General features: G+C 37.8%; 1 protein-coding gene across 4 annotated transcripts; it reads left to right on the forward strand.

Annotated features, from left to right (window-relative positions):
* Positions 1 to 35,641: 35,641 nt before the first annotated feature.
* On the forward strand, positions 35,642 to 220,333 carry ADAM23 (ADAM metallopeptidase domain 23). Of its 4 annotated transcripts, none has more exons than XM_081261958.1 (26): positions 35,642 to 36,243; positions 37,420 to 37,637; positions 69,106 to 69,182; positions 116,899 to 116,962; positions 130,058 to 130,140; positions 131,601 to 131,664; positions 135,767 to 135,839; positions 136,618 to 136,691; positions 138,314 to 138,379; positions 146,386 to 146,457; positions 149,608 to 149,771; positions 150,694 to 150,778; positions 151,723 to 151,813; positions 154,381 to 154,429; positions 156,505 to 156,604; positions 159,712 to 159,783; positions 160,345 to 160,434; positions 161,717 to 161,797; positions 176,970 to 177,020; positions 177,692 to 177,755; positions 179,288 to 179,393; positions 182,604 to 182,723; positions 185,837 to 186,005; positions 188,862 to 188,973; positions 196,203 to 196,293; positions 207,412 to 210,876. In XM_081261958.1, the coding sequence occupies exons 1-26, from the start codon at positions 36,030 to 36,032 to the stop codon at positions 207,458 to 207,460; spliced, it is 2,499 nt and encodes an 832-aa protein (XP_081118084.1). In that variant the 5' UTR covers positions 35,642 to 36,029; the 3' UTR covers positions 207,461 to 210,876. The 4 variants fall into 4 exon arrangements, with proteins under 4 accessions (XP_081118084.1, XP_081118083.1, XP_081118086.1 ...); XM_081261957.1 differs by lacking the exon at positions 196,203 to 196,293 and adding an exon at positions 200,260 to 200,350 and having other exon boundaries at positions 35,643 to 36,243; XM_081261960.1 differs by lacking the exons at positions 196,203 to 196,293; positions 207,412 to 210,876 and adding an exon at positions 220,234 to 220,333 and having other exon boundaries at positions 35,643 to 36,243.
* Positions 220,334 to 232,366: the final 12,033 nt, after the last annotated feature.

Below are 232,366 nucleotides of genomic sequence, written 5' to 3' on the forward strand. Positions count from 1 at the left end.
ATATATAAATAAAAAATTTACATTAAAAAAAGAAAAGACGGAGCAGGATAAGAGGAAACTGTGGAGTGGGTGGATCAGAAATAAAAGTCTTATTCATTAAAGGTTCTTTAAATAAGCTATATCTGATAAAATTTTAAGCCCAATTTAAGTTGCTATGTATATATTTTAAAACAAAACATGTCATTTAAAAATGAATTCCATATTTCCATTCAGCAGGTAGGCTGTATTTACCTAACTAATGTGGCTTTAAGGTTTTTCTGCTTTTCAGTTGAGAAAGGAAATTCACTGAAATCATTTTTGCCTGGGAATATGTATCTGGCTTACTAATGTTTTTTGAGTTCTGTGGATTTATGACTTGTCAGAGGAACCACAAATCAGTGTTCCGAGAATTGACAAACCTAGAAGTCTCATCTGAGCTGGCAATCTGAGGAGATAAGGTAGAGAGCAAAGGTCCAAGTGGGAGACACAGACCTAAGACACCAAGAGATTTAGAAATAGAGAATGGAAGCCCGAGGTGGGGGGGTAAAAAGAGAGGGAAGGGGAGGAGCACTGTGGCTGCTCCTTACAGGGGCCTCTGGCCTTGGGTCTTGGTAAAGAAGGCAGCTTCAAGGGCTTTGCCCTAGCCTTGACACTTATATTTCTTTCTTATTAAAAAAATGATTTACAATAGTCTTTTTGGTACAACTAGATAGCAAGTTTTTTTTTTTTTTAAGAAATCTGCAAAATGATTGTTTTAATCTGTGGTCAGGAAAAGGAGAATTCCCACCAGGAAGTTGGATGATTCAGTCCTCTTCAGGCTGCTTCCCCTCCTGCTAGATCTTGATCGATAACAGCCAAAGGGGGAGATGAGGGCCAGGCACATAAAGGAACATACGTGTATATCTGGGATATAGCTTGAGAGCCAGGCACCTTGATGTCATCTTTGTCCCCAAATTGCTTTTGCATGACTTTCCGTCTTGCCTGAAATTCCCATTCATTCAGAGTAAGACACTTTTCATTCGAGAATCACAACACTGAAATGCAGTTGTGTCACCTAAAAGTTCAGCTACAAGTTCATTTAGAAAATAAAGAACAGGGTCTACAGATATAAGGACGCTGAGCAGGCAAAGAATGGGGAATGGGGGTAGAAAAAGGAGACAAAAGTAAACCCATAGAGAACAGCTCAGGAGAAGCACTTTCTTGAGGAATTGTAATAAAATATTTCTGGCCCCCAAGAGGATGTAGGAAATTATCCAAAGAAGGCATATAGGAAAAACTTCCTTATATTATACTTTGTTTCTGCAACAGACATTCATAGATAATATTACCCTAGTCCATTTTCTGCTGGTGTAATAGAACACCACAGCTTGGATAAATTATAAGCAGTGGAAGTTTAGTGGTTCATAGTTGTGGAGGCTGGGAAGTCCAAGATTGAGGGGCTGCATCTGGTGAGAAACTCCTTACTGTGTTCTACCATCCATGGCAGAAGGCATCATCACATGGCAAGAGATCAAAAGAATGAGAAACAAAGAGATGGAGGGTGAGAGTGGAGAGAGAGAAAGGGTGTGTGTGTGTGTGTGTGTGTGTGTGTGTGTGTGTGAAGGGAGGGATGTGCATGAGAAAGCTCACTTTTATAATAAAGCCTCTCTTGAGATAACTAACCATCTCCAGTGATAACAATGTTAATCAATTCTTGAGGGGGGAGCTCTCATGACCTCATCATTCTTAAAGGTCCCACCTCTCAATATGATGGCAATGGCAATTGCATTTCAACATAAATTTGGAGGGGAAATTCAAACCGTAGCAAAAATTAAAGAAAATTTACCATCAATCCATGGATACTACTTCATTTGTTTTTCTAGGTTTTAAAAATGTTTACTATGGAAATCAAGATATGGTAGACCTTAGAGATCCATGGAGGATTTTTGTATTTCACCTAACAGCTTGCAAGAGAAGGTGTCAAGATCTTTGTTAGCATAGCTCCAATTCTGTTGGTCGCAGGACAGTCAAAGAAAAATTTACAGCCCAGACGATCACTAGGGGCTATGGAAATTGGAAAGTGGAGAGTGACAGTGGAGTGGGTGTGAAAGCCCCCTGTTCCCTGTCTTGAGTCACTTCATGATGCATATAACAGTGGTTTTCAGGCTGTGTCTAGCTCTCAGTTAGTCCACTTAATAAAGTAGCAGTTAACCCTGAGCTATTTATCCATTTTGAGTGCAAGTGTTAAGGCAAAATGACTCGATAACTTGTCTGAACAAGTAATTACCACCATATGTTGGAATATAGAATCTATCCAAAAGAATAACCCCCAGCTGCACAGGACAATCATAATGTGCAAACTAATCAATAAATTAAGTGTGCTAATAAGAAAACAACCACCTGTGAACTTACTGAATTAAATCAGAAGCATATGGATGCAGGGGCGTATCAAACCCATATCAGAGAAAGGAGGCCCATAAGCATATCAAACACTCAAGACCACCAAATGATGCAGTCTCCTCCCTTGAAACACACGAAGGAGAGGTATCCAAGACCCTGGCTGGGCACACACACCTCTCATCAGACCATCTGGTGAAGGCGGCATGAGGTGGACAGGCAAGAACTCCACCAACTCCACGAACTCCAGACTGAGTCCCCAGGGCTTCTGCTCAGCTTGATCTATAAAGTTTTTTGCCCTGAACACCTTTGTGCCCTGGACAAGTTCTTAGGCTGGTTTATAATCCTATCCAGCACCCCCAGGGATTCTTTTGGGTATGTCTCTGCTCTCTGCCTTTGTTCTCAGTCTGTGGAAAACCTGTGGCTGCTTAACCCTTTCTTAGCCATTCTGTAATCTATATATCATTGTGTAGAGTGTGATATGTGATAGATGTTAGTAATTAGAAATAAAACAGTATAAAAGAACCTGTGATTGCCCTGCTCAAGGCTACAGAGTGAACTGTAAGTATTCGGTGAATTAAAGTGGGTGAAAGTGATGGAGCTTCTGAACATGTTGTTATTGAATAACAATCAATTCTGACATTGTGGAAAGACACATCTGGTTAAAGGCATTACTTTCTCATGATGGTGGGGATGATCTATTCTCTTCTTAGACTTTAGGTTTATGTGCCTGTAGCCTCAGCCTGAGGGAGGACCATAGGCCAGCAAAACATGGATGGTCAACCAGTCGGGAATGGGAGACGGCTTAGTGTGTTTTCAGATAACAAAGTTTTTACTTTGGAGTTTGCAAAGTGGTGAAATGACAAGCTAAGAAATTCTTCAACTATCCATAACTACTTTAAAATTATTTTTTAAATTTTAAAGTAAAAGTTACAATCATTTTTTTAAAAAGTACATATTTCCTTGGTTTAGTCTACTTATTACCCTCGTTAATTTGATGGGTTAAGATTAATAGTAACTATGCAGATAGAATTGGTACAGAGGCTGTGCCGGGCACCCAGAGTTGGCAGTGTGTTGTTGTGAGCTTTGTTTCTCTTCCCTTCGTCCTCTTTAGAAGGAAAACATTTTTCCTCTATCCTCTTAGTTTCAATGTTAAGGGACCTGCAAACTAAACTGATGAAAGACAGATAAACAGGAGAAAGAAAGGTTTATTCATATACATATAGCAGCTAACTGGTGTAAGTTAGGGTTTATGAACCTAACCTATTAGGGTAAAGGAAGAGGAAAGAAGCAGCTTCTATGAGGAGAACCAAGTTTCTTTAGGAAAGGCAAATGGATTTTTTAAGGAATAAGTTTAATAAGGCAGTTTCGATAGTGTTCGTTTATGCTGGTTCTTGTGGGCTTTCTTCCTTCTTCATGGTCATAAAACTTCCCCAGAGAAGGAATTTATGGTAGCCTCATTTCACAGAAATTGCTGCTTTCAGTCAGATATTCTGAGAAGGCTTCTTTCTGCATCTGTTGAACCTTAAATGTCTTTAGCTTAAAATAATCTTCAAACCCACTCTGGGGTTCTGAGTGGGTCCCACATCCCATTTAAATCTTTAGAATGTTTCAAAACTCCCTTATGTCAGAACACTCTTAGTTAGAGTTATAGAAAACACAATCCAAACAGATTTTGAGGAAGATTTATTGATTCACCCACCTGGGAAGTTCAAGCGTAGATGTCACCACGCTCTTTATCAGCTTTTCTTCCTTCTGGGTTGTCTCTTTTCTCGGGCAAACTCCCCTCTCTTGGTGGGAAGATGAGAGGGAGGTCCCTCCCCCATTTGCTCTAGCAAATGTCCAGAATTAGCTGCCCTTGATTTAACTGGATGATAGATCTGCCATTGTGTCAATCATAGTGACCAGACATGTACCAATCAGCTAAGCCTGGGTTGTATGCCCATCCCCAACCAAGTTGCGGGATCAATTCTTTTGAACCTTGTGTATTCAAAGTAGGTGAGGATGATCCAACATGGCCGCCGGCAAGGAAGCAGCGATTCCAATGTCTCCTCATTAACGGGATCAGAAAGACCCATTGGAACAGCGGCAGTCTACCTACTGAGGAACTTCTAGCAAAATTCTGTTAAGAGGGGACCTGCCGGGAATTGGTAGGTTTATTAGAAGTGTCAGTTTGTCCCAGACAAGTGGATCTTGGCCGGCCATGCGGGCGTGGAGGTCCAGTCCCGCAGCCACCAGCCGCTTCTGCAAGCGGCCAGCGGCCCAGAGCAGCACGGCCCGCCCGAACCCGCAGACGGCACCCGCCATCTCGCTGACCCAGGGAGGCCCTGCTCTCGCTCTGTGAACGGCCACCATGCCTGCCAGGCTCGTAGCCACGCGGCCGCAGCTGCCCGGCTCTACAGGCGGCCCCCCGGCGGGTGCAGAGGTACAATCCTGCGGCCACCAGCCGCTTCAGAAAGTGGCCGGCGGCCCCGAGCAGCATGGCCCGCCCGAACCCACAGACGGCACCCGCCATCTCACCGTCCCTGGAGGCCCTGCTCTCGCTCAGTGAATGGCCACCCTGCCCGCCTGGATCTTAGCCACGCGGCCGCAGCTGCCCGGCTCTACAGGCAGCCCCCGGTGGCCCGGCGCAGCGAGAAGTGTCCCCGCCTGGCCCAGCAGACAGCCCGTGCCCTCCCGGCTCTACTAACAGCCCCACCCACCCGGTGAACGGCTCCCCCCCCCCCCCCCCAGACAGCATGAAGGGAATCTAACCAACCCTTTACGAAATAGCGAACTGGGAACTAAAACCAGAGATTGTGTCAGACCAGAGACAAACCAGTTCCACCCCTCCCTTCGGACACTCCGGCAAGGAGCCAGGGGCCCGCCATAGCAGAGAGGGGAAGTCACCAAAGTTCGGCCAAAGAGATTCCTTCCCAGCAGAATCTACTTTAGCAGGTGTGTGACTCCCACCCACACCAGATACAAACAACCGGGAAACTTCAAAATCTCTCCGTGGGCGTGACCGTAAGGGCCAAAGGACTCTCGACCCCCAACTCCCCCTACTGCCAGTGACGGTAGGGACGGAAGGAAACAGAGGACACTCCAGACCCCCAACTCCTCCTACCGCCAGCAGTGTGATTGTGACTGTAGGGGCTGAGGGAAGTAGAGGGGATCCTCGACCGCCAACTCCTATTACCACCAGCAGCGACACCAATGGTCTTAGCTGCCAGATCCCGAAGGTGTGCCCACCAAAGGGGTCCAGAAAAATTAAACAATTGACTCCCAGACCACAGCTCCACAGCACTGGGGCTTAGATGAATGACAGCGAGAGTGCTCAGTAGTTAGGGAAATAGAGCACTCGGTGGGGCTGAAAGTGTAACCAAATCCTTGGGGAACTGCCTCCGGTGAGCAGGACCTGGCTGGCTGGCAGGAGGAAGGGGAGGAGGGGCCGTAGAAGTGAAACGGCTCTGGACCAACAGGATTGAGAGACTCCCAGGAACCGCCTTACAGGGATTGCTGTTGACACATTGAGGGCAAAACTCAGCCCGGAGGGCACAGCTTTGCCTACGGGAAGAGAAGAAAATGGATCTCTAAGACCTAATTTTATTTCCTATTTCATTATAATTTTTTCTCTCCCTTTTCCCTCTCTCTCTCCCCTTCCAAGTTTTACTGCTCTTTCCATTCTCCTCTATGCTATCTATCTCCCTCTCCTTCTTTCTTTTCAAGAGCACCTACCTTCCCCTTCCCCCCAACTTTCATCCCAAGCATTACGTCCTCCATTTCGCGTAACTGTCTAAATACAAATAGGTGTGTGCCCTCCCCCTGCGCCTGCAAGGTAGCCGGACCTGCAACCCACCAGCAGGTCAGGCCCAGCAACCTGGGAGTGGCAGAGCCGCCCCATGCACCTGCAAGGTAGGTGCACTTGCTACCAACCAGCAGAACAGGCCCAGCGGCCTGCCGATGTGGTAGGCACAGTGCCCCAATTGGAGGAGGAGCAGAGCCCCTGCCCGCACCTGCGCGGGAGACTTTGCAACTATACAAGAGTAATACAAATATATAGGGGGAAAATTCAACAACACAACAGTCTCAGTAAGCAGAAAGAAACGCGAACAGTATGAAGAGACAAGGAAAGAAAGGACCACAAGCAATGCAGGTCAACTCAATGTTAGAAGAGGTAATATCTGCAGCAGATGGAATGTCAGATAAAGAATTCAGGAGATACATGCTTCAGATGATCTGGAGTCTCAAGGAAGACATTAGACAGCAAAATCAGACAATGAAAGATCTCTTCAACAATGAAATACATAAACAAATCCAGGAAGCAAAAGATCAACTATACAGGGAGATAGAGGTTATAAAAAACAAACAAACAGAAATCCTAGAAAGGCAGGAAGCAATAAACCAACTTAAAAACTCAATTGAGAATACTACCAGCAGAGTAGAACACTTAGAAGATAGAACATCAGACAATGAAGACAAAGTATTTCAACTTGAAAAGAACATAGACAGCTCAGCAAGACTGTTAAGAAACCATGAGCAGAACATCCAAGAAATATGGGATAACATTAAAAGACCAAACTTAAGAGTCATTGGGATACAGGAAGGCACAGAGCTCCAAACCAAAGGAATGAGCAATCTATTCAATGAAATAATTCGAAAAAACTTCCCAGACTTGAAGAACAAGACAGAATCCCAAATCCTAGAAGCCTACAGGATGCCGAATGTGCATAATCATAAGAGATCCACACCTAGACACATTATAATGAAGATGCCCAACATACAGAATGAGAGAATTTTAAAAGCTACAAGAGAAAGGAAGCAGATTACATTTAGGGGTAAACCAATCAGGATAACAGCTGATCTCTCAACACAGACTTTGAAAGCTAGAAGATCCTGGAATAACATATTTCAAACACTGAAAGAAAATGGGTTCCAACCAAGAATTGTGTATCCAGCAAAATTAAGCTTCAAGATGGAAGATGAGGGGCTGGGGATGTGGCTCAAGCGGTAGCACACTCGCCTGGCATGCGAGCGACCCGGGTTCGATCCTCAGCACCACATACCAACAAAGATGTTGTGTCCGCCGAGAACTAAAAAATATTAAAAAAAAATTCTCTCTCTCCCCTCTCTCACTCTCTCTTTAAAAAAAAAAAAAAGATGGAAGATGAAATTAAAACCTTCCATGATAAACAAAAGTTAAAAGAATTTGCAGCTAGAAAACCATCACTCCAAAAAATCCTCAGCAAAACATTACAGGAAGAGGAAATGGAAAATAACAATGAAAACCAACAGTGGGAGGTAGGACAGTAAAGGGGGGAAAATAATCAAAGAGGAAAACAAACCATATTCAGTAACATAAATAAACAAATATGGCTGGAAGGATAACCCATATCTCAATAATAACCCTAAATGTTAATGGCTTAAACTCACCAATTAATAGACACAGGCTAGTAGAATGGATCACAAAACATGACCCAACAATATGCTGCCTACAGGAGACGCATTTGATAGGAAAAGACATACATAGACTGAAGGTGAAAGGTTGGGAAAAATCATATCACTCATATGGACTTCGGAAACAAGCAGGAGTGTCCATACTCATATCAAATAAAATAGATTTCAAGCCAAAGTTAATCAAAAGGGATAAAGAGGGACACTACATACTGCTCAAGGGAACCATACACCAACAAGACATAACAATCATAAATATATATGCCCCAAACAATGGTGCAGCTATGTTCATCAAACAAACTCTTCTCAAGTTCAAGAGTCTAATAGACCACCATACAATAATCATGGGAGACTTCAACACACCTCTCTCACCACTGGACAGATCTTCCAAACAAAAGTTGAATAAGGAAACTATAGAACTCAATAACACAATTAACTACCTAGACTTAATTGACGTATATAGAATATACCACCCAACATCAAGCAGTTACACTTTTTTCTCAGCAGCACATGGATCCTTCTCAAAAATAGATCATATATTATGTCACAGGGCAACTCTTAGACAATATAAAGGAGTAGAGATAATACCATGCATCTTATCTGACCATAATGGAATGAAACTGAAAATCAACGATAAAAGAAGGAAGGAAAAATCATGCATCACTTGGAGAATGAACAATAGGTTACCGAATGATCAATGGGTTAAAGAAGACATTAAGGAGGAAATTAAAAAATTTTTAGAGATAAATAAAAACACAGACACAACATATCGGAATCTATGGGACACATTGAAAGCAGTTCTAAGAGGAAAATTCATTGCATGGAGTTCATTCCTTAAAAAAAGAAAAAACCAACAAATAAATGATCTCATACTTCATCTCAAAATCCTAGAAAAAGAAGAGCAAAATAACAGCAAAAGAAGTAGAAGGCAAGAAATAATTAAAATCAGAGCTGAAATTAATGAAATCGAAACAAAAGAAACAATTGAAAAAATTGATAAAACTAAAAGTTTGTTCTTTGAAAAAATAAATAAGATCGACAGGCCCTTAGCCATGCTAACGAAGAGAAGAAGAGAGAGAAATTACTAGCATACAGGATGAAAAAGGCAATATCACAACAGACACTTCAGAAATACAGAAGATAATCAGAAATTATTTTGAATCCTTATACTCCAATAAAATAGAAGATAGTGAAGGCATCGATAAATTTCTTAAGTCATATGATCTGCCCAGATTGAGACAGGAGAATATAGACAGCCTAAACAGACCAATATCAATTGAGGAATTAGAAGAAACCATCAAAAGATTACCAACTAAGAAAAGCCCAGGACCGGATGGGTATACAGCAGAGTTTTACAAAACCTTTAAAATGGAACTAATACCAATACTTTTCAAGCTATTTCAGGAAATAGAAAAAGAGGGAGAACTTCCAAATTCATTCTACGAGGCCAACATCACCCAGATTCCTAAACCAGACAAAGACACTTCAAGGAAAGAAAACTACAGACCTATATCTCTAATGAACCTAGACGCAAAAATCCTCAATAAAATTCTGGCAAATCGGATACAAAATCATATCAAAAAAATTGTGCACCATGATCAAGTAGGATTCATCCCTGGGATGCAAGGCTGGTTCAATATACGGAAATCAATAAATGTTATCCACCACATCAATAGACTTAAAAATAAGAACCATATGATCATCTCGATAGATGCGGAAAAAACATTTGACAAAGTACAGCATCCCTTTTTGTTCAAAACTCTCGAAAAAATAGGGATAACAGGAACATACGTCAACATTGTAAAAGCAATCTACGCTAAGCCCCAGGCTAGCATCATTCTGAATGGAGAAAAATTGAAGGCATTCCCTCTAAAATCTGGAACAAGACAGGGATGCCCTCTCTCACCACTTCTGTTCAACATAGTTCTCGAAACAATGGCCAGAGCAATTAGACAGACGAAAGAACTTAAAGGCATAAAAATAGGAAAAGAAGAACTTAAATTATCACTATTTGCAGATGACATGATTCTATACCTAGCAGACCCAAAAGGGTCTACAAAGAAACTATTAGAGCTAATAAATGAATTCAGCAAAGTGGCAGGATATAAAATCAACACGCATAAATCAAAGGCATTCCTGTATATCAGCAACAAACCCTCTGAAATGGAAATGAGGACAACCACTCCATTCACAATATCCTCAAAAATAATAAAATACTTGGGAATCAACCTAACAAAAGAGGTAAAAGACTTATACAATGAAAACTACAGAACCCTAAAGAGAGAAATTGAAGAAGATCTTAGAAGATGGAAAAATATACCTTGTTCATGGATAGGCAGAACTAACATCATCAAAATGGCGATATTACCAAAAGTTCTCTATAGGTTTAATGCAATGCCAATCAAAATCCCAATGGCATTTCTTGTAGAAATAGAGAAAGCAATCATGAAATTCATATGGAAAAATAAAAGACCTAGAATAGCAAAAACAATGCTAAGCAGGAAGGGTGAATCAGGTGGTATAGCGATACCGGACTTCAAACTATACTACAGAGCAATAGTAACAAAAACAGCATGGTATTGGTACCAAAACAGGCAGGTGGACCAATGGTACAGAATAGAGGACACAGAAACCAACCCACAAAACTACAATTTTCTTATATTTGATAAAGGGGCTAAAAGCATGCAATGGAGGAAGGATAGCATCTTCAACAAATGGTGCTGGGAAAACTGGAAATCCATATGCAACAAAATGAAACTGAATCCCTTTCTCTCGCCATGCACAAAAGTTAACTCAAAATGGATCAAGGAGCTTGATATCAAACCAGAGACAAGGCATCTGATAGAAGAAAAAGTTGGCTACGACCTACATACTGTGGGATCGGGCTCCAAATTCCTCAATAGGACACCCATAGCACAAGAATTAATATCTAGAATCAACAAATGGGACTTACTCAAACTAAAAAGTTTTTTCTCAGCCAAAGAAACAATAAGAGAGGTAAACAGGGAGCCTACATCATGGGAACAAATCTTTACTCCTCACACTTCAGATAGAGCCCTAATATCCAGAGTATACAAAGAACTCAAAAAATTAGACACTAAGATAACAAATAACCCAATCAACAAATGGGCCAAGGACCTGAACAGACACTTCTCAGAGGAGGACATACAATCAATCAACAAGTACATGAAAAAATGCTCACCATCTCTAGCAGTCAGAGAAATGCAAATCAAAACCACCCTAAGATATCATCTCACTCCAGTAAGATTGGCAGCCATTATGAAGTCAAACAACAACAAGTGCTGGCGAGGATGTGGGGAAAAGGGTACACTTGTACATTGTTGGTGGGACTGCAAATTGGTGCAACCAATTTGGAAAGCAGTATGGAGATTTCTTGGAAAGCTGGGAATGGAACCACCATTTGATCCAGCTATTCCCCTTCTGGGTCTATTCCCTAAAGACCTAAAAACAGCATGCTACAGGGACACTGCTACATCTATGTTCATAGCAGTACAATTCACAATAGCAAGACTGTGGAAGCAACCTAGATGCCTTTCAAAAGACGAATGGATAAAAAAAATGTGGCATTTATACACAATGGAGTATTACTCTGCATTAAAAAATGACAAAATTATAGAATTTGGAGGGAAATGAATGGCATTAGAGCAGATTATGCTAAGTGAAGCTAGCCAATCCCTAAAAAACAAATGCCAAATGTGTTCTTTGATATAAGGAGAGTAACTAAGAACAGAGTAGGGAAGAAGAGCATGAGAAGATGACTAACATTAAACAGGGATGAGAGGTGGGAGGGACAGGGAGAGAGAAGGGAAGTTGCTTGGAAATGGAAGGAGACCCTTAGGGTTATACAAAATTACATACAAGAGGAAGTGAGGGGAAAGGAAAAAATAATACAAGGGGGAGAAATGAATTAGAGTAGAGGGGGTAGAGAGAGAAGAGGGGAGGGGAGGGGAGGGGAGGGGGGATAGTAGAGGATAGGAAAGGCAGCAGAATACAACAGACATGAGTATGTCAATATGTAAATCAGTGGAACTGTAACTGATGTGACTCTGCAATCTGTATACAGGGTAAAAATGGGAGTTCATAACCCACTTGAATCAAAGTGTGAAATATGATATATCAAGAACTATGTAATGTTTTGAACAACCAATAAAAAAAATAAAAATTAAAAAAACAAAAACAAAAACAAAGTAGGTGAAAGATGGTTCCTGAAGAATTCGCTTACCAGAAGAAGGTAAAACAGAGTTTGGTATCCAAAACAATGCATGGTGTGTGTGTGTGTGTGTGTGTGTGTGTGTGTTTGGCATATAGTTAAATAATATTTTTAATATTTATGATAAAGTTTGTGCTTTTTGGATGTTGAAGATGCAATATGATTCAGTCCTAGGATGTGAGAGGATATAGTTAATATATACAAGAGCCCCCCAAGCCAGGCTTAGCGGTACATGCCTATAATCTCAGAGACTTGGGAGGCTGAGGCAGAAGGATTACAAATTCGAAACCAGCCTCAGAAACTTAGCAAAACTGTCTCAGAATAAAACAAAAAGGGTTGGAGATGTGGGTCAGTGGTTAAGTGCCCCTGGGTTCATTTTCAGATAACAAAGTTTTTACTTTGGATTCCTGGTTAAAAAAAGAGCCCCCTAAAAGAGAAGAACAGTGGATAAGACTCTAGAAGGTGAATGAACCTAAACTGGAGAATTAGTTGTGGAGCATGGTAGCTATTGTCAACAAGGTTGTTAAGAATAGATCTTAAATGATTTCACTACAAAGAAATCTTATGAGATGATTTATATAATAATTAGCTTGATAATCACTTTACAATGTTTATACATGTCGAAACATCATGCACACTATAAATATTAAATTTTTGTTTGTCAATTATACCTTAGTAAAACAGGAAAAAATAAGTACATTACCTGAATAAATATCCTTCCCCCAAAAAAGAACCACCTCAAAACTGAATTGAAAGAGATGATGTGTAGAGTCAGTTGTACACTCTCTCCTGATAATGGTCCTTCCAATAATTATTGGGTGTGGCTTGAATGGTGATAAGAGGGAGGAATTGACCTGGGCAGGAACTGTGAAAAATGTTATGACCCAGGCAGGGCTATAATTCCTGTACACTTCATTAAAGATGAGTTCTGGAGCTGGATATTATGAAATCAATAAAGGTCCTTACGTTTCCATATTGACACCTGGGCTCTGGCCTCCTCGTGTTATCCTAGCAACCTCAGGGTGCTTGCTACAGAAGGTCTCAGGAGAAGTCACATGGTTACAAGACATTTCTGCACTGAGTAAATTGGTTCTTTATATGTTTGTGTTCTTTTTCCTATTCTGTCACCTTCATAAAGCATGGTATTATTTTTCTTGGCTGTCTGCACATGGAGGGTGATTGAGGAGATGGATTGATTCCTGTAGTAGCAGAAGGACCTTTCATCACATTTGTCTCCCACTGTCTGCATTTTCAGATATCGCCGCTCCCTTTGGTTTCAGAAATAAATTTAATCAATAAAATAAAATTGGTTCTATGCATAAAATTAGATCCAATGTCAGTTGAAATGACTCATATTTTACCCTTAATATTTATGAATTACTTTTTCAACTGGCATGCAGCAATTCAGTCTCACTTAAATATAAAAGGTCATTCTAAACAACAGTGGATAAGTCTATTCAATGCATATTTGATTTCAGTTGCTGTCATTACAATTTTTATTCATTTCTGATTGCTGTAGTATTTATTTATTTATTTTTGGGGAGTACCAGGAATTGAACTCAGGGGCACTTGACCACTGAGCCACATCCCCAGCCTTATTTTGTATTTTATTTAGAGACAGGGTCTCACTGAGTTCCTTAGCTTCTCTCTTTTGTTGAGGCTGGTTTTGAATCTGTGATCCCTTTGCCTCAGTCTCCTGATTAAGACAAGGTATTTGCAATAATTTCTATTAAAAGATTGACACATGCAACCGAACTCTTTCCAACAAGCTTGTGGTTCATAGATAAAATGACTTCAGCTGTTTGTATATGTTTAGATTAATAGCCTCCCTCACCCCATCTCAACTTTCCTCCTTTCTGTGAATCTGCAAAAATTGGATTTATTTTACAAAGAGTTTATGTCAAACAACCATTCTCCGTCATCCTTCAGTTTTGCTGGTTTCCCTCATTCATCCTTAGTAACTATCTCTTGGCTTATCTACATTGATGATGCCTAATCTCTCTATTGCTCTACTGGGACTCTGTAACCAATGGCACTAACTTATGACTTGCCATTAGGACTCACTGCTTTCTCTGCTTGGTGGCAAACTTTTTGCCTCCCCTTTTGGCAGGACTGGGCACAAGGGATAGGAGTGAAGTCAGGGAGAAAAAAGTTATCTGCTGGTAGAGTTGCTTAGGTTTATCCATCTATTCAGCACTGTTTTAGTCTGCTGTTTTGCTGCTATGACTAAAAGACACAACCAGAACAATTGTAGAGGAGGAAAGATTTATTTGGGGGCTTATAGTTTCAGAGGTCTCAATCCATAGGCAGCAGGCTCCATTCCTCAGGGCTCAAGGTGAGGCAGAACATCATGGCAGAAGAGTGTGGCAGATGGAAGCAGCTCACATGGTAATGAGGAAGGAGAGAGAGAGAGAGAGAGAGAGAGAGAGAGAGAGAGAGAGAGAGAGAGAGAGAGAGAGAGAGAGTCTTAACTTTCCAGGTAAAAAATGTATACTCCAAAGCCACGCCTCCAATGAACCACTTCCTCTGACCCCACCCCATCTGCTTCCAGTTAACACCCAGTTAATCTCATCAGGGATTAATTCTCTGATTAGGTTAAGGCTATAACCCAATCATTTCTCCTCCAAACCTTCTTGCATTGTCTCACACGTGAGCTTTTGGGGGATACCTCACATTCAAACCATAACAAGCACTGTCCTCAATTCTGGTTCAGTATGGCAAACTCTCCTGTAAAGTCTGGCATATGGTAGATTGTATTAGTATTAGGGTTCTCCAAGATCCTATATATCGATATCTTTATCTATATCAGATCCTGGAAAAAGGATCTTTTTGTTCTTTCTGAACCCCTGGACAATGGAATAGCCAGAAGCTATTGAGGGCAACTTCCACCTATACTGAGGGCAATTTCTTCCACATAGTCTTCTCAGACTTACATACTATGTATCTTCTGAAAACACCTTCACAGAAACACTCAAAAATCATGAGTTTATTTTATCATGTTTCACAGTTCTGTGGGTTTTCTGGGCTTAGCTGGGCAATTTTTCTGCTAATCTCCCTTGGAATCTCTCTTGTAGTCAGTTGGCAGCTCTATCTACATTTTAGTCATCTGTATTTGATTGGGATCACTGGACTTCTCATTCTCTATATAGCCTCATGGCTATTCCATGTGGTCTCTGTAGGAGGACTTCCTACATGGCAGCTTAGGGTTCCCCAAAGCAAATTCTAGATGGAAGAAACAAAGTATGTTGGTCTTTTAAAAGGCTAGAGTGGATAAAGTATTATATCATTTCTGCTGCATTCTCCTTGTTAAGTCATACGTCAGCCCAAATTCAAAGAGGAGCACAGTGCAAGGGCATGTGTGTTGACTGGCTTCATGTTACTATAACAAAATACCAGAGGCAATTAACTTATAAAAATAACTTATAAATAACTTATTTTGGCACCTGGTTTGGAGGTTCTAGTCCAAAATCAGGTGGCCCAATAGCTTTGATCCAATAGCTCTTTCTCTTACACACACACACACACACACTCTCTCTCTCTCTTTCTACATATATACACACACACACCCATATACATATACTTATGTATATATGTATATATATAATATTTTACTCCATATATATCATATTTTACTCTACATATACTTTCTCTCTCTCTCTCTCTCTCTCTCTATATATATATATATATATATATATATATACAAATGTAGATACACATATGTAATGTAGATACACACACACATATATGTGTGTGTGTATATATATATATATATATATATATATATATATATATATATATAGAGAGAGAGAGAGAGAGAGAGAGAGAGAGAGAGAGAGCAAATGAAACAGTTCCACAATCTCTTTTAAGGGTATGTCCTCAATGGTCTAAGGACGTTCCACTAGGTCCCACTTCTAAAATATTCCATGACCTCCTAGTACTGAACTTAGCAACCAGGTTACAAAACTTTTAACACATGGACTTGAGCAAACACTCTTCATATTATAATCCATAGTAACACATGAATGTTGACAATCATGGTACAGTGCAGGGTGGGAGGGCATCTTTGGAGATTAGTTACTGTAGTCTACCCTCTGACTCCTAATGACTGTGACTGGTATCCTGGGGCAAGTGGGTCTCTCTTTCTATGTAGTTTCAGGCATCTTCTCTCCACATGGTATTTCTGTATTGTCTTTCTAGTTGAATAGCTGGACTTCTTACACTGTAGCATTGGATTCCCCGGATTGAATGTTCCAAGAGGGAGGAAGCAGAAGCAGTCAGTTCTTTGAAAGGCTGCAATAGGTAATGTGCACTTTGATTGCATTTTATTGGAAATCTTGAGTCTGTGTAGAAGGGGACCATACAAGGACATGGATAGCATAAGGCCTATGGTTTTGGAGCCATCTTTGGAGATTAGCTACCCCACAGTGTATGTTGCTAGATATTTGCAATTTGGAGACAGTAAGAATGGGATAGTTTACCTTAAGTACAGTCATGATTATATTAGAAGTTCTGCTCCAGTTCAGCAAGGAACCTTCCCACATTTATTTAAATCTGTTTACCAGTGTAAACTGGTAAGCAGATTACCAGGTATTTGAAAATATATACCATCATTGCCCATGAGAGATAACACAGAACACTTACACATTGCTACATGAAGTGTTGTATAGGGGCATAGGAAATACGAGAAATAATACACTGGGAGCCAGGGGATTCCTTACTTTACCCAAGGATGGCTATAGTCCAATAGTGTGACCTTGGACAAGTTCCAACTTCTCTCTCTCTTCATTTCCTCCTCTGTAAGAACTCTTTCCTGTTGAAAATTCTAGGACAGTAATCACATGTTTTACTCCTCCTCATCTTTCAAGACAGAGCTGAAATGTTACCGCCTCCGTAATGCCTTCCCCTAAATCTAATCATGACTGTGCATAACGATGTCAAGTTCTCAGATTTGTGGCCATGAGGCTATGTAAAATAAATTTTAAGTACTTAACTACATCCGTGGAATAGTGATTTGCTAAATCAAATGGTAATTTGTATTTTTTAGCTATGGGAAGAAAATACAGAATTTGCCATCTTTTAGATTTTCATCATGGATATAACACAGGTGAAGTGCTCTACATAGATGCTTGCTTCTATAATTGCTTAATTATGTATAATTAATATATTTATACCTGTTCCAGGCCAGACAGGCTGATGGCTGAAACACACAATCCAAACACTTCAGTGGCTTAATATGAAAGTTTAGTTTTGGGCTCATGCCATAGTTAGACATGGATGTTCATAGACAAATGGTTCTGGGCAGCTCTCGAGCATCAATCCTTTTCTGTTTCTTTACTTTTTCATTATTTTAAAAAATGTCCTCTAGGGCTTCCCCATTCCACTGGCAAATGAGGTGAAAGTGGCAGAGCTATATATGGGGCATTTCTATGGTCAGGTCTCAAAGTGATGCTTGTGTCTTCTGCTTGCATTTCATTGGTCAGAAATCAGTCACATGGCCTCTCCTAACTTCAGGGAGGCTGGGAAATGTAGTTAAGCTGTGTGCCCAGAAAAGAGGAAAATGAGATATTTGTGAGTAACTCGTACCATCTACCACAATGGCATCTCTTCTGTTCATTATATTTTACTCCATAAACTTTTGGAATTTATTTATCTCTATGTACATTTTATTTTTTACTTTAATTTTAGAATGTGTAATTTAGAAAGCATAGAGCACATTGGACAAATTTCAAAGAATGTAATCTGACAATGAATCTGGATTTTTGGTTGTGTGGCTCAGGATTATAGCCTCAGGGTTAGATGAGGGAAAGATCCTGGGTAAATACTTTCTCTAAGGTACTAAATGCTCCATTGGGGGTAAGGCGCAGACCTTTAGTTTAAAAGTGATAATTTATTAGCAACTAAAATGTTGTTTCCAGTAATTTCTTTTCTTTACCCCCATCATATTTAAATATTTAAATATATTTAGATACATATTAAATGCATCATATTTAAATTCAAAACAATTGGCAGATTACAGTCTGAGGAACAGAAGACATACATTTCTCCATTTGAATGATTTTGCATTCTCGTAGCCCTCTTGGGTCCTTAGAACTGCTAAATTTCTAGCCCTTTCGAGGTGGTGCTGGACAGTAATAGGGCTTCCAGATGCTCATGTTGTCAGATCTCGGAAATATAAGAAAGATATGCCAGTAAATGGGGCAAAATTCCCTTCCAAGGAGGAAATGTTAACCATATTACCAGCTCCTGTCAACACAGATGAGCAGAAAGATATTCTCCTTGACCATATGCCAAAGGCTGTGCCCTTTTTTGGTAAACTCTGTACATCTGTCACTGCTTGATAAATGAATTTTAGTAAAACATGTTGAAGATGAAAAAGGCAATAAGGAGACATCATGGTTTTATTGCCTTTATGTCTGTTTAGGGAAGTATCTGTTTTTTGGAAATGCCTTACATTTAAAAACGAAGTTAGCCATTTGATGCTGGGCTGCAGAGAAAAAGTCACTAACTGTAATAGCAGAGGAAACGTCAGAGCTTAGCTGCTGTTCTCAAGGCTGACTGCAGACTGGGGTATGAAAGTGGAGTTGAAAGGGGTCTTTTTAAAGTTCACAATGAGACTGTTATATTCTCCCTGATGTTTTTGCCAAAGGCTTCTTCTTTGCATGATAATTAGCTCCTCTCCAATTTAGCCTTACTTAATCTTCTACTTTGGAAATGCTACCAAGATTAGTCAGAGTTGAATTTTGAAATTGAAAACATGGGATTTTATTGTTTTTTTTCATCATAAAATTAATATATTTTCATTATGCCAAAATGAAAAACACAGAAAAGTGGAAAGGCAAATGAGAATTACTCAAAGTTATTACCCAGGGACAATTATGGGTTATCACTTTGTTTCTCTTTCTTAATATACACACATAGTTGAAAAGTTAAATAATTTTAGACATGATATATATATGTAACTATGCATCTTGGTTTTATTTTTGTTTACTATTATAAACATTTTTCATCTCATTACAGATTCCAGAGTCATGGTTTAACTAATATTTCATGATTTTTAAAGTTAAACAATATTTCTGTAGAAAATTTGGAAAGTACAGAAAGATAAAGAGGAGAAAATAATAATTGCCCATAATCCCATAACTCCATGTTCATTTGGTCAGTTTTTGAATATTGATAAGTATATACATATTTAAAATGGATTAAATCATAGCTCCTGTGCTATTTCAAATTCTGTTTCTATCACCTAATAATGAAACATAAGTGTTTCCTTATGTCATCAAAACTCTTTGTGAATGAAGTTTTAAAAACTGTGAAATTATGTCACATGATTAATCAATTCTTTGTTGATATGCAAAATAATATTATAAAGAGTATCTTTGGCATAATTTTTTTTTCCTTCTTGCATTTTTGAACTTTTTCTTAGGAAAAATTCCTAAAAGTCCAAAGGCATAAATATATGGCTGATGCTTGTTTACATTTCTATCAGTGGTGAATGTGTACCTATTTCATGCAGTTTTCTACATATTATTATTATTTAAAAAATACATGCAACTGGTAGATGAGGGTCAATATCAAGTTTCTCCTGATCAAACTGATTCAGAATAATCAGTCCAGTATTCTGGGGACTTTCTACCATTCAAATCTGGTGCTTTCCATTTGTTGTGGTCAGAAGGAGGCTACATGTTCATGTCTATCTTTCAATAAATATTTTTGGTTTCACCAGCTCTCTATTAGATTCTGGGGAAATAAAGGTAAACAAGCTGTGAACTCTAACTTTAGGATTAAGTTTTTCAGTTGGTATGCATAGACTATCAATGTTATACATAGGCATATGTTGTGATAAGATCTTAAGCCTCTTGGCGTTTGAGGCACCTAGGTTGGACCTGAGGTGACCAGAACCACAGGGCTAGCCACTCCTGGCAGACAGCAGACTTCTCTGTTTACCCAGATTATGAGTGAAAAGTACATAATAGTTTAAAAGTTATAGATATCAATAAGAATAAATACTCCAGGACTTCACCCCCTCTTTTAAGGAAGGGGCTAGTGCACTCATGTTAATATGAGCATATCATGTTAAGAGGCAGTATGATCTTGTTTATTGTCTTAGTTTGAGATTAAGTATGATTTAAAGATATTTGTATCGTGCCAAGTTGGCGAGGGGTGACTTGTGATAGTTAATTTTATGTATCAACTCGACTGGACCATGTGTTGCCCAGATATTTGGTCAAACGTCATTCTCAGTGTGCTGTAGGAATGTAGATTAGACAAAACAGATTGCTCTTTCTAACATTGGTGTTCCTTTTCCAATCAGTCTAAGGCCTAGATAGAACAAAACAGGTGAATGTCTCTTGGATAAGTAGTAATTCTGTTTGCTTGTCTGTGTGGACTGGGACATTGGTCTCTTGAAGCCACTTAGGTTGAAACGTTTGATTTTCTTGCATCTTAAGGCTGCTGGCTTCCAGACTGACATTTAGGCCATTCCCTTTCCTAGGTCTCAGGTCTTCTGACTTGGCTGGAAACATGCATTTTCTCTCCTGGGTCCACTGCTTAGCATCCATACACAGGTGAGCCAATTCTTTATAATTGGTTCTATTTCTCTGGAGAACACTGACTCTGACATAACTTTTTTTTTTTCTATACTAAGGATTGAACCCAAGTCCTCATGAATGCTAGATAAGCTCTCCACCATTGAGCTATAGCCTTATCCCTTTGTTTCATTTTATTTTGAGACAAGTCTTGCTAAGTTGCCAAGACTGGCCTTGAATTTATGATCCTCCTACCTCAGCCTCCTGAGTAACTGTAATTATAGGCATGTGCTCTACTCCTGGCTTAGATAGGTTTTTGAATAATAAGAACTGCCAGAATGCTAGGTCATGAGACCACCTTTAATCAAATAAACTGGGTAAAGTTTAGAATCTTTAATGTACTCTTCTGTAAGCAATAGAGTATATAAGTATTATAGCAAAACCATTAAATTAAAACTTGTAATTCTTAATTCATGGTGATAATTGTAAATTTTGCCACACATCAATTTTCTGATTAACTCAAGTTTTTCAAAATTCCATGTCTTGTCTTAAAATTTTGGTCTCAAGTCTACTACTAATAGCTAGTTTGGGAACAAGTCACTGACATTTCTGGGACTCACTTTTCCTATCTTTAATACATGGTGAAACTGAACTAAATGTTCTCTGAGATTACTTTTAGTTATAATGATCTGTGGTATTTCAAAATCTCCTGAGATGGGAAGGAACATGGCGGGTTGCATTTTCCAAAGGGCCCCGTAAGTAGCTCCCCAGTTCTTTCATCAGGTTCTGTACAATTTGAAAGGTAGATGGAGGCCAAAGTATCACTCTATTACCCATGGATGCTACTAATAGAAAAATTCTGTTCTCTCTGGGTAACTCAATCCCAGAGGTGATATGAGCAGGTCTAGTTTAGTCTTCAATTTAGTCATCAGATCAATCATATCTGAACCCAGAAATGTGAAGGGTAAGGGCCAGAAAAAAGCCTGAAGTAGAATGCATAAACTTCTACCCTCTCGGAAAGGAACATCAGGAATGGAAGAATCGTTTTTTGTTAACAGTTTGTTACAGCAGAAGGTACAACTGGAAGATTCAAATAGCTAACTGTGGGTCAGACCCAGACATATTTCAAATGCGAATCAATAGGGAGTCACTGTAGGTACTCAAGAAGGAGCAAAATGAAAACAATTTAGGGAAAACTATAACCCAGTAATAAATAAATAAAAAAGATAGTTTGGAGGGTAAAGAACAAATAGATGGATTAAAAAGGTCAGAAGTATTAAAGGCTTAGACATAGTTTTTTTTTGAGGGGAGGAGTTTAAAAAGGTAAGAAGTTTTAAAGGCTTAGACATAGTTTTTTTTTTTTTTTTTTTTTTTTTGCAGGGGGAGGTTACTGGGGATTGATCTAAGGGGCATTCGACCACTGAGCCACATCCCAGCCCTATTTTGTATTTAGAGAAAGGGTCTCACTGAGTTACTCAGGGCCTACCAGTTGCTGAGGCTGGCTTTGAACTCTTTAATTTTACTTTTTTAAAATTTATTTTTTAGTTGTAGTTGGACACAATACAACTACAATACAATTTATTTTATTTTTATGTGGTGCTGAGGATGGAACCCAGGGCCTTGCACATGTTGGGTGAGCGCTCTACGGCTGAGCCACAAGCCCAGCCCAGCTTTGAACTCTTGATCCTCCTGCCTCAGCCTCCTGAGCTGCTGCGCTTGGCATTAGACATTGTTTTTGGAGGATATTTCAAGAGCAAAAAGGAACAACAAAGGAAGAGGGTTATTCTGTGTGGCTGCATTGGGTAGAGTTACATAATGGAAAGTGGAAGTTATGCCAATATAGGCTGTGGTTCAATTTAAGGAGAAGTTTAGGATTAGAGCTTCTGAAATATGTATTGGCCATAGGCAGGATTTTTTTGTAGAGAAGAATTTACTACCATGAGCCATGTATTGTCCATGTTTATGTTTTCTTTGATTTCAGGTAGTGTTTAAAATAGAAAGAATAATTAACATCTTTTTTTTTTTTACCTTTTTTTTTATTGTTTTATTGTTGGTTGTTCAAAACATTACATAGTTCTTAATATACCATATTTCACAGATTGATTCAAGTGGGTTATGAACTCCCATTTTAATTAACATCTTTAAAAAAAATTAAAGGCACTAAAAATCTGGATTTCTAGTTTCTCTTGCAAACTTAGAAAATCCAGCAACACTGGATCCATTTATCTGAAGACAACAATTACGTAGAGCTGTATAGAGGCTGCTCCATGTGGTCAAACCATGTTTCCCTGTTTGCTGCAGTTCCCACCATTCCTCATAGTCTGGTACTTTCTCTGTTTTCACCACCTCCCTGTGCTCTGTAGGTTTTCCATGCTTTCACCCGTGTGGTACAGGGAATCCCTGCTTTGACAGGGAGGATGAATTCAATGGCTTTGACTCACAGCTTCTCGGATTCAGTGACCTTTGATTGTCTTACCTGGATTTTTAAGCATCTTAAATATGACCAGGTACCTTTTGGGATATACTATTTTAGTTTTTTATATCTCATTTATTTTTCTAGTAACATTTTGTTTTATTTGGGAACAACCATGTGAGGTTTTCATTTGGCAATAAAGCACAAAAAATGGCCAATGGAATTTGCAGATAGGTCTGATCCCAGGCCAGATATGGATGTGGCCAAATTTGTTGAAGACATTGCTTCTTTCCCTCAGCACTGCCTTGACGGGAAGGGAGGCTCCCTTGAGTACTTGCTCTGGGAGAGTATTGTCCCAGCTTACCCTCCTTAGTCACTACTTAACATTACTTCACCGCACCCTATATAGCTCCTGATGGTCCTATTGAACAGCTTATCCTGGCTTAATTTATGAGAAGTGATCCTAAAACCACAGTCAGCCCAAGGAAGGCTTAACCCAATGGAGTAGATGAGTCAGAAGATTCTAGAGAAGCTAGGAAGAGATGCAGAGGGCAGGAGCAATGGGGGTCGAGGGGTAGAGAGAGGGCAAGGGAGAGTACAATATGGCATAGGCACATTACAGAGTAGGTATAGGTTGAACTTTTTAAACTAGGGATTCTAAAAACTGTTGTCACCTTTTATGTATAATTTGGTAATGAGATGGGGAGGGTAATTTTTATGTTTGCCACACCTTGTTGATTGAGCATGACTTGTATCTCATTCCTTTATAGTAATTGACAGGAGTCAATTAAAATAGATGGACCTTTGCTTTTATATGAAAAGGAAAAAGACCCCAGATACCCTTTATCCTATAAAGAGTAAATGTCAACAGTGATAAATCCATTAATATAACATCTATATATGCAGTGTTTTACTTCATTGGGGTGACTTTTTGGCTCCCAAATGTTGCTCCATTTGTGAAATCTCCCAGAAATGAAATAGGATATGTGCTCTTGGGTATCACAACACTAAAACCATGCTCTGTTCCAAGCCCACACTACAAAAAAGCATCATTTTCTTCATGACAAAAACATCAAAGAGTAGAAACATATGCCAAGCCTGTTGTTTTTTTTGGAATAATTTACAATGACTAGTAAGTATTTAAATTAAAGTAAGTTCCAAAATATAACAAATGAGAATTTTGCAGTGTGGTGTTCACTGAGCGCTTCCACAGGCATCAATTTCAAAACTTCTCATAAATCTCTTCCGAGACTTGACCTTTGATCCTTTGATCCTGAGTCGCATGCTCCTGTCTCTACGCGGTAGGTAACTGTCTTTCTGCGGCTTTCAGCAGCTCTTGACTTTTGCTAAAATGCATTTCCTGTAAAACCTTTAGGAAAGCAAATCATCACAAAATGGATTGTGAATTCCCAAAAGAACAACGTAATAATTGAAGGTTGTCTTCTTGACTTAGAGCGCGAAATATATCAAATAAATAAAAGATTGACTACCGATATTTCTTTTAAAGGATAATAAAATTAAGTCCCATAAAGGAAGAGGAATGTCTGTATGTGTTGATTATACAAGGGCTTAAGTATACCATAAAGCACAGAAAAATTTGAGCAATATCAGATCATAAATGTAACCCATCTAAGTGACAGAATACAACCATGATAGAGTATCAGGTTTGACAATGTAACTAACTGTTAAGAGCTACTCTTTGTGTAGTATTAATAAATTATTTAATTGCTTTATATTTTGCAGATAGAAACTAGGCCCTTGTGAATGCTTGGCAAGTGCTCTATCTCTGAGTCACACCTCCAGCTCCCAAATCCATGTATTTAAATAAAGACAGACAAAGAAACCACTTGTGAAAAAGGAGTGTGGAAAAGGATCTACTATATCACCCTACTATTTTATTTTGGAAAATAGTTCTTTCGCAACATGTATTATTTCTGCTAACAGGAAATGGTTATTAGTATTATTCTAAAATTAATGAACTTTAAAAAGCTTTAAAAAATTACTCCATGAGAATTTTCTTGTTATTTTAGACTTTCAGAAACTTTTAGGAGATTATTTTTATGACCTGAATTTTTCAAAAGTTGGACAAAACAGAAGGTTAATGACAGGTTGGGTTGTCTGGGAAGGAGACTTCGAGGTGCAGTGTCACATACAGGAGCTCTTTAGGAAATGGCCTTGAGATCCGGTCCCAGGAAGGGAGGGAACTCAGGAGGTAAAGGGAGGTGAGCAGACTGTAGGTTGGCACAACCCCCAGAGGGCTCTGGGATGAGCGAGATCCATTAGGGTTGTATTGCACAGGGCAAGACTTGGGTTGCCAGATAAAAATACAGTCCACCTGCTTTGAATTTTGGAGACATACTGAAAAATGGTTCATGGTTTATCTGGAAATTCAGATTTGACTGGCTATCTTGTATTTTTATTTGCTAAATGTGTTGCACCTACCCACAATGGCCAGGACTTTATATCCTCACCTGAAGCAGTGATTGGATATAATCACCCCACTCCTGGGCACCATAACTTCACCCCTCTAGCTAACCCTAAAAAAGCTGAGAGCTGGGGGTTGCCTTCAGACACCACCCCCTGCAGCTGCGGAACTAGATCCTTCCTTGTTGTTTTTAGTGTTTCCCTATAGTGACCAGGAATATTAAAAAAATCCTTGAAGTTGACCTTAGTACTATAATTAAAGATTGCCCTTCTCAACACCAGTCTTTATGGTATTCAAATATTAGACATATAAACCCACAGGCATAACCATTGTTTGTTCTTCCCACTGTGGTTGCTATCAGAGGCAGTTTCTGTTTATCAGTAAGGACTGCAGGAATCCTACATCTGAACTTGTCCAAGGCATTCTTACTCTTTCACTCTAAGAAGTCTTGGCTCACTAGGCTGCTCATTGCTTACTGCAGGCAGACATCGTTTTGGTTCTGTAGACTAGGAGAAAAAGCTGCTGAGCTTTATATCCTCAGAGAGGGATCAACTCTATTGTCCCAGTTCCAGTTTTTTTTTTTTTTTTTAACCCCAAATAAGGACTTTCATTGGCCCCATGGAGCCCATCAAGTGTGGCTGGAAGATGAAGCTCTTCGAGTGGTCCAGCTTAGGTCTGATTCCTGACACTGAATGAATGAACTGTGGCTGAGTTTAGCAAGGAAGAGGGGGGAGCAAGACCATGTGATGCAGATATGACTTTAAGGACCTACTTCTTAAAATGTTTCCAAAGTGAGGGTGTATCTGGCTAGGGAAGGTTCTGTAAGAGGAGTCCACCACCAAATAAGTTAGCATGGTATATGGTTCTACTTGTCATTTGCCCAAAATTTGGGTACTGGGGATGGAACCTAGGGTTGCTCTACTACTGAGCTACATCCCCAGTTCTTTTTAATTTTCATTTTGAGACAGGGTCTTGCTAAGTTGCTGAGGCTGGACTTGAACTTGTGATCCCCCTGCCTCAGACTCCCAAATTACTGGGATTACAGGTGTGTACCGCCATGCTCTATTCTCCCAATTTTCAGATGCTATCCTTTTATTAAAATATTTCAGGAGTTGGATTTTTTTTTTTTTATCTTGCCAGATGATTTGGTTCTTTCTTATAGGGTTGTTCTCATTTTGGCCATTTAAATGCTTTTTCATGGATTGCATCCAGTTTCTTTATAGTGGACTTGTACATCAGAGTTTGGCCAGTAATTTTCAATTTGGTTTCTAATATTATTTTAATGGCAATTTTAGATTAAGAATAGATTTAGATTTTAGATTAAGTTGTTTATTCAAAGAATGGGCAATATAGACTCCGCATTCTGCTTCCCACATTGAAATGGAATGTGTATGTTTGTGTGTCAATTTGTGTGTGTGCATGTGTGTGTGATATTGCCAGTGGTAATTTGAATGTTAATATGTATGTAGAGATGTTTCAAGGAGGGATGTATGGCTGTTTATATATATATAGTTTACGTTTTCCAGAACTTGTTGATATTAAAACGCTTTTATCGGGTTTTTGGGCCATGTCATAGAGCTTCAGAAAATCTGTTTATAGTTGATCCCAGTTCACCCAAACATTTAGTACATGGAAGAACTTAGTGTTTTCTGCAAGACAGGGCATTGCACCATGCACTCTTTCCCTCTGATAATTTATCAAAATAGCTAATAAAAGTCTTAGGACTGGACTCTGGAGAATCCTGGAGTTTATCTTTTCCTTCTGGAGAAGTGATTGTTTGTTTCTACTCAATTTTTGTCTCTAAGCCATGTCCATATCCATGACTTGAATAGTCTAATCCATGACAACCCAACAGAAATAGAGCAGCTAGTTCAACTTTGGCCTACAAAAGGCTATGCACTAAAAGACACAAGGTATGCAAAAGCATGTTGTGAATTCTATCAGTAGCTATTCTTTTTGCCTTAAAACAGTAGAATAAAGATGTTTAATGGATTCTGCACAGGGGCTAAACTTTTATAATTATGTTTTTAGAAATATAAATATCTTAATATGACACAAGTTAATTTTATTATTATTATTTTTAAAAAAATTTTTAAAATATTTTATTTTTTAGTTGTAATTGGACACAATACCTTTATTTTATTTATTTATTTTTTTATGTGGTGCTGAGGATCAAAGCCAGGGCCTCTTCCCACATGCTAGGTGAGTGAGTGCTCTGTCCCTGAGCCACAACCCCAGCCCCTAATTTTATTATTTTATAAATGTAGGTTAATAAAGGTTGCTAATTATAATTGAACATATTAAACTAAATTTAATAGATGACTATGTTGGTTATTTTTAAGTTTAGAAAAAAGTTGGGCACTGTGGTGTACACCTGTAATCTCAGTGACTCAGGAAGCTGAGGCAAGAGGCTGGTTCAAGACCTGCCTCAGCAACTTAAGGAGACCCTCAGCAACTTACTGAAACCCTGTATTTAAAAAAAATAATAAAAAGGACTAGGGATGTAACTCAGTGGTAAAGTACCCCTGGGTAGAATATTCAATACTAAAAACAAACACACAAATAAATAAACAAACAAATAAACTTGAATTAACTGATAAGTAAGGATCTTGGGGGTGGTTCTACCATAAGAAACAAATGTTTGGACCATGATTAGAGTTTTGTTTTGGAATTACACAAATAATTGTATACGATGAGTGTATTAAAAATCTTTAATGTAATATGAGGAACATAGTTCACAGTAGTTGTGTGTGGATCAATGTCAGTGGTTTTAAATAGAAAAAAGTATAATTTAAAATTGCATATGTAGTTTGAGTACCATGATTTCCAAATACTATAGTTTCTTTGTAGAGACTTTGAGGCATTTTGTTTTGGTCAAATAGACAATAGAATATCAAACAGATAATAAAATATCAGTATTTTTCATCTCTAACTTTTAACACAATTAGTTGCTAATTAAATGTGGAATAAATAGAGAATCATATTTTAGTATTTTTTAGCATTAAAATTTTGTTTTATTACTATCTTTGGTTGATAATATTTGAGAATCATTATGACATCATTATGACATGGGAGTTTATGCTTTGGAGTCAGCCAAACATGGGTTCCTGACCTAGTTCTGACTCTTAGAGTTTAGACAAGTTAACTTCTCCAAATTTCAGTTCTCTCATCAGTAAAAATAGGAATGGTAATAATCAACATTTCATTAGTATAATGAAATATCTGCAACAGGCTACTTTATAGAGAAAAAAAGGCTTAATTGGCTCATGGTTTTGAAGACTGGAAGTCCAAGCAGTATGGTACCACTCTGATGTGGGCCTCCCTTGGCTATGTCAAATCATGACAGATATCATGGAGATATGGAGAGACCCCATGGCAAGACAGGAAGCCAGAGAAGGGAGTGCTCAGTCTTGCTATACCCTCTTGCAATAGCTCACCGGGATCCCATGAGGACTACTTTACTTTCTTCTGAGGACAACATCTCCAATAACCTAATGACCCTGCACTAAGCTGCACCTCCTGAAGGTCCCACCATCTCTTAACACTGCCGTCGGATCAAGTTTCCAACCCATGAACCCTTGAGGTACAAGACACATTCAGTCTGAAGCATCATCCTTTTTCTTCTTATTTTTATTGTATTAGTTGATTTCTTATTATTTCCTGAATTCTCTTCTGTTTCTAGTAAAATTCAGCACTACCTAAGAGGATTGAAGTTGGAATTATTGAGTTTGTAAGATATACATACTAAGGACTGGATGATAAATCTGTGTCTTGGAAATATTCAAGACACAGAAGATAAAAGAAGTAGGAGAATTAAGTGGTTTTATTTAGATGGAGATCTTTCTAATTGCAAAAACATGTATGAAACTGGAGGACATTATGCTAAATGAAATTAGTCGGACAAAGAAAGATGAATACTTAGTGATCTCACTCATATGTAGAATCTAAAAATGTTACATATATAGAAGCACAATATGATGATGGTTACTAGGGGCAGGGGATGGAGGGGAAATTGGGATTAAAGAGGTTGAGAAGTAGAGTTGTAGTTATGTGGAATAAATACATTTAGAGAATAATGTACAACATGAGGACTACAGTTAGTAATATTTTACTATATACTGAAAATTTGCTAAGAAAGTGGATTTTAGGTGTTTTTACCACACACAAAAAAGGGGAAATTATATATGAGATGATGGATATGGTAATTTGCTCAACCATAGTAACTACCATGTTTATCAAAATATTATGTTGTAAACCTGAAATATTTACAAGAAAAAAATGTTTTTAGACCTGGTGTGGTGGTATAAGCTTATAATCCCAGAGGCTTGGGAGGCTGAGGCAGGTGAGGCAGGAGAATTGTAGGTTCATAGCCAGCCTCAACATTTTAGCTAGACTGGAAGCAACCTACTGAGACCCTGTTTCAAAATAAAAAGTTAAAAAAGGGGTAGGGGGTGGGGTGTGGCTCAGTGGCCAAATGCCCCTGGGTTCAATCCTTGGTACCAATATATATATATATATTTAGGTTATTTGAATTTGCAGCCAGGATATAGAATCTCTGTACAAACCTTAGTCCCCTTGCATTCAAGATGGAGCTCCTGAAAAGAGTTAATAGTGACTGCTCTCTCTGCGTTGCAGGGTGGAGCATCACATAAAATAATACAGATAAAATCATTTCCAATATGTAAATGCACAATAATTATTAAAGCAGGTGTTATTAAAGGGCTTAGTGATTGTTATTATGCAAATGGAAGGATTATAATTAGCATATTAATTTTGTAACTGAAGTTCTAACCCTTGGAGATCAAATTCAGTTGCTATCTCTAAAGGTAGAAGGTTCCACCCTTTAACCCCTGACCTTAATTTGTGATCATTCTACAGAAACTCCCGACACTGTTCTGTGAGAGTTTAAGAATTACACGTCAATTTAGTGATTATTCCTAATAACATACTTGTTTAGCCCTCTGTGCCATAGCTTGTAAACACACTGAAGTATGGAACAAACAAGACTAATGTTTGTGAAGTGTGGGACAAAATAACTCTGTTTCAAATTTATTTGGTTCTGTCATGATTTCCTAGTTAAATTTGATTTAACACCATATCTTTTAACAGGTTCATTTCTAGTTCCAGTAGTTTACCTCTCTTAGCTGTCCCCCCACTTAACACTTGGATACATTTGATGTGTTCAGCTACTCAAGTAGGAATGTCTGTGATCCCTGCACTTTCGGTAATGCATACTTTTTCTTTGCCCCGTAGTGCTGGAATCAGTCACACTGTGACTTCTGAAATTGTCAAACTGTGGTCTGTCCTCCAGAATAAACAGTGGTAGATCAAATACAGACTTGGCAGGTTTATTTTTCATGAACTGCAGGTTGCCTGTGACATCGTGTGTGGCTCTGTGCCTGGAGTGTTCACTCACGACCTCAATACCCTTCTCTGGGAGTGAGTCTGAGGAGCTCAGGCAGATCACTGATGGTGACAGGGCCCAGGAAGAACTGTCGCTGCATGTGTTACTCCATCCTCTGAACTGTCATGGTTGTAGCATCCATTCAGTATCTCTCTGCTCACCAGAAAATGCAGCTTGGCAAAACAAAGGAAAAGTTTAATTTCTTTGATAGATTTTTTCTTTTTCTTTTCTTTTTTTTTTTTTGCAAATGAGTTCTGACATTTTCTCCCTCATTTAAGCCTGGGAATTAATTCCAAAAGGAGAAATGCTTCCTTGCTTAGGAATCCCTTCACACAATGAACATCTTTGAAGAATTTAGTAACTATTTAGTGATTAAACCAATAGGTAAATTATGTGGAAGAGCAAGCTCTTCTGGAATTGGAGCCCTGTTTATTGTTGCACACACTTTTTTGTCTTCTTCTTTTCACAAACATATGAATTGATGCAGTTGATAAAAATTTTAACCTTAACATATATTAATATGCAACTCACAAAAGCAACTTTTTTGTCATTGTCATTAAAAATAGTGGGTTGACAAACTAGGGTCTGCAGGCTACACAGTTTCTGTATTTCTGAAATGCTATTTAAACATATAAAGCCCACATAGCCCAGAATATTTACTATCTGGCCTTTTCCAGAAATGCTTGCTGATCTCTGAACCACCTGGAAAGTATCAACAATGGAGCCTCTGTACTTTTACTAAGAAACTGATTATGGTCTTCTCTTCAAAGCATCAATTTCCACTTGTAAAATCAGTCTTCACAGCCATCCCAGAAGGAGACTTTGAAAACTACTGGGGATGCATCTGCCAGAATCTGCCCCTGCTCTAGGGCAGAGGCTGCTCTTCGGCCGGTGCTGCTGCTCTTTCGCCCCCCTTTGTGCTGTTTCTCTGCCCTCCACCTCTCCTCAGCATCAGCACCACCCAGTAACTTGTGCACACCTCTTTGACCTTGTTTTCTAGGCCAAATGTTTGCACCATTCTAATTACGCTTATGAATCTGCTTTGCTACGCTCTTCTCCTTTTTCAACTGTTTTCATCCTCCAGAGCCCTTCTGGAACCACTTTTTTATCCCCCCACAAGAATCTCAGCCTTTTTGTGTCAGACATCTTCCAAATCTATTTCTGCTCCTATCTTTTCCTTGTTCCTATCCAGGCCCAATTTTCTCACAGGATCCAGTTCTGCCATCTGAAAGAGATTAGCAAGAGAGGTCTTTGGGGGTCCTTCCTCTCTAGACCAGCTGCACAATCCCATTCCCCCTCCAGACATTGCTTGCATGTACCTTCATTATTTTTGCCTGTTGTCCATATTGCCTTATATGATTTTTCCCCCATGATCTTCTGCATGCCAACCTTCACCTACAACCGCAGCAGTTTTCCATGTCTTCTGATGGTCCACTGATGGCCACGGGAGCCAACATGCAATTGTAACCTGAGCTGTCCCACCACTCAGACTTCATCCCAGTCCCATTTGCTGAATTCCCTCCCTTTCCTACTAAATGTAGCCTTGCTCTTAGTACTATTCATGCTTGTACATGAATACAGAGCAAAGCAATAGGTAGTAAGTGATCAAGAAAGTCACTCATATTAGGAAAAAACAGAAGGAATATTTACAAGTAAAATCTATAACAATAAAAATTCCCAACAACCTAATGAGAAAATTAGTAAATCTAACCAAGTAGCCTATTAAAGAATATTTGATCCTGTTTTTCACCTTCCCTTAAATCTGTAGGTTAAGGACTGCCAGTAATTTTTTTCGAAATAATTTGCTCTTTCTCTGATTCACTGTTCTATTTGCTGATGCATTATCTTGCCTCCAGTTATGTCTGTATACTTTAAGTTCTATAAACAAATGCTGTTTTTTTTTTGGTTATGAAATGTAAGACAGCATCCACTGCCTGATAAAAATTAAATTGACAACGAATATATGAAAAAATGTTCAACATTTCTAGCAATTAGAGAAATGCAAATTAAGACTACACTGAGATTTCATCTCACTCCAGTCAGAATGGCAATTATCAAGAGTACAGGTAACAAAAAATGTTGGCATGGATGCGGGGAAACAGGTACATTCTTATATCGCTGGTGGGACTGCAAATTGGTGCAACCGCTATAGAAAGCAGTATGGATATTCCTCAGAAAACTTGGAATGGAACCACCATTTGACCCAGTTATCCTGCTCCTTGGCATATACCCAAAGGACTTAAAATCAGCATACAGTAGTGAAGAGGCCGCATTAATGTTTATAGCAGCTTGGTTATCAATAGCTAAGCTATGGAACCAGCCTAGGTGACCTGTAACAGATGAATGGGTAAAGAAAATGTCACACACACACACACACACACACACACACACACAGAGGAATATTACTCAGCTTTTAAGAAGAATGAAGTTATGGCATTTGCTGGTAAATGGGTAGAACTGGAGACTATCATGCTAATTGAAATAAGCCAATTCCCCAAACACCAAACAAAGGCTGAATATTCTCTCTGATATGTGGATGCTAACACACAATAAGGGAGTGGGGAGGAACAATAGAAGTTCATTGGATTAGACAAGGGGAAATGAAGGGAAGGGAGAGGGGATGAGAGTAGGAAAGAGAGAACTCCACATCATGTGTAACCACAAGAATGGGAAGTTATAGTCCATGTATGTATAGTATGTCGAAATACATTCTACTGTCATGTGTGACTAAAAAGAACAAATAAATTAAAAAAAAATTAAATTGAACACTCTACCAGTACCACCATGTGCACGGAATGGTAGCTTCTCACTGGTGATATTCCGTTAGTCCAGTTCATCTGGAAGGTTTATTTACTAGAACAAACTTTGAAAGATTGTCACTCAATGGCAAGAGATGCTTTCTAAATAGCTTGCATGTAAGCACCTTTCTCCTTTCATTTCAGTCTCCTTTCTAATTCCATGTACATTTCTCTGAGTTCCTTCCTCCCAGGTCCTTTTACAGGATATACATTGTATTAAGAATGAATTGGGGGCTGGGCCTATAGCTCAGCCGTAAAGCACTTGCCTAGCACACGTGAGGCACTGGTTGGATCCTCAGCATCACATAAAAATAAATAAAAAAATAAAGGCATTGCATCCATCTACAACTAAAAAAAAATTAAAAAAATAAAATGGGAAAATCTAGCAAGGACATGCTTGTCTGCAGGGAGAGGGCTGCAGGCACACTAACCTATAGGGAGATGGAGTGTTCACCACCCTGCCTCAAGCATATGTCTTTCTTAAGTGCACCACCTCCTCATTTATGTATTGATCACATATTTTCCAAGAGATATTCTAGGCCTTGGACACTATGCTAGACCCTAGGGCACACTGATGAGCAAAAGGAAAACTGTTGCTGCCTTTATGTGGGGGAGGTAGCACCAGTTACAAATTTGCATTCATAAATATGTGTCAGCAAACACTCTAGCTCTGATATAGAAAGGAAGCACTAAAATTAGTATCTATTTCCCTAACAGCTCTGTTATCTTAGGTCTGCTTATGTGAACAACATGTGCTGTGTCTCTTTCTCCTCTTTTCCTCTTTGTTGGGTGGAGGTGGATATAAGGCTAACACTGTCCTTTCATGGCTATGGTGATTTATAGTCACATTTGTTTTTTACATCATGTAATTCTGGACAACCCCCCCCCCCAGTAGATGGTATAATCTCAGTTTTAAATTAACAACATTATTATTTTTTAATTTTTTTTAGTTGTAGTTGAACACAATACCTTTATTTTATTTATTCGTATGTGGTGCTGAGGATTGAACCCAAGGCCTCTAATGTGCTAGGCAACCACTCTACAGCTGAGCCACAATCCCAGCCCAACATTATTACTCAGACTGTCATTGGGAGAGTGAATGAATGTTTGCACTGTGGGAGGTTGGGGGCAGAAATAAGCCCCAATTCTAATTTGAAGCCACCAAATGTAGTGGCTGTGAACCCGCCAAAAGCAGGAACCTTGGATTTACATTGTTTACAGCAGCGAGAGAAAATACCCCCTTTTCTCTGTAGAAGTTAGGACTGGATCTCAAAAATAGAAATGTGTCCTCCTAAACGCCTGCTCATCCCCATGGTTGACAAACAGAGATTTCCCAAGATAGCTGCCGCACACTCAGTTCCGAATCTCTGTATTTCTTCCTCTCCAGAATGTCTAAACCCCTCCTGATTGCACCCAGTCATACTTCCTGAACTTTTTGAGGAAACACTTTCAGGCTTCATATGCTTTCCTCAAAGCCCCTGGGCACAACAGGGGAGGACTCAGGCTCTGGTGGAGTACTCTTGCGTGGGGATTCCTGCCGCTCTGTGGCCCACATAGGCCAATGTGCTTCCCAGCCATGGTCCCACTAGCTGTTAGTAAGCTGAATGAGAAGCCACGCTATTTTTACTTCCCTGGCTGCAATCCTTTATGTTTACTTGCAGAAAGAAAATACATAAAGGATAAAGATGGAAATGCTTGGCCTTAGTTTTTCCTAAGCAGATGGGGGTTGGAATAGGACAGGGTATGTAAGGTCTGGGATGGTGGAAAAGAAAGCTCGATTTCCTGGGCTGTTTTCTCCTGATGGTGCCTGTTTCTGGCCCAGGAGTCCCCACACTTTTCTTTCTTTTCCCCAGACTCCCCCTTGATTGCCAGTCCCCCCCCCCCCCCGCCCTCATCTTTGGAGGTGCCACCGTCACCTCTGATGCTGCCTGGGATGCTGCATCACTCTGCTGCTCCCCCTTTCCCCACAGTAAAGCATGCGCAGTGCGTCCCATGCCCGTCGACAGCATCAGCATCAGCATCAGCATCAGTACCAGGGCCCGAAACCCGTCTCAGGCGCGTTCCCGTGGGAGGGGCGCACGCCCGAGCCGCGCGTCCCCGTGCTGCTCGCTCCTGCGCGCCGCCTCAGCACCCTCAGGCCCGGCAGCAGCCCCCGCAGTCGCTTGAGCGGCCGCGCCCGCCTCGGGGAGCGAGCACCGCTGAGGAGGCTCCAAGTTGGCGGAGCGGCGGGGACCCCTGAACTCCTCTGCCGTCCGCCCAGGGAGGGGCTGAGAGGAGAGCTGAGGAGGGCGCGCCGCCCAGTCCTGAGCCCCCAGCCCTGAGCCCCCTGCCCGCGGTGGCACCATGCGCGCCCAGCCGGCGTGACCGGCTCCGCCCGCAACCGCCCGGCAGCCCAGCCTGGCGCTCTAGCTGGCCACACCGAGCGGCGCCCGGGAGCTATGAGCCATGAAGCCGCCCGGCAGCAGCTCCCGGCGGTTGCCCCTGGCAGGCTGCAGCCTTGCCGGCGCCTCTCGCGGCCCTTGCTGCGGCCCCGTCGGCCCAGTGCCTGTCCGCGCCCCGGCCCGCGCGCCGCCCTGTCTCCTGCTCCTCGTCCTTCTCCTGCTGCCTGAGCTCGCCTCCTCGTCCCGGCCCCGTGCCTGGGGGGCCCCTGCGCCCAGCGGTGGGTATGGCCCAGTGCCCTTTGCCTTGCTTTCCCCGCGGGGCCCTGTAGGGGAAAGCGAAGGGCACGCGGGTCCGTGCGCCCTGGACATGTCCCAGGCTTGGCCTTTCCGTGCCTCCCTGTCTACCTCTCCACCCTTCTCATTCCTAACCCCTTGGTTCATTCTAGTTCACTTTTGGAAGTCCATTTATGTTGCATTCACAAAAAACCCATCCCAATTACTGTGGTACCACTGGGAGGTATTTAGTGGATCCTGGGTCCTTCAGCGATCTCCTGCAACTTGCGAAGGGGAAACCAGTGGTTGGGAAATGCAGCAAGGGAGCAAGTTGCTTCTTGTGTGCTGAAGCCTTAATATGAATGCGGGGAGCATGCAATGATAATAGTGGCAATGGGTTGTTTCCTCAAATTTCCCACTGGGCTTATTCACTGCAGTTGAGATTAAGATGAGGGAGGCATACTTCAGGGACCAAAGAATGAAAGTGCAGAAGACATACTTTGTGCACGACCTTTGGTTGTGATTTCTCAAAATGCATGTCATGAACAATTAAAAACAACACAATGTCCAATACATTCATGATTGGAAATCACTGAAAGCAGAAAGTTGGCCTAGGCAGGAAAATAAAAAAAGAAATTGAAGGCCGCAACATCCATATCCCTCTATGGCAAAGGATTTTTGCTCATCTCAAAGTTAAAAGAATGGGAAAATTTCCGTTTTGTTAAAAGAATCAATTAAAATTCTGTGTCCATGAAGTCAGCATTCAAGTTATCCTTGGAGTGTTCTTAGTTCTCAGATGGGATACTATTGAGCAGAGTACAGTTGAACTTCTGTAGACTCAGAGAAGGGGTGGAGATGAGGGTCAAGACCCCTGAACAAGTACTTTTAATGACTTTTCCCTAAGTACATTCTGCCCCTCCCCCTAATATCTAGATGTATAAATTTGAGACTGGCTAAAAAATGTATACTTGATTCTAGTGCATGATTGTATAAGCCTTATTGGCCGTTAACTTATTCAGGCCATTTCATTGTTGCCATAACTTGCTTTTCTCCACTTCTTACCTGCTTATAAATAGAAAACTTTGTTAATGTAATTAATGAAAAAATGCATTTTAGTACATATGTATTTATGGGGTGTATATGTTTGAGTTTGTGTATGTTTGTGATTCCTGTCCCCCCAGCTCCGCACTGGAATGAAACTGCAGAAAAAAAATTGGGAGTCCTGGCAGATGAAGATAATACATTGCAACAGAATAGCAGCAGTAACATCAGTTACAGCAATGTAATGCAGAAAGAAATCACACTGCCTTCAAGACTCATATATTATATCAACCAAGACTCAGAAAGCCCTTATCATGTTCTTGACACAAAGGCAAGACACCAGCAAAAACATAATAAGGTAGGCAGGAGGCTGGGCAGGAGGCAAAGTACCTGTCATTGAAGAGTTTTCCTTTACTTTGATTTTCTGCCAAAATCTGATTTCACAAATGTTACTGCAGCATTTCTTATTAAGAAATAAATTAATATTATTATAGGGGAGAAACTGGAGGAAATTAACTTGGGATCTACTGGGTTACTATCTACTTGGGATAGGGTTACTGTTTGTTTCTTTTCTCTGACTAAACTGGAATTGGCTGTTTTGGATACCTTTATAAGCTTAGCAGTTGAAACATGGACCATGTGTCTTTCAGGTACATTGGGCACTGAGCAATAGCGTGACTGTGTTTATGTCCCGCCTTGATTCTGTGAGCCTTTATGTAAGGGCGCAGGATTCTACCTCCCAGGATGTAAAAACTCCATTCAATCTGCACACACAAGATTGTTGTAAGGGGCTGTTCGGCAGCAGTTTCCTCATCAATCTTTCCATTTAGAACTGGAGTGTTTAAGTTTACTCTTCCTTCAGTTGATCATTAGGAAGAAAATATTGCAATTCTATTATTAGTAGGTCAACAGTTTGACATTTTAAAAGATTATGAAGACTAGAAAAATTATTTACATAATATGAACACCAGTTTTGGTTAACATAGTGCTTCAAAACTTCATCTGCATTGATTGGGAGGAGTTGTTTTACTTTCAGTTTAGTTCAGAAAGTGGCACTGATTTTAAAAAGGATATTCAGTGGAAGACAAAAGATGCTTAATGTCAAAGAGTTTAAGGGATCTACTTAAACTCTTCCAATTATTTATTTAAATTAATAATATTTTGGATCCAGGCAAGTTTACACAGTGGATTATCAGTGCCTCTGTTCTTTATTAGGAGCAGAAAATAGAGTCCACATGTTAAATATTTCATTTTGACCTATATCTGCTCATTGACAAGCATAGGAACTGTCTAAGCGTCAAGAATTTAAGAAAACCATCTGTGGTTTATATTCTTGTTTTTATTTCGTTTTCTAAAATATAGATAAGTGGTAACAGTATTTATCCCCATTTTAAAGATGGAGAGATAAAAATGTAAGACTTTGGGTGACTCTCCAAAGGCTGTAAATCAGCTACTATAAAGTTCAAGAGGCCTGAATATTTAATTTTTATTATTTTTTAAAAGAAGGCAGGTCTCAGAGATGCTTCCTCCATATTGAATATTGGTGAAGTTAACTTTGTTTCACATTATTATAAAGTGGCTGCTGCCCACCTTTACTGAGATAATGGGTCTCTGTTCTCTGCCAGGTCTTTCCCACCAGAAGCTTCTCTGTTACTTAAAGGACTAACACATCATATCTACCCATTTGCCTTATTGAAATGAGTAGTGGGGGTTGCCTTTAGGAAGAGGCATCAGGGTCCCCTTGATAGAATGAATGGAGGTCCATAACTTTCCTTATGAATGAGACCTTCAGTGTGGTTAAGTGGCTAGTTCTCAGTGCCCTTGTATAGGCTGCTGGAGGAGAAAAAAACCTGCATTAAAGCCTATTCTAAAGTTTCTCAAGCCCTATGCAGCTGAAATGTGAAAGAAATTTCAGAAGAACTTTATAACTAGGTATTGGGGGCTATGACTAATGCTTGTCATTATAGCCTAAGTTTGCGTAGTTGTTTTGTTTGTGGAACATGATTTGACTAATATATCTGACTTTCTATGATAATAAGGTTGTTCAACCTTTACCCACCACTTGGGTAGAGGAATAGAATCTCAACTAGGGAGCACTCACTTGCTGTTGGAATGATTTAACCTCTCCACTCCCACCCTGGTGGTGGGTTTCTTTTCTACTTTGGAAAGAATGTTTATATAGAAATCATATATGAAAGCATTTTTCTTCTCGTTGTTTAATTCAGTGGATTTTGTTGCACATTGTTGGTATGCAAGCTGTATGTGAAGGATTCACAGATAAGAACTGAGGGTGGGAGGTTGGAAAAGACATGCTCTGTCCCTTCAGGAGTTACACAAGTGACATAAGCAGCATTCTAAAAAGGGTTCCTGTCCAGGTACGAACAGTATCGTTCTCATGTGGGGGCTACCTTGAAGTTGACCATTGTGTTCTGTGGTTTCCCTTCTGCTTCTGTTTTTAAGCATCTCTTGAACAAGTTGACAAAAAGAGTTCATATGTTTCCTGCTACATTTTAGGATGACTTGCCTGATAACAGTGCTGGGAGACACACTTGTTAGTTTGGCTGCTTTACAAATGTTTCATTGAGAAAGTATGGAATGTCATTATTTTTTGCTTTTATAAAAAAAAGTTTCAATTTTAATATCTGTGTGCTATGGGTCACTTTTTTCCTCCCCTAATTCCATTGCACCGAAGCACATTTTAATGAAATGCTTAGAAATGCCTTAGAAATGCTGAATCATTGTGCCTCTGTGCCTCTCTCCTGGATCCCCAGATTGGGGGTAGAAGTGGAGAGGGAAGTTCCCAAATATAGGTTGCCAGGCCAAGCTCCACATTTATGTCTGAAGCCGTTTCATAAGTACTCAGTAGTGATGGGTCCTAATTACTTAACAGCTGTGAAAGTTAAAATGTTTATTAACTCTTTCCAAATTGGAGAGTTTAAAAGCAGATCGTGTCAAGTACTTCTGAACATATGTTGTCATTGAAAACATTAGTTTCATTGTAAAAGAATGTTCAGGAGCCGGGCATAATGGTGCATGCAGGTAATCCCAGTGGCTGGGGAAGCTGAGACAGGAGGATTGTGGGTTCAAAGCCAGCTTCAGCAATGGCAGGTGCTAAGCAACTCAGAGACTGTGTCTCTACGTAAAATACAAAATAGGGCTGGGGATGTGACTCAGTGGTTGAGTGCCCTGAGTTCAATCCCTAGTACCAAAAGAAAGAAAGAATGTTCAGGAATTCTTTCAATCTCCAGCTAGAGTAGTGAATAACCAATTGTCCAAATCTCCATTTTTTTTGGAGGAGTGGGCACACTTAATAAACGTATCAGGATGAAAGGCATAAACCAAGATAATCCAGAGCAGATGGGGAATTTATAGACAACTCAGAATTAAATGATTATGTTCTTTGATTTTGGTGGTTACGCAAATTCATTTCTTTACAGACAGTTATATTTTCTGATTATAGATTATATATATTTTTTATTACCTAGAAAGTGAATATTACTATCATGTGGCAGTGTTAATACCCCAAATGGAAAAATTTAATTTTGTCATGTGTGATATTGTGAAATATACATTGGGTCTTCATCCTGTGTTCTCCTAAAAGCCTTGGAATTTCCTGAGTGATAAAGATCTCTTGTATGATAATATGAGGACTAGTGTCTTGGGTCCTCTAGGTGCTTCAGGGTGGGATGGGTTACCAGAAAGACTGAGGAATGATTGGAGAGTTAGGACTTTTAGTCTCACCCCCCGAGAAGAGGGGCTGAAGATGAAGTTGATCATAGACAGTAATGTAATCAGTCATGTCTATGAACTGAAACTTTCATAAAAACCCAAAGGAACTAGTTTCTGGAAGGTTTCAGATAGCTGAACATGTGGAGGTTCCTAGAGGGTAGCATGGAAGCTCCTTGCCCCTTCTCCAATAATGTGCTCTAAGCATCTCTTCCATATGGCCATTACTTTATCTTTTGTAATGGCTTTTGTAATGAGTCAGTAAATGGGCTGGGGATATAGCTCAGTGGGTAGAGTGCTTGCCTCACATGCAGAAGTCCCTGGGTTCAAATCCCCAGCATTCCCCCCCCCCCGGCCCCCGCAAAATATATAGTCTCTGAGTTCTGTCTCTCTTATCAAATTAAATTGATTCTGAGGAGGGCATCATGAGAACCACAATTTATAGCATGTCTTTCAGAAGCTCAAGCCCCCAACTTGGGGCTTGTGATTGGCATCTGAAATGAGTAACTGAAGTCTTGTGGGACTAAGCTTTCAATTTCTGGGCTCTGACCCAATCTCCAAATGGATGGTGTTATGAATTGAATCAGAGGACACTAGCATTGTGTTCAATGCAATGGCTTGGTGTGGGGGGCGAAAATATCCCCTCTACCTCTGGTGCCACCAGTGTTGTATTGAGTATCATGTGAAAATGGAGAAGGAAAAAACACTTAGCTTAAAATCTATCTATCTATCTTTAACTTTTAAAAAATAAATTCTTATGAGCCATACATTTAGAAAGCAGGAGAAACCCTTAGATTCATTCATTCACTCACTCATTTATTCATTCTGAGATAATCCTATGAGGTCTGTTCCTAGGGAAATTCAGAAACTTTTTCCAGAAAGTTTTCTTTGTTCAAAATTTACTTGTCCTCTATCCCATTCCCTTAGAATTCTTTTCTTTTCTGGTTGGGAAGGGATGAACAGGCTACATTATGAGTTCCACGGGGCATGGGGAAATGTGACCTAGAGTTTGGACAGATATAAGTGAAATCAAACAAAACTGCCTCCTGTCATGGAATGATATTTGGGTAAACAGGCCTTTTCTAATCTCTACCACCCCAGACTGAGGAGCGAGAGGTTTAGTGAATTCAATATTTATTTATTTATTAGTGCTGGGGGTTGAATCCAGGGTCTTAAGCATACTAAGTGTGAGCCCTGACACTGACCTACTCCCCCAGCCTAAGTGAATTTGGATGACAGTGATTATGTATGCTTTCTACTTTACTTTTGGACAAGACTGGTTCCACATTTATTGACTTTTCAGAAGCTCCATTTTTCTTGGTGTGGTGTAAATGGTCCTAAGTGTCTTACATATGAGATACTCTCACACGATTTTAGAATTCTGGCACACATGTTTTTTGTGACACTTATTATCAGAAATCAATTTTTATTTTTATTGATTTTTATTTTTTTTTAAATGTTGAGCTCTCCACCCTCCTTTTTTCCCATTTATTTCTTAGTTGCAGTTGGACACAATATCCCTATTTATTTATTTTTATGTGGTGCTGAGGATTGAACCCAGGGCTCCGCACGTGCTAGGCGAACGCTCCACCGCGGAGCCACAATCCCAGCCCCAGGAATCAATTTTTAAAAGTCAACAGAAAGTCCCATATTCTGGACCATGGGAGGGTGGAAATTCAGCTTCCCAAGTAGCTGGGACTTAAGGCAAACACCACCATGCCTGGCTGTTTAAAATTTTATGGACTACACTTTGGACATGTCCTTGCTTCTTCCTCATTGTATAAAGTTAATTGTTTGACAAGTCTGAATTGTCACAGGGCCCTTCCTCAGATTTAATAGAGTGGCTATCTATTATATTATATTATAATATAAAATCTATATTGTCCTCAACGGCCCCCTCCCAAATTTTCCAGGTTTTTAAAGCAGTCATTATAAAATTATGATATGTAGAATTCAGACTTGTAGTGGTTTTATTTGGAATCCTGGCTTAGAAGAGGCTTTCAGTAAATATCAGTCAAATGAATTGATGACTGACCATCCATATGTTAGAAAGAGTATAGCAGTTCCCATAAAATTTCATGATATAATCAAATCAAAATTAAAAAAAAAGATTTAGTGTTTTTGACACTATGCTGGATCAATGGGAGAGGTAATTTTTTGGTCTTGAGTTTTTGGGCACTGTATAAGTTATACTTCATGCTTTTATTGTTTAATACAGCAAAAATACCTATATAGTAGTACCTCTTATCCATAGATTTTCTTTTTGCAGTTTCAGTTGTGATGGGTGATTGTGGGTAAGAAAAAGGGTTAGTATGATAAGATTTTAAGAGAGAGAGAGAGAGAGAGAGAGAGAGAGAGAGAGAGAGAACATTTATATAACTTGCATCACAATATGTTGTTATACTTGTTTTATTTTGTTATTATTAATCTCTTATTATCTTATTTATAAATTAAACTTTATTGTATCCATGTGTGTACAGGAAAAAAATCACAATCTGCATAGAGTTTGTTACTGTACCTGGTTTCAGGTATCCACTGAAGGTCTTGTCATGAATCCCCTGAAGGTTAGGGGGTGACTAATGTATTAACATTTCTTAGATGATCCCCATCACTGTTACTTACCATAATGGGCCAACCATGAGCTGAGCATGTGATAGCTTTTGTCACTGTTATGAGATGGTTGCTTGATGGCACAGCAAGATGTGTCTCCCTGCTCATATGGTTTCTAGTAGATCAGATTCACATCTGTTAGGTGTTCAGGTTTGCTGGATTCAGCACACATTTACTGAAAACCTCTTTTGAATCAGGCACTTTGCTAGGCTCTGGGGAATAGGACAAGGAGTAACACTTAGTCCTTACTCTGCTCACTGGTGGGGTGTCAGGGAGCTGGTGGCTTGTGGTTCACGTCTATGTAGTTACAGTTGTGAGAACAGAAGACTGTGGACACCCAGAAGGGAAAGTAATTTTTGCCCAAGGAAGTCATAGGAAATATCACAGAGGAAAAGAGAACTGGGCTGGTCCTCAAGAACTGTTAGGAAATGCATTTGTGCAGGAGGTGGAGAGAGGACAAGCCAGGGGAAACAGAATAGAGGCTCTACTTGCACCATGTGTCCTGCTGGGTAGCAGCAGCACCTTGGATGTGGCTAAGTGTGAGAAGGGAAAACCTAAGTGTGGGAAATTTTAAAGAATCAGGCATTATTGTTATATTTGTAGTGACTTAAAAAAATCCTATTTTACTCTCTAGACAAACTTTATTTATTTATTTATTGGTGCTGTGGATTGAACCCAGGGCCTTGTACATGTGAAGCAAGCACTCTACCAGCTGAGCTATATCCCCAGCCCCAAGACTTTTGCTTAATATTTTCACAAAGGATTAACAGCTAGTGAGTGCCAGACAGAGCCAGGATTTGAACCCAGGTCTTTTCTTTGCAGAATCCATAGTGGAGGGAGATAGGAGGCATTGGGAGTGACTGGAGCAGAAGGTGAGGGCTGTGAAGGCTGTCTCGACAAGAGGGGTTTGGTTTTGGGCTCATGTCTTATTGCATAGTAAGCCCTGGGGAATCTAGAGGTGAGCATGCATTGACTGAATGCCAAGCACGTGGCTCCTCCTGGAGCTCACCTTCTAACAGGAGGGGACAGACCACAGCACAGCAGGAACAACAACAGCACACAGTGATTCCAGGCATTGACAAGTGCTTGAAGAACATAAAAAATGAACCGTGGTAGAAGGTGGTGGGTGCAGGGTCACTCTTGATCGAGCAGAGCAATGAGGCTAAATCCACCTATTGTCAGGAAGTGGCTCCTTTTTAGATAGGGTGGACACAGGACATTTATTGTCGCCCTCCATCCTATTTCTTGTGCTGAGGTTTGATGTCTCCCCCCAAAAGTTTGTGTGTTGGAAACTTAATCTCCAAATTCATGTTAGTGGCATTTGGAGGAGGGGCCAATGGGAGGTAATTAGGATTAGAGACAGTCATGAGGCTGAGCCATTGTGATGGCTTCAGTGGCTTCATATGAAGAAGAAGAGGGACATGAGCTAGCACATATGCTATCTTGTCATATGATGTCCTCAGCCATGCTATGATATGGCAGGAAAGCCCTCTCCGGGCAACAGAGACCTGCTTGTGGACTTTCCAACCTCTAGAACCATGAACTAACTACAGTTGATTTTCTTTATAAATTACTCAGTTTATGGTATTATTCAGTTACAGCCAACAGAAACCAGACAGGTTAAGATACCTTGCTGCCCAACACCCACCCTTCTTCATTTCTGTTATTTGCTTGACTCCTGTAGGCATTTGAGTTTGGACCATAATTTTTGATTCTTTTCTTCCATAAAGTCTAGACCATTTTTGATCATTGTACTCTGGATTGATTTGAACAGTTCACAGCTGTCCTATTGAAAGTCTTGCTTCAGTGTGTGTCTCTAAATAATCTGTCTGCTCAGGGGTTGACTCATTTTTGCTAGCTATGTAACTACTGGTGTTAGTCTGTCTTCACTGATTCTCAGTTCAGTTGACAGTGTGGGCCAGAGTCCTTCTCGTTGTAGCCAGTTGAAAATAACCCAGGCTAGGCATGGTTTATACCAGTAATCCTAGTGACTTGGGAGGCCAAGGAAGGAGGATTGCAAGTTCTGGGCTAGCTTCAGTAACTTAGGGAGACCCTCAGCTACCTTGCAAGACCCTGTTTCAAAAAAAAAGAACTGAGGATGTGGCTCAGTGGTAGAATGCCTCTGGGTTCAATCTGTAGCACCCAAACAAACAAACAAACAGACCAACAAACAAACCACAAATTTTTCAGGAGCCTATACCTGGTGGCATTGCCCAGGGTTAGTGGCTTTATCCAATATGAAAGAAAATCGGGCAAGAAGGGAGCTCTCCTTTTGCTTAACCCTGTTTTTCTCAGCGGTGGGGCTGGTTTCCCATCCTGAGAGTGAACCTTGGAGTCATCTTTGACTCCTCTTTCCTTCATCTCCTGCCTATAAATAGTGGCTTATTAAGTCTTGACGTTGCTCCCTTGAATCCCTTCCTCCTCCTCTCTCTGCATTGTTCTGCCCCCCCCTCTTGTTCTCTCTCTCTGTCAATCCATCCGTCTCACTGCTGACAGATTAATCTTAGTGGAACACTTATTTCATCATGTGACTCCTGTTCTCCACATTCCACAAGCTCACTTTCAGCTAGCGACATTTTCCTGGGGGTGGGGGTGAGGGTGGGGGAGGAAAGAGAGGACAGAGACTCTTGAGAATTGCCACTTTCCTCTTCATCACGCTCATTTGCTTCTTCCTTGTCCTTCCAGCTTTTCCCTCAGGGCTCTTTATCCAAAGGCAGTCCATGGTTGGAAGTAATTTTATCTGGATGATTCCATTCATATCTGTCCAAGTTCTGGGGTTAGTTGTGGAAACCCTTGTGATCCATGGTAATAACCACTCTGTCAGTAATGTATTCCCAGACTTTTAAGTTCAAGTTCTTGTACCTTTCTGCTGCAGGACACCCTGTTCCTTCCATTGTTAAGATATTAGTAATTAATTGCTCATTGAGGATGAGTTTTCTGAATGAAAGTATTTTTTTTCCTTTTGAGAACATACATAATCAAAAGGCTTTATTCTTACAAAGTGTTCTGTTCACGATTGCTATAGGAGCCCTTTAACCTTTTGAAAATTTCCTTCATTCCTATAATTCCTTCATTCAGAGCCCACTGAGGGTCTGAATTCTGCAATTTTACAGGGGCACCTTTGTGTTTAGAATTTATATAAATTCAGTATAATTTTAACTGAATTTAATTCTAGGAATTCCATCATAAATGGGGGTAGACCCAGTTACCATATTTTGTATTCAGGATAATGAAAAGTCAAAAAACAATCATGTTCATTCATGGCAAATTTGAATAGAATTCTCCATCACTGGCTACCTATTCTGCCACAGTTGGGAATTAACTCAGTGCTTCAAATACATTTTTGTTATATAGATGTCTTCACTGGCTAAAGGGTGTACGGAAGCAAAACGCTCCTTATCTGGAATTACAGAGTAATGAATTTGAATTCTCCTTTTAATTCTATTGTAGAAGAAATTTATTTGTTAACAAGAACTACCTTAACACTAAATGTTTTTCTAAGCCTTCTATTTAGAGATGAAAAGGATGGAAATTCAAGCAAATTTCCTCTACCGATAGACACTAATTACAGAGTAATTAAGTTCAAATAAACCAGTGAATGAAGTATAAATAGGACCCCATTGCAAGTGACTACATTGCTCTGAGCTTGGCTGTGTAATTATATAGCTGGGGACACCCACCTCTTGCTTATCTGCATGGCAATGTCCACTTGAGGGAATTGTCCTGCCATATTTTTAATTCTAGTTGGGTTGTGTGAACAAGGTCATTACGTGCTCCTGGACTGCTTCCTCCTGCCTTTCCTGGAGGTAAAGATTAAATCTAGATGTAGTCAAATCTAAGCACAGCTAGAGACATATAAAAAGCCCCCCCAGAACAATGGAGAAATTGATGTTTGAGTATCTGCTGAATCCAGTGTCTGTTCTGGAGCTTCCTTTCCCTTGGTGTGGACATTTAAGAATTTGCTGTATCTAGCTATAGTCCAGGCCACTTTACTGGATTCTTTGTGCTTCTTCTTACCTGTTAACAGACCTGCTAATACACTATATGTGCAATAGTGGTATTGCCAATGGGTTCCATTAAGTTCACATCATTCAAAGCTTAGAGAGGTCCCCTCCTGTCAGCTGAGTAGAATGCCTTAAATCAACTTGCAACTCAACTCTCCAATGTCTTGATAAAATACAAATAGAACATGCAGCTTTTGTATCAAACCTAAACAATTCATTGAGGCACTGTCGTATCTATAATCTCACATGGTCCTCACAGTGTACTTACCAAGATTAGTATTTCTGTGTTTTTAAAGATGAAACTAAATCCTGAGAGGTCAGGTCAGTTGCTCTAGGTCTTCAGAATAATTGCTATGACCAGAAAGATCAGAACCTTGGTCTGTGGATTTCCACTTTCTTTTTTTTTTTTTTTTTTCATTGAAACTTTGGATTGGATAGGGAAGTTTCTGTTCCTTTTAGGTATTTTTCCTCTTGATGATGAAGACCTATGGCTAATGACTTCTGAACCATTTACATGTGTTCATACCCACACACTTCCCCTGGTGTTCCTCTGCAACCAGCAAGGTTTCTAATCTCCCCGCCCCCCACAACTGAGTATTTATATAAAAAAATCTTGTTTAAAACTGGTGGCATTTGTAGGATATTTTGCTTGTCTGTTTACATTTCTTATTAACTTTAATTTTCTTTTCCTCTATCAGATTCTCCTTCCTTATATACTGTACAAGGATGGTCATGTTTGGTGTTTCCAAATTATATGCATACATTTGAATCACTCTGAAGTAGTTTTTCTTTTTTGGGGGGAAAAACATTCTCTTATACTGTATAGGGATACCCAGCTTGAAGAAGTAGGTCTTTGAAACAAGCTGAATTTAATAAGAAGTGGTTAAGCTATTCTTTATTTTTTTACTCTTGGAAGAAATGACATAACACCCAATTTAAACATTTTGTCAGCATGTGAAATTCAGGGTAACTAGTTTTTTGATGCTGTTTCATCTCAGAGCAAGGAAACTGGCATTTTAGTGATCTGGTGTATCCATTTATTTGTGGGATAACTATGATTTGTACTATGCTGTTTAGATTATCAGAAATTCCTCGGACTTGCCTTACTACCTCTGTTGTAAGGAAGTCGTAGAAGAATTGCTGGGGGATGGGGGGGTGGTTCTGAGAAATTTGCAGTTATATTTATTCAGACTTGGGTAAGTTGCTTAGTCTCTCTAACTTCTCTCTAAGCCCCACCGTCCTTATCAATAACATGCACAATAATAAAGTTCCCACCTCAGAGACTGTGCCTGGCCTAAATGGGATCCCTCATATAAGATGTGATTTGCCTAGTGTGTGGAAATACTTAGTAAGTGGTATTAATTACTGAGCAGCCTCTGGAACTGCTCTTTCTTAAATAAAAGATTTCTTCTATTAAAACAAGAAGATGGGTTTTGAGGGTCATTCTGAGGACAGTTCTGGGGAGGGTGATTCTCAGAGTCTTCCTGGTGTTGTGGTTGCCATGTGCTTGGTTGATCCGTATTGGATGGAAGTGGCTTCAAGGAGTGACTACATGAGGATGTGTGTATGTCTAAGAGTCTGCAGTCCCTGAGCCATGTGAAGTAGATAAACTGGTGCTTGTACTCTGGGGGAGTAGAAAAGTGTCCCTATACCTTTGCTAATAATCTAAGCACTCAGAGAAGGTGTGGACATCAGGCATTTCAGTGAGTAGTAAGGTGAACCATTTTCTTCTTGGAGCTAATTGCTGAGTGTGTATGCTGTGGCCTCAAATACTTGTACTCTAAATAGCATACATTCCTATGACAATTTCTCCCAGAAATGTCCCAATTAGACATCCACTTCTCCTCCCCTCCCCCAATTTTCCAAACCAAACCAAACCCAAGAAATACTTCCAGCTGCCATGGACAGTTTTCTGGCTTTGGAATGAAATGTAACAATGATAATACCGAAACAAATAGAATAGTACACAGACCTTCAAATAAGACAAAAATTAGCAGGGTTAAAAATAGCAGATACACAATTCTGTTTTTGATTTGGACCCTGGGATATAATTGCTCAGGCTGTGACCAAGGGGTAAAATCTTGGGCCGTGTGCCTTTACTGAGAAGAGTACATACACTGATTCCTCTCCTATCATCAATCATTGCTAAAAACAGTGAACTCTCACTAATTATCTTGCTAATTACTGTGGGCTGTCCTGTGTGACATAATGGACTTGCATCTCTGCAGAATGTTCAAACTGTCAGGCTGCAGAAACACCATTGCTTGTTTTTTTTTTTTTTTTTCAGAACCAATGGGACATTGAAATGATGCTACCTTGTCCTTATTTTGGCTTCATAATGGTCTGTAGTAAAGTTTTCAGAAATGGTTAATCATTTTTCTTTCCCTTTCTAATTAAATCTATGTTTTCTTTATATATATATTATATGGGTAGTAATCCTTTTCAGGCCTCTGATGCAGTTACTGTTGCCCAAATATTAAGTTTATAAATTGTCCTGGCTGCCTATGAGGTCTTAAATTTATATTTCCACTTTAGTTTTCCAAAGGTCTTGGATTTCCCCTAAGATGTTTCCACACTCTAATGTATTAAAGGTTTATGACCTTATTTGATGGGTTTGTATGAAACACTGTTTGTGATGTAAGCTTTGAGAATCTTGGTGCTTTCACAGAGCCACCATCTTTCCCTTGTTATCTAGACTACCATTCCCACTATTTATCTTATGTTTCCATTTGCACGTCTAATAGGCAACTCAAAATGGAGCTCTTAATTCTAACATCTCCTGCCCTAACCAGGCCCTCCAAGCATCTTCCAGTGGCTCAGGCTGAGACCCTTTTCCCTTCTTTTTCTTAAAAACAACACTTCTAGCCATCGAATCTCATTCTCATTTCAAATGCAACCGAGAATCTAAGCACTTCTCCACTGGCCCCTCTGGTCTAATCCACCACTTTATCTCTTGCTTCCATTGTTATGTTGTCTTTCCAACTCTTGTTCCTGGTCTTGTCCTTCCTCTTCCACTCTGGTTTTGGTCTATTTTTACTCACAGGGATCATGTCACTTATCAGCTCAACAACCTCCAGGAACTTCCCATCTACTTGGAGCGACTCTCCCCCCCTCCAATCATAACATGACCACTGAAGAAAATTAAGTTATTACTAGTAATTATAGTTGGATAGAAGGAAGTACTCTTTATGTTTGTATGTTTGTACATATAACATAAGAAGATTAATAAGATTTAAATATCATGTTCACTGATGGTTTGAAAGTGTAATCGACTTTCTTTTTTTTTTTAAAATATTTATTTGTTAGTTTTCGGTGGACACAACATCTTTATTTTTATGCGGTGCTGAGGATCGAACCCAGTACCCTGCGCAAGCCAGGCGAGCGCGTTACTGCTTGAGCTGTTAAAAAAAAAAAAAAGAATCTATCAAAACTATCTTGAGCATGGTGATACATGCCTGTAATTCCAGCAACTTGGGAAGCTGAGGCAGGAGAATGGCAAATTTGAGATCAGCCTTGGCAGCTAAATGATACCCTGCCTCAAAATAAAAAAAAAATAGAAAATCCAGGGATGTAGTAGAGTGCCCTGGGTTCAAAATCCAGTGCTGGAAAAAAAAGTGTATTAAACTAACTGGCTTACCTACTTACTATATTAGTCAGATTTTTTTTGTCACTATGACCAAAATACTTGACATAAACAACTTGAAGGAGAAAAGATTTATTTAGGCTCCTGGTTTCAGAAGTTTCCCATGGCCAACTGGCAGAAACATCCTGGTGGAAGGGTGTAGTGGAAGCAAGCTGCTCAGCTCATGGCAGCTGAGAACAGAGAGGGAGAGGAAAGGGTCCAGGAGTAAGACACAGTCCCCATGGGCATGCTCCCAGTGACCTACTTTTTCCAGTCATGCTTCATCTGCCATCTCCATCATCTCCAGTAGTTTAATTAAAAGATGAACCCATTATGTCCCATCATAACTGTTTATAGGACACCAATAAAAACTTAAATTGAGCAACTTTATGCATTTCTTGTAAAACTTTATAAGTTTACGTTTTCATCTGCGTCCAATATGTTAGATGACGGGACATAATGGGTTAACCCATCAAATGAATAGATCCACTGATGAGGTCAGAGCCTTCAGTTATTTCCCCAAAGCCCCACCCACATCTGGAAATTATTTAATTGGGAATCAAGCCTTGAAGTATGAAAGCCTTTGGGAGACATTCTAGATCAAAACCATAATGCCCACTGGAGACACATTCCAGTTTAAGAATTTGATTTTTCTATTTTCAAGTCCTAGACTATACAATTCAAATGGATTAGGTGATTTTTTAAATTGCAACACATAAAACAACAACAACAACAAAACAACACCTAAATGTGCTTATTAAGGTTGTGACATGTTCAGGGTTATCTTTTGCTGTCCAGAAATGCTTTTGATGTGTCAATGTCTTGATAGAAGATTGTACTTTTCACTAACCAGAGAAATAAAATTGATGCTTTTGAGTTCAGCAGTGGACTAAGTAAGGGAAGTATTATTGCTGTGTAGACGTGAGGATTGGTTCTCATTTCCATGAAGAGGGGTGCTTTCTTCCTGGTAGCTGGGGAAGTTTCTTGAGGCCAAAGAAGAGAAGCTTCATAGTGGTTACAGGAGTCTTCACGGAATATTTGGGGTGGGGCCCTTATGTGAAAGGAAAGTAGGTTATCCTGCAAATATTGGGCTTCCTAGGAAGAGAATGATCAAAGAAAATTGGGTATAGGCTGAGGTTCTGAAAAAAAATTGCTCAAAAGGAATATTTGGAGATGTGCTAAAAGTTGAGATTTGATTAGATGAACAATACAAATGAGAATAATGTTTGAAAAAATAAGGATGAATAGTTAAGTTTTTGCATGATTAAAATTGTTTTATTGTGAGAAAGTTATATAACATAGAATTTACCATATTAACCCTTCAAGTATACATTTCTGTGGCATTGAATATATTCACTGTCATTCAATCATTAGACACCACTCATCTCTATATCATTTTTATCTTTTTTTAAACTTTTATTTTTTTAAAAAAATACTATTTTTTTTAGTTGTAGTTGGACACAATTCCTTTATTTTTGCTTTTATTTGTTTTTATGTGGTGCTGAACCCAGGGCCTCGCATGTACTAGGTGAATGCTCTACCATTGAGCCACAACCCCAGCCCAACATTTTTATCTTCTTCAACTGAAACTCTGTGCTCATAAAACACTAACTCCCCATTCCTTCCTCTCTGCAGCCCCTGGTAACCACCATTTTTCTTTGTGTCTCTGTAAATTGACCATTCTAGGTATCTCATATAAATGGAATCATAAAATATTTGTCCTTTTGTGACTAATTTGTTTCATTTATCATAATGTCAAGGTTCTCATGTTCTAACATGTATTGAATTTCTTTCCTTTTCAAAGCTGACTAATATACCATTGTGTGTTTGTACCACATTTTGCTTATCCATTTGTTCATTGATTGACACTTGAGTTGCTTTGGCCTAGTGTGAATCATGCTGCTGTGAACATGGATATACAAATACCTGTTTGAATTTCTGCTCTTGATTCCTTTCAATGTGTACCCAGAAGCAGAATGATGGATTATATATACTTCTATTTTTAATTTTAGAGTAATCACAGAATTACCATATAATTTCCCACGGCAGTGGCACCATTTTACATTTCCACCAGTAATGCCCAAGTGTTCTGCATCCTCACCAATACTTGCTATTTTCTATTTCTTGTATTGACAATCCTAGTGAGTGTGGAATGGTGTCTCATTGTGATTTTGGATGCATTACCCTAATTATTAGTGTGGTTGAACATCTTTTCATGTGTGTGTTGGTAATATGCATATTTTCTTTGGAGAAATGTGTATTCTATCCTTTGCCCATTTTTTTGGTTGTTGATTGAAGGATTTCTTTATATATTCTGAGTATCATTCCCTTATCAGATGTGACTTACAGACATTTTCTCCCATTCTGTGGGTCGATTTCCCATTTTGTTGATGATTTCCTTTGTTACACAAAAGTTTTTTTTTTAATTTTGGTGATGTCTGATTTATTTATTTTTTCTTTTGTTTCTTATGTTTTTGGTGTCCTACTTAAGAAATCACTGCTAGAGCCTATCTCCTGGAGGTTTTCCCAAGAGTTTTGTCATTTTAGGTCTCATGTTTAAGCCTTTGATTCATTTTGAGTTAATTTTTGTACTTGGTGTAAGGTAAAGGTCCAACTTTATTTATTTATTTATTGTATGTAGCTATCCAGTTTTCCCAATCCCATTTGTTGAAAAGACTTTCCTTTCTCCTTTGAGTAGTCTTGGCACCCAAGTTGAAGATCAATTTTTTTCTAGACGAGTTTTTACTGAAGGGCAGAAATTCAGCTTAATCTTCAACAGAATGAACAACTGCAACCCATTACAGTGTCTAAAAAGATATTGAATTTGGTTTTGACATGTGGGCAAAGTAAATTTTGGTTCTGTATGTTCATGGAAGGGGCCTCTAAAGGAGAGAATTAAAGTCTGTCATTAGTTGTCACACTGTATGCATAATGACTTAGCATGTTCCTGATCCATCATTGTGATAAATTATTTGTGGTTATTTTCATCTGTCAGGGCTAGTGTGTTTTGTTTTGTTTTGTTTTAAGATAATTTGACTGTTATTCCATTGGTCTACATGTCTTTATATCAATACCACACTATTTAGATTAGCACACTTTGTAATATGTTTTCAAACAGGAAGGTGGGACCTCTACTTTTGTTCTTTTTCTGTTTTTTGTTTTTGTTTTTGTGTGTGTCTGTGTGTGTGTGTCTGTGTGTGCTGGGGATTGAACGCAGGGTTTCACACATGCTAAGCACATGCTCTGCCACTGAGCTATATTCCTAGCCCCTGTTCTTTTTTTCCTTTTTTTTTTTTTTTTTTGAGACTGGTTTGGTTATTGGAGTCCCTGGGGATTCCATTTGAATTATAGGATAAATTTAAAATTTTCTATTTCTGCAAAACAGACATACACACACACACACACACACACACACACACACACATACACACCTAGAACTAATAAGTACAATCAACAAGAATTGCAAGATAACAAAATCAACATTCAAAATTAAGCTTAACTTTCTATACACAACAACGAACAATCCGAAAAGGAAATGCCACTAGAATTTTGGAAGGAACTGCACTGAATCTGCCGGTTGTTTTGAATGTGGTGTTGGCATTTTAACAATGGTGGATTTATCCATGAACACCTGATACCTTTCCATTTATTTGGTCTTTTTGTATTTCTTTCAATGTTTTGTAGTTTTTAGCACATAAGTCTTTTTCCTCCTTGACTACGTTTATTTCTAAGTGTTTTATTCTTTTTTATTGTAAATGGAATTCTTAATTTCCTTTTCGGATTGTTCGTTGTTGTGTATAGAAGTGAAGCTTATTTTTGAGTGTTGATTTTGTTATCTTGCAATTCTTGTTGATTTCACCTATTAGTTCTAGGTGTGTCTGTGTGTGTGTGTGTGGGGGGGAGACTTTAGGTCTTCTACATTTAAGATCACGTCATCTGTAAACAGTGATAATTTTATGTCTTTCTTTCCAAATTGGATGCTTTTCTTTCCTTGCCTAATTGTTCTGGTTAGGACTTCCACCACTATGTTGACTAAAAAATGGCAAAGCAAGCATTTTTATTTTCTCTTTTATTTTAGAGGAAAAGCTTCTAGTCTTTCACTGTTCTGTATGATGTTAGCTGTAGATTTCTGATAGATGGGCTTCATTTCATTGTACTAGTTTTCTTCTATTTATTTATTTATTTATTTATTTTTTGGTGTGTTTTACCTCATAGATTCCTTTAAAAGGGAGTCTGGACTAGGAGTAGAATAATTAATAGGCTCTGTATTAGGTAGCCAATTTGGGGAAAGCTGTTTAACCTCTTTGGATTAAAATTTCCTCATTTAGGGGCTGGGGATGTGGCTCAAGCGGTAGCGCGCTTGCCTGGCATGCGTGCGGCCCGGGTTCGATCCTCAGCACCACATACAAACAAAGATGTTGTGTCCACTGAAAAATAAATATTAAAAAAATTCTCACTCTCTCTCTCACTCTCTCTTTAAAAAAATAAATAAATAAAATTTCTCATTTAAAGAATATAAAGAGATTGAATTAGATTTGAAGATTTCAAACTTTACTGTGTGTTGGAACCATCTGGGGAGATAGTTGAAAAGATTTTGAGTTTGTAGGGCTGAATGTGGCCCAGTGATTTATATTATTATGTCTAAGGTCATTTTAACGTGGGCGAGTTTATTCTCTAGAACCCCTGGGGAACCTAAAATTCAGTGAATTATCCTCCAATAAAAGGTGATTGGGTGATCATCAGAGAATGATGAAATATGGGTACTGGCTGGAGTTAGGAGTCCTTCATTATTGCAGAGATAGCTGGTTTGTGAAGTAGCTGCCCCCTGGGATGTGGGTGTGTTGGATGAAGAGTGTGAGTACTTACTATTTGAAAATGAAAAGAGGCTCTGGGTGGGGGGTGAGGTTATTTGAGGAGAAAAGAGTTTTTGAAAAGCAAAAGCAGAGGAAGACTCAGGAAGAGTTTTGAATAGAAACTCATATGCCCCCGATTTGCCACCAGCAAGTCCTTGGCAAGACAGTTTCTGATGAGGAAATTCTAAATAGCAGTGTTGGCAAACCACTGAAGCAACATTACAGCAGATGAAACACTGGTGACCCATTTGCACAAACGTGCACTCTTCCATGTAAAATTGATGTAAATTGGTGTAAATATGTTGTGTAAAATTAGTGGTTACTCTGATATATTTACCTACATGGTCTAAGAATTCAGAGTTCATTAAGTTATAAAATGAACAGCACTCCTCAAAGACTGTTAGATTTCTGTTTTTAGTTCTTACCATGCTAAATAATTTATCCCTGCCCTATTTTTAGATATCCATCAACCTAAGATTTTATCTTCGGTCTACTGCTAGGAAAAGTGAATTTATCACACCATGGCAAGCTCCTTCCTTTCTTCCCTGACCTCCTGATATTTCCTTCTTGCACATTTTGAATTTTCTGTGGGCTTAGCAGGCATTCTATGGTTAACAGGGACTTGGAGGGGTGGGACTTAGGGTTAGAATTGTGGTAAGTGGCTGCCTTCTGCCTCTGGGGAGAGAGGTGAGCTTGGAAATCCAGGAGGAGCAGCCAGAACACGCTACCCCTCTATGATGGTTTGCCAAGAACTACTTAGCCCACAAGGCCTCTGCAAGTTCATGGTGAGGGATGCAGAGACAGGTTTGCCAAGAACTACTTAGCCTACTAGACCTCTGCAAGTTCATGGTGAGGGACTCAGAGACATTTTGTAGAGGGAAAAATAATTGCATATTTCCTGCTTCATTATTTTTTAAAGGTAAGAAGGGGCTGGAGAATGAAGGGCCTGTTTGTCTGTTTGCATCTAGAAGCCACTGATGGTTTTTAAGGGAGGAAAAAACAGTATTTGTTTAATACCTTAAAAAAGATCCTTTTGGAAATCCTACAAAAGGTGGACTTTTGAGGGGCAAATATTGCTGCAGGGAGACCCGGAAGGAGGGGCTTACAGTTGTCTGGTGTGGACGTGTACTGGAGTGGTAACAGAGGAATTGCAGATAAGTAGGTCAATTTGGGATGTATTTTAAAGGTAGAGCTTCCAGCTTGCTGGTGATTTGGAGAGTGGACTAGAAAAGGAGAGAAACTGTGGTAGGCAGAAGAATGCTCCCCTTCTTCAAAGACGTCCACATCCAAATCCCTAGAACCTGTGGACATGCTACCTCTCATGGAGAAAGGGACTTAGAGGATGTCATTGAGTTGAGGAACTTAGTATGAGGAGCTTATTCTGGGTTATCTGGATGGAACAAGGACATCATCATCAGGGCCCTTATGAAAGTCAGAGTCAGAGAAGGAGATGTGATGATGGAAGAGGATGTAGGCTGTGGGGCGTGGGGGTGGGGGGCCTGAGCCCAGGAGGACAGCAGCCTGCGCAAGTTGGGGAACACAAGGAAACAGGTTCTTCCCCACAGCATCTCAGTGGAACCAGCCCTGCCAACATCTTCACGTTAGATTCTAGATTCTGCTTTTGGATTTTTGACCTCTGGAACTGTGAGATAACAATTTATGTTGTTTGTAGCCATAACACGTACGGGAATTTGCTAGAGTAGCAATAGGAAACTAACCCGGGGCGAAGAATAACTGGCAGACCTTTTCCTGGGGAACAGCGTTATCATTTTTCAGCATGGATAGGTTGAGGAAGAAAGCTTGGAAGAAGGCCTAGAGGAAACTGAACCTGTTCTGCTTTGGAGGATGGTTGATCATCTCTGTGACTTGGTCTTGTGTCAGGGACAGGTGGGGATGAGATGGAAATGTAGGAGCCATCAGCAGGCAAATTGCACTTACAGACCTGGTAGTTTCACCCATGGAGTAAAGATGTTACATGAATCGTGGAAAGGCAACTTCGTAGCTTCCAAACAGAGGCCACATACTGACTTATTCCCTCTTATTTCTTGCTGTTTAAATTACAGTTGTTTTCTTTTGAGTCACCAAATGACATTTCAAAAGATAATAAGAAGCTGCCACTTTGGGAGGGAAGAAAGCAGCATTAAGCATCCTTTAAAAAGATTAAATTTTTGGACTGCATAATTTATTTCTTCATCGTTTTTTGAAGGATAAAACTTGACAGATTTAAACTTGGAGTTTAATTTGGGGGAATCTCTGTGGGTATACATTTTTTAAAATCTGATTCTTTTCAGGTGGATTACATTTCACTGGTGAAAGAACCATACTCCCCTTTTCTATTTGCATCAGTTTGCTTCCTGCTGTTTTGTTTCAAGGGTGATGGCTGCAAATGAACTTTGAACACAAGGTTGAACAAATTTTGTGTAAAGGCAATGCATCTAGAGGAACCCAAATTCATATAGCTTCTGTGTATATATAGAGAGGGGTCTTCTCAACCGGGAGCAATGTTGGCCCCAAAGACATTTGGTGATGTCTGGAGATATTTTGGGTTGTCACAGCTGGGAGTGATATGCTACTGGCATATTATGGGTAGAGGATAGGGATACTGTCAAATAGCACAGTTCACTGATATCCCCCCTCTCCCATCAAAGAAGCATCCAACCTGAAATGTCAATAGTGCTGTCAATAGAAACCTCACAATAGAAAGCTAAACCTGTAAGTTAGGAGAACTGTTATCTTTCTGTCACTATTTCCTATGTTACAACTATTTACATACCAATCCAGCAGATGTAGTCTTTTGCTGCCTTGATGTAAGTACTAGAACATTCTTCCAGATTCTATAATTTTTATTTTGTGGGAAACTGGGTAATTTAGTGTTCGCTGGCATAGAGGAAAGAAAGAAAAGTTTGCTAGCAGTCTCATTTAAATAGTATTTTTTTTTCTCTTTTGGCCAAGATAAAAGCATTAAATTTATATAGTCTTTCCATTTTTGGAAAAATTCATGTTCTCTAAGTAGTTTTTATTTTGGACTATTTATCAAATATTAATAACATCCTGTCCTCTCTAATCATGACTAAATCCTTCCCTGATATAGTTCTCTGCTTATTTCAGATAATCAAAAAAATAACCTGAAATAACTATAATTGAAATAATATAAAATTGTGAAATTACTTTATGTGTTTCTTATTCGTTGGCACTATTGAAATATTTTGGAGCACTGTGATTTGAAGAATAGTATTTCTTTCGTTTGCTGACTTAAGTAGCAGCTCAAGGGATAGGTGTGAGAAGTAGAGAAATTTGTACAATGTTGTGGAGGTTTTTTGTTTCTAGTTTCACAATACAGACTTAATTGCTAAATTAATAAGAGACTTTGATGAACCTACATTATTTAGTAGGATGTCAGATGTATGCCTTAATCTCTGTGACATAAGATCAGGCTGCAGAGAGGAGATACAGATAGTAAATTAAAATCAGTAAGTGTATACCTTCCAAAATTCCTAAAATGAAATATATGATAATGTATTTCAAAAAGCATGACAAATTTGAAATATTAAAAGTTGTCAAGATAACTTGCAAAATACAGAAATAGGTTCTCCGAAAATAAAAAAATTATATTGTTGCTTAGGTTCTCATTTGATAACAAACCTAAAACATTACATAGATGTTGTGAGAGCCAACATTTGCTTATTAAAAACAGGTAAAACATTTTATATCATGTCCAATATTCTACAAATTAGTTTTAAAAATTGGGTGAACACAGGGTAAGTGGTTGACATTTTGCAGAACTTTATGGAAGTTGCATGTTAGAGAACATGAGGGTGCTTGGGTATTGCTTTTTCCACACCTAGCTTTGGGTAAAATATGTGTGTCACACGTGGTATTTGTTTTGAATAAAATTGTGAAACAGGACAGATTTGAGCCTCGTGTCAGGAACAAGCCTTAAGGGCATTGCTTAGGGAAGTCCAATGGCACCTGCATATTTGAAAATGGAGAAATCGATCTTTGGCATGACCCCCAATTTTAAGGTTCCTCTTTCCATCCAATGGGGCAGAATGCAACCCATCAAATATCATAGATATGGTCAAGATTCAGAGCAAAGGACAGAGCCAGAAGCTGCTGAGGATCAGAAAAACTGACCTCTCTCTAGTCCATAGAGTGGATCACTGTAGACAAAAGGAGGCTGTACCCCAGGAAGACATGACTTGTGACATGGATCTTGAAGAGGGTAGGCAAGGAAAGCATACCTCTTTGAAATACCATTGTCACACAGCTGTCTCTTCGGTGTGAACTTGGAGCAATCTCATCAACAGAGCCAGAAAAAGTCCTGCAAATAGAAATAACTGCTCTGGTTTAGCTATCCCAATAAAAATCCCTGGACAAGAATGATATGAGATCCACTACTGAGGATCAGTAGAATCAAGGTATTTCAAGAGAAGAGAGGTCTCGCTGGGGCAGGTCTGTTCAGCCTCCCTTAGATATATGTTTTGAATAGTTTCTTAGTAAGGGAGAACTGGAAATTAATACTTGAATCTGTTCTATATCATTTATGGTTTGCTAAATATAACAATGCACAAGTGAACTGTGTAATTACTGGACCATAATTCTCACTTTGTATCTCAGACTCATTCATTCTTAACTAATCCTTCTGTGGACGTAACATGCAAGTTAAAGAACCTTATTTGGCCCTGGAGAGAGATTTGAATTGACATAAGTCCACTGGGTTGCCGTAGCCAGAATGCCAAGGACAGGGCAACAGCCCAGGACTCCTCATGGAGCTCTGGCTTCAGGGGGCTTTTTTTTTTTTTTCCCTGTAAGGATAGTATTAACATTATATAAGCAAATTTAAAAAGCTGTCGGGTAATGAGTCACAGACATTAATCATGGAGCTTGCTGGTTTTTGCTTTCCATACCCTGTTCTGTTCTTTTATTGAAATTACTTAGTGGGTGTTCAATAATTCTGTCTAGAAAGACAGAATATGTTCTTGCTTTATGACAGAATTATTAGCAGAGAGAGAAGCCCTCCTCAGAGCGGTGTGGTGCGGCGATGTAGGAATTGATGAGGAGAAAGAACAAAATGAATCACACCTTAGCTACTAGATTAATGCATCAAATTAAATGTTACTATTCAGGAAGGCGGCAGAAAGGAACTGCTTCCATGGCAACTGTTGTCATAGTTGTATTCTTACTCGTCTTTCAGAAAATATATGAAAGCTAAAGAATACAGCTGTAGTGATACTTGTAATGCTTTACTCATTTTCCCATTGCAAGTGGTCTGAAGGATGGTGATTCATTCTCTCTCATTAGCTGGTATTGTCAGTTTAATATCCAGAAAAAGATTAATTACCAAAGGTAAATGCATAGAAGACTTTTAATGTGAATGTTTGAAGATGACAGTGAAAGTATATCATTACAGGGTCCACTCGGCGGGTTGCTAAATAATCACTAAGGAAAATCTCGGTTTGTCTTCCTTCTCCTATTATATGAAATATATCTTCTCTTCTTTAACATTTAAAAAATTTGAAAAGAAAATTTTCATATAGCGAACCCACAATTTATTTACTGGAGTATCCAGGCCTGTCATCTTTCTTTCTTTTCAGTGTTTATCTTTTGCCTGTATCAACTTTAAGAGCTTCTCAAACTGATGGTGGGTAAGAAAAGGGCAGGGGAAGATAAAAACTGAAATCTCTTTAAAAAATTGATTAATTTAGAAAAGAGCTCTGGTAGATGATTGATCAGAAGTTTTGCAAATCCATAAACCTATGCTTTCCTTTCTCCGTATCGTCAGATTCAGTAATTGAATATTGGCTAGGTTTTTTTTTTTAGAGACGAAGTTTAATCTTTCCTGGCTAGGTTTCACAGACAACAGAGTCAGTGACCCGCTTCCTTTATAAGGAGGTGCCAGTCTCTGGCCTGTGAGCTGAGTGTGCTTTTCTGATCTTTTGGTCTTCTTTTTGTACTGTCCTCCAAAGGACATGGCTTCAGCTTCCTAGCTCAAGGCTAAATGATACATTTGCTAACAGAATACATGAGCATTTTTTGGACTGTGTATGTGTTCACACCATTTATTGATCTCATAAAATGCTGTATTTTTATGCTCAACTGTCATGTTGAATTCTCACCGTTATCTAAATTGCATTTTAACACTCCAGAATGGAAGGCATCCTGTGTTTTACTCCAAAAGTATGTTTCTGGTACACTTATTTATTAGCAAACACTTAGGAAGACTGGGTAATTTTATCCTATTAAATCTTAGAGTTATCTGAATTCTATTTGTTGAATGCTGAGGATAACTTCCCTGTAAACTTGTCAGCTCTCTCCAGCTCCCAGAATTCTCCCTCTTCAAATTCAAATGTGCCTGTGGTCCATACTCCAAATTTCATAATTAACCATGCTTACAAAGTCATAATATTATTTTTTAATCGGCTTATTGTATTTTCACTCTTTGTGCTTTCTCATTTTATTTCCCCAATAAGATTATAAACTTTTTGATATGAATCCTAATTCTGCTATATCTTCACATCTGCTGCAGTGTTTCACACATGGTAGGTATTCAATGGAAATTTGTTAATGTCTTAACCAGTAATACTGTGAATTGGAACATGGTAGGAAAAAAAAAACATGATGATATTCTCTTCCACGAGCTACCTATTTAAATGCATCTTGGCAAGAATGTTGAGCAAATTACCTTAATTTGCAAAACTGCCTTCATGTAACGTTTGCAGCTGTTTCTCTTCTCAGGAAAATGATTCATATTGCTTTAGAGACACGACAACTTGAACAAGGTCAAAGTACAATATATAACGGTAATTAGTAATTAAAAATATAACATTTGCAAATTCTGCAGAATATAAATGCATATTGGAATTTGCTAGAAGGTGGCCAGCTAGACTGGAAGAGAATTTTAAGGTGGGGCTGACTGATCCCTTTTCCAAAATGTTGATGCAAGTTTTTTTTTCTCCCTTTCTCCTTCTACTTTGGTGTCTCTTCTGAATTATTGAGCTCTTTTGATGTGGCCAACCTTTTCAGAAACTTTCTGCTACATTATTGTATAATTTAATCCTCACAGACATCCTGGTGGTAAGCTATTGTTATTTATATTTTAATGATTAGGAAACATTGAGGCTTGGAGGTTTAAGGACTTCTGGCATAAACTTGGCACTTCTCACTGAGCTGAAGCTAATACTGCATAAGTCTGATGTATGTCCTTGGACAAAAACATCACTTAACCTTTCTGTGCCTTTAAAGATTGTTTTTCTTCTATAATAGGGTAGTCAAAAGCTCAGCCTTGTCACCTACATGGTATATTGTCCTAGTTAGACACGGTGATGCCTGGAGATGATTAAAACAGGAGAAAACAAGGTGTTATTATTTTTATTATAACATGCATCTGCACATTCTCCAATGTACTAACTTCTAATAAGAGATGAGAACCAGAGTGCAATTAAAAATGGTCTGTTGACATTTTCTTTTGGGCTTTAAAACTATATTTGGGTTTTGCATTGTATAGGAAAAAGATCTACAAGGTGGATGTTTGCTTCTGCAGTGTCAGAATAGCCTGACTAAGCATCTGCAGAAAAACCCTGTGATCTAAACTGACTTGTTGTTCTCCAACTTGTGTCAATTTACACTCAATAGTTTATTGGTATTTAATTATTGGCATTTATTGCATTCTGTGCCTTCCTGTTATTATGTAAAAGGAAATCATACAGAGCAGCCAAGTTGTCCAAAGGCTTCCTGGGAAGCGCCCTCTGACTCCAGCAGCTCAGCTCATTACAGCAAGGCAGGCTCCTAGTCTAGTCTCAGCTTCCTGGCTTCCTCTCCCCCTACCCCTAACCCTTCTTACCTGTCGGTGAATTTCCAAATCTGTCTTCTCTGAGACATCAGAAAATGTCCTGAATCTCAAAAGAAGATGATGTTTGAGATTCTGCAAACTTTCCCCACTATATTTGAAGAATATGAAATAGAAACTCTTGAAGGGTCTATTTGAACACTGTAAGTGTAAAAAAAGCCATATGCAACAAGGTAAAGGAAGAGAAAGCGCCTCTTGAAAAGGTACAAACCTGCTGCATACATGCACGGCGTACATATTCAATATTTTAATAAGCTTAGGATGAGAAAAATTATCATAGTGGTGAGGGACATAAAAAATAAAAACAAGAAAAAGATTAATGCAGTTCCATTAGTAATCAGCTTTTAGCTGCTTTACTTTTCCTATGATTCTTTCAAACGAGAAGAAAGCTTAACACTCTAATGACCACATTTTGCTCTCTCTGGCGCCCTCCTTCTTGGAAGCTTAGATCCACAGCCCCGTTTAAAGAGCAGAGCTTCAATCATTTCACTGGCATTTGCTGGGACCTGCTCGATGCCCTTCAGGGCCTCTTACTTTCATTTGGAAAACATTTTCCTACCTTATTGATTTACTACTCTGGACATATTTCCTTCATCACTTGAACGAATGTCTCCCTAATTAGAAGACATCTATCCATTGACAAGCTGGAAAGCTACTTCCAAATTCTCTTCTGCTTCCCAAACTGTGTATGATATAGAACATGCTAAAGGTAGGCAAGTGGTGATTGACAGCATAGACACCCACTTTGTCAAGTGGCTCAGTTTCTCCCGAATTATGAAATTCAGTCTGGAAATATTGTCTGAATTTTGGGAAAGTGGAGGCTTTCTATTTCCCATTTTCGGTTCCAGTTATAGATACATGCTAGAGAACTTACAGATTCTTGCTAAGTGGCAGAGAGTCCCCTGTGAAGTATAGTTACATGAAACTCGCAAACTCTCAACTGCCTGCTTTTTACTTCTATAATGAGATGGTTATTTTTCTCTTGTTTTAATGTACATATTAACTGTTCTAGAAAACAGCCACATTTCTTCAGCTTATCCAGTGTTCTTTACACAAAATTGAGCATATACAGCTACTTACTGTCCCAGCAGTGCTTGATAATCAGGTGCAAAACAAGGCTTAGCTGAAGAAGCTAACGGTTTTCTCAGTTATTTAACATGATACCATTAGGTGCCATTTACTAGGAACAAAAAAACAGAAAAACAGAAGCACACTGTGAAGATGTGTGAATTGTTCTTCAGTGAAGGAGGTTTGTGTATATAATTGAGTTTAGTTGTTTTTGTTTATAGAACTCCTGTAATTTCCCTGGGCCAGATTCTGAGTCAAAAGAAAAATGCCAATGTGCTGAGGCAACAGCTGTTCCCAGTTCTTCAGGGTGGTAATTCTGAGCCCAGTGATGTGCTCATTCTTCTTGTGAAATGATGCTTTTTGGTTATAAAACCTTGTGTTCTTCCCCAGTGCTACAATAGTGGATGTTCTTATAAAAACAAGGCTGTTTAACAGATATTCTGAAGGAGAGAATAACTATGACCTCATGTGTGGTTCATGAACCCTTCTCTGAAGTATTCCTGTAATCTGATTTTGTATTGCTGAGCACATTTTTAGACCTCACCATATAGTTCCATCTTTGTAAAAGAAGAATAAGACTGTAGGTAGTCTTTGTATTTTCAGTAATGCTTGTCAGTTAGGCAGTGATAACACTGTATTAAATCAACCCAAAGTGATATGGCTGTCCTGTCAAAACCTCATCTCAGCCATTCTTTCAATTTCCTACTGTTAGGAAGAGGTGTGCTAATCTTATTATTAAAATTCTTTTTAATTTACTAAAAAAATAATAATGAGGGCTCACTTACCTGGTTCTAGAACATATTTAAAATGGATATTTATCAAAACTGTATATTATTTTGTTAAAGAAAACGTGATAACTTGCAATGGAATAACATGGAGTCCAGAAGTTAAAAGCTATTTTGTGTCGAGGACAGGGCACAAATGACAGATTGATAGGGAAAAATAGCACTTTTCAGATATTTGTTTTGGTGTGGAGGAGAATCTGTACTCTGCACACAATTGCACAATGTGAAACAGAGGAAGGAAAAGCAGTGCAAGGAAAGTAACATATAAATAATGTGTTGAAATTACTTAAAAAGAATGTAACTCTATTAAATATATATACAGTTTGTACTTGATACATAGGAAAGATACATGCATGGGTAAATCTGAAATTATCTTAAAGAAAAAAGTGCAGCCTCATAGAATTAAAATAAATTAAAATGATCAAACACTTTTACTGATGAAAGTTCATAACATGAGATTCCACCCCACCCCCTCTGTGGAGGAACCCGTAAGTTGTGGCTGACGTGGTGAATTGTTTAGTTCTGTTCACGTTTGATCATGTTGTTGATGGTGGTGATGATGAAGATAAAATGTGCCAGACGTGCTGAGTGAGTTGGGGGAATGGACGTAGCTTACTCTCTGGCTCCATGTACATATTTGACCTCATTCCTGTCATTGAGCACGTCACACAAAGCTCTCCAGTCTGCAGTCCACCTTTTCAGAGTCACTGTCATTTTCTCTGAAGGCTATTTTCCTACATGCCACATTCTTTTTTTTTTTTTAAATCAAAAAAGTTTTTTTTTCCCTCACACTCACGTTTTCACTCGAGTTTAGTAAATATTTTCTGCCGCGCCCTGAATACCCTGAATGCCTTCTCTTTCCCTGACATGTGGATTCTTACTCATCTTTTGCAATTTTGTTCAAATAGCCGTCCTGTACCCCTCTGCCCCTGGATGTGCTCAGTCTTGGTTGCTGTGGCCTATTAGATGCTGAGGCTTCTTCCCTGGAAAACAGCTGTTTTTTTTGAGGTCCAGGGCTGTGTCCCAGCCATCTTTTGACATAAGATGAAACTTGTATAAAAAGTGTAGAATGAGTGAATGAAGAAGCAAAAGGAAAGCTCAGTATTATTTGCTAACTCCTTCATGAAATTCTGTCAAACTGAAATGTGTCATCTTGATTTGGCATAAATGTGTTTTAGCAATTAATCAAACTGTAAATCCTAACAATTGTATAAAATGGGGGGTACTGTGGTTACCACGGGCTACCTTATTTTGCATTAGGGTGATGTTGTTATTTGTACTTGTCTTGTTGCTTACTTGCTACAAAAGGAGGCTTTTACTGGGTCACTGACAGTTCTTACTGTTTATAAAGAAGCTCCAGGAGGTGTATTTATCAGCTACTTTAAGAAAGGTTGCATTGATGAACTTTTCCTCAGCTATGTAGTGTTATTAGAAGAAAACATGCTTGAGGACCTATCTTTTTAAAAAAATATTTATTTTTTAGTTGTAGTTGAACACAATACTTTATTTTATTTTTATGTGGTGCTAAGGATCGAACCCAGGGCCTTTCACATGCTAGGTGAGCACTCTACTGGTGGCCACAACCCCAGCTGAAGGACCTATCTTATTCTCAGAAACTTTTACATACTTTTTTTTTTTTTAACTTTTGGAATCCAGAGCTGAAAAATCTTCCCTACAAAATATTCATCCAGGTAAATATTTTCATGCAAAAATATTTACTTCAAGATGCAAAATAAATGCATGAAAAGATATTTGTATTAGCCAAATAAAGGTTTATTTGCAGATGACATAGCCCACTTTTGATATGATAGATGTTTCTTTTTCATGCAGTAGTTTGGATGCTGGAACCCAAGAGAAGTCTGTGGCCTTGTTTTATGTGGTGATTTGGAGTTTGACTTGACATCCTATGGTGTTAAACATTCAGGAATCTCTTATTCTTTTGTATTTAAAATTTAATATTCGTTAATTTCCTTTGAAACTTTTGTTTATTGATCTTATTGAGTGACTATTTAATTGACAGTTGTGCTTGACTGGAAGTAGAAGTCATGGTTTATTCATGGTGTTTTATGGGTTTGGCATGGTAAAGCAGTCTTGACAATAAATAATTGGGGAATTATTGGAAGCTTGGATATTATGGAGGAGGGTCATTGATCTATATCTGTTTGCAAGACTCCTGTGATATGTGTGTGGAGCTCACTGTCCAGGGAAGGATGAAGGGTAGCACTCATCCCACCAGACAGAGGGAAGAACAAATTAAGTGATCCTAAGGCTCTGAGGACCAAGAGTTTATTCCTAGTGTGTGAAGGAGGTCTCAGGGGAATAATCCAACTGGACTTCTCTGGAGGATGGGGGGAGTTTTAATAATAAAAATGGAGTCAAGGGCAAAGAGGAGCGGAGAGGTAATGGGAGAAGGTGGGCATATAAAGTACCAGAAAGAGTGTGCCTAGTGTGTTCACACTGGTATCCTGTTTCCATGTACTGAGCGCTTCACAGATGCGTCTGGAATGTAGAGAGGAAGGACATTTGTGAGTCAAGGGAGGGGGTATAAATGTTGCACTTATCCTTGTCCTTTTTTTCTCTTTCTGATAGGACGGTGAAGGTAAGTTTCATCTTGAAATCCTTGATAACATTTAATTGATTTTTTTAATGTATATTATTCACTATGTTTCTTTGAGCTACACTAATCTTTAACACCTCATAAATATGATTTGAAATGAAATTATCTTTGTATTTTTGAATTAAGGAATCATAATGACAGTATTTGTAAATGTGTGACTTTTAAAGGGGGACATGGACTCTGAGTGTTCCCAGAGGGGCAAGCTGTAAGTGCTTTCTGAAGTTAGAAGACTGCGCAGTCCCATTTTACTGTCATATTCTGCCAATACATCATTTAGAGAAAGTTCCAGAGAAAATTCCAATTCCCACTGAAGATCAGAGTGATGATAGGATTTTTCACTTAGGTTTGCAGAAAGGTGTAGTTAGCTTTGTGCGCAAAACAGGCTGAAATCAAGCTTTAAATTAGTTAGACTTTTGCATATTTCATCATAGTCACTTTGGAAGTCTTGCAGAATATGTTCTTGATTTTTATCTCAAAGGGTTCATTTTAAAGGACTGGTTATCTTTTATTAGTTCTTTGCTGCTCAGATATCTATATCTTTCCAGCAAAGCCATGACAACACACCTAGTCTTTTAAAGAAATGAATTGATATATAAAAAAAGTTGGTCCTGTTTAATAACATTCTTGGTATGAAAATAATCAATCTTAGAGACAGGAAAGTAAGTTAAGGTTCTTTTGTCTTTTTGCTTCTACAGGCCGTCCATCTGGCCCAGGCAAGCTTCCAGATTGAAGCCTTTGGCTCTAAATTCATTCTTGACCTCACACTGAACAAGTAAGTATATAGTCATAATCCTCTAAAGCAGGTACCATAAAACTCCATCTCTAAGACACTGGTTTAGTAAAAATAATGTCTGTTACCATTGAAGCACTGTGTTTTCTACCAGATTATATGTCATAGAGCACTTAAAGAAAAATACAAAAGTCTGAACAGTGAATTGTCTTTATATCCTTTTCCTAAAAGAAAAGACATTTAACGTATTAAATATCTCAAATACAGCACTTACATATTATGATTTTGAAGAGAATAAATATTTGAAGTAACGCTATTTAATTAAATGTTAACTTGAATCATCACTATATATAAGAAGTATGATAAATTACTGATTGAAGTATAATTAGACTTCAGTCTAGAGATTTCTTTCATTTTACCTTTTATAATTCAATGCACATGACTCTGTAGGAAGAACAAAGTAAGTAATGACTTGCAAGTCCCTATTTTGAGAAGGCTCTTTGCTTCATAATTTGCTCTAAAATAAATTCTTAGAAATTTGGTGCTGCTGAAAATTTACCCAATTGTCTCCGTGCATGTGTTTATATTGATATTTAAATACAGTTTCCTAATCTGGAACCAGTTGTACAGATGTTTTTGTACAAAAGTAAATAAGAGATGTCATTTTAACCAGGCTGAAGAGCTCCAATAGAGCTAGTGCTGAGTCTTTCTTTGTGAAAGGGATTTTCTGTGTAATTTTCTTCAGTTACAGAAACTTTAATCAGTATTTTCAGTTCTCATCAGTATTTTGACCGGGACTGCATTTTTGCAGGAAAAAAGATCACTTAATGTTATTGGACACTATAATGTAGGTGACTGTAGCCAATATCTGAGGAATTACAAAGGACTATAAAGAACAACTATTAAATTTCTTGCGTGCCAAATTCTGTGAGCTCTGCAGAAAAAAAAATGCAGAGTCAGCTTGGGTGCTCCTTACTCAAGCATTATTGCAGCTTGAAGTCAGAATGAATCAGCAGAACTTAGAATTTCCTGTGTTAGAGATATTGCAGGTTTTCTTCTTTGGTTGAGTTCCATTTCGCCACGCTGTATCAGCACTGTGACTGCTGAAGAGATTTGTCTTGCCAAATCAGACTATGTTGAGTAGCAAGATATGGCTAATTTTAGTTTGTTTGGGTCCTCTATTCTTTTAATGCTTACTGCAGTGCATACCATCATTCTAGAATTAGCATGATGACAGCAACCACCACTGCTGTATTTTGAATGTTAAAGTATTATGACCACAGCAGAGCCTCATAAACAAATAGTGGATGACTGAGAAAGGGTCATACGGGATGTACAGTGTACTTAAGAATCCTGGGAACATACCAGAAATTATTTATCACTAATATTTAAAATGAAAAAGAATTACATTGAATATCTATTATGAATAGTACTTGCATTGAGGAATTTGGAATGGGGGAAGTTTTATAGATGAATATTTTTTTATTTTTTTAATTAATTAATTTATTTTTTGTACTGGGGATTGAACTCAGGGGCACTAGACTACTTAGTCACATTCCCAGCTCTATCTTATTTTATTTAGAGACAGGGTCTCACTGAGTTGCTTAGAACCTTGGTTTTGCTGAGGCTAGCTTTGAAATTGCAATCCTCCTGCCTCAACCTCCCAAGCTGCTGGGATTACAGGAGTGTGCCATCATACCCGGCAGATGAATATTCTTTTAGAAGAGTGTGAAATGTGTCTTGCTGGAGGTTAACATGGAATGTTATGATAGTATAACTTAACACAAAGGGTTCCCCTCTTTGGTGAGTGCAAAGCCAACTAGCATAATCAGGAGATAGAAGAGTGAAGAAAGTCTTTTTACTCACAGCAAGTAAGGAGCATGTTGGAGATGACTCCCAAAGCAGCATGTCTCTGAACATGGGAAGACTCCTGCATATTTGTATAGGAAAGACTTATCCCAAATAGAGGTGGGCATATTCCTGAGCATGCTCAGTTCAAGATCACACTTCTTCCTACATTGCACATTCAAAAATGGTGGATGGGAATGCCTCTGGGGTGGACATTTTAACATGATAAAAAGATTATAATGAGCAAAGTTCATTGTAGGTCACTTAAAAGAGTGACTTAGCAATTTTGCCTGGTTCAAACCATTCCTTGTGGTTTTCTTTGAAGGACCTTATCTGAAACAAACAACAACAACAACAAAAATAAACAACTTGAAAGGATGTTAGCAGTCATTTGAAAGGGCAGCAGCTCCTTTTACTACAAATACCTGTGAATGTCCCTGAAAGTTCCTGCCTAGCAGTTAATGGTCACATCAAGGAGAGGAAGCTTCTTGGGCTGGAGAAATGTCAAAAGGCATCTTGGAAAAGGTGATGTTTGAGCCACATCTTGGAGGACAAGTGATGGTCAGGAAGGGGAAGTGTTAGAGAATAGGAGGGAGAGGGAATAAAAGGAGAAATGTGGTCTAGGCATGTGAGGCCGTGTTTGCTAAGGAGGCAGGGCCATGTGGAAATGTGGCAGGTTGAGGGAGCTTCAGATATTTGTTGAGCTTCCTTGTAAATTACAAGATCGCGGCAGAAAAAGATGATTCAGGAGAAGTAAGTCTGGGATGTTCCTGGAGTCCTGGGCTAGAGGGGAGCCTTTCTTCAGGAAGTCCCTGCAAATCAAATCTGGCCACCTACCTGAAACCAAATGGAAAAAGGATTGGAGAAAGGAAGGAAAGGAATTTATTCCGTATGGTTTTACCAGGAAGACAAGGGGAATCAAGCATGCTCAGCCCTTTCCTCAGGGGTACTGGTATGAGTTCCCCCATTATATAGAGAAGCAGAACCAGAAATGTGCATAGTCAAGCAGTCTTGGTCAAACTGTGGACTGGTTGATCATTGTCTTAGGATTGGAGTTTGCTGTTGTCTGGGGTAGTTTCCACTCATCGCAGGATGTTCACTGATCAGACCTACTGTTGCTGGACTCCAAGGGGACTGAAGGAGAGAATGACTCAGAGAAAAGGCAGGTCAAGAAATCAAGATGACATTAGTTCCTTCAGGTTTGGAGACAGGATGTTGTAAAAATTGGCATTTGGCTGTGTTGATTATGATGTCCCTTCAAATCTGGAAAATAAGGCTGGGGTTGTCACTCAGTGGTAGAGCACTTGCCTAGCATGTTCGAGGGTATGGGTTCGATCCTCAGCACCACATAGAAATAAATAAATAAGTAAAAGTATTATGTCCATCTATGACTAGAAATATTTTAAAAAAGAAGCAAATTTGGAAAATACCTTAGTTACTCTTGTTAAGGCTTGATTCTAAAATTTCAAATAAAACTCTGGGTCTTTTTGAAGAAAAGACAGGATTTATTCTGGTCAGGGCCAAGGAAGCAGAAAGTAGACAGTTCTGCAGTCCAGGACAAAGGGTGCAGGTGGAGAATCAAGCTTTAAGAACCAAAAACCACAAAGGAGCGGGAGGGTGAAGCACGTACATAAGTCATAGAAGTGGAAAGTACCAATTAACAGAACATTCTTAGAATTCATATTTCTCGTATCTACTCAAAACAGCTCCATAATTTTTGTGGTCAGGGTGCAAGTGGGGGTCAGCTTCTATGCAAGTGGACTCGTGAGGAAAGGGTCGGGCAATTCTGTGCAGGGTGAGATGTCTGAGCAGAATGGAGTCAGCCTGACTTAACTTTCAAATCAGCCCATAACACTGTGTGTGTGTGTGTGCTACACACAGAGCTGAGCAGGAATCTGAACCAAAGTTTAAGATAATGAAAGATACAGATATGAAATGAAAGAAGAGATGCCAACCCTTTAATTTTGCTTTTAGTTAACACCCTGGACGTCTGCAAGCCTGTGTAGAGTCAGTGCTTTTAATAAAAGTCCCTTTTATAGGGACAACCTAATGCCTGGAAAATCAAGCTCAAGTGCTTGGCTGTTATCCCCTGGGCTGTGAAGAAATCAAGGGGAGCAAACACAGGTCTTATTCTCAGGCAGGGAGAAAGGAGGATTTTCAATAAATCTTCAGTTGATAGAAAGTATTAAAATTGCCTCAACGTGGATGACAAAGCAGGTAAAAGAGTAAAACCAATAGAGGAGCCTTGACTGGACAACTGGGCAGAAGGTGGACCAGCTGCCATGTGCAGCTCCAGGGAATAAACAGGTTAAGTGGTGAAGGGAAGGGAAGTCAGAATAGAGTTGAGGGGCTTTGGGACACACGTGGGCTCATATTTAGGGAGTAGTTGGAGAAAACCTTAGGGGAGAGGTGGAGAATAGAGAGAGTAGGCTTGGGAGTCACTTCCATATAGATATTAATGACATATATGGGTGTAGATGAGGTGGCCCAGGAAGGGGAGGTGGAATAAGAACAGTGGTAGGGAGAGGAAGAAGAGCTCGTGAAGGAGACTGAGAACGAGTGATTGGAGAAGTCGGTGGAGAATCAGGAGAGTGATTAAACGGAGAGTTTCAAAACAGAAAGGTGTGGTTTACAGCATCACATGCAGTGGAATGATCTGGAAGTTAAGGAGCAAAAATTGCCCTTTGCATTTTCCAATCAAGTTGTCACTTATGGTCTAGAGGCAGCAGTTTCAGGGAAGCTCCCAGAGGGTGGAAGGCAGGGTTAGGGTATAGTGGGCTGGGAGTGACTGAGGAGAGGTGATGTGGAGACAGTAAGTACCCATTGAGGAGGTTTGGGGGAGAAGAAAAGAGCTGGAAGACATTGGAATTAAGGCAGTGCTTTTTAGTGATAGAGGAACAAGCTGATCAACTGAGAGATGGGTGGTAAGCGTGAGAGGTGGAAGACACAGAAGAGAGAGGAGGTGATCTACAGAGCAGGATTGGGTGGAGACTGAGGGAGTGAGGTGGGAGTGCAAGGATAGAGTGCAGCTCTAACCAGGAGAGGCAGCTCTTCTGGACTGGAACGGAGGTGTTAGGGTGTGTGCAGGGGGAGAGGGTTTGCAGAGGAGGGAAGGGAATCGAGGACATGCAACTCTGAAGATCTTCTTGGAGATAGCATTGTCTGCCGCAGGCTCATGATGGCACAGAGGGTGGTTGGGGCTTGAGGAAAATGATCAAGGTTTAACAGCTGAGGTGAACGGGCAAGGAAGCTCAACAAGGTCAAGTTAAAGAATTTATGAGCACCTTTCATTAAAGATCACATGTCAGGTATTTAGTCCTTGTGGGTGTCTTCCTGATGATGTTGGTTAAATTTAGTTTTTCTTCTGATTTGTAATCTCTGGGCTCCATCACTGCAGTATTTTGAATGGAAAAGGAAGAGCACAGTGGAGAGGTTCAGTCGGCGAGGCAGCATAGGAAGAAAAGTGGAGGCAGAGCTCTTTGCACACTGCAGAATAACTTGGGTGGTTAAGCATCAGGCTCTAGCCTGGGTAAGGAAGAGCTGAGGTCTGCAGGAGGCTTTTGGACTGGGAGAAAATGGAGGTTTCTGAAGGGATGAGTCAGTGCAGTGGGAGGGAGGCCAGGATCTCCTCTCTGCAGAGTCCTGAGCCTTCTGAGTGCAGCATGAGTACAAAACGGGTATGACCTGGAGCAGGGGAACTGTTTAGAGCATGAGATGTGTTGGGGGCGGGGGTTCTAGTTTTAATGACCTTTAATGGCTGAGAATAATATACAAATCAGATACGTATTAGAATACACTTGAAAATTTAAAAAAATGTTGAAAGCAGACATGGAGGAACCAAAAGAGCTTCTGAGGAAAGAGATCTCCTTTCTAGCCTAGGGTAATGGTTGCCACATTGCATGCAGCAGTTTTAAATTATCAGAGGAGGAAAAAGGGAAAAGTCTTGTGGTAAGTACCTGGCTCGGTGTGTGAAGGAAGGAATGAGAGCATAAAAATGTCACTATCAACTAATCCAGGCGGTGGATGCAGAATGTGGATGTGGATTCTCACCAGCACTGGAAGGCCAGCTCATGAGGCCTGCCCTGCAGGGAGTTTCAGTTGGGAGAGCTTCTCTGAGCCCCTGCTCTCACAGATTGCACAGGGAGGCTTTGGCCTGCTGAGGCATCTCATGGTGGTGCTGTTTTATTCATTTGTTCAGCAAATGTTGAGTGAGCATCTGCTACATGCCTGTGATTCTGGTAGGTGCTAATGTTGCTGGGACTAAGACAAATGAGATCTCTGCTTCCCAACATGAGAGGTTCATTCTGGGGCAGGAAGCAGACAGTGACCCAGTACATAAAAAGTATGTGGAAGAAATTGTAACAGGGCTGTGTGATGGAGGGGTTGACTATGGGGATGCCCAATGTGATGGTGAGGAAGCAGCAGGCTGATCTGAGGAGGAACCTTGAACTGAGGTGTGATTGTTAAAGAGGAGTCACCTGTGATACCAAGGGAGGGTTTCACAGCATGAGGGGGACATGGAATGTTCAAGAGGGTTGGAGGCTGCTGTGACTTGAGTGGAGGGGGGATAGTGGGGAATGATAAGCTCAGAGAGAAGGCCACATAGCCAGGTCACATAGGACTGTGGTCCATGGTGAGGGGTTTGGGTGATTTGGGTGGGAATCCATGGAAGGCTTGGAAGTGGAGTGGTTAGGTCTACATTTCACTTAGCCCAGAAAGTTCTGGTTGTGGCCTTAGGAGACTTTTAGATACATTGCTCTCAGGATACTCTCTTTAATTTTTTTTTTTTTTTTGTCTAGAACAACCAATGTTTCTAGTTACAGAGGATTTTTAGATAAAATTTTGCCAATGATACCTTCCTAAATGTTGACCACATCTCATTGACTTTTTTCTTTCTTTTTTTTGGTACCAGGGATTGAACCTATGGATGCTTAATCATTATGCCACATCCCCAGCCCTTTTTAAAATATTTTATTTAGAAACATAGTCTCACTAAATTGCTTAGGGCCTTGCTAAATTGCTGTAGCTGAATTTATGATCCTCCAGCCTCAGCTTTCTGAGCTGCTGGGAATACAGGCATGCACTATAGCGCCCCCTTTTAATGGACCTCGGGTGAACAATTTTTAATGTTCCTCAGTCCTTAGAGGTCCAATGGGTCTGAGGATGGTCTGCTAGGTCTCTGTTGCCTACTATTATATTTGCTGATGTCTTCAACAAATTTTTTTTTGGGAAAAAAAAACAACAAATAAGAGCTACACAGTGTTTGAGGGCACAGGTTCTGGAGTCTAACAGAGCTGCGTTTGAATCTGAGGTCTGCCATTTACTTAGCTATACGATTTTGGGCAAATTTCCAAACTTCTTCCAATCTTTTTTTCCTCCTCCTCCTCCTTTTCTACCACCACCACCATCACTGGCACCCATGCCAGAAAATTCACACCTTTAAAGTATATTTATAGAATTGTGCAATTATCATTGTGGTATAATTCTAGATCATTTTCTTCACCCCCAAAGAATGCCTGCACCTAGTAGAAACCACTCCATTCCCTTCTCCCAAGCCTCTAGCAACCTCTAATTTGTCTCCTTCTCTACGGATTTGCCTATTCTGGACATTTCATATAAATGAACCCATACTATGTATGGCCTTTTGTGACTATTCTCTGTTATGTAGCATAATGTTTTCAAGGTTCCTCCATGTTGTAGCTGGATAATACCCATGATATGGGCATATTTTTAACTTTTTAAGCTTTATTTTGCTTCTTAATTGTAGATTGTCATAAGGATTAAATGCAATGATGTGTGGGTACTTTTGCATGGTTCTTAATTGGAAGAGTGTGTTCAATATTTGTATTTATAATTCATTATTATTACCACAGCAAGATAGTCACTGGACTTGGTATTGGGGAACTGAGCATCGAAGAACAGTTGTTGGATGTATAAAGTTTATCATCTAGTGAGTAAAGCCCAAGTCTTATATAAAGGCCTGCTGGTTTTCTCTTTGGTTTCAGTCAATATATTTTTTTTTCCTCTGACTTTAGTAAATGAGGTGGGGGTGGGTGTACCATGTGATCTTTTCCCTCTTGAATGCAAACTGAAGAAAACATTGGAGATGATTTGGCAGGCCCTTGGTTGATGTGCATCCAAGGGAGTGAGCATTTTTTTTTCAGACACCATTTTTTCATTGAGTTGAAAATATTTGTGATAACATTTTTACTTCTGTTGTCCCACAGCAGCTTGCCAGACATTCGTTAAAAATTTAAAAACATGGCAAGAGGTGGTTAATGAATATTTCATTATTTAAATCTCCAGGCCATCTGATTGGCTCTGAGATAACTGCCCAGGTCCCCAGCATGCTCTCCTATTTATTTGAAGTGAAATAAGTCCTCTGATCTCTGCTTGGTCAGAGAAGGAAGTGAAATAAATCCCTGCACCTCTGACTTCTGCCAGGTCAGAGAAGGAAGAATTCTCAGAGTGCCCCAAGTGTAAAACCTCCTATGTTAAAAAGACAGCAGTGTGTTCCTATGATAACGTTGCTCCAGTGAGAGAAAGTTGGGGGTTCTTATCAGCCTCTCTTGTACATTGACTTTCACAGCGTTCAGGGAGAACCATGTACAAATTCAAGAGCAAGTGGCTGTAACCTACAACTGGGGAGTGGGCCTGAAATTCGGAGAGTAAGGTATTTACTTTGGTAAGAACCAAAGGCTAAGTGGAAAAAAAAACTTATATTGGACCAGAGGGGGAAATGCTAAAAGTTGTCCTGGACCAGCAGATATCTCAAGAAAGAAGATTGGATGTCATATTCCCAGTTACATGAGTGCACCAGCCTCAGTGCTGGCCTTCTCCCATTCAAAGACCATCACACTGATTCACAGTGACATTTCTTTTCCCTCAGCATGGTGTTTGAGGTACACAGTGATGAGGGTCAGTGCCCAGGCATGGCGGGGGCTGGGTTCAGATGATCGTGGTGATCTCAGTGTCTCTGCATGGTCAGGGGTACCCTAAATGAAGAGTCGAGTAAGAAATAAAGGTAGGATAAAAATCTTGATGTGATACATCCAGTAAGGTAGTTCTGGATATAGAAAAAGATTTAGGAATAAGAGGTGTTTAAGATGAACATCTAGAAAATGCTGATTTTCAGAAACAATTGCATGCAGTAATTTGCTCATTAAAAGTTGTTCTCCATGTTTCTTCTTATAAACCAAATGTCAGTCACAGGCTAGGCCTCCTGCGGGGCTGTCTGCCTGGAGCCTCCTTCACCATAGCTGTTGTGTCACGGCTTTGGATTATCAGTTTAGTAGGTGAGCGGGATATCACTCTACTGATGCACATCTGTTCCTGTTAACTGAGGAAAAATGAAATAATTTTGGTCAGTTTTTAATAATATGAATAAAATGCAGAAATCTTTAAGGTGGACTATTGTTATAGGCTGAACTGTATCTCCCCCCGCCCCCTAGATTAATACGATAAAATCTTAAACCACAGTATCTTAAAAGGTAACTGTGCAAACACCCAAAGGATGAGGTCTTTAAAGAGGTCATTAAGGTAAAATGAAGTCTTTAGTGTGGACCAAAATTCAATGACTGGTGTCCTTAGACACCAGGAAGAGGACATTTGGACATGTGCACAGAGAAGAGGTCATGTGAAGACATAGTGAGAAGGTGCCCATCTGGAAGCCGAGGAGAGGGCCTCAGCATGAAACCAGCCCTGCTGACGCTCGATTGATGGCAGACTTCTCAGGAGGTGAGAAAATACATTTCTGTGGTTGAAGCCACTAGTCATGGAGCTTTGTTATGGAACCCTTAGCAAACAAGCCCATCATTCTCGTCCACTGCAGTGAGACATTCATTCAGCGTTACGTGCTGCTCTTTAATGGGTAAATCTGTTTGTCTCTCTTAACGGATCACCCTACTGTCATTTCCTAGTGCTGCTTTGAGAGAGTGTGTTCTCTTGCATTTAGATACTTTAGGAAGGTTGGAACTATTTTGGTATTTTGAAAAAAGTTTCTGCCATAATAAGGAATCTTAAGAGCCAAAGAGCCCCAGAGTCACTATAAATATTGATTGCCACTGTGCCATACGACATACGGTAGTTATTCTGAGCTTTCTACTCCTGGTAGAAATGAATTGCTCTGGGGTTTTCTTTCCTGAAGATATCTTTTCCTGCTTAATTATGAGCATTTTGAGTATAGAGTCCCAGGTAGCTCTTATTTTTGCCACATAATCTCTGATCAGGTGAGTACCTATCAGGTCTTACCTCAGCATTTTGGGTTGATAAGCTAACCTGATATTGAATACTTTAGATATTATCATTATCATTTGCTCTTGATAACTCATCTTTGTGTTGGTAGAACAGATCCAGAAACCTCTTGAAAAAATTTAAAATAAGATAAATATTGTTTAATTTTTAGTAGGCTCTAATTCTATTTAAGATGTGTATCCCTCTCTTCTTCCAGAAATGGTTTGAGAATGACTTTCACAATTAAGCATAATAATAACAAGGGCATTAAAAAGTAAGACCATTGGTATTTATGTGTGATTCATGATTTCCACAGATGGACAGGCTCTACTGTAGCTCTCTGGTGGTGAAGTGCAGGGATGTCACCCTCTGTCTGTAAGAAGACGCTTTCTTACACCTTCTTGCTATTGGCAAAAATAATTTCGGGTAAATGGACTCAGAAAGATCAAACACCAGGCTAGGGAAATCAGGAGGGCCACAGGAGCTAGATTTAGATTTTCTAGGTTCCAGGAGATGAGAAAATTGTGAATGCCCAGAAGAGAAGAGCCAGACTACAGTCATTAGCACCCAGGAGAAAAAATATGGCCAGTAAGAATTTCTGGTAGAATCAAAAGGACCTAATTTTTAGTGGGATCACATTTAACTGTTTTGTCTAGGTTATAAAAGATGACCTAGAGCATCAATAGACTATTTATTTTTTGTGTATGTGTGTACTGGGGATTGAACTCAGGTACACTTGACCACTGAGCCACATCCCCAACCCTATTTTGTATTTTATTTTGAGACAGGGTCTCACTGAGTTGCTTAGCATCTTGTTGCTGATGCTGACTTTGAATTTGTGTTCCTCCTGACTCAGCTTCCTGAGCTACTGGGATTACAGGTGTGCCTCACTGTGCCCAGCTAAGAGACTATTTCTTTCTTACTTTTTTTTTTTTTTTAAAGAGAGAGTGAGAGAGAGGAGAGAGAGAGAGAGAGAGAGAGAGAGAGAGAGAGAGAGAGAGAGAGAGAGAGAGAGAGAATTTTTTTTAATATTTATTTTTTAGTTCTCGGCGGACACAACATCTTTGTTGGTATGAGGTGCTGAGGATCAAACCCGGGCCGCATGCATGCCAGGCGAGCGCGCTACCGCTTGAGCCACATCCCCAGCCCAAGAGACTATTTCTTGACTGATGCATAAAAGGAGACCCTTTATAGGTGTTCACTCCCATGCAGAATGTAGGCAAATAAAACTTGAACTTGGTTCATTCTTCAGAGTACTGCTTGGTATTTTGAAGACTAAATAATGCATAAAAATTCTAACAGAAATTAATCATGACAAAAAAAGTGAAAAGCACAGAGGATTAGATGTGACTAGGCATTTGAAATGAGTTAATTACTGTAGAATTTAGATTTTACTTTTCTGACAACTAAATGAGAAAGGCAACATATTAGGTTGTATAATTTTCATTATCTGATTAAAAAAAAGTTTGTCTATCCACAGATATAAATGTTTCCCTATCAAGGAGGAGTTTATCCCTTTGGATATAGTAGGACACTCAGTAGCATAATGGTTAATATGTACAGCCATGGTTTTGCAAATGACCAGAAATAATACTTAAATGGATTTCTCATATTGACTCTGTATTAGCCAAGTACATAAAGTTCTTTCTATGCTCAGTGGTTGATCAATAGATTTCCATTGATGGAAGTCTTTAATGAACCATTCTTAGTACTTTTATTTCACAAATATTTAATTAGTGCCTGTGAAGTGCCAGGCTTTGTCAGAGGCACCAGAGACAAGTCTTCCTCTTATGAAGCTCACAGAGCCGCTGGGAGGAAAGACAAGTCCACAGGTAGTTAATGAAAATCCAAGGAGTACAATGGATGGGGAAAATACAGGATGCTTCTACTTCACATAGGAGGGACACCTGACTCAGGGTAGGGGTGGGAGTGGATAGGGAGCTAACAGTTTATGGAATACATGTTTCAACTCAGACCTAAATCTTGTTTAAGAGTTGCCAAGATAGCTGGACCTGGTAGCACATACTGTAATCTCAGCTACTGGGGAGGCTGAGGTAGGAGGATCACAATCTTAGGTTGGCTTGGGCAACTTAGTGAGACTCTGTTTCAAAAATAAAATAAAAATAGGGCTGGGGATGTGGCTCAAGTGGTAGTGTGCTCACCTGGCATGCGCGGGGCCCTGGGTTCGATCCTCAGCACCACATAAAAATAAAATAAAGATGTTGTGTCCACCAAAAACTAAAAAATAAATATTAAAAAAAATTCTCTCTCTCTCAAAAAAAAAAAAAAATAAATAAATAAATAAAATAAAAATGGCTAGGGATGTAGCCTAGTGGTAGAGTGCCCCTAGCTTCAATCTCCAGTACTGCCAACAGCAGAAAAAGAGAAAAAGAGTTTTGAAGGGAAAGAGAAGCAAGAGACCTCCGGCATGCAGTGAGGAAGAAAAAAAAAAAAAAAAAAGAAGAAGAAGGCTTAGAGAAATGTCAAAACTTCACCTACTAGGTGACAGAGCAGGGATCAGAACCCAGCATTGTTCACCATCAAAACCTGGAGAGCTGAAATAGTACCTTAGTCCATTTGTGCTTCTGTAACAAAATACCACAGACCACATAGCTTACAAACAATCAAAGTTTACTCTGCAGGGTTCTGGAGGTTGGAAAGTCAAAGATTGAGGTCTGGCGAGGAATGTCTGCTTCCGTTGTTGCTGCATCCTCACAGGGAAGAAGCGCAAGGTGTCCCTCACATAATAGGAGAGATGGGAGACCCAGGAAGCTCTCTGAAGCGTCTTTTGTGAGGGCATTAATCTCATTCAGGAGGCTAAAGCCTTTAGGACCTAAGCACTGTCCAGAGGCCCCACCTCTTAATACTGTATCACCTTGGGGTCTAAGTTCCAACCTGAGTTTTAGAGGTACACATACATTTAAACCATAGCAGATATTTTTTCAGTGATACAGAAATCTGATGTTGCGTTTGAAAACCTCTATCAAAGGAGAAACTTGGAGAAATAAAAAAAGTTTATATTTTTTTTGTCTTTTATCACTTGCTTTATTCTTACTAATTCTATTCCTTGAATAAATCTAGCTTCAAATCATAATTTATTAAATTTTCCTCTTGATTCAGTATAGATTTATATAAAGTTAGGGCTTGACATTAGATGAAATGGCTCATTAAGATTCTTGGCGGTGTTCTGTTTCCAGTAAGAATTGTTTTGATGATTCATAGACTAGAATCATCGTGGAGAGTCATTTCCCCTACTCTTTTAAAATTAATTGTAAATTACAGTCCCCAATATTAGAGTCCTAACTGTGGTTCATTATGATTTATTTTAAAAGTGCTCTTCTTAAAATGTCAGTTAGTATTAATTTATTAGGCACTGACCTGGTATTTGGCCCTAAGAAGATGCTTTGCTCTTCAGAGCTATTCAGACAATGTTAAAGGGCTTCCTTACGTGACTCCTAGCACTTGCCCACCGACTCTCCTTTTCTTCTGCTTTTTGCACTGTGCTGGGTTATGGGGAAACAAGAATTAGAGGTAGTCCTTTTAAGAAACCCATAAATTAGGGTGGGATCAAGAAGGGATACACAGAGGAGAGGATGGTTGAGCTGAGTATTTAGGCTGAGGAATTCAAGCACGACTAATTTAATATTTTTGGATGTGATGAAGGACAATAACTCATTTTCACAGATGAGTCAGTGTTTAATATGCAGTGTTTGCTAGATCTATACAGGAGATGGACTGTTGACATGGGGTAGCTATTTTGCATCTTTTTTTTTTCCCTCTCACTAGTACCTCTGCTTGATAAACTTTAACAGCTAGAGATTTTATAAGCCGCAGAAATGAAGTACTGATATTTCAGCTGAAGTTAGGAATATCTATGTGCCTTTATTCCTTTAGAAGGTTAATTTACTCTCATCCTTATAAGATCATTCATTAATGTATACATGAGTGAATGTAAACATTTGGTGACAGCAGTACCTTCAGAAGGAAGTCATATTTCTACTTTTTCATCCATCTTTAACGCCTGGATTCTTTGTGTGCTTTTGATTTGGTGAGCTGTGAAAAATGAGCAAACTGCAAGAAACTATTAGAAATTCTTTCTCACAAAGACAGTTTGAGGCAAGGTTTCCAGGTCTGTGGATTAAAGGCAGCAAACTGTACCTGCACGTGGCATTGTGAATGAAATGCTCATACTGCATTTTCCTTGCTGTGAATTTGTATCTCTCCTTAAGATATGCTGTTTGGAAGAATTTTTTTTATGAATAAAATATTGCATTGCATGACTTGTTTGAAATTTTATCTTAGCTGTTCATTAAGCAGGGATTTCTTCTTTCTTCCTTTAAGGCTCAGGATGTAAAGCTTGCTTAATGCTGGGTTGTAGTGATCAGTGTGGAACATCTCATACTCAGGTGTCACATGTTGTACCCATTGTCATATAGCCAAGCCATATAGAAAGTCAAAAGAAACCAGTATTTTTGCCTGTTTCTTTGAAGGCTATTTCCTGGTAAGTAATAATTAAATTTCATGGCTCTTAGAGTACAAAAAGAACACAAATCTTTAGATATTATTTAACATGTGTGTGGCACGGATGTGCAAGCACACTCATGAAGAATGGGTGCTCAAATGTGGCTTTTAGGAAGAAAAAAAGCCTTTTATGTTGGTAAGATTTAACTCTACCTCAGCAGGGGATGATAGATGATCTGGAATAAAAAAATGTATTTCTTAGTTTAATTTAACAACTCTGTAAGCAATGTTTTCCTTAGAACAGCATAGATGCCATCTTCTCTCCTTTGTACATAATCCAGAGGGCAGACTCGTCCTTGCTCTGCTCTTGGCATCAAGGGAAGTCCAGGAGGCTAAGGGTGTGTGTCTTTGAGCTGAGTCTCCTGCCATCTGCTTCCGCCTGGGAGGGGAGTCCATGGTTAACAGCGGGATGCTTTCCTGCCACCTTCCCCTTCCCCTGTTGACCTCTCTGTCATCAGTCATCTCTGGTAAGGGCTTGGAATGTACCAACCCCACACTTTTTTTCTTAAGTAGAAGATGTAGTTTTTTTCACTATTGAAGAAAACATGATTCAACTTGTCCTTTGTGAGTTGGATTTAATCTCAGATTTTTTCCTGCTTTGGTGTTCTTCTAAGTTTTAAAGTCAAGATATAAATTTCCTCTGGAAGGTCTTGCTTTTTGTATGAAAAGGGGCTGTTAGGTGGGAAGGGCTGTTAGGCTGCCCTTTTAACGACTTGGCTAAGTGTGTAATTTTTGAATCTTCACTTGGAAGTTGGATGGGTTTATAATGGCTGCTGAATTGATGAAAAGAGCTTTAATTAGGACACCCCAGTGGAAAAAAAAAATTACTTGCGTACTTGTTTCCTGTTTCCAAGAACAACTTGTGGCTTTAAAAAAAAATATGGATTTCCTTTCTATCATGAAACATCGGGGTTAGATAAATCTATACGGGCCATGCAGGCTGCTCTGCAGTTGATTCTGCTGTCCCTTCTTATTCCCACTGAGAAGTCTTCTGGTGTATTTCAGAACACATTGAAGCCTGATGTAACTGATTTTTAGACTATGGGGACTGCCAGCAAGCCCTTTTTCTTTGTCTTTCTGTAATTTTTTTTTTTGTCCTTTGTTCCCAGTTTTTGTACTTAAAAGCCACACACTCATGGACACTGAATACTAGTCTACTTTAGGCACTTAACCACATCTTTTGGAAATTGGTTCCTGAGATTGCTATTGTCCCAAAGAAAATAGCCAAAATTCTGTTCATATATGTTCACCTAGAATACAAAATAAGAATGCAGGCTATTTTCCAAGAAGAAAAGATTAGAAAGTTTTAAAAAAAGATTTTTTTTTTCTAATACTTGAAAAATACTATATTTCAAACATGTAAGAAGCTATTTATAGTTTCTCCCTGCCAGTGTTCAGTACTAGTGAACAGCGGGAGATTTTTGTAGTCTGAAAAATGGTATTTTGAAGTCCTTGAGAATTTTCTGTAAGGTGAAAGCCATCTCCAGTTGAATTCTGCCAGATTTTTGCTGCCTTAATGTTTTTCAGATGAACTGAATTTAATGCAGCTCATTAAAAGAACAGTTGATAACTAACCATCAGTTAGAAGACCCAATGTGTTAAATATATGATAAATTGCATGGAAATGTGATAAGATATATCGCATTTTGGTGAACTGAAACACAGTAACTTAAATATGATTTTAGTTTCTTCTTCAAACAAAACATTAGGCTATTGCAAAAATCACATTCAGTGCTAGAAATTAATCTGTACCTGACCTGATCAATTGGGAAAAATAGTATACAAAACACACTAACTTCCTTTGTCTTAGTTTGGGTAGTGATGATGTTGCATAGAAAAATAATGTAGAAAACATAGTATGAATTGTCATACTTTTGTATTTATTGTTTATTATTCTTTACACATCTGCTATCCAACTCTGATTGGAAAGTCTCCTTTGTGCATGCACACACCAGCTTTTATGTATTAGGGTATGCTGTTTAACTGGGCTATTTGGCTATTGTCTTTGTTCCAAACAAGTCACTCTTTGATGACTTTATATAAAAGCATTTCATTAATAACTGTAGTGATTTTCTCCTATGTTACTTACGAACCAGCAGAAACTTTCCTTCCGTGTTTAGGCATTTAAAAGGCTTTTTTATTTTCTTTTTTCTTAATTTTGTAATTATAACATGCTGTTTATTGAAATCTTTCATATATAATACAAATATTGGTGGTAAAAATCAGTAGTTTCCATTGATTTTGAAGAACAGTAGAAAAGAGGTCAAGCACTCATAAATAGCATGTTTTGGTGGTTATAACTTGAACCCTTTTCAGTTTCAAATGAACTTCAGGCTCAAAGGGTTGCATTACTCATCCTTCTCATTCATGGTATGCTGTGCTATTGGTATGGGCAAGCCCTCAATATTTTTAAATGTTTTCCTTCTTGTCTATCTCTAGACCCTTCTTATTTTCCCTGCCCACATCCTAATAAGGTAACTATCCTAATGCATTTTACATGATCTTTTTATTTATATGTGATCTTATAAAAATCGATATCATAATTCTGTGAGCATAAGTTGTTTTTCATATAAATGGTGTTATGCTATATAGACCTCTGCTCAACACAGTATTTTAAGACCTTTGACTGTTAACTGTGTGTATCATTTCCATTATGTCTAATTTGTGGCAGAGTATTTTACAGAGTGTATCCAACACTTTTTCATTCTCCTGGGGCAGAAATCTAGATTCCTGTTGGCTCTCTATGATCACAAGCCATATTATAATGTATATGTATGAGTCAGTATAAATGCAGCCCATGTGCTGTGTAAGAATGTCTCTGATGCATATAGTTAAGAGCAGGATTACTGGCATACACTTAATTTGATGATGTACTACAGGATTGTCCTCTAGAAAGTCTGCACTGGTCTGTTCTTCAGCAAAACATGTTGCTCAGTAGAGTGTTTGAATTCCACATTCACTTGTGGGATGGACCAAGTGATTTATTTTTTTAGACATAGTTATTCTAGGTATGTTGAGAGGCTAATTGATTATTTTTATTGGATAATGATTTCAGAAATATAAGATTCAGCCTTATGTATTGAAGCAGCATCTCCTTTAGTGTAAATTAGCTCCTGTGAGATTGTATTGATTTGTTCAGGTCATGATGATCTTTTGGAGAGTAAGATTTTGCTCTTCTTGGCACTATGTTGTCTGGTACTGTCATGGTGTTAATTTGAAAAGTTAGAATAATTAAAAAAGAGAAGCATATTCACTTTTTCCATTTTATAGGATTGGATTTATATTTACTTAAAGTTGTGTGTCATTCCATGTGCCAAAAGAGCCCCCTCCCAATACATGTGGAACAAGAATATGAATTTGAGTGACTGATTTCTTACAGTGGATAGGTTAAGAAGGCACCAGTCTGAAAATTAGATGAGAAGGGATATGAGGTAAGAAAAAGAAGAGGAAAGAAAGAACACATCACCCACCAGCACCTAAAACTCTGCTGAACATACGTAGAGGCTCGGTCAGAATTTGTGCAGTAAGTGCTTTGGTAGTATGGTGTGGTGGACAGTATTCTTTAGATTTGTAGCAAAATATTTTGATTTGCATTTTTATTCTGGTGCTTAGGGAAATCATGAGACCATGCTGAGCTTCTGTTTATTAAACTATAAACCAAGACTGGTGGGAGGGCTAACTGAGAAACAGCATGAGAAAAGGACCTGCATACATAATAGGCACTTAACAGGTGTTCTGTTCCTTTGGCAACTTTCCATTCCCTGACCAGCAATCAATTTGTTTTGCAAGTATTCCATCAAAAGTTGATTCTGGTCTTGGCCTTTTTGATAGTTGGTAAATGGTTTATAAGTAGTCTTTTATTTCCTGTTTTGCTACTCATGGAAGCACTTGATTGAAAATATTTAAAAACCATTCAAAATGATCATGGCTTCGTTTACAATTGTATATGCTGTGACTATGTAAATTTTGACCTATTTTTTTCCATCACCTAAAAACACATGAAGGACTATTTTTAGAGATATAATCTGAAGCCTCATTTAGTCAGGGTCACTGGGATGAATTGTTTCACATTAAATGGGTTTTTCGGGTAACTAAAATTTATGCCTTAACATGCTAAACTTTTTAAGATTACTTTAAAATCTGTTAAATTCTTTCTTGTTTTTTGGGCAGAATATATTAGCTACAATTTTACTTTTTTTTTTCTATACAAAGTTATTGTTTTGCCTGCTTGACCAGCAACAGAATAGGGTTTTAATCACTTTTGGTGCCAGTAAAATTGTTGTTTCAGCTTAGGTTTTATTAATTTGTTCCATTTTAATATGTTAGAGCAAGAATAATAAATAACCAAATTTTTAGCATTTTATGTAAGTCAAGGGTTATTAACCTTGAATAAAGATTTGAGGTCTCTCTGTCCAAGTGTAAGAGATGCCCCATCTTTAAAATAGGGATCTTGGGGTTTGATAAATGTTTTTGCTTTGTGCATTTGATGCTGGCCATGTTCCACCTGCTTAAGGAATCTAATATAAATTAAACAAGGGGTTTAATTTTAAATTTTATAGCAGAATAACTCCGGTAGCTACTGATTTGACATGGGCTTTGTAATCATAGCGCTTGCATTGAATCCCGTCATTTGCAGGTGAAGACTCTAAAGTTAGTAATAAATTCTTTTTTTTTTTTTTTTTTTTGGTACCATATTAAACTCAGGAACACTTGACCACTGAACCACTGAACCACATCCCCAGCCGTATTTTGTATTTTATTTAGAGACAGGGTCTCATTGAATTGCTTAGCACCTCGCTATTGCTGAGGCTGGCTTTGAACTCACGGATCCTCCTGCCTTAGCTTCCTGGGACGCTGGGATTACAGCTGTGCCTGCTGTGCCCAGCAGTTACAGACTGTTTTGTTCAAGGTCATCCTGAGATGTGTTGAGTCCTGGAACCCAGAACTCTATAGACCTGCAGCTCGAAGCTCTTGTCATTCTCCTTTCAGACTAGGGAGTATGGCCAATAGGGCACTTATGTATGTGGGCTACAGATTATGTACATGGAATTGTTAAACTGTGCACTCAAGTAATTCAGAGTATTTAAGTAGTAAAGATGGAGTAGAAAGTAGAATGAATGTGTCAGACTTTGGATGAGGATTCTGGGACTGAGAATGTGGGTTTGGAGGTTAAATGTGAGACTGAATTCCTATACAATTTCCTGTCCCAACTTTGGTAGAGCCAGCTGGCTTCCAGTGACAGGGGGACTATCAAGCCTACCAGTTATCAGATTTGCAAGCGGATATGTATATTCCATCTCAAGTTTATAACAATGATGGTTTAGATCTGGTTTTCACCTCCAAAATTATCAGTGAGAGGATAAAAAAATTCAGCTTAGACTAAATTAGCAGGATTTGGAATTCAGGCAAAAATAATAGAATTTCTGAGCATTCCAGGGCGTGCTGTGGTGTCTAAAGTTCCTTATGTGAACTAACTCTTTTATCCTCCCAAGAACCCAGGGGACAGTTCCTATTATTATCTTCCCTGTTTACATCTGATGAAACCAAGGCTTGGAGGAGTTAAGGCTTCCCATAAGTTTACATAGAGTGTAGCCCTGGGATTTGATGAACATTCTGACTCTTTAAAAAGGCAGCCATCTAGCTGTGAGTGCACAGGAAATGTGGCTCTTTAACCAGCACTTTCCAGAGAGAGAGAGAGAGAGAGAGAGAGAGAGAGAGAGAGAGAGAGAGATAGATTAATATCATGGGGGCAACATGGATTCTACAATGAATTCAATATCAATTCATTGATATTCCTTGGAAGGTCCAGCCTTTCTTCAGGGTGTGTCGACACTTTATAAAATGAATCATCATGTTAAGAAGGGTTAGAGTTTAAGTTTAGAGATCTCATACAAAAAGAAACAATTTCTTTTCCCTTAAATTAAATTTTGCTTCTCAGAGGTCACCAGGTGCCAAGGACTTTCTTACCCAAACCCCTAGGCAAGCTGTTTGTTTTTCTCTCACCAATAAAAGCTAGTCTTTTTCTACATAGTTATTTTTTGCCATATTTGAACTAATTTTATAGAGGACAGGGTTTATGCAAAGGGATTCTTGAACCTGTGGGGTGGTGTGAGAAACAAAGTGAGAGCACTCCAGGAGTGCAAATAGTGGTGAGTAAAATGTGAGAGGTGATGGTCTTTGTCTCCATTCCTGACCTCAGACCTCAGGGGGTAGCTGGTGTTTTGCTCAGCAGAGAATTTCCAATTAGGAGCCTTTCCTCAGGGCTGCACTACCTACTCACAGTACCAGCTCTCACATACCATCCTATTCCTAGGTTCTCTGGCTTTTTACACTTCCAGACATTTCCTCACTTATAGCTTGAAGTCTGTATTTGCATGTTCAGGTCAACAGATGACAGTCAACTGCATTTTACCTTCTAGAACTGCAGATTCAGTCTTTTTGTTTGGTTTGGATATGTGTTTTCTGAAGGATAAAACTATATGCTTTATCACCATTTGTTAAAAAAATAATTTATTTCATGTTCACAAAACAGTCTGTTTCTTAAACAGGGGTATAGTTACATCCTTTAGTTTTATCTAAGTGGAATGAGAAAAATCTAGTTTTCCAGTTAATTATACTTGTATTTTGACATTGAACAGTGGGCATTTGTCAAAATTAATGGTTGTATAAACTGAGAAGTATAAATGAAAAAGAGTGAGAAGGCTGAAATCAATTTTCTAAAATACAAAAGTGATCATAAGATCTAAAAGACATTGTGGGATTGGATTTTATCTTATCTTGGAATAAAAAAAGATTCACATCTATTTTAAGGGCTCTTGAACTTTCAACATTCATGGTGGATATTGGGCTATTTTTTTTTCTATAAGAAAGTGTATTTAAAGTTTTGACAGTTAATAAAATCATGGCATTTTGCATAAGTTGCAGTGAGATCCTTGCATGGTAGGATTTAGCGTATGGATTTTCCTAATTTGCTTCATTCAAAAAGGAAACTTTTATGAATGAAATTTTGTCTGAATGTCCAGTGCTGAGTATTTTCAAGTCATAGTTTTTTGTTTGTATTCAGTCTCTCTGATGTAAAAAAAAATGCAAATATGATTTTTAAGTTCCTACGTGTCTTTAAACTTGGCAGGAATGCTCTTTCTTCCCAGTGGACTTTATTCTCACCCTTATATGTATGAGCTGGGTGCAGATTATGATTTTAGAACACAACTCTGCATTCCAGTGACCCTCATGCAGACTGCTTGGGTTTCCTTTATTTCTAATATCTTTACCTTTGAGGTAAGTGTATTATGGGTTGGTGTTGGGGAGAGATAAAGAGGTGGCTTTCCTCCTTTTAAAAAATTTCCTTGTTCACCTTAGCCTACTAATAGGCCTTAGAAATGCAAAGGGCTTAGTTAAACCTACTCTGTCTTTCAGATATCAATGCAGTGAATTGTTAGCATGCATCAAGCACCCACCAAGTTCTAGGTGTTGAAGTAGAAAATAAAAATAAAATTATTTTTGAATAACAAAAACCTTGTTTTATTTCTGAAAAAGTCAACAATAACATAAAACTTGAAACAGGGTACCTAAGTAGCTCTATGGATAGATAATTCTTTCAATGTTTCTTTTTGAGATCACCAGCAAAGGTTAGTCTTACTGATTTCCATCCAAACGTGGGGGCTCATTAAAATAGCATTTTGACTTGATGGAGCAATGTCTCTCCCATTATTTGTTCATCCTTGATATTGAAACTGCAGACCTGCTGTTACTGAAGCATCCTGTAAGAAGCAGCTCATGGCAGATGTTTGGATGAGTTTTCTTTTTCTTTTTTTTTTATTGGTTGTTCACAACATTACAAAGCTCTTGACATATCATATTTCATACATTAGAATCAAGTGGGTTATGAACTCCTATTTTTACCCCAAATACAGATTGCAGAATCACATCGGTTGCACATCACATTTTTACATACTGCCATATTAGTGACTGTTGTATTCTGCTACCTTTCCTAACCTCTACTATCCCCCTTCCCCTCCCCTCCCATCTTCTCTCTCTATCCCATCTACTGTAATTCATTTCCCTCCATGTTTGTTATCCCATTCCCCCCATAACCTCTTATATGTAATTTTGTATAACAATGAGGGGCTCCCTCCATTTCCATGTGATTTCCCTTTTTTTCTCCCTTTCCCTCCCACCTCATGACTCTGTTTAATGTTAATCTTTTCTTCCTGCTCTTCCTCCCTGTTCTGTTCTTAGTTGCTCTCATTATATCAAAGAAGACATTTGGTATTTGTTTTTTAGGGATTGGCTAGCTTCACTAAGCATAATCTGCTCTAGTGCCATCCATTTCCCTGCAAATTCCGTGATTTTGTCATTTTTTAGTGCTGCGTAATACTCCATGGTGTATTCATGCCACATTTTTTTTTATCCATTCATCTATTGAAGGGCATCTGGATTGATTCCACAGTCTAGCAATTGTGAATTGTGCTGCTATGAACATCGATGTGGCAGTATCCCTGTAGTGTGCTCTTTTAAGGTCTTCAGGAAATAGTCCGAGAAGGGCAATAGCTGGGTCAAATGGTGGTTCCATTCCCAGCTTTCCCAGGAATCTCCATACTGCTTTCCAAATTGGCCGCACCCGTTTGCAGTCCCACCAGCAGTGTACAAGAGTACCCTTTTCCCCACATCCTCGCCAGCACTCATTGTTGTTTGACTTCATCATGGCTGCCAATCTTACTGGGGTAAGGTGGTATCTTAGGGTGGTTTTGATTTGCATTTCCTTGACTGCTAGAGATGGTGAGCATTTTTTCATGTACTTGTTGATTGATTGTATGTCCTCCTCTGTGAAGTGTTTGTTCATGTCCTTGGCCCATTTGTTGATTGGGTTATTTGTTTTCTTATTGTCTAATTTTTTGAGTTCTTTGTATACTCTGGATTTTAGGGCTCTATCTGAAGTGTGAGGAGTAAAAATTTGTTCCCAGGATGTAGGCTCCCTATTTACCTCTCTTATTGTTTATCTTGCTGAGAAAAAACTTTTCAGTTTAAGAAAGTCCCATTTGTTGATTCTTGTTATTATCTCTTGTGCTATGGGTGTCCTATTAAGGAATTTTGAGCCCGACCCCACAATCTGTAGATCGGAGCCTACTTTTTCTTCTATCAGACGGAGAGTCTCTGATTTGATATCTAGCTCCTTGATCCACTTTGAGTTGACTTTTGTGCATGGCGAGAGAAAGGGATTCAGTTTCATTTTGTTGCATATGGATTTCCAGTTTTCCCAGCACCATTTGTTGAAGATGCTATCCTTTCTCCATTGCATGTTTTTAGCTCCTTTATCAAATATAAGATAGTTGTAGCTTTGTGGATTAGTCTCTGTGTCCTCTATTCTGTACCATTGGTCCACCCGCCTGTTCTGGTACCAGTACCATGCTGTTTTTATTACTATTGCTCTGTAATATAGTTTGAAATCTGGTATCGCTATACCACCTGATTCACACTTCCTGCTTAGAATTGTTTTTGCTATTCTGGGTCTTTTATTTTTCCATATGAATTTCACGATTGCTTTATCTATTTCTACAAGAAATGCCATTGGGATTTTGATTGGCATTGCATTAAACCTCTAGAGAACTTTTGGTAATATCGCCATTTTGATGATGTTAGTTCTGCCTATCCATGAACAAGGTATATTTTTCCATCTTCTAAGATCCTCTTCTGTTTCTCTCTTTAGGGTTCTGTAGTTTTCATTGTATAGGTCTTTCACCTCTTTTGTTAGGTTGATTCCCAAGTATTTTATTTTTTTTGAGGATATTGTGAATAGAGTGTTTTTCCTCATTTCCGTTGCAGAAGTTTTGTCGCTGATATACAGAAATGCCTTTGATTTATGTGTGTTGATTTTATATCCTGCCACTTTGCTGAATTCATTTATTAGTTCTAGTAGTTTTTTTGTAGACCTTTTTGGGTCTTCTAGGTATAGAATCATGTCATCCGCAAATAGTGATAATTTAAGTTCTTCTTTTCCTATTTTTATGCCTTTAATTTCTTTCGTCTGTCTAATTGCTCTGGCCAGCGTTTTGAGAACTATATTGAATAGAAGTGGTGATAGGGGGCATCCCTGTCTTGTTCCAGATTTTAGAGGGAATGCCTTCAATTTTTCTCCATTCAGAATGATGCTAGCCTGAGGCTTAGCATTGATAGCTTTTACAATGTCGAGGTAAGTTCCTGTTATCCCTAGTTTTTCTAATGTTTTGAACATAAAGGGATGCTGTACTTTGTCAAATGCTTTTTCTGCGTCTATCGAGATGATCATATGGTTCTTATCTTTAAGTCTATTGATGTGGTGAATAACATTTATTGATTTCCGTATATTGAACCAGCCTTGCATCCCAGGGATGAATCCTACTTGATCATGGTGCACAATTTTTTTGATGTGCCTTTGTATCCGATTCGCCAGAATTTTATTGAGGATTTTTGCATCTAGGTTCATCAGAGATATTGGTTTGTAGTTTTCTTTCTTTGAGGTGTCTTTGTCTGGTTTCGGAATCAGGGTGATGTTGGCCTCATAGAATGAATTTGGCAGAGCTCCCTCTTTTTCTATTTCCTGAAATAACTTGAAAAGTATTGGTATTAATTCTTCTTTAAAGGTTTTGTAAAACTCTGCTGTATACCCATCTGGTCCTGGGCTTTTCTTGGTTGGAAGTCTTTTGATTGCTTCTTCTATTTCATCTATTGATATTGGTCTGTTTAAGTTGTGAGTATCCTCCTGACTCAGTCTGGGCAAATCATATGACTTAAGGAATTTATCGATGTCTTCACTATCTTCTATTTTATTGGAATATAGGTTTTCAAAATAATTTCTAATTGTCTTCTGTATTTCTGAAACGTCTGTTGTAATATTGCCTTTTTCATCCCGTATGTTAGTAATTTGAGTTCTCTCTCTTCTTCTCTTCGTTAGCATGGCTAGGGGTCTGTCGATCTTATTTATTTTTTCAAAGAACCAACTTTTTGTTTTGTTAATTTTTTCAATAGTTTCTTTTGTTTCAATTTCATTGATTTCTGCTCTGATTTTAATTAATTCTTGCCTTCTGCTACATTTGCTGTTGTTTTGCTCTTCCTTTTCTAGGGCTTTGAGATGAAGTGTGAGCTCATTTATTTGTTGGTTTTTCCTTTTTTTGAGGAATGACCTCCAGGCGATGAATTTCCCTCTTAAAACTGCTTTCATTGTGTCCCATAGATTCCGATATGTTGTGTCTGTATTTTCATTTATCTCTAAGAATTTTTTGATTTCCTCCTTTATGTCTTCTGTAACCCATTGATCATTCAGTAACGTATTGTTCATTGTCCATGTGATGTGGGAGTTTTCCTTCCTTCTTTTATCATTGATTTCCAGTTTCATTCCATTATGATCTGATAAAGTGCATGGTATTATCTCTACCCCTTTATATTTACTGAGGGTTGCCCTATGGCATAATATATGATCTATTTTTGAGAAGGTTCCATGTGCTGCTGAGAAAAAAAGTATATCCACTTGATGATGGTTGATATATTCTATATATGTCAGTTAAGTCTAGGTTATTGATTGTGATATTGAGGTCAATAGTTTCTTTATTCAACTTTTGTTTGGTGTATCTGTCCAATGGTGAGAGAGGTGTGTTGAAGTCACCCATGATTATTGTGTTGTGGTCTATTTGATTCTTGAACTTGAGGAGAGTTTGTTTTATGAACGTCGCAGCGCCATTATTTGGTGCATAAATATTGATAATTGTTATGTCTTGTTGGTGAATGGTTCCTTTTAACAGTATATAATGTCCTTCCTTATCCCTTTGATTAACTTAGTCTTGAAGTCAATTTTATTTGATATGAGGATGGCCACCCCTGCTTGCTTACGAGGACCGTGTGCGTGGTATATTTTTTCCCAACCTTTTACCTTGAGCCTGTGTATGTCTTTTCCAATCAGATGTGTCTCCTGGAGGCAGCATATTGTTGGATTTGTTTTTTTTAATCCATGTTACCAGCCTATGTCGCTTTATTGGAGAGTTTAAGCCATTAACATTTAGAGTTACTATTGATATATGGTTTGTACTTCCTGCCATGTTTGATTATTTATCTATTTTTTTTTCTAATTTAGTTTGTTTCTCCATGATTAGCTTTCCCCCCGTCCTCTGTCTTTACCGAGGCACTTCCCGCTGATGGTTTTGGTTATTGTTTTTCATTTCTTCCTCGTGTAGAGTTTTGCTCAAGACGCTTTGCAATGCTGGTTTTCTGGCTACAAATTCTTTTAGCTTTTGTTTATCATGAAAGATTTTTATTTTGTTGTCATATCTGAAGCTTAATTTTGCTGGATACAGAATTCTTGGTTGGCATCCATTGTCTTTCAGTGTTTGAAATACGTTGTTCCAGGATCTTCTCGCTTTCAGCGTCTGTGATGAAAAATCTGTTGTTAACCTTATTGGTTTACCCCTAAATGTAATCTGCCTCTTTTCTCTTGTAGCTTTTAATATTTTCTCTTTGTTCTGTATATTGGATATCTTCATAACAATGTGTCTTGGCGTTGGTCTACTGTGATTTTGTGTGCTCGGTGTCCTGTATGCATCTACAATTTGTATATCTGTTTCCTTTTTTATTTCTGAAAAGTTTTCTGTAATTATTTCATTCAGCAAGTTACTCATTCCCTTGGCATGACTCTCTGTGCCTTCCTCTATCCCGATGACTTGTAAGTTTGTTTTTTTTAAGTTATCCCAAATCTCTTGGATGTTTTTCTCGTGATTTTTTACCAGCCTATCTGAGTTGGCTAGACTCTTTTCAAGATGATATATTTTTTCTTCATTATCTGACGTTCTGGCTTCTACTTGCTCCACTCTGTTAGTGATACTCTCGGTTGAGTTTTTAATTTGGTTTATCGTTTCCTTCATTTCTAGAATTATTGTTTGATTTTTTTTTATAATCTCTATCTCCTGATAAAGATGCTTAACTTCTTCTTTTATCTGTTTATGTAATTTGTTTTCAATGTGATCTTTAAGGTTCCTTTCCATCTGTCTAAGGTGTTCCTTGAGTTCTTTATATGGCCATTTTTCTGATGACTCCAGGTCCTCCTGAATATTTAGGCTGTCCTTCATTGCTTGTACTCCTTTTCTTCCTTGCTTTTTTATGCTCATGATACTTCTTGTTCTGTTTGACTGCTGAGTTACTGTTTACTCTTATAAATTTATTTGATGCTTGGGAGGAGAGGTATTAGAAGGGAAGGGAAGAAGTCACTCATCTTTTCAGACGCGGCGGCGTGGAGCACGGAGCGGCTTACTCACTTCCCGCCGCCATCTTCCCCTCCGATGAGTTTTCTTTTTGTCATTAATCTTTGTACTTCTGAGGTATAACAGAGTAGCTGTTAAATCAAAAGCAATTTTTTTGAAAGAAATATCCTATTGTTTTTATAAAGATGCTACTACTGCTCATCATAAAATTTCAAGATATAAATAAAAAGTGCAAAGAAAAAGTAAAAAAAACTGATTGTTATTGGGAAATAATCATTATTTATATTTGTAAACTTAACCAAGAGCACTCTCTTTGCATGTTGATGGGAGACTTGGTAGATAGTTAGAATATTATCATAGAATAATCCCTTTTTGTAAACTATTTTAAACATAAACAACAAAATTTGAACTTCATAAGTATTAAATTTAAAAGAACAAATAACAAATCAAAGGAATCACTAAGAGATGAATATTTATTTTCAATAAAAGATATTACTTTCTAAGAAAATTCCATTAAAGTTATGAAGATCTTGGTTTGAAGTTGTTTAATGAGAAAATTCTCAAGTAGATTATATATTTAAAAGAGGGACTTAATACACCAATACTTCTTCTACTTTCCTTCATCTTCACCTGTTATAATACTCCTTACCTTGTAAAGTTCATAAGATTTCCATTCAGTAGCTACAATTCACAGCATAAATGTTCATTTTTACCTAAAATAACTTCACAGACCTAACATAGTTCCTTTTATTATGATTATTGCATTCTTCCTGGGTTATTTGTGTTTTGCTTGACTGGAACTAATTGAAAAGTAGATTACCTGAGATAGAATTTTTTTTCTTTTGTATTGTATTTCATGAAGGTTTTTTTTTTTAGTAAATGTTTATTTTTATTATCCTTATACTTGAAGAATAACTTGGCTAGTTATGAAATTTTTTGAGCCCCGCTTCCCTTGGCACTTTATAGAGATGGCTCCGCCGTCCTTGAGCTTGAGAACTGCTGTGAATGAGTCTGCTTTCTCCCCTCTGTGAGAGCTCGCTTTTTTCACCTTGGATGATCATATGATTTTTCCTTATCAGTATCTTCAACAGGATCAGTAACAGCATTTATGTTAATGATGCTTTATCAATTTTTCTAGCATTATGCATGGTTTGCCTCTTTGAGCAGCAAATTCAAATCTTCTTTGATTTTTAGGAAAGTCATGTTCTATTTTTGTCTAACTTTTCTCTTTCATGTGTTTTAATGTTTTATTTGGGGGCATCCAGAGTGTGTGTATATATTATTTGTCTGTCATTTCTATATCATTCTATCATTGATTCCTGACTAGATTTTCATTCTTATTCCTGTTTCTGATTTGATTTGCTTCCTTGTAATATTCATTTTTTATTTCACTTTTTCCCTCTGAGTTTACCAGCTACCTTTTCATCTTCTTTTATGATATTTCTTTGAACTCCTTTTTAAAATAAGGTTATTTCTATAATTTCTTTGAGGCCATAGTACCTGAACATTTCCTTTTTTTTTTTTTTTTTGTGCTGCATATCTTTCATCTCCCCTGGACTTGGGCAGTTTTCTTCCTTTTTTTTTCTTCTTCTTTCTTCTTCCATGTCTATGCCTAGGTCTCTCTCCATCTTTTTTGTATGGTTCATCTGTGCATGGGGACAACCATTTGTGGAAGCAGAGTTTGGGAAGGCAAGTGGGGGAAGAAGGAGCAAGGTACGGCTCCTCAGCTCACTGGGGTATGTTGCTTTGCTTATTCTCCAGTGGTTTGTCCTCCTCCTTGGAGAGGAGCACCTCTCATGGGTCAGGGGAGTCAAGGCAGGCCTTGGGGCTCTGTGTGGTGAGCGGGTGTTTGCACTCCCACTGTCCTTCACGTCACATCTGAAAAGTCCTCTGGCCTGTTGAGATGCTGGGGAGGTATGTGTTGGCTCAGACTTCACAGTTTTTTAGCTTCACAGATTTTAGTAGCTTGAAATTGGAAGTCATTTCTTTTTATAGGAAATGGGTAGATTTATTTATTTTTTTGTTCTTCTTTTTAATCCTTTGTTATTTATAAGGAACTTATCTGTGTAAGGAATCTGAATATGGAAAAAAATCAGTGGAAGTTTTTTTTTTAAGTTGTAAATGGATACATTATCTTTCCTTCTTTATTTTTATGTGGTGCTGAGGATCAAACCCAGAACCTCACACATGCTAGGCAAGCACTTTACCACTGAGCCACAACCCCAGACTCCTTGGAAGTGTTTTGACCATTATGTATTTCTCTTACATGTGTTATAGTGGCTGTAGCCTTGGACTTCCAGAATGAATGACTCTGTATCAGTGAGGGTCTGTTGACTAGGAACATTCACTGAGTTACCCATCACTGGGTGGAGAGGACTGTGATTCTGGGAGTTCAGAACATAGCTTCAATAGCACATGTGGTGAAGCTCAGGCACCTCTAGGAAGGGATGCAATGTCAGTATCCAGATAAAAGATCTAAAGAGAACTGATATCTAGCTGCTTTTTACCTGTGGTTATAGGATAAAAAATCAGAGTTACCGTCTCACTCATGTGGAAGTTAAGAAAGATGATTTCATAGGAGTACAAAAGTAGAAGAGTGGTCACTAGAGGCTAGGAAGATGAAGGGAAGTTGGCTAAGGGTGCCCAAACAGTTAACCTGGGAGGAATAAGCTCTAATGTTCTCCAGCACAGTAGGGTGACCACAATTCACAACAATTTATTCTGAATCTTGTGAAGAACCAGTAGAGCTAGGTGTGGTGGCACACGCCTGTAATTGCAGCAGCTTGGGGGGCTGAGTCAGGAGGATCACAAGTTCAAAGCCAGCCTCAGCAACTTAGAGAGGCCATAAGCAACTCAGTGTGTCTAAATAAAACACAAAAAGGTCAGGGGATGTGGCAGTGATTAAGTGCCTCTGAGTTCAATCCCCAATACCAAAAAAAAGGTGGGGGGGATTTGCTGGAAGCTTAAGGAGAGAGAGAAATACTGACCACCCAATACAAAGATACAGCAAACTATCACATTGTATCCCACAAATATGTGTATTTATATGTCATTTAAAATTGATATAAAAATTTAGAGATATCTTTCAAATTTATAAAGAAACTGTTAAATATCCTCATACCAGAAGAGTGAACTAGAATTCTCTTCTAGTTAAGAATTATAGGACCGATCAGGCACGAAGCACTGAAAAAAGAAAAAAAAAAGCCCCATTATGCAATTTTAACTCATCTTTTCTGATTTTGGATTGTATTTTAGTGTGGGTGTTTAAATTATTAGCCATTTCAAAAATGTCTTCTGGTTTTAGATATGATTAATCATCTGAAAAGGCTATTAAGTGCCACTACATGGCCTTAGGATTTAAAAAATTATGTATAAAAGCAGAGCAATTTATAATACTGATCTGAACCTTTGATTACACATGCGAAAAACACTCCTAGAAGAACCCTCTTGAGAGTTACAGGATGTTCTAAGTATTCTCACTCCATGATACATTGTCTTTGATGAAAAAGTAGGAACTCTGAAGAAGACTTGTTGAGCAAAAAATACCCGGAAGTGACTTGGACAGCGTAAGTGAGCATACTTCAGCATGGTCATGGTCTTGCTTTTCCCCAGACCCACCGCTGGTCTTCCATCCATGGATTTCACCTTTCTGTGTACAGACACATCTCTGAGAGAAAGTGGAGTGTGAAAGGGCAATTGTTGTCATAGTGAATTCAGAAATGTGTTTTTCAATGATCATCAAAACAATTGAGATAGATATTTTCCCACCATGACAGTTTTGGTGATTGAAAACAAGGTTAAAAAAAAATCAAATTTAGGTTTCTAGAGTCTTCCAGGCAATGGTAAAGGATAGCATCACTTGCCATTTTATTTTTTAAAATATTTTTAGTTGTTGATGGAACTTTATTTAATTAATTTATTTTTATGTGGTCCTGAGAATCCGAACCCAGTGCTTCACACATACTAAGCAAGGGCTCTACCACTGAGCTACAACACCAGCCCACCTGCCATTTTATTTCGAAACCCGTTTTGTCAAAGGCTGTGCTCTCTGTGATCCATAGTCCTCAGTCTTCTGTGAACGTCCATGGATAGCCAGTGTGGGGAAGATTCTCTTAGTCTCCCTCCTTTTTTTTTTCTTTTTCTTTTTTTGGTACTGAGGATTGAACTCAAGGACACTTGGCCACTGAGCCCCGTCCCCAGCCCTATTTTGTATTTTATTTAGAAACAGGGTCTCACTGAGTTCCTTAGTGCCTCGCTTTTGCTGAGGCTGGCTTTGAACTTGCCATCCTCCTGCCTCAGCCTCCTGAGCTGCTGGGATTACAGGTGTGCGCCATCGCTCCTGGCTCTCCTTTGGGTTTTTTGCTGGTCGGCCCTCTAGTTTGAGAGTTAACTAGTTTGGCAGTCAGGTCACAGGAGTCATTTGCACTCCATCAGGACTGTTATTTTGTTCAATTTCTGAACTTTTCTTTGCCTTACTTTCCTGTCCTCCAAGAACTTCTAGTCTCTTTCTAAGTTTTACTCTTTTAATAGAAATGGACTCCCACATGCACACTGGCATCTCCAAGCCCTGACAGTCCTGCTATTTTTAGGGAAGGAGAAAGTTGCCTTTTGTTGTCTGCTTTTCACCTCCCACGTGTTCTTTAGTTTCTTCCCCCTCTGGTCTTATAGTGACAGCTTTCTAATTCCAAATGCTTTTTCCGTGTTCTCTTTCTGGCTGTATTTGTCTTACACTCGAAATTCTTAATGTCAGAATGGGAGTAGGCTCGTCTGTTTCTTTTTTCTGTAGATATTTTGGGTTCCTTTTTCCCAATTTATTAAAATCACAAAAATCTATACATAGAGGAGTGGAAAGTATATTTGTACAGTTTAAAGAAGGAGAAGAATAAAATGAACTTTCCTTTATACCCAGCATCCCTGTTGACAAAGAGAACACTAGAAGTTGTCTGTGTGTCCCTCACTGTCACATGTCCTCCACTCCAACCTCCAAATTGTGGTGACTTCTCATCCTGCAGCTTAGGTAGGAGATTTGGGAATTAAAAAAAAACAAAACAAAACAACAATAACAACAACAACGAAATGAAACAACAACAACAGCAAAAACAACAACAACAACAAAAATTCTAAAAACCAAACCAAGAACAACAAAATAATGAAATGGAATAGAGTTCTCAGTGATAACAATAGAATACACACGTGTTTATTTCTGATATCCATAATAAATTTTTGTTTAGAATTGAGAGGAAGAACATCAGTTGTCTGGTCTGCTTAGGCTGCTATAACAAAATACCATAAACAGGATGATGGACGTTTATTCCTTAGAGCTCTGGAGGCTGAGAAGTCTGACATCTAGATGCCTGCAGGTGCAGGTGCGGTGAAGGCCCCTTCCTGGCTTGCACACGGCTGTGTTTCTGTGTCCTAGTTGTGGGGACCAGGAAGAGAGAGGGAAAGCTCTCTTCCCTTGTTTTTGTTTTGTGTTGCTGGGGATCAAACCAAGGTCCTCGTGCAGGCTGATCTCTTCTTATAAGGACACCAACCCCACCGTGGAGACTACTGCCATGATTTCATCTAAACCTAGAGCTCCCCAAGGCCCCACCTCCTAATGCCATTTTCTTGGGGGATAGGGCTTCAAGGTATGAATTCTAGAAGGGTCCTGAATTTTCTTTTGAAGGGTTTCAGCTGTCTTACTGATGTAGTTTGGATGTGGTTTAGTTATTTAATTGGGTCCCCCGGGAGTCCATTGTGATTAAAGCTTTGGTCCCCAGGTTATGCTATTGGGAGGAGAGACCTACTGGGATGTCCTTAGGTCATTGGGAGTCTTGGAGTGTTGGACTCCATTCTCCTTCTTTCTGACCTCCTTTTTGGCAGAGTAAGCTCTTCCTCACATCAGGGCTTCTCTCATGGTGTGACTGCTTCCCCTGACATGAGTTCCTGCTATTGCCATCCACCAGCCATGCTGGGCCCCTCACCAGAGCCATACCCTTAACTACACTCTTTGGTCTTTCAGCCTCCAAAACCTTCAAAGGTTGTGAGCTAACCAAACCAAACCTTTTCTCTTTATATAGTTAGCTGCCTCAGTTACTTCACTGTAGCAACACAAAACTAATTAATACTCTTCTTAGAATTAATGTAAAAAGAGGGCTGGGGATGTGGCTCAAGCGGTAGCGCGCTCGCGTCGCATGCGTGCGGCCCGGGTTCGATCCTCAGCACCACATACCAACAAAGATGTTGTGTCCGCCGAGAACTAAAAAATAAATATTAAAAATTCTCTCTCTCTCTCTCTCTCTCCCCTCTCTCACTCTCTCTTTAAAAAAAAAAGAATTAATGTAAAAAGAGTCAAACATATATAATACAAATATTCCATGGGCTGACCCCAGTATATTCACCCGCTGTTATAAGGAATAATTGGAAATTTCCTATTTTTTCCTTTAAGTTTGAGGGTGAACAATGTCTTTGACTTCAGTGACTCTTTGCTACCACTGTCATGAGCTATCTGAGGTCCCTCATTGCTTCTCTAGATCCTGAGCTCAGTCTGTAGGACTCTTATGTTCCCGTGGATTCCTCAGTCTATAGTGTGATGTGTCACATCTTTCTTTTATTTTTTAATTTTTTTTTAGCTTTTTGATTTGCTAACTTGCCATCAAGAGAACATGGTTAGGGATGCCTATTCTGTGTAGGCGCACCTGTACCTAGAACGCTGGCTGCAATGCAGTGGCTGCCTTTTCTCTGAGATGGTAGTTTGGCAAAACTTACTTAAGCATGGGCTGGTGTGATCTGTAGCTGCAATAGGCACTTCAACTCCCGACTCTTCTCCTGACCTAGGGTTTTCACTCCCAGGTTGGTAGCTTCTGGATTTTTCCTGAAGTAGTTCACTCTTTTCTGACCCCTGTCATGAGTTAGTAGTTTGGATATGGCTTTACTGGATATGAATCAGGTCATTTTGTATCCTTCTCTTTTACTGTCACTTCCAATCCTGACCACTCATGGTCCTGAAACTTATATTGATACTTATTTGCTACTATGGATCATATACAGTTAATGTTAGAATTTCTACCAGTGTTCTAAAAATGTCTGGTTTTAAGATTAAACTAAAAATAGACCCCCTGGAAGACCTAAATAGAATAGTTTCTCCTTTTTTCTGTGTCAGTCTCTCTGGGATTTGACTGCTTCTGGAATTTTATAAAGGTTTTGCTTTTGATCCAAACATTGAGAGGCACTTTATGAATGTGAGATTGTCTACCTAGACAGAAATTTAAAGACTGTTTAATGAAAGTTGTCCGACTGTAGGAAAAAAGGCAATATATAGAAATTTTCTTAAAACTCTGATTTAGAGATCTGTTGTTCTGCTTTTTTTTTTTTTTTTAAAACTATCATCGATTTGATATCATCCCTGGCACATCACATATACATTAACAGAAGGAACATATCTGTCTATAACTTATTTTTGATGATTTTTAAAGATTCATTTTTAGAGTGCCAAGTGCAAATAATGATCTGAATAGCTTTTAAAAGATAAAAATTCAGTTTTAGTATTATGCAGAATGTCTAGACTCTATAATTAGACTGGAGTAGATGAAATTACTCACCTCTAATCACTATTTTATACACGTCTTTCAAAGTGACATTAATTGTCATCAGCTTTGCTTATCATAAAATACTTTTTGAGGATGAGTACTAATTTTTCCCTGTTACACTTGGTTTTTCATGTTTCTGTGATAAAGCACGTTAATATGACGCTAAGATTTTGATTAATTTTAGTCACAGTTAAGTAATGGCTTTGTAATCGTGTTGTTTGTGTTTCAGCAGACCACTTTTGAAGTTGATACAAATGTAGCTTTAGCAGATCTAGATCATTATCTCTTAGATTAGTTTCTACGTAAAAGTTTCTTGTTAGTTATTAATCTAATCTGTAGGAAGAGTGTATCTCTTTACGTCTTGGAAATTGAAGTATACCCTTTTGATGGAGGCACATAAAAATATGTAGAATTAGAACAAAATGTAGACAACTCTTTACAACATAGAGGTAACATGAGTGGAACTCTTCTTTCACCACCTTCTGGAAAAGACCTGCCTGAAGTCATCTCAGTGTACTGACAGCTGACTATTTGACAAAGCATTTACCAAATAGATGGGGTGTGTGTGTGTGTGTGTGTGTGTGTGTGTGTGTGTTGCCAATGCCCAACTCCTAGGTTGTGCTACCCAGAGCACAGGTTTATATTTAGGGCAGGAGTTGATGACAGCCATACTCACATTCACTGGAAAGTTTCCTTAGCTGTAATCCAACATTCTTGTTCTATATAAGGGTGACAGCTAGCTCCACAGTGCTAGGGGCTCCTCCCAGATCTGAGATGATCAGCTTCTGGATGCCTACTGAATTGGGACATCCTTCCTTGACCGAGGATGTGACTGTGAGCAAACAGGACAGGGTCTAGCCAGCAGGCTGGTAAGCCACACTGAATCCCAAGTCCATGCCAGCTGGAAGATTCCCCCCCCCCTTTTTTTTGAGAAGCCACAAATGAATGGTACTTCTTCTAATAAATTCTGTAATTTTCACAAGTATCTTATCTTGGTATTAACTTGAAATGGCACATCATTTGGGAGAATGAAAATTGTCTTTAAAGAAATTAGTTGTGCATTAGGTAAATCATGACTTTTTTTGTTTTTAACCATCAAAGATCCAGTGAATAAGTTTTTATGCCTTAAAATGTGCTCAGAAGGTGGGCTTTTTTGAGAACATTTTTTTTTTCCTAAATCCTAACTAAAACAATAGGTGCCGTTTTGTATGATAGTTATTTTGGGTCTGAATGAAGAAACCATTAAAAAATTCTCTTCCTTTCCCTTCCTCCTCCTGCACTCCTTCTTCTTACTATGTTGTGTTCCTGTTTGCCTTAAAGATTTGATATTACTACAGAAGAATGTTTGCAATTGCCACATGGTGACAATTTCTTAAACAACCACAGTGTTTTCCCTAAGCATCCCTGTGGTGTGTGTATACGCGGTACCTTGATTGCACAGAATGTCATTTTCTGCACAGTACAGAGAAATCTAGGGTGTCAGCTTCAAATGCCTCTTCCTTTATTGGGCTGTGAAGACTCACCCTTAACCTGTATATCTTGGGGTCTTCCTCTGCAAAGTGGTGCCTGCAGTTAAGCTGGCAGATACCCTTCAGGCTCTGCTTGTGGCAGTGCAGTGTCCATAAAGGACTAGGCGATGCCTAGGTAGGGCAAAAAGAGAGAAGAGAGCACACAAAAGACAATTTTAGGTCTTCTAAAATCTTAACTAGTAAGCAGCATAAAACTACAAACTATGTGTTAGCATGTGCATAACAAATTTTAGGGCATGTATCTATAATTTATAGTAAAAGTAAAGAAATAGAAACATTTTGATAAGATTAATCTTTGTTAATAATTTCTTTAATTCTCATCCTTTATTTTTCCTCCTTTTATTCTGTCTTCAGTCATTAGTTGGATGAGTGAAGGAAAGTTAAAGCTACAGGTTTCAGATGTGAAAAGGCCTCTTCCTGTAGTCTTTGCTGGTTGCTTGCCGGTCTCTCCTGCTGCTAACATTAATTACTTTGCTGATGGCTCTAATTGACCCAGTAAAAGAACCTTATCTGTGTGCAGCCTTCCCAGGCCCTAAAGTCTTTGCAGCCTCTGTGGACACAGACCGCATTGCTTGCTTTCAGCTTTTTATAAATAGCCTTGCATGTCCAAGGGCACTGTCCTAGAGCGCCCTTTCCTTTGAAAGTTCCAAGTCCTTGCTTAAGCCTGTGTACTGTCTGGTCCCAAATCTGCCTTTTCAACATGGTCCTTCCTTGTCATGGATGCCCTGGTCAAACAGAGCTTTTAGCTTTTCCTTAATATGCCTGCCTGACTTCTTGTGTTCATCCACGCTATTTCGGTCTAGAGGGTCTGCTCTTTGTGCAGACTTCCTTGTTCAAATTGTGTCTTGGAACCTGCCTGAACTCTACTTCTTTACTAAAGTGTTCCTGATAACAGTTGGTGAAATTGATTTCTTCTTTGAGGGCTGCTTCACGATTTGTTTTTTTATTTTATTAGGGTATGGGCTACTTTGTCTTATTTTATCTCTGAGCTTATATTCACCTTGAGAGTAGGGACTGCATTTTCTTTCCCTTTCTGTCCTTGCCCACTCCCTATAGCATGGACGCCTCCATGTGTTCAGGGAATGTCCATCTAATTGAGTCAGGGGACACAGAGGCAGTCTAGCCCAGCTGCTGCTCTCTGTGTGGCTGGTGGTGACATTATGAATGTCTGCGGTCCTGTGTCTTTCCTGGTCCTAAAATTACTCACTATTTTAATAATTCCTTTATTAAAGGAGCTTTGCTTTTCTTTCTTTAAAGAAATATAGCTTGTACTGTGGTTTGTTATTAAAAAGTGATTTATATATTCATTGTAAATACTTTAAAGAACATAAGTAAACAAAGGAAAGAAAATAAAAGTTGTACAGGAAGCAGTAATTTATTTTACATTTTTGGGTATGTTTTTTCAGACTTTTTCCTATACGTAATATATGCCTATATTAAAAAATTATTCACATTTATTAAAAATATGTGAATATACACATATTTTAAAAAATCAACGAACCATATTTTCTCATTTGTTCTTTTTCTTGAGTGATGTTTTGAGCAATAGAAGAAGTGTCTATAAAAGTATGTATAAAGGTACTTACATCTGCATCATGTGTGTCTGAGAATATGTGCATTTGTCTAGTTATTTTCTTATAAGTAGATCTTGTGGACTCAAAGGCGAACATGCTTTCAGGGTGATAGCATTGCCAAATGTCCCCTAAAGTGCCGGTTTACCTATGTCCTTGCTAGCTTTTACCACTATCATTCATTTTTATTTTCTAAATTGAAGGAGGAAAATAATCTCTTGTTATTTTGATTTACAGGTCTTTTATTGTTAGTACAGTTGTACATTCATATATGATTAATCTCCATTGGTACTTCTTGTTTTCTTTTTTTTTTCCCCCATGAATTACACTTTTTATGTTCTATTTTGTCAATGTCTTTTACTCAGTTTTCTATTGGACTGTTCTTATTTGGTTTGGTTTTTAATGGCTCTTTATGTTATAGATAGTAACACTTTGTTTTTCATATATTTTCTGTAATATCTTTGTTTTCTTTTTGCAGTGGTGGGAACTGAACTCAGGTCTTGTGCATGCTAGGCAAGCACTCTATCACCGAGCTTTATCTCCAGCACTCATACATTTATCATTTTTTTTTCTCAATTTGTTTAAAAATTTTGTTTATGGTATGTATATCTTTTGTTATTTATGGAAGCCTACACATTTTTACAGTCTTATCTATGTTTAGTTTTATGACTTCTGGGTTTAAGGTCATATGTTAAAAGACCTCTGTTCCTTAATGTTCAGCTGTGTTTTTTATGGTAAATATATTGCTTTATTTCAGAACATATTTAGCTTCCATACATATATTCTTAGTTTGGCGCAAAGGGGTAATGTAGGGATGCAACTGTCTCCAAATATTTAGTCATTTGTCTGAAACATTTATTCTTTATAGGTTTAAAATGTTGTTATTATTATATATTGAGTTTTTGATATGAACTTGACTCTCTTTCTGTCCTGCCCCCTGAACTGACTGTCTAATTAGGCTAGTGTTCTTTATCTTTAGTTACTGTAGTAGTAACCTAAGGTCCTCTTGGTTACTCTTTTTTATTTGAAAAATGTTTGAACTAGACTTAAGCATTCTTTTTTAAAGATGAATTTTAGAATAATTTTATCAAGTTAAAATAAAAAGCTGCCTGACATTTTATTTGGAATTACATTAAAACTACAAGGTGGGCTGAGGGTAATAGACGTCTTTATAATATTGAGTGTTGCCATGGAGAATCAGGGGCTATGATTCATTCAGTAATGACTTCTTTTATGTTTTATTTTTTTAAACTAACAATTTGCAGTTAATTTCACATGCACATTTCTTCACATTTATTTAAACCTACATTTATTCTTAGATTATTTATGCCTATGTATGTGAATATATATCTATGTCTCATACTTATGAACATATATTTTATCTACATATATACATATGCAAAACTTGTTGACATTGCTAGAAATTTTTCCTCCAGATTATTTCTAGATTGTTTTTACTTATTTACATATAAATGTATTTTATTTTTGCATATTTATCTCATAACTGGTCTTCTTAGTCAACTCTTACTATTTCTATTGTTTTTTTCATTTTTTTAAAATTCTTTAAACATTTCCTATAAGCCTGAGAAGAACAGAATATTGTATAAACAAATGTGCAGTTTTTCTGAATAGACTAAAAAATGAAAGAAATATGGACCTCTTTCCTAGGAGTGACAACAACTGGACTTGGAGGAGAGCTGTTTCTTCTGGACAAGGTTATGAGAGGTCAAGGTTAATAATGGATTCTCCTCCATTCTCTGCAATTTCGCTATGTGTAATGCCTGGTTTAGTAGTTGTGATAATAAATATTGGGTATGTTAGAAAAGAAGCTGGATTAGCAATGTTCAACAGACTGTAATATTCATTATTTGCTTTGAAATTTGTGCATGAAAGCATTTCAGTCATGTGTAACTGGATTCAAAAGATGTGTCCTCTCTATTTGGATTCAGTTTTTCTGTTTAAAATTTATTTTTTTATAACCCATTGGGTTAAAACTAATTTTGTGAGCTTGTGATTCTGTCAGAGAAATCTCAGAATTCTGGTTTACTTTTAGAGACACCGGTGTCCATAACAATGACTATTTAGCCACTTCATTTGGCCTGATGTCACCTGCTTAGAAGGGAACTCTCACTTGACTTGCTGGAGGATCAAACGAGTTAAGGGGAGGTTCTCAGCCTGTATCACCACCTCAAGTCCATCCCATATTTCTCTTCTAACTCCTCCTTTCTTCACTCCACGGTTAACTTGCAGCCCCGTGTTTCTTGTGCTCCTTTTACTAGGGCTTTCTAAACTGTGTTATGGTGCATGGCCTCCTCTCCTAGGATGTGGAACCTACACATTGAACTTTCTGCTGTAGTCTCTCATGCAGTTTAGGTACTCATTAAATTCCTGTTGTGATCGCAAAGAAGCTTAAACCCCTACGTCCTGTTCTTGCTGGGATTGTTCTTTTCCTGCAGCTCTGTTCCTATGAAATATGCCCACACACCTCAGCCCTTGCCTTGCATGGCATTTTTGTCTACCTTAACACAAAGCTTCTATCCAACCTGTAATTATTTTCACCCACTTCATACATCATTGCTGCACTCTTATTTCCCAACCTTTCCGTATCTACAATATTTTGCCCAGCATAAACACCTTATTTTATTATTTACACACACAGGAATACATATTTTCTAGCTCAAAAAACTTTTGACATAAAAACTATTTTAGGTAGTGTGAATCAAATTTTTTCCCCCTAAACTTTAAAAAGGTAGTAATTTAAAAATAATTTTACTTTTTAAGTCTGTTGTGTTCAAAAACAAAAGCAATATAAGGACTCAAGCCTAATTGCAGGTTAGAAGCTTATGCTTGTATGAATGTACTGAGTTAAAATCATGTGTCTATCTTCATTACCACGTACGGTAATTACTTGATGAATTCAAATTACCTTCCGTGTATAAAAGGGAAAGAAAACCTTCAAGTGGGACAAGGGAGTGGGTGTAATGCCGTTGCACAATGTCACTGCTTGAGGCCCTGTAAAGTTGAGAGTCTCCATGGTGACCAGCATTGGCTATCGCTGAATGAATAAATGATTGTGAGACCTGGTGGGAAGGAGTGGCAGGGGACTTCTTGGAAGAATTTGTCAGGGGCCATTTGGGTGTGATCAGAGTTTCAAAAATTGAAAAGGTAAGCAAGCATTAACAAGCAGCAGTCAGGTGACTGAATTTGCGTTCTGAAAATGGGCATTCATGGCACTCCGTTTCCAGATGTCATCTGCTGTTTTCACTCTATTTGTGTCATTACCAGTTTGAACACATAGGGAAGTAACTGACCTATTGTACTACTGAGAATTAACTTTGAATATTGTGCTACTACGGACCTAGAACAAAGACATTGTTTGGCAAAGACAAGTCCAGTGTATTACAGTGACTGGTGCCCCTGGCTTTCTGACTGCTACATCTAGGACTGTTGCCTGCTGAAGTTACATGCTGAGAGAGGGAACCTAAGCTACCTACCTAGGGCCTTCCGAAAATAGTGGCTATGTGAAGTGTAATCACAGAACTCTAAAGCAGTGGTGAAGGAGACATATTCACTGACTGCTCAACTGATATCTCAACTAATATCTCAGCCTTTGATTATGCTTCACCTGTACACTCTACTGTCCTCTCATGTAGAACTTGATGTGTGTACCTTAAATATGGCTGTTAAGGTTAGGTGATCATGTGTCCTAGTTTCCTGAGGACAGTCCTTCCTGGTTTCTATATGTCTCTTTTGGTAGCACAATTACTAATATGCCTCTATCCACTCCAAGAAATGTCCTGATTTAGATGATAAATTATATGACCATCTGGCTGGTGAGCCTTGGTGCTTCTATTCCTCATCATTTCACCTAGTTCTACTGGGGAAGGAATGAATGTCCTCCACCCCCAGGTCCCTTCAGAAGAGCTTGTTCTCTCGGTTTCCTAATTAGAGATAGACTGTGGGCTCAACACATAATTTCAGAGAATATAGATTTTAGTCCTAGAAAAGACTTCTAGAGACTGTAGTTTGTTTATTTACATGTAAGTGAGTTTTTAATTTATATAGAACAAATGGTTTCCCTGGTGGTCTACTGCATATCTTTCCTAGTGGTCTTTTATAGGCCAAGGCCCTGTTATCCTTCTTGTCTCATTCTGAACAATTATTTTTCTTGATTAGCCCACTCCTGAACCTTCATGATCATCATTGCCCCAAAGAAGGCATATGGTTCTTTTTTTTTTTTTTTTTTTTTTTTTAAAGTAACGGATTTGATGGGGCTGGGGTTGTAGCTCAGTTGTAGAACACTTGCCTAGCACCTGTGAGGCACTGGGTTTAATTCTTAGCATCCAAATATAAACAAATGAATAAAAATAAAGGTCCATTGACAACTAAAAAATATTTTTTAAAAAGTAATGGATTTGAGTTAGTTTCCAAGAAACTAGAAATCATTTACCCTTTCATCCTATACAGGATGAAAATCATGCAGGGATTTTCTTGGTTAATAACTTTTCTAAGTATTAGGGAATCTTGATAACTTTTCCAGTTATTTAGGTTCTTGGCTTGTCCTCACTGAACCTTCTTGTAATGGGAGATGTATACTTTTGGGAGTTTTGGCTTGGCTCTTCACTTGCCTGCTTTTGTTACACACATGAATCTCAAACTGAAGGATTCAGACAAACCTATGTCTATATTTATAAAGGCAAAACCTCCATAAGGCATATCCCTCTCTTTATGTGAATTTCCAAAAGATTAGATATAATAGCAGCTCTGTTTATATATTTGCTGATGATTATGAAATTCTTTGAACATAAATTTCCAAAAGGTTTCTTTGTGATAAATCCTGGAATTAGGATAGTTTAGACAGGGTTTCAGTAACAACCATGAAATCTGAGACTTAACATTATTAAATTATCATCTCTTCCACATTATGGTCAAGTGCAGGTTAAGTGGCTCTCCTAAAGCAGCTCTTCTCCAAATCCTGTCATAGGAACTAAGCCTCATCCATCTTGCAGCTATGCCATCGCCATCTGGAGCATTGTGGCATCCAGCTTTGTCACAGAGAGAGAGAGCTTGGATAATCATGCAGGGATTTTAATGGTCACAGTAGAGGGGTAGACATCTCTTCCCCTCTCTCATAAGCCATAATCCAGTCTCCTGGCTATAACCTGACTGCGGGGGAAGGGGAAAACTGTGGTCTTCTGTACCAGGAAGGGAAAAATGAAATGGCTTTTGGTGGATACACAGCATTATTTCTGCCACAGTTCCCTTCTCTGACCTCACTCTTGGCTCCTTTACCACCTTTCAATAGTCTTGCTGTTCTCTGGCTCTTAGGAGTTCAGCATCTTTAAGACTTATCCTTGGCCCTTACATTTTGAGTAAAATTCCATTCAGCCCTATTCTAGAGTTCATGATCTTTTCACTTATTTGGTGGTGTAGGGTGACCATGAAGGTCCAGAGGGAGCGGGTTCAAGAGTTTCTTTGTTCCAGTTCTTCCACTCTCTTCCACTTGGCTTTGAACTTTCATCCTATACTTATCCCTTTACTCCCAAAGGTCATCCATTTTTCACTGAGTAACCTGCGTGAGAAGTATGGTAGTAGCCTCCATATATAGATTTTCTGTAACTTAAATAATTGAAAAGGTGTTTAGAAGTTTACATATTCAGAAACTCCCTTTCAGAAGTTCCTGCAAATTAATTGACTCTTCTAAACCAAACACTTAAATGGTAAATGAAAAATTTCAATTTATGTTTAGGTCAATAATTACTAAATATTATCAGTACTGGTATTTTAGTCAGTTTTTATTTATTTGTTTATTTTTATTTTTTGTGATGCTGGGGATTGAACCCAGGACCTTATGCACATGAGGCAAGCACTTTACCAATTGAGCTGTATCCCCAGCCCTCAGCCAGCTTTTTCTTTGCTGTGACCAAAACACCTGACAAGAACAATTAGAGGAGGAAAAGGTTATTTGGGCTCATGATTTCAGAGTTCCAGTCCCTAGATGGCTGACTCCTTTGCTCTGGGCCCGAGGGAGGCAGAACTCCATGGTGAAAAGGCCCAGCAGAGGGAAGCAGCTGAGAGCACAGCAATCAGGGAGCAGAGGGAGCGCCACTCACCAGGGACACAATACAAGCCTCAAAGTCACACCCCCCAGTGACTTTTCAGCTCCAGTCACACCCTATCTACCTTCAGTTACCATCCAATTAATCCATATCAATGGGTTAATGCACTCACCGATTAGGTTACCACTCTCATACTCTGATCATTTCACCTCTGAAAAATTCTTGCATTGCCTCACAGATGATCATTTGGAGGACATCTCATAGCTGAACCAGAACAATTGCCACATCAGAACATTCTGTTTCTAGCAGGAGATTGTACGAGGCAAACTACTGAGGTGTCAGTGTCTGTCACAGGTTCCTTGAAAAGTAGCTGTTTTTCTTCTTTAAGATTTTTAAAAGAGAATAAAATCATGGCATTTGCAGGTAAATGGATGGCGTTGGAGAAGATAATGTCAAGTGAAATTAGTCAATTCCCCCCAAAACAAATGCTGAATGTTTTCTTTGATATAAAGAGGCTGATTCATAGTGAGATAGGGAGGGGAAGAGCATGGGAGGAATAGATGAATTCTAGATAGGGCAGAGGGGTGGGAGGGAAAGGGAGGGGGCAGGGGATTAGCAAGGATGGTGGAATGTGATGGACATCATTATCCAAAGTACATGTATGAAGACACAAATTGGGTGTCAACCTACTTTATATACAAACAGAGATATGAAAACCTGTGGTATATATGTGTAATAATATTGTAATGCAAAAAAAAACCAAAGTAAATGTATAAAGACAATACAAGCCTCAAAGTCACACCCCCCAGTGTGAAATGTATGTGTATGTACTTTACATACAAAGATATGAAAAACTGTGCTTTATATGTGTAATAAGAATTGTAATGTATTCCACTGTTGTGTATTTAAAAAAAATCAATTAAATAAAAAAAAAAGATTCTTAAATTCAGGCTGGGGTTGTAGCTCAGTGGTAGAGCGCTTGTCTAGCATGTGTGAGGCACTGGGTTCGATCCTCAGCACCACATAAAAAGAAATAAATGAAATAAAGGTCCAAAAATTTCTCAAATTCAAGAGTTAATAGACATAGGTATGGCCATAAGTGAAATAATCCCTTTAAAATGGCAAAATAGGATTATTAAAATGACCTTTATCAGATTTGATGACAAATGTTTTGACTGCCATTATCTACTCTTCTAACCATAAGCAAAAATAGTGGTCTAAAATAACTTTGTTTCCAACTTCTAGGCCTGCACCAGCAATTGTGTGGTTGAGAATTTTGAAAACAAGAAATTACTGGTAGAGAGATGCAATTAGATCCAGTTAGGGAAACCTCTCTGCTCTTGCTGTTGCCAATGCTTTCCTCAGAGAGGTGTTATCATCCAGGGCCCTGTTTATGTGCATCCACGGTGCTGGTCATTGACTTAGTAACTGGCAGTGAAAGAGTTTCTGTACCCTGTCAGGCATTCCCATGTATATAGAGTTAGTAATGTCATTACTTTTACCAGTACTTAAATTTTTAAAAGGGAATTAATAGATATACTATAATTTAAGTTTTGAATGTAGACAGTTGTCAGTCAGTACACATTTGATTTATAATAGGAATTGTGCAAATTCAGTAGGAATTGGGGAATTCAACGGGAAAATATGACTGAGTATAAGCATCTACTGTATTTCTGTGTTGTGAAGGTTGCCCTCTGTCACAGAGTACTGGTCATACACTTGAGGTTCTCATTTGACTGCTGACTGGCTCTAAGCTACCCCTTTGCAACCCTCCTCACTGGATCCTGATAGAATGCATTAGGTGCAGCTCCCAAAATGATGCAAAACCAGAGTCCTCCCATTCTTCGGTTAAAGAAGAATGCCAAGGTTTCCTAATGTGGCAAAATTATAGAAAGTCAGAATTCCCAGAACAGGAGGGACCTGAGGAATCTTCGGTTGTATTCTTTTGTTTTTTGCAAAGGGAAGCAAAGACCTAAATTTAGGATACATCAGTGGCTCCAAGTGGGACATACTGACCTCTGTCATTACCATTAGAATTAAATGAGTTAATGCCTCTGTAGCCCTCAGAACAGTGCCTGGACACAGCAAATGGTCAATAAAAGCCAGTATCATGTGTTACCATTATTCCTAGTGGCAGACCCAAAAAGGAACACAGGTGCCCCTAATTCAGGGCTCTTTAGGAGATATAAATTTTATATTTCACACATTGTTCAGGGAACAACATTTTTAGAATTTGAGTTAAAGTCTCAGTAGTTATAGAGCCACAGTGCCTACTACTGGATACTTAGCGTTGATTTCTGGGCTAAGCACTTAATATTCATGGATTCATTTAATCCTCCCAGTGTCCTATGAGATTCACACTTTTGATTTTCCCCATTTGACACAAGTTGGGAACTTGCCCATGGGCTTACCACCAATAATGGGGCTGGGTGAGATTTAAGCCTGCTCTCTCTCACTTCAAAGTCTATATTCTTTACCATTATTTTTCACTAGGAGTTGCCAAACTACAGCTCACAGGCCAAATACAGACCTACCTATTTTTTTTTATTGTCTGAATTCTAAGAATGTTTTTTTATTTAAAAAAAATTTTAAATGGTTGAAAAAAATCTAAAGATGAATATTTCCTTACACATCAAAAATAGCATGAAATTAAAATTTTAGTGTCCACAGATAAAGTTTTTTTTTTTTAATACAGTCACAACCATTCATTTGTGTATTGCCTGTGGCTACCTGTGTGACATGGTGGCAGAGCTGAGTGGTTGTCAGAGATACCTGGTGGCTGGCAAAGCCTGAAATCATGATAATCTGACCTTTATTGAAAAACAAAACTTGCCAGTTCTTGTTATATGTTCTTCTTCACTGGTTAGGTTTTATGAAATTTCAATTATTTGAATATAATTGTGGGATTTTTTGGGGGGGACGGGGGTTCCTGTCTCCTCCTACTCCTTGCAGTTTAGTTTGTTCAATTTTCATTGACATATCAAATGAATCACCCTTCAGTTGTCTGTGTCTTGTCTTTTTAAGCAGACTGAAGACCAATTTGTTTCTGGATGGTGTTTGCAACTTGGTGATGACCTGTCTTTATACTAATGGTGGACTGTGACCATTGGTGGTTTGCCCCCCTGTGTTTGTTTATTGAGCTGGCTATTTTTACGCTTCCGGGGTCTCAGATGCAGAAATCACTCTATTTTCTTTCCTTTATAGTGGTTTGCTGTCTTCTGATTACGTGGAGATTCACTATGAAAATGGGAAGCCACAGTACTCAAAGGTATGGTTTAAAGCTTTGGAACAGCTTGTGTAAGCACACCCCTCACAGGACAGGCCCCTGCACCCCAGATTGGTGTGTCTGTCAACGAAAACACCTGGCCTCCTATGCAAGGTTACTGTGTTACAAGGAGAAATTCATTACAACATACAAATATTTGAGGTAACATTAGAGATTCTATATATCCGGAACAATATGGAAATGCTTATTGTTTTAGTCATGCATACAGTATCTTATGTAATGGTATAAAGGGCTGAACTTTCCAGATCAACACCTCAGTCCAAATTAGGCATCCCTTATTTCAAATGCTTAGCATTTTGGGGTTTGGATTTAAAAAAAGTTTCACAATGTTTTTGTAATTATAATGAGATATTTTTGTGATGGGACCCAAGTCTAAACATGAAATTCATTTATATTTCATACACATAGCCTGAATATAATTTTATATAACATTTAAAATAATTTTGTGCGTGAATCTCATAGTGTAAGATTTTCTACTTGTGGTGTCATGTTAGCGCTTAAAAAGTTTTTCGAGTGTTTTGGATTTCAGTTTTTGAGATTGGAGATGCTCAATTAGGCTCTTATAGTCACAGCATCTGAATTATAAGAATAGATGGGCTCTTAGAATGACTATTAAGTACAAGTTACTTTGGTGCCCAAGAAGGGGAGAGGACAAGAAGAGGAAATGAGACTTAAGGAGCACTCTCTTCATAATCTTCACAGCAGTCCTACGGGGGTGGATATTATTACTCTTGTTGTATGGAGGAAGAAACTGAGGCAGAGAGAGGGTAAAGAAACCTTCTCAAGGTCATTAAACATCGTCATTTAAAGGTATTTGATTTCCTTCCGTTGGAGGTTAAACTTCCTTCTCTTCATGGAGGATCAATGAAGTGAAAGAGGGCTTAAATTAAAGCAAGAGAGAGATCATTTGTAAGTAAAAAACACAGTGATCTCCACCAGTCTCAGTGAAAGTCTGTGGAATGGCTACAGAAAGGGACTCTGATTTGGGTAGTGCCACTGAGCTTAGCAGTGTCCATCAATACCATTGACACAGGAGAGGAAATGGAACAAAGCAAAGTGGGGAAATATCATTGATTTTGCTCTTTTCTAGATTGCTAATGAGTGTCAGCATAAAAGGGGCATCTTTCATGTGTGGACTTGCCAAGCTGTGCAGCAGGGAGCATGGGGATCCTCAGTCTGTAGCCTCTCAGCAAATATTTATGGGTGGCCTTAATTATAAATACTGCCCAGGGGCTATGGTATTTCTTAGGATCTATAACTGTCCAATTAACAGTGGGCACATTTGTAGTTTGAAGTGTGTTTTAGTCTTTGAATTGTATGCCACAGATTCTGTTATTATTACTATTCATCAGTTCTTGTCTTAGGCTGCATCTTGGGGGTTTGTCGAATGGCCCTAAAAGTTAATGCTGTGGAAAGTGAGCAGCAATGCTAAATCAAGCGCAGGAATGGTGCTTCCTGGCATCTGTACAAACCAAAGCTTCTGTCAGCTGTGCCAGTGCCCTGAACACTGCGGATGCTGAATCATGAGTCTGGAGTAGACAAGATTGCATGAGAACTTTATAGACTCAGCAAATGAGCAACCTTTGCATCCTGCAGTAACCTAATCTAAACTTCTCACCAAGAAGTTCAGTCTATTTTTTTTTTTTTCCTTTTTTAAAGAAGCAGAATAGCTAATTGGCCTCCAGAAGTCATTTGAGGTCCTCAAAGGAAGCCTGATCATTACTAACACACTCCAGGCTTCCTGTTGATTGTAACTAAAATTTAAAAACAGAGGATGGCAAAAGAAAACATGTTCACTGCAGTTTGTTTTTGTGTTTATTCCTTTTTTCTCACTATGACTCATTTTCTCCAAATAGCTCTCTGACGTTCACAGCCTAGTTGTACTAGTGCAGTGGGTAAGGTTGCTGAGAAACCAAGCAAGATAACTGGACATAAAATATGAGATGTAAGGTTACTGAAAAATTCCTTTGGGTAAGATCCAATGGTGATGGGCTGGACAGATGTTTTATCAGGAAGTCCAGTGGCAACAGGGTGAACATCTGCACCTCTGACCCACATAGTACATCTAGTACCTTGTCAGGAAGTATCACCTCCTATCCCTTAGGATACTTTGTCCAGAAGCTGATGCCTGGATAAATTCTTCCCTCTCCATGGTTCTCTGGTCAGTACCAGTAGGGAGAAGGGTTTTATATTAATTTGCTTAGTTCCTTATATGACCAGCATCCCAAGGAGCAACTATCTTGGCTTGCGTGCAAGAAAGCAGCTTTCCACAGATAACACTAACTTGCCCTAATTCCCAGCACACATGAGAGAAAGTCAGTATCCTTCAAGATAATACATATCTTGACATTCTGGCCCAGATGTCCTCTCATTGTTTCCTTAACCAGGCAAGTTTTTTGGGAACAGAAAGGGGCATTCAGGGGCATGTTCTTTTACTGGCTCCCTTTTTTCAAGAATTACACAAGCTTGCTTCATGGATAATGAGTTAATGGTAAATGCCTGTTTTTTATGTGTCTATGTTTATATACCCCTGCAAACCTCAAGATGATATGGTACACACAATTCTGTGGCAAGATTTGAAAGTTCTAATGATAGTATAAATACTTTGGCATGCATTACATATCTTGTAGACCTTCACTTTTTAAAACTGCATACCATTCTTTTAAATTAATTTGTTATAATTTGTTTGAAAATCCCATGGTCATTGTCATTTAAATTGTTGCTAATCTTTCACTCCAACCCGAAGGAAAGAACACATCCTTAATACTTCCTGTAGAATTAATTCTGAGAATTGGATTTTCTGGGTCGCAGTTTGTTCAATTTTTGGAAGGCTTTGGTACAAAGAGGCAGTTTTTCTTCCTGAAAGTTTATAGAAATTCACATTCCCACTAGCATTGCATACATGTTTTTAGAGCCATTTTACAGTAAACTTTATAATGATTACTTTCCATGTTGTTTAAGAAAACCTTTATACAGAGTACCAGAAAGACAAATTAGTATGTAAGAATGGCTAGGTTCAACTTGTACACATTATATAATCCTTCCTTCCAAAGATCACCAAAGTGTACACACATAAAGCACACCTGCCCACCCCCACACACCGTGTACTGTTCACAAGGTGAGAGAAGAATGGACACAGACACTTAGGATATTCTGGGAATTAATTGCAAACAAATGCCACATCCACCCTTGGAAGAGGGTTGTCTAGTTTTTCCCATTTCCTCTCTGTCAAGCCCTACTTCCCATTTGTATCTACGAAGAGGATAATGTCTTGGCTTTTACCTTTATTCAATGAAAGTGGGATAAAAAGATCCCTTTCCAAGTGACACAAATACAGGAACTAGAAAGATAAAAAAATATATTTAAGTACATAATATAAGTGCCAGGTGTCAGTTGATGCATATGGAAGAACATTTTTCCTGTTCCCAACTCAGTACTTTTTTAAAAAAATATTTATTATTTAGTTGTACACAATACCTTTATTTTATTTATTTTTATGTGGTGCGGAGGATCAAACCCAGGGCCTGGCACGTGCTAGGTGAGTGCTCTACCGCAGAACCACAACCCCAGTCCCTCAGCAGTACTTTTTATTTGAGTTCGCACTGCAGTACTTTGTACTTGGTTTACAATAAAACAATTTTTCCTATGAATTTAAAAAATAACTTAGTTATCTTTTGTTTGAACAAAATTATTGAGATCTAATTTGCATGCGGTTAAGTATATCATTAAATTGGTTTTAGTATATTTACAAAACTGTGCATCCATCAACATAATGTAATTTTAGAACATTTTCTTCGCCCAACAAAGAAATACTCCACTTATTAACAGTCATATCCTATCTTCTCTCTCACCAGCCTTAGGTAACTACTAAGCCACTTTTGTATATCTATGGATTACCTCTTTTGGATAGAAACAAAATCTATGTAACGTGTTGTTTTGTGATTGATTTTTTTCCAGCTTTATTGAAGTGTAATTGAAAAATAGGACTTAAATATAATTAGTTACACAAGTTAGATTTTATATATGAGTTGTACACATTTAATTTGTACAAAGCACTGTTTTGATATACATATACAATGTGAAATGATCACTACACTCAAGCCAATTAACACATCTATCACTTTATATATTTATTTATTTTTGTAGTGAGAACATTTAAATCTATCATCCTAGCACATTCAAGATGCTATGATTAATGTAGAAACCGGTCTGCTCATTGCATCTCTCGATGGGATCTCTAAAATTCACTCCATCTAGAAACTGCTCCATCTTCAGATGGGATCTCTGGAATCCATTCACCTTGCATAACTGAAACTTCGTACCCTTTGAACAACGTCTTTGTTTTTCCTTTTCCCCAACATTCTACTCTTTGCTTCTAGGAGTTCTGATTACTTAAGATTCCACATTAGGAGAGATTGTGTAGTGTTTGTCTTTCTATGCCTGGCTTCTTTCAATTACCACAGTGTCCCCCAGATTCATCTGTGTCATCACAAATGGCAGGATTTCCTTCTTTTTTTTAAACACAGAATAATATTCCATTATATGTACATTTTTTGTTATTTGTTCGGCCCTCGATAGGCTGTTTTGCTGTTTTGACTTTTATGAATAATGCTGCAGTGAATGTGACAGTGAAGTTATCTCTTTGAGATGCAGATTTCATTTTCTTCTTATTTTTAACTTTTTGAGGAAACTTTATACTGTTTTCCACAATGGCTCTGCCAATTCTTATTTCCACCAACTGTTTACGGAGATTGCTGTTCTCTACATTCTCCCCACACTTCTTAAAAAAAAATTTTTTTTAAATGATAGACATCCTGACAGATGTTAGATGATATCTTATTATTTAAATTTGCATTTCCCTAATAATTAGGGATGCTGAATACCTTTTCATGTACCCATTGGCCACTTTATGTCTTCTTTTGAAAAATGTCTATTCAAATCATTTGCCCATTTTTAACTTGGGTTATTAGTTTTCTTGCTTTTAAGCTTTGTTTCTTATATGTTTTGGATACTAACCCCTTATCAGATATGTGGTTCATAAGTATGTACTCCTATTCTATTATTGGATGTTTCTTCTCTCTGTTGATTGTTTCCTTTGCTTTTTTAGTTTGATGTAGTTACACTTGTCTGTTTGCTTTTGTTGCCTGTGCTTTTGGTGTCATGACCCCTGCCCATACCACACACACACACACACACACACACACACACACACACACACACACAAATCACTTCCAGGACCAATGGCTGCAAGCTTTTGCTTTGTTGCTTGTCAATCAACTTTACTCATGAGATTATTCCAAATAAGCTAATTTTTAACATTTCAGTTCTTATAAAAGTATTAGGCAGCTTGGAAGGCTGAGGCAGGAGGATCATGAGTTCAAAGCAGCCTCAGCAAAAAAGCAACTCAGTGAAATCCTGTCTCTAAATAAAATGTAAAATAGGGCTGGGATGTGGCTCAGTGATCCAGTGTCCCTGAGTTCCATTCCAGGTACCAAAAAATTAATTAATTAAATAAAAAATAAAGGATTGGGCCTCAATCTAATATTATAAAACACTTCTCAATTTCAACATGTTCCTGTTAAATCTCTTTTAGGTGAGCCATTAAGTGCTTGCTAATTCTTTGATTTTTCTTCTTCTTATAAAAGAAACTACCACCAGCAGTATATGACTGAATAGATGAATGAAATGCACCCATCCCAGATTTCTTCCACCTTATTATAATCTCTTTGTCATTGTTGGGTGGGGAGAATGTCTTTTCTGGATGCTGGTTTCACCTTGGCTTCTTCCAGCCCCTTTACTCACTCTTGCCCCTGGGAGAGTGCACATGTCTATATAGTCTCTCTCCTAACCCCCCGTTTGTGTGGGGTCCATCTATGCTCTCAGTCGTGTAGTGACAGTCCCTGTCTGGGGGGTGTTTATTGGCTACGGGTAAGTCTGGCCCACACAGGGAGGTAGCATTAACAGACCTGTTCTCTTCTCAACTAGTCAATAAGAAGGTGATATTTTGATCTCTGCAACACTTCCGGGTCACTCATTTGGTTTTAAACATAGGTAGGTACAGCTGCACGCCCAGCTGATGGCTATAATAGAAAAGATGAACAACAAACGGCAAGTGCTAGAGAGACAATGGAGAAATTGAAATCCTCACGCCAGACAGTTTGGCAGTTCCTCAAAGTTTAGCCTAGAGTTACCGTATGCCTCAGTGGTTTCACCTCTAGGTATATATCCAAGTGAATTACAAACATTCCACACAGAAACTTGTACATAAATATTCATAGCAGCATTATTGATAATGACCCAAAATGTACACGACTCAAATGTCCATCAGTTGATGAATGAATAAAGAAAATGCAGAATATTCACACAGTAGACAAAGTATTAATATGTGCTACAACATAAATGAACCATGTAAACATTATGCTAAGTTAAAGAAAACAGGTGTAGAGGACCACATTTTACACTTTCCATGCAAAATGTTCAGAATAGTCAGTCATATCCTTAGACACCGAAAATGGGTTAGTGTTTTCCAGGGGCCTGTGGGGTGGAAGGGAAGAAGCATGGAGAGTAAATGCTAATGGACACATAATTTCTTTTTGGGGTGATGAAAATATTCAGAAATTAGTGGTGACATTTGTACAACTTGGTAAGTATACTAGAACCTATGGAATTACTCTTTAAAGACTAAATTTTGATGTGTGTGCATTACATCTCAAAAGACTAAAACTCTCAGGTGGAAGAAGGAGATTATTTTACCCACCTTATTCAATACACACGACCCTTTAAGATTGATCTTATGAATAAAACCTTCTTATTTACTCATTCAACACTGTCCTCTAGGTTCATCTATGCTGTCGCAATGGCAGAATCTCCTTTTAAAGGCTGAATAATATTCCATTGTATTTGCATACAGTGAAATAAACTGACACAGAAAGGAAAGTACTACATGGTTTTATTTACATGTGGAGTTTAAAACAAATCAATACACAGAAACAGGCAGGGTTTGTGGGTGAGGATGGGGAGATATAGGTCGAAGGGCACTAAGTTTCAGTTCTGTAGGATGTAAGTGTAAGATATCTAATGTATAGTATGAGGACTATAGTCAATAATATTGTATCGTGTGGTGGAAATTTGCTAAGAGAGTAGATTTCAGGTCCTCTTATTTTATGTAGTCACAAAAAATAAATATGTGGGGTAAGACATGGTAGTTTACTTGACTATGGTAACCATATCTATATCTATCTATCTGTCTAAAATATCTATATGTCTATATATCTAAGTGTGTGTGTGTATATATATATATATTTATATATATATAGTTATATATATAGTTATATACTTTAGATATGGACCATTTAAAACATTCTGTTCTTGCCCTTGTTCTTTTCATATAACCACAACACCCTCTTAGAATGTCCTTTGTGTTTTTCTTGTCAACATCATGGCTCAGCTTAAGCTTTCATCAGTGAAGGCTTTTGGGCATCAGTGAAGGCTATTGAGCAGCAGGAGAGTAGAGATCATCAGTGGACCCCTGTGTGCAGGGTTCCTGGAAGGAAGGAGTTCTGTGTAGAGCAGAGGAAATTTGAAGAACGAGTGTCCCAAAGACCCTGTTCAATGTAGTTGTTCCTCAGTTTCTGTAGGAGGTTGGTTTCAGGACGCCACTTGGATTACAGTCTGAGGATGATCAAGTGCCCGATATAAAATGGAGTGGTCTTTGCAGGTAACCTCTGCACATCCTCCTGTAGACTGTTGATCATCTCTAGACGACTTACCATCCCTAAGACAATGTCAATGCTCTGTGAATAGCTGTTGTATGGTTTAGGGAATATGATAAGAAAAAAAGGCCCCGTGTGTTCTGAGTATTTTCATCCTGCTGTGGTTCAGTCTGTGGATGCTGAACCAAGGACGTGGAAGACGGACTCCAGGGATGAGGGAGGGGTGGGCACTGTTGCGACTACTCAGAGCCGGGCAGGGGTCTTTTCGGTTACATGTCTTCATGTCTTCTCTAACTTTTTCTTTTTTATTTCTTCTCTTCACTCCTTTTCTTTTGTTCCCATTCCTTCTTCTTTTATTATTTTTTTAAAAATAAATTTTCTCAGGCTGCTTTTCTTCATTTATTTTCCTTTTCCTCTCAGATTGTCATAATTGGATTTAAACATACATTTGTGTGTTCTTTTTCTAACCAAAAAGAAGTGATTTAAAGCTTGCTTTCTACCCTTTAGCTTAAGTGAAATGGCTTTTTGACTAGTGTGTACATTTTGATTTTTTCATAGCCTTCGAATTAATAACTGGCTTTTAAAAACATTGCTCATCACTGGTAAATCATGAGCAATTTAAGTCATAATAAGGAAAGAAACCTTTTATATTAGATGTAGAATTATTGGTTATTTGAGTTTAAAATCAAAATTATTATTGCTAATTATTTTAAAAATTACCTTTCTTGGCAACATTCTGAGCACATTATAGAAAATGAAAGAAGCATGGGGTTAAAAAATGCCCCAGGAAATCAAGATAGTGACAATACTTACTCTTCAAGGCTATTTTAAGGTTTGTTTGTTTTTTTGGGTTTTTTGGTGCTGGGGATTGAACTCAGAGGCACTTGACCACTGTGCCCCATCCCCAGTCCTATCTTGTATTTTATTTAGAGACAGGGTCTCATTGAGTTCCTTAGTTCCTCACTTTTGCTGAGACCGGCTTTGAACTCACAATCCTCCTGCCTCAGCCTCTCTAGTTGCTGAGATTACAGGTGTGTGCCACCGTGCCCAGCTGTTAATTAAGTTTGAGCAGTGTTGAACATTTATATAGCATTGGTACAGCCAAATTGTTCTGATACTTTATTAACAAACTGCTGCAAGAATGTTTTTTCCCTGTCTAATTTAATGAAGGTAGATAATTAAACTGGTGCTGGGGTTTCAAATTCCCTGATTCTCTGAAATTGTTTTTTTCCTTTTTCTCATTCTGCAGTCTTCCAATTCAGGTACATGCATTGCATTATAGATATCTTTTTTTTTTCCTACTTATCTTTTGCTACCAGACCTCTGGTTTAAAAAACAGATTTGTATAACCAGTTAGTTGATCATTTGAAGTATTTAAAAATGTGTATGTAGAATAATAACTTGAGTATGATGTCGTCATTTTTAGTCTATTCAGAACCTGGATCTCCTATCATACACATTTCCTAGCCAAGATCTGGGTAGTTTATTTTAAAATGTTTATGCAGACCTTCAGGAGTTGATTGAAAATGTCAAGGCTGGGTCACCATGGATGTTCAGGTTTATGGGAATTTCTTAGGCTATGGGGATAATAAGAACCTGCTGGTGGAACTTTACTTAAGCAGATGAGGTAAACAGACACAATGGTGGAGTGGGACAATTTTAAAAAATTAAATGTTGGCTTACTCCTTTATGTTTTTTCCCCAATAGAACTTAGCAAGCCAGATGAAGCTCAAACCTGAGAGAGCCACCCCTTCCATCTGCTTTCCATCTCCTGAAATTTTATAGGCACTCCCCATCTGCTGCCTTTTCCTCTCTTGTCTTTGTCCTTGTGGGTTTATACCCCTTTTTATTCCTTAACTGTTATTCAAGGGAGTTATTGGTGGCTCTCTTTTCATTGAAAGGAGGAGAATCACACAATTCCTGTTATTAAATCAATGGTATCAGAGAACCAAGTATTTTTTTCTCTTCCAAGTTTGGTATCACTAGAATTATGAAGTTGCTGTCCCTAGCCATACCTGATTACGAGGTGTTTTCAAAGATGTCTGTGGTTTCAGGATTTCCTGATTTGAAGAACAGACCTGGGTTCGGAGCTTGGCTATCCTGGGGGGCAGAGTTCTGGTCTGAACATTATTTGGCTCGTGGAGAGTTCTGCTTCAGTGGAAGTGGTGGGTTGAGAAAGTTAGTATGCTTACCAGGATTTTAATTTCCTCTGCCAGTAAGTTCAATTTATCAGATACTGTATTTTTTGTTGAATTTAATTAACTGACTCACAGTTTGGATGTGAAAATGCTGATGTCCCCCGGGGGCACACAGATAACTTGCATCATGTGCCTAATTAGCTTTCCTTGGTTCTCTTTCCTGTTGTTTGCTTAATCCATCTGTGACCACTCATAAGGGGCTGATGCTGGCCAGTCCTTGTGAATGGTCTGAGGCTTTCCTAACTGGAAATAGAGACATTAGCTCAAGAACCTGAAGATGTGGAATTCAGTTTTGTCTATTGCTCTTGTTGGCAGAGCCTTCAGCACTTGGTGCCTGTCTCCCAATTGGTACATGGAGTTAGTGGTTCTGGTCATGCTGTGATTATTTAAGATGGTGGATTGTTGGGTGGGAGGCACTCCTGGGCCGACTATCCAGTGTCACTGGGAACCAGGCCCTCTGGGTGTAGCCCCTCTTTACTGACCCACTGTCATTATGCTCGTTACCCCCAAAAGGTTGCCTCTTCTCTCTCAGGAGTTTATTTTATACAGAATACCTCAAGATCTTACTTACTTTGAGGTGGCATTTAGAAAATGCTATAAAGATCTGAAGAGTTGCCAAATAGTATTTTTCTACAATACTTTTAAGAAATCTTGTAAATTTAATATTAAGAAACTCATAAAACCTTCTAATACTATAATTGGAAACTACCAAAATGTTTATAGTGCTTAATAAAACTACAATTTAGATAATAAGCTTTCTTATTATGCTAAACATTAAGGGGTGAATATTATCTTTGATCTCATTTAAGGTTTAGAAAACATGGTTATCCACATTCCAATACATAGAGAACTTAGGTTCTCTTTAGATAATATCCTACCTTAATTCAAAGGTAACAATGACCTTGACAGCGAGCATCAACCTTGACTTTCCATTGCAGATGAATGAAACTTAGGTCTAAGAAAGGTCTTGGAAATACTTTATGGGGAAAAAAAGAATATTTTTAGGAAAATCTGGAAATAGCTTTTCTTAGAAAGGTCAAGTAAATATGAGAGCTTGCTATGCATTTACTTCTAACCATCACTTGACTTAAGATAGCTTTTTGGTGTGATACAAAGTGCTAAATAACCAATTTGATGGAATTTACAGTTACCCAAGGCCATTTTTAGAACCATGTGAAGAATCTGAAATGTAAATTGCTGAATATTGACCTGAATTCTCAAGTTGCTGAGATGTGTGGTACCATTTGTCCTTATAGGTTTCAGAGTTAAACACACAAATAGAATTTAACATATGCAACCAATAACTCTATGCAAGTTTGCTATTTGAGGACAGAAAAAAACCCATATATATATATATATATATATATATATATATATATATATATATATATATCAAATAACAGTTAAGGAGTTAAAAAAAAATATATATATATATATATAAGCACAATGGCAAGGACAAGAGAAGAGAAGTCAGCAGATGAGAAGTGTCCATAAAATTTCAGGAGATTCACAGATGGATGAAGGGTCCCTCTTTTGGCTTTGAGCCTTTCCTTTTTGCTAAGTTCTCTTGGTGGGAGACAGGAAGCAGAAAAACAACTCATGTCACTAAACTCAGAAAGGCTCAGGAATCAAAGGCGTTTGAAAAGAGAAAGTTGGTTGAAGGTTTACTTGAAGAGGAATCTCTGATTTAGACAGGTGGCCATTCCTTTCTAGTCTGGTGAAGGTGCTTAATCTGTGGAGAAACATGGAAAGGAGGAAATCACTAGAGAAATAATAAAAGGTAGTTTCCCAGAACTGAGTGCATGAGTCTTCTTGATTACAAAGTACCAGAGTGCTCAGTGTATTGAAGGAGAAATGACCCAGACCAAGGCACAGTATGGGACTGCATGAAAATGAGACTAAATAGAATTTCCTGAAGCCTTCTTAAAAGAGAAACAGTAGACTTTATAGAAACATCTAAAAATTAGAATAATGTTCATTTGTCACAGCCCCTTCAGAAACAAGAAGATTGTATTCAAGGTCTATGAGATACGGAGAGAAAATAATGTCCTATCTGGCATATTCTCTAACCGCCAAAACTGTGGATCTACTGCGAGGGTTGAAAAAGAAATGTTTGTTCACACAAGTTTTCACTAAATTTATCTTCCATGAATGCTTTTCCAAGAAAGTACCAGAGGAAGTGAACCTCTCTATAGAGGGGAATGGGGGCCTCAGATGGGGAAGACATGAGTCTAGGACCCAATATAGAAGGAGGCAGGCAAAGGGTGATCTCAGTACAGCACAGAGAACTCCTGAATGGCGGTTGTGCACAGGGCCTAAAAAGGTACAATGGAGACCAAAGCATGAGGCTGAAAAGAAACAAGGTGGGTGTCTCCAGGTGCAAAATGGATATGCTGTGTTACTTGATATGTTTGACCATATTGAGAAGAGTTTTAGAGTACTCTTAGATACGAGGGATGCATATATGCTAGCTACATGAAAAAATAAACAAGAAAATGAAGCAAAACTTTAAAAAAACTTAAATGGAGGCAAGAAAGAAAATGTAATTATAGTATCACAGCTGTGAAAGATATTTGCAAAGTCATAATATAAACATTAAATTTGGATTTAACTAAAAACTGGTGATGTGTATTGGAATGCATTGAGGGTGAGAGGAGTTTTCATGATTCTGTATTAGGAAGATAATTCTAAAATGAAATAAATCATCAGGACATAGCCATATAAATATTCCATTAAAAATGCATAGGTAAACACAAGAAGAAACAACTTGAAGAGTTAAAAATGGTTGGCTTGGAGGTTGGGGTAGTGGAGCAGGGGAGAAAGGAAACAGCTGTGTAGCATCTGGTAAGAATCTGCTCCTATAATGCATGCTTAAGAAATGTAAATAAATTTTTTTCTCACTTCCATTGGTTTTATTCCCACTAGAGCCTTTACTCCTTCATTAAATTTAATGCACACATACTTTTATAGAAAAGTTTAAAAATTGTCTAGTCTCATTCATGACTCCACATAGGACCAGTTTCTAGGATTATTAATACATAGATTAATACATAGTGACCACACATTCCCATCTTTGTTTTTGTTCGTCTGTTTTTGCTTTATAGAACCAACCAAAGAGTGATTCGCAGTGCATAAAATATGATCAGTCAAACTTTCTTCTTTTGTAGGGTGGAGAGCACTGTTACTACCATGGAAGCATCAGAGGTGTCAAAGACTCCAAGGTGGCTCTGTCAACATGCAATGGACTTCAGTATGTGGGGATCTCTTTGGACCCTCTTTCCCTCTAAGTTTGCTTTCATTGTTCACCCTTTCTATCCCCCCCCCCAGATATTTATTTCAGTGATCATCTGTGCCAGTTCCATGTTATGGACTGGATATGAAGTAGTTCACAGGGATACATAGTTTTTCCTCTCTTTAAAAATTAGGGTTTGCAGAAGATGCAGAGATTAAACAAATGACTGCACAGGATGATATTTAGTTACCATTTTGGTAGGTGCTATGAAGGGGAAGGACAGGAGCACATTTTTTTTTTTAGCTTCTGTTGCCATAACAAAAACCTCAAGATAACCAGTTTATAAAGAGAAAAGGTTCATTTTAGCTCAAAGTTTTGGAGGTTTCAGTCTATGATTCATTAGCTCCATTGCTCTGTGCCTGATTGGAGGTGATATCTCATGGTAGGAGCACGTGGAACCACAAAATTATTTATCACATGAACAGGAGGAAAACAAGAGAGTGAAAATGGTCCTGGGGTCCCACATGTTCTCAATGACCTACAGACCTTCCACTAGGTCACACCTCTTAAAGGTTGTACCCCTCCCAGTAGCACCATTCTAGGGATCAAGCCTTTGACATACAGGCCTTTGGGGAATATTCAGGGTCCAAGCAGGAGGGATAAAGAGTGACTGAGCTCAGTTCAGGTAGGTTCCCTGAGGCATATTCCAGAGGATGCAGCAGCCGTTGGATCAAACCTATGTATGGCTAGGAGTTAGCCAGGCAAGGGTGGAACGATAAAGAGAGGCACTCGTGTCTTGAGTTAGAGGCAGGCTCTAAAAAACCATCTGTGAGCACTTTTGGACCCAAACACAGTAGCACCTCATGTGAACATCTAGTTCAGCCATGTGATGAAAAAGGCTTTTGACATGTTTTCTTTTTTCATACTTTATTATATTAAAAACCTCATGTCTGTCATAATTAAATATGATGTAAATGACACAATTGTACTGCTTGATGGAAATGTACTCACCATTTACAAGCATAAGTGTACGTCTGCTTTCCTCTTCAAAATCAGATGGTCCTGGATGATTCTTATATTTGGACCTGTCATTTCTCTTCTAGATGACACTGGATTTGCAAGCTAAGAAATTTGTACAAGTTGTACATGATTCTAAAATAACCTGAGATACTGCCACCACAGGAGTCATCCTAGATTAATGTTCTCATCTGCCCATTTGCAATATAAACTAATTCTATCAGGAATAATTTTTTTTTTCTCTTGGTGGGCGTTTTTCCACTTCTTGTAGCCTGTGTGCTATCTAGCAGAGGGACACAGTGGGATTCTATACAGATATGTGAATTGGATTTGGAACAGTTATAAAGGTGTTGGTTTAGATGCACTCTTTATTTTGAAGGCACCATTAGGAAGCTGACTTTTTATTTCTTGCCATTGAGGTATTCGCTCATTCTCTCCTTCTGTGGATTCTCTTGTTACAGTGGGATGTTTGAAGACAGCACCTTCGTGTACATGATAGAGCCGCTGGAGCTGACTCATGACGAGGTGAGCCTGACTGCCATGGGATATCAGTTTCCATGTGGTGTTTCACTTTTTCAGCATCTCTGCCTTTGAGTAGTAAGAGAAAATGTAGATTTCAAAGTGTGCTTCTCCATATTACCTTATTTCTAACTTAGAAGGGTCCCATGAGTTTTGAAGCTTGCATTGCATGTGCTGTGCCCACATACCAATAAGGGATAATCAGAGGCATGCAACTAGGGTTTTCTGTAGCCCAGGCCAGTTTCTTCTAGTCCACCGTGAGATCAGGAGTCTTTTCGTTTTGCAGTAGCCCTGTTCCTGCAAAACGAAATGGTATCCAACTTCTCTCTCACAGTCTCCTTTAGATAATTGTGGTTCTAACCATGTACTTAATTTCTGCTCCCTGAAAATGAGGGAATTTGATTATATGATACAAAGTGTAAGTTTCAAGATAGGGAAGAAAATAATGTTTAGTCATGGGCACACCAGTGTGACCTAGATAAGAAATCACATAATCTTGGTCATGTGGCTCACTAATAGAATGTGACCAAACCTAAAAGACATCAAATAGTGTATGGAGGGTGTTACTACTTGCTGGGAACTATTTTAGGTGTTAGGGATACATTAGTGATAAAATAGACATAGAACCTCAGCCTAATGGAGCTTCTAGTCTACAGGGGCAGATGGGAACACACAGGATGAACAAGTAATTACGTGTGGCATTTTAAATAATGATGCTTGCTAAGGAGAGAAAATGAAGCCAGGGAGAGAGGAGAGTTAAACATTATGTGCAGCGAGCAGGGAAGACCACATGGAGAAGGTGTTTTGAATAAAGACCTTAAGGAGATTGGAACATTCTAGGAGATGTGCAAATACAAAAGGCTGTGAAGCAGGAGTGAGCCTAATGTGTTCAGGGAGCTTTGGGGGACATGGTGAGGTTGGAGAGGACTGAATAGGGGAAGTGGCAGGAGGCCCTGAGAGGTAACAGTAGGGAAGTCAGATCAGTGAAGAGGACTAATAAAGGAAAAAAAATAATTTTTTGAGAATGACAGAGTCAGAATATTGCCGTCATTTGTTGGGGAGCAGAAAACATTTTTTTTTCTTAAAGTACACGGGAATATGGGGTACCTTCCAAATCTGAGGAAGAAAAGTTACTAAATTGTAAATGGTTGCTTGTTTGAATAAACTTGTATCATTTTTTTTTAACCTAGTTACTTTCAAAGTTACCAGATAGTAAAGAAAACGGAACCTAGATTAAGATATTTAGGTTAAGTAAAGTGTTATTCCCCTGACTCCATTTATAGACAAATAGTCCACATGCAGCAAAATTTTTGGACTCATTCAGGAAAAATAAAATCACTTTGATTTTTGGCTTTGATTAATGCCATCTTATCCTAAAAACAAAACCCCAAAGAACAAACAATCCAAAATAATAATTCTCTAAGCCTTAGAGTTTTAAAAATATGTAAATGAGATAATTTTACAATGCATCCCTAATAGGGTAATTTTGCAGATTCGTTGATTTAATAAATGTATGTTATGGTGCATGTTAAACTGCTGAAAAGGTTTGTGTGTATGTAAACTATGATTATCATAATGTTCAAAGAACTGCTTTCATGTTGTTAGGCCCATAATTATATAATACAGGAGCTGATTGTTACATGCTTATTATCTTCTCTTTTTGCCTGCCTTCCTACTGCCTGCCTTTTGTTCATGTAATGGTTTGTTCTCGTCCTCACCATGGGTAGAGGGAGAGGAACAGTGTTTGAAGCTTAAAAAATTGTGTTGCTGATCCAGTTGTGAATTTTATTACTCTAGATATCTTTTCACCTGTTATTAGAATCAAGTGTTTACTTGAATTTGGATTTCTTTTTTTTTTCCACATTTTTTTGTTTGTTCTTTTTAGATACACATGGCAGTGGAGTATATTTTAACCTATTATATATACATGGAGTATAATTTCCCATTTTTGTGGTTGTATTGGTGTGGAGTTACACCGGTCATATATTCATATGTGAACATGAGAAAGTTATGTCCAATTCATTCTACTGTCCTTCCTATTCCTATTCTCACTCCCTTCCCTTCATTCCCCTCTGTCTAATCCAATGAACTTCTGTTCTTTCTGCCCACCTGCCCTTATTGTGTGTTAGCATCCGATTATCAGAGAGAACATTCAGCCTTTGGTTTTTTGGGGATTGGCTTATTTCACTTAGCATGATAGTCTCCACTTCCACCCATTTACTGGCAAATGCTATAATTTCGTTCTTCTTTATGGCTGAGTAATATTGAATTTGGATTTCTTTTCTTTTTTTGGGGGGTGGTACTGGGGATTGAACTCAGAGGTACTTGACCACTGAGCTACATCTCATCCCTATTTTGTATTTTATTTAGAGTCAGGGTCTCACTGAGTTGCTTAGTGCCTGCCTGTTGCTGAGGCTAGCTGTAAACTTGCTATCCTCCTGACTCAGCCTGCCATGCCACTGGATTACAGGCATGTGCCACCACACCCAGTGAATTTGGATTTCTTTATGTCCATATTATTTTTATTAATTTTACTATGCTTTGTAATAAGTGATACAGAAAGAATATTTCCATTGGAAATTCATGTTCTATCACAAGGAAAGTATAATTAGTAAAATTCTTCATTATTTTCTTTTATGTAATCTGTGAAGAAGGCTCTCCTTTATAAATATTTTTCTGATTATTAAATTAATATAGGAAATTTGGAAAAGCAAAGGAAATACTTAATTAAATAGTATCTATCCATCCTCAAAGATAACTTATCTTTATTTTTCTGTATAGATTTGTCCTATTTTTCAATGATATATTTCCAAACTTTTAAAAATAAATTGATTGGATAATGGTGATGATGATGATGATTGTTGCTGTTGCCCTTTCTGGGACCCAACCCAGGGCCTCACCCTCTGCCACTGAGCTACATTCCCAGCCTTTGGATCATTATTTTATAATATAATTTAACTCAAAGTATCTCTGAGTCTCAATATCTTTACTTGTTAAATAAGGATAAAATATATACTATGTGTTCTTGTTAGGAATAAATTAGGTAATATGTACTTAAATATTGCCTGGCACCTACTATCGTCTCAGTAATGAAAGCTGTGTTAGTCAGCTTTTTGTCACTGGGACCAAAATACCCAACAAGAACAGCTTAGGGAGGGAAAATTTATTTTGGCTTATGGTTCTAGAGGTTTAGTCTATGGTTGGCCAACTCTATTACTCTGATGAGATTGAACATCATGGCGGAAGGGAGCGATAAAAGAGCTCAATTCATCGCAGCCAAAAAGCAGAGGGATGGGAAAGGGCCACAGGGAAGCTGACCTCTTCTAGGGCATGGCCCCACTCTCCTACCTCCTCTAGACACACCCTACAGGCCTACAGTTACCACCCACTCCATGCCAGCTAGGATGGACCCATTAGGTGGCAGCACTCCTAATCCAGTTATTTCACCTCCAGGCATTCCTGCAATTAATGCACAAGCTTTTGGGGGACACTACATATCCAAGCCATAACAAAAGCTAATAGTAATAGTAATGGTAATAAATCATTCATAAAAGTGTAATTTATAGGCCAAACGACATGAGTATTTTCAAGGTTTCTGATAGACATTGTTAAATTTTCTCTGAAACTATGATACCAATTTCCTTCCACAAACAATGTGTAAAGAATGCTTTTTCCTTGCAACAGTAATTAACTATGGATATGACGATTTTTAAATCTTTACTAACTTGATGGTAAAAATTGGCATATCATTCATTTTAAATTTAGGTTTTAAAAGAATATTAAAATACTTAACATTCAGCAGTTTCATATGTTTATTGACCCTTTGCGTTTATTTCTTGAGAATTTCCTACTCATAGCTTTGAAGAAGGTAAGGCTTAAAAAATAGCTAATAAAGCTCTGCTTTTATCTAAACAGGGGTATTGGAAGATGCTTTATTTTATTTAAAATTACCATTTCAATGAGACATATACTTTTCATTTTTGATAGCTTAAAGTTTGACATACATGTTTCTGTTTTAGGAAGGACATCAGAGAAAGTTCTCACACCATTCCATAATAACTTGTTCACATCTTACTTTTTTTATTGCCTACCATTGTTTTCATTTCAGAAAAGCACAGGTCGACCACATATCATCCAGAAAACCTTGGCGGGACAATATTCCAAGCAAATGAAGAATCTCAGTAAGTTTTAATTAAAATAGCCATCCTAGTTTATGTGGTTGGAGCTGTGACTTGGTGGAACTCTGCAGACACGCAGGCCAGACACGCAGGCTTGCTGGAAAGTGGAATTACTCTGAGTTCTGGGGGTGAGACTGTGGAAGGCAGTGGAGTGAACCGAGAGTCATTTTGATGGAAAAACTGAAATATAAACCCCTGGGGTAAAACTGCACTGGCAACCAGAGAATGTGATCGAACTGAGAAAAGAGATTCACACCAAGACCCATCCTTAAATTTTCCTAATGTGTATCTCTTTGTCCAACTCTTATCACCTCCCTCTTAGGCGCTGCTTCTGAGGCATCGTGAGCGTGCTCATGTTGGCAGAGGCTGCTTTTGAATTTGTGGGGTTACGTGATGCTATTCCTGTATATTAGTGTCAGAAGTCTTTAATAATTTATGCAAAAGCGTATGTCATACATTATGTTTAATTCTAAAATGAATGAAGCATAGTAAAATTCTCTCAGATGTTCAGATATTATCATGTGGTTGTAGGCCAAATATATATTTCTAGTGAATCTTGAACACCCTGTTTTTCATGATGTTTGGAAAAAAACACATGTTTGAACTCTCTTTTTGGCCATGAGGGTGTGAAATTTGTAATGAACAGTGTACTCTTTTTCTTCTTAGTTTATCCCATTTTTTTTGTGATGACTTATGAAGCTGCTCTTCCTTCACATATTTTGAAAACATCCACTGGAATGCAGCCAAGCACAATTTTGGTGTTCATTTTTCTCTTACACAGGTACAGAAAGCAACGACCAGTGGCCCCTTCTGTCTGAATTACAGTGGCTGAAAAGGAGGAAGAGAGCCGTGAATGTGAGTGTGACTTTGAGCCACTCGTGGGGCTGTCTACCTTAGGTTGTGCGCCTGTCCTGTGCAGTAGCTGTGTCCCTAGAACAGTTTTGATTTGGGAAATTTTCTCTTCAAAGCAAAACACGAAGGAGAAAACCCCATGACTTAAGCCTTATCAGCACATTGCTTTTTATATATCCCTCCCTGTTAGTGATTCAAACTGATTTGTGTCCTGTGAACCCCCGATGTTATATAAATGTATTGGCTTTGCTCTATTTCAAAGTATCTTCTAAGGAACATCATAGTATTTTTTTTTTTCTGTTGAAGGTACAGGAGGATTTCTTGCAGGTTGGGCTGGAGGTGATATGGCTTATATAGCATCACATAAAACATTTTTGTGAACAAAAATGCAGGAAGAGTTAGGTTTTGAAACATTGTCTAATTATGTTTATATGTATTTCTTACAAATTAAGAACTTAGTTATACCAAACTTTGAAGCTGGATGTATTTTTTTCAGAAAAGAATGGAATGAATCTATTTGAACACTAGTGATAAGACAGTTACTAAATAATTACATGATGAACAACTATTGTATACCTCACACATATTGATAAATATAGAGGGGTTTTGTATCTGAAATTATGTTCCTCGTCTTTTTCATAATAGATTAGAAAGCCATAATGACGGGGACTGTTTAGTAATTACATGGTGGGTGCCATGTAACCGAGAATTAATTCCACAGCTTATAGATTGCATGGTAATTTACTAGATAACTTAATGGGTAATTATAGTGAAAATTGCACATTTTAGATAACGTTTTCCTGAATGAATTTTTTTTTGTGAAAAAATTAGACCACCAGCCCTCAAAAACTTAGTTCAAGGTTAAAGCCTTTCTTTTATGAGCCTGTGTTGGTATTATGGTGATTATATATACACACTTTTTATTCTTAGAAATTTCTTTGTAGTTACTCTCGAAGAGGCTGTTGGCAGTAGCATTTTATATAGGCTTTGCTTTCCCTATGGTCTACCACTTAATTGATCAATGACTGTGTATGAAAAATAAATAAGTCTAAATGAGGGCTTACTCTTAAAAGATTTTCTGGCAATAATTAAAATTTAGAAGAATTTAGAATACAATGATTTTCAATGTTTGTTCCTTCCAGAAGTTGTGTCATTAAGAACTGGTACATTATTATTAGAATTGTACTCCAGAGAAGCTAATGTTTCTGTTTATCTAAATAGATACTGTTTCAGATATTCTGGGAGGTAATTATAATTTGTTATCCATATGAAATGAATTTTAAGTAGATTCTCTTTGACACTTTAAGTAGATTGAATATTTTTGATTACATTTTAATGCCAAAGAAATTGATAATTTATTAATTTTGATATAATTGTGCTATACATTATTGTATGGAATAATTTTGTATTTAAAGCCATCTTAAACTAAAATGGGCTCATGATAAGGAGAGACAGTGAAATATGGTTCCTTTCTGAATACTGGAGTGTTTAACAATTTTATAGTCACCTATAAAAATTTTTTTCCTTGACCAATTTCCAGATTTCTGATAGAGTTCTCTACAACTGAGCATTAGAGAAATTTTGTGTCAATCACTATTCTTATCAAATATTTTTATTTTTAACAGCCCTCTCGTGGTGTATTTGAAGAAATGAAATATTTGGAGCTTATGATAGTTAATGATCACAAAACGGTAAGAATACAGAATCACCAAGTTTTATACCCAATAGCTTACTTGAGACTGAGTACATTAAGTACTAAAACAAAGATATTTAGACATTTTACTTTTTTGGAGCATTAAAAGACTTGATTTCTTGGTATTTGGAGACACTGACTGGGTTTTATAGAATTTCCACAACTCTAAACTTTTCCTCTATTTCATAGTGATTATAATGGATAGATTTAGCTATTTGACATCTTTCATTTGACTTTATTAAAAAGTCTCCTTCCTGCTGGGCGTGGTGGTGCAAACCTATAATCCCAGTGGCTAGGGCGGCTGAGGCAGGAGGATGGCGAGTTCAAAGCCAGCCTCAGCAAAAGCAAGGAACTAAGCAACTCAGTGAGACTCTGTCTCTAAATAAAATACAAAATAGGGCTGGAGATGTGGCTCAGTGGTTGAATGCTCCTGAGTTCAATCTCTGGTACCAAAAAAAAAAAAGTCTCATTTCCTACTTCATCTATGCCTTTGAACACTGCTTTCTATTCTATTTCTTGCCTTTGTTCTGCTAATGTGTTATTTTTAGCTTATTATTTGTGAATAAATGTAATAAATAAGCAAGTATAATAAAGGTCTATCTAAAGAGACTATCTGAACCAATGAATTATTTCACTGAACAATGGAAAGCTGAATAATCTCTATTGTTAGCTCTGTGGAAGTACAGTATCTTTCGATGTGTCATTTCAGTAACACTTAAAGGAAATATGAGAAACAACCATCACTCTCCATTTACCTCTCTTCAGATTGAAGTCAAAACTCTTAACTGTACTCTACCTAACCATTTCCTTGATAAAATGCCTGGGTGAAAGCCCAGGACTCGTGGAAGACCCTCTAGGGTGCTATGTCCAATACTAGTGGTATGTGATAAATTGTAACACCCAGTTCTCGGGCAAAAAGCACTGATTTAGATAACATTTGCTGATCTCCATAATGTAAATAAATAGTCAGACTTTGGTTGATTTCAGGCTACCAAGGTGAGATCATTAATTGAAGGGAGCTGGGAGAGGTTGGGTCCAGGTGGCTCTTGTGTGTTGCTGGGTGCTGGCGTCAGCACTACTCCATACTCCCCTAACTGTTTAGGCCACTGTTATTTCTGTCATAGTTATGTAATTTAATTCTAAAAATTGCATATGTTAAGAGTACTTGTTTTTATGAAAATGAAGTTGCCTTTATGGAAAGACTTTATAAAGATGAGAATCTTTTTAAAAATGTTTGAAAGTCAGATACGGGTAAAAACCTTGTAAAAGGTAGGAACAAAAATTCAGATTGCTTTGCACATATATTTAAGTCTTTATTTTACTCTAACTAAAACCAATGTTAGATTGGTAGATTATATGATAATGTTGTTTCTCGCTAAAGTGACAACTTGAAGTTCCAATTAGTAGACCCTACTTGAGAACTCCTTAAAGCTTGTATTTTTAAAAAATGACTTATATTTAAACTTTTGGGTCTCCTATTTAATGGATGTTTAAATTAATTATCAAATAACAATTCAGTTGTATTGAATATGAAGCTTTCCATAGAATTTCTCTTAGTTTTGTATGTGGATTTATTTTCTATGCCAGTAGGCTTTAAATACATTGCTTTGAGATATGACAGTTAAGAAGCAGAATTTGGGCCTGGGATTGTGGCTCAGTGATAGAGCACTTGGCTAGCATGCATGAGGAACTGGGTTCAATTCTTAGCACCACATACAAATAAATAAAATAAAGGTCCATCAACAACTTAAAAAAATTAAAAAAAGAGAGAATCAGAATTTATCAGACTTACGTACAATTCAGAAGTGGTCTTCCCTGGTGAGAAGGAAAACCAGATATGTAGGCAGTGATTTCAGGTAATATAGACTAAAATATGAACTTCTGTAGGACCTTAACAAGGTAATCTTCTCATCTGATTATTTTTATTGATTGGAATATTGAGATTTTTTTTCCAGCAACTTCTCAAATCTGAGCACTGTGGCATGTTTTTTGAACTTATGGCTTTAGAAGCCTATGCTTGCCAGCCACAGTAGTGCATGCCTATAATTCTAGTGACTCTGGAGACTGAGGCAGGAGGATCACAAGTTCAAGGCCAGCCTCAGTAATTTAGTGAGAGCCTAAACTACCATTTACTAAACAGCAAGAACCTGTGTCAAAATAAAAAAAGGGTAGCTGGGGATGTAGCTCAATCTTCTGCTACCTTCCACCTGCCAACAAAAAGCCTAAGTTTTCCCTAAAGCCCCATTATGCAAATACTTTTAAAGCAGTGTATATAATAATTAAAATGTATGTAATTCCTTTTATTGTACAAAGTACATTCCTAAATAATCAATAATCTATGTGATCGGTTCTCAAACCTTGACTTGCAATTCCAAATCTTTTGTTCTACCATACTATGTAAAAAAGTACATAGAGTAGCTTCTGTCAATCAGAGAGTAGCTTTCAGTAACTCTACAACATAGAAAACTTAAAAAACGTTTAGATATTGTATATATTAAATTTATTCATTTAGTTTTTGAGGTGCTGGGAATTGATCCCTGAACCTAGTGCATGCCCTCAGTTGCACTACGCCACTGAGCTATGACCCTAGCTGCCCTGAATTTATTTTTTTCATCTTTTAAAATGTTGAACATTTGTATACTCTTATCTTTTTTATTTATAATTTTTTAGTTGGACCCAATACCTTTATTTTATTTATTTATATGTGATGCTGAAGAGAGAACCTAGTGCTTTGCACATGCTAGGCGAGCATTCTACCACTGAATCACAACCCCAGCCCCTATATAATCTTATCTTTATCTTACATGTAATGAAATAGCACTCTTCTTAAAATGTTGCTCTATACATAGAAAACTTCTGTAGAGTATATTGTATATTCTGTGATAAAGTTACCTTTTACGGCTATCACTTTTTTTTTTGTTCAAAATTCAAATTTTTACCAATAAATATTGGTAATTCATCTTATTTTAATTATTATTAAAAGGATAAAAGCTGAAAATTGAATATTTTCATGAATATTTTCTAAAAATATTTTCTTGGTTGTAAATGGAAACAATACCTTTGTTATAGTTACTTTTATGTGGCACTGAAGATTGAACCCAGGGACTCACACATGCTGGGCGAGCACTCTGCCACTGAGCCACAACCCTAGCCTCTGTTTATCTGTTTTTAAAACTAGAAATAAAGAACTGTAATGTGAACTGATATATAGAGGAAATACATGTTAATTTTTTTTCAAAGCTTCTGGTTTGGGGTGGAAATAATACCTGAGGTAGAAAGAAATTACTTAAGATGTTTTCTATTCTTTAAAGAAATATTACTTCTAGAATAACAAAACTAAATATTATTCTTTTTCTTCAAGAACATTACATTCTACTGTAATTCTACATTTGATAGTCCCAAATGAGTGTGTCATTTTATAAAAATATTTTTCTTTTTAGAAAAAGATCCTTTTTTGAGGTGAAAATAGTTTTTAAATATGATTGCCACAAAGAGGTAGTAAATTAAAAAAAACATGGATTGGAGTACTTAAATTCCCATGTTGAAAGTGAAATTGAAGCAGAATATCTGATCCATCTATTTTTTAATGTCTAGAGATTTGCCATTGGGATTTAGAATAATCATCCCACGGAAAACACTCATCTTACAATGTTTACTGTGTGAGGCAGCAGTTACCTGATAACTCTTACCTTAGGGTTGAAAATAAGTTTGAATTTAAATTTTTTTCAAAAGGCAAATCTCTTAAGGTTTCATTTGTTCAGGAAGTAAAAGCAAATTTACCAGTTTAAATGTAAATTGTTTTCAGTGATCTGAAAACGTGAAGGTACATTTTATCATAATAGGAGACTGAACATTTTTCTTTATTTGCGAAATTAGTTCTCATTCATGCAGGAAATAGAAACATTTTGCCTATATTTGCATTCAAGCTTACCTCTAATTCACAGTAACCTAATATTGACTGCCTGAAAAATGTACATATCTTATTTGGAGCAGGCATCACGCTATCAGAGGCTTTCAATTAGAAAGAAAAATCCATCAATTTCGTAGAAAGCATCTTAGTACCTGGATGGTGGAACCTAATTTGTGCCAATTACAGCTTTGATAAGAGTCTATAAACATCTCTTTGAACCACTTAAACTAAAACTAAATATTACAAACCCTATTCTAAGAGAAAATTGGTTGAGTTATTTTAAAGTGCATGAAAATCAAGTGTTTTGCTTCCATTTTTTTTTTTTTTTGCTGTATTCTTAAGTGGGAGCCAATAAGTGCAAATGGGTGATAATAATTCAAATATTTTTTAATGTATACCTCATTTAGTTTTCCCTACTTTAAAAGCACCATAATTTATATGCACCTAAAAATTACAAATTCTCATCAGTAATTATGATTTGTTGGGAATATATATGAACTATTTAAAAATAATTGTTAACTGAACAAATTTATCTCCTGTCTTAACCTGGAGTGGGCTTTGAATTTCAACCATGTGGTCTTAGATGAGTTATTTGGGGATAATAAAATTACTTTCATAGAGTTTTTTTTAAAATTTATTTAAAATTTTTGTTTTTAGTTGTAGTTGGACACAATACCTTTATTTATTTATTTATATGTGGTACTGAGGATCAAACCCAGGGCCTCGCACGTGCTAGGCGAGTGCTCTACCACTGAGCCACAACTTCAGCCCCCTTTTGTAGAGTTTTGAGGAGCAAATAATGGTTGTAGGAGAAACTCTTATCATAGTTCCTAATAAATTCTAGGTGCTCAATTAAGTAGTGCTTTGGGTTAATAAATCTAGTGGTCACTGTTCTATCTTTATTTTACTCCCTCAGCAACATTAGACAAAATTACTCTCTTTTATTGAGACATTTTCTTCCTCTCTTGTCGTCTATGACATGACAGCTCTTCTACCTCAGTGGCCATTTCTTTTAAATCTGACTCCTAGAATCATGGGAGTGCCCCAAGGCTAGGTTCAGAGCTCCCATTCCCTACTCCCTGAGTGACAACTTCTAGCCTCAAGGCTTTAAATAGTATCATGACTTTAAATTCTTAACTCTCTACTTTATATTTCTAGCCTTCTGAATTCCATGCTCCTGCATCCAACTGCCTGCTTGACATTTGTACTTCAATATTGAGTAGGCATCGCCCATTTAACACCTCTCAACCACAACCTGAAGGGTTTATATGTGTCCACTGCAAATTCCAGTGTCAAAAACTTAATCCCAATATTCACGTGTCAGTGGTATTTGGAGGTAGGGCCTTTGGGAAGCAGTTAGGGGTTAAGTGAAGTCATGAGGGCTGCCCCCTCCCCCAATGGCATTAATGGCTTCCTAAGATGGGGTAAAGGGACTGGAGCTGGTGTGCTTTCTCTCTCACCATGTGGTGTCCTCTGTCATTATGATGTAGCAACAAGGCTCTCACCAGATGACGGACAGGTGCAGGAACCACGTGCTCAGGAAGTCTTTCTTCTCTCTACATCAACTCATGCATTTAGTTGGACCACAGAACAAAGACTAGTTTCCTAACCCTAAACTTCTCTTTCCTACTTTCATTATCTAAAAAAAACAAAAAACAAAAAAACCAAAAAAAAAAAAACCAAAAAAACCTTTTAAATTGGTTCTTCTTAGTTATGCATGACAATAGAATTCATTTTGATAAAATTATATAGGTAATGTCTTATTCTAATTAGGAACCCATTCTTGTGGGTGGGGACACAGTGGTGGGATTCACCTAGGCGTTTGCTATCACAGTTTCCCATCTATTCAGGTTCACAGCCTGTGCCCCCTTTTCTTCCTGTCCTGACTCCCTGCAGGTCTTGGCATTTCTGCCTTCATAATGCTTCTCAAGGTCATCTACTTCTCTCTGCTGCTGTCTGCTTTCATTACTTTTTATCTGGACCATTGCAGGTGAAAAGGGGACCGTTTCTCCAAAGCTCCCTCTGCTTCCATTCTTGATCTTCTCTAATTCACTCATCACACAGCAGGTTGAGTGATCTTTCTCAAAAGAAAACCAGAAACTTGAAAAATTACAAATAAGAAATAAATGGAAAAAACATGGTGTTGGTAGATTTTAAAAAGACCTTATTGGGGCTGGAGTTGTGGCTCAGCTGTAGAGAGCTCACCTAGCACATGCAAGGCCCTGGGTTCGATCCTCAGCACTACATAAAAATAAATAAATTATATATATATATATATAATATATATATACCCACACACCTTAGTAGTGTTTTAAACTTGCAAGTCATGTTTTCTATGACCATTATGCTATAAAAAAGATATCTCTAAAATGGATACATTGATATTCAGAGCAAGATAAAATTCTTCTTAACAGGTATGTAACACCACTGCTTTAGAATAGGTGTCACCTAATATTTTTCTGTTCTTTACATGACATATGCTATTTAGCCTCAAGATTTTTTTGAAGTCTGCAATTCATTAGCTTTTAGTAACTTCACATTGTGTGTAATCACCACTCTGTGTAGTTCTAACACATTTTCATCATCTCAAAGGATCTTAATATTGAGACTTTTCCTTTTACTCTTAAAAGGTATTTTTGAAAAATTTCAGCTTGTAGAATCTGCTAGGCAACTTAAAATGGCAAGCTATTTATAAAAATTTCTTTATACTAATTTGAAGTTTAAATCTGCTAAGATGTTTGAAAAAATTTTAGATGAATGTGATATTTTATTACCCACTTATGTGCATACATTGAAACTTATTTTTAAAAGAATGCAATGAGACAATTTGGGCCCCATTGTGATACACAGTGGTAGTAATAACATGAACAATAGTAGCAATATTATACCAGTAGTTATGAATTAATGAATGCTACCTATAGCGATATATGAATCAACTTATTACACATTAATCATGCAGCCTCTGTGTTCCCAGTATTCTAAAAATAGGCATCAGATTTAATTTAAAAACACTTAGCCATACCTTTTTGTGGTTGTTATTGTTTCAAAACCATAGTCACAGGAGTTGAAAGAGAAAGAAATCAAGGGGGGTCTGGCAAATCTGTACGGTAAAGGAGAAAAAAGAATATCATGATTTCCCAATGTGAAAATATTTTAAATCTTTATGAAAGACACATTATTTTCATCATTATAATTGAAGACAGGTTTAAAAGACTTGTGGTACAAATCTGAATTGGAGTTTTTAAGTATATGTGCAACGTATGTATATATGTTAAAGAAATATGTATTAAATATATGTATCCCCCCACCCCCCCACAGAGTTATAAGTTATGATGGCCTCATGGACCAGTAGAGGGCATGGTTTTCCCATGGCAGACCTCAGCTTTCCAGTGTCCTCTTAATGACCTGTCCAGCAAAGTGCACTACTCCTGGCTAAAAGCATAGACCTCCTGATGTTGTTGTAGAATGAGTCTATTAATTTGCTTTTCTTTATTTACTTTAATAATCGTAAACGGCCATCAGTGCACTTTACTTTTATGTCTCCTCTTGTCTGACGGCAAGCACTCAGAGGTGAAGGTTTCCTTTGGAGGTAACATTTCCTGTAGGATCCTGCTTTCCATGTCATGGGCACTGTCTGAGGTGCTGCATGAGGAATTTTCTTGATTCATGTGTGGCCTTGAGTGTTAGGTGAGGGAAATGACCAATGAAGACTACATATTTTGGTCTATGCCCTTTATAAACTGTGAAATGTCATTTCAGTGAAAACAAAGGGTTGAATTGGTAGACATGAAGACAATTAAAAATCTACTCTCAGGGATAAAGCTTCTCACACCTTTCCATCACCTAGAATATCCTGGTGGGTGTTTTAGAGTTTTATTGCCTAACACACACACACACACACACACACACACACACACACACAGAGAGAGAGAGAACCACCGTATTCAACCTGGCACAAACCAAATTTTGTATTTTTGATCCTCATTTTTACTATTGTTAAGACATTTCTGCTTTTATGGAATTTTGAAATCTATCATCAAATTATAATTTGGCAGTGACTGATTTGGACATCTTCTTCCCCTCCCCCCCCCCAGTATAAGAAGCATCGTTCTTCTCATGCACATACCAACAACTTTGCAAAATCTGTGGTCAACCTTGTGGATTCTGTAAGTACCCCAGTTTTCTTAAACCTATTTTAACGGAGATGGCACAGTTTATATCTCTATCTCTGTTTGCTGACTTGTTTTCTTAGCTATTTCCTGGGTAAAAGTAAAAATGCAATCATTAAGTTTGTCTGGCTGAGAAATTTTAGGGTAGTCTGCTTCAGAAGCAGTAGTGTTATCAGAGTTTCAGGGAGTTACTGAGTATTCTCAGAATTCCAAAGCTGCACTAGCATTGCTTCCTTTAAACCTCTATTTACTTATTTTTATTCATTATTATTCAAATTGTGTGTATTTATGGTGCAGTGTTATAATATGCTACATGTTTACAATGTGCAATGGTCAAATCAGGGTAGTTAGCATTTCTATCTCCTTAAACATGTAACTTTTTTTTTTCTTTAGCATGTAATAAATGTATAGTCTTGCTTCTAAGCAATATCTAAACCTTAGTATCACCAGAGTCTATAAGGGACAAAAAAACAATGGATAAAATTAGCTACCCTAAGGAGTAAAAATTATACTGACAAGTAGAACTTTGTTAATAACAGGTGGAGCTTTTCTATAATATGTGGCATTAGAAAAGAAGAACTAATAGATTGAGGCAGAGTGTGTTTGGAAAATATAGATAATAGAAAAAGAATTTTAAAGGGAACAAAATTTTTTTTCTTTTTTTTAATGGGTTGTTCACAACATTACAAAGCTCTTGACATATCATATTTCATACATTAGATTGAAGTGGGTTATGAACTCCCAATTTTACCCCAAATGCAGATTGCAGAATCACGTCAGTTACACATCCACAATTTTACATAATGCCCTATTAGTAACTGTTGTATTCTGCTACCTTTCCTATCCCCTACTATCCCCCCTCCCCTTCCCTCACATCTTCTCTCTCTACCCCATCTACTGTAATTCATTTCTCTCCTTGTTTATTTTCCCATTCCCCTCACAACCTCTTATATGTAATTTTGTATAGCAATGATGGTCTCCCTTCATTTCCATGCAATTTCCCTTTTCTATCTCTTTCCCTCCCATCTCATGTCTCTGTTTAAAGTTAATCTTTTCTTCCTGCTCTTCCTCCCTACTCTGTTCATAGTTGCTCTCATTATATCAAAGAAGACATTTGGTATTTGTTTTTTAGGGATTGGCTAGCTTCACTAAGCATAATCTGCTCTAGTGCCATCCATTTCCCTGCAAATTCCATGATTTTGTCATTTTTTAGTGCTGCGTAATACTCCATGGTGTATAAATGCCACATTTTTTTATCCATTCATCTATTGAAGGGCATCTGGGTTGGTTCCACAGTCTAGCTATTGTGAATTGTGCTGCTATGAACATCGATGTGGCAGTATCCCTGTAGCATGCTCTTTTAAGGTCTTCAGGGAATAGTCCGAGAAGGGCAATAGCAGGGTCAAATGGTGGTTCCATTAAAGGGAACAAATTTATTACCTTAGTATTCTCATTAGTGAAATGTTTCAGACTTTATTTCTAGATGACAGAATTAGGTGCAAGCCTCAAATAAAACTAATTTGAAATATATATATATATATATATATATATATATATATATATATTTTTTTTTTTTTTTTTTTCCTTGAAAGGCTTCTAATTCTTCAAATCCTTACTATTGATATGTTCCCCCCCACCCAGCCACCCCATTTTATGTTACAAAGAATGATTGTTAAGATTTTCTTCCTTTTTCTGCTTTGGGTAGGAACTCTGTAGAGCTGGATATTAAGCATTCTGTTCCAATGAATAATTCAATTTGACTCGCATACATTAAATACAGCATGCTACTTTATATATTGTAATGCAAAATGCTATTTTGTTCAGCTAAATGCATTTTTATCTGATATTTATTGTATGTTCCTTCTTAATAGTGAAAAAAATCTTTTATAACTTGCTGAGCATCTAAGTGATATTTATTGACTCCAAGGAGCTGCCTTCTTTTCTGCCTTTTAAACAAACTAAGAACCTCCAGCCATATGAATTCTCATAACATACATTATGCATACCTAGCTTATGTTATGTGCCTGGTGGCCACTGAGGAAATGAATAATATGAATGGATGTGCATAGAATGTATAATATAAAGTTAAGCTTGAACCTCTGAGAGCCAGTGTACACCTGGTCGATTAATTTTAATTTCAGGTCTTGTCAATCTTCTTAGAGGAAAGTTGTTAAGTGAAAATGAAAAAGAGAATCATAAACACATCATTTTCCCTGAAAAAGCTGTTTACTTGGTAGCAGGTCTTTGTTAGTCATTTCAGCATGACTGAACAGAGTCACATCTTGCAAAGTGTCAGTGCCATATAAGGTTGTGGAGCTGATGACTAATTTTTAAAAGACATTATGCTTAACTCAGTTTTGTGTAGAGTCGTGATAGCTTCAATTTGACAATGGCATCATGATGGTCCCCTTCAGTGTGTTCACAGATCACCCATTGTTTTCTTAATTCGTTGGCAAATAAGACAAAATGGAAGCACTCACTGAAGTTGCTTAATTGTGTGAGTTATTCCGTTTGGGGGCCAAATGTAGAGAGACAGAGGAGAAGGGTGACAGTCTAAATATTGGGAGTGATCCTCCCTGTGGCGAGGATGAGGTGGCTGATATAAATCTGATCTTTTCCTCTTCTGATCTCAGCTCTGTGATTGCTTCCCTGTATTATTTTACTTTTCATCTAACATGGCTCCAAGGACAAGCCAGCCACTGTTCGTTGGCCTGTTCCAATCCTGCAGGAGTAACTGGTTATATTACACTTAGAGTCACTCCGTCACACTCAGCCTGTTGCCTCCTACGAGGTTTGAAAGGAGATTTTTATGAACCCTGTTCTCAATTTATGTCCTGACTTTAGAATCTTGACATCCCTACACCTGACTTCTATACCCTCGTGAAATGCTAGGCCACCAAATGTACAGATCGGGTGGAAATAACCTTATATGAGATAAGGTGATGTGGGACTGACTTATATAGTTATTCTTTCTTTCCTTTTGCCCTTGGGAAAGAGAAAGGAAAAGCAGTTTCTCTGTGATGAGCTGATTCTGACCCCGTGTTCTCTCACCTCCCCCTTCCTGTCCTTCCGCTGACTCTGACTCACTGATCGTGCATGTTTGACCCAGTGTTTTCCTCCTGCACCTGTCCTGTTGTCTACCCTTAGATTTACAAGGAGCAGCTCAATACCAGGGTTGTCCTGGTGGCTGTAGAGACCTGGACTGAGAAGGATCATATTGACATCACCACCAATCCTGTGCAGATGCTCCATGAATTCTCCAAATACCGGCAGCGTATCAAGCAGCATGCTGACGCTGTGCACCTCATCTCGTATGTACCTGTTTAGGCTTCTGTTATAGTCTTCAGTTTGACCTTTGTCTTTATTCCTTTGTGGTGTCAGTTAAATTATGTATCAGGAAATAGTGACTTGAACAGGACTGCTGTTGGTGCCTCTCTCCATTATCTAGGAAGCATAGAGGTAGGATCCCAGTGCTGGTTCCATGGCCATAAGCTCTACCTTCAGAGCATATAATTTCCATCCTCAAGGTCAAGTCACAATCCAAGATGGCTGCAGGTGCTCCAGCCTTCCTTACGGGCGTTGAGTCAACTTTTGTAAAGGACATTTCCTGAAAGTTTGCATGCATCAATTTCACCAGCAAATCTTTTGCTAGATCTTAGTCACATGGCCAAAGAAGGCTAGGAAAAATGGTCTTTGATGAACCACCAAATAATATAATTGAGTTTCCTCACCAAGGAGGAGGAGTACTATGCTTTCTTTCTTCCTGTAACAAGCTGTTACCTTCCCTGCTTATAGTGAAGACAGTCTTCTAACATTCTTCCTAGAATCAAACCAACCAGTGTACTCCTTATTCCCCCGATCTTCACCCTTTATTTTCTTTTCTTTCAGTCTTTAATTATCAACTTATAATGATCAGTAATATTCTGTAGAACTACTAGATACTCTCTTCTAGAAAAGGATTCAGAGCTGTGGTCTGTTAATCTCTGTATCTTTAATTCCTGTGCTGGTACTTGATGCTTGCTTGGTGCTCAGTTAATGCTGGCTCAACTGAGATTGTTTTATACATCATAAAGGTATTTTGGCAACATAAGTTTAAAGTGTATTTAAAATACCGTTTTTATTTCCTAAGGAGGATGGTTTTTGGGGTGTTCAGTGTAGGAGAGCAGACAAGTTTAGGGAGCCATTATATGGGAGCCATTACATTGGTCTTCTAACAGCATTTTTTCTCTTAAGGCGCGTGACATTCCACTATAAGAGAAGCAGTCTGAGCTACTTCGGAGGTGTCTGTTCTCGCACAAGAGGGGTTGGTGTGAACGAGGTAAATTTTGTCAGTTTTCCTTAAGCAAAAATTTTTCTTTGCATATGCTCACTTTCTTCTTTAGGGCCAGTTTACATTCCTTCTCATGTTTGTTTTAAATTCTGGTGTTGAGACCGTGGCATGAGTGGCTTAGATTAATCCAAAATAGACAGTAGGATTCATGATGATATCCTTGGGGTATGATAATCATAGTTTTGCATACTTATCAGGTAAATGCAAGCTGAAAACCAGCTTGGGAGGTTTTAGGTGTCTATAGAGAAGATGTTAAATTTTTATAAGCTTTTTAATCCTTTTCTTATAATTTTTAAAGTTACAGTGTGCTCTTCTGTCCATGTTAGATTTAATTCATTTAAATCAAAGGATTTACAATAGTATTGTGGGTTTTTTTTCTCCCTATGCATATTTATTCATCTTTATGCCTTCTACCTTCCAACCTGTAGAATGAATCAAAACAAATATTTTCTTAATATCATTGTTTGTATTTTGATACCTTTATTTTTATAAAGAAGATTCATAGTTGGCCAAAGTACCTTCAAAAGCGTGACCAACTATATCTAAATTCTCATCAGTACTAGAATATGTTTTACCACGTTATCCCAATAGCCATCATTCAGTGGGGACCTCTCGCAACATAGTTGTACTAAGTTGAATTTATTCTTGGCTTGATATGGGCTGAGTCAGAGACTGGTTTTTTGGGACTTGTCATTATATTTCCATGATAGAGCTTGTTTTGAATGCCCTGAGAGTTTCTTCTTAGGAGGAAGGGACTTTTGCTTCTTGGGCCTAGTTGCAGGGAAGAAGTGAGAGGGAGCATAGGCCATCTTTAGATGTTGTGAGGTTCTGCATAGGGAGTTGAGATGATATGTGGTAACAATTAAGAAATAATAACTAGCTTTGTGCACTCTCTCAAATGTTTCCCACACACTTTCAACTCTGAAAAACAGTATGGTCTTCCAATGGCAGTGGCACAAGTATTATCACAGAGCCTGGCTCAAAACCTTGGAATCCAATGGGAACCTTCTAGCAGAAAGCCAAGTATGTACATTGACCTTCTCACTCACTTTTGTGGGCCATTCTTCTGTATAATGCATGTCTGGGCAATACATATTTTTCATTCTGAAGCCATTATAAGTTTACCTGTATCTCCATCCTCTAAAACATTTTTAAAACAAGCAACTTAAGATAATTCTTAATCTAGTCCCCAGCTGGTGTCCCAAGATGGACACTACTGCAACTAAACATGGTGGAGGAAGGGGAGGGGAGGAAGCATGGGGGCAGGAAAGATGGTGGAATGAGATGGACATCATTACCCTAGATGCATGTATGACTGCACATATGGTGCAGTGCTACTTCATGCACAACCAGAGAAATGAAAAGTTGTGTTCCATTTGTGTACAACGAATCAAAATGCATTGTGCTGTCATATATACCTAATTAGAATAAATAAGTAAATTTTAAAATAATTTTAAAAAGATAATTCTTAAATATATTTGGGTTATAGAAATTTCCTCTTAATAATCCGTAAATCATACTCAGTTGCTCAGGACTTGAGTTGGCTCTTTTTCACATTGCAGAACTGTTACAATTAGGAGTGATGGATACTCCCATTCTGAGTTCTAACCAGCTGAGTATAGACACAAGATGCTCAATAAAAATCCATCACCAGATTGGTAGTAGTATAGTTAGATTGGGAAATAGCTTACATCTAGAGTTAAAAAGGATCTCGCATTTAAACTTGAAATAAACTTACCTACCTAGTCACATCAGAAAAGTCGGAGAAAAAAAGGCTCCCCTAGACACAGCCTGTCCCAGGCCTTTTAAGCTTGGAGCAGGTGAGATAGAACAGAATTCTCTCTGTTGGGCAGGCAGGTCCAAGATAGAGTCCATACAGGGTCTCAGATCCTTTCAATTAAAAAACCAAGATGTTAGGCACCACTTTCTTCATCAATCAGATGCAAGACAGAAAGACAGGGCCGACTTACCCAGTGAGCTAAGTGTCTATGACCCGTCATCATTTTAAGGGCTCGGGAAAATGTCTAATGTCTTTTAAAATTATAATAAAGCCCAACCTGAATTATATTCCTTTTTCTACCAACAAAATAGTAAAATATAATTTTAATACTTTTTTTGTGGCAGAAGGCAAGTACCTATGGCCCACAAACGTCATAATTGGTCTCTCTTGTGGAAAGAGAGACCAGTGTGTTCACTCATATTCACTTAACTAGAAATTAAGTGGAATCCCCACTCCTCTGGGTAAATATGAGATACCAGGAATAAGAGGTCTTCCTTCCACCCCAACCTTCCCCCACAAAAAAAAGAAAAGGAAAAATCTACTGTAGCATTATATTATATTTTATACTTTTTTGGTCATTAATGCCTAATAGTATGAAAAAATGAAACAAAATATATATACCCATGTGCTTACTGAATCCTTTGATAGGTATCTTAAATATCAAGTACATGGTCATCACAGCTGTCTGGAGGCATTTTGCAAATCCCCATGAACTTTCTAATATCTTGCTCAAAGTATTTGCTTCTCCAAAGAAACACTCATTCCACATTAAAGGGATGTTTAGAATTTCATGAGCTGTCATGGAGACCTTAAAACCAGAAAGGTGTGTAACTAGATTTATGGCCTTGTTTAAAATCCTAGAGGCTGGTGTCAGGGTCAGCTGAGAATTATTACAGGGGTGGACAGGCCAAGGAAGTGGTTCATTCCTAACGTCCACCATGCTCCTTCCTGTCTACGGTTCTGTATTCTTTCATGAAAAATGTTTGTTTAGGTAGCTAGTTCCTGAGTTCTAAGCTTTGAGTTTAAAAAAAAAATCCATTTGGAAGTCTTTCTTTAAAAATATCATCACGATAGAAAAGAGAATAGAAAAAAATAAATGAAAAGAAGAGCCCATTTTAGTACCAGCATGTGGGTTTCTGATATGTATATTAAACTTATAATTGGTATTTAAGTGATTATGTGCGTGTCTGTTTAGACTGATCTCTTCTGCCAGACCTTTTAGCACAGTGTTCCTCAAGTCTCTGACCAATCCTGGCTTTGACTCAAGCAAATCAAATTCCCTGCTCTAATCACCAGTGTGACTTTGTTAGAAGCACTTCAGTGCTAATTCATTGTGTTCATGGAGAGCACACAAGCGCACAATCTCTGTGAACCCCAGAATCAGTCTGATAAAGACATAATTCCCATTTTAGAAGTGGAAATGCTGAGACCCAAGAATGACTAAGTCACCTGCCTATGGGACCCTCTCATGTGGTGGAACTTACACTAGATCTCAGGCTTTCCAGTCTCTAGAGCCCTTAGGGTACTTCTCACAATACATTGGAACTAGGAACCTAATTGAGTTGTCCAAGTGAGAAAAATAAAGAGAGGCATAGTTTTATTTCCTGCCAGGTGTTATCTTAGGCAGCAACCTGTGCTTCTGGAAAGGATAAGGAAATATTGCTTAAGTGAAATAAATTTTGTCCTGAGACTACCTACCCATTCTCAATCTATTGACATGGAATTGGTAATAAAGGATTTATGTAGGCACTGTAATACAAATTAAAGATGTGACTTTGTTGTTTCCCTTTTTCCTGTTCCATTGGACTAGAATGTGACTGCACAGAATCCTGGGGTGGCTGCATCATGGAGGAAACAGGGTAAGTTTTTACACGTGCATTTGACATAGGCCTTTTGCTAAAATTGCTACATGTAATCAGAGACACACTCTCTCAGTTACTGGTCTTTTAGGCTAAGCAGTTAGTGTAAATTCAATAATTAATTCTCTGATATTTTAAAGTGGTCAGTACTAATTCACTTTATATTTTAATTTTTAATTTAAGTTTGGTGATAAAAGTAAAATGTATTAGCTACTCTGCTTCTTATTAAGGAAGCACATTTCTATATGCTTCTAAGTTTAGGGGAGAGATTAATTTTTTAGTACATTGGAATAAAAAATGGTACCTGATGCAGTCAATGAAAATCAATTTAGGCATCAATTTACCTTTTAAGGGTTTATAAATATATATGCTTACACTAGTAAAATTGTACTACAATGAAGCTTTTTTTTCTTCTCAGATTTATTGTGTCAAATAGATAATGTTCTAGTGGTAAATTTTTTAACATTCACTCACCTGTCCTCTCTTTTCTTTTGAGGATACTTTAGAAACTAGAGCAGTTGCCCCATAGCTACTGTTGAGTCAATGAATCCAGGCCCTGAAACACGGCTCTTTCCCAGGGACCTGTGCCCCATGCAGGCCACTGCCCCGAGGCCTCCTAAGCTATAGCCCACTCCTAGTAGAGGGGAGAGGTTTCCTTATTTAAGCCCCTCTCCTACTGGACACCTGCCCAACACATTTGGCAGAACATTGGTGTTCCTTCCAACTGAGTCCTATTACCAGAAGCCCCTACCCACCTGTGCAGGCCCCTTCTTTATTCTACCATACCCTTCCAGGAGTCCAATTCTTGGGCAGAGAGGTTTACACAGTCAGGCCCCATCATCCTTGCAACTTTACAGCATATTCCTAGAAATGAAGTTTATATTCAAAACTCACAGCTTCCATTGTTGCATTACTCTTGTTCCACAATTTAATAATTTAAAGGTATACAGGCATTTCTGAGGACCATTGTAGGAAGGCAGCGCTATTTTTAATATTGGTTTTACAAGGAGATGTCTTTTTTCTTTTTCAATTCCTAATTTCTAAATGAATTTTTGAACTGATTATTCATAGAATATAATAAAACTATTTAAGGCTAATGTATTTTTTCTCAAGTATATTGTTTTTGTAAGATATCACTGTCAACAGTGACAGGTTTTATTTACTTCCATAAATAACCCTCATCTCTCATATACTATTGTATTATATCCTGGAATAAGTAGACTGTCACTCTCAAATCAATTTCTGAGAAATCAGTATGTAAGATTCACCTTAACCTTGATCATATAATGGCATATATACACACACACACACACACACACACACACACACACACACATTACACATTAATATGCATTTAAAGCATATAATATTCCCTGTGTGCTGACATAGAGGTATTAATTTAATTAAGTAAATCACAGAGAGGCTCATTTTATATTCCTGTGAATTTTTTTCCTATCACCCAATAATATTTGAAATTGAGAATGAGGAGCTGTTATTTATGGGAACTATCCTAATTCTGTTTTTCCTGTGTACATACACACTAAAAGCATATGTACACATAGGTGTATGGTCCAGCACATCTCTTTACAGTTTTCTGGTTTACCTGAGTCACTTTGTTGAAGGCTGAATTGTAGTCTTTTAAAAAATCTACCCTCCCAACTCCTTTCTCCAGAATTGAGTCTTATAGGCTTATGAGCTCCTTTTATTCAAGGCACAGTCAAAAGAATGCCTTTATTGAGACATAGCAAATAAAATGACCACACTTTAAAATGCAGCCTAGATGAAAGGTTTTGTAGTGAACTTTAAAAAAAACTGCTTCAAGCAAGGTCACAAGAGGCCTTGAAAGCTGAGGAGGTTGTGACCTTGTCCCCAGTTCTGTGATTTTCTTTGCGTTTATATTTTTTACAAACTCACACATTTATTTTACAATTGGGACCATAAGTACCTTGTCAAAATTTGTGTAGATTCATCTGGATTCAGAATGAACATTTTGTTCTCATTTAGGGGTCTTGATTTTCTTCTCTGATGACTGTTTTTGGTATATTATTTACATCACTGATGCTTTATTTCCTCAGGGTATCCCATTCCCGAAAATTCTCAAAGTGCAGCATTTTGGAGTACAGAGACTTTTTACAGAGAGGAGGTGGAGCCTGTCTTTTCAATAGACCAACAAAGGTTAGTAACTTCAGAAGTGTAATTATCTCTCCAGTGTTTAACAATGGAACAGTGCCAGATAGCATATAATTGTCTTGGAAAGCAGGTTTCTTGTCAGTTAGATTAATGCTTAGTTACAAAAAGTCTTTATCATGTGGAAGATTGAATCCTGTTTGAATGAATGACCGAGCTATAAATCACTGTTCAGTTCTAGGTGCACCCCAAACCCTCTACAAAGCAAAACCCCTTCAACTTAATATCTTTGATATTTTCATGCACCTCTCTACTAAGAGACAGTGCATTAGACTAAGAAAGTAACCCGGTTTTCATTGTTTCTAGGTGTCCAACTTCTTCCTCCTCTTTTTCATCTTTCTGTCTCTTTGCCTTTCTTCCCCTTTGCCGGCCTGCCTAACTCCAACCCCCTCTCTACTTCTCTGCTCTCCCAGGCAGGAAACATTGCTAATATCAGCCAGCCAAAGCATGGTATTTTAGGGTATTTATGGCTGCCATAAAGACCATAGGTATTTATACTCCATAGTCTCTTCACCCAGAGGAGGTCCACATTGTCCTGGCATTTCATCAGAACTTGTATACAGTGTCAAAAATCCCTTATTCCTAAATCCTGAGTTCAAAAAACTGAAAATTTCTAAATGTGGTTTTTATGAGTTTGCAGAAAACACATTTAACAATACAATTACATTTAAAATCTGTATTTATCCCCCATAGGGTGAATACATGCAAGTCTTATTGCAGAAATGTTAATTTGTTCAATTGTAGTGTGTGTCCCAGGCCTCTTGGGACTGTTACATAGAACATGGACAATCATCATACTTTGATAAAATGCAACAAAACCAGAATTCTCAGACTTTCTCACTATAGAGCTTTTGGATAAGGATCTGCTTGGAAAAAAAGTTCCTCAGCAGACAGAAAGATAGGATCAATGCTAATGATAAGATGGTATAGAAATTCTAACACAGAAAATTTCATATTTTTTAAAAATACTACTTTATAAGTCAAATACAGTTCATTACTATAAAAATGTTTTTAATACTTTGCAAATGAGATCAGTGGAATCATGTGAGATTCTCTTTAAAAAAAATCAGTGCTAAAGTGAGTAACTGATAGAGTAACTCTCCATATCCATACTCTCCATAATTAAGTGATACTGCTGGAGTCATCGGATGGTAGCTAATGTCTGATATCTGTATGAAATTTCAGTAAAGCTGTGGAAAAAAGAAGCTGAACTTTAAAGTGACCTTACATCATTAATGTAGGCTGCCTATCTTTTATGGCATTGATCTTAGTGCACCAGAAACCTGAAAGCTTTGAAGTGTTTGAAATGGGTAAAATCATTATTAAATAAATGATGCAAGATGCTGGCATTTTTTAATTGCTGTATATGTGGCTGATTTTACCTAGCTTGCAGAGTACCAGCTAATTATAAGCATCATGCTTGAGGAAATAACACTCACTGATTTGGGAAGGATAAGGTTTCTTATATATGCATTATAAGGATTCATCGTTGCTTTTCTCAAATTGCCCATGAGTGGGAAGACAATTATTGCAATAATTTGGAAACTGTATAAAAGTAACTATGTATACATCTTCAATTTTGAAAGTTAGTAAAGAAAGAATTATTTCTCTTCTTAAATTACATATTACAACGATTTTTTAAAAAGCCCTGTGGATTCTAGTGGAATAGTTTATATATATATATATATATATATATATATATATATATATATATATATATATATAATAACTAATTTTTCCCCAAGTGTTTTTAGTCTATGAGGGTATATATATGCACGAGTTGTGTGTTGTTTTCATATTATTAATGCGCATATTTTGTGTGCTTTGGGAATCTTCTCATCTGCCATATTTTTCATCTGGTTTGAGGTAGTGACACCTCTCAGGATGGAGAAAGAGCCCTAAGAAAGAAAGGACCAGAGGCCTAAAAGAAAGTGCTGATTGTGTTCTCACTGGCCCTTCCATTTTACATTTTATCCCAAGAGAGTGCTAACAGAGATTAGCACTATTGATGTCACTCATTGAACTTTCCCCAGTGGAGTCTCACCCAGCTAGGGTGGGAGCTTCCTTGCTTCTTATAATAAGTTTGGCCTTCCTGGAAGTGGAAGGGATGTCAGGTCTTTCATGGGTAGACTTGGTAGAAGGTAACCTTTCCTCAGGGTGTATACAGCTGCTGGGGACAGAGTCTCTTTCTCTCTCTCACATCCAAGGTTCTGAGCATTTTGTGTTACAATGTGCTTCACCCAAGGTAATGATCATGCCCAGAGAAATCCTTCCCCAGGGAAGGGGGAAATAGGGCTGTTTCTCATAAGCTATGTGCTGCCTCAACAGTTGGTCCCTAATAGCATTTATCTAGAAGCAAGTTCATGGCCCCAGTAGGATGGGTTATTCTAGAAATTTGATGGTTTTATCACTCCAGCTATGACTGAGATATTGAGATTTCTGTAGATTCACACTTGTGTCTGCACATTCATCTAACATGTTTCAGACAGATGCAGGGAGGATGGGCTTGGGTGTCTTGCAACATTGTTTTCTAAGTTTGTTTGCATTGACTTGATTTTATGTATCACATTTGGCTGTGACTGAAGAATATTTATCTTTTTTGACAATTTTTATGTCTTCTGATCTGCCTTGAGATAAGTCAGCAAATTAGATCTATCCCTCTTGAAAGATTATTTCCATAAAAAGTAACTCTAATGCTAGAGGTCATCTCTCAAGCCCACTACCAGTGAAACCCCTTGGAGATTTCCCACATTTCAAGTATGGTTTTAGAAGTGTTATTAGTAAGTGAATAGTGTTTCCCACCCAGACATCCTATATAAGATGACTTAAGAGACTGGGATTGTGGCTCAGTGGTGGAGCGCTTGCCTAGCATGTGCCAGCTCCTGGGTTCAATCCTCAGCACCACATAAAAATAAACAAAGTAAAGGTATTGTGTCCAACTACAACTAAAAAATAATTTTTAAAAAGATGACTTAAGAACAGGTCATAGAACAATACCACATGAGAGCTGGGTGTAGAGCTATGTATGTGGTCTGGTTGGTGTGTTGATTTTCTGTGATAAATTATTTTCCTTTTCTCTTCCTAATCTCTTTCAGCTATTTGAGCCAACAGAATGTGGAAATGGATACGTAGAAGCTGGGGAGGAATGTGACTGTGGTTTCCATGTGGTGGGTATAAGAGGGGACTCTACCTTCAGTACAGCTCCTCCAGCACTAATAAGAACATTGTTAGTGAGAGTCGTCTCTGCTGTTCATTGTCGCCCCACTGCCTTTCTTTCTGATCAATACTCCTTCCCAACTCAGACATGCTAGCATTAGTCATGTCCTTATGGGCCTTGTCTGAAAAGGACAAATGGATTGTTCTAATCAAATTTCCTACCTCTTTAAAAATCCATGACTCATATCAGGTTGGATAACTTTTACCAAATCACAAAACACTTTTTTTCCCATGCTCTTTATTGCTTTTGTCTTTATAAAACTTAACTGGGTAGTAAGAATGTTAGTAGAGCTAACCAGGGGTGGGGCACTGCTTAACAATTAGATACTCTTTGAGAGAGAAGTCCTTTCATAGGAGATCATGCTGTGCTAGGAAATGTGGCAGGAAGGAGACCACAAAGTGATCTTTCTTTGCTAAAATATTTGCTTATAATTACACATGTTTGCTCACTTGGATTTTGCATAAGGCACATGTCAAGAGTGGCTTTACTCATTTAAGATGTTTTTCTCTAGGAATGCTATGGATTGTGCTGTAAGAAGTGCTCCCTGTCCAACGGGGCCCACTGCAGCGATGGGCCCTGCTGTAACAATACCTCATGCCTTGTGAGTTACCCTACAGCTTCGTCTTTCTTTTAATTGACAGATTAACCAAATATCTCAGTATGTGCATTGAGCATTTGTGTAGCTTGTCATAAATGTGTGAATGTTGGCTCAATAATTTTGTAGAATCAGTAATTCCATCCAACTTTGGTGGTTCACAACATTTGCCTTTACTGTTACTCTCTATCTACTATCTTATCCTCCATCATCTCCTTAAGAAATTATACCTATGCAGCTTCCAAAATAAACATTGGGAGTTGCCCTACTAACACAGATGATACTCAAACAAGTCATTGAATAGAAGAGGGACAATACCTATTATCTTTTTGATAATAGGACCTACTTATAACTTTTACTTCAAAACTTTCCCTAATTCATTTTAGACCTCAAGTATAAAAGGTAGTGTTCATATTTTTCCACTTGGCTTTTTGAATCCTCTATGTAATCAGGAAAGCTAGATAAGAGCATAATTATGTATGTTCATATATGTGTATGCACAATTTGTGTGTGAATATGTGTGGACACAGTCTTCTATTTATAGTGATCCACAGTTTTTGAAAAGTCATTTTCGATATTCCTTTTCCTAATATATGAGGCCTGTGATATTTCCTGTAAGTATAAAATTACATAGTTTTACTGATTTTTTTTCAATACAGAGGGATATTCTATGGTACTATATTCTAGAAGATTCTAGCTTAGTTTATACTTGCTTCATGCCCCCCTACCAGATTATAAATTGCTTAAAGCTAACGAGTCTTTTTTCATGTTGTACTCATCCTTTCCCATATAAACAAAATATTTTGTACATCATAGGCAATCACTGGCATCACTGAAGGTAATTTATGTAGATTCATTGTAATTTTATTGTATATATTTAGTTAAGGTAAAATTAACATTCAAGCTAAATATAAATTAAATAAATTAGTGCAGGTTGGAAATGTATATCAATCGTTTAGAGAGATCTTAAATGTTTATATTACAGTGTTTTGCTCCTCTGTCTCAAGACAAATCAGTGTTTCTTCTTTACATAATTTCCATTACATTGCTTTCCTAAAATAATATTTGGAGACAGTTCGATTGAAGCCTGAATACTTAATGCCTTGGCTGATGACTCATCTTCAGTGTAGACAGTCTCGTCTGGCCTTGTATCATCCTGTAGTTATTGTATTAATTCATCAAAAGGGACTGGTGGTAGTTGGTTACAAGATTATTATTGGTGAATTTAAGAGTAACTTTTTCAAAGATTAATTAGTACTAGCTCCTAATATTGGGTTTTGATTTACAGTTTCAGCCACGAGGTTATGAGTGTCGGGATGCTGTGAATGGGTGTGATATCACTGAATATTGTACTGGAGACTCTGGCCAGGTATGGCAGACTGAGTTTTCGGTAATACATTGTACAATGTACATATTGAAACTTTCCATGTAGATTACATGTGTGAACACTTTTTCTTTCTTGTTTTATGTTTTGGCATGTTATGTTTTCTAGTTATTTTTAACTCTTCATTAGACTTTTATTTTAGGAAAGTTGGGCATGTTATTTTTGGACCCATACTTTTTTTTTCCTTCCAAATTTCCCCTTCATAGGCTTTTTTAAAATTTATACCCTACTAATTGATTTTTTTCCCCTGGTCCTAACATCTTAAATAGTACATTAATGAGGCACTAATATACTGTTTCAAATATTTTATTGCTATTAACCCAGTCTTTTAACAACTTTTGGATGGGAACCCACTGTAGAAAACTAAGGACAAGCAGCACTGTCCTGAGGTGGACTGGGTGCGGAAGTCTGCCTTCCTTAGTCTCTTGATGCCTCCACCCCACTACTTAACCTTGGCTTCAAGGCTTTTACATTTTAATATGATTTTCTTTTTTTCCTCTACTTTTTTTTATTGGTGCATTATAGTTGTACATAATGATGAGATCTGCTGCTATACATCCGTACATGCAATGCACACAATCTAACAATCCAGTTTGATCAATGTCACTCCCCAGCACTTCCCCCTTCCCTCCACACCTCCCACCCCTTGATCCCTTTCCTCTATTGATCTCTTTTTGAATTTTAGGAGAAGCCTTTGAGTTTTGATATGACTTTTTCTCCACTAAGTGATTATAACATTGTAATTAATGTTGCCTTCTAGAATTCCCTCTTTATATACTTTTTAAAATGTTTTTGATTATGCTAAGTCTTTGTTATTCAAATAAACATTTGTTGAATTATGTGTCCCGCAATGCTGTAAATACCAGGACATGGGAGGTTCTTGTGGAACCTACCTTCTGCTGGTATAAAAGGGCAAATAAGTAAATAAACATGTTAGATTGCATAAAGAAAGCTCCTGTGGAAAAAAAGGATGGCGTGGGGGCGTTAGCCAGGGTGATCAGCTGTGTTTTCCTCAGATAAGGAAAGATACACATAAGAAGGAACTAGTTTGTGAACAGTAAATGTAGAAGCCTGGCTTCTGCCAGAAATGGAAGGAAAGCAAGGAGAGGGGAAAAGATTCAACAAAATGTCAGGAATCAGGTCAGGTAGAAACTTGCAGCCATGGTAAGAAGTTTGGATTTCATCGTACCTTCATTTTTATTCTGATAACCCTTCAAAAACATTTTCCTATGCTTTGCACAGTTATTATAATTATTATTTTCTTGTAGATTTATCTGTTGATTTATATCCAGTGATGGATATTTAGATTTTGGAAGTTTTTTTAATTATTTTATTAGCGTGGTAGTGAATATCTGTGCATTTTAAACAGTGTTTCTTGATTGACGTTAACTCCTTAGCATAAGTTCCCATCAGGAGAATTACCTTTTATAAGGTATTGTAACTTCCAAGGTGCTCCCAACAGATAGAATACAGTTGGAGGCCAAAATATCACTTTTTAAGTTCAAAAGAGTAGGTTGAAGGCCATAGCTCAATGTGAGGGCTAAATGAGTCTCTTCATAAATCTTGGTTCTCTAACAGGGTACTGATAAAATCAGGTCCATTATGACCTCTCCCTGCAGGGGTAGGTCTGTCATGGAGAAGTAGTAGAGACTGCATGATTTATGTGGGCAGGCTTGCTTCTAAGAGAAGAATGACAGAACAGAGCCAGACTGCCTAGTTTTTCTTCCCAAACTTATCTGCCAATCACTCCATTTCCATGTGGTAGAAGTGAATCAAGGAGAGGAACAGCTGAAGTTAACACTGAGTGAGCTCTGTTCACTGGAAGGAAACACAAGGAGAGAGAGAAATATTCATAACCATTTTTAAAGGTCTGTATATGTATTATCTAAGGCTTAATTCAAAGGGACCCTTTCAATGATATAGTATAGGGAAGTATGTTCAGGCTGTGTGTGTGTGTGTGTGTGTGTGTGTGTGTGTGTGTGTGTGGAGAGAGAGAGAGAGAGAGAGAGAGAGAGAGAGAGAGAGAGAGAGATTGATTTTCATGCATATCTGTTTCTTATATTTAAATATATAAAATAAATATATAAACAGGTTTCTTTGCAGTTTTTCTATAACATAATGACAGAGTATGAGAACTGTGTGTTCTCCTTTTCTTGACAAATGTACTGACAATCCTGATAAACTATTTCACTGAATTATATGGTTAGTTTTGTAGAATAATATTATTTTTATAACCACCATAGATGGTTTTAGTTCTTTGTATTCAGTCTTTTTGGAAGTATAGTTTTCTCATTTCAATTTTTAACTCCTGATTTGCCATGAATTTACTGAATATAAGGCTTTTATAATAGGGCCTCTTTGTTCAACCTGAGAGTCTAATGTCTAAGGAAAACATTTTTTCCTTTTCACTACATTGGCATAAGTTAAAAATTTTACAGTTAAATTAATTTCTCATTGGCATATTAGAATAGAATATTTTCTTATTATTATCATGTAAAACATGATCAGAATGATTTCCAAATGGACAATTGGAGTAGGAGTTAAAGTCTCTCAAAATTTTTCTTCTTTCAGAGACAGTAAACTTTGAATCTAATTGTGACTGATAATTTTTAAGAAAATAGAATCTCTGCAACCTCTGTAATCAGTATCTATAGGCATTTTTTATTTTCTATTTTTAGTTATACATGACAATTGAGTATATTTTGACATATTTATACAAACATGAATTATCTTATTTTAATTAGGATCCTGTCACCTGCAACCTGTGTGGGAATGGAATAAGTAACCCTCTGAGGTGTGGGCTGGCTGGAAATAAAGAGTCTGAAAAAGTAATATCAAGAAATAAAGCATGGGGCTGAGGTTGTGGCTCAGGGGTAGATCACTTGCCTCACACGAGCAAGGCCCTGGGTTCGATCCTCAGCACCACATAAAAATAAATAAATAAAACAAAGGTATTTGTCCAACTACAACTAAAAAATAAATTTAAAAAAAGAAGAAAGAAAGAAAACAAAGATTCAGGAAAATATTTGAAGAAGGGGTTTGATGAGTGGAAGAGACCTGATGGGTCTGATCCTAACAATGGGAAAAGCTCAGGAATGCTCTATTTATAGTGAAACACACCAAAGGGATTCAGTGAGGAGCTTCTTCAAGAAAACAGGATAAGAATGGGGAAAACAAGTTGTTTGGGGCTTAGCAGGTTATGCCCGTCTCCAGGTGGCTGTGTTTGAACATAGTGCTGTGAGCTGAGGTAGGGAAACAGGATGATCTGGGCTTTCTTAGACCAGGGAATTTCATCCAGGAGTTTCCCCAAAAGTAGCCTCCTTGCCTTATGATGATTCAAACAAGCCCATAATTTATACACAACTTCCAAAATTACCCCCTTATTTACTTTTTAAATGCAAGCAGTGTGCACTTATTTGGAGTTCCTGGGTCTTTGTTCTGAGAGGAGGACAACCTAGTATCATGACACAAAAAAGAATTAGTATCAAACATATCATTTCAATAATATGCCATGCAGAATGAGTCAACATATTTCCAGGAGTAAAGCCATTTAATTCATGAAGTATTTGTGTAGCTGGAGATGCAGGGACCATGAAATCAATTTTGCTTTTCTGAATATCCTGGATGTGATGATGTAACTTCATAAGGTCCAAGTTATTATTATTGCTATGACAAATGCCCACTAGATGATTTTTGACCTTTTCCCAATCCCACTGGGAAGCATTATTTTGTCTGCAGCATTGCAAACATATTTATAGCTGGCATGATGGCTAAGCCTTTGTTCAAATTTGAGAGTAGAAAGTTTATTTCCTATATTTATGACAGTAGCTTTCAAAGCATTTAATTTAGTTTCAATCTTTTCATCAATATTTACCTAATTCCTTCCAAGAATTATGAGGCTGAAAGCTCACCTGTGTCTGGTTAGCTAAGCATGTATCCGTTGCAAAACTTGAATCCCGGCATAAGCATATCATGGCCCTGAAATGTTAGCTGGGAGTAAGGCAAAGGAGGGTTGATGAAGAATCAGAGTTCCTTTCCCTCTATTATACCTAGTGATGCAATTAGTCAGATTACACCTTTTACAAGTTACATGACATTTATTATCTTTTTTTCTTAACTCTTACATTTCTAGTAATTAAAGCGTAGGAGATTGGATAGGCTTACAGGCCATAGCAGAAGCCCCCCTTCCAGTTCCTGCCTTTAGAGCCAACTGTATAATGGAGAAAATCTGAGGCTGTTATTAAATGTCACAGATCTTTTTGCATGTTACCTTCATTGAAAGTTAGAATATTACCAACGAATACTCCAGGTGTCATGGCATCCAGATGTAGCTCTCTCTTATCAATTCTTGGAGACCAATCCAAAATCTGTCCACCATTTCTAGAAACTTTATGTTGCATTGTCAAGGCATCTGTGCATTCCAACCATTTAGGGAAGGTGCCAAATTCTATTGCAAAACTATTAGGGCAGCAAGGTACTGGTGGATGTTCCCTGGAAATAATTGGCCTGTTATGGGAAAGTCCCATACTAATCCTATGATCTTAGGTACCAAAGGGCCAGTATTATTGGTTGATACAGGTCCCTTATTTGATGTCTTTTACTCAAAAGTTATTTTGAACAGCCAGCATGTTTATCATGAGACTAACATATAGGTGGATTCTCACTGTAGCCAATATGATTAGATCCAGTGGCATGAATAGGTGTAATGTGTTTGTGAAACTTCCCATTATATAAATATCATTAGTAAATACTGGAATGGATTCTTCAGTCCACACAGCTGGATGTCCTAAATGTGGATCTGGGAAATGGGTCCAATAAGTTTCTCCGTGGACTCCACTTACCTGATAGCTCAATAGAACCAGCATAACCACAAACATTGAGATTGGAGTCTTAATACCTCCTTGTTGTTGAACCATCTGCTCAGCCTGAAGTGTCAGGTCCTTCAGTTGTCTCCATGATGACAGGTTGGGTTTTCTGGAAATATACAAGCATAGCTTCTACCCTGTATTATTATTGAATCTTGTTTATTGTATTGCTGCATGTGTGGCTCAGAAGCAGTGAGAATTTTAATATCATAATTTAAAAAATTGTTTTAAAGATTTTGTGAGATTTAGTGGGGTTATGTGGGGGCTCTGTCCCCACCCTTTTTTTAAATTGTAGGAAAAGGTTGATATAAGCTGGAACATCATTAGCCTTAAATTGAAGAGAATGGCCCAGCACTGTACAAGTATTTAAACAGTACAAAGTGACTTAATAAATATTTTTATTTGGCCAGGAAAATTAGCAGAAGTTACCTGTTAGGCATGTGAGGATTGCAAAGTCAATGTTGTTGAGCTAAAGAGGGCACCACAGTAAAAGAAGACCTAGTTTTTACCAACAGACTATGATATTTTTCTATTAATGGGCTGAGCAACAAAATATGAAATGGGGTCGGTATAGATACTAAAAGCCAGTTTTATGACCTTATTATCTTAAATTAACTTAAGTTATATTAGAATTTGTACTTGTGTAAGGTATTAACAGATAATAGTTGTAAAGTTTGTAAGGAAAATACAATATGAAACTAACAAGAGTAGAAACATTTAATTTTTATAATAGTTTGAATCTTTACTTATTTATATATAGTATTTTTTGTTTATTTTAGGAGTATAATAATTTTTATAACAAAAATCTATATTTTGAACTTAATTTTAAATGAACTTGAATAATTATTTTAATCTTGAATGAGATAAGAGGCAGTCTTAAATGAGGTGGCCTCTTGGCAAATCTTAGGTGAGGTGCTTTAATTTGAAACTAATCTTAGTTTCTTACTTGAATATTATTTTATAAAACTTTTATATAACATTTTATGTATAATTTTTGAATTAATATGAATTGGTTAACATAATGTAACATGAAACAGACAAGTTAAGAGAGCTTTTAACCCCCTCTTGAGGGAAAGTAGCAAAAGTTTTATATCTCATATTGTTAACCTTTAAATAAGTCAGGCTCTCTTTATTGTCCTTTAGAAATATAGTTAAGTTTACTTCTCAGTGTAGAGAGTAACATAAAATTCTATACCTTATGTTTATTCAATTACAGAATATTAAATGACATAACTAAATTCCCAACTAAATTTTTATATTTGTATAAGTTTGTAAGAGACCACTTGTAGAAAGCTTTAGTTTGGAGAGCATCGGCTTAGTAAAATCTTGTAAAGACTTGTTTATTTGGGAAATAAAAATTTATTTAGTAGATGTAGAAATCAATAATAGTATCACAATTACACTGATTTTTTAATATTAAACAAATTAAGCTTTTAAAGAAAAATTTTGAAATCTGGAATGTAATGTGATACTTTAAAACAACAGTTATTGTTTTACCAATATTGTACAAATCTTAATTCCTTTAAAACTAGTTTTTCTAAATAATAAAACTCCACAGACATAAGAAATTATTTTATTTGAATGAGAGTCGATTAATGTTTTAAGTGTTTCTTTCTTCTCTCTATCTTTATTTAGAAGGCCCAATTAACAGGGGTCTGTGTAAAGAACTTATCTTTACTTGTAAATAGGTCTTATGTCAGAAACAGCATAAAGCCAAGCTTTTCTTTTTAAAAGAGTAAAACATTTTAAGTAACCTTAGTTGATTGTGTTAATTATATATAACCAATTTAATTGCATGTAAAATTTTTGAAATGTATTTTTTAAAAATTTCTTTTTTATAGTTGTAGATAGACAGCATGGCTTTATTTTATTTATTTTTATGTGGTACTAAGGATCGAACCCAGTGCCTCACACATGTTAGGCAAGCCCTCTGCCACTGAGCTACAGCCCTAGCCCTTGAAATATATTTTGTACAAATTTTATTTTAATTTGTTTAGACATTTACAGCCTTTTACTTTACCAGGTGAAAAATGTCTCAGACCCTTATAAATAAATCACATCTGACAGAAAAGAAGCTTAAGTCCCAGCAACTCCATTCTCAGAACATAGAGAACAAAGGAATTATAGACCTTTTTTATATTAACCAAATTACAAACACATCTAACATTTAAATACATTTTAGTTAAGAATGCTTGATGTTTCTATATTTAGTAGATGATATTTTAGCATTGTTTGTAAATTAATATCTCCTTTAATAAAGACTTATATAATTAATTCCATTTATCTTAAATTTAACTTATTCTTAACTGTAAAAGCCAAGACATCAAACAAATGTAGATAACAGTGCTAATCATCTCTTTCCTGTTGAATAAAATTGTTAGAAACAAATGGATATAAAATTTAAATATTAGAGGAATTAGCAAATTTATTAAGTATCTGACCAGCTGGAAAAACCTGTGTCAATAATTTTAAAGACATTTTTATTTTCATCTGTTTACCCAGTTTAAATTGAATCTTTTTAAAATCGAATGAATGAAAGGAATTTGGATCCATTTGTAAAAAAATTTTAATTAATGAATGCTCTTTCACCTATCTGCCAGTTTTGGTACCCTGTGAATAACATATAGACAGGCAACAATAAAAACACTATAGACGAAGAATCAAACCAAGAAACAAAGATTCATAACTTTTATAAGTGAGGCTCCACAGGTAGGAAACAAGACTACAGATTTTTATCAAAGCTTTTATTAGATTTGACTGTTAGAAATTAAGATATTAGAGCCAATCTGACTTTTATATGATTTAATTATAAGGCAGGCCTGTGTGGATGGAAATACCAGGTCTAAAATCTGATAATCGTGAGGACATTGAAATAAAATATTGCAGATTGCTGGCTTATTGTCCTGATGATTGCTAGATTCACCCCTAGCATCAGTCCCTCCTGGAACTGGCCTTTGAACAAAGAGTGAAAAAAACCTGCATAGCTAAATAAAACTGATTAGAAAAATACATGAATTTAGAAACATCCAAAGAATGCAAAAGCCTCTAAAAAAATCCTTGTTTTAAAGGAAAAGAAAACGTGTACATTTAGGATCTTTCCATATTTCCTCTCCTGGTGCTGTAGAGTTAGAAAAAGAGGTTGTTAACAAAGAAGCATGGTCAAATCAGAAACAGTTTGAGTTTTAAGGTAAACTTTGTTGTTGTAAATCCTCTAGGATTCGCAGTGGCAGCATAGACATAGTTTTGGTTTGTTTTTACAACTAGGCAGCAGCCTGCAGTTTGTGGCCAAATCACTGTTAAAATATCTCCCTCTGAACTACCATTTTTACCCCGTATACAGATTGCTGAATCACATCATTTACACTTCCATTGCCATTCTAGTGTCTGTTGTATTCTGCTGCCTTTCCTATCCTCTACTATCCCCCCTCCCCTCCCCTCCCCTCCCCTCCCCTCCCCTCCCCTCCTCTCCCCTCCCCTCTTCTCTCTCTACCCCCTCTACTGTAAATCATTTCTTCCACTTGTATTATTCTTCCCTTACCCCTCACTTCCTCTTGTATGTAATATTGTATAACCCTGAGGATCACCTTCCATTTCCATGCAATTTCCCTTCTCTCTCCCTTTCCCTCCCACCTCTCATCCCTGTTTAATGTTAATCTTCTAAATATGATATATCAAGAACTATGTAATGTTTTGAACGACCAACAATAAAAAAAGGAAAAAAATAAATAAAACATCAATTAGAAATAAAGGAAGGAATGAAGGAAGGAAGGGAGGGAGGGAGGAAGGAAGGAAGGAAGGATGGGTGGGAGGAAGGAAGGAAGGAAGAAAGGAAGGAAGGAAGGAAGGGGGAAGTAAGGAAAGAAGGAATTCAGATCAGTAAGTGAACATTGGGGACCAGGAAGAGGGAGGAGGAGAGGAAAGGGGAAGAGCCGGGACTGAAATGAAGCCGATTAAATCCATGCATGTATGATTATGTCAAAATCAATCCAACTATTCTGAATAACTGTATGCACTAGTGAAAGCATACAAATGTAATCAAGTAACAAATCAGAAAAATTATTCATAGAGAAAATATTTAAACAAAGTTTAATCTCAAAAACAGATAAGAAACTCCTATATCTCAAAAAGAACTAAAGAAACCAATAAATTTTTAAAAAATAGGAAACTATTGTGAAATTTAATCCAAAATAAATAGAAGTTAAAAATGAAGAAACAGGGGCTGAGGTTGTGGCTCAGTGGTAGAGCATTTGCCTAGTATGTGTGAGGCATTGAGTTCGATTCTCAGCACCACATGTAAGTAAAATAAAGGTTCAATGACAACTAAAAAATATTTTTAAAAAATGAATAAGCAAAAATTTTAAAAACTAGAAAGCTTTTTCATTAACTTGATTTTGTTTGATGAATGAAATATTATTTAAAGTTAGCTTTATTTCCTAATTATTATTTTTGTCTAATCAATAAATTTTTTCCTTCAAAATAAATCATTTATCTTGGTCCTTTGTCCCTATATATCTTATTCATCAGATATTTTGAATAGATTGTTCATACATTTTGACTGTCTCTACTTTTTAAAAAAAATTTTATAAATTAATATAAAATTATTTTTGTCTAATCAATAAACTGTTTCCTTCAAAATAATAAAAAAAAAAATCTCCCTCTGGAGTTTTATCTCCTGGAAGGTTGAAAAGTTCTTCGAAAAAGCATTGCTGGAGTTTTGGCTCTTCACTTTCTCTTTCTGCTCTCATAGGCAAAGACTGAGAAGGGAAAGAGTAGAGAAAAATGCAGGAGGCTGAAGATTCTCCCTTAGTTTTTTGTATTTTTTTTTTTTTTTAGTTTTTTGTATTCTTTAAAACCAGAAATTGAGTCAGAACCAAACATTTTCCATATTACAAGGTGGATAAAGACAATTTTTAAACCGCAAGATAAATGCTCCCACAGGAATTTTATCTGGTCTCTGGGCTGGAGAACTAATCTGTTTACCAAATTTCTTCCTTTCCTGGGCTGCACTCTCTGTTAGGCAAAGAAGCTTCAGAAGCCAGGCAGTCTGGTAGCCTCTGACAGCACTCTTTTTTTTTTTTTTTGTTTTTGTTCTAATTAGTTATAGATGACAGTAGAATGCATTTTGGCACATTGTACACAAATGGAGCATAACTTCTCATTCCTCTGGCTGTACATGGTGCAGAATAACTCCAGTAGTGTAATCATACATGTATATAGGGTGATAATATCTGTCTCATTTTACCATCCTTCCCATCCCCACAGACCCACCCCTCCCCTCACTTCCCTCTACACAAAGTTCCTTCATTCTTCCCTACCCCCCTGTAGGGATATGGATCAGCTTATCAGAGAAAACATTCAGCTGTTGGTTTTTTGGGATTGGCTAATTTCACTTAGCATGATATTCTCTAGTTCCATCCACTTACCTGCAAATGCCATAATTTCATTCATCTTTAAGGCTGAGTAATATTCCATTGTGGAAATTTTCCACATTTTTTTTATCCATTCATCTCTTGAAGGGCGTCTAGGTTGGTCCCATAGTTTAGTTATTGTGAATTGAGCTGCTACAAACATTGATGTGGCTGTGTCACTGTGGTATGCTGTTTTTAAATCCTTTGAGTATAGACCGAGGAGTGGGGTAGCTGGGTCAAATGATTGTTCCATTCCAAGTTTTCTGAGGTGTTTCTGTATTGCTTTCCAAAGTGGTTGCACCAATTTGCAGTCTCACCAGCAATGGACGAGTGTACCTTTTCTCCAACATCCTCACCAACACTTATTATTGCTTATATTCTTGATAATTGCCATTCTGAGTAGAGTGAGATGAAATCTTAGATTAGTTTTGATTTGCATTTCTTTAATTGCTAGAGATGATGAACATTTTTTCATATTTTTGTTCATCGATTGTATTTCTTGTTTTGTTCAGCTCCTTAGCCCATTTATTGACTGTGTTATTTGATTTTTTGGTGTTAAGTTTTTTTAGTTCTTTATTTATATATCCTGGAGATTAGTGCTCTCTCTGATGTGTATAAGGCAAAAATTTGCTCCCAAAATGTAAGCCCTCTCTTCATCTCATTGATTGTTTTTTTTTTCTTATTTATTTTTTATTTGTAGTTGGACACAATACCTTTATTTTATTTATTTACTTATATGTGGTGCTGAGGATTGAACCCAGGGCCTCACACGTGTTAGGCGCGTACTCTACCGCTGAGTCACAACCCCAACCCCTGATTGTTTCTTTTGCTGAGAAGAAGATTTTTAGTTTGAATTCATCACATTTATTGATTCTTGATATTACTTCTTGTGCTTTAGGAATCTTGTTAAGGAAGTCAGGTCTTAAGCCAACTTGATGAAGATTTGGGCCTACTTTTTCTTCTAGTAGGCACAGGGTCTCTGTTACAGTGTCTAAGTCTTTGATCCACTTTAAGTTGATTTTGAGCAGGGTGAGAGAGGTTTAATTTCATTTGCTACATATGGATTCCCAGTTTTCCCATCACCATTTGTTGAATAGGCAGGCTATATTTTCTCCAATGTATGTTTTTGGCACCTTTGTCTCATATGAGATAACCATATTTATGTGGATCTGTGTCTTCTATTTTGTACCATTGGTCTACAAGTCTATTTTGGTACTAATACCATACCTTTTTTGTTACTATTGCTCTGTAGTTTGTGTCCTTTAAAGTCTGGTATTATGATACCTCTTGCTTCACTCCTCTTGCTTAGGATTGCTTTGGCCATTCTGGGTCTCTTATTTTTCCAAATGGGATCATGATTGCTTTTTCTAATTCTATGAAGAATGTCATCGGGATTTTAATAGGATTGCATTAAATCTGTGTAACAGTTTTGGTAGTATGGCCATTTTGACTATATTAATTCTGCCTATCCAAGAGCATGGGAGATCTTTCCATCTTCTAAAGTTTTCTTCAATTTCTTTCTTTAGTGTTCTGTATTTTTCATTGTAGAGGTCTTTTACCTCTTTTGTTAGATTGATTCCCAAGTATTTTATTTTTGAGGCTATTGTGAATGGGGTGGTTTTCCTAATTTCTCTTGCAGTGTATTAATCACATATACATAGAAATGCATTTGATTTACGGATATTGATTTTTATATGCTGCTACTTTGCTGACTTAACTTATTAGTTCTAGAAGTTTTCTGGTAGAATTTTTTGGATCTTCTAAATATAGAATCATGTCATTGGCAAATAGTGATAGTTTGAGTTATTTTCCTCCATTCTCTCTCTCTTTAAATCGACTAGCTACACTTTTCTATGAGGGAGGGCCTGACACCCACCTGACGTTTTTTCCATCTGAATTCCTCTCAAGGGTCCCTGTTCCAGGTGCCAACTGTCATCCACAACCTGCATAGGGATGGTATAAGTAACCCTCTGAGGTACTGGGCCTCCTGGAAATTAAAAAAAAAAAAAAAGTATGTAAAAAGTAGTATCAAGAAATAAAGCCAAAGATGCAAGAAAATATTTGGAGCTGGAGCTTGGCTGGTGAGGAGACCTGATGGGTCTGATCCTAACAAAGGGAAAAGCCTGAAAATGCTTTATTTATAGTGAAATACACAAAGAGATTCAGTGAGGAGTTCTTCAGGAAAACAGGATAAGAATGGGAAAAACAAGTTGTTTGGGGCTTAGCAGGTTACGCCCGTCTCCAGGTAGCCGAATTTGAACCTAGGGTTGTGAGCTGAGACAGGGTGCCAGGAGGGTCTGGGCTTTCTTGAACTGGGGAACTTTACCCAAGAACTCCCAGAAAAATAACCTCCCTGCCTTATGATGGCTCAAACAAATCCATAATTTATGCACAGCTTCCAACAGGATCCTAGTCTTGTGGATGGACATGATGTTGAGATTCATTGTGCTGTATTCCTTCACGTCCACAGGAAAGTCAAGTTAGATTTAGTTCACAGTCTTTCACATTCCTATTCCCCCTTCTTTCCCTTCATTCCCCTTTGTCGAATCTGCTGAACTTCTATTCAGTTGACTGCTGTCCTTAGCATCCACATACCATTTGACGTTGTTGTTTTGGGATTGGCTTATTTCATTTACCATGATAGTCTCCAGATTTCTCCATTTACTGGCAAATGCCATAAAGCCATTCTTTTTATGGCTGAATAATATTTCATCATGTATATCATTACTTTATCTCTTTTGCCTCATGTTTTTGCTTAATTTGGTATCAGGTCACAGTATCTCGGAGCGACTTTTTAAATTCACAGTTTATGACAGAATAAATACCAGTACAACTGAGAGAAATCTTTGGTGAAAAATACTAGATGTTATAATAAAGATATCTAATAATGTGGGAAATGTTTTTGTTGGCACTAGGAAAGAGGTCATCAAACTGGGGAGTATAGTATATTTTAAACACATTTAAATACTGTTGTACTGTTGAAAATCTCCTTGAGCAACCCTGCCTACACAGCATTAAACCAGGGCAAAGTGACATTTAGTGATAGGACCCATACTCTTCTTAGTGAGAGAGGTACCAGAGTTGTGATTCTTCTGTTTTAAATATCCCTAGAAAATGTAAGAAGCCCCATAATTTCCTTGTTAAACATTTCAGTGATAAGCAACTGGATTTTATTGGCCTAAACTAAAAGCAAATTGTTTAGAAATCTTCTCACATGAGGCTATGGCAGTTTGTAATAAGGTTTGTACCAAAGACTTTTTTTCTTTAGTAAAGAAAAGAATTTTCCTTCTTTTTAAAAATATTTTTATTTGTTATTGATGGACCTTTATTTTCTATTTTTTTTTTTTAATACGTGGTGCTGAGAATTGAACTCAGTGCCTCGCACATGTTAGGCAAGTGCTCTACCACTGAGCCACAAACCCAGCCCAGAATTTTTCTTCTTGAAAATTATAACAGTGAAGCATGCAAAATTAATTCTAGGCCCTCATGTGCCTATTCTAGTAGCAACATTTTTCCCCCACTTCTGTTTACCATGGTTGCCTTAGTTTTAGGGTAAGTGAATAATTAATGATGGTTGATTGATGAAATAATGATTGTGTTCAGAGTGAGTTTAGATGGATGAAAGAGGCCTCAGGGATCCCTGCTTTTGTGCAGTTGGCTCAGGATTCTAGGTTTTAGTGCCAATAGTTGCATCCTTTAAATACTTACAAACAGGTTTAACGAAAAGCTGTGGTGAATGAAGCTTGCATTACAGTCAGTTATTCTTTAGAACAATCTAGAACTAAAGTATTTTAGCTCAAAGTATTCCTCAGTACTGCTCCTTAAGCATGATAAATTAATTCTATTATCCTTCTGAGATAAACCTGATAAACAGCTTGGTAAAGTGCAGAGTAGAATAACTTAATTGTGTCTGTATGAGTCATTCATTTATTTTTCTCAGTCAGTCGATAATAATTAAACACCTACAATACGTCTGATATGGTTCTGAGTGCCAAGAAAGTAGCAGGGTATAAAACCTGCATTGATCTCACATGGATCTCTCCTTATTTTTGTTAGGAACAAAAATAATGAATGCAGAAGTATAAAATGTATGAACCGTCAATTGGTGCTAAGTGCTATGGAGAGGAGTCAGCGGGGAATGGGGAGTGGAGAATGCCAGCATGGGAGGGAGATGGGCTTTAAAGAGCATGGCAAAGCCTCTTTGAGATTATTGTACTTAGGCCTTTGACTTTTCAGCTCTCTTAAATGCATGCAAAATTTAAGTTAACTTATTCAGAATAATTTTTGGGGAAAATAAAGTATACCTTAAAGAATGGTTTGATAAATGGGCCTGTAAGATGCAATAGCCTCGACATCACAGATTGCTCTAGTAAAGTTTGCGGCTTAAGAGGTCAGAAGGATCCTGACGATGCTGCACTTATATTGTGTTGAAAAGCATTCTGTTTCAGTAATGCAGCCTAAAGGTGAGCGTCATGGTGTCACATGCAGATTTGACATTCTCATGGAGCTGAGCAAGGTCTTGCAAATTAGTTCCCAAGTGTGTCCACTCCTACATAACAAGCTGATTCATTTCCTTCACTGTCCATTTTAATTCCTTCTACTTTTATCTCCACAGGCAAGTGAATATATTATTCTAGTCCACCTCACAGTAAACAGAGAAGCTTATAAAAAAAATAGCCACTTTGTGGGCCTTATTTATTTATTTTACCACGAATAGAATTAATTTGGATAACCTACTTGAGGAGTTGCATGTGTTTTTCTAAATGCTCCTAATTAGATATTCACCAGGTTTTCGCTTTTTTTGCATCTTTAAATATTGAGCACACTGTTTGAATAAGGTGATTAGCATGCCAGACTTTAACTAAAAAGCTGATATTTTTTCAGTGCCCGCCAAATCTTCATAAGCAAGATGGATATGCCTGCAATCAAAATCAGGTATACTGGTCTATAAATTTTAATTATAATTTTAAAAGAATTAGCTGGAAAGGTTTTTGTTTTGTTGATGAATGTAATTTTGAAAGGAAATTTATTCAAGAAAATTATTGCAATGAAGTTCTAATTCAGAGTTGCTTCACCTCATACCAAATATTAAATATACTTAACTCTGGTGACAAATTGTCCAAATTGAGGGAACAGAAAACAACAACAACATAATGGCTGAGGAATCATAAATTTAATTTTTAAGTCGTGACCATTTTTAAATAATTTAAACCTATCCATTATGGGAAAAATGACTTACAATGCTTTTGAAGCCATTTTATAACTATAATCATGTACATACTGGAGAAGCTAAATATCATTTTGTATGATACAAAAAAACTGCCAATTTTTGTTTTCCATAAAATTTAAATTTTTAGGCAATTAATTTGGATTTTTAAAAAACTGTATTATGAGATCTGTTTCGAGTTTAAAAGTTTAACTGTTTGGGATTCTCTTAAGATATCTGTGATTCTTATTGGTCACTATGAAAATATTAGGGTATGAAATAGGAAAAAAAATTTTAAAAACCTTACCTAACTGAACTTGAAAGAGACCTTGTCATTGGAATTTGGGGTAAAATGAAACTGGCTGTGTGTGCTTCACAATATGTGCGCTCTTGTCCCTAGGGCCGCTGCTACAACGGCGAGTGCAAGACCAGAGACAACCAGTGTCAGTACATCTGGGGAACAAGTAGGTCACATCTTCCTGCCTGGTGGTCATACACACAGTTTTCTTTTAATATTGTTCTTCTCTGCCATGTATGCTGACAGAGATACACGGTTTGGAGCGATGTTTAAAAAGAAAGGAATCTAGAAAAGGGTGAGAATAAAGAGATTTGTGAATCTCAGTCACAAAAACGATAGAGGGGTTGAAGTGTGACTTAGAGTGTGAGAGAGGCCCTGGATTCAACCCCTACCTCAAATAGTACAACAAGATACCTAATACAAACTATGTAGAAAACAACTACACAAATTGAGGACTTGTCTCAGAACCCAATGGTGTCATTCAGTGATTGTGGCTGTCAGAGAAGAATATTGCATCTGCTTGCAAAGATGATTTGAGTGCAGAGGTCAGAGTCACTGTCCTGACACTTGCATGGTTTACTTTGTACTTTGGCTCCAACATGTATCCACACCACCCCCGCACCCACAAGTTAGCTTTCTGTTTTTTACCCCAGAAGAGTGTCAGCCTTGATTTTTAAAATTTGTGTCACTCACTATCTCAGATCCAGTGAAGAAACGCAGGTATTTCTGAAGAGCAGATAGGTACACAGTCCTGTCTCAGCACATTTCTCAAATGTTCATACACATATTCTCTTGATGACATTTACAGTGCCTCTCCCATGAGCTTCAGTTCATGAGAGACAGACAGGAAGCTCAAGAAATGGGTCTTCCTTGCTGACTGTCATTGGCCAAAAGAAAAGAAAGGACACAAAAGCAAAACAGAACCCCTGGCAGGAGTGATGTCAGTTATTAACCAATATCATTTATCTGAGATTTGTGTTCAGTGTTTCAGTTTTCATAGAGGAAAGATAATAGACACTTATCATCTTTTCAAAGATTGAAATATCAAAACCCAACTACCAGTACAAAATCTCAATGGGCTGACATTATAATTAATCTCCCAATATCAATATAGAACAGAATTAAGAATGTATGTTAGATTTCCACGTGTCATTTCACTAATTCCTACTGATGATTCTTCCCACTACCTACCCTTAAACTCACCAATGAGAAATTTATTTCTCACATTAAACAAATTGTATTAGGACCTTTTTTTTCCCCCCAGTACTAGGGATTGAATCTCGTGGTATTCTACTACTGAGCTCCATCTCCAACCCCGTTTTATATTTAAAAAAATTTGAGTCAGCATTTTGCTTAATTGCCTAAGCTGGCCTTGAACAAATGAATGTATAGTTCTCCCTTCTCAACCTCCCAATTATCTGGGATGACAGGCGTGTGCCACTGTGCCTGGCATGTGTTGGAGCTTTTTGGAATAAACCCACAAGAATCATTGCTAAATTTTTAGGAATTTGTTAGCTTAAAATCAGTCCTGGAATATTTATACTATAGAAATTGGCAGATGCTACAAATCAAGGTTTTTCCTTCTTTTTCTGGAGAACCAGTTGTTAAACATTTAGTGATGCACTACTGGTTGTGATTAACAACAACAACAAAAAAAAGAAGTAAAATTAATTTTCTTCCCTTGCCAATCTCCAACAGAGGCTGCAGGATCTGACAAGTTCTGTTATGAAAAGCTGAACACAGAAGGCACGGAGAAGGGAAACTGCGGCAAGGATGGAGACCGGTGGATCCAGTGCAGCAAACAGTGAGTGCTCAGCTTTGGAGCATAATGACTGCACTGGGAGGTCCTGATGCAAATGCAGAATGAGAACAAGACAAATGTTACTCGGTTTTTTAATATTTGTTTTTTAGTTTTAGGTGGACATAATATCTTTATTTTTATGTGGTGCTGAGGATTGAACCCAGTGCCTCATGCATGCTAGGCAAGCATTGTACCACTGAGGCACAACCCCAGTCCATGTTACTCATTTTTATAAATGTCTGGCTACTCAAAAATTGAAGCATGCATTTGAAAAATTCATTGGTGTATCTGGTGTCAAATGATAATAGGCAAAACTGATACTATGCAACAAACTCACAGCCTTTCGATAAAACTCAGAAAATCCTCATATGCTGTATTTCTATATTTTACCTGATTCTTGTTTTGAAGTGATACTTTGTCAAAATATTACAAATGAATATCAGGTTTTAATTTCCTACTTTAGCTAGAACATTTGACCTATGAATGTGCTATTTGCTATTATACACAGAGTTGAAGAGGTAAATTATATAGACTGTGTATTTTGGAGTCTATTCAAAGTATACTAATAATATATTTTTAGTCATTTCACATCACATGTGCAGCACCTTTTGATTTAATTAGCCATCAAATATCTATATCAGATATCAGAGGGTTTTCCCTTCTAAAAAGCATCTTGTTAGCACATATTAGAGGCATCCTTACTCAGGAAGGGAGAGGCTTTTAGTATACATCGATTATATTTCCCTTGGGTTTGTTGATGAAAGTCAGAATTGTGATTCAATAGTTTATTCAGGTTAATCCAGTGATCCAAGTCAGTTGACTTAGTTATAAGTCAAAACTCCTCTATTTCTTTCCCCTAACAGTGAGGATTTTTCTCTTAATTTTTGGTACCAGGGATTGAACTCGGGGCACTTGACGACTGAGCCACTCCCCAGCCCTATTCTGTATTTTATTTAGAGACAGGGTCTCACTGAGTTGCTTAGCACCTCACTTTTGCTGAGGTTTGCTTTGAACTTGTGATCCTCCTGCCTCAGCTTCCTGATCCACTGGGATTATAGGTGTCTGCCACCATAGCTGCTCTCCCAGTTTTGAAGTAGAGCAAGGGAAGTTCTGTTTCTCCTGTTAATGATCTCTATGCTATACTTCATGAAAGTTTGTAATTCCACGTAGTGTTTGATAGTGAATGAGGCCTTACCAGGCAATGCGTCTTTGACTATCATTTCTTTAAAATTTAACCAAAATGACAGGGAACAGTTTCCCAACTGATGACTTACAAGTGAGGTATATATATGCTATGATGTTGAGCCTCAGTTCTTAAGGTGCTAGGGAGAAGCAGGGAGAGGTCTGATGTGGTGAAAACCCATGGGGTTGGGTATCTCCAAATTGATTAGCTTTATCATTAACTCCATGTCTTAGACAAATCTGATCATTTCTCCTTGTCTCTGTAACTTTAAAAAGTTTGGGAGGCATTGGATTAGATCATTGTTGAGAGCCACAGCCGAAGGGGCCCCAGCAAACTTCCAGCTGCCAGATCATTGTAAAAGATAGCTTTTGAGGAAAATTACTGTTTTTTTTAAAACTTTAAAAAATTGTGACATATAATATGTAAACTGAAAAGTAACCCAGGTATGCCTTTTACCAAATAATTACGAGGTGAGCCCCCATGTAACCCCTACCTGGGTCAAGAAATAGAATGTTGTAGCATCCCAGAAATAATGTCTCCTTCCCCAACAGCTTCCCATCTCTTTTCAGGAAGTCCCTTTCGCCCAACTTTTGTGACAATGGTTTTCTTGCCTTGTTAAGAGTTTTACTGCCTAAGTTTTTTTTTTCTTTCAGTACTAGGGATTGAACTCATGAACACTCAACTACTGAACCACATCCTCAGCCCTATTTTGTATTTTATTTAGAGACAGGGTCTCACTGAGTTGCTCAGTGCCTTGCTGTTGCGGAGGCTGGCTTTGAGCCCATGATCTTTCGGCCTTAGCCTTCCGAGCTGCTGGGATTACAGGCATGTGTCACTGTGCCTGGCTGCTGCCTAAATTTTTAATCCCTAATACTTCACGCATTGTTTGATAGTTTGCTTCTGAAGTTCAGCATTTTAAGAGCTTTTCCTGGTGTGTATAGCTGTACTGTTTGTTTCATTTTTGTACATGCACATACTAACATACTATAATTTAGTTTCCATTCTATGTTGATGGACTTTTGGGCTATTTCTTTGTTTTGGCTGTTAGGAACTATGGGGCTATGAATATGCTTGTACATGTAGCCTAGAGTACCTTTGCACACATTTCTCTAAGGCCCTGGTTGAAAAATTGCTAAGTCATAGGAAGTGAATATCCTCAGCATCACCAGATGATGTCAAACTATTTTCTAAAAATAGTTTTACTAGTAAACTCTGCCATTAATAATATGAATAAGAGAATGTTGTACCATATTCCCACCAACACGTGATCTTATCAGATTTTTTGCTTTTATCTATTCATTTGGGTGTGAACTACTATCTTATGATTTTCATGTGCATTTCCCAGATTCTAAATAGCATTTAGTATATTTTCTTACATTTATTGAATATAGATTTTTTTTTTAGTGATGTCACTTCAGTTCTTTGCCCCTTCTTTAAGAGTCATGGTTTATTTAATAGATGGGCTGGAGGTAGGTGCCCTCATGGTGGATGAGTTGTATAACAGTGTCCCCAAGGACCTGGATCATTTCTGTCCTGCTGCATGTTGATTTTTTTTCCTGTCTGTGATCTTATGAGAGCAAGGTAGGTGCAAAACTGCACATTCAAAGGTAGGAAGTAGGGGTAGGAGTAAAGCCTTTTCCCTATTATGCTCTAACTTTTATCCAGAAATCCTCCTAGCAACTCTCTTGCTTTCTCTTCCCTACATCTCTATGCCCTGAACCCCTTTTAACTATAAGGAGTCGGGTAGAGGGCTGCATAAGAAAGTGGGCATGGGGAATGCCACAGGTAACTGGGACTTGTCATGATCCATCTTTCAAGCTGTCTGCTTCACTGCCCCAAGCAAAAATGTCCTTCTGGCAAGAAAGGGGGGAATCATAGCCAACTATAATATCTAAATAAATATTTCTATTTTAAAGGAAAGAGAATATTTAAATTATTTGAATATATGTACACTGAATACTTTTGATATTTTTTTGAGCTTGATTTCTCTTTCCTTGTTCTTTCTTTCTTTTTTTAAAAAAAACATTCAGTGACGTGTTCTGTGGATTTTTACTTTGTACCAATCTTACTCGAGCTCCACGTATTGGTCAACTTCAAGGAGAGATCATCCCGACTTCTTTCTATCATCAAGGCCGAGTGATTGACTGCAGGTAACACAGTAAATGTTAGCCTCATGAAGCATGAGAATTACAAATTCCAAAAAATAAAATTTTGAAAAAATAATTTAAAAAAATTAAAGATTTTCTTTTTAAAAAATCAAAGATGTTCTTACAAGAGGAAAGTTGACTTAGATTTTATCATCATCTTTCATGTGGAAAATCACTTAAAAAAGAAAGTATTATATTGATTTGCAAATTACACTTGTTCCAAATTGTACTAGTTAATACCAGTGAAGCATTCTTTTAAATCATGATCTGAAGAGTAGAATTATCATTTGAGTATCCCTTATCTCAAATGCTTGGGACCAGATGAGTTTTGAATTTCATATTTTTGGGGATTTTGGGATATATATATATATATATATATATATATATATATATATATATATAGAGAGAGAGAGAGAGAGAGAGAGAGATATCATGGGGGTAGGACCCAAGTTTAAACATGAAATTTTTTCATATTTCTTGTACACCTTAAACACATAGGCTGAAGGTAATTTTTAAATTCTATGTATGTATGTATGTATGTATGTATGTATGTATGTATTTTTAATGGGGTTCATTACGATGTTTCCAAAAAAATCACACAGCATGCAGTGATTATTTCCAACCAAGCTTCCCTCCTCCACCCCTGTATCTTTTCCAATCCACAGTAATCACTATTATTTTGGGGAGGGTGTACCCAGGATTGAACTCAGGAATACTCAACCACTGAGCCACATACCTAGTCCAATTTTTGTATTTTATTAGAGACAGGGTCTCACTGAGTTACTTAGCATCTCACCTTTGCTGAGGCTGGCTTTGAACTCCAGATCCTCCTGTCTGAGCCTCCCGAGCTGCTGGGATTAAAGGTGTGCGCCACCTCGCCCGGGCCCAGTAATCACTATTTTACTTTCAAGTTAATTTCTTTTTAGTTTTTACATATAAGAGGGAGCGTGTTACTTGTTTTTCTGTCTAGCTTATTCTGCTTAACAAAATGTCCCCTAGTTCCATCCATTTTGCTGAAAATGACAGGATTTCATTCTTCTTTATGACTGAAGGATATTCCATTGTATTTATGTGCCTTGTTTTCTTTATCTATTTGTTCATGGGCCCCTAGGCTGATTTCATATCTTAGCTATTGTGAGTAAACATGGGCATGCAGGTATCTCTTTTATATGCCAGCTTCATTTCCTTTGGATAAATAGCTAGTAGTCAAATAGCTGGATGATCATATGATAATTATAGTTAGTGTTTTGAGGCGCCTACCTAGTATTCTTTATAATGACTGTCCTAATTTACATTCTCACCGACAGTGATTGTAATAGTTCCTTTTTCTCCCCATCCTGGCCAGCATTTGTTTTTGGTTTTGTTTTGATAATAACTATTCTAAGTGGAATAAGGTGGTATCTTTTGTAGTTTTATTTGAATTTTTTCAATGGCTAATGATAGTGAGCATTTTCCCACACATAGATTTTTTTTTTTGGAGAGAATCTATCTTTATTTTTTATAAGCACAAACATATATATCTATTGTCATACAAGATATTCTTAATGCATTTGATGAAAAAGAAAGAATCTGCTTCATGGATGTTGAAAATATCTAACATTTACTATTTCTCCTTCATATTAAACTTAATCTTTTTTTCCATATATTTATTGACCACTTTTATTTCTTCTTTTGAGGAGTGATTCTTATATAGTATTTTTAGTGCACTTCATTTTTGAATGTGACTCATCTTGTGATCTCAAATGTGTACTTTTCCACTTACAGTGTCACGTCAATGTTCAGAAATTTTCAAATTTTGGAGTGTTTCAAATTACAGATTATTGGATTATGGATGCTCAACCTGTATGCTTTTTTAACCCAAGATTACAATTTTGAGCAGGGAATATGTCACTATTTGAACACTTTTATTATATTTTTATCAAAAAAAGAGCTTAGGCTTTGTGTAGCATATGTCTGGTTTAGAATATGGCTTAACAAATACCCAATCACATATAGAAAATATTGATTAAAATATTATTCATAGTTGTAAGCAAACATTTTATGTTCAGTTGTCTTGAGAATACATAGGATGTAGGTATGAGGCTTATTTTTTAGCCAAGAAATTGTAATATATTCCAAGTGAGTTCCCTTCAAGTAGTCACACTTCTAAGACACCATTCTCTTATTTAAATTTTCTGGTGTTACTTGAACTGCTTTTTGGATGCCCCCTATAGAATAGACTTTAGCATCTGCACTTTTGTTTTTAGGAGCCCAGATACAAAATCTTCAACTTATGTGAGTGAATAAGATATGAGGAATTATCCAAAAGTAATTTTGAACAAATTTTAGTAAATTGAGTGAGTACTATGTTGTATTGGTCAAGTGATTGCTGTTTTTTTTTCCCTGTATTTTTAAGTGGATTTAAAGGCAATTCTTGCCTGGAATACATTTGCAGTCTCCCTTGCTTATTACTTTGAGGCACACAAGTTTTCTTTGTGTATGTTTTTATATGTCTGTAACAGCCTCGTTAAATTACATTGTTACATTCTAAATTAGCATATTTGTAAAATACTCAGCAAGATACTCTGTTAGTAATTATAGTATTATCATTTAAATTCATGTTGTCCCTAACTTTGAAATTTTGGAAGTAAATATCAATAGAAAAGCACTGGTTTATTTTTTCAATTATGAATAATCAAGTCCTTCCTCTAAAGTAATAATACTAATTTTCAGAATACTTTCATTGCTCTTTTTGCTCAACGTCTGCTTCTTTTTTTTTTTTCCTCCCCTACCACATCTGAAAGCCTCAGAGAACTCCTGACGTATTTGCTTCTTTTGTTCTTACAGGAAGGCCTCTCCCCTCATCTTAATATTGGGTGAGGGAAACAAGTGAAGATTCAGAATGTACATAATGTGAATGATGGTTTTCCTGATGATGGGCAGTGTAATAATGATAATGAAAGGGAGGGTTTTTTTTCATGATCTTTTATTAGGGGACTGGAAAGGGGAAAAAGGAAAGAGAAGATTGGGAAAATACTAAGAGGAACTTCTGTTCATAGACACCCTCTTCAGTTCATGCTGACCCTGTATTTCTAAGTATGCTGCTAATGATTGTGTGGATCTTTTTTTCCTCTTAGTGGTGCTCATGTAGTTTTAGATGATGATACAGACGTGGGCTATGTAGAAGATGGAACACCATGTGGCCCATCCATGATGTGTTTAGATCGGAAGTGCCTACAGATTCAAGCCCTAAATATGAGCAGCTGCCCACTTGATTCCAAGGGTAAAGTCTGTTCAGGCCATGGGGTAAGTAAGCATCCATGTTCCAGCTCGAACCTCCATTGTCTGGTCCCCTCAGGGTGCACAATGGCTGGACTTCCGGTTTAGCCATCTTCCTAGGTGATTACTGCCAGCATCTAGGCATGGATTATGACTATTTTCTTAGTCCCTTTATCTGCTAAGAATGTGCCATGTATTAATTTGATTTTATTATTGTTCTTTTTTTCTATCTCTGGCTATTTATATTCACCACATCTCTAAGATATTATTTGATATCCATATGCATATTCTGCAGAGAAACAGAACCAGTAGAAGATAGATATATGTATGCATATGTGTATGTATGTATCTATCTGGATATATTATGAGCAATTAGCTCATGTGATTATGGAGGTTCAGACATTCCCAAATTTACTGTCAATAAGATGGAGACTCAGTGTTATAATTGTTTTGAGTTCAAAGGCATAAGAACTAGAAGAGCTGCTGGTCCTAGGACTAGAGAAGATGTACGCATTCAAGTAGTTAAGCAGGAAAAAAAAAGGTGTATATGTGTGAATCCCCCTTCCTCCTCCTTTTTGCTGTGTTCAAGCCCTGAATGGATTGGGTAATGCCCACTCAGGTTGGGTAGTCAACTGATTTAAGTGGTAATCTCACCTAGAAACAGTTTCACATATACATCCAGAAATAATGTACCGGACATCCCTTAGTCCAGTGAAGTTGGCACATAAAATTCATCATTACAACAGCTAAAAAGGTGGAAGAAAATTGGCGTGGGTTCCACAGAAACTATAGATCGCATGTGACTATTTTGTATAATTCAAAACAACTTAAACCATTGGGGTAATTCACTGTCATGAACTCAATATGCACAAACTGAGTATCTAGGTGCCAGTTCACACTAGGCTAGAGTTTGAATCAAAGATGATATTTGCAGGTTTAAAGTTATACACAGTTATACATGGACAGTTGTCAACCAAAGAGAAAATGCTATCCCTCTTCACAACCACATGTGTCTTTAATTCTGTGAACAAAGTGTTTGGGCAAGTTGCCTTTATTGGTAAATCTAAGCTGGATCCCAAAACACAAAATTAACTATTATTTAAATTGGGCTTATCAAAAGGAAGGCATTTCATAATTGACACAGAGTCGGGTATAGTGGTACACACCTGCAATCCCAGCTGCTAAGGAGGTTGAGGCAGGAGGATCGAAAGTTCAAAGTCAACCTCAGCAAAAAGCAAGGCACTAAACAACTCAGTGAGACTTTATCTCTAAATAAAATACAAAATAGGGCTGCAGATGTGGCTTGATGGTCGAGTGTTCCTGAGTTTCATCCCAAGTACTTCCTCCTACCCCCCCCCAAAAAAAATTGATACAGACTTCAGAAATGGAAAAAAGAGGGCTGTGAAAAAACTGAGGGCAATAATTTAAAAAGGGAGGTGCTAAAATGAATGATCTGGAGCAGAACAAGGTGGAAAGGCCCACGAAACTTATGTCCAGTGATCTTGAGATTGGGATTTTGTTGGAGGAAAGACTCATGCAGATATAGTATAGTCCAGTGATTTGAAAACTTGGATTTGGGGGCTCAAATGAATCATGGGTTTGAATCCTAGCTCTGCTTCTTGGTATTTTGGTGATGTTGGACCAGTTACTCTCTTGGCCCTTACGGTGCTGGAATGGTGTAAATAAGGTGTTTTACATAAAGTGTTGGGCACAAGTACTTGGCACATGGTACGTGTTCAGTAATTGCTATGTTAAAATAAAGTCAATGGCCAGACTTATCAGGTATTTCAGTTACGGCTCTAAGAACATAAAGCTTAATGCTTAAAAAGGCTTGAATTTCTTTCCTCATACCCTCTTACCTTTTCCTCTTGTTTTTAAAAAGGTCAAATTCAGCCTTATTAATCATAATCAGTATTATAACAGTTCAGATTCAAATACTTCTAAGTTTGATTTTATCATCTCTAATACTCTGTCTCTGAATGTATTTCATAGGGAGGTAAGGGTTTCAATACCCTTGTCTCTAGTTTTCAGATGGTTATTTATTTCATCTAAATTGCAAGTTCATTACAGCTAGCTGTTTGGTCCCTGGAGAAAGAGACAGGAGATGAAGATCACTCCCAGGTTTTCAGCTTGGCTGGCTGAGAAAGGTAGTGATACCATGGACCGGCAGGGAAGGTGGGATGGGTGCTTGTTTGGCAGGAAAGTGCCACCACTGAGTTTGGTGTTGGACATTAGTCATTTGTGTCTCCTGGAGTTTTATCTCAGACAGTGCCACTGTCTTTAATATTGGGCAGTTTCTCTTAAGCCCACTACCTGTTAATTTACTGAATTAAGCATATGTTTTTCTTATATGTTTCTAGAAACAAGTATGTGTGAAAAAACTACCTTGTAGACATTAATGTGCATATTTATATATTTAAATAATATCATCATGAATAGTACAAACTTAAGGCTTTGTTCTTCTTAGTCTTTATTTTTATATAATAAACAGAAAATATATTCAATGATTTGATCTACACATTGTTGTCCCTCATCTCCATCTCAAGGTGTGGAAAACTTAAAAAAAATATATTTCCAATGAATTTTTTGGTACTGGGGATGGAACCCAGAGGTGCTTCACCACTGAGCTATATCTCCAGCCCTTTTTATTTTAAGAGAGGGTCTCATTAAGTTGTTTAGGGCCTCACTAAGTTGCTGAGGCTGACCTTGAACTTGTGATCCTTCTACCTTAGCTTCCTAAGCCACTGGGATTACAGCAGGCACCACCACGCCTGGCTCCCAATGATTTTTTAAGCTTTCTTCCTGCCTATGTCTCTTTCACATTCATCACCACTCCATGAAGCACAGTGAAAATGCTCCATCTCTGTTCTTTTGTTTTTACAGGTGTGTAGTAATGAAGCCACCTGCATCTGTAATTTCACCTGGGCAGGAACAGATTGCAGTATACGAGATCCAGTTAGAAATCCTCACCCACCCACGGATGAAGGACCCAAGGGTTTGTGTGATTTCAGTTTCTATTCTTTTCCTAACTTCATTCATTCTCACTCTTCCAAAGCACCAGCACAACACTTTCATGGATTTGAAAGGAGACACATAAGAACATCTCTTTTTGTTATTAAAATGTATAAGTCATTTTTACTGCAGAATTAAGCATCCTGTGTATATCGTATTTATAAAAATGTGTTTGAATTACCTCTTAGCCTAGAACAACATTAGGAAGAAGTATGCCAATGTTCTCTAACCCGGTTTCCTTTCTCTCCCTTAAACCTCATCCTTTTTCTATGATCACAAATGCTAAATTATTTTATAGTTTTTCTAAGCTATGCCAGTTTTCTAATAGAGAAAGTCTTTGGGGCTGACACGAGACTCTGATCTTTCCTCAGTATTTGAATCCCTCCAGGGGGATGTTATTGCATTCCATGCTTTTTTTAAACTCAAGTTTTCGAAGGAGTTAAATTTTTTAATACAGCTTTAATTCTTCAAAGAAGAGGCAAAGGATCTGAACCTTTGTTTTAGTCAGTCCCTAAGAAGAAAAAAATTAGAATTTTAGAATTAGGAGTCTCCATGGCTGCTCAGAACCACCCTCTGATTTTGCAGTTGAGGATGCCCAGCTCCTGAGGTCAGGTGACATATAGTTTCCCAGGCAACAAGAGACTGAGCTGCAATCAGGAACCAATTGCCTGACCTGAGACTCATGCTCTCTTCCATTACATATTCTTAAAATGTAATCTGTGTTATCGTGAACATGGTAATCATTTTCTCATTATTCTTCCCATTCAATTCTAAAAGATCTAGAAAAGCCTTCGGTCACAACTGGTTTTACTACAGCATCCATAGCATCATACCTGAGAAAAAATTAACTACTAGAACCAATTTTTAACATACAGAGATGACATTGCACATCAGCTTCCTTTTCATGGTACTCCTGGTGGTATTTTATAAATAATAGCCTTGCTTTCTCCTACAAGTAGCTAAATACACATAGGAATAATATGATGTTGATCATCTCCATTTTGGATGAAAATTCATTTAAACTCTCTGAACTTCAGTGTAGTCTACATGGAAAAATATGACTCCAAAAGCAGATGAAGCTCTGTAGTCTGCAGTTCCTAAAGAGATTTAAGCTAGTTTGGATGCATGTGAATTGTTCTGTAATAGTGGGTGTGTTAAAACACATCTCATGCATTTGCTTAATATGCCCTTGATATTAAAATTCTATAAGAATCATTATCACACCCTCACAGTCTATTTCTATTCTTTTTCCACTTCTAAAAGTGAAACTATCCCATTTTCACATTTTGTCTTTTGTTACTTTAAAACTAGAACAAAACATTCTTGGATCCACCTTCAGAAGTTAGATTTAGAGATTTAAGCTCTGACAAGAGAAGCAGAGGTTCATTCTCTCCAGATTTTCTCTCCATAGCATGTCTGTGATTTTTAAAAAGATCTAGATGTATATCCTCAAGTGAGGCATAAAGAAATCTGAACAAAAAAGCAGAGCTAAACTTACTTGGATTGCTTTTCTTTAGGCGGAGTAGGGGATTATTAATTGTTTGGTTCTAATCCCTATTCCTTTGCCCACCCATCCCTAGCAAAGCTAAATTTGAGTTAAAGAGCAAACAGGTGTATTCCAGAGAAGAGAAAATTCACAGCTGCCTCTTGTTGTTTTATTCTCTTAATGTGGTAATATTCTATACTATCTTTTAAAAAATAACTGTTTTGATCATTCAAATGATAGATGGTTGTTATAAAAATTTTCTCCAATAGACAATATGTAATAAATACATGTCTGTTGTCAAAAATAGAGAAAGGATCAAAAAGACGATAGAAACCAGTCTTCATTCCACAACTCATAGGTAATCAACATAAGCATTCTGTCATATTTCTTTTCTGTTGCCTATTTTCCTTTTTTTATTCTAATGAAGACAATGAGCCATTGGAGTAAAAATTTACCCATTTGTGCCAATATTGTTAGGATCCTTATGAATCTCTAACAATTTTGAGTAAATTGAAAATAAGTCATTAGTGTAAATGAAGATCAGTTATCTTTGTACATTTTTAGATTTCTGGAAAAATCGAACAATTTTAGTACAACTATATAATAGCGTCATCAGTATTGGCTATTTATTTATTTATTTATTTATTTTAAAACCAATTTTTCTACCTTTATTTTATTTGTTTATATGTGGTGCTGAGGATGGAACACTTGCACGTGCTAGATGAATGCTCTACCGCTGAGCCACAACCCCAGCCCCAGTGTTGGCTATTTATACCTTCTCATTCTGTATAGAAAAACCTATTAATGTAGTAGTAAAATGCTAACAGAAACCAAACTTTTGAAAACTTTGTTATAGATTTATAACTTTATCCTCGATATTCTTGTTAAAAGAAGATGCTAAGAGAGAAACTATACATCTTACTTTTATTTTTGTTCAGTTAGCAGATATTTTTCAAGTCTCCACTGTTTAAAAGAGTACATTTTTGGCACATAGTAGGCATTCATAAATATTTCATCCCTTTTTTGGGGGAATACGTAAAAGAAATGGGAAATGCAGTATGTTGGTGCTGATTTTCACTTTATCCGTATGTATTTGTTGTATTGGCTTGCCAAAGAGTAATAGGTAGTGAAATTATGATATTGATTAAATCTGTACTTTCTCAACTATAGGTTCTGCAGCATTTGGGGTGCCAAATTTTTCTCCATAGCTTCACACTGTATCTTGCTGGCACTTGCTGTACTGAGCACTGTGTTTGGGTCTTCCCCAAATGCACAGCATGTGCAATGATCTGGATAGCTATAGTCATTCATAAAAATGCAGTGAGAAGGTATTACAAATATTTAGTTTTATTTAATTTTAACGGTCTTCTTTGATATGGAAAATTCAAGAAGCAAAATGAAAATAATTGCCTTTTTATTATGAAATCTGGGCAAAAAAAGATGAATTGTACCCAACTACATCCCTGTAGATCAAGATCAAATTAGCAAAAATAAGCAGGTTCCATGGAAGGATTTTTCTTTTCTTTTCTTTTCTTTGTGGGTGTGTATGTGTGTGGTGCTAGGGATGGAACACCTAGGGCCTCACACATAAAGCACTCCACCACCGAAACACATCTGCAGTTCGCTGAGTTAAGTATTATCAAAAAAGATTTTCTATTGCAAAGGTCACTTCATTTTTTCCTATGCAGACATTTACAAAAACTCTTCTCTCAACTTGTTTCTACTGAAATCCCTGAAGGAAATTATTTTTTTTTCTACAAGGATAGAATACATTTGAACTCTTTTAAAAAATTTTTCCACTTGCTTTAAGGACAGTGTAATTTAATTTAATTTCTATCAATTTGTAGACACTTCTGCACAATGCTTATTATGTTATACAGGAGGACTTTTATCCTTTGATGGTCATCTGTTATCACCATTCTAAGAGGGAAGAGAAGAAACTGGCACATATAAAATACTTTCAGTGACATTTATGGGCAGAAATTGTCACTAAGAAGCTTGGTCTTAATCAATACTACCATCGTCATCAAATTAGAAAGGACCTTAGAGGCAATTCATTCCAGTCTTATCGTCCTACAAATGAGAAAACTAATTTAATTATCAGGGTTAACAGCTCATTAATGGTAGAGCCAAAAATAAAATGTGATCACCTGAGCTTGAGTCCAACACTTTTTCTGTTATTCCGGACTGCCTCATTTAAAGCACAGTATTAAGTTATTTTGTTCATTCTTTGAGCACAATAATAAATAGAAAGGGCAAAACAATAACCAAGCAACAATTAAGCTTATTAGCTGAGCCATTATTTGCCAGTGATGCTTATTATGAAATTAGAGGAGAAAGGCAGTATCATATTGTTAGAATTCAATTTTTGAAAACAGTGGTTACTAAATGTTAATAATAGCCTGAGGAGTGTTATTTAGTGTTTACATTTACCTTCTGCATATGCCCTTTTGATGACTTTCTTTGTGTGGATACAAATCTTTGGTTTTATAGTTCAGATCATGAGATTGCAGACGTTATCACTATCATATATGTTTATGCTCATGTATAATTATATGTCACCCAAGTATTTTTCTCATTAACCATAACCTCACCAATAATTTAAGGATTTGCCAAACTTTAATAAAATATTTTAGTAATTATGAGTTCATTTTGAGTTAATAAAAACCCCATATTTTCATTGACAACAAGTTGGAATAGTATTCTTAATGAAATATTTATTTGGTATTCTATCAGGCACTTGTTCCAATATGTCAAAAAATGAACTTTATTTTTTAATTCATAGAAAAGAATAAGAAAATTTGATTGAATGTCTTACATTGAAATTTTAAGCAAGATGGAATATGTAACAGAAATATTCTACTGTGAAGTATGAACAGTTTATTTGCTATTTACTTTTCAGCCTAAATTTTAGTGAAGTAACAAATCTCTGCAGAAAGAACTTTGGTCCACAGAGTACCGATGAGTACATTTTTTGCTTCCTGCCTTTGAAGTACACAGGGATGCAGTATTTTAGCCCCTTTTGAGTCATTGGAATCACTTGGTGAAATGGTGTACCTTCCTGTTTCAGAAACTCTCTAAAAGAAGACATCCACTCGGTTTCAAACAAGCACAATTTCGAAATGTCTGAAGCATGCTTTGCAGAGGAATTTTACATATAAAATAATCTTAAAAAGGAGAAATTTTAGTTTGATTCTTAATATCAAAATACACTTATCAGAAATTCTGCCTTTTGGCCCAAGTGAACTGAGAGAGTAGGGAACTAAGACTAAAATTAATAAAATCAACAAACCCCAGAAATAACATGAAAACATACTGGTAGGTAATAAACGGGACTCACAAACATGTGAAAGTGACAGGTAAGTGGGTTCAACCCTCAGGGAGCAAATAAGCTTGTAATATGAAGACTGTGTTTGCTGGAAGCTCCCGGTTCAGGTTTGGTAGGGTGAGTAGGTAAAAAAGGAAACTGGTCATGTGCACAGTGTCATGCCTAGAAGAAAAAAGAGGCTTTGAGTAGGTAATGAGTGAATGAGTGGGTGAACAAATGCAGTTAGATAATAAATAAACCAACACAGAAATACAGCTGTGTTATAGGCCCAAGAAAAAGGAAAAAATTTCAACGAGGAGATAAATTCTTTGTAGTTGTGAAAAGCAGCTGCAGCAACCTTCATTTTTAAACATGATCCCTGGAAAAATCCACCCATCTGTGGGCCAATCGGTTACCTCATGGCTCCAAATGACAGAGTCTGATGATCTTCACAGGCCTCATCAGCACAGCAGAAATAAAAGGAGCAGGAGGGAAGGAGAAGGGGGGTAGAGGAAAGTTCTGGAAAAGCTTTCTCCCCACTTTCTTTTATCTTATCTTGTATTAAGAGTACTTATTAGTTAAGCCTTTGAGGGTGATTATGCTTTCTCAAGGGAGATTATGGACTCTATCCTTTTATCTGGAATACACATTTGAAGCCTCTGGAAATTTCTTGTTCCCATGGTTGGGTTTCTAACACTGGCAGGATGGGCTGCCTAATTCTGTTGTTTCTACAGTGATAAATTAGTCCACACCAAATACAAAAGGCTTTTCAAAGTTGGTATTTTTATTCATTTTTCATCTTATTATAAATTTTAAAAATTAACAAATATTCACTTAGCATCACATTTTATGGGGCAGTGCTTTCCATATAATTGATCTGATATGACTTATATAAAAATTAAAGAGATAATAAGACTGTTTCCTGTATTTCATCTCTGACAGCCAGAGCTTAAAACCTAAGGCCTCCCCCTCACCCCCCCCCCCAAAAAAAAAGTTATAAAATTATGTGCTTTAGTTAAGTTAGTATCCTGAAAGCAGTGATTTTTTTAAGGGGCTTTAAAAAATGAAGCTTTATATTTGGGATACCTTTCCATTCCAGTATTTGGCTCCATAATTTGAAAGTCTGAGCTGTGGTTGAGGTTATTTTGGATTACAATGTATCATCACATTTGAAAAAACATTACCAACACCTTATAAGTTGGTCTTCTTCCACTCCCTTCAGCGCTCTGAGTAGACTGTTTTCTGTTGTGACCCCATCTTTTTTTTTTTTGTTTTTTAAGAACTTGGGTAGTGTGTAGTGAAAAACACTAGACTCGCTCATTGCTGTTATTTACCCTGTGATAAAATGAAGTAATCATGCAGTTGGTCCACAGGGTTAGAGAAGTGAGGTTCTTGCTCTTCCTTTGGGAGAACATTTACTGAAAAGGTCAATCAGCTCAATATGGAGCCTTAAAAAATTATGACTTTGAGTCTTGTTTCTTTGTTTCATTTCACTGTTTCTCATAGCACACAGTCTCTGTGAAGTGCAGCTTTGTGGAAGCTGATCTCTGTTTTCATTGGCAAGGTCAGTGGAAGCCAGTCCTTTTGATTTACATAGAAACATGAGTGTAAATGCACCCATACACTTATAAGTTCATACACACACACACACACACACACACACACAATACCCTAAATAATCCACCTTCCTGCTTCTACCCCAGATTCCATCTCACCTATGGGCACAGATGTGTTGATGCACATGTGTTGAGAGTTTCTGCTCTGTCAGCATTGGCTAGCTTGGTGATCTGCCGCCGCTAGTGAAGTTTCCCAGAGACTTTAATGTTCTCTCAGTGCATGGTCATACACTGGAGTTTATAAACAAAAACCTAAATGTCCATATTCTAAGACAGCAATTCAAACTTTGCAAAGCTCTTTGAAATATACCTTTCTATAACTTCCCAGGTAAAAAGTGCTTAATGTGAAAACGACTCTGTTTTAAATTTCTAAGGATTTTTGCAAAATTGAGTTATATATTCTGAATTTTGAAAAGATGTTGGGCATAATTTCAGTTTGAGAACTTATGACAATATGTATTAATAACTACTTTTTAAATAAATACAGATTTGCCCTTATATAACTTAAATTACATTTGAGTTTTACCTTGCACCTAATAGGAACTGGAACTCAAAGTGGACTGTTTGTTTTAAAGTATTTATGAGAGATTATGTTTTAAAGTAGGGTATGTAGAATTTGAAGGTAAATTCAAAATTATCCTCAAATATTTTCAAGGTAGATATCAATCTTAATTTCAAACCTTCAAACAAAGACATCCAGATTTAACTTACTTTCAAAGTATTTCCTGAATAGATTATTTTGTATGTGAGTGAAATCAGTGTGTATTTTTCTGTTAAAAAATGTCCATTTTCCCTCCACACAGTGAACATGGCCACAAGCAGGCTCATAGGGGCCTTGGCCGGCACCATTCTGGCCCTGGGGGTGATTTTTGGAGGCACAGGGTGGGGAATAGAGTAAGCATCCTTGTGCATTTCAGAGTTTCTGTTCGGTGCCTGGTGTGCGGGGTGATGCGTGGTGCCTGACTTCACCTGTGTCTTGCTGGCTGTGTTTCCTGTGGTGGTACAACTTGTGGTATGATTTGGATGTGTTGGTGTCTTGTGATCTTTCTCGTGCAATGTAGAACCTTCTCCTGTCTGGAACAATGTGGGGCATAAAACAACCTTGGGGGTGCTTATATTTTTACAATTAATGCACTAATCCAAAACTTCCATTGCTCCTCCACTTATAAAAGTAATTTTCAAATACAAGCCTTAACATTTTTTTATCATTATTTATTGGCAAAAATGCTCTCACACTAATGTTTTCTTAGGATTGCTGTCATAAATTTAATCCTTACCAATCAAATGAAGCCACCTATACAAGTAGGAATTATCCACAGAGCATTTTTTATAGATAATAAGAATGATGATCACTGAATGTTTTCTCCATTTATTTAGAATGATATAGGAGTTTTCAGCGCAATGTTTTTTAAAGAGGATATTTTGACGACTGCTTTTATTTCTTTATTATAAAATGGGTTAAAAATTCAAATGTGAAGTTCACATAAATATTTGGGAGCAAGGAACATTAAGAATCAAAATATATTTAATCCAAACCTGCACCACCTTAAGTGAAAAGCTGCAATTCATCTAGTGGGTTTGTGTTAAAAGTATTCAGTGTATAAATAAATGTGTTGTGTGCCACTTGCCCATTAAGCTCTCAGAAGCAGAGTTCTCCTGGTGTCTTTATTTAGGTTGTCCTGCACTTGATCCACATCCTCAGAATAGCTGTCAATTCTCCATGTAATACTACCAAATGAGATTGTTAATCTGTAGACTAAAAGATCGTTGGGATTTTTTTCTCTGTGTGTAGTTACAGAGAGAGCCTTTACAAATAGCAGAAGTAGCCAGTCACACTTTTTTTTTTTAATTTTTATTTTTTACTGTGGTAACACTTCACAGTGACTCAAGAAGAAATTACTAGTGTCTTAAGGAATCACCAGATACCCTTTACCCAACCAGCCCAAAACACAGGCATGTTGATGATTTCAGCCTCTGTCTACCTTAGTCCCCTTAGTTGGTGACACCTGGATGTTCTTTTATGAAAGTTGGGAAATCCAAGAACTGAAATACCATTAAGAGGAGAGCAGGTCCCCAGGTTCACACTTTGTGGAAGGTGACAAGAATTCTCCTCTATATGGGATCTTAACTCATCTTTCATCAGTATAGACTGTGAAGCTAGTTAGGCCAGGAGAAGTTGAACTACTGGAAAAGAGATTTTTGTTTCTCCTTACTTGTCAGAAAATAAAGTATGCAACAGAGGTAGAAATATTTAGAGAGAACAAGAACTTTGCCCTGTAAAATTTCACCTTGGATCCATTGATTGGATTATATATCCCAGTGACATTCCTTTCCAAGAACAGGTCTATAGATACATTTATATGAGAGACCTCTGTGAAGAAAGGTAGCTTTCTAAAAATCATCCCAAATGTGTATTTTTTTTTACATTATTTATTGGTCATAATTTTGTCATCCTGAAATATACTAATTGAAGGGATGTATTTTAATAATTCTTCCCTTGAGTCTTAGAGATGGGCAGAATCAAAATGGCCTTTGTAGTAAACACAGTCCTGTTTCCAGTTTGTTTCTATCATCCATTCTTTCCAGTGTTGCTATTTCTGGTTGTGACAGGTAAGTGTGTATAAGTGTATAAAAATTGGTCTGTTATTGTTTCATGAACTGTTTTTGCAGTTTTCTGACTTTTTCCCTTCATATTCCAAATTTTGACCTGATACCAAGTAAATATAGCATTTACAAAATAAAATTCACATAGTACAATATAGATTGTTTTAAAACTTTCTACCTTAAATAATAGTGTCTTTTTCATTTAGTCACTAAGGATTCCTTGCACAGGCTTAGTTTCCTAAACATGTCTGCTCAGTTTATAATTGTAAATCAGAGATCAAGAGATCATTTCTCAAGGATTATGTATTATTGTTTGATGCCCACCTGTGTTTTCTAAGTTAGCAAAATGCAAGTTATCTGCCGTTTTGAGTGTGTACTTGGAAATGTGAATTTTTTTAAGTGCTGGTTCCAAAATTTGATTCCTTCCTGAAATGCAGGGAGGAAATATATGTAAATAGAATAAAGTTCCATCAGAACAAGAGTTAGCAAACTTTCTGTAAAGGCCCAGATAGTAAATAGTTTCAGCTTGCAGGGGTACAGGATATCTGTTGCAACTTTTCAACATTGCTGTCTTAGCAAAACAAGAGCCATGGCAAAAGATAACAATATGTAAATGAATAAGCATGGCTGTGTTCCAATAAAATGTCTCTGGAAAAACAGATTGTAGGTTAGATTTGGACTGTGAACTCTAGTTCACTGACCCTTGATTTAGTGCATAAGTTTTAGAGTCAGATCTGTGTTCAGATCTTGCCTTCATCACTTACTAACTTCTAGAAGCTTCTGTTCCCTCCTCTATTGAACAGGGATAGTCATAGTTCCTACCTCATATGTGATGTGGAGGATCAAATGAGACAATATGTCAGATGTTCTGATTTGCACCTGGCACATTGTAAGTGCTCATTATATGGCAGCAAAACTGCTTTTATTGCTCTCAGTTTTGTTATTTATTATTATTGGCATATCTCTAAAGGCCATTGAGATTCATGTTCTGTAGAACCACAGTAAAGCCCAGGCACCTGAAGAGACCCACATCCTCGGGACTCCACGCAACTGTCGTGCACCTGCCTGCTCGTGTCCACAAGCACTGGCTATTCTCTGGACAAAAACATCATGCATACAATTTTAGTGCTGCTGAAAGTGTTATCCATTTATTACACAGCTGGGGGGACTAATGTGAGCAGAAAAGAGAGTTTTTATGTGGAAATGAATGTGTAAATGGATGTGAGGATTTTAGAAAAAATAACAAGGTTGGCCTTGTGACTTCTGGGAAAGGGCTCCATGGTTAGTATTTTGTTGTTAGGGGCACGGTACCTGCATATATTGGCATCCTAGAGGATGTAACATTTAAGGCAATTCTTGTACTAAATTTAATACTGCTTAGATTTTGAAATGTCAAGTGAAGGAGAGTAATAGAGTTACTGCAATGTATCATTTCTTACTCAACAGTTGGTAGAAGCTCTACCTTCTCATTTCCTTCCTGTTATCTGTCCTTCTAGCTTCTTATCTTCCTTTCCTTTTCCTTGTCCCTCCCTCCTTCTCTCCCTTCCTTTATTTTTAATATCTCCAAGCCTCCAATTTCTCTTCGTAAGTGGGAATTTAAAAGACAGTCTCAATTGAATCTCTTTTTCCACTTACCCAAAATTACCCAAATGAGTTTTGCGCTTCCTTTATGTCTTACCCTTGGACCCCCATTTTGGTGTTTAATACAGAAAGAACGGTGAAGAATATTTCTTTGAGAGCAAGCCTTCAGAGTCAGGTCTTTATTGATAATCTCTCTCTGACTTCTGAATTTTAAGTGTCTTCAAAGTGCAGAATAAAAAAGCACTCTGACGACTTTTGTGGAATCAATTTACTTCCTCTTGTGCCCTCATTTGTCAGTCTGCTAGAGCTAATTCTAATGCAGTCGCGTTCTCTATGTGCGCGTTTATTTGTTTGATTTATGGAATTGGGGAAGGGGAAGGAAGAGACCCAAGACGTGCAACGAAAGTGAATGGGGCCTCTGTGCTTCAAATTCTGCGAAAGGTGAATTTAATGAAACTTAACTGTCAACAGTGCAGAAACTTGAGATTTAAAGGCATATAAATCACCGTGGAATCTAAAGTACAAGTAAGCTAAGTTTAAAAAAAAAGCCATTTAAATGTTTAGCCATCTTGTACAACAGAGTGTTTACTTCCTGAAACCGCTGAACTGCTTTTCCCTTGTGGTGATGAAAGTGGTCGGCTCATATGACTTTCTTCCTATGATCCTTTGTCACAGGTCCTAGTGCCACCAATCTCATAATAGGCTCCATCGCTGGTGCCATCCTGGTAGCAGCTATTGTCCTTGGGGGCACAGGCTGGGGATTTAAGTAAGCAACGCCGCATGTCGTCTTCTTGGTGGCTCTGGCACTTCTTTTTTTCTGCTTACGTAACCAAGTTTTGAGTTCCTGCTACAAGATTTTAACAGTAAAACTGTAAAGAATAAATATTTTTACTTTAGAAATGGGTTAGAAAGGAAGGAACATGGAGCCTCAAATGCCATCTCAGGCAAGTGGGATAACATTAAAAAGTAGAAAGAAGCTGGGCGTGGTAGCGCATACCTGTAATCCCAGTGGCTTGGTTCGGGAGGCTGAGGCAGGAGGATCGAGAGTTCAAAGCCAGCCTCTGCAATTTAGCCAGGCCCTAAGTAACTCAGCAAGACTCTGTTTCTAAATTATACATATAAGCTGGGGGTAGGGGGTGCTGGCTCAGTGGTTAAGTGCCCCTGGGTTCAAACCCTGGTTCAAAAAAGAAAAGAAAAGAAAATTGCATGCTTTCATTTAAGAGCAAAGTGGCTCTTCAGTAGAAGACATTGGCTGTAAGAGCCAGTCTTCTGAGATACTTTCCTGTATACACAGGTAATCAAGGAAGCATACTGGAAATAAATCAATACAAATCCCTATTAATATCTGTATAAAACTGGCTTATATTCTGGTGAAATTTTCACAACCTCAGTGACCTGGTAGTCATTATTTTTCACATGTAATGTATTATATGAGATTTGGAAAAGCTTCCTTGTTTGTAAAACAAGGTTGAAAAAATATTTTCATTAATTCCTTAACCAGCTAAATTGGTTTCCAGCTGGAATTTGAAATCAATGACTTTGTGACACTTAGTATTTTCTAATTAACTGCGAGTATTGACATAACTGACAGGCCTGGTGTGTTGTCTGAGTGACCTTTTACTTTGGATTGCATATCGATCATTTGACTAAGATTTTGCTAAAATAGACCACAGTGAATAATCACAAATAAGCCTTAATTCTGATCAAAACTTTTAAACTTGATTTATCTAGTTTGATTGTTTCTATATCTTAGATTCATTGGATAATCACTTTTTATGCTATGGTGACTTGATTATTATGATTTGTAGGTAAGCCTCCCGTGTCAAATATTCCCTGTGATAAACTAGGTTTCAACCAGATCTATTGAAATAACTTGAAGTGGAAAATAAAACCCATTAGCCAAATTCAAAACCCACTTTGCTTCCTTGCAGTTATTCAATATAGGAGGCTTTCTCTTCCAACTAATGGAATAATTGTCTTAATTATGAACTTTTTTGTAATTAATATTTGGGATACTGAATTTGATGTATTTAAGCCAGCTAAAATATTATTAGAAGCTGATTATGACAGATGAACCACCAAAATATATTTTAAATAAATTCAACATTTTCTATTTTTTTTTTGTTATCAAGATGTAACAAATAAGCCTACAGTTTTTGAGTGGCTTCAACTTGGAAAGATAGTATCAAATGGTACTTCTTTTCTATAGAGATATTATGAAGTTGAATTTGTTCAGTGAAATAGTAGTTTGGTATCAGCACATTTGCATAAACACATACACAAAATGGGCACTGATATATGGATCTCTCCTCATGGCTTTAATAAGGCATTGCCCAGATGGTGGGTCACTCATGTGGCATCTCATAAGAATGTGTTTTTGTTTGGGATGGCCAAATTCTAGCTAAATCTTAGTGTCTCATAGTAGGGTTGGGGTTGTTGCTCAGTGGTAGAGCACTTGCCTAGCATGTGCAAAGCCCTGGGTTTGATTTCTACTACTATTAAAAATTTTACATCATTCTACATTATAGCAATACCATAGTTCATTATTATTTTATAATGCTCCCTGGCCTTTGTCATAAATATGCCCAGGGATATGCCTTCTTGACATTAAGATACCTTACCATCAAAGACCTGGAAAACGGTCCACCATTCATTGTTGCCATGCAACCATGTATAATGCCAAATTTACCATTTTAGTATTTGGAGATAAGAGCACACTATTCTGTAGCAGGACCTCAAAACAGTGGCCTGGCCTAGCTCACAGCTTGAATTGCATGTTTCTTTGGGGAAAAATGGAAAAGCCTTTATCACTGTGTATAGAAGTGGATTAGGCCCTGTGCAGATGATTTCTATTTGTGAGAGATGAAGAGCAGGAGAAGAGGTGGCGCTTGATACTAAGTCACATAGGGAGTGAGAACCAGCCTCTGCGGCTTGCTTGGTGGAGACTGCTGTGTGGGTACATGCTGTGTGGGTACTGAGCAAGTCAAGGCTCCTTCCCATCCCCTGTGACTCTGAAAATCACTTTAAGGGTAAATTTTGTAGAAAGTCACATGGACTATTGGATGCTACATGATTTACTTTTTGATTCTAGTGGTAGCTGTGTAGTTTGTTTTAAGCCTGAAACAGTGACTTCTAACCACGAATAGAAGACTTTTGGTGCCAAATGATCATCTTTAAGTTTCCTCCCAACTTGGATAGTTTTGTAGACTATTAGTCTAGGGATAATTGAGAAGTACAGTTATTTGCTAGTTGAACTGAAAGCCTTTCAGTGTTTCATTGAGCACAGCAGAAATTAAACCAAAAAAAGAAGTTCCTTTACAATATGAAGTTGAAAATAATTTGTAAAGAAGATTGTTCTAAATATATTCCTACTGGGAATCTTTTCTGAAATTAGTTTTGTATTACTAACAGAGAAATTAGCAAAGTCTCCTGAAGAATTTGAGAGTGTGTAAACTTTCAGATTAAAGGAAAATGTATTAATTGCCCAAGGACAATATTGCTTTTTCCTAATGTCACATTCCTTTAGGTGAAATACTCTAAATAATTTAGACGTGAAAGTGTCATACCATCCATGTCTTGCTGCAGTATACAAGCATAAGTGAGAAATCCCTCTATACTGTGAGCTGTCACATAGCCTTTTTAAAATAATTCTTTTCTTCTGAAATAAGTGTTAAAAAGCATGAGTATATGAGTGTTTGCACTTGTGAATGTATGTACTTTGTGTGTGTAAGGTGATGAATATTTATCAAAATTATTGTGATCCTACAATTAACACATATTTAGTAAAACGGTAGAGTCTGAAAGCTTTGGTTAATGTAAACAAGACTTCTGCAAGCAAGATTGGAGAATTCCCCTAAAGAAGAAAGTACTTCCTTCCGTGAGTTATTACTGCTAATTTACACATTCTGACATGTTGAGTAAGGTGGTGGGTGTATTTTGGTAATTGCTCTGGACTCCAGAGGTGAGGATGCTGAGGGATCATTAAGTCTATAGGTTCCCAGGTGTTCACAGTCTCAGAATGTACTCTGAGAAGTCCGGTGGAAAATGAACATAGGTACATTGCACACCAATTTGTCCACCTTTCCCCATATCTATTATTTCTGTTCACCTTATACTGCTTTTCCACTTCATCACCTACCCACACAGAATAATGTCATGAACAGCGGCACAGAGCATTGCTAACCTCTGTCCTCGTTGACTCACAGAGGCTCCTGACACGTAATGCTGAATAACATGCTCCTCCGCTAGATAATTAAAACTGTTGTTTTTGCCCAATACTGGAACACGTCAGGTAGATGATGGATCATTTCAGTAGTATCTTCCCTCAAGCTTAGGAGAAATGAGGCATGAATTTCTTATGTGCAGACTCTTTGGCCTTATTACCTTGGACAGGGATATTATATACAATCTCTAAATTTGGGTATAGGAATTTATGATTCTTTTTTCTCTTTCTTTCTTTCTTTCTTTCTTTTTTTTTTTTTTTTGTGTGTGTGTGGTGCTGGATAGGGATACCATACCCAGGGCTTCACACATGCTAAGCAAGTACACATCCCCCACCCTGAATACAGGAATTTAGATATCAGTAAAGTGATCACTTACATGCACACATCATTTATCAACACCATGGTTGATGGTGCAGAGAAATAGGAGCAGAGAAATTCTCAGTGATGGTAGGAAAGAACATGAGGGTAAGAGTGACAGTTTGTTGACAGCTCAAATCACATGGATTCTAGGATTATTACTGAGCTGTTCAACCATCTTATAATATCTTAGTCTGTAGAAACCACTACCAACAGAGACCATACTGGCTTGCCGGAGCAGCTCCTGACACTAAAGGTGTTCATTTATTAAGCATGTAACTATCATATGCAGTTTTCTGTCTCTGAGAAGTTACTTGGTCTATGAGTTCATACCAAGCCTGACTTTGGCTCTAAGAGACTCTTAGGCCTGTGTTCCATTTTGTTGGACATGCTAAAGAAAAGATTATTGATGCTCACCTATAAAATGAAATTGAAAGGGCTATATCTTGTTAACTATATTAAAAAAAATAAAGTGCCTCATTGGGGGTGGGAGTGGAGCATATTTTGATTTTTACAGCATTAGGAAATGGAATCAGTTTTAGCTGGTCTCCCTATGACTGGGTTAACCATATGCCCGCTTTTCTAAATTCCATGACCATATCCCAGTGCAAAATAAGGAGCTGGATTCCCTTAATGCCTGGGACTTCCAGGGTAGGTACTTCATCATCCATACTTAGCAGATGGCTGACCAGGAAGATGCAATGTATTTCCACGACTCTTTCAACCCTGAGGATGTGAATTCAGTCCAAGGTGGTCTAGCAGAAGTTTAGTGAGGAGTCCTTGGTGGCAGGTAGGGGTAAGGAGACTAAATAGAGAAAGATAAGAACATAATAGCAGTCAATGACCACAGACCCTGCAAGATATCTATAGCTGTAAGATTGCTGTTGATACCTGGGTGGTAAATTTTAAATAGATGTGTATAATATGTACCTTGTAGACTAAAGCCCAAATTTTCAGAAGGAGTAAAAATTGATAAAAACTGTATCACTGGAAGGATCATGCTAATATTTTATAGTGACCCAGAAATACTTTAGTGGCTATTAGAAAGTAATTGCCCTCAGAATCTCAGGAGAGGGTAACCAGAGGAAACCGTTTGGGAGGGGAGACAACAATGACCTGCCCAAGAAAATTATACTTTCACATTAAAATTGAGCAAAAAGAATTTTGCTTTCATATAAAAAAAATGCAGGACAGATGATTTGCAATGTAAGGTGGACCGTGGTGGTTTTGTGGTTGCTCTGTGAGGAGGCCTGGCAGTGTCTTGCTGCAAGGCTGTCCCCCTCTGTCCTCATCCTCCCCTGTACTGTAGCTTGCCTCTGACCTGCTGGAACATCAGTGGAAGGGAACAGGTCCTGGAATCCAATCTCCCTATTCATATTCCGCAATGAAAATACTTTTCATCTGTCCAAGGAACCCAGTGTAGAGCATTGTTTCTATAAAAAGTACAAATAAGCTTCAGAAATCAACCTTTAAAAGGAGCACATGCCTTTCAACACTGTAGATTGCCTGGGTGCCAGGCTGAAATAGAATGTTATATCTCCTCTAAAAACAAATCGCACTACGGTTACAACCTTGGACGTGAGAGTTTATCTGATATTCCCTGCATTTGAATTAAGGGATTTAGATGTGTGCAATACAGTCATTTATAAGCACAGTCCTGACTTGGTTTGTTTTTTCCTCTACATTCAAATTAATTGAGGAGACATTAGTTTAACCCTTCTCCTGAGTTCTAGCAATACACAGCTAACAAGGTTGGGGTCTCTGGTCCTTCAGGGTCATTTCTCCAAATCAGGCAGTCTGTGTTTCTCCCACCTGACTCACAAAGGGAAATGTAGCTCCTTAAATTTCTGCTTCAGGGAACATGAGCTTGGGTAGCAGACACAGATCCTCTGCTCCACAGCAAATGAGCTCAGTGGAAGATACATTATGAGAGACTCTCCCGTTTGTTTTTTCCTCTTTCCTGGGCAGGATCAGCATTGTCTCCTTTTGAGAATATTGACTCAAAAGAGTGGGTGGCAATGGTGAAGAGAACTAAGTAGGTCTGTTGCAAATAGAGTTCTCTGCAATGGATTATCTGTTAGGCTGATGAGCCACATCCTCTGGCCATTCTTGATGTCTTAATGGAAACATTTTTAAGAACAGAAAGGGGAGGTTTGCCTTCAAGGTGGTCCTTTGGAAAAATAAAAACTTTGCAGAATGACTTCTCCATATTTTGATCTTTGGTGGTGTTTTTATTTTGGATTACTCATGGGGGAGGAGGAATCTGTTGTCATCTTTTTGGTACTTAGGGCCTGCCAGGGTATCCACTGGCGCCGATGAGTGGCAAGGGAATGAGGAACTTGGGGACTCCTTAGTCTCCAGTTTTGCATGATGCCTTGGTGGCAGCAGCATTGCACCCGCCAGTATGCAAAATAATGCATGAACCCTTGCTTGATGCCCCACATGAAGCCAGACCATGGGGAGGTTGCAACCAACTTTTGTTGTTGCCTTGTAGTGTCTTGCTGTTTTTTTTTTTTTTCATTTCTCTTTTTAAACATAGGAATCACTTTTTAGGAGACTGGACACTGTGAGCAAAGCAATGTAACTTGCTTATTTTCAACTAAGCTAAACTGCTGCATTTGCTTAACTAACCCAAGCCTGTGTCCATTCTCCTTTGAGTGTGCCACCTAACTGTGTACTCTGTTTCTGAACTTTCTAGTATGAAAAATGCTTGTTCCATAGTGGGGAAGGAGCTCACACACTCAAGGCAGAAGATAACTAGTAGAGCAAGGCTTTTTTTTTTTTTTTTTCCACCTTGGCAAAGGCCAAATCCTTTGGTCCAGAACTCTGGAGGCTTGAAGGGAAACAGCTCTAAGATTTTCAGAGTTTTTCTCATTCTCCCAGGAGCCTCTACATGGAAGAGGTCTCCCTGTAAAGATTTTCATCTAGTGAATGAGCAATGTCATTTACTTCTGAAATAAGGGGTAAATTGGGCCATAGAGTGTGCCTGTGATTGCAAATGAACAATTTGAAGTTTCTTTTGCTTTACACCCAAGTGCATAGTCTAGTGGGGAGGTACAGTGATATTCAAAGGCATTGGCTCTTATGTGTTTCAAGTTATTTGGGGCTACTGCCTCTGTGTGAGTTGATTGCTTAGCTCTGGAACTAGCGTTGCTATCATCATCATCATCTCTCTTTTATCATCATCTGATTAATATTGTGGATTTCCCCCCCTCTGCTTGCATCTTGTTTTGACGCACTCTGGAAGAAATGTCAAGAAGAGGAGGTTCGATCCGACTCAGCAAGGCCCCATCTGAATCAGCTGCATGGGATGATGCCACCTTGCACTACTGGGTCTTGGGTGTGACACACTTGCCGCGACTATGCAGGAACTCTTAAGTCTGTAAGCAAGAACACTGGGTGGTAATGACTACAGAGCTGAAGTCCGGGTGATGGGGATGGGGAAAAAGAAAACTGTCCCTTTTGGAAATAATCTCAAAGAACCCCTCCCACAACCTATCAATAAAAGTGGGGAAAAAGACCATGTTATCAAAAGAACTGTTTGGAATCCTTTTTTTTTTCCTAAGGAAGGGAGAAAGGAACAAAAAACATTAAGTGCAATAAAAGAACCATTAAAAAATAGCAAATGATTATCCCCCCCTCAGCCTGCTGGCACTTAATATCTTCTAAATGATTTGGCATGATTTTTTTTCTTTTACTACCAATGACAAACTCCAGTGGCATGAAGATTCAATTTTTGAAAGGGTAAAAACTGCATGGCATATATTACTAGAAGCTAGCAAGCCAATCCTCAGCAAAACCTGCAATGGAATTCCTAAGGGGAAGATGACAGATGACCACGCAGAAGCTGCCTGGGCCTACAAAACACATCCTCACCCATGCTCACCCCCTGTGGCCCCTTCCCCAGCCCCTTAAGAGCCCCCAATCCCCTCTAGATGAGTCCTTGGCCGAACTTCGTGGGGCCATGCTCTTGTTGATTCACTTTCCCTATTATTTTTCCTTCTGGACCAAGCATCCTTTGGAAATGGGAGCTGGAATTTGAACAATGATGCTATTGTATAGTTCTTTTATAAATGTAAATATGGAAATAAGAGATTTTGACACATCATTTTCAATTGTCTGTACTGAGATTTTTTTCCTTGTCAAGATTCTGTGTAAATTCAAGTTTGTTGCTTGCTCCCATCTTTTCTGTTTCTCTTCTTTCTTTCCTTCTTTGTCTCTGTCCTCTCTTGTACCATGTCCTATGATTGTTGGGCTTGCTAAAAAGACAGACGTAGCCACAGATGCAGGGAGTTTGAGCACAAAACAAGTCTAACTTAAAGTTAGTATGCTGGAAACCAAAAATAAACAAAAGGGTGGGGGGTCACAAACAACAAAATAACCCATATCAAAACAACAAAAATTATGTAAATGCAAGTGAAATGCACTGAAGAGTCTCTAAAATATTTTGATGTCATCATAAACATATGTATGTAATGTAAGAAAGTAGCCACCCTCTCAAATTAATCACAGAAGTGCCAAGCTCATAATTTTAGTTTTTGGTTTTGACAGTTTTCTTTCCCTATCCTTAATGTGAAAGGAGGATAAACTTAAAGCCTTAAATAATAATAATAATAAAACAGTAATTTTTAAATGTTGAAAGCTTGGGGAAAAGTTAAGCTTTCCATTTTATTCATATTTTGTCTATACTCCATCTTTCTCTCTCAAAAATATATATGGTAGAACTCCATTGTTAACAGTGGGAATGGAGACAGAAGCAGCAATTAACCTTCTTGTTGGCATTGTTGTAACAGGCTGTAATTCTGTGTGCAGTATTTTCTGGAAGCCTCGTTTGGCCCACAGCATTTTGTTGACACATAGAATGTTGTGCTGGATTATAATGGGATTCCACTATATGCAAATTCATGTTCTTCTTTTCCCTCCAGGAACATTTGCAGATAAAATCTTGGGGTTCCCAAGTCCCTCTGAGTTTCCTTCACTTTCACTGATTTTTTTTTCTGTTTATGGTTAAGGTATAGCTTCCATTCAAGTGCTAAGCAAACAAGTTAATAAAGAAATTTGGTCAAAACAGCTTTGTTTTCCATGCACAAACTTTTGCATCACCAGTGAGCATCCATCTAGAGATGAGTTTCTACTAAAGGTCCCCATAGACCCACCCTGCCAATTCTCCATGTCTCTGTTTTAGGAACAGGACATTCCAGTTGTACTATTCATTTCTTCATGGTACCCAGTTAGTTTCTAGATTTAGCACTAAGTCCCTTTTCAGCAAGATTCATAATATGAGTTTTATAACTTTGACTTTGGAAAAGATGATGTCCTAAAAATGTACTGCTTAAAACATTGGGATTTCCCCCTAGGGTATCTTTCATTATAGAAATTTCACAATCATAGAGCAGAAACCTTAATTTCCATATGCTACCATAGACCACAATTGAACATTCTAATCCTGTTATTGCTTCCTGAGTAATAGGTGCTACACAGGTATGCAGCCTTTCTCGAGAACTTGCTACATGTTTATATGGTAATAACAGGGCTATCTAAGAGGTTCATCAGCCTTACTTCTGGTTTCACATGACACAGGTTGTATTCCTTTACTGAATGGAAATGGCTCTTCAAGTTCAGAGGAAGGTTGGAGGAAACTCAGATTACCTGGTATCTCTCCCTGTTGCTGCTTTGCTTAGTGGGTCCTCTCCACTAGGAGATACCAAACTGCTGCTAACAACACACCATATGCATTTCCCTCCTGTTCCAGAGGTACCATGGTGACTTAATAGACACAAAACCATATGGTTACAAAAAAAATCTCTATTGTTAACTTTTGAACATTTCACAAACAACATTGTAAATGTGCGATGTTATGTTTTAAATCAGACCACAGTGGTCCCCAGATATTATGTACATATGGCAAATGTCAGTATAACTTTTTGTTATGCTGGCAATTTCAAGGGTAACCAAACCTATGCTCCAATGTCAAATTATTTGTGTGTATATATAAAATACACAAGCTTTAAGCTCTGTGTGTATGAATATGAAAGATAATGCAATCATATTGTAAACAAAGGATAATTATTTTTGGTGGTATTAGGTTATGTAGTTTCAAACTCTGCTGTATTTCCTCTTGCACCTGCCATTCATTTGCTGATTTCTGTGATGTGAATTCTCCTTTTTATTAGTTTGAGCTCAAAGCACAAGCAGATCACTGTTTAATGTTACCCAACAAGAGTGTTAAGTGATGACCAAGTTCCCATTTCACCTGCTATACTTTTACTGCGATAAATAATGACATCTGGATGAGGAGGCGTGCGCTAACTTCATTGCTCACCTGGGACAGTGCATGAGCCCACTGAATTAGAGCTACTCCTACTAGACAAATGAGCAGTATCCATAGGTGCATGTTATGAAACATGAATCACATAGAGTTGTGGAGTTATACCAAGTGATGTGTGTGGTTTTTTTGTTTGTTTGTTTTGTTTTTGTTTTTTTACTATGCAAAGATGGGAAATGCACAAACTTTTCAGAGACTGATGTCTGAAGAACTCTACAAACAATACTTGAATTTTTTCTTTAGTCATCCCATCGTGTCTGATAGTCATTGTTTCTTCCATTGTTAATCTCCATTTTTAAATGATTTGTAATTTTTTTAAGTGCACAACCTGAAGTTTTGTTTGAAGTTAATAAATTCATTCACATCTTGTTGGCCACCTATGAATGGAGATTCTGTTATTGTACGCATCTTTCAGTCAAGTGTATATTAAAACTTTCATTAATGTAGAATGTTGTAGCTTTATGCTTTGATCACTTATTCCCAAAACCTTTTTCTGTGTTCTCTTGCATTGTTGATTAAATGACCATGTGCCTGACATCATCAGAGTTTTAACACCAATCTAGATCAAAGGCTCACTGAAGGGCTGGGGATGTGGCTGAAGCGGTAGCGTGCTCACCTGGCATGCGTGCGGCCCGGGTTCGATCCTCAGCACCACATACCAACAAAGATGTTGTGTCCGCCGAGAACTAAAAAATAAATATTAAAAATTCTTTCTCTCTCCCACTCTCTCTCCTCTCTCATTTTCTCTTTAAAAAAAAAAAGGCTCACTGAAACTTTAAGCAATCAATGGAGCAAAATAAAATCTGACTAGTGACAAATGTTTTCCTGATTAGGATTCAGTTTTATTGGATTGGTTGGAAATTCTTTGCTTCTTAAAAATCAGAAAGAAAAAAAGAACACCTTATGATCATACTGTTATCAACTTCTGTTAAATTTTTTTTTAATTGTAGATGGACACAATACAAATACCTTTATTTACTTATTTATTTTTATGAGGTGCTGAGGATCTAACCCAGTGTCTCTCACGTGCTAGGCTAGCGCTGTACCGCTGAGCCACAACCCCAGTCCTGTTATCAACTTCTTGTTTTTAAGTATCCCTCTGAGTTGAAAGAGTGGTGGCTAGTAATAATATCCACATTTCAACTTGGCACCACATTAAAAATCAAGATATTTGGGGGCTGGAGTTGTAGCTCAGTGATAGCACGCCTGCCTAGCATGTGTGAGGCACTAGGTTTGATCCTCAGCACCACATAAAAAATGGATAAATAAAATAAAGGAATTGTGTCCATCTACAAGTAAAAACATTTAAAAAATAAATAAAATCAAGATATTTTTAAAACAGAAGAAAGTCTGGTTCTGCACATCAAAAACATTCAAAGGAAGATATTTCCTCCCAGCTCATAGTTACCACGTTATAGTCCTTCTTCGTGAATGTCTGCAGTATGTCTTCCCTCTACCTCACTGCCATGCTTGGTTTGGCCTCTAGCATATATGAGACACAGCACTGATGCCCAGAGGTGCTGACAGACTAGCGGAAGCCTGCTGGGGCTCTTTTCCCAGAGGATACATTCCAAGTTCTGCCTGCCTTTCGTGATCTTGCCCCTTTTAATTAATTTTTCTAGCCTTATTGATGCTCATCCTTTCTCAGTCACTTAAAGTTCCCCTAAAAAAGTCTTTTCTAACCAGGCCTGAATAATCTTTAAATTTAATGTCCATTATCTATAATCCATTTGTTTCAATGTCACTGCATGTAATAAAGTGACTTTAAGTCATAAAGAAACACTTAAAATAGCACAAATATTATACTTAAGAAAACATATTGGAGTGTCCTTTATATCTGATTTTAAAGGAGTGATCTGAGTTTTCAGTATGTTGTCCTTTAAGTCATTCTCTTTTTGAGGTTGATATTGAGATGTGCTCTACTCTGCTTCCTGGTAACTGATTGAGAAAGGTGACAGAAATTCCCTAGATAATAGAACAGCCACTCTAGAGTTAAAAATTGGCTGTGAATAATTAGGTGAATAATCTATATGCTGAAGATAGAATTTGTAAAAAACTTAAATTTAACCCTTTAGTTTAATATATAAGATTCAGGGAATTCTTATTCATTTATTTATTCAGCAAATATTTATTATGCCATATACTTTATGCCAGGGACTCCTAGAAATAGAAGGAACAAAAGAAAAATATCAGCCTGAAATTTAACAGCTGTGTGTGTGTGTGTGTGTGTGTGTGTGTGTGTTTATAATTTTAAGTCTCTAAGCCCAAAGTAATAACTAAAGTAAACTAATGGAGAACTGGGGGTAAACAGAAGAGGACTGATGGCAGGTAAGAGAGGGATACAGGAAGGATTCCTTAAAAACAAACAAACAAAAAAACAAGTGAGTTTTGAACTACCTTGGAAGATGGTAAGAGTTCAGCATTCTAATAAAATGGAAAATGTATTCAAGGTACAAGAATAGACATGTGCAGAGACCCAGCAGGAGAAGCCAGACCCTTGGGTAAGTAGAGCTAAGCGTCAATCCATTCAGACTGTTTCCTCCCTCATCTATCTCCCACAAACACTTGACCTATAAGGATCCTGCATATGCCATGCCCCAAGGGCACAACAATACACCTTCCATCCACACTTAAAAGCAATGTGAGCCCAGATTACACCTGTAATCCCAGTGGCTCTGGGGGCTGAGGCAGGAGGATCATGGGTTCAAAGCCAGACTCAGCAATAGCAAGGCGCTAAGCAACTCAGTGAGACCCTGTCTCTAAATTAAATACAAAATAGGGCTGGAGATGTGGTTCAGTGATAGAGTGCCCCTGAGTTTAATCCCCATACCAAAAAAAAAAAAAAGGAAAAAAAAAGCTATGTGATTATTGCCCTAGTAGATATAAGGACTAGATAAGAAGAGAGTAGGAAGACTTCATCCTGGATCTTGGGAGCAGGAAGATTTCAAAGAGGAGGTGGTGTTTGAGCAAAAGTTTGACCCTGTGCAATGGAACCTAAAACCATGATTCCTATTGCTAAATTCAACCAAGGCTAACTTATTCTGATGGGGGATGGGGCAATCCATTCATGAATACCATGGAAGTAGAAAACTATCCATGTTCAGATCTAATTGTCTACTCCAGATCTCTGGGTGTCTTGTTTGGGTCAGGATTATGATTTCAGTTAGATTTTATATTTTTAGATGTTTTCCTACTAATGTGCTCATCATGAGTCAGACCCTTATGCCTGAGGCTGTCAGTAATAGCAGAGGACTTCTTGACCTAGCTTGTTAAATTCTAGTATTTTCTTAGCATAAAGATTCCTGGCTAATCTCAGACTGGAGTAAGGGGGTGGATAAGAAGAATCACCAACACTTTTAAAGCATCATTTAGTAACTCCCTTCATCATCAAAGGGTCAAAATCATTTCCCAAGTGCAGTCTCACTTCCGGTCCACCAAAGTTAGGGTTGTCTATCTGTTATGCCTTGGAGGGAAGGTTGCCTATCCTCAGCCTTTTCAGAAACCTATCAGCAGTTCTGCCTCCCTGACTAGAACAAGTTCTCAGCCCCATGTATGACTTTTGGAGAGAAAGGAAATGCCATGGTCGTCCATCACATGGACCCAGTTGTCCTGCTGGGGTCTGCCCATGCTGCCCTGCCCATTGATTGCTTGTGCCAACACCCGAGTCCTGATGTGTCTGTAAAGACCTCACTTGTAACCCCATGGAGCTCACTTTCAGGAAAATATTTACTAGCCCAGGAAATCAATTGGTCCTATAAAAACAAGGCAAAACAAAACAAAAAACTCTTCATCCTGAATGATCAAGAGTAAATCAAGATATCCTCGGATCTCTTTGGAGCTTGAAATAGCTTTTAGCCTCAGGAGGTAAATGAGCTTGCAGTGAGTGCCTTGATTCTTCAGGTCCAGGTCCCAAGATAGAGACAGAAAAAGGTAACTCGGATTGTAAATGACATCAGGGAGGCCTCTGTTTTGCAGTGAGACATAAGTCGTGAAGCCACTGTAACTTCCATAAAGATATTGAATGGCAGGTACACCGCTTTAAATTGCTTTACATTTAAATTGTAGGTGAGATTACTATAAAGCAAGGATCACAAAACCTTAAGGTCCTTGGGAGAAAAGCAGTTACCAAGGTGAATAGAAAGGGGTGGTCAGTGGAGGAGAGGCCTGAGAGTGACTGAGCTGACCTGGTCAGCACACACTTGTTTTGAGGGAGAAGCTTCCACTCAGCTCCACCCAGTTGTCACTCTATGGAAAACTGGGGCTTGTTATTGCCTGTTCCATTTATCTTTCTACTGTCCAGCAAAAACTGTCCAGATTTTTGTATAAAATTCTTATTTCTTAAATAATGATGCCCATTCATATTTTTTAAAAGTGTCATATTTAAAAATTTTTTTTTAGTTGTCAATGGATCTTTATTTTATTTATTTATACTTGGTGCTGAGAAATGAACCCAGTGCCTCACAGATGCTAGACAATCACTCTACCATTGAGTTACAACTCCAGCTCCCCCCATTCATATTTTAAAAATACTATGTGGATCAAGATGGTGCAAATAGAATCTGTCTTCATAGCATTGAGCCTATTGGCCCCTTTGGGCAAATTCTGTCTAAAAGAAATAGGACATTTTCATGTGTGATCCCCTGAAATCATCTGATAGTTCTAATGAATATGCAGACATGGCCTTGCTTCTAGTCAGGGTAACAGATTGCCCTGTGAAGAGTCAAGACAGGTGGTCTCCTGTGTCTACCCTGTGAAATACTGATTTATAGTTGTTTTGTATGGACAAGGAGCAGCTACCGAAAGCCGTAGCATATCAAGGAACACCTGCCTAAAGGTAATTCATTTTGGTGGTGCTTTGCATACCGAGTTCCTTCTGATGTGATCATTTGTTGGAGATAAATTAAACCTGCATTGGCAAATAAGTTTCATCTCAATATTCACGGAGGCTTTGTCTCAGTGCTCACTAAGTCATCCTAAGTGACTCTCTCTAAATCCTGAACCATGTCTACCATCAGTTAGAGTACTGTAGTTGGTTACGGATGTCTGTTCCCTGGCAACCAGAAGTACCTGACTAGATCCACATCAATCCTAAAACAGTCTTTCTTTCCGTCTTTGACTCTCAAGGCCAATTGGATACAGGGATAAATCAGTCAATTAGGCTAATCCAGGGATCCCTGTGTAATAAAGGGTTCTTGGGTAACGCATAAGCTGAAAAATACAGTAGTAAGGAACAGCTGTTCATTTTAAAGTATCATATTCTGATTAATTATGAAAGTTAACATATTGAAATTTTGCAGATAATTTGGAAAACAAAGAAAATTTTAAGGAAAAAAATTTAAATCACTCTAATCATGATGCAGTCTCCACGAATATTTTGTTCATTCTTTAAATCACTTTTTATTTTTATTTTTTGGGTTTGTCCCACAATTACAGAAGCAGCCTACAAAGCCAGGGGATCCCTCAAAAGGCTCTGCCTTCCCATTCCAATTTTCTCTGTGTGTGTGTGTGTGTGTGTGTGTGTGTGTGCGCGTGCGCGTGCACACCCATGTGCCATGTTTCATGTTCTGAAGGCTCCAGAAAAAGATGGGTCAATGTCTAGAAAAATAATTACATTCTAGCCTCTTGCATTGGTTCAGGCTATTTCTGCTTTCTTGTATTTTCCTTGGTCCCTGTCAAATGCATCCCTGAGTGTCACCTCAAACATTACCTCCTTCACAACATCTTTCCTTGTGCCCCCATGACATTCTAGGTACATTCATGAAGAGAATACAGGAGCTCCAGTTCATGGTGGAGCTCAGATGAAACCCAGCTCTGTTAGGCTCTAAAACCTGTGCTCTGATTTCATCACTTAATTGCCCCTCTTTTGTACCTACTTTAGAGTTGACAAAACTCCAATTTGGAGAGGCTTAGCATCTTCCTTGAGATCACTGTTCTACTAAGCTGGTGCAAGGACAAGAATCACAATGCAAACAGTCCAATTCTGGGTCCTTTTCTGGACACGGGGAAATAAGGAACATAGCACATTTGACAAGAGAAAAAAGAGCAGAAGGGTGGCAACAGGAGAGAGAGGCATTTGCTGCCTGGCTCCGTGGGCTGATTCTGCTTGAAAGCTGCTGGAACTCCACTCCTTGCCAACCACAGGGAGAGAGAGAGAGCATCTAAGCTGGGAGGATCTGTTTGAAATATTTTGTTCTCTTAGAACTAGAGTATGGAGTGAGGTCGGGTAGGAAGACCCATGGGAAGACTGAAAGTTAATTCCTAGATCACCCTACCTGAAAAGGAAAACATTAACTAGCTTGAAATAATCTACAAGGATAAGAGAAGATTTTTCTTTCATTTCTGATGATTAAAACAGTTTTCTGTTACAAACTGATGAGTGAAAAAATTTTAGGAAGGCCATATGAAGAAGAACTTCCTCAAGTCAACACATAATGCAAATATCTACTGAGTAAAAGATTTGTTGCTAGACATGGTAGGTCAGAATTTTGCTCAAATTTAGTCCTGTAAGGTATTACAGTTTGGTAGAGGGTTGAGAAATGGGGGAAATAATTCAATTCCATTAATGATGAAATTGTCATGTTCTGTAAGAAGAATACAGCTATTAACTATGGAAGATCAACAAATCAATGACTTATGGAAGGTCACCATTTCCTAGAGGGGTATAGGAAGAGGTCACCACATTTCTATGGCAGAAGGCGCATTTGAACTGGTATCTGAACAACTAGGGAACTATGGATATCTGGAAATGGACACAAAATTGTTGAACATCTCAGGTGGGATTCAAATGAAGTCACCATGATCAGTATCCCAGGGACTTAGACAAGATAGAAGTCCTCTCTTGAACAGCAGTCCAGCTCTGGTATGGTGGCTCCACTCGCCTTCCGTCTTCTTGCTGTGCAGTCCTTAGCACCAACTTTACCTCATGGAACCAGTGAACTGTTCTGGGTCCCACCTCCCTGTCTGCCTTCCAGGAAGCAGGAGGTAAAGGAGGAGCTGTGGAAGGCCTCTAGATACCACTCTGGTGGTTTTATATATCACTTTTTATTTGCGTGTATTGGTCAAAACTTACCTAAGCACATGTAATTGTAAAGAAAGGTAGAAAATATAATTAGGGGCTTATTATTAAGGGAAGAAAGGAGATTAAGAAATATCTAGCAGTCTCTCATAGTTTCATTTTGTATGGCTATAAGAAAATAATTTACAAAAAAGTAGGCTTATTTTTCTGGAAAAGTGATTCTGGGAAATCTAAAATCAGGTGACTACATATAGGGTGGGCCCTGTGCTGCTTCAACTCATGGCATAAAGGGTAGGGCAAGTGGGCACATGTGAAAGAGGCAAAAGGTGAGGACTGGACATTCTTTATAACATAATTCATTCTCTTGGTAACTAATCCAGTCCTGCAAGAGTGAGAACTCACCCAAGAAAGGCATTAATCCATCCATGAGGGCTCCACACTATGACTCCAATACTCTCACTAGGCTGTACCTCCCAACACTGTCATATTGAAGAATGAAGGTTCCTAACATGTGGACTTTGTGGGGACAGACCCAAACCATAGCACATCTGCCACTGAGCTTCAAGGAAAGTGCCTGTGGGGAATTGCAGGTCAATTCAGGTGCCATGAAGTGCTGCCCAGATCTACTTTTGAGAAGGGGTGATGAAGTATAGATTATATTCTCCACTGCCGGGCGTTGTCATGAGAAGTCAGGCATCAACTGTTGGCCCTTTTGAGGGTTGCTTCTTCTGAAGAAAGCTGTCTTCTCAATGTAGGTCACATCTACTGGTGGGTGAATCAGCCTGGGGCTGTCAAGGATAGCTCTGAAGAGTCATATTCAATAGCTCTTCTTCTTTTGGGTTTGCATGGAAGTTCATCTCCCTCCATTCAATCCTACTTCCGTCCCTCACCTTCCATAGCTGCAGAAAAACATTCCCTAACAAACTTCCTGTTTGCTACTCTCTGGCCCAGAGACTGTTTCCTGACAAAACCCATCTGCAACAATCACCAAACCAATCTGATTGGTTTTATGTGAGCATAGAGTATTTAAAGGCGAAAGGAAAAAAGTAAGGAATGAATGTAGCCTTGGGTATGGGGCCGGAACTGTCACGTGTTGGACTTGATTCTACAGGCACTTGTGAGCAGGTTCTACAAGATGAATTGTGGAAAAGAAAGCTAGGAAGGTCAGCAAGCCAGTTAGGATACCAGGGCCATACCCCAGATCCAAGATAATGAACAACTCACAGGGGCTCTGCTAATCAGCAGACTGAACAGATCTAAAGGAAATCTAGGTGGGTTGTGGTTATAGCTTAGTTGGTACAGTGCTTGCCTCACATGCACAAAGCTCTGGGTTCAACCCCAGCACCACAAAATAAATAAATAAATAAAAATAAAGGAAATCTAGGTGAAGATGCCTGGCAGGCTACTGACATGCGAACTCATCAGAGGGGTTAAGATAGAAATATTTACTTGAGAGCTATCTATAGATATAAAAATTTAAGTCACAATTTAAGGTAAAATCATTTAAGTGACAATTTCAACCTTTGTTTGTGGTACTGGGAATTGATACCCAGGGCTCTCTACCACTGAATTACATCCCCAGCCCTTTTTATTTTTTATTTGAGACAGGGTCTTGGTAAGAGTTTTCTAGGCTGATCTTGAATTTGCAATACTCATGCCTGAGCTTCCTGAGTAGCTGGAATTTCAGGCACACAACACAGCACCCGTAGAAAAGGAAAAGAAGGGAAAAGAGAGAAGAGAACTGAAGAGATTGGGAGAAAATATGGAATACATGCATCAAGGAGCCATCATAGAGGTGCTGGGATTACTGACTGCAGGACTGAATATTTTGTTGGTCCTAAGAAAAGAATTTAGAAAGAGGGTGAATCAGATCCTCCTGCAGTAGCAATGATTTCAACTGATATGGAATTAATAGTGGCTTTTCATGGGTACCTGGCAAACTAATTATCAATAAACCCGGGGATTTTACTGGAATATATGAAAAAAAATTTTTTTGAAAGAAACTGGAAGGTCCTCACTTGAAGAAACTTTTGACAATATCTCAGTGTAGCAAAAGAATGATTTTTTTAAAAGTAGCATTTACTTCCATTACTATGAGCTCAATTTCATTTTCTTGAGGCCAAAGCTGAAATTACAAGCATTTTGGCATTCCAAGAACGAGAAATGAGAATGACACTCCCATACTTATTAGAAGCCAATTTTGATTTATCAGCGGAGTAGCTGTTTATCAATAACATCACAATAGCTCTCCACAGAAAAAAATATTATTCTTGGGTCACCACGACACAAAAGCAGACGGGTGGCATAGGGTGGAATACAAAGAAAGTCATAACTGTTCTTGAGTTTACAAATTACATTCTCAGTGAGACACAAAGGAGAGGTGAGATGCTTAAGACATTTCATCAGACATTTAGTATTTTGAGAGATATGAGCTGAACAGTGGAAATAAAAGGAGGCAGTACAAGCAGAACAGCAGGGTGCAATGTAGTGGCTCCAACAACTGGCTGCATTTCTGTGAGTTCTCAGAAAGCTGATGCCCGCCCCCAACTCTTTCTCTCTTTTTGTGATGTCTTGCCTGAAGCCATACATGGAATGAAAAAAATATTTTCTTTGTTAAAATTGAAAAAAAATCCAATAAAGCCTCATATTCAAAATGTTTATATGAGACCACACACTCAGATGAAAGGAGAGAAGTGTAACCAATTCAGTGCATTTTGCTTTGTTCTCAGGACATATACCAAGTGGATAGAGGACCGAATGGAACAGAAGGCCTTCAGTTTTCTACAGATAAATAAAGTACAGAAGAATATCCCTAGAAGAAGTCCTTTGATTACCTGAGTTTGTATAATTACCAGTTACCCAGAAAGGCAAACAATTCATATATTCATAAATGGCCATCATTTACATTTGTGGATTATTACAAATATTTTGCTATACAGATGATCTCTTTGGTTAACTTGGCTGCAATACTGTGTGTGTGTGTGTGTGTGTGTGTGTGTGTGTGTGTGTGTGTGGTGCTAGGGATCAAACCCAAGGCCTATTTTATTCTAGGTGAGTGCTCTACCACTAATGTAATCCTAGTCCACCTGCAGTATTTTGATAGTTAACTAAGTAACTTTGCAATTTGTCTGGTTAGAAAGTTTTGTATGTATTTATTTTTATTACAGGAAAGACATTCTATATATAATCTTTTTTAATTCCTTGCATGGAATGTGATCTACATTGAAAATTGAACACCTTACATAAAAAGTGATTGACAGCTAAAAAATCATGGTGAGATCTTGCTTTTGAAAAGATCTTCATTTTTTTTTTTGTTTTCACCATGGAAAATCTAAAACAAGGAAGGATCCTGTTTTAGTTGACCTTTTAGCTGCTGTGACTTAAAGATTCAACCAGAACAACTGTAGAGGAGGCAAAGTTTATTTGAGGGTTCACGGTTTCAGAGGTCTCAGTCCATAGAAGGCTGGCTCCATTCCTTAGGGCTTGAGGTGAGGCAGAACATCATGACAGAAGAGGGCAGAGGGAAGCAGCTCACATGAAGATCAGGAAGCACAGAGAGAGGTTTCCATTTGCCAGATACAAATATATACTCCAAAGCCACACCCAATTCCCACTTCCTCCAGCCATACCCTACCACTTCAGTTACCACTCAGTTAATCCCTATCAAGGGTTAAATTCAATTATTATTAATTGGGTTGAGACTCTCACAACCCAATTGTTTCTCCTCTGAACCTTTTTACATTGTCTCACACTTGATCTTTTTTGGGGGATACCACATCTAAACCATAACACATTCCTAGCAGAATAATTTAACCTCTGAAAAGATTCTCCTTGCTTTGAAGTATTATGAGGGGTTGGGTCTGCTTGCCTGACCACTGCCATCATGAGAAAGGCTGTTGTATAGAATGTGTTATGGGGCTAGCCCTTGTCCTGGAACTATTTTAGAGAAAGGGAGAAGTGGAGTGCCTAGAAACTTACTGGGCGGGGGGACATCAAGGTTTTCTTTGGCATGTATTTGAACCATGGAGAATGAGGTAGGTCAGACTTACAAATACGACTTTTTAAAAAGTGGTCTGAGAAAGTGGGCATGGGTGTACTCGCAGATAAGCATGGCTTTAATTTTATTTTTGCTGTTTTAATTTCCTCCCCTGTTTGGGGGTTTTATGTCTGAAATGTTTATAACTGGGGAAGGTACAGAGAGAGTCAATAGCCTCCCTAACCTGTGGCTCACCAAAACCTGCTGGGCATTTGATGAAATGTCTAGTGTGAATTCTTCTGGTATGAACTGCTGCCTGGTGTCTTTCTGGTCCTGAAATGGATCAATGCAATTGTTCTATAATAGATTTCCTGAACAATTCTCTCACTTGTTCCTGTTGTCTAATGAGGAACACATATTGAACTAGAAGCTTAAGTGACTTGTGCCAAAATCATATATTATTTTTCTAGTGGGGATGATAAGCCATGTTGGATATCAAATGCAAATATCATGTTTTTTAGAGGAGAGATGATCAACTTTCTTTTCTTTCTTGCTTTCTCTCTAAATCTATTTCTAGATCTTAATTTGTTTTGTTTTTGTATTCTAGAATAGAGTAACTCTTTATTCTATAAAACAGAATGAGTGTTCCTCAAAGTAGTCAGTTTTCAATTATAATAACTATATTTTTTACTTATGTTTATAAAGTTAAACATATATATATATATATATATATATATATATATATATATATAAATAAATAAAAGTTGGTATATAGGAAGTGAAACACTTCTCACTAAGATTTAATTGCAGTCTTGGTTGACATCACAACTCAGGGTCTAGAAGTTTTTTTGCTTTGCTATTAAATTAAAGCCATGTAAGAATGAGTGCCCCAAGATGTGGGTTGATTATAAATCTTAGTCTGAATACGGGATCCCTAAATAGCATGGAAATTATATGCATATTGTTTCTATATGTTATATGAATACATGTTATATACCTATTTGAATAAGTAATTTGCTTTAGGATATGATCCTCAGACATGGCAGAACCGGGAGTTGTTAGAAGAAATTTACTCTACTTCAGAATCTGCTAGCTGCTGCAGTGGAGGGGGTGAGTCACCTGTGTTCCTGAAGGTTTTCAAGGAAGCGGGGGCTGCTGGCCAGGAGACTGATTACAGAGTGGGCAAATGGAGAAAAGGCTTATTTAAGCTCTGTATATACACACTGGTTAGATTTCAGTGGTCTCAGATGTGTATGCCTAATGACACTTGAATCTGGATGATACAAGTCAATTTTGTAAGAATAAGGGGCTGTGATTTTGTTCAAATGAGTACTGATGCAATTTCAAAGCTTGCATGGATTGAAGATCTAAAAAGTTAGAAGGACCAGAGTTGTTTGTGCTCTTACAGGAATGTTTTTCTCCTTGATCTCTACAGTACTGCACATGGCTTTATTGCCTTCATTTCACTTTTGCTCTAATTTTCTTGTTTGTTTGTTTACTTGTTTACTTAGCCTTCTCTAGTAGGTTGTTAAGTTCTATGAGAACAAAGACATTACTTACCTTGTTCATTGATGTACCCATTATGTCCATGGCAGTGAATACTACATAGTTTGTGATTATGTGCATATTTGAACAAATAAATTGCTTTGGCTTGCGTATGTGTCATTTTATTTTTGTGCTTTGTTCTTTACCTATTTTTGTGGACTGTGTTCTCCATTAGCTTGAGGATTTTGTCAGTGGTTTAAAATGTATCTCAATGATCTCTCCTGACACCGAGCAGAGGATATGCTTTGAAATAGCAAGTATTTAATCATCTCAATAATTACTTAGGAAGAGATTTAAGAAGGCACCTATCTCATTGTGGTGACCTCTGTGCAGAGAGGAACCCTGGGGGCCACAAAGAATAGATAGTGTACTACCAAAAGGAAGTGGAGTGATAAATTTCTTATTTTCTTCTGTGTTTTACTAGAACTAGTTAAATGACTAGATGCTCTCACTGAAGATGTCTTAAATAACCAAGAAAATTCTACTGTTTTTGCTGAATAAATTTTTTCATTCTCTGCTTTAGGTGAGGAAGGAAGAACTCTAGCTGAGGATAAAGAGCTTCTTTTTTCTCTTACTTTTAATTTAGGTGCACAGAATGGGGTTAATCATAATCCTTGGTTCTTGATTATCCTATTGGGATTTTGTGTGTATATGTATTAACTTACTTACATAATTATTTGATTAAAATTGTGTAATAAATACCCATGAATCTACCACTCAACAGGATACTTAGAATATGGGCCTTGACTAGCAATTCTTATGTATGTCTCTTTTATCATGTCCATGCCTCCCCCAATAGTATAACTACTTCCTTAACTATTGTCATAATCATTTCATTGTCATTTGAAAACATACATATAATCTTTTACCTATATTCTTAGTGTGTTGTTTAGTTTTGGTTATTTAAACATTATAGAAAGAATATTGACATTCTATATATAATCTTTTGGGACTTATGTTTTTCTTCTTAATATTTTATTTTAATAATCCTTCTATGCTGTTCTAAGTAACTACTTTATTAATTATAACCATTGTGAGAGAGTCTATTGTGAAAACAGACCATAATTTGTTGCTTCATTTAAGTTGTTTCCAGATTTGCTATATGGTAGTGTTTCTAAAAACATCCTTGTATGTTTCTTGGTGTACAAATGCAAGAATTTCTTCAGTGTTTATATCAAGGGATACAATTTCTTACTCATGGGGTATGCTAATGCTTAACTCCTTCCTTCAGTGATTTATACTACTTCTAATTTTAAATTTCAACAATTTGCTAAAGTGCCAGAATTTCCATGCATTTAATTGTGGATTTATTATACAATAACAAATTTATAGAATAAGATAGAATTTTGACATTACCTAATTGAACCTGTTCAATTTACAATGGAGAACAATACTGTATCAGACAAGTGACATGCATTACTCTAAGTCCCAGAAACAATGACATGTTCAGATGCAACCCTAAAGTTTGTACAAGAACACACGTCTTCTATTTCTCTAATATATAGTGTTATGTGATTAATAATAAGTCTTCCATTTTTTAGGATAAGGAAGTTGGGACCTAAGAAAATAAAACAATAAGCAATGAAAGATTTATCCCAATATAGAGTTAAGCATGAATTTATTTGATGCATGGTTTCCCATTAGCTCATATCACCTTGTAGGGTTAATCTTATTGATTTAAAAAAAAGCCATTTCCAAGTCTCCAAGTTCTTAGACATTAGGCTTTAATCTTCCTATTGGAGCTCTTCTCTGCAGACTTGCATGTACTAATAATGACCATGAACATGTGACCTACTTGTAGCACATGAATATCAAGCCTAAATACACTGATAATATGGTATAATAATGTTTTTGCTTTCTTGTTTTAAAAGGGACATATGTGGCTGGCTAGAAAAATCCTTCCACCTCCTTATTGCCTTGAATGTATATGTGATGTCTGTAATTGTGATAATCAACCTGTAAGCGCAAAGAAGGTCAAGAGAATCATAGAAATGTAGGACCTAATGTCCTTGGATCACTGAGCTAACATCAGTAATCACATGCTTTCAGACTTCTTAGTAAGAAAAATAAAGCCCTTTCGGTTAAATCTACAGTCAGATTTCTGTGACTTGAAGCTAAATGCATTCTCATCTGATGCACGATGTTACAAAAATGATCTCAATCTAGATTTAGAACATTATCATTTTCCATTGACTGAAATTTAAAATCCCATCTTTGAGTGAGAAATGTTTTTTTTCCTTAGGGAAAAATAATTTTATACTTTTATGCTTGTAATATACTTTAAAGATTATAGTCTTTCAACCAAAAACTCTATTTCAGAGGATGTGTTCAAAATCCCTATTCAGTAAAGGCATAATTAAAAATTTGAACAGTTAGCAAAGAAAAAAGAAAACTAAATTGATGCTTTTACTACTTTGTACAGACATAGGAAAGAAAATTCATCAATGTCAATTAATGAGTCTCACTACTGCAGTCTCAGGTTCAACATAGTACTATCCTCAAAAGTAAATTCAACCAACATTGATTAAGAAATTATTGTATGTGTGTTTGGTAGTGATATTGAAAATAGTTAAGCATGATCCCTACTCTAAGGTGCCAGAATCTGGTTGGGCTGGAGGTGAGAAGATTAGCACAGACAGGTAGGCATGAAAAACAATTAGAATACAGTAAGCAAATAAAGTATGAACAAAATTGTATGGGAATCTAGAGCAGAGCAGACTTAACTCCCTAGACACGCATGAGTTAAGGGAAAGTTCCTCATCTCAGGAGCCCCGATCTTACTCTAAGATGTTTTGCGCATTGAGCGTGTAGCATTTTCATTTTTCCTTCCTTCCTTCCTTCCTTCCTTCCTTCCTTCCTTCCTTCCTTCCTTCCTTCGTACTGGGGATTGAACCCAGGGGCTCTTAACCACTGAGCCACATCCCCAGCCCTTTTTGGTATTTTATTTAGAGACAGGGGCTCACTGAGTTGCTTAGGGCCTCGCTAAATTGCAGAGGCTGGCTTTGAACTCGAGATTCTCCTGCCTCAGCCTCGTGAGCCACTATAGTCAGGCATGAGCCACTGCCCCAGCCTCATTTGTCCTTTTCAAAGATGATTTTTTTTTCAGTACTGGGAATTGAAACCAGGGATCTTTACCACTGATCTACAGCCTCAAACCTTTTTTAAAAATTATTTTTTTAAATTTAGAGACATGATCTCACTAGGTTGCTGTGGGTAACCTTGAACTTGTGATCCTCCTGCCTCAGCATCCTGAGTAGGTGGAGTTAAAAGTGGGCACCATGGCACCTGGAAGATGATTTCTTCTTGGCAAAAGTCTGATTATCCCCAAATCCCTTGTTTTCTGAGCTGTGAATTTTTCTCCCTATATAGTATTGTAGAGATTTTACATTTTGTTTTGTAACTATCATCATTGAAGACTTGGGAAAAAGAAATTTAGTATTGCTAAAACCTTAGACTATTGTCATTGCTTCCTTTGTATGTAAACCAAATTGAAACAAATCGCTTCAGTCTCCTTTGAAAATGAGTAGGCCAAAAGACAGGACAATTCTGAAAGTCAATACCTGTAATGGCTACTCTTGAAGTGCTAGAGTACTTGCAAGAGATAAAACCCAAGTCTTGACAAAGCCAAAGGAATCCTTGTGGGCTTTGCAACCTTAAGGAAATGATGGATAAAGGATGGTAGAACCTTGAGAAGCACCATGAAAAGAAATCACCACTACCCTTGCAATGACAATTACAGTACATTCAGTTGGTCAAACAGAAAAAAATATGAATGAAATATCCCTGTATCCCTGAGTAACTTTCCTATTCCTCACCTTTTGAAATCAGTGTTCAGTATCATCTGACTACTTCATTTAACTTGTCCTTATAAATTTGATGACACTTAAAGAGTGACTCATCCACTTACCCCAATGGGCATTCCAGGAAATTGTTCCTGTTTATTACCATCTTCAAATGATGGAAAAGCACAAAAGAATGAGAGAAAAAATAATTATTTTTACAATCTGATCCTAAATGTTAAAGAAGCACCCTATTCTTAAAGATCGTCCCCATCATTTGCAAATTTAATGCACTGCTGAAGATGCAAACTATCTATATAACTGCTCTTGAATTTCATTAAAATTAATCGGAAGTCCTATTTAATGTCTCTGAGAATTGCTTCAAGTGGCAAAAATCAGAAAATCTACCCATGGGGCACATTCAGCTAATTGCAATTTACTTCTCAACCAGTCATTCCTTAGCCCTAGGCTGCAGCTGCATAAAGATGAAACAACTTTGGATGACAAATGCCAGTCAAAACATTTATTTTGCGTCATATAATTTTCAATGACCCATTGGTTTCCTCAATATTTGTCTTAACAAGTAAGAATGATGATGTGATAAACCAAGCCTAGATGTAAATTGTTAAAATTATTTTCTCTGGAATTTGGACCTATCATTTGCTCCCTCCCGGTTGGTATTGGAAATCAAATAGGGAAATTACAAGAACAAAGAGGAACAGAGCTTATACTTGCATGTGCACACTGTTTAGGACAGATAACAATGTATAAAGTGAAGTTTTGGAACCAGAGTCATACTCTAATTCTCACCAGCCAAGTGAGTAGGGACAGTCTCTTTTCTTAATAGCAAAATGGGGAAGAGGGTAGATCAAAATGGTGTTTTCCTTAGGATTACATGAGACCATGTACATGAAAATAGTGTTTTGTAAATTGAAGGTGCTGAGCAGATGTTAGTTACTGCTAGACAGAGCCTAGTCTATGAAAATGAAGCCATAAGGATAAATCATAAAATCAAGCATACTTATGTGTTCAACAGAATATAGAGTATTTCATTCAAATTGCAGTTGGGAGGGAGGAGGAGTGAGAAAGGGGAGGAAATGCTGAATGAAATCAACAGTTTATGAATGTGCATGTATGAATATATCACTATGAATCCCACTATTACATATAATTAAAGTGTGCCAATTTTTAAAAAGTAAAATGAACAAAAAGAAAAACAGAGTGGATAACGGGGGTCAGAGGAGAGAGAAGAGGACAGAAAAGGGCAGTACTGGGAATTGAAATGGAGCAAATTATGTTATATGCATTTGTGAATGTGTCAAAATGAACTCCACTATTATGCATAACTATGGCACAAACAAAAAACAAAAAAGAACTTCATTCAAATGATTTAGTGGTGGTTTTCCTCTCATCTAAATGTAAACATTGGTCTGTCATTTTCCTCTTGTGATTATCCAGCTGATAGTGAGTTTTAGGGTTTAAAAATAGTATACATTCTCCTTTCCCAGAACGTCTCCAGGTTTTCCTGAAAATCAAAGAATATGAATTAATTTGTTACAACAAAGTATGTAGTGGTTAGGCTCTTATTCTAAATAAAAATATTGAAACAAATGGTTGCTTAATTTTTAGGTGAAAGTGTGTATTTATAAGAAATGTTTATTCAGGGAATTTTATTCTAGTATGGCAATGTAAAAGTTTCACCAAAGGCCAATACTTCTATTCTCAAATAATTATATTGAAAAAAAAGTATCTGAGTAGACACCAGCTATACTTCAAAAAATAATTTTTCTTTGTAGAATCTTTGCTCCTATTGACAAGAGCTATTTCTAGACCAATTGGTTGGAGAGCAGTGTCTCACACCCTTATCTTCTATAAAACAGGGGTGACCATTTCAACCCATTATCTTCGGACTCTGAGTCTTAATCTTCCACTCTCTGACTATAAACTCCCTAATTTTCAGCATCCTCTTTCTTTACTCTTCTTACATTTTCCCCCTTCATTTACTCCTAGTCTTTAATCTCTCTACCCCTAGTTTTTTTCTAACCTACATACATCTTTGATTCTCTCATCTTCCCAGAATACCTTTAACATTGAATCTATGTCATAGTGACCATTCTATTCTCCAGACAGTTGACCTCTGTGAGAGAAAAAACAAAAACAAAAAAACTTTACATTCAAGTACTTTTTACATGTAGCACCTTTCTTAGTTTTTTTGTGGTCTCATTTTGTCTTCACTAAACATGAGGAAGATTTTTGCCCATTTTACAGGTAAGAAAATGTTTTCACTGAGGTTTATTAACTTCTCCAAAGCATTACATCAAATCAAAGATGCCGTCAATTGTAGACACATTATTTTTAAAAAAGTTTAAAAATGCTATTAATCTAATTACAAGGTTACAGATACATCTTGATTTCAGCAGAAATGTTTGATGTACAAAAAAATATATCTAAGCATCAATAAAATTTGACAAGTAAAAGCTACACAGTACAAACCCAGGCAGTTGGTATCCAGACCATAATAGTGTTCATCATTTTGCTATTCTGTCTCATAAAAAACATCCAAACATACAAAGTGGTATGTTAAAAATTCATAGTCTCAGACATTATTTAAAGTTTTATTCCTGTTCTTTAGTCTCTGTCTTCTCTCTTCTTTTTTTTCCTTCAGTGAATTTTTCAAAGCGTTTCTAGCCTCTATAGCTCCCTACTTAATACTTACCCTCCTTTTCTTTTTTCAGGTAAGCATTCATTGTCATTGAGAAAATTGAGACATGAGTCACCACCTCCCTCAGCCTCTGCTCTCTTCCACATTTCTACAGACACACCTATAGTCCAAAGGCAGCCTTCATTCTGACCTGTTTCAGAGGGTGAGATATCTCCCTTCCTGTTAGATGCTGACTCCCTCCTCCTTATTCTTTTATCCTTATTGCTTCTGTGTCCTCCGACATTACTAATTGTCTTTCTTTCCTGGGTTTCAACTTCTCCCTCTCTCTTAGGTTCTCTCCTTCAGCCTGTAAGCATGATCAAGATCCAAGCCTAACCTTCTGTTCCAATTTTTCACACTTGTTTTGTAAAACCTTTCTAAAGAGGGCTCCCCTCATGCTGTCTTCATTTCTTCACTTTCCGTTTCTGGTTCAGGTCCATCATAACTTTTCCTTCCCCAACATTCGTTTGAAATTGCTCTTGATAAGTTGTTCAGTGACCTCTTGTTTTTAAGATCCAATAGAAATTCTTTATCATCATTTTATTGGCATCTGTCACTCAATCTGTGATGTGATTGATTTCTTCTCTTGGTGAGAAGCTTTACCTCATTGGTTTCTAAGGTACCACACTTTCCTGATTCTTCTTATCTCATTGTTTTTTAATCACTTACACATTGACATTTCCCAAGTCCTATCCTGTGGCCATTATACTTTCCCACACCCCCAGGAGATAGGCAGAGGCAGGCATTCTGCTAAGTTCAAAGATGAAGATACACACTCCATCCAGTTTCAGAGCAGAAAGGGAAGCCCGGAGCTCCCCATTAGACTCCTCTTTAGAGTTCCTTATTCCTGTCCCTTGGAGGAAGGGGCTAATTTTTCTGTAAACTTCACTGTAAAGTTGGTGCCCCTGTGGAAGGTAACCATGGATACTAGTAAGCTGGCACAAAAGTCTACAAGTTCTTTTTAGGACTCTAAGGGGGCTTTGAGGTGGAGGACAGTACCTGGAAATACTTGGGAAGGGAGGACGATTGTCTCGAGCCTTTGGGCTGGGTTTATCTTAGTTGAGGTTGTGCCAAGGCTCATCAGAGTCCTAGGGGAGCCACAGGACTCTAACCAGGGACTAAGCTATTAACTAGCTGTGAGGTAAGAATCAAAAGGGAATTCCAGGCATGTCCTTTTCTTGGAAAGCAGGGACCCGAACTGAATGGGTCAAAAGGAAAAGCAACCACCCAGGCTGGAGATAAGATCTCCTGTTATCCAGTCAAGGGAAGCTTCCAGTAGCGCCAAGTCCCTACTCACTTCTGCGCCTTTGTAAGGGTGTTTTGCTCCTTCCTGCCCAGGACCTCAGTCAGGCAACAGAAATTCACGTCCAGAATATCTTGGGAAATCTCCACCTTATTTCGTGGGAGCTCTTGCTGACCTCTGGAAGGTGGCCCATGTACCTTTCCCGACCCCAGATTTCAAGGCCTTTCCTCACGTCCCTTTATGCTCAAGAGAGGCACACTTGGAGAGCTGGGGACCTGGGGACCTCCACTCTGCCCTAGACGGGTGGAGCGGGCGCCAACTTTCCAGCTCCAGTCAGCAGCAGCACACCTCCCGAGGTTGGTAGGGGAAGCCAAATTGCAGAAGGCTCCATTCTGCTGGGTGGAGGGCGGATATGGGTCAGGGTCAGTAAGGGAGTGTGTGGCCAAGCCTGCTTGTTTCCAGAAAGGAAATCCTCAGAGGAGGAAGCCGAGAGGAGGGTGCGGGAGAAGGACTTGGAGGCGAGAGGTGGCGGCAGTTTCCAGGCGCTTTGACGTAGACTTGAAGAGGCGCCGAACACTCCCACTGCTTAAGAAGAGGCACAGTAGCAGTCAGGACGCGGAAGCTGGGGACAGTGACTCGCTCTGGGAGCAGCCCGAGCATTTCCTCTGCGCGCACTCGAGGGAACCCTCTCCGCGCATTCGAGGGAACACTGACAGGGCAGAGCAGGTGAGTGCGGAGGGGCGCCCTTCTGCGACCTGGGAGTAGAGCTGGAGAGTAAGGAGGTGAGCGGGGCCAAGTCAGAGCGGGTCCCTGGCAGCTCCGCCCAGGTGGGGCGAGGTCGGGAGACCAGGTGCGGGGCTAGGACGCGCCAAGCAGAGCGTGGGGCTCCGATCAGGGCGCACCGAGGACCCCAGCCGTTAAAGAACTTGGAGAAACACCTTTCCAGGCTCAGAGAATCATGTCTAAAGAAGGGAATCGGAAAGATTCCACATGATCCTTGTGGCCTGAGCCGACGGGGAGTCCTGGACACCGCCAACTTCAGCACCATGGACAGCGTCCCGCCCTTAGTCTTAAAAACTTGGCACTTAAGGCTTAGGCTTAGATTCAGCCCCTGGAAGAAAAGTAACCTCTGGGAGATCTTGACTTTGCTATTTTAGTTCCGAAAAGAGCACAATAGATATATATTTTTTTCGGGCAGAGTTAATGTATAAATGATATAGAAATAGAGAAAAAAAATTGAAGTGTCTTTTATCATAATATACTCCTTCAAAATAGGGATGTGCCTGTTCAAAGAGTTTCTGAAATATTTAACGGTATTTCATTATGTTCTGTTGCTGTGCTGAAGACAAATATTTCATTTTATGATATTATCATTGAATATTTTGATATGAAAATATTCCCATAAGTATTCTCATGGGATGTACCTTGCTTACTTTCGTGATATTTACCATCTAAAAGCTTTTGAAAATATAATATAAAAGTAGAAGTGAGCTTTGTGTGCTTCCTGTTTCTTATTTATGTTGAAGTTGTTTAAGTGTGATTACATTGTGCACCGACTGTGAGGATTCCGATAAGCTATTTTGTTGGGGAAAAAGAAAATTTAAGTTATTTTAAGAGC

Source organism: Spermophilus citellus (assembly GCF_964194105.1).
Source record: "Spermophilus citellus genome assembly, chromosome: 11".
NCBI classification, from domain to species: Eukaryota; Metazoa; Chordata; class Mammalia; order Rodentia; family Sciuridae; genus Spermophilus; species Spermophilus citellus.

What these genes read in the sequence shown, in the direction of transcription:
- ADAM23 (XM_081261958.1), top strand. Translation starts at nt 36,030, where the DNA reads ATGAAGCCGCCCGGCAGCAGCTCCCGGCGGTTGCCCCTGGCAGGCTGC. An exon ending in ACCAGCAAAAACATAATAAG is followed by an intron (nt 37,638 to 69,105) that starts GTAGGCAGGAGG and finishes TTGCTTCTACAG; the next exon opens with GCCGTCCATCTGGCCCAGGC. An exon ending in GAGGGGTTGGTGTGAACGAG is followed by an intron (nt 150,779 to 151,722) that starts GTAAATTTTGTC and finishes TCTGAAAAACAG; the next exon opens with TATGGTCTTCCAATGGCAGT.